Source organism: Elephas maximus, chromosome 7 (assembly GCF_024166365.1).
Source record: "Elephas maximus indicus isolate mEleMax1 chromosome 7, mEleMax1 primary haplotype, whole genome shotgun sequence".
Classification (NCBI taxonomy): domain Eukaryota; kingdom Metazoa; phylum Chordata; class Mammalia; order Proboscidea; family Elephantidae; genus Elephas; species Elephas maximus.
This window is the reverse complement of record NC_064825.1, coordinates 133,124,862-133,409,151: the sequence shown is the minus strand read 5'-3', so window position 1 is coordinate 133,409,151 and position 284,290 is coordinate 133,124,862. Positions and strand designations below refer to the sequence as shown.

General features: G+C 48.6%; 4 protein-coding genes, 1 long non-coding RNA gene and 1 other non-coding gene across 17 annotated transcripts; 1 reads left to right on the top strand and 5 right to left on the bottom strand.

Annotated features, from left to right (window-relative positions):
* Positions 1-9,249: 9,249 nt before the first annotated feature.
* On the bottom strand, positions 9,250-40,994 carry CTTN (cortactin). 2 transcript variants are annotated; one of them, XM_049892761.1, is made up of 17 exons: positions 40,783-40,987; positions 38,900-38,986; positions 38,697-38,770; positions 36,119-36,248; positions 30,675-30,785; positions 29,212-29,266; positions 28,073-28,183; positions 25,300-25,410; positions 24,603-24,713; positions 23,616-23,726; positions 21,984-22,039; positions 20,964-21,033; positions 19,618-19,766; positions 14,760-14,849; positions 13,574-13,751; positions 12,511-12,582; positions 9,250-10,581 (listed from the first exon to the last, which is right to left on the bottom strand). In XM_049892761.1, exons 2-17 carry the CDS (start codon positions 38,984-38,986, stop codon positions 10,445-10,447), a joined length of 1,653 nt encoding a protein of 550 aa, XP_049748718.1. In that variant the 5' UTR covers positions 40,783-40,987; the 3' UTR covers positions 9,250-10,444. The 2 variants fall into 2 exon arrangements, with proteins under 2 accessions (XP_049748718.1, XP_049748719.1); XM_049892762.1 differs by lacking the exon at positions 23,616-23,726 and having other exon boundaries at positions 40,783-40,994.
* A 2,274-nt stretch (positions 40,995-43,268) lies between these two features.
* On the bottom strand, positions 43,269-48,339 carry LOC126080695 (apomucin-like). The gene is made up of 8 exons (XM_049891874.1): positions 47,775-48,339; positions 47,275-47,634; positions 47,131-47,202; positions 46,843-46,914; positions 46,699-46,770; positions 46,339-46,626; positions 45,979-46,266; positions 43,269-43,274 (listed from the first exon to the last, which is right to left on the bottom strand). The coding sequence occupies exons 2-8, from the start codon at positions 47,431-47,433 to the stop codon at positions 43,269-43,271; spliced, it is 957 nt and encodes a 318-aa protein (XP_049747831.1). The 5' UTR covers positions 47,434-47,634; positions 47,775-48,339.
* A 56,818-nt stretch (positions 48,340-105,157) lies between these two features.
* PPFIA1 (PTPRF interacting protein alpha 1) lies at positions 105,158-233,928 on the bottom strand. 9 transcript variants are annotated; one of them, XM_049892751.1, is made up of 29 exons: positions 233,808-233,928; positions 231,931-232,194; positions 174,776-174,877; positions 174,306-174,470; positions 173,819-173,893; positions 173,405-173,506; positions 172,963-173,184; positions 171,242-171,388; positions 168,978-169,112; positions 168,198-168,272; positions 167,725-167,808; positions 160,330-160,461; positions 159,180-159,242; positions 158,051-158,130; positions 154,850-154,985; positions 148,935-149,158; positions 145,588-145,819; positions 139,535-139,686; positions 137,933-138,105; positions 136,757-136,850; positions 122,541-122,622; positions 122,231-122,431; positions 114,389-114,564; positions 114,199-114,296; positions 112,297-112,472; positions 111,436-111,504; positions 109,698-109,863; positions 107,437-107,507; positions 105,158-106,518 (listed from the first exon to the last, which is right to left on the bottom strand). In XM_049892751.1, the coding sequence occupies exons 2-28, from the start codon at positions 232,192-232,194 to the stop codon at positions 107,449-107,451; spliced, it is 3,684 nt and encodes a 1,227-aa protein (XP_049748708.1). In that variant the 5' UTR covers positions 233,808-233,928; the 3' UTR covers positions 105,158-106,518; positions 107,437-107,448. The 9 variants fall into 9 exon arrangements, 7 of the variants coding, with proteins under 7 accessions (XP_049748708.1, XP_049748704.1, XP_049748705.1 ...); XM_049892747.1 differs by lacking the exon at positions 168,198-168,272 and having other exon boundaries at positions 172,963-173,187; XM_049892748.1 differs by lacking the exon at positions 168,198-168,272 and having other exon boundaries at positions 233,808-233,927.
* On the bottom strand, positions 142,866-145,581 carry LOC126081172 (uncharacterized). Of its 3 annotated transcripts, none has more exons than XR_007518299.1 (3): positions 143,552-145,581; positions 143,344-143,403; positions 142,866-143,203 (listed from the first exon to the last, which is right to left on the bottom strand). It is a non-coding gene; the product is annotated as an uncharacterized LOC126081172 (long non-coding RNA). The 3 variants fall into 3 exon arrangements; XR_007518297.1 differs by having other exon boundaries at positions 143,344-143,359; XR_007518298.1 differs by lacking the exon at positions 143,344-143,403 and adding an exon at positions 143,252-143,267.
* A 29,692-nt stretch (positions 233,929-263,620) lies between the features above and the next one.
* TRNAG-ACC (transfer RNA glycine (anticodon ACC)) lies at positions 263,621-263,691 on the top strand. Its single transcript has one exon. It is a non-coding gene; the product is annotated as a tRNA-Gly (tRNA).
* Positions 263,692-274,853: 11,162 nt separating this feature from the next.
* On the bottom strand, positions 274,854-283,852 carry FADD (Fas associated via death domain). The gene is made up of 2 exons (XM_049892775.1): positions 283,373-283,852; positions 274,854-279,497 (listed from the first exon to the last, which is right to left on the bottom strand). The coding sequence occupies exons 1-2, from the start codon at positions 283,656-283,658 to the stop codon at positions 279,160-279,162; spliced, it is 624 nt and encodes a 207-aa protein (XP_049748732.1). The 5' UTR covers positions 283,659-283,852; the 3' UTR covers positions 274,854-279,159.
* Positions 283,853-284,290: the final 438 nt, after the last annotated feature.

The window sequence follows — 284,290 nt, the reverse complement described above, 5'->3', positions numbered from 1 at the left end:
GGAGCGCCAAGACTCAGCGATCCCAGCCTTCACAGAGACCAGACATGACATTTGTAAAGGGCCCACGGCTAGAGATCACGTGACACATGGCTTCCGATTTAATTCTCACAAGAATCCCATGAGGCGGGTGGCACAACAGTGATTAGTCCTTTACTGATGAGAAAACTGAGGCTCAGAGAAACCAGGTGCCACCTCCCATGGCCGAAAGGCAACTGGAACGAGACATCCTGAAGACTGTGAGTCCTCACCGGGCGCAGAGCTGCCCCTCCCAGTCCCCCATCAAACTCTCCCTCTCCCAACACGGTCCTCCGAGGCGTAAGTCAGCCAGAGCCAGTTCCTGTCGCTGCCACCCCCCGCTTCCTGACTGATGCCGCTCCTGACTCTGACAACTCTGTTTTCTCCTGCGCCCTACAGCCTCCTCTGCCAGCTAGAGCTGGACAGCCTTTCTTCTCCCTTCACTAGCACCCCCAGTGGCTGGGGAAAAGGCCAACCAGATCAAGGACGCGATGAGATGCAGGACCCCAGGAGGAGTCGAGATCGAGTGTGGCAGAGCCACCCAGCTCTGGAGCTTTACGTAGAGCCAAAGGCACATGGCAGCAGCGGCCTTCCTTGGCCTGGGAGCCTGTCATCTGGGCAAGCTAAAAACATAAAATGTGACAACAGCGGCAGTGATACAGTGAGACCCTGCAGGTCTCCCCTCTCCCACATGGGCACCGGGGAGCAGCCTTTTCCAGCCACAGCCAGGAGAGCTGAGTGGACAGTGTGGTGGGAGGGAGGGGACCCTAGGGAAGGCTGGACATGGCGTGGTGACACAGAGGCTGTCGGCCTGGTCTCAGCTGTGCGAGCCCCAGGCCCACCTCCTCCTGCCAGGCCCCATTCTGCCCTCTCTGCCAGCTCTCTAGCCTTCTCCTTGCTCACCTCGCTCCAGCCACACTCCACCTGGGGGCTCTCTGGGCCTGCTCCTCCTGGTAAAAAAAAAAAAAAAAAAAAAATTGCCATCCAGTTGATTCTGACTCATGGTGACACTACAGGACAGAGTAGAACTGCCCTGTAGGGTTCCCAAGATGCTGCTGGTGGATTCAAACTGCCGACCTCTTGGTTAGCAGCCGTAGCTCTTAACCACTGTGCCATGATGCTCGAGTCTGTGTCTCCGGGTGGCCAGCTCCTTCCTGGACCGCCAGACTTGGAGCAGAAGCCACCCCAATCACATGCCTGCTTCGCACCACCCCGTTTGCCGTTCTCCAGGACACTTCTTACTACCTTGAGTTAGCTCATTAATTTACTTACCTGCTCACTGAGTATCACCCCCATCCTCTTCTGGAAGGTAAGCCCTGTGGGCAGGAGCTGTGCCCAGGTCAGGCACTGCTGTGTCCGTGGCAGAGGGGGGCCTGGGGAGGCAGCCCCTCAGTCTTCAGCCCCAGCCTGCTACTCTGCCCACTCTGCAGCCCCTCGGGCTCCTGGGGGGCCTTCTGGGCCGCTATCTGGTAAGGGCGAGCCTCCCCAAGAGCCCGCAGGGACCCTCCCCTGCTCCTTCTGCCGGCTTGTCGGCTGCCCGGGAACCTTCTGGAACTCCTGCCTCCCATCCCCTACCTGCTGCTCTCCCCTGGCCACGTGTGGCCCCTGCCCCATGCACCTCCCCTCACCTAGCCTGCCCCTCAGGGCCCTGGCCTGGCTGTGCCGTTGCAGGCCGGGTCGGGAGAGCAGCGGGTCCCTGGGGGGAGGGGTCTCCCGCACCCCTCACTGGGGGGTGAGAAGTCTTCTGTGTCCCCACCACACCCAGGTTCCTCGGCCCCCAGCCACCCACCTCCTCGGGGGTCTCCGCGGCCACCAGGGAGGCCCGACAGCCACGCTCCAGTACGGTGTGAGGTCACTGACTGCAGCGTCCCCCTGGGAAGCCGGCGGCCCTTCTGCGGGGCTCCACGGACAGGGTGCCTCCCTGGGGCACCGCCCTCCCACCAGGGCTCTGGGGGCCACCCAGGGGCTTCAGCCAACACGGGATGGAGCAGTCTGCGGCGGGGTGGGGTGATGTCGAGGGGTCCACATCCTAGGGGGCCGGCGTGGGTGCGGGAGTGGGGCGGCGTGGGTGCGGGGCGGGGGCCGGCGTGGGTGAAGGGGCAACTGGGTGGGGCGACGGCGTCCGAGGGGGGACGTCTAGGGGTGACACCCGAGGGGGCGGCATGGGTGGGGCGTGACGTGGTTTAGGGGCGGAGCCGGGCGACGTCAGCCTTCGTGCCACCTCGGCCGCAGCCCCCGCCCCCCGGCCCGCAGCCCCGCCCCCGGCCCGCCGACCCCGCCCCCCGGCCCGCAGCCCCGCCCCCGGCCCGCCGACCCCGCCCCCGGCCCGCCGACCCCGCCCCCTGGCCCGCAGACCCCGCCCCCTGGCCCGCAGCCTGCACTGCCCTCAGCGGCCTCAGGCGGCGGAACTACCCGCCGAGAAGCCCCGACATCCGCGCTCCTCAAGCGCCTTGCGTGGGCCAATCATGACAGGCACAGGAGCACGAAGCCTGTGATTGGCCAGCTGCCGTCGGGGGGCCAGCTCTCAGCTAATCGCCGAGGCCAGGAGGCGGGGTCATGGCGGAGGCGACCACGCCCACCGCGCACGCAGGCGTCCTGCCCGTGTCCCGGCGGGAGGGCTCCCCGCCTCCGCAGACGGCGGCGTCGCCTTCAAGCCCCGTCGCTGGGCGTCCCGAGCAGTGGTGACATTCCACCTTCCGGCTGGCAGTAGCCGCGCGCCGGCGTCCTGGGGCTGCGGCGCCGAGCACCACCACCTGGGGGCTGCAGACAAGGCTCCTCCCAGTTCTGGAGGCTTCTTGTCCAGGGCCATCTTTGGACAGGGGAGACCGGCCCCATAGGACTTCCTAGGCCGTGACATGTCCGCATAGGACTTCCTAGGCCGTGACATGGCCCCATAGGACTTCCTAGGCCGTGACATGGCCCCATAGGACTTCCTAGGCCGTGACATTTAAAGGGAAACCCCGGTGGCACGGTGGTGAGGTGCTGTGGCCGCTAATCATCAAGGCCAGCAGTTCGAATCCACCAGGCGCTCCTTGGGAAGGCTGTGGGGCAGCTCTACTCTGTCCTGTAGGGTCACTATCAGTCGGAATTCAAGGTTGGGTTTTTTTTTTTCATCTTTACGGAGCAGATTGCCAGGTCTTTTCTCCCATGGAGCCACTGGTGGGGTTGAATCTCCAACCTTTTCCTTAGCAGCTGAGCACTTAACCACTGTGCCACCAGCGCTCCTTTCATGAAGTATAACTTTATTTACGTTTCCTGTTCTATTGTCACGCAATTTTTTAACTCCAAGTTTCAGCATGAAATCAGATACAAACATTAAGGTGTTTTTTTCACACGGGGGTAACTTCGAGGAGGTGCTCATTCTCTGGGAAATCTTTCATGGTCCAGAAGTCTGGAAGCTAGACATTCAAATTCAAGGTTTCGGCAAGGCCACGTTCTCTCGGAAGACTCTAGGGAGGATCTTTCCTTGTCTTTTCCAACTTCTGGTGGTCCCAGGTATCCCTTGGCCCCTGGCAGCGTTACTCCAGTCTGCCTCCATCATCACATGGTGGTCTTCCCTCTGTGTCCTCAGGTCCTTTTATAAGGGCACCAGTCTGTCTTACTCCAGTAAGACCTCATGTTAACTAATTATATCTGCAAGGTCCTATTTCCAAACAGGATCACATTCACAGGTACCAGGAGTTAGGACTTCAGGATTTTTTTTTAGAGTCATAACTCAATACATAACATGTTTGAAGTTTTGCTTTTTTATTATGATTATTAACAGATTTAATGTTTTCAATTTCAAAAACTCATAACCACACAGGAGCACCTTGAAAAACAGAGAAAAGAATTGCCCATGATTCTGCCACCACCCAGTGTCTGCATTTAGGCATAATGACTTCCAGTCCCTTGTCATTGGGTGCCATGGAATCAATTCCCATGCATAGAACCCCATGGGACAGAGGAGAACTGCCCCATAGGGTTTTCTAGGCTGTGATCATTAGGGGAGCAGATCGCCAGGGAGGGTTCAAACTGCCAACCTTTGGGTTAGCAGCTTAACTGTTGTGCCACCAGGTTCCTCTCCAGTCCCTCAACACGCACCTTTTCTAACCTTTGTTGGACTCACAGTACGATTACACTCTTGTCTCCAGCTGTCTTCGCTTTCTTTTTTACCACAAGCTACCCCGTCCTCAACCCTTCAGTGTATAATGGTGGCGCAATATCCCCTAGAGTGGATACACCATAGTTTCCTAAGTCCTCTTTTAGTTGGACCTTTAGGGTAATTTCCAACTGTCTCTATTACAGCTATTAGAGCAATGAGCATAGCCCACATCAGCTCTGAGGACATGGTTTTCCCATCACCACCGCGGCTGCCTTCCACGCCTCCACCCACACAGACAGACATAGGGTAGGTTCTGTGCAAAGAGATAGGGTGAAAATAAGTAAGACTTATGTGGCAAATACAGGATTGAACCCAGGGTCAGAAACTCAGATCCACAGCCTGGTTCAGGGGCTCGTTAGCTACAAGGCCCCAGGCAACATCCTGACACGACTGTGTATGAGTCTTCTAGGGCCACCATAACAAAGTACCATAAAGTGGGTGGCTGATAAGCACAGAAATGTATTATCTCAGTTCTGGAGGCTAGTAGTCCAAATTCAGGGTTTTGGTAGTGCGGTGTTCTCTTCGAAGATTGTTTCTGGTCTCTCCCTGCTCTGGTAGCCCCAGGTGTTCGTTCGGCTCGTAGTTGCAGCATAATCCCATCCTCACATGACTGTCCTTCCCCTTTCTGTCTCTTCTCTGTTACAGGACACCACTCAGATTAGAATAGGACCCATCTACTCCAGTGTGACTTCATGTTAACTGACAACATCACAAAGACCCTATTTCCAAGCAAGAGCACGTTCACATGTACCAAGGATTAGGACTTCAACATAGCTTTTTTGGAGACACAATTCAATCCATAACAAAAGAGAAGATACTTAGAGACATGAACACATCAAGTAAGGATGGCCATGTGAAGATGCGTCTACAAGCCAAGGTACGCCAAGGATCGCTGCCAACACCAGAAACCAGAAGAGACAAACAGATTCTCCCTCAGAGCCCTCAGAAGGAATAAAACACGGAATAAGACACATTGATTGGGACTTCTGGCCTCCAGAACTTTGAGACAATACATTCCTGTTCTCACAGGCCCCCAGTTTGTGGTATTGTTATGTCAACCCCCCGAAACTGTTGAGTTGTACTACCAGCTCTACCGGTTGCCTAAAAACGTGGAAGGGGTTTTGGAATTGGGTAATGAGTAGAGGCTGGGATTTCCAGGAGTCTCAAGTACAGAATCCTTAGCCCAGGAGACAGCCTGGGAGCTCTGGCAGGATGTTTATGTCACAGCCTTAAGGCAAAATTCCTTCTTCTCTGGGAAGCCTCGGTTTTTGCTCTTGAGGCCTTCAACTCTGTGGATAAGGCCTACTCGCATTATGGAGGGTCATCTTCTTAGAATCGACTGATTGTAAGTGCTCATGACATTTACGAAATGCCTTCCACGGTGCCATGGATCGCTTTTGTGTGGACTTTCTAGGCATTGTCTTGTAACTGCCACCAAAGTGATTGGGTGGGACTGTGTGATAGGGTAATTACTAACGTAACCTAACCCGTTGCCATCGACTGGATTCTGACTCATAGCAACCCTTTGTGGCCCACAAAAGGATTGGTCGGTTTTGCCATCCTGCTAGGCTTGGAATGAGCCACTCCAGAGGCAGGAAAGAGAATCCCAGCAACACCAAGGAAGAATAGCCAGAAGCCAGCGTGTCCTTCGGATCCCTGCACTGAGAATCTCCTGGAGCCAGGAGACAGAGACGCAACACTGAAGGCAGTGAGACCTGGAAGCAGAGCAGGAGGAAAATGTACAACAAACTTCAAATCCACGAAAAGAGACCAGACTTACTGGTCTGACGGAGACTGGAGGAGCCCCTGAGACTATGGCTCCCGGACACCCTGCTAACTCAGAACTGAAGACACTCCCGCAGCCCACCTTTCAGCCCAAAATTAGACGGGCCTATAAAACAAACAACCCACACGAGGAAGGGGCTTCTTAATTCTTTGGATTTCTTCTCGGCTATGTCGGTGTCGATTGCTTCATCTTCAGTCCCACTAATCCTGACTTCTGTTGCCTCAGTTTGGCTCCTAGGACTTTCTGTTGAGTTGTCTAATTCTGAAATTTTATTGTTAATCTTCTGAATTTCTGTTTGCTGTCTGTGGATTCTTGCAGCTTAGTAAATTTGTCATTATGCTCTTCTTAAGTTCCTCTAATGCTGTATCTGTGATCTCCTTCCTGATGGCTTGAAGAGTTCTGTATATTAATCTTTTGTATTCGACCTCTGGTAAACCAAACCCACTGCCTTCGAGTCGATTCCGACTCAGTAGTTTCAGGAAACTCTTCATCCAGAAGATTTCTTGATTCTTTATTTTGGGAGCTTGCTGAAGCCACTTTGGTCTGCCTCTTTATGTGACTTGATATTGACTGTTGTCTCTGAACCATCAGTAAGTTATTTATTTTATGTTTGCTTACTGTGTCCTAACTTCTTGTTTTGTTTTGATATGCCCAAATAGGCTGCTCGAGTGAGCTAGTTTGATGATCGGTGCCTTTGAAGCTCTAACATCCTGTCACCAGAGCTGTTACTAGGTAGGTGTGCCCAGAAGTCCATTTTTCTTGTATGGATTCAGCTCAAGTGTCCAGGTAGTTGGTCACCAAGTGTGTAGCGCACGCTCTCACCTAGTCTTAGACAAGCAGGGGTGACTGGTGTAGGCACAGGTATCTGGCTGCAGTAGGGAGGGACATGCTTCTGAGTTCAGTCAAGTCTACGAGACCAAATGGGCAACACCTGCCCAAGAGCAAAGACGAGAAGGGAGAAAAGGACAGGAAAAATGGACAAACGGATGCTGAGAAACCAGGGTGGAAAGGGGGAGAGTGCTGACACATTGTAGGGATTCCGACCAGTGTCACAAAACAATTTGTGTATAAATTTTTGAATGAGAAACTAATTTGTACTGTAAACTTTCACTTAACACGCAAAAAAAAAACCAAAAAACCTTGTCCATCTTAAGGGAGGTTCTTCTGAAGAGCTTTCCTGGATCTACCCACCCCAGCCCCTAGGTCTCGCCTCCCCCCTGCTCCTTCATATTCTTACAGCTGCCTGTTCTCAGGGCTGCACTGACACTAAACACAGCGGTGGGCTCACGTGTCTCCCGCGTAAGCCCCGGCCGTGCTCCATTGCGGCCCAGCACTAGCACGTGCTCACCTAGCCTTCCTGCAGACACCAGTGCCTCTCCGGACGTCCTCGTGGATCTGCCAGATGTGAAAGGTACTCCACCAGGCCCCCGTTCCACAAACACACCCACGCTGCTCAGTGGCTGCTATAATGCAGGTGCTCCTGCACCCTGCATAACACAACGATGTTTCTAGAGCAAAGTACGGCCTCCTCCCCTAAAGTTCTCCGAGTGAGAAAAAACCTGTCCCTGGTGACCACCCACTGGTGTGGGCCTGTGGGGTGTTTCCACCTTGAGACAGAAGGGCTGGGTTAGTTTTGAGATAATCACATCTGAAAAGGTGGCGTGTCAGATGAGGGGGAGGTCAGTGTAGACAGGTGCACAGGTTGGTGACAGGCTGCCTGGCCACCCTAGGTCGTCAAACCAACAGAACACTCGGACACGCCCAGACGGTCCTGCTCCTGTTGGGCCATTTCCGTGCCCTTGTCCCCTTCCCCGTGCCACTTCTGTGCCCTGGTCCCACCCCCCTGCAGCGTGCTAATTATTCCCTGCCCCACTTCCTCAGGACCAGCCCCAAGCTGGCGGCAGCTTTCTAACCTGGGGACAGTCCGCTGCTCCTCTCTGTGACCCTAACTACACCGGCTGCGTTCCAGCCATGCCTCACTTCGCTGACACCTGAGCACGAGGCGCGTCTGCAGCAAGCGGAGCTGGAAAAGGGGCGACATGCCATGTTATGGCAGTGTGCAGGGATGGCATGGGGAGGGACAGCACCCAGGAGCCCTGGGGGTTCACACCCCAGGCTGGAAGAGGGGCACAGAGCGTGTCATTAGAGGCACGAGCCTGATAGGCAGCAGCCCTCAGCCCAAGCTCCCTCCTACCCCCATGATGTCCCCCTCTCAGCTCCCGAGAGACCTGGTCTCTAACAAACCCCACCAAAGGGCAGGGAGGGAGGGTGGGGAGACCTGGATGGTGAACGGAGCACATCCAGCTGGAGTCTAATTCGCAGTGTTCAGAGCACGCCACTTGAACCCTCAGCCTCAGGGACCCTGGCAGGTTCACCCTTCAGTTCAGTTGAAAACCAAAGGTCCCTGCAATTCCTGCCTCGAGGACGGGCTTCCCCAAGGTCGAGAGGCGCTGGGGCACAGTGGACCTGGGAGGGGGCACGGGGGCCCCCCAGGTGCTGAGACCAAGGAGGAAGGCACCACGCTTGTGCTGGGGAGAAAATGACACCTGCCAACTCCTGCAAATGGGAGCAGGCAGCCTTCTGGGACATCAGTGTTTTACACCGTTGTTCTCCCTGTTCCTCCCAGGGATGGTGAGGGCAGCTTTTCCAAAAGTTCCTGCACACATCCACTCAGCCATTGACTGCAGCCACCCACATGTGTACTGATGTGTCCCCATGGAACTGTGGGAGCCTGGACAGTGGACAGAACCCATGGCTAGCCCTCTGCAACCTGGAGCAGCCACTCAGATGCGCCACCTGGATTTACTTTCTGCCATGTGTCCTTTTCACCACTTCCCTGCCAACTTCCCCCACACCCCACATGCGCCAGGCAGCAGCCTCAGTCAGGCAGGATCAGGGGCCTGGGCTTCATGGCACCCGGCCGTGGCAAGGCCTGCAAGTTGCCGCCAGCCCCACAGCTCGCCTGTGTCCCCCAGACTTTAACTAATTGTGCCTGAGAGAAAACAGTATCTGTAGCCTCATGGCAGCCACCTCAGGATTTTGAGAACTGTAATTCAGACACAAGTTTTTAAACAGTATTTTGTATCTTGCTTGGAACCCCTGCCAGAAAATTTGACAGTGAAGGTCTTATAAAAAGCACCTTTTGAGGAGGGCACCTCTTTAAAGGACCCTCCATGTGAAGCTGGACACGAGTGCAGGATGAGTGTGGCCACTGTGGGGTCTGACCGGCATGCCAGCGAGCGGGCCCTGGTGGTGACAAAGCCCCCTCAACCGCAAAACACAGTGCCAGACAGCAGAGCACGGTATGCAGCAAGTGGATCAAAAACTTTATTTGGAATATTTAATTTAAAAAAATCATACCTATGAGGTGTGCTACAGAAATTTAGATAAAATAAATTGCATATAAAACCCCAGTTCTGGAGGAGCCAGGAGTATGCAGAAGTGTGTTTCAGAAGAGATGTGCGCGTGGTCACCGGGTGCCCCCGGGACCTGCAACAGCCACGACGAGGTCTTCCGGAGGCACACACCTGACCCGGCCTGCATGGTGACTGGTCAGCCGCCTGGCTTCTCGGGAGGAGGCATGGCTCCCATCCAACGAGGGGTCAGCAGCACCCGTGAGGAGCCACACGGAGGGGCTTTGGTCCGACGACAACTCGTTTTCATCTCGTTTTAGCAAGGTGATGGATCAGATCGTACTGTAGTCTAACACAATGTTTTGGCAAACACGGCATATTCCCTTCCCCCGGGAAGAACACGCCTGTCAGTCTACAGGAGAGAAGGCACCGCGCCCTGCAGCTCAGTGGCCGTTTCCACCACCGCAAGTACAGGCCTGGCTGCCCTTCGGCTCATCATAAAACCCCACAGCCATGAACTGTGGGCGCTGAGCTGGAGACGAGCAGACTGGAGAACACAGAGACACGTCATCCCAGGCATCGGGGAGGGCAGAGCAAAAGGAGGCCTGGAGGAAAGACTGGGGTTTTTGCTCAGGGTAAAGGGGGGCAGAGACCCCACACGCATCGAAACTAGAAGATTCACGTATGAGAAGGCTTCCCATTGGATGTGAGAGCTACTGGACTTCCTCGCTATGAACCTTGATTCTCAACTTGGGAAATACTGAGCCGCTAGATGCTCCCCGACCCGGGTTCAAGGAGAAGGCTTCGTGTCTGCCGTGGGCATCTGATGGCTCGCGACTGCGTACAACATCAACAGGCTGGGCTACTTGCCTCAAGAGAATGAAGTTCCTTGAAATGGCTTCACATGACAGTCATTTGGCAGAAGAGAAAAGAAAATACCTTGAAGGCATAAAAACAGTGACCCGAGTCTTCCTAAGGAACATGATTACAATATATTAGCAAATTCTGTGGCCTACACATTTTCAGCATCAGCAGAAGTATTAAATATAAAGGCGATGTGTATATTCCCCTCCCCAGCTCCCAAAACAAAAAACAAAGGCATGATCTGTAGTGTGGCAGGGGCGGCAGCGGGCGCTAAGGCGGCGTCTACTGCCGCAGCTCCACGTAGTTGGCCGGGAAGAGCCCGTAGCGGCCCTTGCACACCCCGCGCCACCAGCCGTCGTCGATCATCTCGATGTTGGTGATGATGTCATCGGGATCGAAGGAGATCTCGTCGTCACCCGCTAGGGAGAGGGCGTGAGGAACGGGCAATTACAACGACTGGAAAGATCAGAACAGGAAAGCCAGGCTCCCTGGAGCGGCCCACTGAGAAGTGAGCTGCCCCCTGTGCAGGCCCGGGCCTCGGCCGAGGGCTTCGCTTTTTCACTTCTCACCAAAGACCCGTGTCTGTGAACACAGACAGGCTGGTTGCAGAGGCTGAGTGAAGCCCTTCAAAACAGCACCCAGACCCCAAACCAGGGTTACTTCTTCAAGAAACATTTAAATCACAAGCCTCTCTTCCCACGTGCCTTTCCCTCCCCTTCCCAGCAGGGCCAAGTCCTGGCGAGCTAGCTGCGACAGCCCTGAGGAGGATCGGTCAGGGCAAGACGGGGAGGGACGGCTGGAGGGGAGGAGCGGTTGGGAGCGAACAAGGAAACCCGGGAAGGCAGGTTTCACGCTGGAGAAAGTACTCAGAACTGTGTTGGTGGGGGGCGTCCAGAAAGGGCCCACAGTGACAGACTGCAGCGGGCAGCTTCAGGGTTAACTCATGGCTTTTTAAAACACACAGACAAAGACACTTCACAGAATCCATGCGTGTAGCCCTGATGACACAACGGTTAAGCACTCGACTGCTGACTGAAAGGTTGGCGGTTCAAACTCACTCAGCGGCTCTGCGGGAGAAAGACCTGCTGATTTGCTCCCGTGAAGATGAAAAACCGAAACCAAACCCGCTGCTGTCGAGTCGACTTAGACTCACAGCGACCCTACAGGACGGAACAGAACCGCCCCAGAGGGTTTCCAGGGGGCAAATGGTAAATCCAAACTGTCGCCTTCTGGTTAGCAGCCCAGCTCTTAACCACTGCACCACCAGGGCTCCTCCCGCCGCCGCTGTGAGGGTCACAGCCTAGAAAACCCTGTGGGGCAGTTTGAGTCTGTCACATCGGGTCCCTATGAGTCGGAATTGACTCGACGGCACCTAACAACAACAGCACGCATGTGTAAGGGGAGAGTGGCGGAGGGAAGGCCCCGTGCTGAGAAGGAAGGAGGCACGGAGCCGGCCCGTCAGAGGAAGGCCCCGTGCTGAGAAGGAAGGATGGAGACACGGAGCCGGCCCGTCAGAGGCGGCCAGGGGAATGAGGGGAACGGGCCTCGATGGCTCCACTGTATCACTCCACAGACCACACACAGACAGCCTGGGGGAAACAGGGACTGCCTGGTGGAGAACCTGGCGGACACCCCCCGCCCAGGGCGCAGGGAGGTGTCGCGTGCCGTGGTGTGAACCACAGAGCGCCGTGCTGTGTGGCCTTCCTGCCTGAGGGCCACCCCCAGGACACCAGGCTGCCCTCTGTGGGGCAGCAGAGACTGGGTGGCTGCTGCAGACACAACAAGGACATGCAGGAACCGCCCAGGAGGAGCCAGGGGCTCAGTGTGGAGGGATCTGTGGGTGCCACATGCTACTGAGGGGACTTTCTGACTTGTACGGTAGGTGGGGCCACGATGGGCAGGGTCCTCCTTTCTGGGAGTCACAGTGGAGCACTTAGGGTGCTGGGGCATCTCTGCAGCTGCCTGCCTCAGACATTCAGAGAGACTGACGACAATAAGGAGTGGGCGTGTGTGCGTGCAGGTGTGTGCGTGTGTGCATCTGTGTGCATGCAGGTGCGTACGTGCAGGTGTGTGCGTGTGTGTGTGCAGGTATGTGCGTGTGCATGTGTGCGTGCAGGTGTGCACATGTGCTGTGTGTGTAGGGAGATGGTGAGAGAAATGGAATCTGGGTGAGGGAGATAAGGGAGCTTTTGCTACTACCTGAAACTTTCCTATAATTTTGAAATTATTTCAAATTATTTCTTAAAATTGTAATAAGCCTATAAAAACTCTCTTGAGACAGGATTTACTATCTTAAGAAAATGATTACAAAGTCAGGAACATCTGTCATGCCCCTGTGGGTGTCTCACCAGCCTGGTAATCGTAGAGAGCGATGGCCGTAATGCCAAGGTCATTCTCATACTCATCGTAGGTGTTCTCCTCTGAAAATAAGCCAAGAAAATACCTGAGCGAAAGCCTACGTTCTTGAAATGTATAACCCCGCTGTAGTGTTTGCTTAGAAACCACTTCCTGAGATTTGGGGTGGGGGCTAGTTGGCAGAGAAACGTCCCAGTCAAAGCTGGGAACTGGGGGATGCAGGTACCTCCCAAAAAACAAAAGGAGGCCAGCCTCTCAGGAGCGAGGCCACGGACCCCCGGCACTGCTGACCCCAGTGAGGGCTGTCCTTGAGGGTGCTGTGACAGTTTCCGGGGTCTACCTCTAGGGTGCTGAACATTCGGCCTTTTCAGGGAAGGCCAGGTCATGGTGAGTGAGTGGCCGAGGTCGATGGGCTCAGCAGATACAGCCTGTCCCACTCAGAGGGCACCCGAAGCTCTGGACAGGGTCTCACAGCCAGAGCACCCCACACCTGACACCACCACTCACATCACTCCACATGTAGAGGAGCTGTGTCAAATGTGTCTAAACATACTGAAGGGATGTTGGCTCCTAAAGATACAACATGGTCAAGGTCAGCATACCTGGAGCCCAGGTGGTGCCGTGGTTAAGAGCTCAGCTGCTAATCAAAAGGTTGGCAGTTCAAGCCCATCAACTACTCCTTGGAAATTCTATGGCACAGTCCTCTCTGTCCTATAGGGTCGCTGTGCGTCAGAATCAGCTCAACGGCACTGGGTCAGATACCTGAAGTACCTCTAAGGCTCTCAAAGGGTCTGGAACTGTCCACCCTTAAAGAAGCCCAGACACTCTTGGCCTCCTGGAACCACGTCTGAGGTCCTGCCACAAGCTTCCACCAAAGGCTCTTGTCTCCTTTTCACCTGACACCACCTGAGCCCTCCTCACGCCAGCCCCTACAGGAGCTGCTGCTCCCTGGACAAGGGGCCTTGCTCCCCTGACTAAAACCTTCCCAGCAGCACAGTGCAGGGGGCCGACTTCCCCGAGGCACAGGGGTGGGGTTAACAGGGAACACCAGCACACCTCCTTGGTAGGGGCCTGGGGCGTCGGCAGTCTCGTAGACGCCCTCGGGGGCGTAGGCCGTGCCCTGTGGGCTGCCAGCGGCCTCGCGGTGGTCCTCCATGCTGTATGCGGGCTCTAGCTGGATCACAGGGCTGCTGGGGCCTTTGGAGCTCACCTCCGCCCGCAACGAGACCGCATCCTGGGAGGGGGCAAAGAGGAAGCCTCAGCGGCCCGCGCCCACCTCTAGGAGGTGGCACACGCTCTGCAGAAGCCGAAGTAACACAGACCTACTGGTCCAGCCAGGACCGTGGAGACAGACACGGGATACAGGGGCGTGAGGGCCACACCGATGACAGCGTGGAGGCCTCATCACAGCCAGGACCTGGGAGACGGACGTGGGTACAGGCCTTGACAGCACGGAGATCTCATCACAGTGGAGTGCGACCAGGAGGCCCCAAGAGCCATTTCCTCCTGAAGAATCCAGCCCCATCCCTCCAACCCGCAGTAACCAAGGTGAGCAGCACCTACGAGCATCCAGCCCCTCCCGCTCAGTTCCTGCGGGCTGAAGTGTAGGTTTTCCTGGATTTCTCTTGTCGGGTCCCAAACCCTAAGGTATGCAGTGGGCCAGGCAGCCTCGCTCCCCCGATGGGGCCCGCACACCCCAGCACAGACAATGGGCTTGGTTATCACCAAACCCTCCTGTGGACAGAGGTCAGGGTCACCACTCACAACCACATGCACAGAGATCTGAGGAGGAACGCCACTTTGCTGACATCATTGTGACTGAGCCCCGGCGAACATGCCCGGCTACTCATAACCAACGGTGGCCTTCATCAACACTTCTGGCCACGGTCCACAAGGACCACCCTGGACAGGGGCAAGGCAGACAGCACAGCCTGCACACACAGGAAGCTCCGGGGATGGCTTCCCCAAGGACCCAGTGAGTGTGGGCAGGTGGAGGGCCACCAGCAAGAGGGGGTCCACTTGTGGGGCCTCACTCCAGGGCAGCAGGGGGTGCAGAGTCAGGGACTGGAGCCTGTACAGATGTCTGTCTGTCTCTGACACACAGACCCGTCCCCCAGATGGAGACAGAGCAGATGGTGAGGGTGACCTTCAGCGTCCACATGTGGCCTAAGCCTGGAAGGGATCTTCTGCTACGCAAAGGGATCCCGGACTTGGACACAGCAAAGCAAAGGAAAACGCTCACCTCATACACAGGGCTGGAAGGAGGCCCCTCCACAGCCGGCTGAGGAGTGGGGGATGAAGGCGGCGTCTGCTTTTTGGCTCTGGCTTGCTCCTATAGTTGAAAAACACACGGCGATCAGGTTACCAAGTCGCTCTACAAAAGAAGACCTGCCGACGCTGGGCACACTCGGCCAGGGGAACAGGCAGAAACACTGGCCCCGCCATCAAGCACGAGACGACGAGGGCCCGTGTGCTCTCCAGAGGCAGCCATGGAGTCAGGCAGGCTCGCTGGAGACACAGGGGCTCAGCGCCCTAGCAATCCTGCTTCCGGAGAAGCCACAGGACGCGGAGCCGGGCCACCAGCACCGCAACAGTGCCATGGCTAAGCTGCAAGCACGCGCCTCACTGTGCCTCACACGGCTGACTTAGATGACAAGATCTGAGACTCTGGAGCTGATGGGAGAGGAGGGGATGAGGCGGGTGGGGCTGAAAACATCAGCAGACTAGGCAGAAGGGAGAGCAAGCGGACTCGTTAGGAAAAACACTAGGTAAGGACTGCTGTTGTTGGGTGCCGCTGGGTCCACTCTGATTCACAGCGACCCCGCAGGACGTGGCAGAACGGCCCCACAGGGTCTTCTAGGCTGTAATCTTTGATTCTGAAAGTGAAGAGGGCTTGAAGCACTTACTGCTGAAGATCAAAGACCACAGGCTTCGGTGTGAATTATACCTCAACATAAAACAAAAATCCTCACAACCGGACCAATAAGCTACATCATGATGAACGGAGAAAAGACTGAAGTTGTCAAGGATTTCATTTTACTTGGATCCACAATCAACAGCCATGGAAGCGGCAGTCAGGGAATCAAACAACGTACTGTGTTGAGCAAATCTGCTGCAAAACAGCTCTTTAAAGAGCTCAAAAGCAAAGATGTCACTCTGAGGACTAAGGTGCACCTGACCCGAGCCACAGTGTTTTCAGCTGCCTCACGCATGCGAAAGCTGGAGAACGCACAAGGAAGACTGAAGGACTGATGCCTCTGAATTCTGGTGTTGGCAAAGAACACTGAATATGTCATGAACCGCCAGAGGAACGAACAAATCCATCCGGGAAGAAGTACAGCCAGAATGCTCCTCAGAAGCAAGGATGGCAAAAAAAAACTAAGTTGCACCTACTTTGGACATGCTCTCAGGAGGGATCAGTCCCTGGAGGAGGACATCATGCTCGGTAAAGAGTCAGCAAAAAAGAGGAAGACCTTCAGCAAGATGGACTGACCCAGTGGCCGCAACAGTGGGCTCAAGGGTAACAACGGTGAGGATGGTGCAGGAGCGGGCGGTGTTTCACTCTGTTGTACACAGGGTCGCTGAGGGCCTGAACTGACCTGACGGCACTTAACAACCTCCGGCTCAGTGGGTAAGCCCTCAGCTGCTAACCAAAGGTGGGCGCTCTGAACCCGGCAGCCACACCAAGTGCGTCTGCTTCTGCGAAGATCACAGCCTTGGGAGCCCCCGGGGCACTTCCACCCTGTCCTACAGGGCTGCTCTGAGTCACAACGGCCGTGACGGCAAACGCTTGGTTTCGGCTTTGGAACCTTGACCGGAGTCCGTCACCACGTCTTTCTCTGAGGGAGCCACCACGTGGGTTCAAACCACCCACCTCGTGGTTAGCAGCCAAATAACAACTGCAAAAAAAAAAAAAAATGCCTTTTTCTTCTCAAGCCATCAAATTATTCGGTGCCTTCTGGATGATGACCACAGGACTCAGAGGGCAGCAATTAAAACTCCACATCATAAAATGTGGAAGACAGCAATTTTCTGAAAAAATGGGAGCAGGAAGGAATGCCTTGGAGGGAGGGAGAGGGTGTGTGTGTGGGAGAGAGTGTGTGTGTGTGTGTGTGGGAGAGAGAGAGTGTGTGTGTGTGGGAGAGAGAGTGTGTGTGTGGGAGAGAGAGAGTGTGTGTGGGAGAGAGAGTGTGTGTGTGTGTGTGTGTTCTGAGACAAAAAACTAACTTAGAAGCACCTACTAAAAAACTTGAGGACTTTTAGAAGTTCCTAGTCGTGGTGGTACTGAATTGTACATGCAAAAAAGTTGAATTGGCCAATGTTGTGCCACGAACATTCTCTACGACGACAACGAGTCTGTGGTGATTAGGAAATAATAAAGTGCAATAATACAAAACTCGCTATGATCCCGACCTCACTGTGCTTGCTCACTGCTGCCTCTGGTCCCTGATATTATCTGCCAACACCATTCTCTCTCAGTGGGGGTTTTCAGAGCCCGAGCCACCGAATTCGCAGAGGAAATGACTACAGATCTGCACAGAGCTTTAGGATTTCTAAGCAGAGTCGTGTCCGTCGTCTCAGGGTCAGCTACGTCACAACCACATGAAATGGGTCAGGGCGAGCGTCGCATCTCCGTTTTCAGATGAGAACACTGGGTTGCGGGAAAGTGGCGTGCTGTGCCACATGACCCAGTGGGACTATAGTGGGAGTCCCAAGGCACCTGGCCCCTCTAGAAATGCTTCAGGAAGGAAGAAGGCCACGCCTCCTGCTCCGCACCTCACCTGCTGCCTCCCTCATGGGGTCCACACCTGCTCCCCGCCTCACCTCCTGCCTCCCTCATAGGGTCCACACCTGCTCCCCGCCTCACCTCCTGCCTCCCTCATGGGGTCCACGCCCACTCCCCGCCTCACCTCCTGCCTCCCTCATGGGGTCCACGCCCGCTCCCCGCCTCACCTCCTGCCTCCCTCATGGGGTCCACGCCCGCTCCCCGCCTCACCTCCTGCCTCCCTCATAGGGTCCACGCCCGCTCCCCGCCTCACCTCCTGCCTCCCTCATGGGGTCCACGCCCACTCCCCGCCTCACCTCCTGCCTCCCTCATGGGGTCCACGCCCGCTCCCCGCCTCACCTCCTGCCTCCCTCATGGGGTCCACGCCCGCTCCCCGCCTCACCTCCTGCCTCCCTCATGGGGTCCACGCCCGCTCCCCGCCTCACCTCCTGCCTCCCTCATGGGGTCCACGCCCGCTCCCCGCCTCACCTCCTGCCTCCCTCATGGGGTCCACGCCCGCTCCCCGCCTCACCTCCTGCCTCCCTCATGGGGTCCACGCCCACTCCCCGCCTCACCTCCTGCCTCCCTCATGGGGTCCACGCCCGCTCCCCGCCTCACCTCCTGCCTCCCTCATAGGGTCCACGCCCGCTCCCCGCCTCACCTCCTGCCTCCCTCATGGGGTCCACGCCCGCTCCCCGCCTCACCTCCTGCCTCCCTCATGGGGTCCACGCCTACTGCCCGCCTCACCTCCTGCCTCCCTCATGGGGTCCACGCCTGCTCCCCGCCTCACCTCCTGCCTCCCTCATGGGGTCCACGCCTGCTCCCCCCCTCACCCCCTGCCTCCCTCATGGGGTCCACGCCTACTGCCCGCCTCACCTCCTGCCTCCCTCATGGGGTCCACGCCTGCTCCCCGCCTCACCTCCTGCCTCCCTCATGGGGTCCACGCCTGCTCCCCCCCTCACCCCCTGCCTCCCTCATGGGGTCCACGCCTGCTCCCCACCTCACCTCCTGCCTCCCTCGTGGGGTCCACACCTGCTCCCCATCTCACCTCCTGCCTCCCTCGTGGGGTCCACACCTGCTCCCCGCTTCACCTGCTGCCTCCCTCGTGGAGTTCACACCTGCTCCCCGCTTCTCCTGCCTCCCCGTGCAGTCCACACCTGCTCCCCACCTCACCTCCTGCCACCCTTGTAGGGTTCCACACCTCCCACCCACCTCACCTCCTCCCTCCCTTGTAGGGTCCACGCTTCCTCCCCACCTCACCCCTCGTGGGGTGAGAAAACAGAATAAAGAATTGCATGGAAAACCCGCAGTCCCAGGCCACAGCGGCAAGCGCTCGGGCAGAGAGCTGATCTGCCGCCTCACGGTGGATTCTCCTCCATTTCCAACTTTGTACCCCAGTAAGAACAAGTCCCACAGATGAAGGCTGACAACAGAGACTCCCGGGGAGACATCTGGACTGATTCTGCAGAGGGAAGAGACCAACAGAGAGCTCCAAGATGGGTGGCAGCTCTCGGGACAGGGCGCCGAGTTGCAGGCTGGGCCAGAGAACACAAGGCGCCTGGTGTCTGGTGGTCAAAAGACTCGACTGCATGTGTGGTCAAAGTTAACCTCCTAGGAGAACAGCCTTCAGCGCAGTGTCTGGAACGCCATGTGGGAGCCCCCGCCCCCGGGCACGCACCCACGCGGCACACACGGAGATGGCACGCGTGCACACAGCACGCACAGTGACAGCACACACACACACAGCAGTCATGGAGGCAGCACGCGTGAAGACAGCAGGCATGCAGATGGCACACATGCTCACAGCAGCTGTGGAGGCAGCACACACACAGACGGCATGCACGCACACAGCACGCAGGCAGACGGCACGCACACTTGCACACAGCAAACAGGCACACGGCACACATGCATGCATACAGCACGCAGGCACACGGCACACACGTGGCATGCACACACAGCAGGCAGGCAGATCGCACGCGTGGCATGCACGCATGCACACAGCACGCACATGGCACGCAGACAGATGGCACACACGTGGCACGCACGCAGGCACACAGCACGCAGGCACACAGCACGCAGGCACACAGCACGCAGGCAAACAGCACGCACACACACAGCACGTAGGCAGACGGCACGCACATGGCACACACGCACACGGCACACATGCATGCACACAGCATGCAGGCAGATAGCACGCACGTGGCACGCATGCACACAGCAGGCAGGCAGATGGCACACGTGGCACACACGCAGGCACACAGCACACAGACGGCACGCACTTGGCACGCCCCCGCGCAGCACTAGTGCAGACGGCAGGCGCAGGCCTCCCCCGCACCTCTAGTGTTCTCCTGGCTTCCTCCTGCTCCTGCTTCTCCTTCGCCATTCTCTGTGCTCGCTCTGCCTCGGCCTTCCGGCGGTCCTCCTGCTCTTTCTCCTTAGCGAGGTTTTCAAAGTTAGCCCTGATGTTACTGGTCTTGCTGTTGGCTGGAGAGAAAGGAGAGACAAGTCTGACCCTACAGCATCAACACCGCCTCCGCGCCAGAGCACCCACCACGGCGGTCTACCGGGCAGCACTGAACCGGCCAGCCAAGAGCTACCCAGCCAGCCAAGGGCGACCCGGCCAGCCAAGGGCAACTCGCCTGGCTGACAGCTCAGCCCTGCCAAGGCCAGTCCTTGGTGCTGCTCAGTTTACGGAACATTTAAAATCACCGGTGGTGATCACATGCCTTGTGTCCAGAATATCTTTAAACTAGGATTCGTTGTATTCTTTACCGCACAGTTAAAAAAAATTCAATTTCATTTAAGGGTATCTACCGTGTGGGACAAAACGGGGAGTTCCACAAAATGCCTAAGCCACCCCTGCGTGTGATAGCACCGTGGCTGTCGCGAGGGATGCACTGGGGCAGCTATCCAGGCTGCAAGCCGGATGCATTTTTCACGGACCACCATTTCCCTGCACTAACAACTGACCAGCTATGGTTATTCACACTGGTTATCTGAGCAGATGTTTTCTCTCTAAAGTGAACCAACTAGGGCACTTGTGACAAGGAAAACTGCCACAGGTTTGCTGCCTGCAGGAAAATTCAAGCTTTCAAAGCACGCTCCCTGAGAACACACAGCACCAACCCCACTCCCCGTGCTCATGCAGCCCCGACCCCACTCTCCATGCACGCTCCTGAGAACACGCAGCCCCGACCCCACTCTCCATGCACGCTCCAGAGAACACGCAGCCCCGACCCCACTCTCTGTGCATGCTCTGGAGAACACGCAGCCCCCACTCTCTGTGCACACTCCCGAGAACACCCAGCCCCAACCCCGCTCTCCGTGCACGCTCCTGAGAACACCCAGCTCCAACCCCGCTCTCCGTGCACGCTCCCGAGAACACCCAGCTCCAACCCCGCTCTCCGTGCACGCTCCCGAGAACACCCAGCTCCAACCCCGCTCTCCGTGCACGCTCCCGAGAACACACAGCGCCGACCCTGCTCCCTGAGAACATGCAGCCCCGACTATGCTCCCTGAAAACAGAACCACGGCCTTGCTCTCCGTGCACGCTCCTGAGAACACGCGGCCCCGACTCTGCTCCCTGAAAACAGAGCCACAGCCTCGCTCTCCGTGCACGCTCCTGAGAACATACGGCCCCGACCCTGCTCTCCGTGATTTCTGGGGTCTGCTGGGACTTACCGGCCTCCACAGGGACCGTCTTCTGGTAAGCAGAGGATACCTTCGCCACATCTTCAAAGGTTGACGCATTCTAGCAAGACAGAGGATAATCAGGGGAGCACATTTTCCTTCACGCCCTGTGATGGCTTCTCCCCGATAAACATGTTGACAGCCTTCCCCAGGTCTTCACTGCGGCCGTCAAGTCAATTCCGACTCATAGCGACCCTACAGAACAGAGTAGAACTGCCCCATAGTTTCCAAGGAGTGGCTGGTGGATCTGAATTGCCGATCTTTTGGTTAGCAGCCGAGCTCTTAACCACTGCGCCACCAGGGTTTCCCCCCAGGTCTTACGCAGACCCAATCCCCTGTCCACTTCCCCACTGTGCAGTCAGCAGGCCAGAAAGGAACATTCCCTCTCCAAGGGGCTGGTGTTACGGTAACAACGCACAGATCTGCACCTGCCCAATCACCAATCTATGGTCTGCTCTCCCTGGGGCCCTCCCCGGCCTGCCCCACCCATGTTTACAGGAAGCCCAGGAGCCCTCTGCTATGCTGGGACACAGCCCTGCCTGGCCTGACCATCACCATTTCCAACCAGCACGGCGACATCTTGTTGTGTAGGGGACAGACAGGGACTGGCAGTGCTGCAAGGAAAAGGAATGGGTAAAGGCAGGACAGGGCCTGGCACCTGGGAAGCACAGCTCAGGTGTTAGCGATCACCATCACCACGGGGCTGACTGACGCATCACTTGAAATGTGTCCCAAGGGCTCTCCAGATTACCAGACCTACAAGCATGAAAGGGAGCCCGACCGACAGTTAATGTGCTTGCTGCTAACCAAAAGGCTGGAGGTTCGAGTCCACCCAGAGACGCCTCAGAAGAAAGGCCTGGGAATCTACTTCTGAAAAATTAGCCACTGAACAACCAACGGAGCAGAGCTCTACTCTGACACACGTGGGTCGCTGTAAGTCACAGTCAACACGACGACAGCGGTTCCTGGCCATCAGCAGCAAGCGCAGAGCCCCGGGCCTGAAACCCTTACCTTATCCATCCGATCCTTCTGCACTCCGTATTTCCCACCAAATCCTTTGGAGTAGTCTGGAATGGGGCACACACACTTGTTTTAGGCCAAGACCAAGGTCGGCACCGACAGCAGAGGCATGCAACAGACGCAGGCAGAGCCCGGAGGACGCGCCGGCGGGAGGAGAGAGGGGGGCAGAGGGCTCCCGACGGGCCCGGGGAGGCAGGCTGGGTTTCTAACTGGGGAGCGGACACAGGCCGGGCGGGAGGGGCGGGAGACAGGTGGGCATGCAGCCCGCGGCCCCGGGGAACAGGGAGGGTGAGAGGGCACAGGCAGCAGGCGGGCAGGACGGGGGCCACAGAACAGGCCTGTGCAGTGCACCACTTCAACAGCACAGTCTTCCACACCCAGCGGCCGCCTAGGCGCCTCCGCTCCGCGTGCTCTGCTCTACCGAGCACTGAACGGAGTCCCAAGTGCAGCTTTTTCTCTTACTTTTTAAAAGAAAAAAAATGCCATGTGGAAATTCTACCAGCCAGACATGTATGCTGCAGCAACACAGACCCATGTGAGAGTCACACTGTCGTGCAAGGTCACAGCCACATTGGCCCAACAGTCACTCCATGCAATGTGCTAGACGAGCCTGGGGTGCGTTCCCCTGTCCACCCGTTAGCACCACCAAGGTGAGTCTCCTAGCACTTGCCGTTGCTGGGTGCCCAGTCGATTCCGACTCACAGCAACCCCATGTGACAGATCACAGCTGCCCCAGAGGATTTTCTTGGCTGTAATCTTTACAGGAGCAGATCGCCAGGTCTTTTCTCCTGTGGGGCAAGTGGTGGGGTCCAACTGCCCACCTTTTGGTTAGCAGCAGAGTGCTTAATCACTGTGCCACCAGGGACCCTTATCTACTAGCACTAGGGGACAAAAAGCCTAAACTCTGCCCCGTGAAGCTAGGAGATGACTGTTTTCCCAATCATGTGTCCCGGTTCTAATAATTGAGACTGGATGTTGAAGGTAATTAAATAATTACTCCAAGAAAAAATCAGTTTGCCATTCAAGTCCCCAGTCGGTACACACAGAAATGTCTCTTTACTTTTGTGTATACAGTTTTGCCTTTGGGCGAAGGTGAGGTCATCAAAGACAAAACAAAAACTCTCTCATCCCTGGCCAAAAAAACACCAACACAAATGAAACACAAAAACCACAGTGAACACGCCTATCTCACCCCCCTCGCTGTTCCCAGCCTTTGGCCTAAAGGTCGCTGGTTCGGGGCGGTCTCCGCACGTCGAGGGCAGTGAGGCCGCTCACTCGACTACCGGCTGCGGTGGCGTGAGCACAAAGCCGGCTCGTGCAGGAGGCTGCTGGGAGACCAGACACACCGTCCTGGCCCCTGGACACGGTTAGGGTAGAGGGCCACGGCCTGCAGCCCTGCCACGTTTTATCAATCATGAAGCCCAAAGTTACGGTAAAAAACACGACTGGTGGGGGAAACGGGTGCGGCTCCAAGTTAACACTGCTGTGGCATGAGGCTGGGTGCAGAGGGCCCGGCTGCTGGGTGGCCCGTGAAGACTGTGCTGCAGGCACCAGAGCCCAGGCCTCGAGTCTGTGCTACGAGGGGCTGCACTGGGGGGCCGGGGGGCTGGTGTGCGACTGTGCCTTGCTGGGACTCGTGCTTGGCCAGTTTCTCCTTGTAATCAAACCCCACAGCAGAGGAGTCCTGCCTCTCGGACTGAACACCGAATCTGCCTCCGAAACCAGTCTTATAGTCTGGAAATCCGCAGGTGCCGGTGGAGAAAACAACCGAGAGAGGAAACACAAGTTCGGTTAGAATGTGTAAGCGCGCAATCGGCAAACGCGTCGCCGAGAGGAAGCGAACAGCCTGGAGCAGGGGTCAGAGTCCCACTCCAGTCTCCTCAAAAGTCACGGGCTGACACTCAAAACCTGAACACTGCAAGCAAGATTTAAAAACAGGCTAGCAATTCTACTTTAACTAATTCAGGGAAGCCACTCCGTGCTCTGAAGTTGGTATCGAGGGTCCTACCCACACCGCAGACGGGAGAGCGCGTGTCTGTGTGTGTGAAGAAGGAGACGCGTTATAAACAGCAACACCAGTGACCCCCACTTCCTGCTCCTCTGCCTGAAAGAGCGGCGGCCCCTGTCTAACTCTGTTCATATTCAAGTTAGGCTTTCCCTCCTCTCAGTCTACTCTGTCCAGGGGTGGGGATTCTCATCTGATTAAAACAAACAAAAAAACAGCCCACTTCCAGTTGGGAAGGAAGTTGTCCTTCAGCCGTGCCCATTAAAAACAAGGATTCCTGGGCTGGGAACAGTGCTGCTCTCTCTGCTGTAACCTGAGAGCAGAAGGCGGCTTTCCTGGGAACGCCGCCGGCAAGGACAGATGTGTCCTAAACACGCGTCCAGACGCAAAGACGGCTGCCTCTGTGTCTGCAGCGCGAGGGGGCGGGCTAGTCGCTACGATAGCTGAAGTTTGTTCAAAACCGTGGGGGGCATGGGCTGCTTCACACAGAGATGATGCAGTGACACCACTACAGAGACACAGCGGAAACATGGCAGTGATGGACCCGTGGACAAATGGAACGGAAAGCGGGCGTGAGCCCCGGTATGTGCAGTCAGTGAGGGTACCTTTTTGGGACTCGTGCAGCTGCGACTTCTCCTGGTGATCCCAGCCAAGGGCACATTTGTCTTGTCTGTCTGTCTGCACACCAAACTTTCCTCCAAACCCTTTCACGTAGTCTATGTGCATAATAAAAGGCCAGAATCCATTATTAGTGGGCAGCCAGGTGACAGGTAGGAAGCATGTCTGGAGCGCACCCAATGTACACAACTGGAGCGCACCCAATGTACACAACACCCTAAGTGCACCCTTTTCTCTCCGCATCTCTGCTAAGACTTCCGGAAACGTCCATTAAGAGGGCCTCCTCGTGGAGTTACCGGAAGACCACCTACCATCTGTCGGAGGCCAGAGGGACAGAGACAGGAGCCCCTGTCAGAAGCGCGCATGCACGCAGCCTCCAACAGCGCTCGCAGGCACCAACGTCTGTCTGCACAGACGCAAACGTGTGACACGGGGCCAGAATGACAGGCAAGGCTGGCAGGGTCTTAGAGCCCGCCCCAGAAGTGTAAGGATTTGATGTTTTAATTTGGCAACTGTGTGTTTTTTTTTTTTTTTGATTGGCTGTTCTGAAGCAGACTATTTCATTAAAGAGAGACGTCTATTCTACAGGCCTGTCAGTAAGGCTGTTCCCCTTGGTCTGTCTGGGGTACGCCCAAAGTCACATTAATAGTTGCTGGATGGAGAACAAGATAAAACTGAAGACACCTTTCTGCGACTCGTGCTTTTCCGTTTTGCCTTGATACTCGAAGCCGACAGCACTTTTATCCACTTTGTCCTTGTCAATCCCGTATTTGCCACCAAAACCTTTGGAATAATCTAAAAACAAGAAAAATACTGTTTATACACTGCAACCAAGGCAATGGCCATGCTGCGCATCTTAGAAGCCTTTAAGAAGGTACACTCATCACTCAGCTAAAAGAATTAGACAAACCAGAACTCTCTTGGGCTTACAGTAGGGTCTCTGAGTGATATGGGAATAGTTAAAGGCACTACTTAACGTGGGACACTATCAATACCAACGGCAGTAAATACAGCGACAGTTTCATCCCAAAACACAGCGTGAAAAATCACCTCTTTACAACTAGGCCCTAAGATCAGTATAAGCCCCAGCCGCAAGCTTTCGACAGGTCCCACTGCTTCACACATGGAGAAAGCAGAGGGGTGCTGGGGAGGACCGTCAAAGAAACAGGGCAGATATGGAGCAGCTTCTAGTAACGTGAGTTCTACCCAGAGCTGAATCATTTTAAATGTTATTTCTATCCCGGCACCTGTATCTATCAGGGACATATTAATGGAAGCAACTGTAGAAACCAACACCTCAAGACCGAGCCTGAGGCTTCAGGGGAGCCTGATGTTTGCCCCAGGCCACCGTGGTCTCTGCTGTCACACTTCCGGCCTGTTTACCCTTCTTCAAGAGTGCCACGGGGACAGAGTTTGAGAAGCATTAGACAAGACTTAACAGTCTGTCTTAACAGTACTACAGTGTGCAGAAAGGAATGTTTTGCTTGAAGAGAGAAGACAGAATGTAAAGCAAGCCCGTAAAGCAGGCCTGGGTTGCTAACTCCAACGCCAAGAAGGTGGCCCCGGAGGGCCGGCAGGCGGGGCGGGACACGAATTGTGGAGACCTGGAGAAAGCAGCTGTGCCACCCAGTCCCACCACTGTTTCCACGGGGAAAGGCAGGCTGGGGTGGCCAGAACTTCAGCGGTTCTTTTCTTTTTTAAGGAATCTGGATTTTTTCTATGAGACCTCTAGTTTTTAAGAGTTCGCAATTCTTTGTAAAATGTAAACGCACCTGCCAAACAGGACAATTGACACAGAGGGACCAAGGGTTCGTGCCTTCGGCAATCATGCGCTCATCGCTGAGACAGCCTCCAGAAAACACCGTCCTCCTGGAAGACTAACCTGGTGGATGACTTACGGGGTGTGTAATGGCGAAGGGACAAGGTGGTCCTTCTAAGGACAATCAGGCAGTAGCTATCAAAATCCCGGAGTCCCCGGGTGGGGCAACGGTTAGCGCACTCCCCTGCTAACCAAAAGGCTGGAAATTCAAGTCCACCCAGAGGTGCCTCAGAAGAAGACCTAGTAATCTACAGGTATTCCCCGACTTACAGTGGGGTTCCGTTCTGCCGACTCTGTCATAAGTTCGTTCTGAGTCAAATCCTCTCTTTTTTTAGTTTTCATTATTATTGTTTTTTATTAAATGAATCTTTATAAATCTGATCTTTGAACATCTGGAAACGATCACATCAGCAAACTATGAGTTGCAACACTGTATGCAGTACATATCGCTAACGAGAAGATGTAAAAACAAAACAAAACATGGTCGTGAAGTGTGGGTCCGCGTAACCTGAATACCTAGCAAGTCAGGGTCGACCTGTAATTCCAAAATATCAGCCATTAAAATTCTCTTGGGCACAGTTCTACTCTGACCCATGGAGGCTGCTGTGAGTCAAGAGTCAAGTCCATGGTAACTGGGTTTTTGGTCATCCACATCCCTTGACCCAGCAATTCCATTTCTAGGAATTTAATCTTTTGAGTAATCATTCATGTATTTAAGATACAAGAATATTCACTGCAGCTGATCTTTAACATAAAAAATTAAATGTAACCTAAGTGCATTCAAAACGAGAACAGTGTCATGCGTTATGTCCCCCCAAAAATGTGTGTTTTCACTTGGTTAGGCCGTGATTCCCAGTATTCTACCGTTGTCTTCCATTGTGTGATTGTAATTTCATGTGAAAAAGGATTAGGGTGAGATTGTAACCCCACCCTTACCCAGGTCACATCCCTGGTTCAAAGTAAAGGGAGTTTCCCTGGGGTGTGCCCTGCACCACCTTTTCTCTCTCAACAGATAAAAGGGAAGCAAGCAGAGAGTTAGGGACCTCATGCCACGAAGAAAGAAGCACCAGGAGCAGACCGTGTCCTTTGGACATGGGGTCCCTGCACCTAAGAAGCTCCTCAACCATGGGAAGATTGAGGACAGGGACCTTCTTCCAGAGCCGACAGAGGGAGAAAGCCTTCCCTTGGAGTCGATGCCCTGAATTTGGACTTATAACCTCCTAGACTGTGAGAAAATGAATTTCTCTTTGTTAAAGCCATCCCCTCGTGCTACTTCTGTTATGGCAGCACTAGATAACCAAGACAGATGATTAAATAAACTACGGTATTTTATACCATGGAAAACTAAGCAGCTATCAAAACCAAGGCAAATCAACCTATGCAAAAAGCATGGCAAAACATTTTCTGTTGAAAAAAAGAATCACAGGACAGCATGTATGATGTAACCCAATTTGTGTGGGGAGGGGGTTCTCCCTCCTGAGTGTTTCTGTTCGTAAATGCCCAAGAAAAGACAGGAAAGGCACACCCCACGCTCCCCTCTGCGGGGAGGAAAGGAAAGGAAAAGAGAAAAAAGGACCTTAATTAAAGAGTCTGTCGTTCTGCTGTTTGCTGAGAGGACAGCCGCTGAGGACGACGCACCTTTCTGCGACTCGTGTTTCTCCGTCTTGCCCTGGTAGTCGAAGCCCACGGCACTCTTGTCTACGCGGTCCGCCTGCACACCATACTTGCCGCCAAAGCCACTCGAGTAGTCTAGGAGACAAGGGAGAAGTCGGTGTATACGCCTGAAGATAAGCTAGGTCATGGCTATTTTTAAGCAAAGTAAAGCAAAATGTTTGGGGGTTACAACTCACAAAGAGATCAAGACCCACTGTAATTTAAGAGCCAGCCACACTGGATGCATGTGACAACACGTTCCTGTTGTCGTGTGCTGTCAAGTCGATTCCAACTCAGTGACGCCGTATGAGAGAGAACTGCCCCGTAGGGCTCCCTAGGCTGTAACCTTCATGGAAGCAGACCGCCCGGTCTTTTGGCCATAACATGTGCTAGTGGACTTTTATCTCACTCAGCTGTTAGAGGGCAGGTCTTTGGTGCTAGCAGGATGAAGCTGCAACCCCACTTAAAAATGAACTGTTCAAATACAGGTCGGAGTACAAAGAAAGCTGTGTGGCGAAAACACTCCACAGAAAAGGCCCTGCTCTCCCGTCACGGAAACGCCAAGCTCAACTAAAACCCGAAGTGCTCATGTGTTGGGTACTGAATAATCACTCCCTAGGTTATCTGATGACACACAAGGGGGGAATTAAACACGTCTGCAAAAAATACGGGGTCCTTTGGGAGGTGATACGCTTTTGTCTTTAAGAACAGCTTTACAGACCAGGACTAAATAAAGAACAGCCACCACCAAGAGAAGACGCCGAAGTGCAGCTAAAGCTGTCATGTGCACCACGAAAAACAACTGAACAACTCTGCTTCCTATCTCGAGGGGAATGTTAGCTTTTTGCCAACGTCAGAGAAAGAGTTTTTCCTCATTTGGATTGTTTAGATGAAGGGGAGATGGGAGGCACTGGTCACATGAGATGCCAGCAGAGATGGCCAGGGTTTCCCAGGAAACACAGTCATGGTACAGCGTCAGATAGCCCAGAACCTCAGCACAGGGAGCAGAGTTCTCGCTGCGGGACACCCCATTCCCCAACCCCCCTCGGAGTACACGCAGCATCTGGGGGCAGCGTCACAGCCAGGCTGACGCCGAGGCTGCCTGTCCGTCCTGCACATCTTACCTTTCTGGGAGGCGTGCTTCTCTGTTTTACCCTGGTACTCAAAGCCAACGGCCGACTGGGATGTGAAAAACAAACAGGACAACACATTCTTACACGCTGATTTCACAGTATGCAGGAAATCCTTAACTGCAAACCATGTTACTTTTGATCGTCGATGTTCTAAGCCAAATGCAGGTCAAATCAATGTCACGAGATGTGCTGTTTTGAATTCACACCATAAGCTGTTACATGAAGCCCAGTGCGCTGCACAGGTCACATGGCATCCGTGGCATCTCATCCTCCCCCCAGTGCTCTGCACAGGCCACGTGGCATCCTGTCCCCCCAGTGCGCTCCACAGGCCACGTGGCATCCTGTCCCCCCAGTGCGCTCCACAGGCCACGTGGCATCCTGTCCCCCCAGTGCGCTCCACAGGCCACGTGGCATCCTGTCCCCCCAGTGCGCTCCACAGGCCACGTGGCATCTGTGGCAGCCTGTCCTCCCCAGTGCGCTGTGGCTGCAGTAAGCTCAGCAGGTTTACTGTAGCCACACAGCGCCAACATGTAACAATTCCCTACTGCCCACACAACCACTTGCTTGTCAAACAGGCTACTCTAAGAACAACGTTAATACTGGTAACAAGAACTGCCATCCTGGCACACACCGTCTGGTTTAAGAGTTCTGCTGTTCACCCTACTCTGCAGATAGGTAAGCCAGGACAGTGGCTGATAAGCGGCCCAGCCAGAATGTGGGCCCGGGTCTGTCAGACTGCAAAAGCCAGGCTCTTGACCACTGCTCTAAAAACTGTGAAGATGGCCATGAGCCAAAGAGAATCAGAGAGCAGGCTGGATGGCATCTGGACACTGACCTGCAGCCTGGAGTGGGCCTGCATCACAGGCCACCTCACTTGTTTTGAGCATCACTAGTCAGTGACATACATGCGGGGAAAATGGTGGAAACAGTCCACGCTGGCAAATTCGTGGACCAAGCAAAGGCTGCCTGGTACCAGAGGGCATGGGGAGGAGCATGACCTCTGGCCCGTCTGACGAGCAGAGGACCAGAGCAGCCACAGCGAGAGGACTTGCGGCCCCCAGTTCTCGCTTTTTTCAACCCACTGCCATTGAGTCGATTCCGACTCATAGTGACCCTACAGGGACAGAGTAGAACTGTCCCATAGGATTTCCAAGGCTGTAAATCTTTATGGGGGCAGACTGCCACATCTTTCTCCTGTAGAGTGTCTGGTGGGTCTGAATGGCCAACCTTTTGTTTAGCAGCTAGGCGGTTTAACCTCTGCGCCGCCTTGGCTTTCTTGCTTCTTCACCCTGTCAGTAATCTCAGAGCATCTCAGGAGTGGGAGGGGCCCTGTGTGCTGGCATGCGGCCCTGCCCACCCCCACGCAGAGTCACATGGTCAGCAGTATCTTCTCTGGGGGCACACTCTATTCCCAAGGGCCACACCACCTGCCCAGAGCTGGTGCCGGCACTCACCTGATCAACTCTGTCCACCTGAACGCCAAACTTCCCTCCGAAGCCCCGGACCGAGTCGACTTGCGAGCAGTGCTTGGAGAGTTTCGACTGATACTCGTGGCCAACAGCTGACTGGAAGAGGTCAAAGTACACATGACAGACCCAGTAAGACCACCACGCACATTCGACTCTTCCCCGTGCAGCACTGAAGGGGGGTGTGCACGCCTCCTGGGAGCGCCGTGCATCTACTAAACATGCCCCATGTAAACATCTGGATGGGGGCTCCGACCAGGGAGGGCCGCAGTGCCACGCCTATAGCTGTCAACATCCCTGGTGCAGGGCTCCCTGGGTTTCTGAGCTCTGGGGCTCCCAGACACCAAGGGCCTGGCCAAAGGCGGGGCTGCTAACTCGACTGGGGGTGGAGAAAGGACTACACAGCCCACAGACGTCCAGACAGCACAACCCAGCTCCATGCAACACAGTTCATAAATTCCACTCACATGGAGAGTCAGGGCAATACAGTTATTAGAGTTTTAATACCCCATTGCCCAAGAAGCAGGTCAAGGACGCGTTGCTAACAGACTGAAATAGAAACACGTATGTTTTCGACGCAATACATATGCAGACTCAGTGTCTGCCGAGCACATACCTCGTCAGGCCCGGAGCCAGGACCCTCTGCAGACCCGGGCTCCGTCCATCTCCCCCGGCAGTCAGACACGGATGCAGGCCCAGGCACCATTAAGGTCACACATGTGCCACACGGCAAAGCAAAAGGCGAACCCAGGGCTTCCCACTGAGGGGGCGCAGCCCAAGGGCCAAACCCAGCTGCCTCCTGGTTTAGTAACTAAAGTTTTCTGGAGCACAGACACACCCACTCCTGTCACCCTGTCTCTGGCTTCTCCTCCCACTCCACCAGAGTTGAGTGATTGTGAAAGAGGCCCCGTGGCCCGAGACACCTGAAGGATTTACTGTTCCCAAGCATCTACTGGGCTGTGCGTGGCCTCACGAAATCCCCATACTTGGGCACAGCACAGCCCAGGCTCCCTGCAGAGAGAGGAGCGGCCAGGGGACTCCTGCAAGGACACAGGCCTCGGGTAGGCCATGGAGACCAGTGGGGCATCAGATTGTTTCTCCTTCCCCAGGGACTCACCCCCACCAGGAAGGGCTGGCTGTAGCTATCTCATACCCTAAGGGACTCACTCGCACCACCAATGTCCTTTGTGTGTTTGTTTAGAACTTCGGGGACCTGCTGCGTTCACGGTTACTGAGAGTCAGCAGGCAACTCCGAGGGCGCCGGGTCTTCCCACGGCCCAGCGACAGCAGACTTCATTTCATGCTTCAAGCGCTGTCACTTGCCCTTCTTCCCGTACTGGTTCTGATGTCCACCGCTGCCCACCCACATCAACTGTAGGCTCTGAGCCAAGGTGGAGGGGCCGCCGGCCGCAGCCAGCAGGGTCTTGCCCACAGCCACACCCTCAGTGTGTACCCCAAAACATCCACATCGAGAGGCAGCAGTACCGAAGGGACCCTCCAGCCTGACTGGGAAATCTGAGAAGATGGAAGAAAACCACTCTTCTGAAGATACAGCTACAGTGACAGTTTGGCAATTTTGCCAGGTCTCTGATTGGGATAGTTTTCCTGCAGAAACTGCCTCTGATGGCACACCGACATGTTGACAAGATCTCATGGATCAGACAGTCAGCACAGGGCAGAGCACAGTCCTGAAGCCTCCAAGCTCGGATGCTACTCCCAGCCCGCTGCTGAGACAAGGACCGAGGCGTGCCTCACGGCCACGTCACCTCTCACTCCTGGACAAAGGGCGCATGTGCTCAGACAACAACACCCACAGGATGCCCCAGCTCCAGCCTCTCCCCAGCCCGTACTCCACGTGAAGTACGCGCTTGCCTGCCCCACTGTGGCTGGCACTCCGGAAGTCTCTCTCACATAGTCCTCAAATCTTAACATGCTGCTGTGTGCCATCAAGTCAATTCCAACTCTTTGGACACCATGTGACAGAGAACTGCCCCATAGGGTTTTCTAGGCTGTAGTCTTTATGGAAGCAGATCTTTCTCCCATAGGACCACTGGGTGGGTTCAAACCAACCTTTCATTTAGAAGCTGAGTGCTGAACCACTGTGTAACCAGGGCTCATTCTTAACACGTTGTTGTTAATTGTCACTGAGTTGGTTTCAACTCATAGCGACCCTATGTACAATGAAACAAAACACTACTCACAATCGTTGTTATGGTCGAGCCCATTGTTGAAGCCACTGTGTCAGTCCACCTTGTTGAGGGTCTTCCTCTTTTCTGCTGACCCTGTACTCTGCCAAGCATGATGTCCTTCTCCAGGGACTGATCCCTCCTGACAACATGTCCAAAGTATGTGAGACGCAGCCTTGCCATCCTTGCTTCTAAGGAGCATTCTGGCCACACTTCTTCCAAGACAGATTTGTTCGTTCTTTGGCAGTGCATGGTATATTCAGTATTCTTTGCCGACACCAAAATTCAAAGACATCAGTTCTTCTTCGGTCTTCCTTATTCATTGTCCAGCTTTTGCATGCATATGAGGCGATTGAAAACATCATGACTTGGGTCAGGCGCATCTTAGTCCTCAAAATGACATCTTTGTTTTTCAACATTTTAAAGAGGTCCTTTGCAGCAGATTTGCCCAATGTCCAATGCGGTGCGTCTTTTGATTTCTTGACTGCTGCTTCCATGGGTGTTGACTGTGGGTCCAAGTAAAATGAAATCCCTGTCAACATCAAATCTTTTCTCTGTTGATCATGGTGTTGCTTATGGATCCAGTTGTAAGGACTTTTGTTTTCTTTTATGTTGAGCTACAGTCTTTGATCTTCATCAGTAAGTGCTTCAAGTCCTCTTCACTTTCAGCAAGCAAGGGTGTGTCATCTGCATATCACAGGTGTTAATGAGTCTTCCTCCCATCCTGATGCAGCTCTCTTCTTCACATAGTTCAGCTTCTTGGATTATTTGCTCCGCATACAGATTGAGTAAGTACGGTGAGAGGATACAACCCTGACGCACCCCTTTCCTGGTCTTAAACCTCGAAGCATGCCCTTGTTCTGTCTGAATACACAAATCTCAAACATTTCTCAATTTCTGGAGAGGAGAAGTTACACATAACGTAAGCCGTTTATCTTTGGGTTCGGAATCATGGTTATCTCGGACAACAGGGTTGTCTGGTCTTGCTCAGGTGAGCAGTTTGTCTTTCCTAACACTGTGGCAGGCAGTGGGGAGGGATGGGCACGGGAGGCACTGAGCGCGAGCAGCACCCCTGCTGGGTACATCAGTTGAGGGTAAGGATCCAGCTTCACCCAGATGGAGAGGCAAGAGCACATTTCTAGACCTGTGGGTCCTGCTAAGGCATCACCTGGGTAGCCTGGCTCCAACCACTGGCCGGTCACCTGCCCCGTGCCAGGCCAGGCACAAGGTGGGGACAATGATCCTCTGCCCTCAGCAAGTCCAGGCCTGGAGGTGGTGGTGGCAGTCGCTGGGTGCCGTCCAGTCAATTCCAGCTCACAGTGATCCCATGTGACACAGCAGAACTGACCCGGAGGCTTCTCTAGGCTGCAATCTTTATGGGAGCAGATCTCCAGGGCTTTTCTCCCACAGAACCACTGAGTGGATTCAAACCACCAACCTCTCGGTTAGCAGCCAAGTGCTTAACCATCGTGCCACCAATCTCAAACAATGGACAAGGCAGTGCAATGTACCAGGGGTGGTGACAGTGGGAGGCAAGTGTAAGGAGCTGGCACAAGGAGGGGCAGCCACACCCTCACTGGGCTGGAGCAGGGGGACGGGGGAGGAGACTCCTCAGAAAGCATCCTAGACCAGGAAGGGCCCGGGCTGGGGGCTGAAGGAGGCTCAGGCAACACAGTATGGTCTGAGCAGTGGTGGCAGAGAAGTCAGAAATGATACGAGTCATTTATCAAGTTCCTCCTTGATGGGTGGTAATTATTTTCCCTGAGGTACAATTCTCCCAGCCGGAGTCCAGGGCCCAGTTTCTATGACAGATCTCTCTTGCTTCAACACCCCACAACGCCAGTGAGCGGGGCTCCCTGGGGTGGGAGAGGCTACTTTCAGCTGGACGCTTTCACGGCCCTGACGCAGGGCTTCTGTCTGCTTGCTCGCTCTCCCCACAGCGACCAGAGACTTTTTCAGAATCCCAAAGTAACCATTCCCACCACTTTCCCTGTCTCAGTGTCCAGGGTCTCTGTGGCAATGACAGTGACACGACAAGCTGTCTGTGTCCCCTTCCTGCAAGCCACTCTGCACCCCACCCTCACTTCCTGGCCATCTCTGGATATGGTGCGGGTGCCCCACAGACCCATCTGTACCCCACCCCTGCTTCCTGGATATGGTGCGGGTGCCCCACAGGCCCACCTATGTCCCACCCCTGCTTCCTGGATATGGTGTGGGTGCCCCACAGGCCCACCTATGTCCCACTCTGCTGGCAGACAGGGCACAGTGGGGCTCACTGGGACAGAGATGTTGCGTCCCCTATCCAGCTCAGATGTCGCACCTGATCCGTGCACGAGGGGGAAGGTATGGAATTACATACCAGAACCCGACACTGGCTGGGACGCTCACTTTTATACACAGAATCAAGGCACACGCCACTGAGGCAGAGTATGTTTGCAGAATTTAGAGAAGTGTTCTCCCAGGGAAATATGCAAACACACTGCAGTCTACTCTGTCCTCTCTCCGGGAATTAAAATAATAATAATCAGCCTTCCGGAGCTAACATTCATTCCCCTTCCCCTGAGCAGAGAAGGCCAGAAGGGCTGCCCAAGATGAATGTGGATCAATCGACAGCTTCCATTAGTGGCTCCTGGGAAGCCTGGATCCTGCCAGAGACGTGCACGAGGCGTGCCTGTTAGCTTTCAGAGAGGCGCCCCCCAGCCTCATCAGTATTGATCTCCACTGCCTGCCAGGACGCTCTTGGAGGTCAATGAACGTATGTGGGATGCCAGCTAGACTTCCAGGTGGATTTTCACATGTGATGGCAAAAAGGGGGCCCTGGGATTTGTTCCTGCCTGGGGACGGGAAGGCTCTGGGCTGCAGGTTAGAACCACACGTGGTAGAGACGAGGATATCGGTGGTCAAGGTGCCTCCCAGACTTGTGTCCTGAGCACAAAGCTTCCCCGGAAGCCCATCTCTGCCTCGACCCACCCCACACCTCGGCCTCCTCCGGCCTCAGCCCACCCCACACCTCAGCCTCCTCCGGCCTCAGCCCGCCGCCCAGAGAGGCAGGGTTTCAAAAGAGCATCTCCATAAGCAGAGCCCTTCCTGGTGAAGTTCAACCAAAACAAGGCTACTTCTGGCAAACCTGGTCCTCCGAGAACGGACTCTAGACTTTTAAGCCCAGGGAAAAGCTGGAGTGACTCCTGGGCCCCCATCTGAGTGGCTGAGCAGCCCAGGAAGCTGGTGTGAGCAGCGCTCACTCACCTTGTCCATCCTATCTTGCTCCACACCAAACTTCCCTCCGTAGCCGTGCGAGGCTCTGGGTCCGGTCTCAAGCTCCTTCTCCTTGAGGGTCTGATGCTCTTGAAAAACATTCTCTCTCAGCTTGTGGATGCTTAAAGGGGAGGGAGGAAACACACACGGTCAGTAGGATCAGTGTGAGGCCTGGGCTCCCAGAAGGGCAGGTTGCGTGGTCTGCGTGAATTTAAAAAAAAAAAAAAAAAAAATTTTTTTTTTTTTTTTGGTATGAGGCTTCCATAACTCCACGCCCTTTTTAAGGCTTTCCTGAGCATTCTGCCAGCTTCCACATCAGCAGTGCACAGTCACGGGGAAATGCAATGAGGGAAGAACGCCCATCTGAATATACGCACGCCCTCCCCTAGACAGGCAACCATCGCGTGCCAGCTTCCTCTGTATGGTACGCAGAGAAGCCTCAGAGTCAGGAGAGCTAGTGCTGAGCTTCCTCCCGGGGAAAACACAAGCCAGAGGTCCTACCTCAGACACCAGGGACACCCGGGAGCCCCGGGACCGTGCCATTCAGAGTTGGCTTTTACTTGAAATGCTCCAGCTTTTTATACACTTGAAGGTGAAAGGGAAGATGCGTATCTACACTCTAAAAGCCACTTTGTATTTGAAAATCGAGGGGAGTAAAACGTATCACAAGGTGTGGTCAAGTTCTCGCAGGCCGGAAGTCAGCCACCCTCTCCAGCTGGGCCCTCTGCAACCCAGAAGCATGAGGGCCACCAAGCCACAGGGTCTTTCTGCCCAGGAGACACAAGGGGACTGAAGGGCCCCAGCCCATACCTGCAACATCGGCACAAGTGTGGTCATAAAAACAGGCATTTTAAAATTCACTTGCCCCTCACGGGCAGGGGGAGAGAAGAACACTACTCCTAAAATCCAGGAAGGACCGTGGGACCCCAAAAATCCCTCTATCCCCATATGGTCTCTCTGAATTCTAATCAACCCAGAAGCTGTTTGTATCAAAGACGTCCACTTGTTCTCCAAAACACCCTCCCAACGTGTTTCGAAACCAATGGGAACAGAAGAGACGAGAAAAAGAACAGAGGGCTGACCTATTTGGGAGTCAGCCTAACCCTGTGGTCACTCCCCCAGGACTGCACCAGGCCCCCAGGGCCTGCTCTCATCTCTGCCTGCCCTCCAGGCTGGTCCCAGGGTCCCTTCACATTCTCAAGCTGCTTCTGTGTCCGGGAGGGGGCTGTACGCATCAGAGAGGGACAAACACTGGAGTTTAAAATCCCGCAGCACAGGTTCTGCCTTCTGCTTTGAATGCCTTACTGAAGAAGTTCCAGCCAAGGACAACTGGTTTTACTGCAAAGACACTGGGGTCAAGTAAGAGGAACTCTTCTCAAGCCACCGAAGCACAAGGCTACCTGGCCACGATGATGCCTTCACAGTTACGGAGCGGGAGGGTCAACTCCAATCACAGCACTGCCGAAAATAAAAGTCTGAGCCCACTAAAAAAGGAGAGGATCTATACTTCCTGACAAAAAACAGCACCCGAGAGCTGGATTTGACGAGAGTGCCATGTGAGAAACAACAACACGTTTCACGTGGTCTTCCTATTTTGGGCTTCTGGTAAGAACACAACGCTTAGAATTCAGCTCTCAGTACCCAGCTATTAAATTCTGCACGATAATTTCCAGACAATAAAAATAACAGGGGGAGGAGTTAAGACCCACATTATTCAAACACAGCTCGTATTTCAGAAACCTCCCTCTTGTAGAAAGAAGAACTTAGGTAACTGTGTTCCTTGATGAAAACCACAATATTCAAAAGTAGACATTCCAGAATGATAAATGCAAAAATCAGCTGCGATGGGAACCTAGTATGTATGTACATGTATATACACATTCCGGGTTTGGGTTATACACACACACACGTGTATACGCACGTACATATACGTGTATGTAGGAGCCCTGGTGGCATAACAGTTACGTGCTCAGCTGATAACCAAAAGGTTGGCCATTCAATCGCCCCTAACAGCTCCACACGAGAAAGAGCTGGTAACCTGCTTCTATAAAGCTTCCAGCCTAGGAAACCCTATCAGGCGGTTCTCTGTCACACGGGGTTGCTGTGGGTCGGAATCGACTTGACGGCACACGACAACGTGTATACACACACATGTATGTATGTCTGTCACATGGGGTTACTATGAGTCGGAATTGATTCGATAGCACCCAGCAACGTGTGTATACACACACACACACACATCTCATGCCTAGTACCAAACCAAAACTAAGCCCATTGCCGTCGAGTCAATTCCAGTTCACAGCAACCTACAGGACAGAGTAGAACTGCCCCACAAGGTTTCCAAGGAGTGGCTGGTGGATTCGAACTGCCGACCTGTTGGTTAGTAGCCAAGCTCTTAACCACTGCGCCACCAGGGCTCCTCATGTCTCATATCACCTACTATATAGATGTCTGGTCAACAAGACAATCAGAAGCAGCTCTAACATACGAAGGCGTGCCACAGGTCAATCAGACACGTAGACGCTTTTGGGACATCACATTCCATTCAAGCAGCAGCAAAGTCTCTTACTTGATGTGCTCCTGGTGCCCGGACCCCTGCACAGTCTTGGCTCCCCATCTCTGTTCTTTCTCACTCACATCATTCTAAAAAAAGAAAGAAATAAGTAGTAGACCCCACATGCTGGATGGAAAAACAACCAACCCAACAACACCGGATCGAGCAAAAGCTTACTTTAGGGAAAACTGAAAAACAAACAGACTGGCGACTCATACCACAAAATCGGGGTCCGTTTCCCAGTCATCTGCACCCCCTTCGTCCTGGGCGATGGACACAGCATGGCCCGCAGAGGCTTTCCACATCTGCAAGAGTGGCACCATGGTTTCAGGGACCTTGGGGAAGCCATTTCGGAGTCGAAGCAGAAATGCTCTGTGACCACAACCCTCAGACAACACGGGGAGGGCTGGGGGCTACAGCATCAAGTCACTCATAGTCCCCACACCTGAGCGGCAACCTCAGCAGTGAAGAAACTGAACACTGTCACAGTTCTAGTACTGCTGTCAACTGGCATCAAAACACCCCGGAAGTACTCTGTGGCTTCAAGGGAGAAAACTTCCTGGACAGAAAGACAAACTGTCACGTATGAGCTTACTTTGCTTATTAGGAACACACCTCTATTCTGCTACATCTCAGGACAACGCTGTTTCCAAGCCAAAAAAAAAGGCACCCATCTGGGTTTCAACCACTTAGGGGAAATGCACCAACGAGCTTCTTGCCTGGGACCCTGACAATTCAGTCGGTGTTTCAAGTAGTTGACTAGAGGGTTGCCTTGCCGTCGATTTGGGGAAATACACAGTATGTAGTGTCAATCTTTCTCACATCACCCTGAAAATGGGTGGGCCCTCTTCTTCCTTCGTGCCAGCTGTACGAAACTATGAGATTCAGTCCAGCAGGAAAAAATGACACTTCTGCTAACACACACAGATAATTCTGTTCGTAACTGCAAAACTAGAACTGAATCTTTAAGGGATTAAAAAAACCACGTATGGGAAGAATCGGTTCATTTTCTATAGAAGTACTAACAAAATCTCGCAGCGGCCAGGAAGCACGTTATTTTACTTCGGCCGACAGGAAGCTCGTTCCAGTGCCTGAACCAAGAAGTGTCAACTCACTTTCTCAGATGCCCACACCAAAGCCACACTAGGTTTTTGTGGCCTGAAATCAGGCGCGGTAAACGCCCTCCAGCTAGCCTGACAATCTCCCACAAACACTCGCCCCCTCCAGCCCTGCTGGGTCTCAAGTCCAAGTTCAAAGTGGTAGGAAGGGGCAAATCAGGGTGCTGGTGCCCTCAAATTTTGGATGTGGTTACTGCCACCATAACTGGGGCAGGGACCGTCCACCACCAGTGCGGCAGGACCAACAATGCCTCCTTGAGGCCACTCGAATGGGCTCCCCACTCTCTAGATGTCCCTGAGGAAAATCAGGGCGGGAATTTCCCCAACACAACCTGCTACAGATAGGATTTAACAGCAAGTGAACCACAGAACGAGGTCTAAGCAGGTCATCCAGTCCCAGTATTCTCATTTTACAAGTCAGGAAACAGCCCCAGGGCAGTTCAGTAACCCGCAGACCCCACTGCCACACCTCTGCCTCCCAGGGTCCGCCTGCCGCAGGTCACCGCGCTGTCCTGAAGACGGGGTTCCCATCAGCTGCACCTCAACTGCCTGTGGTGTCAACCACAGTGGGGCACCACCAGCAAGACAAACTCTCACCCCAAGGTCAAGGGGGAGGCAGGTGTCTTTGTGACTTCTTCAGACTCAGAGAAAGAGCTGCAGGGCCCAATCTCTCACTAGTGGGCAGGGTGAGAGCACCTCACACCACCTTGGGGCTCTTCCTACCTTCCAGAGAACTGGCAGAAAAGAGGCCAACTGCCTTCTCTGACAGGACAGAAAGGCTTTTTTTCCCCAATCCCCCCATCTTCTGTTATAGGCAACACTAAAAGCTTTTACTTTTTAAACAATGAAATTTCCTTCCAGAAAATTACTGTCCCTGTCCCTGCAAGTGCGCTGGGAGAGAACGCCCGCCCTTTCCTTGTTAAAGGGCATTTACCCTTATCTCCCAAGGGGAGCAAATATTAGAATGCTCAAGATACACAAACCTTTCTTCCTGGCTGAAGGCGAAAGGCTGTTCACAAAACTCTGTTTAAAACACAGTCATCCACCACGGGACTGCCAGGCATCTGGGGATGATTCCGTCTGTAAAAAGATTAAATGCAGGAAGCTCAGAAGGATGTCTGTTAGCAGGCATGCCGGGCCAGCCCTTACGGGTGGAGATCTTTTTAGAATATCTCTGAAGTCTCTGAAGCCTAATCGGGTTTTGTAAGGAAACGTGAAAGAACTAACCAAAAGGCTCAGCTAACTTTCAGACACGATGAAACGCTGAAGAAGTTAAGTTTCAAACGGTCAACTATAACTGCATGACGCTTCTTAATGCAAAGAGACAGAAACTATTGTCTCAATTGTTAGCATCAATTTCCTATTTGCTATAATCCTGGTAAATTCCATTTTTGGTCATTTTATTTTATTGCATTGATAAAAAATATTCTGTAACTGTGGGTTTTTCAAAAACAGTAATGTAAGAAAACATTGCTCCTCCAAGGGATCACAGCGCTCGGCTTCTCCCCAGCCGCCGCTTCTCCAGAGCCGCCGCTTCTCCATAGCCACATCACAATTCTGGGAAGGAGGGCTAAATTCCTACAAACAGGGTAAGGCAACCACAGGGAGACTAACACTCCAATTCCCCAAATGTGCCCAAGCGACCAACTCCCAGGCCTCTGCCAGAGATGGTACCACTGGACACCTCCCAGCCAGACGAGACAACACACCAGGTGAACGAGGTCCTCAGGAAACGCTCCGAGGACCAGGCCACGTTCACGAGCCGCCCCATGAGCGCTGGAACCAGGACAGCGTCCCAGTCACCCCGTGATCAATCTCCTGCCTCGTCCTGAGCCAGCACTCCCGCCCTCGCTAAGTCGCCCGCGGGAACCCTACACGTCTGCAGGCTGCTTGGCACGTTCCGACCACTGCGGTTACTCACGCAGCCAGCAGGCATCTGTGATATAATCGTCTACCCAACGGCAGCTGCTGGCTGTCCCAAAGTCACAATAATGTATCACCCTCACAAAAGTTTAAGCTTAAAAAAAAAAAAACCACGAAAATAAAAAACTTGAGTATTCTGGATCCTGAGATAATGCCTCTGGACCCCTACGTCACACCACACACAAAAATTAACTCAAAATGGGATCAAAATTCAACTCTAAGAACCGAAACTATTAAACTCTTAGAAGTAAATACAGGCATAAATATTTGAGACCTGGAATCTGGCCTTAGATACGGCCCGAAAGAAAAACAGATACGTTAGGCTTCATTAAAATGAAAACTTAGTGCTTCTAAGGACACCATCAAGAAAAGACTGAAAGGCAGAAAACGTCTGCACATCATAAATCTGATAAGGAACTTTTATCTAGAACATACGAAGAGCGCTTCCAACTCACCAAAAAACAGATAGCCCCATTTAAAAAAAGGGCTGAGAATCTGAATAGACGTTTCGCCGAAGATCTATGAATAGCCAATAAGCTCATGAAAAGACCTTCGACATCATCAACCATTGTTGCTACCCGTGCAGCGCACTGAATCGCTCAACACAGCCCTTCTAGCCACAGTCTTCGCAACTCCCACCAACTGGCTGGGTGGGACTACACAAATGAGGTGCTTGTGGCCCGCCGAGGGGGCTGGGCTGCTTGCTAACAATGTAAGTTAGGTACATGGCACCCTTGCAGAGGTGGGACCGTGCAAATGAGGTGAGGAGATTGGTCCGTTTTACCATCCTACTGGGCTTCAAGGGGACATGAGAAAAGAGAAAGAGGAGCTGTAACACAGAAGACAGTGAGACACGGTGGCACAGGACGGCAGGGATCAGGAGACCAGGGCGAGGCAGCTGTGCTGGGGCTTGCTGACTCATGGAGCTAAGAGGTGTGTCTCAGTTATCCAGGGCCGCTAGAACAGAAATACCACAAGTTGATGGCTTTAACAAAGACGAACCTATTATTCTTTCACAGTCTAGGAGGCTAGAAGTCCAAATTCAGGGCTCCAGCTCCAGGGGGAGGCTTTCTCTCTCTGTTGGCTCTGGGGCAAGTTCCTTGTCATCAATATCCCCCTGGACTAGGCACTTCTCATCACAGGGACCCGGGGTCCAAAGGACGCACTATCCTTCTGGCTCTTGTTTCTTCGTGGTCTGAGGTCCCATGTCTCTCTGCTCACTTCTCTCTTTTATATCTCAAGAGACTGATTTGATATATGTCAACACAAAAACTTGTACACAAATGTTTGTAGCAGTATTATTTATAACAGCCAAAATGTAGAAGCAACCTAAATGTCCATCAATGGGCAAGCAGATGAGCAAAATGTGGCGTATCCGTATGATGGACTAACATCCGACTGCAAAAAGGAATAAAGTACTAACACATGCTACAGCTTGGACGAACTGTCACTGCTATGTGGAAGAAGTCTACGTAGTGTATGGCTCCATTCATATAAAAGTCAGTGAGGAAAAATCTACAGGGACAGAAAGTAGGTCACTGACTGCTTAGGGCTGGGGGTAGAGTGAAAGGATTGAGAGCAGTAGCAAAGGGTATGGGGTTTCTTTTTGAGGTGGTGAAAATGTTCTAAAATTGTGGTGAGAGTTGCACATATCCATGAATATACTAAAAACTACCGAATCGTATACTTTAAACGGGCAAACTGTATGATATATGAATTATATCTCAAAAAAGCTGTTAAAATTTAAAAAAAACTGATTTAAGACACAACCTAATCTTGTAGATTGAGTCCTGTCTCATTAACACACCCAGTAACTGCCTCTAATTCTGCCTCATGGATTAACTACACACAGGACAATTACATCAGATGACAAAATGGTGGACAGTCACACAATACTAGGAATCAGGGACTAGCCAAGCGGACATACATTTCTGGGGGACACAACTGAATCCATGACAAGGTGTAACACTTGCCCAACAAGGCTCCCAGCAGGGCCTGGTAGCAGAAGGCGAGAAGCAGCTGTCCTGATCAAACAACTGTACCCTGAGTCCTTGCTGATCCTGAACTGTAACCTGCTCCTTCCCTAATAAACCCCGTAACTGTGAGGATGGTGAGTTCTTCGGGGCCACTGCGATGAATTAGCCAACCCAGCAGAGCAGCAGGGTCCAGTGGGACGGGCGGCTGGTGTCAGAATGGGCAAAAATGTTGGCGAGAGGAGGTAGGTCTGACCTCTACCTCCTAGGAATCAGCCTTGGGCTGTTGATCTTGATTCTTCCTTCCCCTTGAGAAGTTAGTTAGACGAGATGCCACGCATTCACCACGGCATCTTTACAGCTGCCATCAAGTCGGCCCTCAACTCACACCAACCCCCACGCACAACGGAACAAACACTGCCTAGTCCTGACTGACTCAGTGACAACAGGTTTCCAACGGGGTCCTCACCATCCCCATGATTACCTGTGGAAGAGACCATTGTGTTTTCACTGGCTGATTTTTGGAAGCAGATTGCAAGGCTTTTTTTTTTAATTGTTTACAGAACAAATCAGTTTCTTGTTAATTAATTAACAGACATTGTTTTGTGACTTTGGATGCCAACCCCGTGACACACCAACACTCTCCCCTTCTCAACCTCAGGTTCCCCATTTCCATTCGTCCAGCCTTCCAGTCCCCTCCTGCCTTCTCCTCCTTGCTCCGGGGCTGGTGTGCCCATTTAGGCTCGTGTATGTGGCTGAGCTACGTTTATTATTGTTGTTTTATGGGCCTGTCTAACCTCTGGCTGAAAAAAAGGTCACGAAATGCACTGGCTGGGAAGCCCCCAGGACTTCCTTCCTAGTCTATCTTAGTCTAGAAGCGCCACTGAAACCCGTTCAGCATCATAGCAACAAGCCAGCCTCCACTGACACACGGGTGGTGGCTGTGTGTGAGGCGCACGGGCCAGAATCGAACTCATGTCTCCTGCACGAAAGGTGAGAATTCTACATAAATCACAGTTGTCGATCCTGCTGTTGTTCTTGCTGTCGTTAGGTGCCGTCGGGTCGGTTCCAACTCCTAGCGACCCTATGCAGAACGAAACACTGCCCGGTCCGGCGCCATCCTTACAATCGTTGTTATGCTTGAGCTCACTGTTGCAGCCACTGTGTCGATCCACCTCGTTGAGGGTCTTCCTCTTTTCTGCTGACGCTGTACTTTACCAAGCATGACGTCCTTCTCCAGGCACGGATCCCTCCTGCCAACATGTCCAAAGTATGTACGACGCAGTTTTGCCATCCTTGCCTCTAAGGAGCATTCTGGTTAATCATTAGGAAGATGGAAATCAAAACCACAATGAGGTATCACTTCACACCCCCTAAAACCAAAAACCAGCTGCTGTGGCACCGACTCCAACCCGTGGTGACCCCGTGTGTGTCAGAGTGAACTGTGCTCCGCAGGGTTTTTTTTTGTTTTTTTTTTTTATTGTGCTTTAAGTGAAAGTTTACAAATCAAGTCAGTCTCTCACACAAAATCCCATATACACCTTGCTACACGCTCCCAGTTACTCTCCCCCTAATGAGGCAGTCTGCTGTCTCCCTCCACTCTCTATTTTCGTGTCCATTTCGCCAGCTTCTAACCCCCTCCACCCTCCCATCTCCCCTCCAGGCAGGAGATGCCAACCTAGTCTCAAGTGCCCACCTGATCAAAGAAGCTCACTCCTCACCAGCATCCCTCTCCAACCCATTGTCCAGTCCAATCCATGTCTGAAGAGTTGGCTTCGGGAATGATTCCTGTCCTGGGGCAACAGAAGGTCTGGGGGCCATGACCACTGGGGTCCTTCCGGTCGCAGTCAGACCATTAAGTCTGGTCTTTTTACGAGAATTTGGGGTCTGTATCCCACTGCTCTCCTGCTCCCTCAGGGGTTCTCTGTTGTGTTCCCTGCGCTGTGTTCAGGGCAGTCATCGGGTGTAGCCGGGCACCATCTAGTTCTTCTGGTCTCAGGATGATGTAGTCGCTGGTTCACGTGGCCCTTTCTCCACAGGGCTTTTAATGGTTGCGCCGACTCCAACTCGTGGTGGCCCCATGTGTGTCAGAGTGGAACTGTGCTCCACATGGTTTTTAGTGCTTGTGCCGACTCCAACCCGTGGTGACCCCGTGTGTGTCAGGGTAGAACCGTGCTCTGCATGGTTTTTAGTGGTTGCGCCGACTCCAACCTGTGGTGACCCCGTGTGTGTCAGGGTAGAACCCTGCTCCGCGTGGTTTTTAGTGGTTGCGCCGACTCCAACCTGTGGTGACCCCATGTGTGTCAGGATAGAACTGGGCTCCGCAGGGTTTTTAGTGCTTGTGCCGACTCCAACCTGTGGTGACCCCGTGTGTGTCAGGGTAGAACCGTGCTCCGCATGGTTTTTAGCGGTTGCGCCGACTCCAACCTGTGGTGACCCCGTGTGTGTCAGGGTAGAACTGTGCTCCGCAGGGTTTTTAGTGCTTGTGCCGACTCCAACCTGTGGTGACCCCGTGTGTGTCAGGGTAGAACCGTGCTCCGCATGGTTTTTAGTGGTTGCGCCGACTCCAACCTGTGGTGACCCCGTGTGTGTCAGGGTAGAACCGTGCTCCGCATGGTTTTTAGTGGTTGTGCCGACTCCAACCTGTGGTGACCCCATGTGTGTCAGGGTAGAACCCTGCTCCGCATGGTTTTTAGTGGTTGCGCCGACTCCAACCCGTGGTGATCCCGTGTGTGTCAGGGTAGAACCCTGCTCCGCAGGGTTTTTAGTGGTTGTGCCGACTCCAATCTGTGGTGATCCCGTGTATGTCAGGGTAGAACTGTGCTCCGCAGAGTTTTTAGTGGTTGCGCCGACTCCAACCTGTGGTGATCCCGTGTGTGTCAGGGTAGAACTGTGCTCCGCAGGGTTTTTAGTGGTTGTGCCGACTCCAACCTGTGGTGATCCCATGTGTGTCAGGGTAGAACCGTGCTCCGCAGGGTTTTTAGCGCTTGTGCCGACTCCAACCTGTGGTGACCCCGTGTGTGTCAGGGTAGAACCGTGCTCCGCATGGTTTTTAGCGGTTGCGCCGACTCCAACCTGTGGTGACCCCGTGTGTGTCAGGGTAGAACCCTGCTTCGCATGGTTTTTAGTGGTTGCGCCGACTCCAACCCGTGGTGACCCCATGTGTGTCAGGGTAGAACCCTGCTCCGCATGGTTTTTAGTGGTTGTGCCGACTCCAACCTGTGGTGATCCCCTGTGTGTCAGGGTAGAACTGTGCTCCGCAGGGTTTTTAGTGGTTGTGCCGACTCCAACCTGTGGTGATCCCGTGTGTGTCAGGGTAGAACTGTGCTCTGCAGGGTTTTTAGCGGTTGTGCCGACTCCAACCTGTGGTGATCCCGTGTGTGTCAGGGTAGAACCGTGCTCCGCAGGGTTTTTAGCGCTTGTGCCGACTCCAACCTGTGGTGATCCCGTGTGTGTCAGGGTAGAACTGTGCTCCGCAGGGTTTTTAGTGGTTGTGCCGACTCCAACCTGTGGTGATCCCGTGTGTGTCAGGGTAGAACCGTGCTCCGCAGGGTTTTTAGCGCTTGTGCCGACTCCAACCTGTGGTGACCCCGTGTGTGTCAGGGTAGAACCGTGCTCCGCATGGTTTTTAGCGGTTGCGCCGACTCCAACCTGTGGTGACCCCGTGTGTGTCAGGGTAGAACCCTGCTCCGCATGGTTTTTAGTGGTTGCGCCGACTCCAACCCGTGGTGACCCCATGTGTGTCAGGGTAGAACCCTGCTCCGCATGGTTTTTAGTGGTTGTGCCGACTCCAACCCGTGGTGATCCCGTGTGTGTCAGGGTAGAACCCTGCTCCGCAGGGTTTTTAGTGGTTGCGCCGACTCCAACCTGTGGTGATCCCGTGTGTGTCAGGGTAGAACCCTGCTCCGCATGGTTTTTAGTGGTTGTGCCGACTCCAACCTGTGGTGATCCCGTGTGTGTCAGGGTAGAACCCTGCTCCGCAGGGTTTTTAGTGGTTGCGCCGACTCCAACCTGTGGTGATCCCGTGTCAGGGTAGAACTGTGCTCCGCAGGGTTTTTAGTGGTTGCACCGACTCCAACCTGTGGTGATCCCGTGTGTGTCAGGGTAGAACTGTGCTCCGCAGGGTTTTTAGTGGTTGCGCCGACTCCAACCTGTGGTGATCCCGTGTGTGTCAGGGTAGAACTGTGCTCCGCAGGGTTTTTAGTGGTTGCGCCGACTCCAACCTGTGGTGATCCCGTGTGTGTCAGGGTAGAACTGTGCTCCGCAGGGTTTTTAGTGGTTGCGCCGACTCCAACCTGTGGTGATCCCGTGTGTGTCAGGGTAGAACTGTGCTCCGCAGGGTTTTTAGTGGTTGCGCCGACTCCAACCTGTGGTGATCCCGTGTGTGTCAGGGTAGAACTGTGCTCCGCAGGGTTTTTAGTGGTTGCGCCGACTCCAACCTGTGGTGATCCCGTGTGTGTCAGGGTAGAACTGTGCTCCGCAGGGTTTTTAGTGGTTGTGCCGACTCCAACCTGTGGTGATCCCCTGTGTGTCAGGGTAGAACTGTGCTCCGCAGGGTTTTTAGTGGTTGTGCCGACTCCAACCTGTGGTGATCCCGTGTGTGTCAGGGTAGAACTGCGCTCCGCAGGGTTTTTAGTGGTTGTTACCTCTCAGAAGTTTATCAGCAGGCTTTCTGCCAAGGCACCTCTGAGATGACTAAAATAAAAAAGGTGGACAATAATAGCCACTAGTCAGGATATAAAGAAACGAACTCTCATACTTTGCTGGTGGGAATGTAAAATGGTGCAGCTGCTTTGGAAACCAGTTTGGCAGTCCCTCAATCCACTACACATACAGTCACCACATGAACTGGCAATACAACCCCTAAGTATGTATCCGAGAGAAATGAAAACATATGTCCACACAACGTGTACACCAATGGTCACAGCAGCATTACTAAAAATAGCAAAAAGTCAAAACAACCCAAATGCCCAACAAGAGATGACCCAAAAAACCAAACCCACTGTTGTCAATTCTGGCTCACAGCCACCCTACAGGACAGAGTAAAACTGCCCCACAGTGTTTCCAAGGAAAGCCTGGTGGATTCGAACTGCCGACCTTTGGTTGGCAGCCACAGCTGTTATCCACTGCACCACGAGGGTCTCCACCAACAGATGAAGGGGTACATGTGATGTGGTATACCCACACAATCGAGTATTTATTATTCTGCAACAAACAGGATGAACTGATCCATGCTATGACATGAATTTTGGAAATACTATGCTGAGTGACAGAAGCCTGTCACAAAGAAATCACATATGATATCACTTATATAAGCTGTCCTGAACCGGCAAATGAGACAGAAAATAGATTGGTGGTCGCACAGGGCTGGTAGGTGGGCGGTGGGCCAGGAGAGAGCTTGGGAGAGGATGGCTAAAGGATAAAGGTCTCTTTATGTGATGCTGAGAATGTTCTAAAATTAATTGTGGTGACGACTGTACAACTCTGCAAATATACTAAACATCTCTGAATTCTACATTTAAATGGGTGAACTATATGGTATGTGAATTGTATCTCAAGAAAGCTGTTACCAAAAACAAATAGTGTTAAAAAAAAAAAGATACTGATGCTGTGTCTCTATGAAGCACCACTAATATCAGAGCTCCCTTACAAATGCCACATGCACAAATGAAGATCACGAAAGTGTGAAGTCAGTGTGCACTGCCGCAGACAGAGAAACCTCCTTCCAGAACCAGCCTGCTATTAACCTCACTGTCTGCAGCCCAGAAGTGAGCCAGAGAACAGAAAGCCATCTGAGTAACCAAACAGCTCTCACAGGGCCCACACTTCACTTAAGGAAGCCCTCCCACCCTGTCCTCAGCATACTTACTCTTCCTTTACTCACAGTTTACTCAAGGCAAGGCTCCAGCGGGGTAGAGTGGGCTCGCTGACACTGACAATGGGGAAAGACAAGACCCCTGTGGGCACACGCTATACCTGGCTCTTGCTCCGGGTGCCCCAGGACACTGGTATGTCACAACACAAAGCAGTCACCTGCACTCACAGTGATTCACTCCTTCAACCATGCACTTTCTGAGCACCTACTGCAAGACAAAAGCAGCCCTGGGGGCACAGTGGTAACGTGCTCAGCTGATAATGGAAAGGTCAGCTGTCCGAACCCAGCAGCGCCTCCAGCGCCTCCGCACCTAGAGATCTGCTCCCCAAAAGATTACCCAAACCCAAAAACCCACTGTCGAGTCGATTCCAACTCATAGCGACCCTATAAGACAGAGTACAACTGCCCCGTAGAGTTTCCAAGGAGCGCCTGGTGGATTTGAACTGCTGACCTTTTGGTTAGCAGCTGTAGCGCTTAACCACTACGCCACTAGGAAACTTTATGAGGCAGTTTTTTTGGTTTTATAGACGCACTATGAGTCGGAATCGACTTGACGGCACACAACAACAACAACTGCAGGACAAGGACCAAAGCCAGTTTAAAGTCTTTTAAAGATAGGTCCATCAATTAAAAAAAAAAAAAAAAGCCATCAATAGCTTCATCTAAAAGTCATCTGCCAGTAACGGGGGTAAACTGCCAGTAATGGGGGACCGTGACCATCAGAAACTAATCAGGGTCCTACAGCTCTATATTCCTGTATATCTGAGAGTCCCCTTTAAGGCTCTTTCGGATCCTTGACTATCTGGCATGTACTTTTCCAGCCAAGGGAGACAAACAGCCCTGACTAAATGCCCTGGAGCCAGTGATTCACTCCCGTGGTCAAACACGCCCATAGAGGCCGGGCAGCCGGGGCCTCCCTTTGGAAGCCCCCAGCCCAGCACAGCTCCACCAGGCAGCTAGTCTCTCTCTGCACTGCAGGCAAGGACCCAGCGGCCAATCCTCATGACAAGGCACTATGGCTCTGCGTCAAAGCAGAGCCAAAGGGAGCGTCTGCACAAGCAGCAGAATTCCTGGGAGCGCTCCTGCTGGAAGGGGAAAATTGAATTCCTCCCCAAGTGGCCCAGACGCATCCAGATTCCCATCCAAGGAAGCCCTGTTCCTCTCCCCCTGAGACCCTCACGTGGGGCAGCCCAAGCATCCGCTGGACTATTCAGGGAAGTGGAAACCCAAAAGCACCTTTATGGTGCTTTCCAACACACCCAGAAGGAAGGACGGTTCCAAATTTAGAGCCTCCCCGACCAGCTGCAGCTGCGCCTGTCCTGGCATTTCCAGTGACCTGATTGCAAAACCTCAGCTCAGGTGCGCAGCCGGCAGGAGCCGGATCGGGACGGCCCCGCCACGCGGCCTCCCAGCGCGACCCCCACCCTCGCCCTCCAACCCCGGCCCCCCGCCCCCCAACCCCGGCCCCCCGCCCCCCAACCCCGGCCCCCCGCCCCCCAACCCCGGCTCCTCGCCCTCCAACCCCGGCCCGTCCTACCTAGCCCGTGCGACCCCAGCCTCGCACCCTCCAACCCCAGCCCCTCGCCCTCCGACCCAGCCCCTTTCCCCTCAGACTTTGACCCCCTTCTTCTTGGACTCTGTTCCTCCCTCAACCCCGGAGACCCTCTCAATTCCTCTGAACACCCTATCGGATCCCTCTTCTCCTCCTACCCTCCCCTCGGACCCCGACCCCTCAGACACTCCGGCTCCTTCCCCCTCGGACCCCGACCCGTTAGACATCCCGGCCCCCCCCGGCCCCCGACCCCTTAGACACCCCGGCCCCTCCCCCCACTGGCCCCCTCCCCCCCGGACCCCGACCCGCTGACACCCCGGCCCCTCCCCATTCGGACCCATACCTCCTGACACCCCGGCCCCTCCCCCCACGGACCCCTACCCCCTCGGACCCCGACCCCTTAGACACCCCGGCCCCTCCCCCCCCCGGACCCAGACCCCCTGACACCCCGGCCCTTCCCCCCGGGCCCCCCTCCCTCCTCTGCTTCTCGGACCCTCTCCTCGGACCCCACCCTGGCCGGGGAAGCCCGGCCCGCCCCCCGCCCCGCGCCCGAAACCGCGAGCGGAAGAGCGGCCAGACTACCGCGACCGCCGCTTCCTTCCCGTTTCGGGGCCTGCGGGCGCCTCGGGAGCGGAAGCGCCGGCACCCCCGCCATCCCTCCCTCCGGCCCGGGGGCCGCGCGCTCACCCCGCCCAGCTCGGTCGGCTCCGGCCCCGCTCGGCCTGGCTCCTCGGTCCCCGCGCCTCTCCCAGGCCCGGCTCCACTTCCGGTTCTGTCGCGGCGGGGGCGGGGCCACATCCGGCTGCGGGCCCCGAGGCCCCGCCCCTGCGTCGCGGCTCCGCCCCCTCCGCCGAGAAGCCTAGGCCGCGTGCCAAAGTGTGGGTCTCCGAAGGAACGTGGGCCCACGTAGGGACTGTGGTGCGAACCCCAAGCTTGCTGGCCTACCCACCCCTTCGCCCACGTGGCAGGGCACGGCCTCCAGCTGGTGAAAGGCGCTGAGCTCGGCCAGGGTGCAAGCCTGCAAACCAGGCCTGAACGTAAAATGTTCATTCATTGAGAGTAAATTTCCTGAGCGCCCACCGTGTGCGGGCCAGAATGCGCTGAGATGCAGACAATCCGAAATGGCCCTCCAGGATCCATAGCACTGTCCAGGGTCAGGGAGGGGAAATAAGCCGCAGGAGGGGACAATGCCATGGATTTTGATGGCTGAAGACTCAGAGGAGAGGGCTGTGATGGCCAGTCAGCTGGAGGAAACAAGCTTCTTCATCATTCATCCATCCATCTATCCATTCTCCATTCAAAAATCCATCACCCATCTACCCATCCATCCGTCCTCCTTCCAGAAATCCACCCATCCATTATCCATCTACCCAGAAATTCATCCATCCATCTATCCATCCTCCATCCAGACACCCATCCATCCATCCTCTGTCCAGAAACCTGTCCATCCATCCATCCATCCATCCTCCGTGCAGAAACCCATCCATCCATCTTCCATCTATCCATCCATCAATCCATCTATGCATCCTCTGTCCAGAAACCCGTCCATCCATTATCCATCCATCAATCCATCTATGCATCCTCCATCCAGAAACCTGTCCATCCATTATCTGTCTACCCATCCATCTATCCATCCTCCATCCAGAAACCCATCCATCCATTATCTGTCTACCCATCCATCTATCCATCCTCCATCCAGAAACCCATCCATCCATTATCCATCCACCCATCCATCTATCCAGAAATCCACCCATCCATCATCCCCTTATTTCTGCACCCATCCATCTACCCACCATCTATCCACCATCCATCCAGCACCCATCCATCCATCCAGCCACCATCGATCCACCATCCATCCATATCCATCGTCTGTTCATCCATCCATCTAGCACCCATCCATCCAGCCAGCCACCATCTATCCACCATCCAGCCATATCCATCGTCTGTTCATCCATCCATCTAGCACCCATCCATCTATCCACCCACCATCTCTCCACCATCCATCCATCCATCTAGCACCCATCCATCATCCATCCATTATTTATTCATTCATCACTCATCTATCATCCACCTCCTATCCTTTATGCATCCATTCCACCATCCATCCCTCCTCTTTCCATCCATCTATCCTCTATTCTTCATCCATCTATCCTTCCATCATTCCTTCCTACATCATATAAGTATCAGAGATAGAAGAGTCAGCAGAACAGACATGGACCTTGCCCTAAGGGACATTCCAGGCTAGAGAGAGTACAGCATTAATCACAGTAATTAGGAAAGGAGATCAGTGCTATGAAGAAGTAAAAGGTATCATGAAATCATACTGGAGAGGTAGGGCTGTGGGCCCATCTGGGAGATCAGGGAAAGTTTCTTAGGGCAATTAACATTTTAGCCAAGATCCAAAGGCTGAGTAGGAGTAACCAAGGTAAGGATAGAAGAATAATCCTTGCAAAGAAACTACCATGTGCAAAAAGCCCTGAAGAAGGAAAGGTCTTGCTGCAGAGGAACTGAGAACTCAGACTGGAGGAAGCATGGCAATGCAGTAGATCAGTGGGGTGAGATGGGATCAGGTCACCCAGAGGCTGGCAGGAAACAGCAATAAGTTTTGTTCTTATTTTAAAAGAAATGGGAAGTCCTTGGAGGAAGTCAAGCAGGAGAAAGACATCATAAAGTCTGAGTTGTAATAAGATCCCTGTAGCTGTGATGTGGATGGGAAGAGGGCCAGGTAGGAGCCTAGTGCAGCCCACTCAGGAAACTGGTGGTGACAAGTAAAATGGAAAGAAATGGGTCAATAAAAGAGACATTTGTTGTTGTCAGGTGCCATTGAGTTTGTTCTGACTCACAGCTACCCTATGTGCAACTGAATGAAACAGTGCCCAGTCCTGTGCCATTCTCACAATCTTTGCTATGTTTGCAGCCACTATGACAATCCATCTCATTGAAGGTCTTCGTCTTTTTCTCTGACCCTCTACCAAGTATGGTGTCCTTTTCAAGAGATTGGTCCCACCTGATAACATGTCCAAAGTATGCGAGACACAGTCTTGCCATCTTCGTTTGCAAGGAGCATTCAGGCTGTACTTCTTCCAAGGTGGATCTGTTCGTTCTTCTGGCAGTCCATGGTATACTCAGTATTCTTCACCAACACCATAATTCAAAGGCATCAATTCTTTGGTCTTCCTTATTCATTCTCCAGCTTTTACACGTGTATGAGGTGATTGAAAGTGGCATGGCTTGGGTCAAGAGTACCTTAGTCCTCAAAGTGACATCTTTGCTTTCCAACACTTTAAAGAGGTCTTTTGTAGCGGATTTGCCCAATTCGATATGTCCTTCGATTTCTTGAATGCTGTTTCCATGGGTGTTCATTGCAGATTCAAGTAAAATTAAATCCTTGACAACTTCAATATTTTCTCCATTTATCATGATGTTGCTTATTGGTCCAGTTGTGAGGATTTTTGTTTTCTTTATGTTGAGGTGCAATCCATACTGAAGGCTGTGGTCTTTGATCTTCATCAGTAAGTACTTCAAGTCCTCTTTGCTCTCAGCAAGCAAGATTGTGTCATCTGAATAATGCAGGTTGTTAATGAGTCTTTCTCCAATCCTGATGCCACATTCCTCTTCATAGAGTCCAGCTTCTTGGATTATTTGCTCAGCATATGGATTGAGTAAGTATGGAAAGGATACAGCCCTAACGCACACCTTTCCTGGTTTTAAGCCACAAGGTGTTCCCTTGTTTCATTCAAATGACTGACTCTTAGTCTATGTACAGGTACCTCATGAGTACAATTAACTGTTCTGGAATTCCCATTCTTTGCAACGTTATCCATAATCTGTTACGATTCACTCAAAAGTATTTGTATAATCAATAAAACAGGTAAACATCTTTCTGGTATTCTCTGCTTTCAGCCAGGATCCATCAACACTTAGAAAGCTAAATTGTCAGGTTTAAGAATGGACTGAAGGCACGGGATGGGGAAGAACATATTAGGCATAGAAGGATATTTGTAGTTCTGTGGCATCTTGCTTGTTTCTGGGATGCTAGAAGCTATGCCACAAGTATTTAAAACACCAGCAGGGTCACCCATGGTGGACAGGTTTCAGTGTAATTTCCAGACTAAGACAGAGTAGAAAGAAGGACCTAGTAAAAAAAAAAAAAAAAAAAAAAAAAATTGGCTAGTGAAAACCATATAAACAGCAGGGGAATGCTGTCTGTTACAGTGCCAGAAAATGAGCCTCTCCTGTGGAAGGCACTCAAAATATGAACGGGGAAGATCTGCCTCCTCAAACTAGAGTCGACCTTAATTACACCGATGGAGTCAGGCTTTCAGGACCTACATTTGCTGATGTGGCACGGCTCAAAGTGAGAAAAAAGAGCTGCAAACATCCTTAATAATCATACCATGGAATGCACAAATTATGAATTAGGAAAATTGGAAGTCATCAAAAATGAAAAGGAACATATAAAAATCAACATCTTAGGAGGCAGGGCCAAGATGGCGGAGTTGTTGGATGTTTCCTGGGTTTCCTCTTATAACAAAGACCTGAAAAAAACAAGTTAATTGATTATATATGACACTCTAGGAGCCCTGAACATCAAGGACAAAGCTGAGGATTCGGACTGAGTGGCAGGGGGAGGGAGAGACAGTTCAGAAGCAGTGAGGATTTGCCGGACCTGACCTGGCCTGCATCCTGTAGGCTGGATCAGCCAGCACACACGGCCTTAGGCAAAGCAGTAGCGCTCGGGACTGTTTTCCACGCTAGGAGAAACTGAGCAATGGAGAGTCTGCATAAGCCTACAGAAACAGGAGGAAGCAGCTCTGGATCTGTGAAAATTAAGTGCAGGCGTCTAACCTGCTGCAGGGGATCAAAATAACCCTTCCCACACTGGGAAGTACCTCTCCCCTCTCCACCCACCCCCTCCCCACTCTGCTTGGGTCCAGGATCCAGCTTCAGCAATTGCCAAGCCCACTAGGCCAGTCGTGGGACCTGTCAAGTGCCCCAAGCAATTCTCCCGGCTTTGGAGAGGGAACAAATTAACAAACAAATAACAGTCAGGGAAAAACTAATCTGCCAGCTCCCCTAAGCCAGGACCTCAGGGCAGGCACAGTGCCTTTGCCTAGGCACAAGTACAAGCAGTCCACTGACTCCGAGTGCCTCTCACCACTGCCTAGGCCTGTGTGGACTCATTTCAACAGCATAGGCCCTCATTAGCATAGGAAAACAGGGTATAGACCTGAAGCTTATTTTCAATTATAACAGCTAAGGAGGAGCAGCAGATTTGCAACATTTGATACCAGCCACCCCATTAAGCAGGGTTCTCACCTACCCACATTAGGGGCTTGAGGATTGGTAGCTCCACTCACTTCTCCTAGTCACCCACGACAGGGGTCCAAGAATAAGCGCTGCCCCCCTCCCTCCCCCATCTGGACAACCAACAGCATTTGTTGCCCAAAGTCTGGCTGCAAAACCCACCCACCTATGTGCTCTAGGGAACAGAGATACGCCTTCCACCTAGGCACTCAAGGACAGCCATCAGCCCTCTACCTTGCTCAGCACATAACCCCTTACTGCAGTGAGATATCTCTACCTACTCCAATCACTCCTATGTAGCTCTGCCCGACTAGGACTGTAGATGAGAGCCTGTACCACACACTCGGTGACGGACAACCTGGATACCTGAGCTGAATCCGCACAAGAAAATTACACAGACTACTGGGCTCACATAACTAGTAGCAGCTCTAACCGCCTGGTGACACTAAGTGAGAACTTCAAAGATGCCAATAATCAAAGTAGCTCATACAACCAGCCTATTCGGGCATATTAAAACAAAACAAAACAAGAAGCTAGGACACAATATAATAACTTACTGATGGCTCACAAAAAACAGTCAATATCAAATCACATAAACAGGCAGACCATGACGGCTTCAGCAAGCAACCAAAACAATGAACCAGGAAACCTCCCAGAGGAAGAGAAATTATTTGAATTACCAGAAGTAGAATTGAAAAGATTAATATACAGAGCTCTTTAAGAAATCAAGAAGGAGATCAGGCAAAACACAGACTAAGCCAAGGAACACACAGACAAAGCAATAGAAGAACTTTTGAAGGTTATATAAGAGCAAAATGACAAATTCAACAGACTGCAAGAATCCATAGAGAGACAGCAAATAGAAATCCAAAAGTAACAATAAAATTTCAGAATTAGACAACTCATTAGGAAGTCATAGGAGCAGAACTGAAGTTAGAATTAGTGAGACTGAAGATAAAGCACTTGACATCAATTTATGTGAGGAAAAATCACATAAATGAATTTAAAAAAAAAATGAAGAAGCCCTAAGACTTATGTGGAACTCTATCAAGAGGAGTAACCTACAAGTGATTGGAGTACCAGAAGCGGGGGGGAGCAGAAAATACAGAGAAAACTGTTTAAGATTTGTTGGCAGAAGACGTCCCTGATATCGTGAAAGATGAGATGATATATATCCAAGAAGCTCATCGAACCCCACACATGGTAGATCACAAAAGAAAGTCATCAGGATATATTATAGTCAAACTTGCCAAAACCAAAGACAAAGAGAGAATTTTAAGAGCAGCTGGGGATAAACAAAAAGTTATCTACAAAGGAGAATCCATAAAGCTAGGGTCAGGCTACTCAGCAGAAACCATGCAGGCAAGAAGACAATGGTATGACATACATAAAGCCTTGAAGGAAAAAAAATTGCCAACCAAGAATCATATATACAGCAAAACTGTCTCTCAAATGTGATAGTGAAATTAGGGCATTTCCAGTTAAACAGAAGTTAAGGGAACTTGTAAAAAAACAAATCAAAATTACAAGAAATACTAAAGGGAGTCCTCTGGTTAGAAAATGGATAATATCAGATAATAGCCCAAGACTAGAACACAGGAAAGAACAGCCAGATATCAACCTAGATTTAAAAAAAAAAAACAAAAACAACCCATTGCCGTCAAGGCAATTTGAACTCATAGGAAAGTCACAAAAATAAGTCAAAATTATAACACTGAAAATAGGGAAACAGAGATGTCAATATGTAAAAGATGACAACATTAAAACAAAAAAGAGGGACTAAACAATGTAGTCATAGAACATTAATATGAAGAGGAAGTCAAGGCTATATCAAGAAATAAAAGATTGGTTTAAACTTAGAAAAATAGCAGTAAACGTTAAGGTAACCACAAAAGAAACTAAGAATCGTATACATCAAAATAAAAAACAAGAAAAATATAAAGACCAACAATTAGAAAATCAACAACAATGAAAAACATGAAAAGAAAATACATAAAGAAAAATGACTCAACACAGAAAATTAACTGAAACAAAGAAACTGTCAACAACAAGCACACAAAAAAATACATCACAACGACCGCTCTAAACTCTTACCTATCAATAATTACACTGAATGTAAATGGACTAAATGCACCAATAAAGAGACAGAGAGTGGGAGAATGGATAAAAAATATATATATATATGGTCTGTCTATATGTTGCCTACAAGAGACAAACCTTAGACTCAAAGACACAAACAAACTAAAACTCGAATAGAAAAAAATATATCAAGGAAACAACAACCAAAAGAGAGCAGGAGTGGCAATATTAACCTCTGACAAAATAGATTTTAAAGCAAAATGCACCACAAAGGATAAGGAAGGACACTATGTAATGATTAAAGGGTCAATATGCCAGGACGTAAACATAATAAATATTTATGCACCCAACGACAGGGGTCCAAAATACATAAAACAAACTCTAACAGCATTGAAAAGAGAGATAAAAACAAAAACCAAACCTGTTGCCGTCGAGTCAATTCTGACTCATACCTACCCTATAGGTCTGAGTACAACTGCCTCATAGATTTTCCAAGAAGTGCTTGGTGGATTTGAACTGCCGACGTTTTGGTTAGCAGCTGTAGCATTTAACCACTATGTCACCAGGGTTTCTGAAAAGAGAGATAACTCCACAGTAATAGTAGGAGACTTGAATACATACACCAGATTCAGTAAAGGACAGAACATCCAGAAAGAAGATCAATAAAGACACGGAAGATCTAAATGCCACAACCAACCAACTTAATCTCACAGGCACGTACAGAACACTCGACACAAAGGCAGCCAAGTACACTTTCTTTCCCAATGCACAGGGAACATTCTCCAGAATAGACCACATATTAGGCCACAAAGCAAGCTTTAACAGAATCCAAAGCCTCAAAATATTACAAAGCAACTTTTCTGACCATGAAGCCATAAAAGTAGAAATCCATAACAGAAAAAAACAAGGGAAAAAATTAAATACATGGAAACTGAACAATACCTTGCCCAAAAATTACTGGGTTATAGAAGAAATTAAGGACACAATAAAGAAATTTACAGAATCAAATGAAAATGAAAACATATCCTACCAGAACCTTTGGGACACAGCAAAAGCAGTGCTCAGATGTCAATTTATAGCAATAAATGCACACATAAAAAAAAGAAGAATGGGCTAAAATCAAAACATTAATGCCACAACTCGAACAATTAGAAAGAGAGCAGCAAAAGAAGACCTTGGGCACCAGAAGAAAGCAAATAGTCAACATTAGAGCAGAATTAAGTGAAATAGAGAATAGAAAAACAATCTGAAGAGTTAACAAGACCAAAAGCTGGTTCTTTGAAAAGATCAACAAAATTGATAAACCAATGGCCAAAATATCAAAAGAGAAACAGGAGAGAAAGCAAATAACCCAAATAAGAAATGAGATGGGTGATACCACAACAGACCCAACGGAAATCAAAAGAATCCTAACAGAATATGATGAAAAATTGTACTCCAACAAATTGGAAAATCTAGAGGAAATAGACAAATTTCTAAGAACACACTACGTACCTGAACTAACACAAACAGAGGTAGAACTAAATAAAAAGAGAAGGAAGAGATAATTGAAGAGGAAAAAAATTCACAAGCAAAAAAAAAAAAAAAAAAGCCCTGGCCCTGACGGCCTCACTGGAGAATTCTACCAAACTTTCAGAGAAGAGTTAACACTACTATAATAAAGATGTCTTAGTTATCTAGTGCTGCTATAACAGAAATATCACAAGTGGATGGCTTTAACAAAGAGAAATTTATTTTCTCACAGTCTAGTAGGCTGGATGTCCAAATTCAGGGCGTCAGTTCCAGGAAAGGGTTTCTCGGTCGGCTCAGGAAGAAAGTCTTTCTTGTCAATCTTCTCCTGGACTAGGAGCTTCTCTGTGCAGGAACCCTGGATCTAAAGGATGTGTTCTGCTCCCAGTGCTTCTTTCTTGGTGGTATGAGGCCCTCTGACTCTCTCCTTGCTTCCCTTTCCTTTTATATCTTGAGATATAAAAGGTGGTGCAGGTCACACCCCAGGGAAACTCCCTTTACATTGGATCAGGGAGATGACCTGAGTAAGGGCAGTATTACAACCCCACCCTAATCCTCTCAACATAAAATTACAATCACAAAATGGAGGACAACCACACAATACTGGGAATCATGGCCTAACCACGTTGATACACACATTTTTGGAGGGACATAATTCAATCCATGACATTCCACCCTTTGGCCCCCCCTAAATCACATCCTTGCAACATGAAAAACACATTCATCCCATCATATCATAGCAAAAGTCTTAACTCCAAGTCCAAAATCCAAAAATTTCTCTTCATATGTGAAATCTAGAATACAAGTTATCTGCTTCCAAAGGTACAAGGGCAGAACAGGTACAAGCTAGACGTTTCCATTACAAATGGAAGAAATTGGAGGGAAAGAAGGCATAACAGGCACCAAGAAAGTCAGCAGAACACATTACATTAGCCCTCAAGGCTTTGAAAATAATCCTCTGTTCTCTGAGACAATTTACACAATAACCCTGCCCTCCAGTATCTAGGTGTTGGCCACACTCTCCGGATTCTGAGTGGAGGCCCCTCAGCTCTGGACTTTAGCTCTGCCTTCCAGGCCCACTGGGACAGCAACTCTGCTCCCTCAGCTTTAAGTGCACCATTCTCCCAGTCCGTCTGAGTGGCGATTCCAGCCTTAGAAACACCAGAGACTATGGGTCCACCCTTTGAAATCCCAGAGGTCATGACCATACCTTTTGAGACTGAGGCAGCTCAGCTTCTTGTGTTCCTTGTCTCTTCAGGTTCTGCTTCCTAGTTTCTTGGCCTCTCGGCTTCTCAGGCCTCACACCCACATCTGCCCTGCTGAGGCAAGTGTTTCAAAGCTCTGTAGCTCCACCTGTTAGTGCCTGGAGGCACCCCACTCCTTCAGGGGCCTCCTGCACACAGGCACTTGGCTCTCTGGCTCCGTGTATCGGCAAGCCTAGTTCCACTGATAAGTGCCTGGAGGCACCCCACTCCGCCAGGAAGACTCCCGCGTACAGGCGCTCAGCTCTCTCGCTCTGCGGGTCAGCTCCAGCACCATCTCATGCTGGTCTCCTGGTTCTGCTGCTTCCAGTTCTCTGCTGCTGTCGCTCCTCTATCCAGTCATCATTTCAAAACCGCTTCCACATTTTAGTTATCTGTTAGAGCAGCACCCCACTCTCTTGGTATCAAATTCTGTCTTAGTCATCTAAAAAAAAAAAATTTTTATTTTTATTTTTTTTTACTGCTGCTATAACAGAAATACCACAAGTGGATGACTTTAACAAAGAGAAATTTATTTTCTCACAATAAAGTAGGCTAAAAGTCCAAATTCAGGGCGTCAGGTCCAGTAAAGGATTTCTCTCTCTGTCAACTCTGGAGGAAGGTCTGTCTCATCAATCTTCTCCCAGACTAAGAGCTTCTCCGTGCAGGAACCCCGGGTCTAAAGGATGTGCTCCGCTCCCAGTGCTTCTTTCTTGGTGGTATGATGTCCTCCAACTCTCTGCTTACTTCCCTTTCCTTTTATATCTTGAGGGATAAAAGGTGGTGCAGGCGACACCCCAGGGAAACTCCCTTTACGTTGTATCAGGAAGGTGACCTGAATAAGGGTGGTGCTACAATCCCACCCTAACCTCTCAAAATAAAATTACAATCACAAAATGGAGGATAACCACACAATACTGGGAATCATGGCCTAACCAAGTTGATACACACATTTTTTTGAGGGACATAATTCTATCGATGACAAAAGGTAATTCAGAGCATAGAAAAGGGTGGGATACTCCTGAACTCATTCTATGAAGACAGCATAACCCTGATACCGAAACCAGGTAAAGATGCCACAAAAAAAGAACACAAACATAGATGCAGAAATCCTCAACAAAATTCTACCCAATAGAACTCAACAACATATCCAAAAAATTATTCACCATGAATAAGTGGGATTCATACCAGGTATGTAGGGATGGTTCAACATTAGAAAAACAATCAATTTAATTCATCACATAAATAAAACAAAAGATAAGAACCACAGGATGTTATCGATTGATAGAAAAGGCATTGGACAAAGTCCAACACCCATTCATGAGAAAAACTCCCAGCAAAATAGGCATAGAAGGGAAATTCCTCAACATAATAAAGGGCATATATACAAAGCCAACAGCCAACATCATCCTAAATGGAGAGAGTCTGAAAGCATTCCCCTTGAGAACCAGACAAAAATGCCCTTTATCACCAGTCTTATTCAACTTTGTACTGGAGGTCCTAGCCAGAGCAATAAGGCAAGAAAAAGGAATAAAGTGTATCCAGATGGGTAAGGAAAAAAAAGTAAAAGTATTGTTATTTGCAGATGATACAGTCTTATATGCAGAAAATCCCAAAGAATCCACAAGAAAACTACTGGAACTAATAAAATCTTTCAGCAAAGTTGTAGGATAAAAGATAAATATACAAAAATCAGTTGGATTCCTTTACAACAACAAAAAGAACTTCAAACAGGAAATCACCAAATCAATACTTGTTACAATAGCCCCCAAGAAGATAAAATACTAAGGAATAAATTGAACCAGAGATGTAAAAGACCTATACAAAGAAAATTACAGGACATTACAGCAAGAAACCAAAAGACACCTACATAAGTGGAGAAACATACCTTGCTCATGGATAGGAAGACTCAATATTGTGAAAATGTCAATTCTAACCAAAGTGATCTACAGATAAAACCCAATCCCCACCCAAATTCCAATGACATTTTTTAATGAGATGGAGAAACAAATCACCAACTCCATATGGAAAAGGAAGAGGCCCTGGATAAGCAAAGCATTAATAAAGAAGAACAAAGTGGGAGGCCTCACACTACGAACCTACTATATCACCACATTAGTCAAAACAGCCTGGTACTTGTACAACAATAGATATATAGACCAGTGGAACAGAATTGAGAATCCAGAGGTAAATTCATCCACCTATGAGCCGATAATATTTGACAAAGGCCAAAAGTCCATTAAATGGAAGATAGGCAGTTTCTTTAACAAATGGTGCTGGCATAATTGGATATCTATCTTCAAAAAAATGAAACAAGACCCATACCTCACTCATGTACAAAAATTAACTCCAAGTGGATCAAAGACCTAAATATAAAATCTAAATCGATAAAGATCACAGAAGAAAATATAGGGACAACACTAGGAGCCCTAACACATGGCATAAACAGAATACAAAACCTAAGTAACAATGCACAAACACCAGAAGAGAAACTAGATAACTGGGAGATCCTAAAAACCAAACACTTATGCTCATCAAAAGACTTCACCAAAAGAGTTGAAAACACAACATACAGACTGGGAAAAAGTTTTTGGCTACAACATATCCAATCAGGGTCTAATCTCTAAAATCTACAAGGTATTGCAAAACTTCAACAGCAAAAAGACAAGCCAATTAAAAAATGGGCAAAGTCGCCTGCTCAGACATAACCAAATAAAACAAAAAACCAGGACGAAACAAATCAACAATCAAGAAGTAAAGAAAATAATTACTGAATGTCCCGAAGACAGCAGACAATATCAAAACATATAAAAAAACAGGACAGGATGGTTCCAATAGGCGTCCAAAATAAAACATCAGATAACTTTCCAGTAGAAGAAAAGGCACTAGAACTACATGACCAGGAACTCAAATTTCTAATATTCAGATCAATCCAAGAGTTAAAACAAAAAGCAGACAAAAATGAGGGAAAATAGACAAATTTATGGAAAAGGCAGACAAATTCATGGAAAATACAGACAAAAAAATGCAACAATTCAGGAAAGTAAAACAGGAAAGAAATGCCAAAATAAATTCACATCTAGAAATCATACAAAAACAATTAGAAATCCAAAAGATAAACAACTAGATTTCAGAAATGGACCGTGTCGTAGAAGGACTGAGGAGCAGTTTTGAAATGATGGAAGACAGAATCAGCAAAATTTAAGACAAACACTTGGATACAACTCTGAGGAAAAATCAGAAAAAAGAACAAAGAAAAATGAAGAAACCCTGAGAATTATGTGGGATACAATCGAAAGCAAGAATTTACAAGTGCTGGGAGTTCCGTAACAAGGAGAGAAAACGGAAAACACAGAGAGGATCACTGAAGAACTGCTGACTGAAAACTTCCCTAATATCATGAATGATGAAAAGCTGACCATCCAAGACCCCAGAAGGAAAACACCAAGGCATATCATAATCACACTCGCTGAAACCAAAGACAAAGACAAAATCCTGTGAGCAGCTCAAGAAAAACAAAAAGTCACATACGGAGGAGGAACAATAAGACTGATCTCTGATTATTCAGCAGAAACCATGCAGGCAAGGAGGCAATGGGAAGACATATATAAAACTTTGAAAGAAAAAAATTGCCAATGAAGAATAATATATCCTGCAAAACTTCTGTTTAAATATGATGGTGAAATCAGGACATTTCCAGATAAACAGAAATTGAGGGAATATGTAGAAACCAAACCAAATTTACGAGAATTATTAAAGGGAATCCTTCCATCTGAAAACAAACGACACCAGACCGCAGCCTGAATCTGACTGTACCAGTCAGATACCAACCTAGGAAATGAACACTCAAGGATGATCCAAAACCAAAAGAATTGTAACAGGAAACCAGAGAGGTTTATCTGAAAATGACAACAACATCAGAACAATAAAAGAGGGAATAAATAGTATAGGTATAGAACTTCCTAATGGAAAGGAAGGCAAGGCAATAGCAAGCAATAATAGACTGGTTCAAACCTAGGAAGATAAGGGTAAATTTCAAGGTAACCACAAAGAAAGTTAACAAACTTGCTCATCAAAATAAAGAAGAAAAACATAAAGTCTCAATAAAAACATATCTACAAAAACAAAAGAAAAGAAAACCACAAACAAAAGGAATTCAGCACAGGAGAGTAAGAGGCACAAAGAAAATGTCAGCACCACAAAAAACAGCAACGATAAAGGACAACGATGGATCTGTGAAGCGTCTCATAACATGGATGCATCTGGAGGACATTATGCTGAGTGAAATAAGTCAATCACAAAAGGACAAATAGTGCATGAGACCACTGCTGTAAAAACTCATGGAAAGGTTTACATACAAAAAGAAACAATATTTGATGGTTACAAGAGAGGGAATGGGTGGGGATGGAAAAACAATAGACAATAGATAAGCAGTAACTTTGGTGAAGGGTAAGACAGTACACAATGCTGGGGAAGCCAGCAAGGCCACAGTAGCTCCACAGACACATCCAAACTCCCTGAGGGACCAAATTGCTGGGCCAAGAGCTGTGGGGACCATGGTCTTAGGGAACATCTAGCTCAACTGGCATAACAGAGTTTATAAAGAAAATGTTCTACTTTCTACTTTGGTGAGTAATGTCTGGGTCTTAAAAGCCTGTGAGAGGCCATCTAGGATACTCCACTGGTCTCACCCCTTCAGGAGCAAGCAAGAATGAAGAAAACTAAAGATATAAGGGAAAGATTAGTCCAAAGAACAAATGGACCATATCTACCAGGGCCTCCACCAGGCTGAGTCCAGTACAACTAGATGGTGCCAGACTACCGCCACGGACTGCCCTAACAGGGATCAAAAGAGAGGGTTCCGGACAGAGCTGGAGAAAAACGTAGAACAAAATTCTAACTCAAAAAGGAAAACCAGACTTGCTGGCCTGACAGAGACTGGAGAAACCCTGAGAGCATGGCCCCTGGACACTCTTTCAGTTCAGTAATAAGGCCACCCCTGAGGTTCACCCTTCAGCCAAAGATTGAACAGGCCCATGGACCAAAACAAGACTAAGATGGTACACCAGCCCTGGGGTAGGGACTGAAAGGTAGGAAAAAAAAAAAAAAAAAAAGGAAGGGACAGGAAAACTGGTAATAGGGAACCCAGGGTTGAGAAGGGAGAGTGTTGACATGTCTTAGGTTTGTTAACCAACATCATAAAACAGTGTGTTTACTGTTTGATGAGAAACTAGTTTGTTCTGTAAACCTTCACCTAAAGTTCAATTAAAAAAAAACCCTGTAAAAAAAGATAAAGTCAATAAAACATTTTAAAAAATAGGCAATGATATGAACAGACACTTCGCCAAAGAAGACATTCAAGGGGCTAAAGGCTACATGAGAAAATGCTCACGATCATCAACCATTAGAGAAATGCAAATCAACACTATAATAAGATACCATCTCACCCCAAAAAGGCTAACATTAATCCAAAAAACCCAAACGAATAAATGTTGGAGAGGTTGTGGAGAGACTGGAATACTTACTGCTGGTGGGAAGGTAAAATGGTAAACCACTTTGGAAATCGATCTGGCACTTCCTGACTAGAGGAACCTTCTGGCACTGAAGACTAGAGGAACCCTCGAAGACATGGCCCCTGGACTCTCCGTTAACCTAGAACTAAAATGATTCCTGAAGCCAACAGTTCAAAGATTAGACTGGACTATAAAACATAACACTCCTGAAGAGTGTGCTTGTTAGCTCAGGCAGATACGCGAGACCAAATGGGTGGCTCCTCTCTGGAGGCAGGATGAGAAGGCAGACAGGGACAGCAGCTGGTTGGGTGGACATGGGAAACCCAGGGTGGAAAGGGAGAGTGTCCTGTCCCATTATAGGGATTGCAACTAGTGTCACATAACAATATGCATAAACTTTTAAATGAGAAATTAACTTCAGCTGCAAACTTTCACCTAAAGCACAATAAAAAATTTTAAAAAATCGATACGGAGGTGGGGCCAAGATGGCTGACTAGGTAGAAGCTACCTCGGATCCCTCTTGCAACAAAGACTCGGAAAAACAAATGAATCGATCACATACATCACAATCTACGAACGCTGACCATGAAACACAGATCTAAATAGTTGACCTGAGTGACAAGTGAGCAAAAAGCTGCACCCTGAAGCACCAACAGCTTCTGGAACCGGAGACCCGTGCCACAGCCTTGAGCCCTTGCGGCTCCCTGGTGCTGAGTGGCGGGGCTGAAAGCGGCTTGCTGAGGCGGGGCGGTCACGGGACACAGCCCTAACCCATAGCCCCCTGGGGTAACCTCCGTAGAGACTTAGCCAGCACAAGCAGGCTGCACACTGACGGGGCTAATGAGAGAACGAGCAACCACGGGAAAGCAGTGACTGTTTTCGGAGCCTGGAGCCAGCATCCCAGTCAGAAAACCTTGGCGCCAGGCTTTGAACTGGGAGCGGAGGAACTGACCACGGCTTCTGAGACTGCACAAGTACAGGACGCAGGCCTGACTCTCAGGGGCAATCTTGACCCAGCCAACCAGGCTACACGCCCCTCGGGAATCTCAGATAAAACAGTCATCACCAAGCAAGATAAATAACATTGTCTATATTCCTGGGTGCTACTCTCTCCTATCTATTTGATCCTTCCCCTCCCCTTCCCAGGTGGCTTCCTTAACATTGGAATTTCCTGGGCCAGAGAGTGAAGTGCTCTGTGGTTTTTGTGTGTGTGTGTGTGTGTTTTCCTAAGCCATTCTCCTGGCCTGAGAGAAGCAGCTACAAAAAACCCAGGGACCAAGAATCCTTCCCTGACTTCCTGAAATTGCATTAAAATACAGAACCAGCTCCAGCCAAGCATATGAGATCCACGGTCTAGGGCTCTCATCCCTACAGGGAACAAGGTGACTATTATAATGCAAAGGCAATTCTGATAGGGATCTGACTGTAATTGTTTTAGCGGATTACTGGAAAGACAAGTTTCCCAGGTCTGATATCTCTACCTATTCAACAGAGCCCTCACTGACCCACAATGGGGAACTGAGGGCTGAAGCTCCACCCAAACCACCTAGCCTCCTGCCATAGGGGTCTGAGGATAGTGACACCTACCAATCTGTAGAGGTACTTGCATTGGGTGCCTAAGGTACAGCTGCAGAGCCCACCCACCAAAGTGCTTTAGGAATAGAGACACACCTACCTCACTGGTACTTGGGGGAAGCCTGTCAGCATCCTGCCCTCCCTGGAGTGTGACCCCCTCCGCTACTAGAATCTGGTGCACACAACTATCACCACTACTCCTCTAAGTGAATAGGTGACAGTCTACACCACACACTTGCTGACTGAAAATCAGATTCTACTCAAGAATAGTGAATAGACTCTTAGGCTTATATATCTGATAACAGCGCAAACCAGCTAGTAACAGGACATAAGTGATTCAAAGGCTACAATAATCAAGACAGCGCAATCTAGTAGCCCATCTACATATATTGAAAGAAAACAAAACAAGATAAGACTCAGTGAGCAAATATAGAATAAATCACTATAATATCTTAGAGATGGCTCGGAGACAGCAGTCAATATCAAACCACATAAAGAAGCAGACCGTGATTGCTTCTACAACTCCCCAAACTAAAGAATCAAAATCTTTCCCAAATGAAGATACAATCCTGGAATTGCCAGATGCAGAATATAAAAAACTAATTTACAGAATACTTCAAGACATCAGGGATGACCTCAAAAATGAAATACGGCAATCTACAGAAAAAGCCAAGGAACACACTGATAAAGCAGTTGAAGAAATCAAAAAGATTATTCAAGAACATAGTGGAAAAATTAATAAGCTGCAAGAATCCACAGAGAGACAGCATTCAGAAATCCAGAAGATTAACAGTAAAATTACAGAATTAGACAACGCAATAGGAAGTCAGAGGAGCTGAATGGAGCAACTGGAATGCAGAGGGGGGAGGTGGAGGATAAGGCAACTGACACCAGTATAGCTGAAGAAAAATCAGATAAAAGAATTAAAAAAAATGAAGAAACCCTAAGAATCATGTGGGACTCTACCAATAAGAATAACTTGCGTGTGACTGGAGTTCCAGAACAGGGAGGGATGACAGAAAACACAGAGAGAATAGTTGAAGATCTGTTGGCAGAAAACTTCCCTGACATCATGAAAGACGAAAGGATAGCTATCCAAGATGCTCATCGAACCACATATAAGATTGATCCAAAAAGAAAAACACCAAGACATATTATGATCAAACTTGCCAAAACCAAAGATAAAGAGAAAATTTTAAAAGCAGCCAGGGATAAAAGAAAGGTATCCTACAAGGGAGAATCAATACGAATACATTCAGGCTACTCAGCTGAAACCATGTAGTCAAGAAGGCAATGGGATGACACATATAGAGCACTGAAGGAGAAAAACTGCCAGCCAAGGATCATATATCCAGCAAAACTCTCTCTCAAATATGAAGGCGAAATTAAAACATTTACAGATAAACACACGCTTAGAGAATTTGCAAGAACCAAACCAAAGCTACAAGAAATACTAAAGGATTGTTTGGTCAGAAAATCAATAGTATCATATACCAACACAACACAAGGTCACAGAACAGAACATCCTAATATCAGCTCAAATAGGGAATCACAAAAACAAATTAAGATTAATTTTAAAAAGAAAAAAATTGCTCAAAATAGGGAATCATTGAAGTCATTATGTAAAAGATCACAATAATCAAAAAGAGGGACTAAATACAGGAGGCATAGAACTGCCATATGGAGAGGGAAACAAGGCGATATAGGACGATACAACTTAGGTTTTTACTTAGAAAAATAGGGGTAAATATTAAGGTAACCACAAACAGGTCTAACAATTCCCTAACTCAAAATAAAAACCAAGAAAAACATAATGACTCAGCAAACATAAATTCAACTACTATGAAAATGAGGAACACACAATTTACAAAGAAAAACATCTCAGCACAAAAAAGTAAGTGGAAAAATGAAATTGTCAACAACAAACACAAAAAGGCACCAAAATGACAGCACTAAACACATACTTATCTATAATTACACTGAATGTAAATGGATTAAATGTACCAATAAAGAGACAGAGAGTCTCAGATTGGATAAAGAAACCTGATCTGTCTAAATGCTGCCTACAAGAGACACACCTTAGACTTAGAGACACAAACAAACTGAAACTCAAAGGATGGAAAAAAATATATCAAGCAAACAACAATCAAAAAAGAGCAGGAGTAGCAATATTAATTTCTGACAAAATAGACTTTAAAGTTAAATCCACCACAAAGGATAAAGAAGGACACTACATAATGATTAAAGGGACAATTGACCAGGAAGATATAACCATATTAAATATTTATGCACCCAGTGACAGGGCTGCAAGATACATAAAACAAACTTTAACACAACTGAAAAGTGAGATAGACACCTCCACAATTACAGTAGGAGACTTCAAGACACCACTTTCGGAGAAGGACAGGACTTCCAGTAAGAAGCTCAATAGAGACAGGGAAGACCTAATTGCTACAATCAACCAACTTGACCTCACAGACTTATACAGAACACTCCACCCAACAGCTGCAAAGCATACTTTTTTTTTCTGGTGCACATGGAACATTCTCTAGAATAGATCACATATTAGGTCATAAAACAAACCTCTGCAGAATCCGAAACATCAAAATCTTACAAAGCATCTTCTCAGACCACAAGGCCATAAAAGTGGAAATCAATAACAGAAAAATCAGGAAAAAGTAATCAAATACTTGGAAACTGAACAATACCCTGCTCAAAAAAGATTGGGTTATAGAAGACATTAAGGAGGGAATAAAGAAATTCATAGAATGCAACAAGAATGAAAACACTTCCTATCAAAACCTCTGGGGCACAGCAAAACCAGTGCTCAGAGGTCAATTTATATCAATAAATGCACACATACATAAAGAAGAAAGAGCCAAAATCAGAGAACTGTCCCTATAACTTGAACAAATAGAAAGCGAGCAACAAAAGAATCCATCAGGCACCAAAGAAAACAAATAATAAAAATTAGAGCTGAACTAAATGAATTAAAAAAAAAAACAGAAAAACAATTTAAAGAATTAACAAAGCCAAAAGCTGGTTCTTTGAAAAAATTAACAAAATTGATAAATCATTGGCCAGACTGACAAAAGAAATACAGGAAAGGAAACAAATAACCCGAATAAGAAACTAGATGAGCCATATCACAACAGACCCAACTGAAATTAAAAGAATCATATCAGATTATTATGAAAAATTGTACTCTAACAGATTTGCAAACCTAGAAGAAATGGATGAATTCTTAGAAAAACACTACCTACCTAAACTAACACAATCAGGAGTAGAACAACTAAATAGACCCATAACAAAAAAAAAGAGATTGAAACGGTAATCAAAAAACTCCCAACAAAAAAAAGCCCTGGCCCGGATGGCTTCACTGCAGAGTTCTACCAAACTTTCAGAGAAGAGTTAACACCACTACTACTAAAGGTATTTCAAAGCATAGAAAATGATGGAATACTACCTACCTCATTCTATGAAGCCACCATATCCCTAATACCAAAATCAGGTAAAGACACCACAAAAAAAGAAAGTTACAGACCTATAACCCTCATGAACATAGATGCAAAAATCCTCAACAAAATTCTAGCCAATAGAATTCAACAACATATCAAAAAAACAATCCACCACGACCAAGTGGGATTTATACCAGGTAGGCATGGCTGGTTTAATATTAGAAAAACCATTAACGTAATCCACCATATAAATAAAACAAAAGACAAAAACCAAATGATCTTATCAATGATGCAGAAAAGGCATTTGACAAAGCCCAACACCGATTCATGATAAAAACTCTCAGCAAAATAGGAATTGAAGGAAAATTCCTTAATATAATAAAGGGAATCTACACAAAGCCAACATCCAACATCATTCTAAATGGAGAGAGCCTGAAAGCACTTCCCTTGAGAACGGGAACCAGACAAGGATGCCCTTTATCACCGCTCTTATTCAACATTGTGCTAGAGGTCCTAGCCAGAGCAATTAGGCTAGACAAAGAAATAAAGGGCACCCAGATTGGCAAGGAAGAAGTAAAATGATCTCTATTTGCAGATGACATGATCTTATACACAGAAAACCCTAAGGAATCCTCCAGAAAACTACTGAAACTAATAGAAGACTTTGGCAGAGTCTCAGGTTACAAAATAAACATATAAAAATCATTTGGATTCCTCTACATCAACAAAAAGGACATCGAAAAGGAAATCGCCAAATCAATACTATTCACAGTAGCCCCCAAGAAGATAAAATACTTAGGAATAAATCTTACCAAAGATGTAAAAGACCTATATAAAGAAAACTACAAAGTACTAGGGCAAGAAACTAAAAAGGACCTATGTAAGTGGAAAAACATACCTCGCTCATGGATAGGAAGACTTAACACAGTAAAAATGTCTATTCTACCAAAAGCCATCTATACATACAATGCACTTCCGATCCAAATTCCAATGACATTTTTTAAGGTGATGGAGAAACAAATCACCAACTATATATGGAAGGGAAAGAAGCCCCGGGTAAGTAAAGCATTACTGAAAAAGAAGAAGGAAGTAGGAGGCCTCGCTCTACCTGATTTTAGAACATATTATACAGCCACAGTAGTCAAAACAGCCTGGTACTGGTACAACAACAGGCACATAGACCAATGGAACAGAATTGAGAACCCAGATATAAATCCATTCACATATGAGCAGCTGATATTTGACAAAGGCCCAGTGTCAGTTAATTGGGGAAAAGATAGTCTTTTTAACAAATGGTGCTGGCATAACTGGATATCCATTTGCAAAAATATGAAACAGGACCCATACCTCACACCATACACAAAAACTAACTCCAAGTGGATCAAAGACCTAAACATAAAGACTAAAACGATAAAGATCATGGAAGAAAAAATAGGGACAACATTAGGAGCCCTAGTACAAGGCATAAACAGAATACAAAACATTACCAAAAATGACGAAGAGAAACCAGATAACTGGGAGTTCCTAAAAATCAAACACCTACGCTCATCCAAAGACTTCATCAAAAGAGTAAAAAGACCACCTACGGATTGGGAAAAAATTTTCAGCTATGACATCTCCGACCAGCGCCTGATCTCTAAAATCTATATGATTCTGTTTAAACTCAACCACAAGAAGACAAACAACCCAATCAAAAAGTGGGCAAAGGATATGAACACGCACTTCACTAAAGAAGATATTCAGGCAGCGAACAGATACATGAGAAAATGCTCTTGATCATTAGCCATTAGAGAAATGCAAATTAAAACTACAATGAGATTCCATCTCACTCCAACAAGGCTGGCATTAATCCAAAAAACACAAAATAATAAATGTTGGAGAGGCTGCGGAGAGATTGGAACTCTTATACACTGCTGGTGGGAATGTAAAATGGTACAACCACTTTGGAAATCTATCTGGCATTTTCTTAAAAAGTTAGAAATAGAACTACCATACAACCCAGAAATCCCACTCCTCGGAATATACCGTAGAGAAATAAGAGCCTTCACACAAACAGATATATGCACACCCATGTTTATTGCACTTCTGTTTACAATAGCAAAAAGCTGGAAGCAACCAAAGTGTCCATCAACGGATGAATGGTTAAATAAATTATGGTATATACGCACAATGGAATACTACGCATAGATAAAGAACAGTGACAAATCTGTGAAACATTTCATAACATGGAAGAACCTGGAAGGCATTATGCTGAGTGAAAGTAGTCAGAGGCAAAAGGACAAATATTGTATAAGACCGCTATTATAAGATCTTGAGAAATAGCATAAACTGAGAAGAACACATACTTTTGTGGTTACGAGGGGGGAGGGAGGGCGGGTGGGAAAGGGTTATTTACTGATTAGTTAGTAGGTAAGAATTACTTTAGGTGAAGGGAAGGACAATACTCAATACATGGAAGTTCAGCTCAACTAGACTGGACCAAAAGAAAGAAGTTTCCGGGATAAACTGAATGCTTCAAAGGTCAGCGGAGCAAGGGTGGGGGTTTGGGACTATGGCTTAAGGGGACTTCTAAGTCAATTGGCAAAATAATTCTATTATGAAATCATTCTGCATCCCACTTTGAAATGTGGCGTCGGGGGTCTTAAATGCTAACAAGCGGCCATCTAAGATGCATCAATTGGTCTGAACCCACCTGGATCTAGGGAGAATGAAGATCACCAAGATCACACGATAACTATGAGCCCAAGAGACAGAAAGGGCCACATGAGCCAGAGACTTACATCACCCTGAGATCAGAAGAACTAGATGGTGCCCGGCTACAACCGATGACTGCCCTGACAGGGAGCACAACAAAGAACCCCTGAGGGAGCAGGAGAGAAGTGGGACGCAGAGCCCAAATTCTCATAAAAAGACCAGACTTAATGGTCTGACTGAGACCAGAAGAATCCCGGCGGTCATGGTCCCCAAACCTTCTGCTGGCCCAGGACAGGAACCATTCCCAAAGACAACTCATCAGACATGGAAGGGACTGGACAATGGGTTGGAGAGAGATGCTGATGAAAAGTGAGCTACTAGTATCAGGTGGACACTTGAGACCGTGTTGGCATCTCCTCTCTGGAGGGGAGATGGGAGGGTAGAGAGCGTTAGAAACTGGTAAACGGTCACGAAAGGAGAGACTGGAAGGAGGGAGTGGGCTGACTCATTAGGGTGAGAGTAAGTGGGAGTATGGAGTAAGGTGTATATAAGCTTATATGTGAGAGACTGACTTGATTTGTAAACTTTCACTTAAAGCACAATAAAAATTATTTTTTAAAAAATCAATATCCTAGGTATTGTGACCGGAAATGAACTGGTACTGGCCATTTGAGTTGGACAATCACAGGTTCGTTCTACTATGATGGAATGACAAATTGAAGCGTAATGGCATCGCATTCTTGTCAAAAACGACATTTGAAGATCTTTCCTGAAGTACAATGCTGTCAGAGATAGGAGAATATCCATATGCCTGCAAAGTGATATGCAGATGACACAACCTTGCTTGCTGAAAGTGAAGAGGACGTGAAGCACTTACTGATGAAGATCAAAGACCACAGCCTTCAGGATGGATTACACCTGGACAAAACAAAACAAACCTCACAACTGGACCAATAAACACTATCATGATAAATGGAGCAAAGATTGAAGTTGTCAAGCATTTCATTTTAGTTGGATCTACAATCAACACCCATGGAAGCAGCAGTCAAGAAATCAAATGACGTATTTCACTGGGCAAATCTACTGCAAAAAAAAAAGACCTCTTTAAAGTGCTAAAAACCAAAAATGTCATGGTGTTTTCAATTGCCTCAGACGCATGGGAAAGCGCACAACGAATAAGGAAGACCGAAGAAGAATTGACGCCTTTGGATTACGGTGTTGGTGAAGAATACTGAATATACTATGGACTGCCAGAAGTGTGAACAAATACGTCTTGGAAGACAAACAGCCAGAATGCCCCTTAGAAGAATGGGCAAGGCTTGGTCTCACGTATTTTGGACATGTCATCAGGAGGGACCAGTCCCTGGAGAAGGACATTATGCTTGGTAAAGCAGAGGGTCAGCGAAAAAGAGGAAGACACTCGACAAGACGTTGCAGCTGCAACAATGGGCTCAAGCATGACAACAATTGTGACAATGGCACAGGACCAGGCAGTATTTTGTTTTGTTGTACATAGGGTTGCTATGAGTCCGAACTGACTCCAGGGCACCTAACAAGAACAAACAACATATATATATATATATATATATGTATACGCTTCACTGGTTTTGCTCCTCTAGAGAACCCAGCCTACAACATTATTTTATTGTCTTAACACCAAGGATTGCTTTTTGAATTTAAGCTTCCTTGTTGTTGTTGTTGTTAGGTGCCGTCGAGTCGGTTCCGACTCATAGCCACCCTATGCACAACAGAACGAAACACTGCCCGGTCCCGCGCCATCCTTACAGTCGTTGTTATGCTTGAGCTCATTGTTGCAGCCAGTGTGTCAATCCACCTCGTTGAGGGTCTTCCTCTTTTCCGCTGACCCTGTACTCTGCCAAGGATGATGTCCTTCTCCAGGGACTGATCCCTCCTGACAACATGTCCAAAGTATGCAAGACGCAGTCTCACCATCCTTGCCTCTAAGGAGCATTCTGGCTGCACTTCTTCCAAAACAGATTTGTTCGTTCTTCTGGCAGTCCATGGTATATTCAATATTCTTCGCCAACACCACAATTCAAAGGCGTCAACTCTTCTTCGGTCTTCCTTATTCATTGTCCAGCTTTCACATGCATATGATGCGATTGAAAACACCATAGCTTGGGTCAGGTGCACCTTAGTCTTCAGGGTGACATCTTTGCTCTTCAACACTTTGAAGAGGTCCTTTGTAGCAGATTTACCCAATGCAACGCGTCTTTTGATTTCTTGACTGCTGCTTCCATGGCTGTTGATTGTGGATCCAAGTAAAATGAAATCCTTGACAACTTCAATCTTTTCTCTGTTTATTATGATGCTCTTCATTGGTCCAGTTGTGAGGATTTTTGTTTTCTTTATGTTGAAGTGCAATCCATACTGAAGGCTGTGGTCTTTCAACTTTAGTAAGTCCTTCAAGTCCTCTTCACTTTCAGCAAGCAAGGTTGTGTCATCTGCATAATGCAGGTTGTTAATGAGTCTTCTCCAATCCTGATGACCGGTTCTTCTTCATATAGTCCAGCTTCTCGTTATTTGCTCAGCATACAGATTAAATAAAAAATAGGTATGGTGAAAGAATACAACCCTGATGCACACCTTTCCTGACTTTAAACCAATTAGCATCCCCTTGTTCTGTCCGAACAACTGCCTCTTGATCTATGTAAAGGTTCCTCATGAGCACAATTAAGTGTTCTGGAATTCCCATTCTTCGCAGTGTTATCCATAGTTGTTATGATCCACACAGTCGAATGCCTTTGCACAGTCAATAAAACACAGGTTAACATCCTCTGGCATTCTCTCTTTTAGCCAGGATCCATCTGACATCAGCAATGATATCCCTGGTTCCACGTGCTCTTCTGAAACTGGCCTGAATTTCTGGAAGTTCCCTGTTGATGTACGGCTGCAGCCGTTTTTTTAATGATCTTCAGCAAAATTTTGCTTGCGTGTGATATTAATGATATTGTCCTATAATTTCCACATTCGGTTGGATCACCTGTCTTGGGAATAGGCATAAATATGGATCTCTTCCAGTCAGTTGGCCAGGACGCTGTCTTCCATATTTCTTGGCATAGACGAGTGAGTACCTCCAGCGCTACATCTGTTTGTTGAAACATCTCAGTTGATATTCCATCAATTCCTGGAGCCTTGTTTTTCGCCACTGCCTTCAGAGGTATAATTATTTTGATGCTTCCTGCATCGTTTAATATTTTCCCCATGGAATCCTTCACTATTGCATCTCAAGGCTTGAATTTTTTCTTCAGTTCTTTCAGCTTGAGAAATGCTGAGCGTGTTCTTCCCTTTCGGTTTTCCATCTCCAGCTCTTTGCACATGTCATTATAATACTTTACTTTGTCTTCTCGAGACACCCTTTGAAATCTTCTGTTCAGTTCTTTTACTTCATCAATTCTTCCGTTTGCTTTACCTGCTCGACGCTCAAGACCAAGTTTCAGAGTCTTTTCTGACATTCATCTTGGTCTTTTCTTTCTTTCCTGTCTTTTCAGTGACCTCTTGCTTTCTTCATGGATGATGTCCTTGATGTCATTCCACAACTCGTCTGGTCTTCGGTCACTAGTGGTCAATGCATCAAATCTATTCTTCAGGTGGTCTCTAAATTCAGGTGGGATATACTCAAGGTCATATTTTGGCTCTTGTGGACGTGCTCTGATTTTCTTCTGTTTCAGCTTGAACTTGCATATGAGCAATTGATGGTCTGTTCCACAGCCGGCCCCTGGCCTTTTTCTGACTGATGATATTGAGCTTTTCCACTGTCTCTTTCCTCAGATGTAGTCAATTTGATTTCTGTGTGTTCCATCTGATGAGGTCCATGTGTATAGTCACCGTTTATGTTGGTGAAATAAGGTATTTTCAATGAAGAAGTCGCTGGTCTTGCAAAATTCTATCATTTGATCTCCAGCATTGTTTCTATCACCAAGGCCATATTTTCCAACTACTGATCCTTCTTCTTTGTTTCCAACTTTCGCATTCCGATCTCCAGTAATTATCAATGCATCTTGATTGCATGTTCGATCAATCTCAGACTGCAGCAGCTGAGAAAAATCTTCTATTTCTTCATCTCTGGCCCTCGTGGTTGGTGCATAAAGTTGAATAATAGTCGTATTAACTGGTCTTCCTTGTAGGCGTATGGATACTATCCCATCACTGACAGCATTGTACTTCAGGATAGATCTTGAAACGTTCTTTTTGACGGTGAATGCAACTCCATTCCTCTTCAAGTTGTCATTCCCAGCATAGTAGACTATATGATCGTCCAGTTCAAAATGGCCAATACCAGTCCATTTCAGCTCACTAATGCCTAGTATATCAATGTTTATGTGTTCTATTTCATTTTTGATGATTTCCAATTTTCCTAGATTCATACTTTGTACATTCCAGGTTCCAATTATTAATGGATGTTTGCAGCTGTTTCTTCTCATTTTGAGTCATGCCGTAACAGCAAATGAAGGTCCCGAAAGATTTACTCTATCCGTGTCATTAAGGTCCACTCTACTTTGAGGAGGCAGCTCTTCCCCAGTCATCTTTTGAGTGCCTTCCAACCTGGGGGGCTCATCTTCCAGCACTATATCAGACAATGTTCCGCTGCTACTCATAAGGTTTTCACTGGCTAACGCTTTTCAGAAGTAGCCTGCCAGGTCCTTCTTCCTAGTCTGTCTTAGTCTGGAAGCTCAGCTGAAACCTGTCCTCCATGGGTGACCCTGCTGGTATCTGAATACCAGTGGCATAGCTTCCAGCATCACAGCAACAGGCAAGCCCCCACAGTACGACAAACTGACAGACACGTGGGGGTTAAGCTTCCTAATTATATAAAATTATTGCTTTTCATATGTTTTCAGACTGTGCTGGTTGTTCTCCAGCCATTCACAGAGATTATTCTCTGGGTTCTTTTTCCCTGCTTTGTGTCCCAGAAGGCTGACCTCTATGGTCTGTGTCATCTGGGCTCCGTTGGCTTCTGGCTACTGGTTGAGTTCATCTACTGTGAGGCACGGGAAGGAGGTTGGAAGATGGGGGATGAGAAGCGTCCAGGTACTTCTCCGCTGCTGCTATATGCACAGCCACAGCTCCTGTGTGCTAGCCCTTTTCCATAATTCGGTTTGCACTGGGCTCCAGAAACGCCATTCCCTTCACCCTTTGGGCCTCTGAGGTGTAACTTTCTGTCACTGGTAGTTCCCTGGGTGTGTCCCCATCTCATCAGTTCCCTGTGCACCTTTCAGCAAATGCTCGTCCGTTAAGTGTGTTTATGTCACTGCTGTTTTCTCTTGAAACTCTGCCTGATGCAAGAGCAACTTGTATTCCTGTTTTTGGAAGTGAGATTTTCATATCTTTTACCTAATTTTTAAATTGTGGTATTAGTGTATTTAAAATTTTTATTATCATCTCTTTACATATTAGCAAAACTAGCTCTTATGTGTCATACGATTTATAGTTATTTTTCCCACATTGTCGTTTTTCTATTTACTTTGCTTATGGTGGTTTTTGTCACACAGAGGTATTTGATTTTTATGTAGCTGGTTTACTTGAAGATGTTTCTGGCTTCTGGAGTTTATTTCAATAACAGGAAAGCTGTGCCCACTTCTATTAGTTATCTATTAGTACACAACAAGCTACCCCTAACCCCACGACTGAAAACAATGAACACTTATTATCTCACCCAGTTTTTGAAGGCTAGGAATCTGAGAGCGGCTGAGCTGGGTGATGCTGACTCAGGCTGTCACATGAGTTTGCAGTTCGGATGTTGGTCGGAGCTGCAGTTTTCTGCAGGCTGAACTGGGGCGGGAAGATCTGTTTTCACAACGGCTCATTCAGATGCCAGGCCAAGCTAGTTCTGGTGTCTGCAGGGGTCCTCAGTTTCATGGGGCAGGTTGAGTGGCCTCACAACAAGTCTACAAGCTTCCCGTGTGAGAGACTCAGAGAGGGCAAAGTGAAAGCCAAAATGTCTTTTGTGGGCTAGCCTTGGTATCTCACACTGTCATTGTCTACATGTCCTAGTAGTTCCAGAGGTCAGCCCTGTGCACCATGAGAGAGACCTACACAAGGGCGTGAATACCAGGAGGTGAAAATCACTGGGGACCATCCTGAGGGCTGGCTACTACAACACTCTTAAGTTATAAAAGAATTCTCCCACATTTTTTTCTAATACCTTTATGTTTTTTTAAAAAACATTTTTTAGCTTCAAATATTTCATAATAAATTGTCTTTATGCAGATTCTTTACAGCCCTCAATTATCCCCATCTATGCAAAGGCATCGGACGGTGTGGATCGTAACAAATTATGGATGACATGGTGAAGAATGGGAATTCCAGAACACTTAATTGTGCTCATGAGGAATCTGTACATAAATCAAGAGGCAGTAATTCAAACAGAGCAAGGGGATACTGCATGGTTTAAACTCAGGAAAGGTGTGTGTCAGGGTTATATCCATTCACCATATTTATTCAATCTGTATGCTGAGCAAATAATCCAAGAAGCTGGACTATATGAAGAAGAACGGGGCATCAGGATTGGAGGAAGACTCATTAACAACCTGGGATATGAAGATGACACAACCTTGCTTGCTGAAAGTGAAGAGGACTTGAAGCACTTACTGATGAAGATCAAAGACCACAGCCTTCAGGATGGATTACACTTCAACTTAAAAAAAAAAAAGTCCTCACAACCAGACCAATAAGCAACACCATGATAAACAGAGAAAAGACTGACGTTGTCAAGGATTTCATTTTACTTGGATCCACAATCAACAGCCACGGAAGCAGCAGTCAAGAAATCAAACGACATGTTGCATTGGGCAAATCTGCTGCAAAAGACCTCTTTAAAGTGTTTAAAAGGAAAGATGTCACTTTGAGGACTAAGGTGCGCCTGACCCAAGCCATGGTGTTTTCAATCGCCTCATATGCATGTGGAAGCTGGATAATGAATAAGAATGAAGAATTGATGCCCTTGGACCATGGTGTTGGCGAAGAATATTAAGTATATCACGGACTGCCAAAACAAATCTCTCTTGGAAGGAGTACAGGCAGAATGTTCCTTAGAAGCAAGGATGGTAACACTACGGCTCCCATACTTTGGACATGTTATCAGGAGGGACCAGTCCCTGGAGAAGGACATCATGCTTGGTTGAGTAGAGGGTCATCAAAAAAGAGGAAGACCCTCAATGAGATGGATTGACACAGTGGCTGCAACAATGGGTCAAGTATAAAAATTGTGAGGATGGCACAGGACTGGGCAGTGTTTCGTTCTGTTGTACACAGGGTCGCTATGAGCCGGAACCAACTCAATGGCACCTAACAACAACAAATGCTAACACACACACAGGGAATTGAACTGAGGACATTTGACCTGGAGAAAAGAAGACTAAGGAAGAACAAGGTCGTGGTGTCTCAGCATCATCTCACTCTAGCAGATCATTGCCATGAGCACTCAGTTGTGCTTTTAAACCACACATTCAAAAAACAAACATCTCTTAACCCCAAACCACTTATAGCTACCGCCCCATCAGAATTTTACATCAAAACTCCTCAGGAGAGTGATCTATACTTATTTCTATTACCCACTGCAGTGTGACAAACTACTTCAAAACTTAGTGGCTTAAAAAACATTTTAGTATTTCTCATGAGCCTGCAGTATGGGCTGGGTTAAGCTGGGTGTTTCTTCTGCTCCACTTGGTGTCTGCTGGGGCTAGACGGTCCAAGATAGCATCTTCTCTTTATATGACTGGCACTTAGCTGGGATGGCTGGAGCCAAGCCATCTCTCTTTCAGCATAACCTACCATGTGCCTAGTTTAGACTCCTAACAATACAGTGGCCTTAGGATAGTCAGCCCTCTGACATGGTGACTGGCTTCAAATAGTGAGCATTCAAAGACGACAGGCGCCAAAGTGCAAGCATTTATCAAACCTCGGCTGTTTCACATTTGCTAATGTACCATCGGCTAAAGCAAGTCATATGGCCGTACCCAGTCAGCGTGGGACTATACAAGGGTGTGACTACGGGGAGGTATGTTTTATTAAGGGCCATCAATATAAATATGCCCATAAGCATGGTATGGCAAGGATGCCTGACCTCCTCTAACTTCACTAGGGGAAAGGAGAATCAAGATCAATAGCTCAAGGCTGATTCCTACCCACCAGCCTTTTTACCAATTCTGACACCAAGCGTCCGTCCCACAGCACTCTCTGCTTCTCTGCTGGGTTTGATAATTCATTGCAATGACCACACAGAACTCACAAACTGTACGTACACTTATGGGGTTAAATGGGGAAGTAACAGGTTACAATTCAGGATCAGGAATGACTCAGGATACAGTTCTTTAATCAGGACAGCCTCTTCTTGGTCATACCCACAGTCAGGCCTCTCTCTGGCCTTCAGCCCCTTGGCCCAGCCCCTGCCCTTCTCCAGCAAGTATTACGAAGCTCTTTAACTCCGCCAGTAAATGCCCAGGGGCAACTCACTCTGCCAGCAAGCCTCAGCCCGAAGGCACTCAGCTCTCTCACTCCACGAGTTGCCAAGCTCAGCTCCACTGACAAGTGCCTGGAGGTACCCCACTCTGCCAGCAAGCCTCCTGCCAAAGGCACTCAGCTCTCTCACTCCGTGGGTTGGGAAGCCCGCCATGCCATCTCCTGGTTCTGCTGTCTCTGCTGCCACAGTTTCTCTGCTGCTGCTTCTTGCTACCTCTTGCTGGTGTTACAGATTTCTCTCTGTTTTCTGAGTCTGGAAGGTTCTTAGTGCAGGGATCCTGGGATCAAAGGACATGCTCCACTCCTAGCTCTTCTTTCTTGGTGGTAGTCAGGTTCCCCTCTCTCCTCTGGGATTGGCTTTAAGCCTAGAAGTATGGCAAAATTTACCAATCCCCTTGTTAGGGTTCTATACACCTTAATTGCATGGTCCCAACCCCACAAGGGTACTGTGTAATTTATTTGAATTATTAGCAAGCTGTCTGTCATGGATTGAATTCTGTCCCCCAAAAATATGTGTCAACTTAGTTAGGCCATGATTCCCAGTATTGTGTAGCTGTCCTCCATTTTGTGATTGTAATTTTGTTAAAGACGATTAGGGTGGGATTGTAACACCCTTAGTAAGGTCACATCCCTGATCCAATGTAAAGGGAGTTTCCTTGTGGTGTGGTCTGCACCACCTATTATCTTACAAGAGATAAAAGGAAAGGGAAACAAGCAGAGAGGAGGGGACTTCATACCACCAAGAAATTAGTGCCAGGAGTGGAGCACGTCCTTTGGACCCAGGGTTCCTGTGCAGAGAAGCTCCTAGTCCAGGGGAGGGTTGATGACAAAGACCTTCCTCCAGAGCTGACAGAGAGAGAAAGCCTTCCCCTGGAGCTGGTGCCCAGAGTTTGGACTTCTAGCCAACTAGACTGTGAGAACAAACTTCTGTTTGTTAAAGCCACCGATTTGTGGTAATTCTGTTACAGGAGTATGAGATAACTAAGACAGAACTCGGTACCGAGAGAGTGGGGTGCTGCTCTAACAGATACCTAAAATGTGGAAGGGGTTTTGAAACTGTAAAAGGGTAGAGGACTCAGAAGGAAGTGAGGAGAAATGTGAACCCTGGAGATGATGCAGATGGCGAGAACCAGCAGTGGAAGACGACCAGCAGCAGCAGAACCAGGAGACCAACGCCAGATAGCACTGGAGCTGACCCACAAAGTGAGACAGCTGAGTGCCTTTGGCAGGAGGCTTCCTGGTGGAGTGGGGTGCCTCTAGGCACTTATCGGTGGAGCTACAAAGCTTTGGAACACTTGCCCCAGCAGGGCAGATGCGGGCATAAGGCCCGAGGGCCAAGAGGCCAAGGAACTGGGAAGGAGAAGCTGAAGAGAAAAGGAACACAGGAAGCCAAGCTGCCTCAGTCTCAAAAGGTATGGCCACGATCTCTGGAGCTTCAAAGCGTGAGGCCGTGGCCTCTGGTGTTCTAAGGGCAGAGTTGCCACTCAGATGGACTAGGAGAACGGTGCACCTAGAGCTGAGGGAACAGAACTGTCGTCCCAATGGGCCCAGAAGGTGGAGCTGAAGCCCAGAGCTGAGGGGCCTCCACTCAGAATCCAGAGAGTGTGGCCAATACCTTGAGTCTGGAGGGCAGGGCAGTCGTGTCAATGCTCTCAGAGAACAGAGGATGATTTGTGAAGCTTTGAAGGCTAATGTAATGTGTTCTGCTGACTTGTTTCGTGCTCATTATCCTTCCTTTCCCTCCAGCTTCTCCCGTGTGTAATGGAGATGTATAGCTTGTGTCTGTCCTGCCATTGTACTTTGGAAGCAGGTAACTTGTACTCTAGATTTCACAGACGAAGAAGAATTTTTGGATTTTGGCCTTGGAGTTGATTTAAGCATTTTGCTATGGTATGATAAAGTGAAATGTGTCTTAGCTGTAGTAAGGACATGAATTTTGGGGGGCCAAAGGGTAGAATGTCATGGATTGAATTCTGTCCCTCCAAGATATGTGTCATTTGGTTAGGCCATGATTTCCAGTATTGTGTGGTTGTCCTCCATTTTGTGACTATAACTTTTTGTGATTATCACTTGGTGATTAGGATGGAATTGTAATGACCTTACTAAGGTCACATCCCTGATCCAATGCAAAGGGAGTTTCCCTGGGGCATGGCCTGCACCACCTTCTGTCTTACAAGATATAAAAGCAAAGGGAAGCAAGCAGAGAGTGGGCGCTTCATACCACCAAGAAAGCAGTGCTGGGAGCAGAGTGCATCTTTTGGACCTGGGGTTCCTGTGTGGAGAAGCTCCTAGTCCAGGGGAGGATTGATGACAAGAACCTTCCTCCAGAGCCAACAGAGAAAGCCTTCCCCTGAGGATGATGCCCTGAATTTGGACTTCTAGGATGCTAGACTGTGAGAGAACTTCTGTTTGTTAAGGCATCCACTTGTCGTATTTCGGTTAGAGCAGCACTAGGTGACTGAGACAGTGTCCAATCCCCTTAGTGTGCCACAAGTACCTCAGCTGCATGGTTCCACCCAATCATTTTGTAGGAGTTATAATACCACGCTGAGAATTGCCACATAAAAGTGACCCACTGCACTGCAATGCCACAATATTCAACGTCTTCAAATTCTCTTCTTATTCTCTTTTGAACTTTCTCCAATTACTTTTAGCCCCACTGTTGTTATTGTTGTCAGGTTCTGTCAAGTTGATTCCAACTTATATCAACCCTGTATACAACAGAATGAAACACTGCCCAGTCCTGTGCCATCCTCACAATTGTTGCTATGTTTGAGCCCATTGTTGCAACCACTGTGTCAACCCATCTCGTTGAGGGTTGTTATATATTCAACTGTGTCCCCCCAAAATGCATGTCAACTTGGCCAGGCCTTGATTCCCAATATCATGTGGTTGTCCTCCATTTTCTAATCTTATAATCCTGTGTGTTGTATATCCTAACCTCTACGATGTTAATGAGGCAGGATTAGAGGCAGTGATGTTAATGAGGCATGAGACAATTTACAGGATTAGGCTGTATTTTGAGTCAAACTCTTTTGACATATAAAAGAGAGAAGTGACAGAAAGCAGTGGAATCACATTACCACTAAGCAAGAAGAGCCAGGAGTGAAGTGTGTCCTTTGGACCCAGGGTCCACGTGCTAAAAATTTCCTAGATTCAGTAGATGATGGATGACAAAGACCTTTCCCCAGAACCGCCAGAGAGAAAAAGCCTTCCCTGGGAGCTGGCACCCTGAATTCAGACTTCTAGCTTCCTAGACTGTAAAAGAATAAATTTGTTAAAGCCATCCACTTGCAGTGTTTCTGTTATAGCAGCACTAGATAACTGTCTTGGGCTGGGTTCTCTAAAGAAGCAAAACCAGTGAAACGTGTATATACAGAGATTTATATCAAGGAAATGGCTCACAGGGTTGTAGAAGCTAGAAAGTCCCAAGTCCATGAGTCAAGCAGGAGGCTTCTCCCAACTCACAACTGCAGGGGCTGGCAAACCCAAGATCAAGACAGTGGAGGCTGACAAATCCCAAGATTGGAAGGCAAGCTGCTAGCTCAAGTCCCAAGAATCAGAAGGCAGATGAACAGGAGCCAGCTGCAGGATCCAGAGGGAGCAAAAGCCAGCGAGCCTTGTCAGAAAGTCCACCTATTGGTTGCAAGCCACAACCCTAAAGAAACTCCCCTTCAATTGATTGGCTGCTCACAGCAGATCCCATCATGGAGGTGATCACGTTATATCAGATCTCCTCGTGGAGGTGATATCATTATATGGACTACCACACACATCGTAACTGCCAAACCGCTAAGAACTGTGGCCCAGCCAAACTGACATACAACCTTGAGGATCACAATAACTAAGAGAGAATTTGGTACCAGGAGTGGGGTGATACTTCAACAGATACCTAAAATGTGGAAGCAGTTTTGAAACTGTGAACGGGTAGAGGCTAAAAACCCGTTGCCGTTGAGTCGATTCTGACTCACAGTGACCCTATCGGAGAGAGTAGAACTGTCCCAAAAAGCTGCCAGTGAGTGCCTGGAGGATTCAAACTATCAACCTTTTGGTTAGCAGCCGTAGCTGTTAACCACTACACTACTGGGGTTTCCAGAAAGAGGCTAGGAGACTTTTAACGTGCCTAATTTTTTTAATAGTAAAAGCCTAGATTGCCTTGAAGAGACTGTTGGTGGAATTATGAACATCGAAGACAATTCTGGGGAGGACTAAGAAGGAAGTGAGGAGAGCTGTAACAGCAGAAATGGCACAAATGGTGAGAAACAGCAGCAGAGAAATGGAAGCAACAGAACCAGGAGACCAGCGCAAGACGGTGTGGGAGCCAATTCACAGAACAAGAGAGCTGGACTGCCTTCAGGCAGGAGGCTTCCTGGTGGGGTGAAGTACCTCTGGGCATTTATTGGTGGAGCTAGGCATGCCGACCCCTGGAGCAAGGGAGCTGAGTGCCTTTCAGCTGAGGTTTACTGGTGGTGTAGGGTACCTCCAGGCACTTATCAGTAGAGCTAAAGAGCTTTGGAACAGGGCAAACATTGGGCTGGCCTAAGAGGCCAGAGGGGCCTGAGACCAAGTGGCCAAGGAGCCAGGAGGCAGAAGGTGAAGAGACAAAGCACAGGAAACAAAGGGTAGGACCACAATCCTTGAGGTCTCAAAGGGTGGGCCATGGCCTCCTTGGTTTTAAAGAGTCAGCTAGATCTTCACCAACTCAGTTCTGGAGTGTGTGAGGGGATGAGGCCAGATCTACTGCACAAAGCTGAGGGGGCAGGGCTACCACACCCAAGAGGCAAAACAGAGCCTGCCTGGGTTGAGGGTGTAAGGATGCCACTCAGATGGACTAGAATGGGGCTGCCCAAATCCGAGGTAGCAGAGTTGCTGTCCCAGTGGGCCTGGAAGGCAGAGGTGAATTGAAGCCCAGGACCGAGGGACCTCCACCCAAATCCAGAGTGTAACCAATACCCGGAGTGTGGAGGGCAGGGCCACTGCCTAAACTGTCACAGGGAACAGAGGATTATTTCCAAGCCTTCAGAGCTAATGTAATGTGTTATGCTGACTTGCTTGTTGCTTGTTATCCTTTCTTTCCCTCCAATTTCTCCCATTTGTAATAGAAATGTCTACCTCATGCTTGCTCCACCCTTTTAATTTGGAAGCAGATAACTTCATCATTACACAGATGAGGAGGAATTTTTGGAATTTGGACTTGTAGGTGGTTTAAGACTTTTCGGGTGATATGATGGGATGAATGTGTTTTACATGTGGCAAGGACACAAATTTGGGGGGCAAAAAGGGTGGAATGGTATGAATTGTGTCCCCCAAAATTATGTCAACATGGCTAGGCCATGATTCCCAGTATTGGGTGGTTGTCCTCCATTTTGTGACCTGATAATCCTATGTCTATGATGTTAATAAGGCAGGATTAGAGGTAGTTATGTGAATGCAGTAGGACACAATCTATAGGATTAGGTTGTATTTTGAGTCAATCTCTTTTGATATACAAAAGAGAGAAGGGAGCAGAGAGAAGGGGGACCTTATTACCACCAAGGAAAAGAGCCAAGAGCAAAGGGGTCCTTTGGACCCAGGGTCCCTGCGCTGAGAAGCTCCCAGACCCAAGAGAAGATAGATGTCAAGGACCCCAGACTGAACAGAGAGAGAAAGCCTTGCCTGGGATCTGGCGCCCTGAATTCAGACTTCTACCCTCCTACACTATGAGAGAATAAATTTCTTCTTGTTAAAGCCATCCACTTCTGGTATTTCTGTTATACCACCACTAGGTAACAAGACAAAGGTCTTTCCCTTTTTTCGCTGACCCTCTACTTTACGAAGTATGATATTCTTCTCCAGGGAGTGGTCCCTCCTGACAACATGTCTGTCTATATATATATATCAAGGAAGTAGCTTATGCAGTTTTAAAGGCGGGAATGTCCCAAGTCCATGGGTCAGTGTAAAGGTTTCTCTTGATTCACGTAGCCACAGAGGCTGGTGAACTCAAGATCAGCAGGTCAGAGAGCATGCTCCTGCTCATAGGCTGTGAAGATCAACGAATCCCAAGATTGACAGGCAAGACCACAGGCAAGATGCTAACTCAAGTCCCAAGCACCGGAAGTCAGTGGGACAGGAGCGAGTTGCAGGATCCAGCATGGACACAAAGGCCCCAAGCCTTATCAGATTGTCCACTTACATTCAATGCAGGCCACAAGCCCAGGAAACTCCCTTTCAACTGACTACCTACTCAGAGCAGATCCCATCATGGGGGTGATCACAATCAAATCTCAACAGGGAAGCGATCACATTATACGACTGTCAAAACACTGAGAATCATGGCCCAGCCAAGCCGACACACAATCTTAACCAACACAGTGTCCAAAGTACATAAGATGAAGTCTTGACATTCTTGCTTCTATGAAACATTCTGGCTGCACTTCTTTCAAGACAGATTTGTTCATTCTTCTGGCAGTCCGTGTTATATACAATATGGTTTGCCACCACCATAATTCAAATGGGTCAATTCTTTTTTGGTCTTCTTATTCATTCTGCAGCTTTCGCAGGCATATGAGGCCACTGAAAACACCATGGCTTGGGTCAGGTGCACCTTAGTTCTCAAGGTGACATCTTGCTTTTTAACACTTTAAAGAGGTCTTTTGCAGCAGATTTGCCCAATGCAATATGCTATTTGTTTTCTTTTTTTTTTTTTTAATATTTTTTATTGTGCTTTAAGTGAAAGTTTAGAAATCAAGTCAGTCTGTCACATATAAGCTTATATACACCTTACTCCATACTCCCACTTACTCGCCCCGAGTCAGCCCGCTCCCTCCTTCCAGTCTCCCCTTTCGTGAACGGTTTTGTGAGTTTCTAACCCGCTCTACCCTCCCATCTCCCCTCCAGACAGGAGATGCCAACACAGTCTCAAGTGTCCACCTGACACAATTAGCTCACTCTTCATCAGCATCTCTCTCCAACCCATTGTCCAGTCCCTTCCATGTCTGATGAGTTGTCTTTGGGAATGGATCCTGTCCTGGGCCAACAGAAGGTTTGGGGACCATGACCGCCGGGATTCTTCTGGTCTCAGTCAGACCATTAAGTCTGGTCTTTTTATGAGAATTTGGGGTCTGCATCCCACTGTTCTCCTGCTCCCTCAAGGGTTCTCTGTTGTGCTCCCTGTCAGGGCAGTCATCAGTTGTGGCTGGGCACCATCTAGTTCTTCTGGTCTCAGGATGATCTAAGTCTCTGGTTCATGTGGCCCTTTCTGTCTCTTGGGCTCATAGTTTTCGTGTGACCTTGGTATATTCTTCATTCTCCTTTGATCCAGGTGGGTTGAGACCAATTGATGCCTCTTAGATGGCTGCTTGTTAGCATTTAAGACCCCAGATGCCACACTCCAAAGTGGGATGCAGAATGTTTTCATAATAGAATTTATTTTGCCAATTGACTTAGAAGTCCTCTTACGCCATAGTCCCCAAACCCCCGCCCTTGCTCCGCTGACCTTTGAAGCATTCAGTTTATCCCGAAAGCTTCTTTGCTTGTCCTCCAGTCCAGTTGAGCTGACCTACTGTGTATTGACTATTGTCCTTCCCTTCACCTAAAGTAGTTCTTATCCACTAACTAATCAGTAAATAACCCTCTCTCACCCCCCTGCCTCCCCCCTCTCGTAACCACAAAAGAATGTGTTCTTCTCAGTTTATACTATTTCTCAAGATCTTATAAGAGTGGTCTTATACAATATTTGTCTTTTTGCATCTAATTTCACTCAGCATAATGCCTTCCAGGTTCCTCCATTTTATGAAATGTTTCACAGAGTTTTATCACTGTTCTTTATTGATGCATAGTATTCCATTGTGTGAATATACCACAATTTATTTAACCATTCATCCATTCATGGACACCTTGGTTGCTTCCAGGTTTTTGCTATTGTAAACAGAAGTGCAATAAACATGGGTGTGAATATATCTGTTCGTGTGAAGGCTCTTATTTCTCTAGGGTATATTCCGAGGAGTGGGATTTCTGGGTTGTATGGTAGTTCTATTTCTAACTGTTTAAGAAAACGCCAGATAGATTTCCAAAGGGGTTGTACCATTTTACATTCCCACCAGCAGTGTATAAGAGTTCCAATCTCTCCGCAGCCTCTCCAACATTTATTATTTTGTGTTTTTTGGATTAATGCCAGCCTTGTTGGAGTGAGATGGAATCTCATTGTAGTTTTAATTTGCATTTCTCTAATGGTTAATGATCGAGAGCATTTTCTCATGTATCTGTTAGCTGCCTGAATATCTTCTTTAGTGAAGTGCGTGTTCATATCCTTTGCCCACTTTTTGATTGGGTTGTTTGTCTTTTTGTGGTTGAGTTTTAACAGAATCATATAGATTTTAGAGATCAGGCGCTGGTTGGAGATGTCATAGCTGAAAATTTTTTCCCAGTCCGTAGGTGGTCTTTTTACTCTTTTGGTGAAGTCTTTAGATGAGCATAGGTGTTTGATTTTTAGGAGCTCCCAGTTATCTGATTTCTCTTCGTCATTTTTGGTAATGTTTTGTATTCTGTTTATGCCTTGTATTAGGGCTCCTAACGTTGTCCCTATTTTTTCTTCCATGATCTTTATCGTTTTAGTCTTTATGTTTAGGTCTTTGATCCACTTGGAGTTAGTTTTTGTGCATGGTGTGAGGTATGGGTCCTGTTTCATATTTTTGCAAATGGATATCCAGTTATGCCAGCACCATTTGTTAAAAAGACTATCTTTTCCCCAATTAACTGACACTGGGCCTTTGTCAAATATCAGCTGCTCATACGTGGATGTATTTGTATCTGGGTTCTCAATTCTGTTCCATCGGTCTATGTGCCTGTTGTTGTACCAATACCAGGCTGTTTTGACTACTGTGGCTGTATAATATGTTCTAAAATCAGGTAGAGTGAGGCCTCCCACTTTCTTCTTCTTTTTCAGTAATGCTTTACTTATCCGGGGCTTCTTTCCCTTCCATATGAAGTTAGTGATTTGCTTCTCCATCACCTTAAAAAATGTCATTGGAATTTGGATCGGAAGTGCATTGTATGTATAGATGGCTTTTGGTAGAATAGACATTTTTACTATGTTAAGTCTTCCTATCCATGAGCAAGGTATGTTTTTCTACTTACGTAGGTCCTTTTTAGTTTCTTGTAGTAGTACTTTGTAGTTTTCTTTGTATAGGTCTTTTACATCTTTGGTAAGATTTATTCCTAAGTATTTTATTTTCTTGGGGGCTGTGAATGGTATTGATTTGGTGATTTCCTCTTCGGTGTCCTTTTTGTTGATGTAGAGGAATCCAAATGATTTTTGTATGTTTATCTTATAATCTGAGAGTTTTTATTTATCTTGTAACCTGAGACTCTGCCAAACTCTTCTATTAGTTTCAGTAGTTTTCTGGAGGATTCCTTAGGGTTTTCTGTATATAAGATCATGTCATCTGCAAATAGAGATCATTTTACTTCTTCCTTGCCAATCCGGGTGCCCTTTATTTCTTTGTCTAGCCTAATTGCCCTGGCTAGGACCTCTAGCACGATGCTGAATAAGAGCGGTGATAAAGGGCATCCTTGTCTGGTTCCCGTTCTCAAGGGAAATGCTTTCAGGCTCTCTCTATTTAGAATGATGTTGGCTGTTGGCTTTGTGTAGATGCCCTTTATTATGGTGAGGAATTTTCCTTCAATTCCTATTTTGCTGAGAGTTTTTATCATGAATGGGTGTTGGACTTTGTCAAATGCCTTTTCTGCATCATTGATAAGATCATGTGGTTTTTGTCTTTTGTTTTATTTATGTGATGGATTACATTAATGGTTTTTCTAATATTAAACTAACCTTGCATGCCTGGTATAAATCCCACTTGGTCATGGTGGATTATTTTTTTGATATGTTGTTGAATTCTATTGGCTAGAATTTTGTTGAGGATTTTTGCATCTATGTTCATGAGGGATATAGGTCTGTAATTTTCTTTTTTTGTGGTGTCTTTACCTGGTTTTGGTATTAGGGATACGGTGGCTTCATAGAATGAATTAGGTAGTATTCCATCATTTTCTATGCTTTGAAATACCCTTAGTAGTAGTGGTGTTAACTCTTCTCTGAAAGTTTGGTAGAACTCTGCAGTGAAGCCGTCCGGGCCAGGGCTTTTTTTTGTTGGGAGTTTTTGGATTACCGTTTCAATCTCTTTTTTTTTATGGGTCTTTTTTTATTTAGTTGTTCTACTCCTGATTGTGTTAGTTTGGGTAGGTAGTGTTTTTCTAGGAATTCATCCATTTCTTTTAGGTTTGCAAATTTGTTAGAGTACAATTTTTCATAATAATCTGATATGATTCTTTTAATTTCAGTTGGGTCTGTTGTGATGTGGCCCATCTCGTTTCTTATGCGGGTTATTTGTTTCCTTTCCTGTATTTCTTTAGTCAGTCTGGCCAATGGTTTATCAATTTTGTTAATTTTTTCAAAGAACCAGCTTTTGGCTTTGTTAATTCTTTCAATTGTTTTTCTGTTCTCTAATTCATTTAGTTCAGCTCTAATTTTTATTATTTGTTTTCTCTGGTGCCTGATGGATTCTTCTGTTGCTCGCTTTCTATTTGTTCCAGTTGTAGGGACAGTGCTCTGATTTTGGCTCTTTCTTCTTTATGTATGTGTGCATTTATCGATATAAATTGACCTCTGAGCACTGCTTTTGCTGTGCCCCAGAGGTTTTGATAGGAAGTGTTTTCATTCTTGTTGCATTCTATGAATTTCTTTATTCCCTCCTTGATGTCTTCTATAACCCAGTCTTTTTTCAGGAGGGTATTGTTCATTTTCCAAGTATTTGATTTCTTTTCCCTAGTTTTTCTGTTATTGATTTCTAGTTTTATTGCTTTGTGGTCTGAGAAGATGCTTTGTAATATTTTGATGTTTTGGACTCTGCAAAGATTTGTTTTATGACCTAATATGTGGTCTATTCTAGAGAATGTTCCATGTGCGCTAGAAAAAAAAGTATACTTTGCAGCTGTTGGGTGGAGTGTTCTGTATAAGTCTATGAGGTCAAGTTGGTTGATTGCAGCAATTAGGTCTTCCGTGTCTCTATTGAGCTTCTTACTGGAAGTCCTGTCCTTCTCCGAAAGTGGTGTGTTGAAGTCTCCTACTATAATTGTGGAGGTGTGTATCTCACTTTTTAGTTCTCTTAAAGTTTGTTTTATGTATCTTGCAGCCCTGTCATTGGGTGCATAAATATTTAATATGGTTATATCTTCCTGGTCAATTGTGCCTTTAATCATTATGTAGTGTCCTTCTTTATCCTTTTTGGTGGATTTAACTTTAAAGTTTATTTTGTCAGAAATGAATATTGCTACTCCTGCTCTTTTTTGTTGTTTGCTTGATATATTTTTTTCCATCCTTTGAGTTTCAGTTTGTTTGTGTCTCTAAGTCTAAGGTGTGTCTCTTGTAGGCAGCATATAGACGGATCGTGTTCCTTTATCCAGCCTGAGACTCTCTCTTTATTGGTGCATTTAGTCCATTTACATTCAGCACTATTATAGATAAGTATGTGTTTAGTGCTGTCATTTTGATGCCTTTTTGTGTGTGTTGTTGACAATTTCATTTTTCCACTTACTTTTTTGTGCTGAGATGTTTTTCTTTGTAAATTGTGTGTTCCTCATTTTCATAGTAGTTGAATTTATGTTTTCTGAGTCATTATGTTTCTCTTGGTTTTTATTTTGAGTCATGGAATTGTTATACCTCTTTGTGGTTACCTTAATATTTACCCCTATTTTTCTAAGTAAAAACCTAACTTGTATTGTCCTATATTGCCTGTTTTCCCTCTCCATATGGCAGTTCTATGCCTCCTGTATTTAGTCCCTCTTTTTGATTACTGTGATCTTTTACATATTGACTTCAATGATTCATTGTTTTGAGCATTTTTTCTTTTTAGAATTAATCTTAATTTGTTTTTGCAACTTCCCAGGATGTTCTGTTCTGTGACCTTCTGTTGTGCTGGTATGATATTATTGATTTTCTGAACAATTTCCTTTAGTTTTTCTTGTAGCTTTGGTTTGGTTTTTGCAATTCTCTAAGTTTATGTTTATCTGTAAATGTTTTAATTTGGAATTTGTTTTTTATATTCTGCATCTGGCAATTCCAGGATTGTATCTTCATTTGGGAAAGATTTTGATTCTTTAGTTTGGGGAGTTGTAGAAGCAGTCATGGTCTGCTTCTTTATGTGGTTTGATATCGACTGCTGTCTCCGAGCCATCTATAAGATATTATAGTGATTTATTCTATATTTGCTCACTGAGTCTTATCTTGTTTTGTTTTCTTTCAATATATGTAGATGGGCTACTAGATTGCGCTGTCTTGATTGTTGTAGCCTTTGAACCACTTATGTCCTATTACCAGCTGGTTTGCGCTGTTATCAGATATATAAGCCTAAGAGTCTATTCACTATTCTTGAGTAGAATCTGATTTTCAGTCAGCAAGTGTGTGGTGTAGACTGTCACCTATTCACTTAGAGGAGTAGTGGTGATAGTTGTGTGCACCAGATTCTAGTAGCGGAGGGGGTCACACTCCAGGGAGGGCAGGATGCTGACAGGCTTCCCCCAAGTACCAGTGAGGTAGGTGTGTCTCTATTCCTAAAGCACTTTGGTGGGTGGGCTCTGCAGCTGTACCTTAGGCACCCAATGCAAGTACCTCTACAGATTGGTAGGTGTCACTATCCTCAGACCCCTATGGCAGGAGGCTAGGTGGTTTGGGTGGAGCTTCAGCCCTCAGTTCCCCATTGTGGGTCAGTGAGGGCTCTGTTGAATAGGTAGAGATATCAGACCTGGGTAACTTGTCTTTCCAGTAATCCGCTAAAACAATTACAGTCAGATCCCTATCAGAATTGCCTTTGCATTATAATAGTCACCTTGTTCCCTGTAGGGATGAGAGCCCTAGACCGTGGATCTCATATGCTTGGCTGGAGCTGGTTCTGGTTCTGTGTTTTTAGTTCAATTAGGGAAGGATTTTTGGCCTCTGGGTTTTTTGTAGCTGCTTCTCTCAGGCCAGGAGAATGGGTTAGGAAAAGACCAAAAAAAAAAAAAGAAAGAAAAATCACAGAGCACTTCACTCTTTCGCTCAGGCAATTCCAATGTTAATGAAGCCGCCTGGGAAGGGAAGGGGAGGGATCAGATAAATAGGAGAGAGGAGCACCCAGAAATATAGACAAAGTTACTTGTTTGGTGCTGTTTTATCTGAGATTTCCAAGGGGCATGTAGCCTGTGTGTGCTGGCTGGGTCGAGATTGCCCCTGAGGGTCAGGCCTGCATCCTGTACTTGTGCTGTATCAGAAGCCGTGGTCAGTTCCTCTGTTCCCAGTCCAAAGCCCAGCGCCAAGGTTCCCCAGCTGGGACGCCGCACTCCAGGCTCCAAAATGAGTCGCTGCGCTGCCTGTGTGCACTGGCTGGGCTTCCCCCGAGGTCACTTCTGGGGGCTAGCGCTGTGCCCCGTGTTTGCACCCTCTCAGGATGCCGTGCTCAGCTCCCCTGCGCCCAGTCCAAAGCCCGGCGCGTTTTCTGACTTGGACACTTGCTCCAGGCTCCGAAAACAGTCGCTGCTTCCCCGTGGTTGCTCGTTCTCAGTCTCTGTCACTCAGGTCAACTCCCTAGATCTGTGTTTGATGGTCAGGGTTCGTAGATTGTCACGCATGTGATTGATTCACTTGTTTTTCCAAGTCTTTGTTGCAAGAGGGATTCGAGGTAGCTTCTACCTAGTCAGCCATCTTGGCCCCACCTCCTCATCTATTACTCCCCATTTGTTTTCTTGACTGTTGCTTCCATGCTCATTGATTGGGGATCCAAGTAAAATGAAATCCTTGACAACTTCAGATTTTTCTCTGTTTATCATGATGTTGCTTATTGGTCCAGTTGTGAGGATTTTTGTTTTACGTTGAGGTGTGATTCATATTGAAGGCTGTGGTCTCTGATCTTCATCAGTAAGTGCTTCAAGCCCTCTTCACTTTCAGTAAGCAAGGTTGTGTCATCTGCATATCACAGGTTGTTAGTTAATGAGTCTTCCTCCAATCCTGGTGCCCTATTCTTTATCATATAGTCCAGCTTCTCAGATTATTTGTTCAGCATACAGATTGAGTAAGTATGGTTGCAGTGCAGCGAATTACTTAATATGGTCCTTCTAACCTTCGTCTTTGTCACTCCCACACAATGATAGTGTAGGACTATCTAAATAAGGTGTTCGTGTCCCACCAAGGGGATTGGACAGCTTGCTTCTACTGCAAATAAGGTGCACGGAACACTTGTGGGGGTGGGACCATGGAAGTAAGGTGTGTGGAACCCTACTGAGGGGACTGGTCTGCTTTGTCATCCCCCTAGGCTTAAACGGAGACAGTGGGGGTATGTGGAAGATGGAAGACAGTGAGAAGGGTGACACAGCAGAAGCAAAAGCGATAGTAGGGTAAAATGGCAGGAACCAGGGGTCTGACCCAAGTTGGCTGCAGTGGGACTTGCCAACCCATGGAGCTAAGAGTTGTAGCACTTGCCCAAGGAAACCTTGAGCAAGGCCCAGCAACACAGGTGAGAAGCTATCCTGATCAAGAACTGTATCATGAGTTGCTCCTGCTACTTCTGAGTTGTTCCTGATCCCGAGTTGTACCTTGTTATTTCCCTAATAAACCACTTAACTGTAAGTATGGTTCACGAGCCACTGCAGTGAATTACGGAAAGTACTGAGGGGAGAGGGAGTAGTGGCTGATGTTAGCAATGATGGAGTGGTACAGCAGTTTAAAGTTGGACATTTGGGACATCTTTAACCCTGGTCTCAGAGGAACCAGCTTTGTGCTGATCCTTATAAATGAGATTATTCATTTAATGGTGAACGTACACAACTCTTCCCTGATTTTAAACTACACAGTATCCCTTGTTCTTGTTTGAACAACTGCCTCTTGGTCTACGTACATGTTCCATGTGAGCACAATTAAGTTATCCATAATTCGTTATGATCCACACAGTTGAAAGCCCATCCATAGTCAATAAAACACAGGTAAACATCTTTCTGATATACTCTGTTTTCAGCAAAGATTCATCTAACATCAGGAACAATATCCCTCCTTCCATGTCCTCTTCTGAATCCAGCTTGAATTTCTGGCAGTTCACTGCCAATGTACTGCTGAAGCCCTTTTTTAATTATCTTTACCAAAATTTTTGTAAAAATTTTGTGTGATATTAATGATATTGTTCAATAATTTCTACATTCTGTTGGATCACCTTCCTTTGGAATGGGCACAAATATGGATCTCTTCCAGTCGGCTGTCCAGGTAGCTGTCTTCCAAGTTTCTTGGCATAGACGAGTGAACAGTTCCAGCACCGCGTGCCTTTGTTGAAATGTCTCAACAGGTATTCCGTCAATTCCTGGAGCCTCGTGTTTCACGAATGCCTTCAGGGCAGCTCGGATTTCTTCCTTCAATACCAGTGGTTTTGATCACATGCTACCTCCTGAAATGGCTAAACGTTGACCAGTTCTTTTTGGTACCGTGACTAGCGTATTCCTTCCATCTTCTTTTGATGCTTGCTGCACCATTCAATATTTTGCCCACAGGATCCCTCAACATTGCAACTTGAGGCTTGAATTTTTTCTTCAGTTCTTTCAGCTTGAGAAATGCTGAGTGTGTTCATCCCTTTTGGTTTTCTAACTCCAGGTCTTTGCACATTTCATTATAATACGTTGTCTTCTTGAGCTGCCCTTTGCGATATTCCATTCAGCTACTACTTCATGATTTCTTCCATTCACTTTAGCCACCTGATGTTCAACAGCAAGTTTCAGAATCTCTTCTGACATTCATTTTGGTCTTTTCTTTCTTTCCTGTCTTTTTAATGACCTCTTGCTTTTTTCATGTATGATATCCTTGATGTCTTCCCACAACTCTTTTGGTCTTAGGTCATTAGTGTTCAATGCATCAAATCTATTCTTGAGATGGTCTCAAATTCAGGTGGGATATACTCAAGGTCATACTTTGGCTTTTGTGGGGTTATGTTAATTTTCTTCAGTTTCAACTTGAACTTGCATATGAGCAATTGATGGTCTGTTAGGCAGTCGGCCCCTGGCCTTGTTGTGATATTGAGTTTTTCCATTGTTTCTTTCCACAGGAGTAGCCAATTTGACTCCTGTTTACTCCATCTAGTGAGATCCATGTGTATAGCTGTCCTTTATGTAGTTGAAAAGGTATTTCCAATGAATAGGTCATCAACCTTGCAAAATCCTATCATGTGGCCTCTAAGAGTTTCTGTCAACTACTGATTCTTCTTAGTTTCCAACTTTTGTATTCCAATCACCAGTACTTACGAATGCATCCTGATTGCATGCTTGATCAATTTCACACTGCAGAAGTTGGTAAAAAATTTTCATTTCTTCATCCTTGGCATTAATGGTTGGTGTGTAAATTTGAACAACAGTTTATCAGCTAGGTTTTCTTATAGGCATTATTAATATTATCTTATCACTGACAGTGTTATACTTCAGGATAGATCTTGTTCTTTCTGTTAACAAATGAGATGCTATTTCTCTTCAATTTGTCATTCCCGGCATAGTAGATCATATGATTATCTGATTCAAAACGGCCAATACTAGTCCATTTCATCTCACTAATGCCTAGAATACTGATAACTAAGCATTCCATTTCAGTTTTGACAACTTCCAATTTTCCTAGATTCATAACTTTGTACATTCTGCGTTCTGATTACTAATGGATGTTGTAATGGATTGAATTGTGTTCAACTAAAATATGTGTCAACTTGGCTAGGCCATGATTCGCAGTATTGTGTGGTTGTCCTCCATTTTATGACTGTAATTTTATGTTAAAGAGGATTAGGGTGGGATTGTAACACCACCCTTACTCAGGTCACCTCCCTGATCCAGTGTAAAAAGAGTTTCCCTGGGGTGTGGCCTGCATCACCTTTTATCTCTCAGATAAAAGGAAAGGGAAGCAAGCAGAAAGTTGGGGACCTCGTAGCACCAAGCAGCACCAGGAACAAAGCACATCCTTTAGATACAGGGTCCTTCCACCCGAGAATCTCCTCAATCAAGGGAAAATTGAGGGCGATGACCTTCCTCCAGAGCCAACAGAAAGAGAAGCCTTACCCCGGAGCTGACACCCTGAATTTGGACTTGTAACTACTAGACTGGGAGAAAATAAATTTCTCTGTGGTATTTCTGTTATGGCAGCTCTAGGTGACTAAGACAAATGTTTACAGCTTTCTTCTCATTTTGAGTCATGCCGCATCAGCAAATGAAGGTCCCGGAAGCTTGACTCCATCCACATCATTAAGGTCGACTCTACTTTTAGGAGAAAGCTCTTCCTCAGTCATATCCTGAGTGCCTTTCAATCTGAAGGGCTCATCTTCTGGGACTATATCAGAGAATATTCCACTGCTATTCATAAGGTTTTCGCTGGCCGATTTTTCAGAAGTAGATCACCCAGTCCTTCTTCCTAGTCTGTCTTAGTGTGGAATCTCCATGGGAACCATTCCTTCATGGATGACCCTGCTGGTATTTGAAGTACTGCTGGCACAGCTTCCAGCATCACACCAACACACAAGCCACCACAGTACAACAAACTGACAGACGAGTGGTACTAGAACTCCAAATTCATGGTTTAGCTCTAGGAGATCCTTCCATGTCTATTGCAGCTTCTAGTAGCTGCCAGCAATCCTTTGAGTTCCTGGGCTTACAGATGTGGCTGTCATCATCTATCTCCTCCCCACAGCCCGTGTGTGCCCCCACTGCTCAACCAAAATCAAAACCAATGACCTCCACAATGGTCACTTTAAAATTGTTTACTTAACATCTCAGCAGCATCAAACACTGCTCACCAATCAATTAATCTTTTTCTCTCTATCACCACCTCCCTTGTCTACTCTCTCTCCCAAGTCACAGCATTTCATACCATGTGTGGTAGAGACTTGTAGTGCTTGTCCATCTCTGATTCTTCTCTCATCCCTGGGAACACCATATTTCCCAGCACCCTTGCAGCTAGGTGGGGCAAAGTGACCAGTTCTAGCCAATGACATGAAAGCGGTCGTTACATTGCAAAGCCTTCAAGAAATTTGCATTGAATATCTAATGTAAGTAATAAATAAACCTTATTAGTTAAGCCACTGAGATTTAGGGGTTAGTTTATTTCAGCATTACCTAGCTTATTGTGTTGAATACACCATACATATGCAATATGCCATATTCCAAACTGATGTCTCTGCTGGCATGACCTCACTCCTGAGCTCCATATTCATATAGCCACCTGTTTACTTGGCCAGCCGTACTTGGACATAAAACAGGTATCCCAGAGTTAACATGAACAAAAAGAGCTCTTGATTTATCCTTGAATGTGCCTTTACTTATAGTCTTTCCTAGCTCAGTAAAAGATACACCACCCCCCAACGCCTGTGTGGTCCTTGATTACTCTTTCCTTCATGCATGTCCCCCCTCCCCATTTCCGACATGTCAGCACATCTCGCCCTGTCATTCCTCTTCCTTTTCACTGGCAGCCACCCTCCTAGGTCAAGTTACCAGTCACTCTTTTTCCTGTCTTCCTACAACAGCCTCCTAACTGTCTTCCTGCTCCTGCCCTTGTCTACCCTCCACCCTCATCCTGCAGACATTCTCTATACTTGGGTAATTAAAAAAAAAAGTGAAATCCACACCGTGACACCCCCTGCTTTAAACCCTCCAATGTGTTCCCACTGCACTCCATATCCACACCCCTTACTGTGGCTTCACTACCCGTTATGAACTGGCCCCCACGTTTCCAACTGCATCTCCTACCTCCCATCCCCTTGCTCCCTGCATTAGAGCCACGCCAGTCTTCTTCTGACCCAGAACTCCATGATCCCATTTCAGCATCTCTGCACTTACTTTAAGCAGCCCTGGTGGTGCAGTGGTTAAGCGCTTGGCTGCTAACCGAAAAGTTTGGTGATCTGAACCCACCCCTGGCTCCATGGGAGAAAAGACCTGGTGATCTGTTCCCATAACGATTACTGCCTGGGAAACCCTATGGGGCAGCTCTATCCGTCATGCGCAGTCACTGTGAGTCGTAATCGACTGAATGGCAACAGGTTAGCACTCGCTTTTCCTTCTGCTTAAGAGGTGCTTCCTGTCCACCTGAAGTAATGCCGCTTTGTCCTCCACCACAGTTGGTCCCTCTCCTTCACAATGACTTGGTTTACTTTCTTTATGATGCAGTCACTATCTGAAGCTACCTTTTTACTTAGGTAACTCTTGGCTAGTGGATGCCCCACCAGAACGTACGCCACGCCACCATATCCCACACGACTAGCACAGTGCCTGGAACGCAGCAGTGCTTAACAGGTGGCTGTGGATCCAGAAGACAGAAGGTACACGCGAGAAGAGACAAAAGGCGAGGCAGTTAGAAGGTTAGTTAGGAGGTCCAATTTCCCATACGTACAATCCTAGAACCCCAGAATACAGAAATTGGTAGGGAGGGAAATGATTTTTTTTTTCTTTTTTAATTCCCGGAAAACTAACACACTGGTGAAGGGGAAGGAACCGTTGGCTTCTTCTGAAGCTGACTGGGAAAACATTCTAAATGTTCAAAACCAATCAAGTCCCAAGCTGTTGCACAAGGGAGGTCATATGAAAACAATTGTATCTAACACAGGCTGACCTGCACTGGTGGTCCCTGAAACCCTGTCTACGAAATAGTATATGCGTAGAATTCATCGTAGACACTGAACAGGCTGCGTACACAATGAAAAATAATTCTGAGCACTCCATGTTGTGTGATCCAGGTCTCCCTAAAGTCAGCTTCTCCCTCCCTCCCTCCAATCCAGCCTCCACTCCAGTGCCACAGAACAATTAAAATTCCTGGGCCTCACCTCCTTTATCCCAGTACACAGATAGAGACAGTTCCTCTTGCCAGCCAGGTGGCGTCCTCGTTTGTCTCCTCACTGTCCCCCAGCACCTAGAAATGTCTGCACACAGGACTCAATAAATGAATGCTGCATTGCATTTTAATGGAGCAGGGCCCCCAAACCGAGTTTTAGCTAACTCCCCAAGGAGGCCTTACACGTTCAAGTTCAAAGATTAACTACCCTAAGGGTCAAGCCCATGCACGTGTCAGGGGTCATCTCGATTACTCAAAGTCTTCCGCTTTCTCTTGGCCCCGCCCCACACATCACTGCCAAGGCCCGAAGATGCCTCCTTGTCCCCCGTTGCAGCATGGGCCCTTGTTGCCAGGGCGTTCTCCTCTCCTAGGGCATGACGTCAGCGCTCCGGCTCCCTCCTCTCTGCTGACGTTGCCCTTCATGTGAGGTCAGCTTCAGTGTGGAGAGGGACACGAAATGCTGGCCTCAGACAACAACACTTGAAACAGCACCGCTGTGAGCCATGGAAACTAAATAGCAACATCACCAGCTACTCATTTTCACCAAGGAATTAAGAAAATGCAAAAGAGAAGCAAAATTATTTGAGGCATTTAGAAATGTATTAGTACACGGGCACTTGGGATAACAGTAAACACCACTCTACCTTTCTCGCTTCCCTCCCATCTATCCATCGCCAAAGAGCAGGGCTTCCAAGGGGTTTGTTCGGGTTTGTTCTGGTTTGTTCGAACCCCTGCCAAGAATGCGCATTTCCACCCCAGATACACTGAATCAGAATCTACATTCAACAAGGTCTCCAGGTGGTTCTTCTGTACCGTCAGTTTTGAGAACCACTGCTCTACCAGCGGTTATGAGAACTGGTCCCCAACCAGCAGCAGTAGCATCGCCTGGGAACTTGTCAGAGAGTACATTCTCTGTACCCTGGAACCCTCATCCTGAATGAGGGCAGGCAGGACGTGGTTAGTCAAAAGCAGAAAACAAAGCCCAAACTCACAACCACCTGATGTGAGACAGACCGACAGGGAACCAGGTGAGGCAAACGGCTGGCCTTAGAAAAGGCTAACGAGGCACGCTGGTGTACTTCTCAACAGACTTTTTAAAGGCATAAAAACTGAGGACTTGATGAATCCAGCATCGAGAAAACGTCCACAGCGTAATGAGTCAGTGAACTGTGTTCTTCTCAGAAGCTTTCATACCTCCAGCTGTGCCTGGCTTTGGTCAGCCAAAAGGGAGTGGGAAAAGCACGAAGCGCTGCGTTGTTTTTAATCTCATACAGAAGTGAACCCCCCCGACCAAATGCAGAAAACGAGGCTGCCCCGAGTTAGACTGTTAAGACTGGGCAGGAGAGGCTCTAACCTGAGATACACAAGTACCTGAGAGAGACGAGACAGGTGCAGGAATCAGGTAAAGAAGCAACGAGTTAGTCAGAAAGGAGGTGTTAGCTGTGGGAGCGGTGAACAGGATGCGAATCCCAAGGCCGCGGTTCGCAGGGCCCACGCCAGCCCTGCCTGGGCTGGGGCGGCGAGGCGGGGGGGGGCGCCTTCAGCCTCTGCAGCTGCCCTGCCAGCAAGCCCACCTCTCGGGCAGGAGGGTGCGGAAGGTACGTACCTTGCAGGCTGCAGCATCTCTCAGTCTTGCTCTGGACCACCTGGAGCAGCCGGCCACTTGTGAGCTGCCTCCCCAGCACCCCCTCCCCTGCCTCCCAGGAATCAACTTTCACCCCTTCTGTTTGGGGGGCTGGAGCTCACTGCCACCTCCGAGGGTGGCCCTGCTGGATGACTGGTTTGAGCCAGTCAGTGTGTCCTCTCCCCTCTGCCACGTGCCTCAGGACTGCAGCTCTGGTCTCAGGAGCAGGCTTCCCCAGTCCTGGGGGTCAGGGCTCTGTGGCCCTGGGAGCCAGCTCATGACCACTTGGAGAGCGCAGGCCAGAAAGCTCGGACATGGCGAGGACACAACACACACCACGCACCCTCGTCACATCGCTGAGCCCTACAAGTGCCTGGCGCACAGGACTCCATAAGTAAATGGTGCGTTGCTTCTTAACGAAGCCGGGCCCCCAAACCTACAGTTCTGCCTGTGGCCAGCCCCATCCGCGGACTAGCTCTGGTTTTGGTTGAGACAGCCGACCCATCTCCTGTGCCTTTCCGGTCACAAGGGTCTTCCCAGGTCCCCTTCCCCTGGGTCTTTGTGACAGAGAGCTGGAAGCCACATCCTACACTTCCACCCTGCAGCTTTTTTCTTCTCGCCAGTGGTTTCTAGAACTTGCGCGCAGTGAGGGAAACCAGCTGCAGGTAGTCTCCATGTCATGACAGCTTGTTCTCAGTGTTTTTTATTGGCAGTGGAAAACGCTTCCGCACTTTATTGAAAGAAGGCAATAAATAATACTGTGATAAAAACAGTTCAAAAGCAGACTGTACATACTTTGTTACATCATCAAGAAGTTCACAAAAGACGAGCAGAGAAACGGACAGTAACATTGAATTGTACAGGCAAATTAAAGGCAGAAACGGAATCGGAAAAAGACATGCTCTGTTTAGCTCCATGTACCAGCTGCATAATAAATAATGCACCAGGATCTGAACACAGTTCTTGGGGCTCTTTAATATGCCTTTAGAAAGTCGAAGTTACACTTGCTACATCTGCAATCCAAAGTGGCCACATCACCAAAATCTACAAACGTACGTCTAGGTCCGTCCTTTAAACAGGTTTACAAACGATGTAGAAAGGTGACTTACGTAAGAAAAGTAAGGCTTTTATTAAAGTCGCGCTACACGATTTCCAGAATCTCGCGCCTCCGTCCCGGCGGTGCCCCCCGTCCGTGAAGCGAGAGCGCGCTGTGTGACCGGTCGTCCTTCTGTGAGCCGTGGTGCCCGTGGCCGGCAGGCCCCGCTCCTGGAAGGAGGGCCGGCAGGAAGGCCCAGGGGGCCGTCGTCAGCCCGGCTGCCTCGGCCGAGCGCCCAGTCTCTGCCCGGCCCCGGCGTCTGGTCGGTCACTGCAGACGAGCCCCCCGTCCTGCAGTCGGTAGTGTTCTGTGCAGTCCAAGTTTGACTAGAGGCTGATGTTTAACACCGGATATCTGAAGCCTGTTCGTGCTACAGAAGAAAGTATTCCTTGCTAGAAAAAGGAGCCAAGGTCAGTCATTAAAATACAGCAACAGTTGCTTGCAATGAAGTCTTCTTTCCAAATGATTGTCCCGGCGCTAGTTTACGCTGGCCAGGGGATAAGGCCTGCGGCTGCGCCATGACAGACACTTACAGACGTAGTAAAATCCTTTCCTCTCTCATGGTTCATTATTAAAAAATTAAACAATGATAATTACAATAAGTGCATAATTTACAAAAGCCCTGTATTTGTTCATAGGATTTATACATACAAGCCTTACAGTACATTCATCTGAAGGACTAAAATTAGGTGTAAGAACACGGATTGATTTGAAAGGATATTTATAGCCTGGATATACCTGAAAAAGTAAGTAACTATATAAATGAAGAGCCGTAAGTTTACATAAATATAAGAAACATTAAATTCTAAAATATTTTCTCTATGGTATTTGTGAATTTTTCACTAATTAAAAACTCTGTAATAAAATATCTCAGGGTCCACAGAACAAGTATGAAGAGATTCAGGGCTCCGCCGAGCTCTGAAGCGCAGTCCTGTCGGTCTGCAAGTGCCGCAGCGTCACCTGTAGAAGTAGTGTGGGTAAACTGGAAAACAAAACCAACAGAAGGATGCCTCAGATGAGCCGCAGTGCTGAGGACCCCAACTGCGCCGCTGCCCCCGGAGCCTGCCGCCCACTCTCTGTGCCTGGACAATCACTAGCCAACACACTGAGGCCCAGAAGTGTCGGCGAGTGCATTCCCTGACTAACTTCATTTTGCACAGGTCTAAAAGTTCCCGATTTTTTTAAAAAAGAAGAGAGAGATGAAGAAAGCCATGAAGTACTGCCGCTCTGACACTGACAGACAACAGAGCGGGAAGGGACACCAGGGCCTCAGAGCTGGGGGTCTGGGCCAGGTTAGTGGAGCCCCCTCTGCAGGCCCCTGGGCCGGGCCACCAACCAGCATAGCTGAGCAGGTCAAGGCCCTGGCCGCTGTGTCCCTGAGATGGCAAAGCGTGGTATCAGACAATGACATGGCCTCAGGAAGCCTCACACGGTACGTGATGACCCGCAGAACTCTGGGGTCCGTGTCAGTTGAGAACGGGCATCTAAAGCAGAGTGAGCCTGCGCAGGCACACTCGGGAGTCAGCAGTGTGCAAACCAAGTCGGAGCCCAATGGGCTTGTCCTGGCACCTCAACAACTCGGGGTGACAAAGGGCCCAACTCGTGTCCTTTTCTGCCATGTTCTACATGCTCCTCAATCTCCCCCCAAAAAACAGAGAGAAGGAAGGCATTACCAGGCACACAAAATAAGTCAGCACTTCCAGGGTTAAGGAAAGAGCAGAAACACGTCTTCTTCCTTAAAAACCAGAGTGGCAGAGCCACCTGACGGGCGCAGAGAGACCGTGTGTCTACTTGCTAACTTCCTAAGCTGACTGAAGCGGGCTCCTGTGCCAAGATCGCCATCAGGCTCCATGCCTGCGGAGCACGCTGCACCTCTGCACGGGGCCACGCGCTTACTCACCAACAGCAGGCGTTAGCAGGAGTAGGTCCGCACGGTGGCCGAGTCCAGCCTCTGTGTCCCCGACACGTCGCCTGTCCCGACACCGCATGAAGAGTGTGCAGAGCACAGCGTGCAGTTAGTGTCACACAGCAGTCACACGCGGCACACACGTCACATGTGGGGCACACGCACCTCCCCGCAGGGCACCCCGAGGCTCTGGGAGGCACTGTCTGGTGCCAGGGAGTGAGCTAGGAGGATCTGGGGCTCACCCAGGCCTGGTCCCTTCTCCCGCAAGGAGCCCTAGGATGCCTGGAGGGAACTCTAACATAGCAATGGTTTGGGGCACCATCGGATATAAAAGTGGCTTCAAAATGTACAAGTCTACAAATCACAGCTACTTAAAAAAAAGTGATGGCTCTGTCTCTCCTAAACTCTTCTGATGACTCACAGGCCAGCTGGACTCTTCTTTCTGACCTAAATATCGGCATGACTGCAAGAGTAGGGGAGGACAAAGACATGTCTGAGGGGCCTGAAGCCCGGTCTCAGCTTCTGCCTGAAACGACACAGACCCCTGATGTTGTTCAAGAAACACGCTGCCCCAAGGTAAGCCCTCTCCGCCAAAATCACAAGGGACTTTCAGCAAGCCGAGCGGACGTGTGGTGCTCCCGGTTTAGGCCTGTCCCCTCCAGGTAGGCCTGGGGTGCTTTCTATCACCATCCAGCCAAGGCCCAGGAGAGATGCGAAGATCGGGGCTGGTGGTGGGAACGAATCCTCTTTACAAATCCCTTATTGTAAAAAGCCACCAGGACAATCCATTTTATTACATTTACGCTTTGGTTATTTATACAAGGGCAAAAAGTCTTGTTCTCCGTAACACAATCCCTACACCGTATTTCCAGAATTTTTTCATTTATCCACACTCTAACCTCAGTGTTGCTGGACACCTAGCAGGGACAATGTGATTATAAAGAGACAAGGAGAAGCTGACGCTGAGAGGAAAACAAGGACGCTCACTGAGACTACTCAGTAAGTTGACAAAGATTAAGTTGAAGGCCAAGTTACAGTTAAAATCTATAAGAAATATCTATCTGCACACTCTTTGGAAGAAAACTGCTCATCCTTAATGAGCTGCTGGTTTTTCATTCCGTAAGCAGCACCGATGCACTGACAACAGTGCCCTGCTGTGCCACGCTGGTGTGGGCATCTCCAGCCTGACGCAGGCTTCCTCAGCGCCCTGTCCTTTGGGCGCCGCACAGGTGAGCGCGAGCCGAACCCACACCAACTACGGCCATGAGGGCACGTGGCGGGAGACCCATAAACACCACACGCAGCACGGTTTTGAAGACCACACACTTTCCGGGAGCCTGTCCCTCTGTGTCACAACGAAACTCCAATGCCACCACGCTACCACACGGGCTCAGGTGCTGTTCTAAGGCCTTATGTGAGTTACTCACCTACCCTCCCAGCCACCCTTGAGGAAGACACTACAGTGACGGGGGCACGCAGTTCCTAAGGGGCAGAGCCTGGCTGCAGACGCCGGCAGCCTGGCTCTCGAGTCGGTGCCGCACCCACTGCTGCACGCTGCCTTTCGGTGGATGAGTGTAAGGTCAGAGCTGAGAGGCTGTCCTGTCCAGAAGCCACGGGCCATCCTTCACCCTCTGTGCTCTAAAAGCACGTGGCTGGCTGAGGGTCAGCTGTATCTGAAACGGTTCTGGCAGTGCCATCTTCTGCTGGCATATTTAACAGGACAAGCTAGCTCCACTGATGACATCCCCAAGGCTCTCTTTCCCTGTCCCCCGTCCTTCTACAACAGGGAGATGTATAACGACAGGAAGGGTGGGAAGGAAAGGCGGAGCCTCCAAAGGGTGGAAACCGTACGTGATTTAAAATTCACTCGGTCACTTCCCCAGTGGGGAGAGAAGTCCCAGGAGTAAATGACACAGTGTGAAAGCTACCAAACAACTATTTACGAAGAGTCTGCTAGTGCTGCCTATCACCCCCACGTACTCACAGACACGGACATCAGTCTCACGCTCTGACAACACAGAGAGACGCCTGGCTCGGTTAGCTGGCAGAACTAAGAGTCAACTGAACAAGAATTAAAACTTTGGTAAACAAATGTTAGGATTAATTTTAAGACATTCAAACTTGGCCATGCAACAGTACTCAAAGGCCTCGCAGTATATTAAACAGGCTATTTGAAGATCATCACGAACGTTCCAGCCACAAAGCCGACCGACCACACACCCGCAAGTGACTGGCTGGCACCTCACGTGACCTACCGTCCATCTGCATCTTCTTTGGCTGCATAGAGGGTGATGACATCGAAGAAGTGACCCTGAAGTTCGCAGGGAGGGTCTCTGCTGAGCCAGCAGCTAAGCCACGAATGTCCTTTGGTCTGAATTTTTTCCGCCAGGAAGGTGCCCTCCTAAAGCTTTTATCATCATCCTGGTGAATTAAAGAATAGAAAAGAAGATGACTTTTAAGACAAAGGATGTAGCACACAGTACAGTTAGCCGTTCTTAAAAGTGATCGCTGGAACCTTTCATGTGTTTTGTTCACATGTATTTATAGCCTTCCTGCTGACCATATGGAGCCCTGGTGGCACAGTGGTTCAGAGCTCAGCTGCTAACTAAAAGGTTGGCAGTTGAAATCCACCAGCTGCTCCTTGGAAACCCTACAGGGCAGTTCTACTCTGTCCTAGAGGGCCACTATAAGTCGAAATCGGCTTGATGGCAATGAGTTTGGTTTTACGACAGCGTAATTTATGGTCCAAACGGGAAACCTCTGAGAGTGGGAGGAGGAGCTGGGACCCTGACTGTGCAGAAACCAGGACAGTCCTGGGCTGCTGGGGTCAGTTCCCCGAGCTGGCACCACGCTTCACCTCTCATCCTGCAGAATATGATACTTTTTAAATCATCAGTACTTTCTGAGTTTTTAAACAGCTTTTAAGCTTCTGCCGTTAAGACAGCGAAAAGCGTTTCAGCCCTGAGCTGCCCTACTCTGTCCCTCGTCAAACACGAGTTTTCCTGGGATCTGTTAGTGAGAATAATAAATAACACTGTGGAAATAAATGAGCCATGGTTTTGTATAAAGGGAAATTACTGCTGTGTGTGCATGTGTTAATACACTTCTGAAACATGACCCAAAGCACAGGGGCTCTGGGGCGACACCCAGCTGTCCCCAAATGCAACTTACAGGCTTCATTCCTGTGCCATACCCCAGGGGCTCTGGGGCGACACCCAGCCACCGCCAAATGCAACTTATAGGCTTCATTCCTGTGCCACACCCAATGTTCTACGATACTTCTGTGAATTGTAAAAAACTAAACTGCCCAAAAAACCACTGCATTATTAAAAATTGGAAACCCTGGTGGCGTGCTGGTTAAGTGCTATGGCTGCTAACCAAAAGGTCAGCAAGTCGAATCCACCAGGCGCTCCTTGGAAACTCTACGGGGCAGTTCTGCTCTGTCCTATAGGGTTGCTATGAGTCAGAATTGACTTGATGGCAATGGGGTTGGTTATTGAAAACACTAGTTTTTTTTTTTTTTTTAATTGTGTTTTAAGTGAAAGTTTACACATCAAGTCAGTCTCTCATCCAAACATTTATATACACCTTGTTATATACTCCTCGTTGCTCTCCCCCAATGAGACAGCACACTCCTTCTCTCCCCGCTGTACTCTCCTGTCCATTTAGCCAGTTTCCAACCCCCTCTGCCCTCTCATCTCCCCTCCAGGCAGGAGCTGCCCAAACAGTCTCATGTGTCTACTTGATAAAAACACTAGTTTCTTAATGCTCATTTGCTGGTAACTTTGTGAACTTGTGAAGCCGTCTACACGTTTAGAAGACACGGCCTGGCGACACGGTGTTCCTGGGTGTACACGGTGTTCCTGGGTGTACACGGTGTTCCTGGGTGTACACGGTGTTCCTGGGTGTACACGGTGTTCCTGGGTACACTAAAAGACATGTTCCCCGTGTAGAGTTAACACAAACTTGGAAAACATCAGATCAGAAACTCACTTCATCGAACCTTCTGTCAGTACCCATGACCAAGAGGTTGGTGAACTCCCTTTCCAAGACGGCACGAGCCTGGAATAATAACAAAATAAAACAGAAAATCCCAAATCTTTCATTAATGTAATTTGAAGCGCGTCTTTAAATCAAGAATTTTAAAAAACACAATACAGCTCTGAAAGTGCTGAGCCGTGGCAGCCCTGTTGGGGGCACGAGGGGGTTGAGGATACAGGGTTATTGGCAACAAATGACTGGTGTGAATTTTACTAAAACAAAAATTGTAATAAAACAGGAATTCTGATTCTCGAATGGGCCCACCACTCAAGAAGAATTACACAAGGCAATCACTCAGAGAAGCACAACCTCCCGCGGCGCCCCTGAAAACGCCTTTTTCCTGTAGGCACTAAGTCTGTCGCGTTTTCAAGCACCTGTCCTGGAATTAAAGTTGCTCCTTGTTTTGTATATTGCATGGCTCTGATGCTTACAACAGGAAACGGAAAGAGGACAGGCAAAAGCAGTGAGACGTTAGGTGCTGAGGGTCCTGAAGCAGCACGTGATAGATGAGGCGTGGAAAGAGATTACTAATTATCTCAGGGTTCTCCTTAAGTTTTCTCGCATTTAAACAAGTAACTAAATGTCCGTGATTAGGAGAACAGATTTCAGGCACTGACACAGCAGAGGGCACGCCAGGCTCGGGGGTCACCTGTGTGAGCCTAACACACCGACTCAGCAGAGGGCACACCGGGCTTGGGGGTCACCTGTGTGACCCTAACACATCGACTCAGCAGGGCACACGCCAGGCTTGGGGGTCACCTGTGTGAGCCCAACACATCAACTCAGCAGAGCGCACGCCGGCTCGGGGGTTACCTGTGTGTTCTGCGTGGGGATCTGTAACAAGAGTGCCAGCGCGTTGAAATCAAAGGTTTCATCTAAGGCCACGAGTGCGCCGTGCACACCACTCTCTATGAGGTTGTTTGCGTATTCTTTAAGCCCAATGGACAGGATCCAGCGGATGACTCGGTCGTTGCTCCAGACAAGCACGTCTGTGGGGGAATCACAGCAATGGTAAGGGGGGCTTCAGAAGGCTGTCCTCCTCACGTACACCCTGCAACGCAGAGGAAGGTCCCCACCGTGTTTCTGACAAAGGACATGGTCTCCACGAGTGCTGCAGACACGGCCCAGGGGACAGATGGCCACTCACTGCATTTAGACACGGGCCTCACCCTTCTCCATCCCCATGGAGACTCTTCCATTAGAACTGATTCTTGAAGTGAACCCAAGCCGGATGAAGTCACTATGGACACTTTATTTCTAGAGAACAGGAAATGATGGGGAACCAAGGAAAAAAAGAATTCAAACATCTCCCAACTAAGAACAAGTTTCACGTACAGACTCCTGTGTCCCTGAAACAACGTTCTTCACTCATAAAAGGACGGCACCACATCTGGGCACCGTGCTCAAAGCCACAGAGACCTCTGCCTCCAAGCTTGAAGACGGCGCTCACGTCGTCCCATTGTGAAAACACAACTTGAAGGTACTCTCCATCATATCAGAGATTTGGGGTGATCTTATACATTTGTAAGTTATCAAATTTGCTGTACCAGAGACCTAAAAACAGCCACTTTGTAAAAATACATCCAAATGATTGCCAATTACTTTCAAAGATGGCTCTTATCAATTGTAAAAAGATTTAAAACATACACAGAAAACAAACAGATTTACACAGTTTATCTCCAATGTCCTTTTCTGGATAAAAGGACTGACAGACAGACAGACACACACACACAAACACACACGCGCATACATAATAAATGTTAACTCACCATTCTTCTCACGATTCACATCACCTTACTTAAGGGTAATCACCCTTCAAATAGGGCTATTGCTCACTAGAAACCCTATCTTTGGCTTTAATTTCTTTATTAATAAAAACTCAGGATACAAACAGCACTATCCTCATGAAGGCGGGGTGAGGGTTACGTAAATTAACCCACGGCAGTGCTGGGAGCAGTGCCTGGCCATAAGCACTGCCCAGTAATTATCATTACCACGATGGTCATCAGTGATTTCCTTATGGTCCCCAAGTTCTGGGAGACCGAACTTGAGCCTAATGTCTTGTTTAAAACCAATCACTGTCCTTGATTCCTCTGGAGGACTGCCGGATGAGAAGCTCCCCCGACAGAGAAGGGAATCCCTTGTCTTCCGGTGAATGCCCCATGCTCACTTACCCCTTCCCCCCAACTTTGTTTCTAACTGAAGGGCCTCATCCTCTCTCCCCGCGGAAGGCTCCGCTCCTCAGGACCAGCTGTGAGGCTCTGCCTGGCGCCTGCCACAGAGCAGCACTGGGCTCCTCTGTGCCCCGGAGCCCTTGGACACATCCGCGGCAGTGCTAGCCGGGTAATCGCGGGGCACGCTGCAGGGCCCTGCTCGTCCGTGCTGCTGTTGCCACCGTAACCACGGGGCACGCCGCAGGGCCCTGCTCGTCCGTGCTCTGGTGCCCACCGTCTGGGTGGAGGAGTACACGTGGTGCCACAACGGGACATCTCTAAAGCCACAGGAAAAATGTGGAGCCGAAGACTTACCCTCCAGGCTGCTGTGAGCACAACAGGCGCAGCTCCTGAGGAGCAGCTGAAAACAGCCCGCTGTCATCTCCCTGCCCCTGTGTCGTGCTGCCAGCCTAGTCTCCACTGGCAGCGTTTCCCGACCACGAAAGCAGGAAGCCACTGAGATGCAGGTATGCACCAAGCCAACGAAACATAATATACTGGCCTTTTATCTCGTTCTGGCTCTCTTCCCTTTTTCTTTCCAGTTCCTTCCGGTCGTAATTTAACCTTCGCAAGCACATGATTCCACACTGGAAACTGTTTCTATGATTTAAAAGAAAAGAAAAGATTACTTAGAGAGGCAGCAGTTGAACAGCCTCAAAAGTGATCGGGAGCAGTGACTTGCACCAGCCTACCTGTGGAAGCTGTCCACCATCTTCAGCTGCCCCCGCAGGTCCTTCTTGGTCAGGTGGTCCAGCATCCTGGCATCCACCAGGCACTCCATGAAGTAGCTGCGGTACTGGGGCAGGCCCAGGCTGGGCAGCCACTCGTTACCAATCCACTCGTGGTTCATGTCCCCATAGGCGAGTGTCTGCTCGTAAGAAGCGGGGAGGCTCAACTCAGAAAATATCCAGGACGTGGTCACGAGAGCAGCTCAGAATCCCTACCCTGGATTTCTCATCTATCACACGCTCTCAAAGGCTGACTCATCTCTCATTTGCCACCTTTTAAATGCCAGTAAATTTTATATGAAAGAAATCGTACCATTAAAAATCTGACTCATTTGTGTTTTTAAATTTAACTTCTTTGCCAAACCACAACAAGACTGAGTACAGATTTCCTTTCTGAAATCATTTTCATTTAGTAACATAACAATAGAGGATGATCACGACTCATGAACAAGTTTGAAGGGTCAGCCTAACTGACACTCATTAAAAAGATCTCTGGCTCGTTTTTAATGCAAGCACTTTATTTCCAAATTCCCTACACAAAATTTACGTTAATTTCAAAATCAGAAAAAAAGTGAGCTAAAAAAAGCTTTAAAACAGAGAGAAACAATGCAACAACTGCAAGAAGCTGGAGGAGAAATGGACTGATCCACAATCCGGGTTGGGAAACCTCCACGCTCCTCCGTCAGGAACCGACTGAACAAGTAAGAAAAAACGTCAATAAGGATACAGACGACTGAACGGTACTAACGGACAGTGATAGACGCCTCTGATCAACACGGAAGAACGTGCAGGTCTTTTCAAGCGCGTACGGAGCATGTGCCAAGACAGACAAATCTCAGCGTATTTAAGAGAGAGAAATTATTCAAAGTATGTTCTCTGGCCCCAAAAGAATTAAATTAGAAACCATTAATTGAAAGATACCTGGAAAATTCCTAAATATTTGGGAATTGGCACACTTCTAAATAACCCATATGTCAAAGAAGAAATCAGAAGGAAATTGGAAAATATTTTGAGGTGAATGAACGTGAAATTACAATCCACCCGAAGTTGATGGGACACGGCTGCAGCGGTGCTTTGAAGGAAACTTACAGCATTGAATGCTTACATCAGAAATGCAAAGCCGCAAATGATCTAAGGTTCTACCTTAAAGAATTAGAAAAAGATCAAATGAAATCCAAAGCAAACCAGACAAACAAATTAAAAGATAAAAGCAGAAGTCAATAAAGCAGAAAAAAATGATAAACCAATGAAATCTACAATCTGGTTCTTGATAAATATCAATACATTTGACAAGCTCTTAGCCAGACTGATTAAGAAAAAAGAGATAAATGATCAAATACTGAATGCGAATGTCAGCAATGAAAGAGGGGCCATCAGTACGGATCCAAGAGATACGGAAAGAACACTAACGGGACGTATTAACAATTTCAAACCATCTAGAAGAAATGGACAAATTCCTGGGAATGCATCAACTGTCAAAGCTCACCTGGTAAGAAGCAGATAACGTAAATAACCCTATGTCTACATGAACTTGAATTTATAGTTAAAAGTCTACCCACAAAAAAAAAAAACCCTCTACCTCAGATGGTTTCGCTAGTCGATTTCTACCAAACATTTATGAAAAACCTTACCCAGCGAAACCTTACCAGTTTTATGCAAATTATTTCAAAACATAAAAGAGACTTTCTAATTAATTTTTTGAGATTGGCATTACCCTGACACCGAAACAGACAAAGACATTAAAGGAAAATAAAACTACAGACCAATATCCCTTAAGGACACAGATGCAAAAATCTATAACAAAATATTAGCAAATCGAATCAACAATATATGAAAAGGATAATACATCATGACCAGTGGGCCTTACCCCGGGAAGTTAAGTTGGTTCCACATTTGAAAATCAATGCAACTCATCATATCAACAGACTGATGTAGGAAAACCACATCATCATCTCGAAAGATGCAGAAAAAGCACTTGACCAAACAAAGCCACCATTCATTCGTGCAGGTCTGAGCAATCCGGGAATGACAGAAAGCCGCCTCACCTGACAAAGGGCATGTACAAAAAGCCTACCGGGAATATCACACTTCTAATGATACAAGGAAAGGGTGTCTGCTCTCACCACTTCTATTCAACATATACTGGAGGTACTAGACATGTGAGAAGGCAAGGAAAGAAACTAAGGCCCACGAACTGGAAAAGAAATCAGACTGTCTTGATTTGCAGATGACAACATGATCCAGGCATGAAATGAAGCTACAAAAGAGCTCTCAGAACTAGTGAGTTTAGCGAAGTTGCAGGATACAGGATCAACATACAAAAATGAACTGTATTTCTCAATATTAGCAATGAACAGCTGGAAACTGAAAAATACATTTATAAGGGCATCACAAAACATGAAATAAGGATAAATCTAACAAAATATGTGCAAGATTTGTACACTGAAAAAGACACACACACACATACATATCAGAGAAAGGCACCTGACATTCTCCAGCTGAGAACACTAAGCTACGTTCACAGAAACACTGTAGTTACATTTTGGGATTCGTGGAAATAGTCACTGTCAACCACCACCAGATTCTGTCTTGAAGCCAGGGCCTCCAATCTAATTTAATTATTATTTCTTCCAATCATGCTGGAGAGAATGATTCAAACTCCAACGAGAATGCTCAAATTCTAATAGAAAAAAATGTTTCACTGTTTTCTCTAAACAACCATGGGCAAGAAAAACATCAAACATTTCTGGGCAACTGTCAGGATATCTAAGGATACCACCAAGTTCTGGTCATAATTTCAGACTTCACTTGATACTTGTAGCATAAATATCTGGTGCTGTTTTCTTCCTTGCTGATTATCATGCGTCCTTAAATGGCTGCTGTCTAGAGAATTCCAAGGAGGACGAACCACGGGATTTATGCTCACTCGTAATATACCCTACCCACACTTTTTACATGGGTGTTAACAGGAGCTTCTGGAAGGGTCTGGCTCAGCCTCGGGAGACCCAGCAATCTCCTGGGCTGCCACAGGAGCCTTCTGACACAGGCACGTGACAGGGCTCTCACAGGCCAGCAGAGACGCTGCTGCAGTAGAATCTATTCCCATCACTGAAACGATGGCACCCAGCTCAGGCTGAGTGACTGTGTACACAGAGGAAGCCCCACGAGGGCGCGGAACATGCTCCCCTGCTGCCGCCACCTGTGTTACCAGTCGGCATCCAATTACCTGCTAAATAAACTCAGCAGTGGCATAACCGTCCCGTGGTGTCTCCTCCTGAGAGTCCACCGGCTTCGGGGGGCTGAGGTCTCACATCTCAGGGAGCACACTGTACCGCCTCTGTCCACGGCAGCGCGGGGCACTTTCAGAGACCAGAAGGCCACACTGCCCTCTCAGCTATGGGAGGGACGGCGGGAGAGGGGCGTGTGCTCATGATGAAGGCTGAATGCTGCCAATTCTGGCTGGTTCTTGTTCCTATGTCCATTGCAAAGTATCAATGTTGTGCTTATTTCATCTATGCTTCGTGCCTCAGACACACAGAATTTCATAACTAAGCGCTGCGTAGCGTAAAATACCTAAGAAATTACGAAATGTGCCCCGTTTAACTCGTGGTCATTGCTGGTCCTGTAAAGAGATGCCAAACTAGCTTAAATAATTAATGAGGCTATTTATCGAGCAGAGGCACAGAAAAGGCTCCGTAAAGGGGGGCGGACCCCGCAGGATCACAATAGCCATTGTTTTCTTCTGTTTAAAGAAAACAAGATGTGCTAGTGGCTACGCTTTCGGGAGGGGGGCCCTGCTGGTGCCGTGTTAAGTGTTCAGCAGCTAACTGAAAGGTCAGCGGCTCGAGCCCACCAGCTGCTCCGTGGAGCTTCTGTAAAGCCTTGGAAGCCCCTATGGGGCAGCTCGGCTCTGTCCTGTAGGGACGCTATGAGCTGCCATCGACTTGACGGCCACGGGGAACTTTAGGAGTAAAAACAGAAGGAAACAGACGTTTCAACCATCAACGTGCCATCAGGAAAATTCTGACTGAGTATTATTTCGATGTTTTTCAGATACACAATTCTTCTTCTGAAGTCCCTGACCTCCTGCCATTAGCGAGCGCCTCAAGTGCAGCCACCTGCCCACTGCTTTCAGCCCACGACCTGTCGCCAGAAGTGCAGTGTGGCACCCAGGGTGGTCGTGGACTCGTACGTGCGGAAACCGCAGGGACCTAACCGAGCTGGCTAAGAGTGTGCAGGTCGCCAGACAGGGGGACAGAGCTTTCTGTCATGAAGACTCAGGGAGCTGGAAAACCTAGTGCATTAAGTAAGAAGAGACGTAATTTCTGAGAACCCCATTAGTAAGGAAGCCCTCAAACCAACAGATTATGAGGACAGCAACAGTAATGCACCAACACAAAGACACAGAGGTGAAGTCACAAGGCCAACTTCCGTGCTCAGAAATTTATTAGAATACAGTTTTCCCACCAGCAGATCTTGTCATTAAAATTCCCAGCCCCCGGGAGCTGCACATACCACCTCGGCAGCAGGACCCTGTGACTGCTCGCACGTTAAACAAGACTACACTAATTAAAAGCAGATCCTGGCTCCATACAGGCAAAGTTCAAAATTGTCCATGAGACGTACTCTTCAGTCCTGTGCTTTGCTTCGACTAATACTTTCAATTCATTAACAAAACTCTGAAAATGCAAGAAAAGGGAACGACAAGCTTCCATACGCCAATGCTTTGTGCTGCTGTACATTTAGTGAAGAATGTTAGAGAAAGTCTCCCACCTGGGCCCAGCTTCCCTCCTCATCCTCCTGGTGTTACGTGGTTAGGAGTGCAAAAGAACAGAACTATTAGTATCGGTGAGCTTACGAGTGCAGCAATTCAACTTTGCAGCCAAGGTGCAGCTAAAAACTGAGCGAAAAGGTGAAAAAAAAAAACCAAGCGTCATGCAAAACTCATGCCAACCCACACCCCCATCTCTCATGCAAGGAGCAGACCTGCACACCCAGCACACCCAGGAGCCGAGACAGCTCCGGTCAGACACCACAGCGCGGTGCTGAACGGAGGGCTCTCCTAAAGGAGATGCAAGCTAAGTCTACTCTACAGACAGCGAGGCAACCCACGCTCAGTCCCTGGAAAAATCCACAGTGAGGTCAAGTATGAAGACAGTTTTACATGCTAAACCTGAGGGAGGCACTCATCTGGAACGACTTAACGTAAAATACTTTTTTACCCAACCAAAAGGCAAAGGACCCAGGCGCTGGTAGTGGGGAGGGCACTGAGAGGCGCACAGCGGCGTGCCGTGACTAACCGTTTGCGGCGTGGCCGTAAGGGTTTCCATCTCTTCGTGCGTTAACCAGACATTTCCTGTGGTCTAAGACGACCCAGGGGCACCCATCACATCCAGGGCAAGGAAGCAGTGACAAAGAGGAAAGGTGGCAGATACATAAGCAACAGGTACATAAAGGGGGCTGGTGAAGGCAAAGGTCGTTCTTCTTACGTTTTTCATCTCAATGTCCAGACAGAAAATGTCGGGACAGTGGCCCCACCTTATCACCACTGTACCGTCAACAACACAAGGAGAGCAGCACGCCATTTCTAGAGCTTTCGCTGCCATGCTTATCCCTGAGGTACATCAAACACACAGAAGAAGAAAATCGATTTTCTACTGCTGAAATTTAAAAATGATTCTCAAGTAACTATTAATTATGCTTAAAACATTCTTATCCCAAACAAAGCACAGCCACAAAGCAGCAGTGCAAACTCCTGCTCTGAATTACGGGCGGACTGTGCACAGGCGGGTGGCCGGTCTGCAGAGAGGCTTCTCAGTGTGGACAACCAAAGCCACGGGCCGAGGGGGCAGGCGGTAGTGCGGAGTAAATCAAAGATTGCCAAAGGGGTTCGGCACGCCAAAGATAACGGCACTACCTAACGAAGCAGACGTGAGGCAAATAACCGCCCCGCTGGCCTACTGCTGGCTCCTTGAGGGCCTGCCTTCTGTCCTGGGCCTGGCCCAGTGCTGGGTGTGCCTCATCTAGGGTCTATCCGTCTCTGTTCCTTCAATCACACTCAAAAGGAGCTACCTTTGTGAAGCTAGTTTATAAAAACTTTGGGGAAACCACACCAGCACCTTCATCTCTAGGAAAGCCCCGCTGGTATGAAACAATCGTGGAAGTTTCATTAGTTGGCTGTTTATAGGCAGGCATTCCTCAGGTAAAAGGGCCATCTAAGCAAGAGGTAAGGACACGGGCTGACTGCTCGCTGCCGCACTTCTCTCACTAGAAGACAGAGAGACAAGCAGGAAAGCTCTGAGCACTTGTTATGGGAGGTAACAGTGAGCCACGGGGGACACTCCAGGTCTTGGACTGCCGTTCAGGGCTCTGTCTGTGAGGGCTCTTCATTTCAGCTGGGAGAGCTTGTTTTCTCTGCAGAGTAGACTAAAAGCGGACAGTGGGCGTCAGCCAATGCGAAACGAGATTAGGAGGTGGCCTGCCCTTTCTCCCAATACCCACTCATGTTTTTTACAGCAGTTTGTAACTTTCTAAAGCAGGAGGACCTCTCGTAAGGACTTTCAAGGACTCCTCATGTGGAGAAGACTACAAGCACGGCTAATGTCTGGTGCACACGTGTGGATTTATGTACTGCTAAATCCTGAGCTCTGGGTCACAGCCTCCAGGACGCGACGCACCAATAGATCAAAACAGTCAAAGGCAGTTAGAACTGCAACTGGTGATCTCATCTTTTCTCTTTTTTATCCCTAGCTTTTGCAAAAAACTGCCCCTCAAATTGGAATTGGGGGAGGGGAGATTGAGAATTCTTGAGGGACCAGTTTGGATGAACAGGTAACAACCATCTTTTATTAGTATGTCAACTATATTTAAATGGATGCTTCTAAGCTGCCTAGTTCTCTGCAGCAGACAAAAATCTTCCTCCTTAAAATTATATTTCCACACTCAACAATACGGATGAACCCACCAACACACTGACTGAAAGAAGCCAGGCGGGGCTCAGGCCACCTTTCTTCTTTGACCCCACTCATATAAAGTTCCATACAGACAAAACTAGTCTATGGTGCCAGAAGTCAGGTGGTTGCCTTTGGGGGAAGGAGGAAGGACCGGAAGGCACAGAAGGGGGCCTCTAGGGCCCTGGTGAAATCCCTTTCTTAATGCGGGTGCTGGCTACACTGGGTGGTCTTTGACACTACATTTGCTTAGCAAATATCCTTATGGACAGTGTGAAACCTGACCACTAACTCAGGAGTCCCTGAGTGGTCCGACAGTGAAGCGTTCCGTTACTAGCCAAAAGGTTGGTGGTTCTAACCCACCCACAGGCTCCTTGAAGACAGGCCTGGCGATCTGCTTCCAAACGTCACAGCCTTGAAAGCCCTATGGAGCAGTTGTACTCTGCACACATGGGGTCGCCCTCAGTTGGAATGGACTTGACGGCAACTAACAACAATAATTCCCAGTGAATCATAAAATAAACAGGATGTGAAATTCACAGAGCTTAAGTATAAAGTACGCACTTAAAATGTTAGCTTTCTCCTCCTTCAAAGAGCCCTGAGACTGGTTCAATTTTGATAAATTAGTATGTAAGTTTGTGATAACCACTTCTCTACCTTTAAAAAGAACTCATCTTTTATACTACAATGACGTTATAACTAAACTTTTTACAAGTATGTAATATTTACTACCCAGTCCTCACCAATTCTAAGTTCTAGAGTTACCGAATGCTAAAGTTTGAAATCCGAGCTACAATGGAAGCGTTTCCCAGGAGCTGGAGAAGCTCTCGCCCCTGCAGAAGAGTAGGCGACGTACCGTCCTGGCCGTGGGGGGCGCTGACGGGCTCGTCAGGGACACGGCCTCCTGGATGGCCAGCCTCAGCTTCAGCCTGTGCAGCGGGTTGCTGATGCCGATCTCGCGCTGGATCTCCGTGTCCGACAGGGCTGACATGATCGCCCCGCTTTTCACATTCGCTCGGCAAGCGGCCACGTACCAGGCCGGCATCCCGACCCAGAGCTGGAGACAGGGAAGGGAAGGGCAGAAAGTCATGTCGTCTGAGAAATGGATTCACGAGTTTATATACAGGAGGCAACACACTGGACTTGGTATGAAAACAACGATATACCTCCAGCCACACGACGACAGTTGGCCCGTCCCACTGTGCAAAAGGTAAACCCTGTCTTCGGGCTTCCTCAAGCAATTCGTGCCTGCAAACAGCAAGACAGTCAAAATTTAACAGCATGACTAGACGCACACATAAGACAAGTGAACAAAAATATTCTCTTTAAAATCTTCCAAAACTATAACAGGAAGGATCCTTTTCCTTTCACCTCCCACGTCTTTAACATCATCACTATCCATCTGTCATGGATTGAACTATGTCCCCCAAAATGTGTGTCAACTTGACTGGGCCATGATTCCCAAAACTGTGTGACTGTCCATGATTCTGTCATCTGATGTGATTTTCCTGTGTGTTGTAAATCCGATCTCTGATATTAACGAGGCAGGATTAGAGGCAGTTATGTTAATGAGGCAAGACTCAATCTACAAGATTGGGTTGTGTCAATCTCTTTTGACATACAAAATAGAGAAGCGAGCAGAGAGACATGGGGACCTCATGCCACCAAGAAAGCAGGGCCAGGAGGAGAGCGTTATCCTTTGGACCCACTGTCCCCGCACTGAGTAGCTCCAAGACCAGGGGAAGACTGATGACAAGGACCTTCCTCCAGAGCTGACAGAAAGAGAGAGGCTTTCCCTGGAGCTGGCACCCTGAATGTGGGCTTGTAGCCCACTAGACTGTGAGACTATAAATTTCTCTTTGTTAAAGCCATCCACTTGTGGTATTTCTGTTACAGCAGCACTAGGTGACTGAGACACCATCCACTGTGGTATTTCTGTTACAGCAGCACTCGGTGACTGAGACACCATCCACTGTGGTATTTCTGTTACAGCAGCACTAGGTGACTGAGACACCATCCACTGTGGTATTTCTGTTACAGCAGCACTAGGTGACTGAGACACCGTCCACTTGTGGTATTTCTGTTACAGCAGCACTAGGTGACTGAGACACCGTCCACTGTGGTATTTCTGTTACAGCAGCACTAGGTGACTGAGACACCATCCACTATGGTATTTCTGTTATAGCAGCACTAGGTGACTGAGACACCATCCACTTGTGGTATTTCTGTTATAGCAGCACTAGGTGACTGAGACACCATCCACTGTGGTATTTCTGTTACAGCAGCACTAGGTGACTGAGACACCGTCCACTGTGGTATTTCTGTTATAGCAGCACTAGGTGACTGAGACACCATCCACTTGTGGTATTTCTGTTATAGCAGCACTAGGTGACTGAGACACCATCCACTGTGGTATTTCTGTTACAGCAGCACTAGGTGACTAAGACGCCATCCACTGTGGTATTTCTGTTACAGCAGCACTAGGTGACTGAGACGCCATCCACTTGTGGTATTTCTGTTACAGCAGCACTAGGTGACTGAGACGCCATCCACTGTGGTATTTCTGTTACAGCAGCACTAGGTGACTGAGACACCGTCCACTGTGGTATTTCTGTTATAGCAGCACTAGGTGACTGAGACACCATCCACTGTGGTATTTCTGTTACAGCAGCACTAGGTGACTGAGACACCGTCCACTGTGGTATTTCTGTTACAGCAGCACTAGGTGACTGAGACACCATCCACTGTGGTATTTCTGTTACAGCAGCACTAGGTGACTGAGACACCGTCCACTTGTGGTATTTCTGTTACAGCAGCACTAGGTGACTAAGACACCATCCACTGTGGTATTTCTGTTATAGCAGCACTAGGTGACTAAGACACCGTCCACTTGTGGTACTTCGGTTACAGCATCACTAGGTGACTAGGACGCCACCCACTTGTAGCATTTCTGTTATAGCAGCACTAGGTGACTAAGACACCGTCCACTTGTGGTACTTCGGTTACAGCAGCACCCGGTGACTGAGACACCATCCCCATGTGGTATTTCTGTTACGGCAGCACTAGGTGACTAAGATACCACATAATGCCAGTTTTCCACCTACACAAAGAATGCCTGGGCTCCCCCTGAGTCTGCAGAATCATCTCCTCACAGAAGGAAAGAAGTATCACCAACCTAAAAAACAAGGGAGGCTGCATATCCAAGCAAATAGCAAATTCGAGGGAAAGCATTTCCTTTTTAAGTAACATCTAGGTAAAGGAAACCATATCCCGGTCTGAACAAAGAAGTCTATCTCTGTGAGAGCCTTTCAAGAATGTGAATAACACAGGTTTTAACACTACGATGGTCTAAAGTAGCACGCAAGTAACGAGTGGATTTTGGCTGTTGCTATTCTACATTGCTGTCATGGATTGAATTATGTTCCCCCAAAAATGTGTGTATCACTGATTTGATCTGATGGTAAACCCACTCACCCACTGCCGTCGAGTTGATTTCAACTCACAGCAACCCTACAGGACAGAGTAGAACTGCCCCATAGTGTTTCCAGAGCTGTAAATCTTTATGGAAGCAGACTGCCACATCTTTCTCCCACAGGTGGCTAGAGGGTTTGAACCATTGACCTTGTGGTTAGCAGCTGAGCACTTAACTACTACCCTACCAGGGCTCCTCATACGATGATAGGCCGAATGTTTATGAAGAGCAGCAACTGACTGTGGTGAGCCTTGTACACCTGTGCATCCAGGCTTTTACACACACTATCAAGCTCTGGAAATAAGGCTGCAGAGGCCCAAGGTGGTGTGTGGGTTATGAAAGAAGGACCCCGTACTACACCATCTAGACTGGAGTACAGTGTGGGGCAGCAGACAGTCTATAAGTGCTGCCCAGGCTGGAGCCAGCGGCACAGTGAGCCAGGCTGTCTACACTCTATCTCTGCAGTGGGGACCTGTTCCAATAGAGGGAGGTGTTCAGATCGTGAAGCCCAGGGGTGCTCATGTTCAGAGAGATTTCATGGACCCTGCTGTCAGTATGGATCATACTGGAAAACATACTGCCTTCTGTAGAGATAAACCCCAAATTCTGTAGGAATTGTAAGAAGAGTGCCTATTTTGAAATGACATTTATGTGAAAAGTGAGCAGTTTGTGTAATAAATTTGAAGTAGCAGTTTCTCTCAGAAACATCAACGGACAACAAGATAATTACACTTTCTGGGGAGCAGAAGACTGAGAGAAATAGGATTATTTCTGATTCTGGGTAGACAGTAAAAGGAAATTGCTTACAGAACAAAGAATTATGGTTATTTTTATTGGAGAAGATAAGAAAATAAGATAATAGACTGGAGGTTACTGAGTAGCATTATTTTTAGGGAATATTAATTCTTACCCTGAGTTCTGAAAAAAGACCAAGAAGTCCTAAGAAGTTCACAAAAATGTCCTTCAAATTTCCCCAGGCTACACCCACCTGAGGGTATAATTTACAAATACGGACTGGTCAGGTTATCTCTCAGCTGGTGGTTGATAGTTTGTCCAGCTGGCCTGGCTGCTCAGCATGTTCAAAATAAAAAGACTAAAAGGGTGAATTTAAAGACACAGAGAACTCAGTGAGAGGTGACAGGAATTCAAGGTAACATCAACTCCTCGACTGTTCAGGAGAGGGCCAGCAAACAGCCGGATGCGATTTGAACAGCAGATTCTTTCCAGGCACAAGCTAAGTGTTTGGGACTCTGCTGGTTTCTCACTTCAAGGGAAGTGCGACAAGGATTTATGGATTCAGGTTTTGTGGAGCCTGAAACTTATACAATGGGGGAGATGCTACTCAAGAAAAATAATACAAAACTAAAAACCCCAGTGCCGTTGAGTCGATTCCGACTCATAGCGACCCTATAGGACACAGTAGAACTGCCCCAAAGAGTTTCCAAGGAGCACCTGGAGGATTCGAACTGCCGACCCTTTGGTTAGCTGCCGTAGCACTTAACCACTACGCGACCAGGGTTTCCAAATACAAATACAAAACCAGGAGTACAGAAGTAGATGCAGAGCCTTAGAAGGGGCTCATGCAAGTGAGGAGGCCTGAAGCTTAAGGTTCAGAGTTTCGTGGTAAATCTGCCTCTGAGTGCAGAGACGGTGCCCTGCCAGTTCTAAAGGAAGGTCATTCCAGGGGAGTAAGAGCTATAGGAAGAAGGCAAGGACTTGGCTGAAGATGGATCAGTAGTTCTCAGCCAGGACTAAATGTCACAGTCACTTCCTGGGGGACTTCTAAAAGAACCATACATGGAATCAATCCCTAGAAATTATGACCCAAAATTTCTGGGGTGGTGGCAGGTATTGGTATTTTTTAACCCCTCTGTCCCTATGTATTAATAGATAAAAATAATAGTGACAAAGATGGTTTCGTAGCTACCATCTATGAAATATCTACTTTGTATGAGAAGATACTGTATCAAACACTTCACAGGCATTATCTTCTTAGCACTCAGAACCCTCAGAAGCATGTGTATTATCGCCATTTTAACAAGAAGGATCCTGAGGCTTGTTTTTAGTTGCCCTCAAGTTGGCTCCAACTCATGGCGACCCATCCCATTTCCTGGTTTAAACTTTTGAGCTCCTGTTACTCAGCCATCAAAAAGAAAGGTCTGCATCTGTTCTCAGTTTCTTATAGCACTTAACTTGGAATTGCTTACTGATGTTTCGGTAGCCCCGTTTTTCCCCCGATACCTGGACAATTCCAGGCCCTGGGAACTGGATGAATCCACACCAGTCCAGGGGCAATTTGAGATGTATCATAAACTGCACTCAAAACCACCTGCAACTCCTGACCGCCAACCAGGATCCCAAGAGAAAGTTTTGTTGTTGTTGTTAGGTGCCGTTGAGTCAGTTCTGACTCAAAGCGACCCTATGCACAACAGAACGAAACACTGCCCGGTCCTGCGCCATCCTTACAATTGTTGTTATGCTTGAGCTCATTGTTGTAGCCACTGTGTCAATCCACCTCGTTGGGGGTCTTCCTCTTTTCCACTGACCCTGTACTCTGCCAAGCATGATGTCCTTCTCCAGGGACTGATCCCTCCTGACAACATGTCCAAAGTATGTAAGATGCAGTCTCACCATCCTTGCTTCTAAGGAGCATTCTGGTTGTACTTCTTCTAAGACAGATTTGTTCATTCTTTTGGCAGTCCATGGTATATTCAATATTCTTCACCAACACCACAATTCAAAGACGTCAATTCTTCGGTCTTCCTTATTCATTGTCCAGCTTTCACATGCATATGATGCAATTGAAAATACCACGGCTTGGGTCAGGCGCACCTTAGTCTTCAAGGTGATATCTTTGCTCTTCAACACTTTAAAGAGGTCCCTTGCAGCAGATTTACCCAATGCGATGCGTCTGGTAATTTCTTGACTGCTGCTTCCATGGCTGTTGATTGTGGATCCAAGTAAAATGAAATCCTTGACAACTTCAATCTTTTCTCTGTTTATCATGATGCTGCTCATTGGTCCAGTTGTGAGGATTTTTGTTTTCTTTTTTTTTTTTTTATGTTGAGGTGCAATCCATACTGAAGCCTGTTGTCTTTGATCTTCATTAGTAAGTGCTTCAAGTCCTTTTCACTTTCAGCAACCAAGGTCGTGTCATCTGCATAACTCAATTAACAATCTACGGAGCAAGTTTAGGCATCTTTTTTTCCTTATCTAGCTGGCCACTAGCTCCCAAATCAACCAGGTTCCCCGTTGTCTTCAGGCCAATAAAATTCATGATGCCCAGCCAAACTTCCTGATATGCCTGGATATGGGAGAATTCCCATGGTGGGCGGGGATGCTAAATAGGCAGCTGAGCTACAGAGGAAGGAGCATGAAAGATGGAGTCAAAAGCCCTGGATTCAAATCCAGCTCCAATGATTTCTACTTATGGGCCCTTGGACAAGTCAGCCTCTCTGTAATTTCCTATTTAAGTGGAGTTAAAATGCCTCGCTGATGCAAATTTTAAAGGTGGTAATGCTCAAGAAAAAAGGAAAGAAAGAAAAAGAAAAGCTTTTGAAACATGAGTGTCATATGGGGATGTCTAATATATTTTCAAATCCTGTTTTTAAATAAAGATACTTCCCTTTCTCAAAAAAAAAAAAAAAATGTGTGTTATCACTTTGGCTGGGCCATGATTCCCAGTATGGTGTGCTTGTCCTCTGTTCCGTGATTGTAATTTTACATTAAAGAGGGTTAGGGTGGGATTGTTAACACCCTTACTAAGGTCACATCCCTGATCCAGTGTAAAGGGAGTTTCCCTGGGGTGTGTCCTACACCATCTTTTTTCTTACAAGAGATGAAAGGAAAGCTAGCAGAGAGTGGGGGACCTCATACCACCAGGAAAGCAGTGCCGGGAGCAGAGTGCATCCTTTGGACCCAGGGTTCTTGCACGGAGAAGCTCCTAGTCTGGGAGAGGACTGATGAAAAGACTGACAGGGAGAGAAGGCCTTCCCCTGGAGCTGATGCCCTGTTCGGACTTTTAGCCTACTTTACTGTGAACAAATAAATTTCTTTTGGTTAAAGCCATCCACTTGTGGTGTTTCTGTTATAGCAGCACTAGATGACTAAGACAGTTGCTATTTAGGTAAAGGGGGTCCCTGGGAGGCAGAAACGGTTAAGCGTGACACTACCCACTGAAAGGTCGGTAGGTCCAACCCACCTAGAGGTACCTCAAAAGGAAGGCCTGGCAATCTGCTTCTAAAAAAATCAGCCACCTAAAACCCCATGGAGCACAGTTCTACTCTAACACACTCGGGGTCTCCATGAGTTGGGGTTGACTCAGTGGGAACTGGTTCACTCAGTTAAATAGGCATTTGCTAAATTACATCACTGGGCCATCCTCTGTGCTAACCCAGAGGCTTCACATCGCAAGATTTTAAGTCCCGGCCACATTCCTCAGAGCACTCAGGGTAGGTCATGAAGCACGGTTCCGAACGCAACCCCAACGCCCACAGGGAGGGCAGCAGCGGCCCTGGCTGCACAGGCCTGTATCTGGTCAGGCATACTCCAGACGCCTTACTTTTAAATACCCAGACCAGAATTTTACCACATTAATATCTTTAAAGATGATTTTGTCCAATGATATGTAGTTTGATTATGAAATAACACTATAAACTCTGAAGTTCATCTTCCATAGTGTTCTTTACCCATGAGGCTTCCAAAAAGGGACTGGTATTTTAAAAATGAAAAGCAGAGGCAAGAAGGTGTGACTGGGGCTCGGACGACGGGCACATTTACAGGGAGTCCCTGACTTAAGATGTCTTTGAGTTACGATGAACTGCACTTACGACTGTCTGGTTTTTTGTGTGTGTGCATCTTAATGTTAGTAACGTGTGGTACATACAACGTAGCAGTGCATCACCTGCTGATGTTATTATTCTCAGATGTCCGAGGTTATGAGTTACAAAGACACCGATAATAAAAGGCAATTGATAATGGGAACAAAGGAGGTGTCTGACTTACATCAAAATCAACTTAACAAGAGAGTCGTCGGAACAGAACCCTGTGGTAAGTCAGAAATTATCTGTACTCAGGTGCCCCCAGTCATTTTTAAATTCCCAGGTCATTTTTAGCCATCTCATTTTCTGCAATAATTTCCGCAGAACATACCACAGAATCTTCCATTTCTGAAGGTAAATACTGGCTCTTCGATAAATGTAAACAGTAGTAGGCTTTTTCTTAAGACCGTGGCGCCCATGTACAATAAAGCACATCTTTCTAAACACAATGTTCCACATAAAACCTCACGTAAATGTCCCTTAATTCAAGCTTAGGCTCCCAGGGACATAAAAATTATAATTACCTAGGAATAATCGTACCAGAGAATACAACAAATTCTTCAGTATCTCCAGCAGAATAAAACGCAGGTTTTCTAATTCAAACAAGCAAAGCCCCAGTCACAAATGAAGAAAGAAGCCAAGTCCGCCCCAAACTGATCATGACGCTGAGTGCTGGAGAAAGAGGGAAAGGAGCGCCTCACCGGGCAGAAGGAAGCACCCATTTGCTGATTTAGATGCTACTTTCTTCTCCCTGAAGATGAATTCTCCTCAAAGGTGGCCGCTACTTCTTACTTAAAGACGTATGTAAGCCACGCTGAAGTAAAACGAGTCATTCCCTGGCAGACCAGACCTCGGTGGGAGACCTGAGCTCTGCTAACCCTCGTCAGGGATAAAGCCCTTGAACGTCCTCAGACTAGCCAAGGACAGTCGAGGTTCCCTGCTGCCAGAGCTCAGGAGGGAGCCAGGCAGGGAAATGACCGGGGCACTCTGCCACGGCCTGCACTTGACAACATTTAAGGGACACTCGCTGATCTGATCCCAACGCCTGGAGGCGGCTACTGTTAACATTCTGGTGTCCGTCAGTCTGGACCTAGCCTGCATCCTCCTTCTGGCAGTGGCTTAGATAAACGTTTTTGTAAGGGTGTCCTTCTGATCAGGCCCAGCGTCCAGGTGAAAGGTAAGCCAGAGGGGTAGGAAAATCCACCGCAGAGACTGGGGAAGTAGGGGAGAAGAGACTGGAGACCCCAGCTGGGTGGCTGGCCCAGGTCTGTGTCACGGTTGCCACGCCATCAGGTCAGTCCACCACCCTTGGGTGGGCCTTCACCCCAGGCGGGATTACCAGAGCCTGGTTTTTCTCTGGAGATGACGGTCCTCAACCCTGGGCAGAGGGGCCCCCTGCTGAGCAGCTGTGCAGGGGGATGTGGGAGGCAGACGCCGAGTCTGAGGGCGCAGACCCCAGAACCTGGAGGTACCCTGGCCAGGCCACTCCTGCCCTCAGAGTTGCTTGGCTGCACCAACAAAGACACTCCTCAGCTGTCTGAGGTCCTCTACTGGTCCCACCCCGTCTGGAGCAAGGGAGAATGAAGAAAACCAAAGACACAAGGGAAAGACGAGTCCAAAGGACTGAGGGACCACAACTACCAAGGTCTCCACCAGACCGAGTCCAGCACAACTAGCTGGTGCCTGGCTACCACCACTGACTGGTCTGACAGGGATCACAATAGAGGGTCTCAGACAGAGGTGGAGAAAAAAGATAGAATAAAATCCTAACTCACAAAAATAGACCAGACTTACTGGTCTGACAGAGACTGGAGAAACCCCAAGAGTATGGCCCCTGGACATCCTTTTAACTCAGTAATGAAGTCATTCCTGAGGTTCACCCTTCAGCCAAAGATTAGACAGGCCCATAAAACAAAAAGAGACTAAAGGGGCACACCATCCCAGAGGCAAGGATGAGAAAGCAGGAGGGGACAGGAAAGCTGGTAATGGGGAACTCAAGGTAGAGAAGGGGAGGGTGCTGACATGTTGTGGGGTTGGCAACCAATGTCACAAAACAGTATGTGTATTAATCGTTTAATAAGAAATTAATTTGCTTTGTAAACCTTCACCTAAAGTACAAAAAAAAAGAATTTCCACATGACCCAGCCACCCCAATCCTAGGTCTACATCCAGAAGTGAAGGCAGGAACGCAAACGGAAACCTGTACGCCAATGTTCACTATAGCACTTTCTACACTATCCAAAAGGTGGAAACGACCGCCATGTCTGTCAGCAGAATGGATAAGCAAAATGTGGTATACATACGCGATGGAATGTTCTCCAGCCGTAAAGAGAAACGAAGTCCTGATGCATGCCACCACATGAATGAACCTTGAAAATACTAGGCCGAGTGAGCGAAGACAGTATAAAAAGGACAAATACCGCTTGATCGCACTTACATGAAATAAGCAAATACACAAAGATTATGAATCATTACCAGAGGCGGGGGGAGGGTTTCGTTTAGGGGAGCACTGAGGTGACGACACAACGTGTAAAACGCCATCAGCATCACTGAGTTGTGAATGTGGAAGCTGTTGTGCTGGCTGATGTTCTGGTGTGGGTGTTTTCATCACGATTAAAAAAAATAAAAAGCCACTCCTCCTTTTTCTGCTGGATCCAGAAGCTGGGCTCCGGTCGCTGATACCGCCAGTGCTCGACACTCAGAAAGCCCATCTCCTCAGCCCGTGTCGTGTACAGATTAAAGGACCGTAGAACGAGCAACCCACAGACCACGTTCCAGTAATCAGCGCAGCATCCATTTACTTCCTGCTTCACTACCGACGGAAAAACAAACAGGACGGGCCCTCAGCCCTCAATACCACCTAACTGTCGCTCTGGTGCTGCCGTTAGTTCTCTCCGTCCTCCGCTGGGTGGCGCTGCGGCGTGCGCTGCCCCTGCCTCACTCTTACCACCTGTGACCTCAGGGTACAGAGGACCACAGAGACAGCGTCGGGGCTCTACGTCTTCTGCACAGTGTCACGGATCGGGGCCAGGGCCGCGACTCGGTCTCAGACACTGCGGTGCTATGTCATCTGCGGGCTTACCTTCCCTCCTCAGCATCAAATACTGGACCCCAGACTGATTTCCAACTCTCTGCTCTAACAGGAAACTGATTCGGCATGTTTCCTAGTCTTTAAAATGAGTCCTAAAAGAGCAGCCACTTTAGAAGCCCACTACATTCTACGGGGAGCAGGCACACGCGTGAGAGAAAGCTGTGTCATTTCTGAACCACGGCAAACATTTCACAACTTAAGCATAATGAATGGTCAAGTGGTTCTTCTAGCACGGAGCTGGTGTGAGACTCCGTTGGTCGAGTGCTACTCATGTGATAGAAAGCTCTTCCTCTCCACCATCCCAACTAAACAGATGGCTTTACTTTTATGAAACTACAGCTTTTTGATGCTATGGCACCGGGTACAAAGAATTAACTACTGTCACGAGTGCGGCCTTGTAATTTCGGCAAAACGCCCCCCACGCGGCACAGCCCTGCGCTGCAGCTGCCCGGGGAGGCACGGCGACGCCCCGACGTGCACGGGCAGAGGCCGCGGCCAGCGCTTCTCACCCGAGCCCCGGAGGGGCTGCAGGAAGGTCCACGCTAGAGCCCCCGGGTCACCCCACTCGGCACAGCATGCCCCAGGCCACCCTACCCCGAGAGCACGCTGTAGCAGCAGAAAGGGAGACGCAGGAAAAAGACGCTGGACAGACAAGTTACTTATTGAGATGGGGCTTAGGTAACGCAAGGGACCCTACACAGACCAACTCAGGACGTTGTTGTTGTTGGTGCAGGCTAGTTGGTTCCCACTCACAGCAATTCCATGCACAACACAACGGATTACTGCCCAGTCCTGCCCCACCCTCACAGTCGCTGCTGTGTTTGATAAAGATTAAAAACCAAAAACCCTGCTGCCATCAAGTCGATTTCAACTCAGCGCCCTACAGGACAGGGTAGAGCTGCCCTGTAGGGTTTCCAAGGAGGGGCTGGTGGATTCAAACTACTGACCTTTTGGTTAGCAGCAGTAGCTCTTACCCACTGCGCCACCAGGGCCCCTGAAGAACACTCGTGCCGTCTAATTTTAAGATGGCAAGGTCCTTCAATCAAGCATTCACCACACGTCAAACACGTAACGTGTCCACCGAGCTCTTTCTATGACATCCCCTTAAAAAAAAAAAATTTTAGGTTCTTGAAATTCTCTAAAAAGGGATTTTTAAAAGTTAAAAGCATGCCTTTGCGTTAAATCATGGGTTAGTAAAAAGAAAATATTTCTGAGAAACGTATTTTGATTCTTCAATCTAATAGACCACAAATACTAGAGTATATCCACACTACACCTTTTCTGGATAACTCACAACACATAGTTTCATGTCTGTAAATAAAGCCTTTTTCTGGAAATTAATTTTACCTCATACTAATGATGCTGACAGAGCTGAAATGACCCACTGTGGTCGGACGCGTAGCCTCTGTGCCGTGAAATTTTCCCTAGTAACTCGGCAGTGCCTTCCAGAACTTACACTTGAATCCCACGCACAGGAAACAACTCAGTCACTTGGTTACAGCTTTGAGGCCCCAGAGTTAGAGGTTCAAAGCCAATGGCATCTATCTGGACACCACAGCTCCAGACACACACCAACGACAACAGGTACCCCAGAAACCAGCATGGAATTTAACATAAATGCTGCCCAGCTGCTCAAGTACACTTTCTGAGAATTATGAGTACATTTTCAAAGCAGAGTGAAGCCTTTTTGCCAATTCACACTATTTTTTTTTTATTCTACGTGAACTACAAGCTCGTGGGGGTCGGGGGAAGGGGATCTAGCTGCACTGCTGTGAGCCTCGCTGTTCTCATTCCAGTACGAGGATGTGAAATAAAACTCATCAGCAAGACTGAGGGACACTTTCCCAGAGCGGTTCCAGGAAGCAAAGCCTGGCTCTAATATTCAGTTCACGTCACCAAATGGCAGGTGCCGGGTTATTTTAACAGTTTTCTACAGCTCAAAGAGAGCAACTTTCAAGTCAGACTTTGCTGTTTGGTGGTTTCTACATTTACAAGGAACCAAGAGACAGAATATTCCCACGGTACTGTCAGCATAGCAGCATTTCACCTGAAGTAAATCAATGGTCCGCGAGTTCAGTTATATATTATGACTTCTGAGTGAAGAATTAAAATCCAGCAGATTTCACAACCAATCTTATGAAATGGAAGAATCAACTAGCAACTATTGGGGTTGAAGGCGCTGAGCCTCTGGCCAAGGGGCCCGCTGGCTCCAGTGCAACCCTGGAGGCCAGTGTCACGAGCCCGGGTCCCTGACCGGTACTGGATTCTCTGGGCATCTAAGAGTGGCCACGTGGTTTTTCCCACGGTCAGATTTATCAAAGAAGCCGGCATGTTTTGCCCTCTGTTCTCCAAGACCCGCCTTATCATCCTAGCTTCTGCTTTCACTCCTCCTTCCCATTTTCAAGTTCACTGACACTTGGACTTGAACAAACTGCCTATTTGGTTGCAGAAGTGGGTTTAGTTTTACTTTTCATTTGTCAGCTCACTGAGATACCATTTCAAACTACCTAGTTCATCTGCTTAAATACGGTTTTGGACACAGTCAACCAACACACCACCTGTTCTTCCCCAGAGAGACCTGGAACCGCGGGGACACGTGATTCCTCCTGGCCCTCAGCCTGGGGTGGCACAGCACCTGTCTGTGCACCTTTGCTGAAAATGACTGTGACTGAAAACTTAATTTAGAGTTAAAATTTAACAAATAGACTATGACATCTAGAGTCTGAGATAAAAGCACAAAACCTCCATAAGGAGAGAACAGGCAACATAATTACTGAATGTTTTCGGCGGATAATGGGTCTGACCAGCAAATTCTGATGTGCTGCTGTGGCCTCAGTGACAACCACTGTGGGACAAAGAACTCAACTTCACCTCACGTAATTTGGTCTTTGCCTTTGTTTGCTGAGAGGTAACTCTGAACCCCTGGCATTTCCTGGGCAACTGAGGTACCTCTGTTATCTAAGGCACACCAGAGGATATGTCAAATGACCCCTGGCCTGGTACACGTGGACCTCCACCCTGACTATGAGGCCAGTAAAAGCTCCGGGCTTCCTGGCTGGTGACATACGTCCACACACGAGGAAGGGCAGCACTCTGTTCCTGGGACGTGGAAGCTCTGAGCTGGGAGTCCCCCCCAGACCTCACCCTGTATCTTCCTTTGTATCCTTTTCTGCTACAATAAAGCCATAATCCTAAGTACAGGATTTTCCATGAGTTCTGCGAATGGTTCCTGCCAATTACCAAACCCATGGGATAGTGGGAACCCTGGGGAGGCCCTGAGCCTGTGCCTGGCTTCCTGAAGGGTAGAGGGAAACCTCTGAATTTGTGGCCCACGGGTCAGAAGGGAGGGTGTCCTGTGGACTCCCAAACTTGTGGCTGGTGTCTGCCTATTTGGCAGCCCGAAGGACAATGTCCTTTTAACCCGTGAGCTCTGAGCTCGCTCCAGGTGACAAGGCGCAGAGAGAGAAGTGCTGCGTGCCACTGCCGGTGTCACAACCAGACAGAGAAGTAAAACACGGGGATCTGTGAACCCTCACGCCCATTCATGACTTGTCAGCACTGTGACTTTATATCTACGGTCCCATTTGGTCTCACAAAAGCCACAGGACGTGTGTGCTACCATTTCTCCCACCTCACAGACGAGAAGGCAGAAGCACAGGGATGTGAAAGAACTGACCCAGAGCCTCAAAGCTGATCCACACAGGAGCCAGGGTTCAGGCTCTAAGCTCTGGTGGCTGAGGCAGATTCCTGTGACCACTATGTCTCCTAGCTAGACAACTCTCCAATGTGGACTGGGAAATCCACTAGTAATTCTTTCAAAATTCCACAAACGCTCCAAGTCCTCCAGAAAATAGAGTTCAAAAACAGATTTGGGTTAGTTTTCAGAAGAGCGTGTACATGTATAGCTAAATATTACAGTTAATAAATATACATTAGTTAAAATGAAGGCACGGTAGAAAAGTGAACCACAAGATGTTGAGATAATTAAAAAAAGCTTACTTTTTTTGAAGTTTACGATTTTTTTCTGCCTGTCCTCCCAGTTTGCTAAGTCCCAAGGCATCTGGAGATGAGTTATCTGCCTCTGAACCACCAGCTACGAGGAAGAAAAGCAGTCCAAACACTGAGAGTCAGTCGACACAGCAGCGTTTTGGGTGAACAGCGGTGAACAGGTAGCAGGACTCCCTGGGTGGCATCAACGGTTAAGCTCTCGGTTGTTAACCGAAAGGCTGGGGGCTTGAGTCCACCCAGAGGCACCTCAGAAGAAAGGCCTGGCGATCTACTTCTGAAAAACCAGCCACTGAAAACCCCGTGGAGCGCAGATCTACTCGGACACGCACAGGGTCGCTCCAAGTCAGAACTGACTCAACGGCAACTAGTTTTTGGTTTTAAATAGGTAGATGAGTATTTGTAAGGTATGTTGTTCTTACTGGGTGCTGTCATGTCGATTCTGACTCACAGCCACCCTACAGGACTGAGCAGAACTGCCCCACAGGTTTCCAAGACTGTAATCTTTACAGATACAAAGAAGCAGAGCCAGGATGCTCCCTAACAGTGAAGACCAAAAGACTTGATCTCAAGTACTCTGGACATGTAATCAGGAGGCACCAGTCCCTGGACAAGGACGTTATGCTTGGTAGAGGGTCAGCGAAAAAGACGAAGACCCTCAACAAGATGGGACTGACACGGTGGCTACAACATGGGCTCAAACACAGCAGTGCCTGTGAAGACGGTGCAGGGCCGGGCAGCACCGGGCAGGCTGCCAGGTCTTTTTCTCCTGTGGTGCAGATGGCAGGCTGATCGAAACCGCCGAACTTTCGGACAGCAGCCAAGCAGCTAACCATCGTACCACCAGGCCTCTTTTTGCAAGGTACAGAGTTAAACAATTTCTACAGGCTACGGTTTTTGCTAGACAACCCAACACAAAGCTGTCTAAGAAACAGACACTTTTTATACCTACAAAAGGCGAAATCACTCAGGGCAAAGGAATGTCAACTGTGGGTCTCTGATTCACCTGTGTATCAGCTGAGCAATGCACACCCTCTGAACTCTGGCTTTGGAGGGAGGGTTAGATGGGGGTGGCTGTGTGCAAGACCCCTTGTTGGAGCTGTGGGCAAGCACACATCTCTCTCCCTCCCCTACCCCAAGGTGTCAAAAGTATACAGAATGTCAACCAACCTTGCCCCAGGGATTCTCTGCCAGTCTGTCCAGGTCGACCTTTCTCTTTCTTGCCAAACAAGCGGCCGATGGAGGACTTAATGCCCTTCTTCTTGGGAGCCTTGTGGAGCGAGTCCTGGCTACTGTTACTGCTGCTGGGGTTGCTCACGTGACCGTCCTGGGAGCCTGTTGAGCTTCGAAAAAGGAAGACCATTTCATCTCTAACCTTTGCCCTCATCGCAACAAAGCAGTTCAGTTATATTAGCTTAGAACATCTCACAGTTCAAATGGTGGGTCTTCAAGCCGCAGAACAAAGTGCTCAAGTCTCCATTACCCAAATCCTCACGCAATGCAGTATGCACGCTAACGGTGTGATACAATGATGTAACGATAGCAGCGTGATGTAATGACGTAACGATAGCAGCGTGATCTAATGATGTAACGATGGCAGCGTGATGTAATGATTTAACGATGGCAGCGTAATCTAATGATGTAATGATGGCAGCGTGATCTAATGATGTAATGATAGCAGCGTGATCTAATGACGTAATGATAGCAGTGTGACGTAACGATAGCAGCATGATACCATAATGTAAGGATAACAGAACTGTTGCTGGGGAGCTGAGATGCTGCTCTGTGGCTCTGCCTCACAGGGAACACCCGCACCCACCATGCGGGGTCCTCTCAGGGAGTGAGGCCAGGCTCCTGGGCAGCCAGGGGAGCAGCCCGCGGGCGAGTGCTGCCTCGGGGATCAGAAAACCTGAGTTCCCATTCCCGGCAGCTATGCAAGCTGCTGCCCGATAATCTGTTTCCTCGTCTGTGAAATGGGAGCCGGGTTTTAACTACTGGCAGGACTGTGGCAAAGCTGATATACATGACCCACATCATGTATGGCCTGGTCCATTACAAAAATTCAATGAGGGGTAGCTTGAAAAAGGGGTGTGTTAGTAACAAAACAGCTTACTGGGTCCCTCGGAGGAAGCACTGGGCAGGGTGACTTGGAACTCTGAGTAGCTTGCAAAAGGACAAGAAGCACCTGAGTCACTGTCTGTCCATCTGTCAGGCAGAGCCACACAGATCTCAGGGCAGACCCATCAGAAACTTCTAATCTGCTGGGTACATTCTCCATCAATAACAGAAGGGAATTTCTCAGACTGGTCAAATTTGTAGGCTCTAAAGAAATAATCTTTTTCTAGATTTGTTGATGCAGTAAAACCTATGAGAGCCAGAACTCAATGGAACCACCTGGTTTTTCTAGGGCTCACAAGTTTTCTGCCTTTGACAGGGTGCAGTCACCATTTTTCTACGCTCTCTATTAGTGGAAAATAGTCGTGTTTTCCTTCTCTGACAGGTTTCTGCCTTACACAGGTTCCCACTTCTGCTGGTTTCCCTGTATAACTGAATTGCTCCCTCTCCACAGCCACTCTGCCCACACAGACATGCACCTGCAGCTGGATCGCGCTGCAGCCTGAAGCAGGTGTACCCAAGGGATAGCAGCTAAGTCAACACACCTACGTTCACTAGGGTTACAGGGAAAAAGACTGACAGGTCTGTCAGGACTGACCACCCAACCCCAGACTGGTCCAGGGTGGGCGGCCAGTGCGAGGGTGGCATGCTCCTTACTTCCGTATGTCCCTGATGTCCTCGTGGCTGACGGTGTGCAGGGCCCCCTTGTGTAGCCTGTCTAGCCGGAGTGACCGTGGGGAGGAGGGTGGGGACGTCTCACATTTTATCGTTGTCTTGTCATCTCGTACCTCTTCTCTGGAAGCTGGTAACTGAGGGGTTGAGAGAAGCGTACAATGAGTTCACAGCGAGCTGTGAGAAAGCCACACAGCCCTTAAATTATCACGACAAATGCATCTGAAAATCTGTTAGCCATGCTTTCTGCTAAGTGCAAGATGCCTGTTTCAGTTGAACGCTGTCATACAGGGCTGTCTTACTGACGAGAAGCGGGGGGCCCGCGGCTCACAGCAGAGCCAAACCTCGCAGGAAGCAGGCCCTCGCCTCTGCCTCAGCACCACCCTCACAGCACCTGGCTCCGCCCTCCAGAGAATTCCAGGCCTTTTGTGAGGACAAGCACTGGAGGGTCAGGCAAGATGGGGACAGTGCCCCTGAAGAGGCATCATTATAGGTTTTAGACAGCTTAGGTGAAATAATCCTAGCTATATCATTCACAAAAGATCTTTTTCCAACTCAGGTTTTTCCTTTCTGTAAAGGAACGTGGGTGTGTGGAGCGTGGGGGTGAGAAGAGGACGGTCGCACTGCTGTTAACAGATGCACCCCTTAGCATGCAGACACGGCTTATTTCTAAATCTGGGTTTTGTGTTTGTGACACAGGACTGGATCACATGAACCATTGGCACAGTGATCGCTCCTTGAACGGTAAGACATGAACAGTTGACATCTGCCTTTCTAATAGGATTTTAATGGGGTTGTGCAAAGAATATCAACCCCATCGCAGCGCCACAGTGGTTCAGTGAGAACCAGCTGGAAAAGCGCTAAGTAGAGCTGAGAGTGTAAGATATCATCTTCATCGACAGGTGGATAAATTCTGGGCCCTCCCCTATTTTCTAGGAGTGATCAATACAAAACAGGGATAGATTTCAACTTCAGGTTTAAAAAACCACCTGTAAGGAAAAGAGCAAGCTAGGGAGCAATGTCTGCGGCTGAGGCGACCCAGCTGCACGAGAACAAGCCTGCCCACGTTTCAAAGCCCAGCTAGCTCGGCGGGCACCTCCCTAGGGTAGTCTCGCTCAGCCAGCCTGGTCTGCTCCCTCCTCCTCCTGCACCCCTCTGGGAAGGGGCACCCACCCAACACTTGCACCTGGCTTCTGCACCATCCTGACGGACCTCTCCTAGACTCGTGAGCTCCAGGAAAGCGGGGCACCATCTTGGCAGGCCTCACTAACACTGAGAAGGAAGAGGAAGGTGACGTGCCAGAGGTGGTGCTGGGCCTACTGACCCGCAGGGCGGCGCTGCTGGGCTGACTGACCTGCAGGGCAGTGCTGGGGCTGCGCTGCTGGGCTGGTCCCCTATCTCACTGCACAGATGGCACAGGACTGTGGCCACCTGGTGGAATACCACTCTGTCATCATCTTCCCTTAATGGGAAAGCAGACCAGGGCACAAAGGGGGTGAATGGTATCCCCACGGTCACAAACTCACCAGAAGGGGAGGCTGAAGGCAAGCGGTACATGTAGCTCAGGGCACTGCACTGCCTAGGAGCTCACACACAAGCTGCTGCCCAGCAGGTGTGCACAGACACTGGGGAGCACCCAGCTGCCCTGAGGTCTGGGGGCTGTCCTGCAAGCACCCAAGCAGGCTGGGGTGGATGTGGGGACAGAGGCTGAGTGGGGCATGGAAACCATGAGGCAGGAACTGTGGTCGACATAAAGAGCAACCACTAACCAGGTCTGTTCCTCTGTGCACTGCACTTCCTCCAAGCCCTCCACCAGGAACGCTCTACGGAGTGAGTGTCTGGAGGACAGGAGGCCGGAGGTGACATGGGGACGGGTGCAGGTGGTGAAAGCTGACCCCACTGCTCGCTGACGGTGTGACTGGGCGTACCGCGGGGCCCTCTACACCCCAGGCTCCACATCTGTAAGATGGGCCCAATAACGGGAGTCAGCGAGGACCAAACAAGAATAAGAGATGTGTGACGCTCCCCACCCTGGGCCTGGCAGGATAAATGTGGGCTATGATGATGGCTGTTAGTAAAATTTGGTTTTCCCAAATCGAAAAACTATGGAAGCTCTCTTCAATAACGTCTCATTTTTAAAAACTTCATCTATTATACATAACATGCAACACTCAGGAAGGGGAGAAAGGCAAATTCTTACTGGTCCTAATCTTCTATGAAAACCAATGCTGATCAATTCCCATCAGAAGAAATCATCATACGTCATGTGTTGGACAAGCTTATACATTCTCATTACAACTGCAACTGTCCACTGTTACATGACAGCACAGAGTTACACTGACGTAGACTGTAACATGCACTCTTCAATACGTTACAGAGAAACAAAAACATCTGAAATCACTGAAAATGTTACCTTTCTACGGTGTTTCCTTAAATCACTAGGCTGAGAGGCGCATGCGAAGAAATAAAGAGAAACCAGACTTACTGCAGGCTCTGACGTTAAAAACGTAAGGATCAGTACAGGCAAAAACATCACAACGTGAACGGGAGGACAGGGGTGAGTGAGGGGGGACTCCGAAACGCGGCTGGAAGTGACGTTTCTCCATCACAGGATTTAACCATACAATAACCTGAGGTTTGTTAGAGAAGTGCTGGACGTTAAGAGATAAAATCCCGTTACACTAGAGACTGTTCCAGCAGGGCAGTCTGTATAGCAAAGGCCCAGTAACTGTAGCGCCAGATGCTCTACAGTTTGGTTTCCTTGATGAAAAACATATCACACTTTTAAATATCCTGGTTGATGAAGAAGTTATTGTAATACCTAATACAAAACTAAACAAACCTACTATTAATCACCTATTGGATACTAACATAATATCCTTACCTAGAGTTTGATCCACCACTTCTCAAAAATAAATTGCATCCAAAATTAAAGGCATGCTGTGAAAAACGCATGAGAACAAAGGCTGCCATAAAAGCAGGTGGAGTGGCTCCATCTTACACCTGTAATTCATGTGAAAAGTCAGCCCATGAAACACATCAGCCATGCGTTTTCAGGGAGTGGGTGAGATTTACAGTCTGGAAGACAGGGAACAGAACCAGGAACTACACTGTCTGTGTGAAGCTGCCATTGACTGCACACCTGGTGGGGAAGTACACTGTCCGTGTGAAGCTGCCATGGACCGCACACCTGGTGGGGAAGTACACTGTGTGAAGCTGCCATGGACTGCACACCTGGTGGGGAAGTACACTGTCCGTGTGAAGCTGCCATGGACTGCACACCTGGTGGGGAAGTACACTGTGTGAAGCTGCCATGGACTGCACACCTGGTGGGGAAGTACACTGTCTGTGTGAAGCCGCCATGGACCGCACACCTGGTGGGTAAGTACACTGTGTGAAGCCACCATGGACTGCACACCTGGTGGGGAAGTACACTGTCTGTGTGAAGCTGCCATGGACTGCACACCTGGTGGGGAAGTACACTGTGTGAAGCCGCCATGGACTGCACACCTGGTGGGGAAGTAAACTGTCTGTGTGAAGCTGCCATGGACCATACACCTGGTGGGGAAGTACACTGTCTGTGTGAAGCTGCCATGGACCGTACACCTGGTGGGGAAGTACACAGTCCGTGTGAAGCTGCCATGGACTGTACACCTGGTGGGAAAGTACACTATCTGTGTGAGGCTGCCATGGACTGCACACCTGGTGGGGAAGTACACTGTGTGAAGCTGCCATGGACTGCACACCTGGTGGGGAAGTACACTGTCCGTGTGAAGCTGCCATGGACCACACACCTGGTGGGGAAGTACACTGTGTGAAGCTGCCATGGACTGCACACCTGGTGGGGAAGTACACTGTCTGTGTGAAGCCGCCATGGACCGCACACCTGGTGGGGAAGTACACTGTCTGTGTGAAGCTGCCATGGACCGTACACCTGGTGGGGAAGTACACAGTCCGTGTGAAGCTGCCATGGACTGTACACCTGGTGGGGAAGTACACTACCTGTGTGAGGCTGCCATGGACTGCACACCTGGTGGGGAAGTACACTGTGTGAAGCCGCCATGGACTACACAGCTGGTGGGGAAGTACACTGTTTGTGTGAAGCCACCATGGACTGCACACCTGGTGGGGAAGTACACTTTCTGTGTGAAGCTGCCATGGACTGCACACTCGGTGGGTTACAGCTTCATGGAGGAAACGTCTCACCTATCAACTACAGGGCTCCTCTGAGTGAAAACTGCCCATGGCATGCCTTTATACATATCTGCTATGCACTGATACACTAATTGCAATTCATTGCTACTGGGGAAAAAAAATCAGTTTTTAATGAGAAATGAGGACAAAGCAGAAAAAAAGGCCCACTAATAAAGCAGGCGATCAGCCCAAGCGTTGCTGCTCGTCACCTGGGCGTGCGGTGTGAGATGGCTACAGCACAGGGGAGGGCTGGGAGGGGAGGTGGATGCATGGACTACGGACAGATGGGGGCCTGAGGCCTGGGTTAAAAATGGGTCTGCAGATGGCTATAATCATAAAACAAACACCAGGATGACAAGGAGGTCAAAAGCAACCACAGGAGCACAGACCGTCAGCCAGCACATGGAACTGTGAACACAGGAAAAACACACACAACTGCTTTTACAGACGTGCTTGGCGGAAATCAGCAAGAAACCGCAGGGAAACTGCCCAAGGGGGTAAAGTATTAATTAGCTCATTAGCTAAAGATGTAAACGAGAGAAACAGCAGGTCAAAACACTGCAAAACAGGCTGGTTACCCCTTCCTGTGCCACTAAAATGATTCATAGTTGATTTAACTATCTGCTGGCTAACAACACTGCCAAAATGGAAATGGAGGGTAACAGAACGTCGTACACAGGAATCCACATGGCACAAGGGCAGCGCAACCACAAAGCCTAAACCGATACACTACAAAGCCGTACAACGTTCTCAGAGTGCAGACTGCTGCCAACACCAGAAGGTCAGCACGTGTGTAGATCCCAGGCAGACAGGGAAGGAGGCCACCTGCTTTCTCAGGATACCATGAAGCGAGCGACCTGGCTTTTATGGGATGTGGATGGGAGGACCCTGCCGAGCCGGTTCCTAAGAGAACCTCCCAGCTCCCTTGTTGACCGGCAGGTCCTGCGCCCTCCACTGAGGGATCCCTAATGTAAAGCCAGATGCCAGCCCCCGTTGTACACTGTCTCTCTGCCATGAGGCCTGCCTATGCGAGTTTTACTTTTGTTCAACTGTCCATTCCTCAAAACCCAAACCCAAACCCAAACCCATGGTTGTCGAGTTGACTCTGACCCACAGCGACCCCACAGGGAAGGGCAGAACTGCCCCCAGGGTTTCCAAGGCATAAACCTTTATGGAAGCAGACTGCCACATCCTTCTCCCACAGAGCGGCTGGTGGGTTTGAACGGCCGCCCTTTCGGTTAACAGCCGAGTGCTTAACCACTGTGTCATCCGGGCTCCTTAAAAGGAACCCTAACCCAAACCAAGCCCACCGCCATCAAGTCAATTCCGACACGCTGTGACCCCAGAGGTCAGAGGAGAACTGCCTGCCCCATAGGGGTTCCAAGGTCACAAATCTTTAGGACGCAGGCTGCCACATGTTTCTCCTGCAGAGGGGCCGGAGGGACAAACCGCCGACCTTTGGGTTAGTAGCCAAGCGCTTTAACCACTGCGCCACCAGGGCTCCTTTTGTCTACTGCTACAGAACAGAAAATATTTCCCCTTCTGGCTGCTGTTTCTACAAAGTCACGTGAATACAGTCTTCCGATGAGTCAACGACGACACACGCACTGGCCCCTCCAATGTTAGAGTGAACTTGGCACGGTGCTATCTGCGGAGTGATTAGACACTAGCTGCTTTTTAAAATCTCCAGCCTCTGAGGGCAATGCAAGCACCCACTGTCCTTCTGGGTGAACAAGCATATCCATCAGGCACAGGACTCACGCACAGGACTCACGCACAGGATGCAAGCCCGGTGTGCTAGGAGTGAGGGAGTGGGCCGCGCAGGAGAGAAGGCAAAGACTTACTAGAGTCATGATGCCCAGTCGGTCTACTTCCCTGGCGGGACTCTGGGGGATCCTTCTCGGGGTGGAGCGGCCGCTGCCTGGAGGGGAGGAGCCAGCCAGTGACGGGGCAGGATATGGGGGGATAGAGCTCATTGATCTAAAACGATCAAGATTGTCCAGACTCCCGCTCCCGACTCTGCTCTCGATCTCCTCGGCCCGCTGCTCGGCGCTCTCCTTCTCCTCCTGAATCAACCTGAAAGGAAGCACAGCAGCTCAGCCTTACTCAGCAGCCCGGAGATGAGGGGGCCCCGATCTCCACACCCACCCTCCTCCTCTGGGCTGTGAGCAGTGGGACTCCAGGAACCAGGTGCTCCAACAAGAAGCACTGCGGCAAAAATGACCGACTTTCCATCTTTTTAATCAACTGAATTTTGGAACAAGAAGGAAATCCTCTACCAAGTCTTGTAAAGTTGGTTCTGATAAAAGTTATGCTTGATTTTCCCCATGTACACGGAAACCTGGGTGGGGGCTGGCTGGCAACTCTTTCTAAGGTTTCAGCGAATAACCTCCTCACTACACGATGAGATACTTCAGTTCCACAGCCCACCCCCACCCTGCTCAGAGCTGCCACTATCAGTTTCTTCAAGTGCAAGTCAAGAACTTCGACACAACTAGGGAACGAATCCATGAAGCGATGAGCAGTTTCCAGACATCTAAGTCTCCAGACTAAATGAAAATGCTGGGCTGATTTTTTTTTAAGTTTAAAGTCAAACCTCAGTGTGATCTGAAGGAATTGCCTACCAGCCCACCTGAGCGCCCTGCTTCACATCAACCATGCTGCACGAAGCTGCGATCCAAGGTTAAGTCTCCCATCCTGAAGGGCGGCCAATGATTACACAGTGATTTTAATATGTGACTGTGCCAATCATAATTATTCTAATATTAAAGTACTGGGAGCCTGTAGAACCCTTTCCAATGACAGCTCTACTTACAAATCCTAAACGTGTTCTGTTCTTATTAACAGAAAAAAAATCTAAAAGTCAGTGGTTGAAATTACCACTTAAGCTAGTTCAACTTGTTGCATAAGAAAAAAACCCACTTTTCAACCGGAGCACTGTAAAAATTAAAAATACAGGCATATAATACCTCGTTGGCATTGCCAATTCAGACTCATAGCGACCCTACAGGACAGAGCAGAACTGCCCCATAGGGTTTCCAAGGAGCAGCTGGTGGGTTCGAACTGCTGACCTTTCGATCAGCAGTCTAAGCTCTGAACCACTGCGCCACCAGGACTCCCTATAATGCTTTGGCATTCCTGTTTCTCATAACGACGGGGAAAGGCTATCCAAGCCCTTCAGCAGCATTTACAGATGGCGTGTGAGAAGTCAGCGTGTGAGGCCAGCAGCCTAGGCAGGGGAATCTTTCCTTCAAAGTCTCCAGCCCTCTCTGATGCGGATTCTGCTGACCTTTTCCTGGTCACCTCATGTTCCCGCCAGGCAGGAATGGGGACTTCTGCCTGTTAGCGTTACAAGAACAAAACGTGGCCAGCAACCCCACCCACGGCAATGTGAAGTCACACTGCAGTGCGACAGATCATTTATATGGCCTTTCTTGCCATGGTCTTCTAACTCCTACCAGATGCCTGGGTGGGGCTATGCAAATAAGGTCCTTGTGGCCCACCAAGGGGGTTAGACAGCTTGCTAACAATGCAAAAGAGGTGCGTGGAACCCTAATGAAGGGATTGGTAAGTTTTGCCATCCCACTAGGCTAAAATGAACCATCCCAAAGGTTGAGGCGGGGGGTCTAGGTATCACTAAGAAGAGTCAAGAGCACAGTGAATCCTCTGGGCCTGAGGTCTCTGCGCTGAGGAACTCCTAGACCCAAGACAAACAGAGAGAACTGTAACACTGGAGACGGTGCAATACGGTGAGAAGCAGTGGCAGAGAAACGGTGGCAGCAACCAGGAGACCGGCAAGAGATGGCGTAGTGAGCTTCTCAGCCCACAGAGTAAAGTGGTTACAGTGGGTGTGCCAATCCACAGAGGGAGAAAGCCTTCGGGCAGGAGGCTTCCTAGCAGAGTAGGGTGCCTATGGGCACTTGGCAGTGGAGCTAGGTTCACTGTCTCACACACCAAGAAAGCTGAGCACCTTTAGGCCAAGACTTACTGTTGCAGTGAGATAACTCTGGGTACTCACGGCAGAGCTAAACTAAATAGCTCTGTAACACTTGCCTGAGCAGGACAGAGACCAGGTTGAAGGGGCGAAGAGAGAGGCCTCCCTATGGGCACAGCTGAGAGGAGGCTGTCCTGATCAAAGAACTATATCCTGAGTCACCCTTGATCCTGAATCGTAGCCTGTTACTTCCCTAATAGACCCCATAACTGTGAGCGTTGTCTGCGAGTTCTGTGTGGTCACTGCAACAAATTATTGAACCCAGGAGAGAAACAGAGTGCCCTGGGAGGGACAGCTAGTGTCAGAATTGGTAAAAAGGATGGAGAGAGGAGGAATATCTGACCTCTGCTTCATAGGAATCAGGTAATGATTCTCTTTCCCCTTTGTGAAGTTAGACAAGGAGGTCCAACGATGCCACCATGCCATTTTTACACACACACGCGCGCACACGCACATGGGAGCCCCTCATCTGGACTCAGGACAGGATGCGGCATGCTGAGTGTACAGAGCTGACCTCAGGGGGCTCCCCTAGATGGGCCAGGGTGGGCACGGGGCCGCCAGGCCTCTTCTGCGCTATAAGAGTCATTCTCTGGATTCCCATTTCATAGTGGCACGCTGTCTTAGAAATTTCCCATTTTAAAGGCTAACAGGGTTTCTAAAGGAAAGAGCTAAGTACTCATGAGATTAAAAGATTCAGACACACACCCGACAGTGAGTCTCTCCCCGGCTCTCCACTGTGTCCCCGCCCCTGCGGCAGGCCTTCCCTCTGCGCTCCGGATGAGGCTGTCCTCCTGCATCAGCCTCTGTCCCAGCATGTTCTCATCTCACCCATCCTGCCAGACTCAGCTCTCGCACAGCTGTAGGACTGCCAGGCTCGGCTCTTGCACAGCTGTAGGACTGGACAAGCCCAGCTGTCTGTGGACCCCCAGTGCGGTGTCCCGTGAGCTCCCCTGCGGGCTCCCCAGCTAGGCCCATGACATCTGACACAATGCAGAGGAGCCATCGTGGTGGACAGAGTGCCAGAATTACTTGAGTTTTATGCATCAAGGGTAGTCTCAGACCTTCAAATGTGTCAAGCAGAATTTAAGTAAGCTTTTTTTAATAATTACGGAACATTTAAAAGATGTTTCCCAGACTTTCCAAGAGGAACAAGATAAACCACGGTGTTTCACGCCACGCTGCGCACAGGACACCCACCTGATCTCTTTGTTGATAGCGTCCAGCTGTTCCTGCAGCATCAGGGCTAATGTCTGGGCGTCGGCCTGCCCACTGGGCGACAGCAGGTCGACAGAGCTGAAGAGAGTGTCTCTGTCGTCTTCCCCGTCAGACACGTCCACGTCACTCTCAAACGCTTGTGCAACATTTGCCAAGACGCTGGCTTGTTGGGCACGCTCCCAGTCCTGTTCGTTAAGCGTTTGTACCTATAAACAAGAAAACCAGATCTCAGCCAAGAAGGAAAATCACGGCATTAGTGAAAAAAAAGAGGAGCTTAAAAGAGATCTATCAGAGACTTTCAAAAAATGTTTACATGAAAAAGATTTTAGAAAAATGGGTTATGCCTATTAGAGGGTGACATCTATTAAACAGAGACAATTTATGAAACGGGGGTAGGAGAATAATCCCTTTCTCAGACTGCCTCGTAAGAGTAACGTCTTCAGGTGGATATGAGGCACCTCCCCAGCATTACTCACAATGATGCCATGACTGAGCCAGAAACAAAACCTGGAAGTTAATCAAGTACGTCTGTGCCAGGACAGCTGCCCTAATGGGAAATCTAAAAACATTAATTACATCAGTTGGGTTCACCTCAGTTGCCAAACATTTTCCAAGTGTCACCAAGTAACATTACAGCTACTCTGGGTTTCAATGTCCTCCCTTTTCTGAAGCTGGTACTAAGAAGCACTGAAAAAGCAAAAATGGGCAGCAGAATGGAAGCAATGAAGAGGGAGCCCATCAGAAGACGTAATTATGACTTGGCAACTAAGTTTTCTAGAGAAACGCTGAGCTCTCTTGCAAGATTAACAAATAACACTTTTAACAAATAACGCTTATACTGAGCATGTCCAACAAGCACTGTGCATGCTGGGGGGCAGTGGAACTCCTCTCCTTCAAGGTGACTCACGCCTGCTCCTCCCTCTTCAAGCCTCTCTCAGTTGATGGTGGTTCCCAATTCACTGATAAGAAAGCAAAGCAACCAGAAGAGAATTTCTTGACACCCCATGGCATATTGCCACCTCCCTGGCCTGTGCCTACACACTTGGCCTCCCTCTCTTGAGATGACCGATGAGTGCCTGCAGTAGGATGGATTGCTTTCGTATGGCCTTTCTCTCCCACCAAATGACTGGGTGGAACCATGCAAATAAGGTGTATAGAACCCTAATGAGGGGATTAGTCAGTTTTGCCATGCCACTAGGCTTAAAAGAGAGCCAATTACAGAGCAGAGAGGGCATCTCACCAAGGAATAAGGGCCAAGAACAGAGCACATCCTTTGGACCTGGGATCCCTGAGCTGAGAAGTGGTGGCAGAGAGATGGCGGCAGGAGAGACCTGCAGGAAAGACCAGCAGGAGATGGCGCAGGGCTTCCCAGCCCATGGAGCAAGAAAACTGAACGTCCTTGGGCAGGAAGCTTGCTGGTGGAGTACGGTGCCTCTGGGCACTTGGTGGAGCTAGGTTTGCTGACCCACAGAGCTAGAGCTGAGCACCTTTGGGCGAGGCTTACTGACACAGTCGAGTGCCTATGGGCACTTATCGGCACAGCTGAAAAAGCTTGAGGGGCAGAGGCCAGGCCAAAGAGCCAAGGGCCAGAGAGAGACCTGCCTGCAGGCACGGCTGAGAAAAGGCTGTCCTGATGGAAGAACTTTATCCTGAGCATTCCTGATTCTGAGTAGTCCTGTTACTTCCCTAATAAACCCCATAATCGTGAGTACTGTCTATGAGTTCTGCGTAGCCGCTGCAACGAACTATCAAAACCAGCAGAGAAGCAGAGGGTGCGTGGGAGGGACGGCTGGTGTCAGAACCAGTAAAGATGGCCCAGAGAGAAGGCACATCTAACTTCTGCCTCGTAAGAATCAGCCTTGGGCTGCTGGTCTTGATTCTCCCTCCTCCCTGTGAAGTTAGAGGTCAGACGCCACCCCCACATTGTTTTCACAGGGCCAGTTCTCCTATCTTGGGCTTTCTCAGTGACCTCTCGCCATTAATTTCCCCCTCTCTCTGAAATAATCAATTTTCCCCTTTGTACTGAATCATTCCCAAGAGCCTAAGAAAATAACAGAAACCACAAAACTTTTACTCCCGTGTGTCCTTCCGGCTAGCAGTCCATTTCTCTAACCATGATGTAACTCCTCCAAAGAGCTGTGTCCATTCTGCCTCCATGTCCTTACCCTGTGCCCTCGAGCTGGCGGCAAGCAGGCTCTGAGCACCGTCCCTCCAGCAGAACCAGCTGTGAAGTCTCCCACGGCCCCACGTCACTACACGCACTGGCCACTTCCTTGGCCCAGAACCAGGGTCAGGCTCACTGCCCTCCCCTCTCCCCTGAAGCAGCCTGCTCTCTTGGCTCTGGATCCCACCACTCCTGGTTTTCCTCCGACCTTGCTGGCCGCTCCTCCTCGGTCTGTTTCTTCTCAAGCTCCTCGACCTCTAATCTGCGAACCAGGCGCCCACGCGGCGACTCCCGTGAACCTCACCTCTACCACCAGGCACCCACGCGGCGACTCCCGTGAACCTCACCTCTACCACCAGGCGCCCACGCGGCGACTCCCGTGAACCTCACCTCTACCACCAGGCGCCCACGCGGCGACTCCCGTGAACCTCACCTCTACCACCAGGCGCCCACGCGGCGACTCCCGTGAACCTCACCTCTACCACCAGGCGCCCACGCGGCGACTCCCGTGAACCTCACCTCTACCACCAGGCGCCCACGCGGCGACTCCCGTGAACCTCACCTCTACCACCAGGCGCCCACGCGGCGACTCCCGTGAACCTCACCTCTACCACCAGGCGCCCACGCGGCGACTCCCGTGAACCTCACCTCTACCACCAGGCGCCCACGCGGCGACTCCCGTGAACCTCATCTCTACCACCAGGCGCCCACGTGGCGACTTCCCCCAGTCTTGTAACTTTAAATACCACCCATATACTCATGACTCCTGAGCTTTTATGTCCAGCCTAGACTTCTTGCTTGGGTCCCAGACTAGAATACCCAACTGCCTTCTTGATACCTCTGCCTGGGCACCTAGTAGGCACATCAGCCATGACACTGCCAAAGCTGAGCCTGTCTTTCCCCATCCCTGCAGTCTTCCTCATCTCAGCCAGAAGCCTCCTCCATCCTTCCAGGTGTTCAAGCCTAAACCCTCAGAGTCATCTTGACTCTTTTTTTCTTTCTCACACTACATCCACTCCATCGAGAGCTCTCGTTGGCTTCACCTTACAATGTGGCCACAGTCCAATCATCCATTGGGAACTCTCATTGGCTCTGCCTTATGATGTGGCCACAGTCCAACCACCCATCAGGAACTCTCCTTGGCTCCGCCTTATGACGCGGCCACAGTCCAATCACCCATCGGGAACTCTTTGGCTCCGCCTTACGTGGACACAGTCTAATCACTTTTCACCATCTCCACAGCTATGCCCTGCTCCCTGTCAGCAGATGCTCTCACCTGGACTACTGCAATAGTCTCCTGATAGGTGTCCTTGCTCCCACCCTTTCCCTGTGAGAGTCTATGCTTAATACACCAGCCAGAACTATCCTTTTAAAATGCAAATACTACTACTTACAGTCTGAGTAAAACCTCCAATGGCTTCCTATTTCGCACAGAGTAAAGGCCCAGTCCTTATCCAGATGGTCAATCCCTCCAAACTCGCCTCCTATTGCTCTCTCCCTTGCTCTCTGCTCAGCCACCTTGGCCTCCTTGCTGGTCCTCAAACATGTCAGGCATGTTCCTGCTTCAGGTTCTGTCCACCTGCTGTCCCCACTGCCTGGTACACTCTTTCCCCAGATATCCCCCTGGCTACTTCCCTTTCTTCCTTCAGGTCTTGCTCGAAACACCCTCACGGTGAGGTCTCCCTGGATCCCATTTGAAATTGCTATTCCTCTCTTCACTCTACCACTCAGGTACTCCTGACTCCCCTTCCCTGCTTATTACCATCTGATATACTGCAGTGGTTCAAAATTACATTCACACGTCCTTTCACACAACTCCCTGTAAGACATGCACAATACCTCCCCTCCCCTTGAGTGTGGGCAGGACTTCGTAACTTGCTTCTAATGAAAAGAATAAAGTGACTGTGAAGGCGTGTGACTTCCAAGACGAGGACATCACAGGCACTGGGGCTTCCTCCATGCTCTTTCTTAGAATGTGAGTTCTTTCAAGAAAAAGTTTAAACACAGAAGAAAATAGTCTTTGATGGTTACGAGGGTGGGGAGGGAGGGAGAGGGGTATTCACTAACTAGATAGTAGACAAGAATTATCTTAGGTGGAGGGAAGGACAACACACAATATGGGGAAGTCAGCACAATTGGGATAAACCAAAAGCTAAGAAGCTTCCTGAATACAACCAAATACTTAAACGGACAGAGTAGCAGGGACAGGGGTCTGGGGACCTGGTTTCCGGGGACATCTAGGTCAGCTGGCATAATAAAGTTTATTAAGAAAATGTTCTGCATCCCACTTTGCCGAGTGGCGTCTGGGGTCCTAAAAGCTTGGGAGCGGCCATCCAAGATGCATCAATTGGTCCCAACCCACCTGGGGCAAAGAAGAATGAAGAAAACCAAAGACACAAAGAAAATATGAGCCCAAGAGACAAAAAGGGCCACATAAACCAGAGACTCCATCAGCCAGAGACCAGAAAAACTGGATGGTGCCCGGCTACCACCAATGACTGCCCTGACAGGGAACACAACAGTCTGTCTCTGGCAGAGAGGGGAAAGTGGGGTGCAGAACTCAAATTCTAGTAAAAAGACCAGATGTAATGGTCTAAGAGTGAAGGTACCTGGGCAACATGGCCCCCAGATACTCTCTGTTAGCCAGAACTGAAACCATTCCCGAAGCCAAGGCAGCCTCACGAGACCCTGGGTCAGAACCATCTGGCTAAGATGCTCCCGAATTCACAGAAATGCTGAACTATTAAGTGTTCACTGTTTGAAGCCGCTACGGTTTGCAGTAATTTGCTATACAGAGATAGATACTAACATACACATGCTAAGTTTTACTTTACTTGTTTACTACTTGTCTCCCCTCATAGAATGTGTGCTCTGGGAGTGTAAGAAGTGCGTGTGCTCTATGCACTGCTGTGCCCCTAGTCTAGGACGGTGGTGCCTGACCCACCCTAGTTGCTCAGTGAATATGTGTGCTCGAAATGCAGACGTGCCTAAAAATCGATGCTGCTGAACAGACAAAAGCATGGAAAAGGCTGAACTTTCTAATGTGAGCTCTTTTTACTAAAAGATGGTGACTGTCTGAAGCAAAGACGAGCAGGTAAGGGGGCAGGGAAACCAGAGCCCTGGAAACACACCGACCAGAATGCAATCGAGAATGCTGACACAGTGAAAAACATAACTGACGTCACCGAACAGCTTAGGCAGAAACTGTTAAATGGGAACCTAATTTGCTGTGTAAGCTTTCACCAAAAACACAATAAAATTTAACTGGGAAAAAAAAAGATGAAGATGTGTATTTAATGTACACTTATTACTACCTTGGAGGCCTGGTGGCACCGTGGTTAAGGGCTACGGCTGCTAACCAAAAGGGCGACAGTTTGAATCCACTAGCTGCTCCTTGGAAACCCTATGGGGCAGTTCTACTTTGTCCTACAAGGTCGCTATGAGTTGGAATCCACTCGACGGCAACGGGGTCCATTTTTTTTATCACTATTTTAAGACCTTCTTAGTCAGCGTCGTGGTTAAGAGTTGGTCATATTTTACCAGAATTTGTTTTTTCTTTTTTTAAGCACACCCTAAAAGTGAACTCTCGGGAAGACAAAGAGAAGTGGGGGTGGGGTGGGGGGCGACGACCCATCAACACCTCTGCCCAGAGCAGTCTCAGAATCACACGGTCAGCGCGTCAGGGGTGTGCCCAGGGCCGTCTCAGACGAGCGCCCGAGGCCCAGGTGCTTGCCTTGGAAGGCTCGTCGCGCAGAGCTGCCAGGCGGCCTTTCTGGGGACGCCGCAACACGGAGCCGGTGCTGTAGGCGTCTGTGTGACTGTCGGCCACAGGGAACCGGAAGTCCGGGACACTGCCCGGGTGCGGCCGGCTGAAACGTGAAGACAAGAGAACGGTGGTTATTAGGAGAATGCAAACCCACGCTGTTGGTCGGGCCAGGACTGACCGATCTGGAAAATAAGTAATTTCACACAGAAAAAGGTCTCCGAGGAGGGCGTGTCATTCGCTTGCCCAACAGCAGTACATTGCCTGCTCCCTGCCAACACTCAGGCTTTCAGCCCTGCCCAGGGAAAACCAGGGCAGACCGGTTCAGACAGCGATAATCAGGGGTTCCCGCTGCCCAGGCCTGGAGGAGACAGCAGAGATCCACCTCAGACTCCTTTTCGCAGGGCAAGTTGTTGTGTCCTGAGTTTGCGCTCCACATTCTCCACGGCCAAGCAGGAAGCACATAAAAACATCACTCGGGTTTGTCTGTTCTTTCCCTACTTGTGCCAAGACCCACAGTGTGTGACCCACCAATCTCTACACTCCCGTCGGCAATGCCGCCAAGGGGCCACTAGTGGGCGCCGTGGAGGGTCCAGCTGCAGATACCCCCAAACCACAGCTGGGGCTTCTATGAACACCTTTGGCAGCCTGCTCTGCTGTTGCTGAATCCAGAGCACAGACCCACGTGCAGTCAGAGAACAGAAAATCAGCACCCCTGGCTGAAGACGGCCCAGCAACAACTAAGATGAAGAAGCTGAGTGAGCCCTTGAAGCAGACACGGCTGGTGACGGCGAAGCAGAGGGTGGCTGGCCTCCACCACGGGCATGCTACTTCATCACTTTAATCCCGCCACTGTGTCATTTTTGTTTAATCTAGTAACTCCTTGTTCTCTGCAAAAGAAGAGCGGTTGCCTTCATGTTCAGAAATCCTTAAGATCTCGGGGGAGAGTCTCCATTCTTCTGATTAATAGAGCCCGGCACCACTCTCCGCCTGCACGCCTGCAGACAGGACTGGTTAAACACACCAATCTGTCTACTTTTAGTTCACCTAGGGGGCACACGAGCACCGACGTTTTCAGAAGAAATGTCTTCTTGAAGTTCTACCTAAGATTTATTACTTGTCAGTAAGAGATCAAAGCGTACACTCTGACCGCCAACCATCTCTCTCTACCTCTCTCATCCCGCGTTCCTACTGAAACTGCTCGCTGCTTCTCAGTAGGATTTCTAGCATAGCTGCTTTGGGGTCGTGGCACACTTCAGAATCAGATGAAAGCGATACACACACGAAACCCCACGTGTGACTGTGGGCAGTTCCCAGGTCCTCTGAAGCCCACCCAGGCCTCCTGAGAGTGACATTCTTTCTAAGCCTCCTTTGATCCCAGTCTAGGCCTCTTTTCTCCAACGTTCCCTCCTAGCTGACCTTGTTCACCCCGTCACTTGGGGCAATCCATCCATCCATCTCCTCTCTTCACTCCTCAATTGAGCCCATTGTTTGTGGCTGGGAAGACCACAAACACACAACAGCAGGCTCGGGGCTCGAAGGCCACACACGACAGCGGGCCCGTGGCTGGGAAGGCCACAAACACACGACAGTGGGCTCGTGGCTGGGAAGACCACAGGCTTCACCACGAAGTCACGAGGAACAAGTGTAGCGCGCCCCTGGATGCAGGCCACCTCTGCGTCCTTCCTACCGAAGACGCCACAGCACTCAACTGCGCTGCATCCCGTCCTCTTTCCACAGCTCTTCTCCTGAGCCCTCTCCCCTTGCTGACCACTCTCATCTAAGCCACTGGACAAGAGATGTCTAGCTTTGCCCCTTCTTCCTTACCTCTCCAGGCCAACACAGACACTGCTGCCCTTGGTCCCACTCACTCCTGTCTTCTGGGGTGACTGGAGCTTCTGGGGCTCCTCTGGCTTTATCTCTGACCCTTTGACTGCAACATACGCACGACTTCTCCATCCTAACATTTTCCTGCCTCACCTTCACCACTCTTTCAAGTTCCTGCACCATTTCTCTGCTTCCCTTCGTTACTAAAACTCTCAAGTCATACACACTGTGTCCACTTCCTCTTCATCTGCTTACTCGTACCACACTTCTAGAACACACATCTTCATGTAATCCACAGAGCAAGGAGATGCCTCAGCTAGGTTAGGGACACCAGTCTTTCGCCATCAAGGCCCTCATCACCAAACTGAGCAATTTCTGTCCTTGTCTCCTCCACCATTTCCCTCGAGGTACACACGCCACCAATCCTATGTCAGGATCTCCCTCCAGGGCGCTCAGAGACAGGGACACTTCCTGGCTCTCTGTCGCTGTAACTGTGTCTTCACCCATTTCTCGTTTTTCAGAAGTGGGTTCAGTATGGACAGCCACAGGCCTTCAAGACACCCTGGATCTACAAAGGCAAAAACATCTGTGTAGGCTCCTAAACCAGGAGGCCAGTGTCACCAGTCAACCACTTCAACTTCTGCTAAAGTTTAACTCTCACATCATGACCTTTTTCTACAAAGAAACAAAGTCCTTTTTTTTTTTAAATAGCTTACTGAGAATTGCTGTCTCCATAATGTGAGTAAGAAAAACTAAGGAGGCTCAGGGCTTCACATGCTGTCATTTACTAGGTTCAGTCCTAGGCCAGGTGGACCACTCCTACATCAGCCAATTCATGTTTCAACAGATTCTTAAAGGACCAGGTATCATCGACCTACAGAGGCTCCTGCAAGTCCTGTACTAAGTCCACGAAGGTCAAGGTGCTCCCCAGCACCGAGCTGTGCAGTCACTGCCCGGCTCTCTCCTCCATCCCACAGGGGCGACTGTCACCCATGTGCAGTGTGTCATCTGCTGTCTCAGGCTCTGTTCTATCCAGACGTCATTTGCTGGTCCTTCAAATAGACCCAAATATTAACTAACCATTCTCCACCCTCCAAGCATCCTCCCTCCACACCTCCCCCCGGGTTTTTGACTTTTGTCAAGACCTGAGGAAGCACCCTCCCGGGGTGCCAGCTCAAACCGTTAGGACGATCGTTTACTCTCCCCTTCTGACTGCTCCTAAGCTACACACTCCTCGAGGACAGGCCCGAGCCACATGCAGTCACGTCACCCATGACAAGGACAGGGTCCTGCAGACACAGAGTAGATGCTAGAAACACACTTGTTAACTGGTTAGCGCCATACCCGTGATGAAGTGGAGCGCCTCTCAGCCTCATCTGGTCTAGTTCAGCCCTCAATGCTTCAATGCTTAGGACGAGCTGATCCTACAAGACAGCAAATGACAGACACTGTAGCCACCTCTGTCAGGTTTTCACATTATTTTCATCAACCGTAACAGGCTACATTAGCAGTTACGATACCAAACACTTTACTTCTGGGAACGGTTTCTGCAAGTGTCCTAAAATCAACATAAGCCCTCAGCTGGCGACTTCACTGTGTGAACCACAGTGAACACAGGGCTATATCGTAGTCACAGGCAGGTTTGTAGGAGGATACCCACCAAACCAGCAACAATTGCTAATTCTGTAGAGGAGAATAGAACATTTCTGGGGTGGATGAATGTGTATGTGAACAAGACCCAAATCTACCATTTGTGTTTCCCTGACTGTTGTAAAATGTCTCACATCAAACCTGCTTTCACCTGTGTGGCCTTTGCATGCCTGATCTCATTTCTGTACCCGGCCAAGCAAGTGAAACACAAAAAGTTTTTTAAGTCACCAAATAACCTTCTAGACCTGTGCTGCCCCCTTCGGTCACCACTCACTCACACGTGGCCACTGAGCGGTAAAGTAGGGCCAGTCCTAACTGAGACGCACAACAGCTGAAAAAATACAGTGGCGTTCAACAACTCAACTATGAAGGGGAAAAAGGAACACAGCTCGTAAGTTTTTTATATTAGTTACATGATGTAATGATAACATTTTGGATACACTGGGTTAAATACAATTAATTCCACCCATTTCTTTTCATGCTTTTAAAACATGGCTGCTAGGAAATGGAAACGACACAGGCGGCCCACCCTGCATGTCTGTTAGACAGCACCACTCCAGATCAAAGGCTTACGCCAAGGTTTTCGCTGCCAACGCGCCCAGGAAGGACGCAGAGCCCTGAACCAGACACACTGCCGGTCTCACAACACATCCGAAATAAATGATCCCACGTACAAATCTAGGGCTGCTAAAAACATTACGCCAGCAGACTACGAGAGACGTCAAGTTTAACTCCACCTCCGCCAAAGAGCCCAAGAAATTATGACAAACGCAGGTCAACCCAGCTCTTACCGGATTTCTAGAGGAACTAGAGATTTAAGTACCTTATCATGTTGTGTTTCTTCTAACTGCTTTTTTGCATTTTCAACTTCCCGTAATAGAGAATTCTGAAAAAGATACACTAATTTAGTGTTGATTCTTTAAAACGCTCCACGTAGTACAGTATACTTACATTGCTGGTTTTTGTTTTTTAAAAAGGACCTGGGAAAAGGAACGGGTCCTACGAGCTAATTAATGAGCAGGGCCACAATCACGGAGTGACGAGACAGTAACAACATTTAATAATTTTTCTTGTCCATATGCAAATAACTTCTTCAGTGAGTAAATTTTCTAAATGAGGTATGCCACACTCATGGTGAAAAGCTATTTAATCAAGTGAACTGGTTTCACTTTTAGGTTTTGCAGTTCATTGGTGATCTGGAAGCCTAAAATGAAGCTTCAATGTCTAATTCACATCTAACGTAAGTATTCCAACTCTGAGGGTGAATGAGGACGGAAGTCAGAGCCATTACTGCCCAGTACTGGTGTCCTATAATGCATTTCTGCGGGGTTTTGTGCTAAGTGAAACATATCGTAGTCAGTGGTGATCACTGGTTTCTCTCAAACCACCATGACCCCAACCCAATGCCAGTCTCGGGACGGTCTCCAAGCCTCCTCTCCAGAGATGCCGGTGTGGTTACAGGAGACTCTGCCAAGTCCAAATATGACGGCGGCCCATTACTGCTTCTCTGACATGGGTTCTAGGGCAGTCCTCACTCTGCTTCTGGCTAAAGTATTTCCATGGTGGGAGCAGTACAAGCCAGGTCTAGAATTTTCCCAAACCAAACGAAAGAGAAGGAAGTAGACAGGAGAATACTTGTTTTTGGCTGACTAAATCCTCCTTATTCCACTCACTGCTATAGAGCTATGTTTCCAAACGGGACTGAGATTAACTTCCAGTGGAAGAGCAACGAAGGGGCAGGGATCGGGCTAAAAAAAAGTTCTTGCACAGGGGTTGCCGAACTAGGGCCTGCTGGCCAAGTCAGGCCCACTGCCTGTTGCTGTAAATATTCCTGGAACACAGCCACGCCCGTTCATTTACATATTGCCTGTGGCTGCTTTCCTGCTTTCCTGACAGTTCTGAGCTTCTCTGAGGAGCTTGCAGAGTGCTCTCTGCAGAGGCAGCTGTCCTGACGTGTGTGTGCCACAACCTACCTTGTCTTCCAGGGCGGCCATCCTCTCCTTAAGATGAAGTTGGAGCCTCTCATTAGATTCTGAAAGAAGCTTGTCAACAGTGTCTGATAAACGTTTATTGTGTTCTTCATTCATTTTCTCTCTTTGTCTTGCCTAAAACAAGAGAACAGAAAACTTACAAAGTAAGTGCGGGATCACTGTTCTGGAGTACAAAGGAGCAGCTCTGTGAGCTACAAATCTGCCCTCACTCCCCGGCAGGTTTCCTGTCCCACTGTCATCTCTGGCGGGACTTCTGCATGATTCCCAGGGATGATTCAGGGACGGAGGGAAACACAGACACCAGTCTTCCAGGGGTCACACGATGAGAAGACCCCGATGCTCCTGTTAAGCCACACACGTGTGGGGCCTCGGCGATGTCACACCCATGAAATATCATGGCCTCAGATAGCAAGTCCACCTGCACGGCCCCGTGTGTTCGAGCAGCCAGCTCACCTGCACATTGGTAGAGGAACTTCCCGTGTATAGAAAAGCTGCAGTCTACACTCAGGAGAAAAAACTTACTTTACAAAAGATTTAAAAAAATGAGTTTTCAAAAGATTAGGTGTGGATCATAACAAACTATGGATAACACTGTGAAGAATGGGAATTCCAGAACACTTAATTGTGCTCATAAGGAACCTTTACATAGATGAAGAGGCAGTTGTTCGGACAGAACAAGGGGATCCTGATTGGTTTAAAGTCAGGAAAAGTGTGTGTCAGGGTTGTATTCTTTCAGCATACCTATTTAATCTGTACGCTGAGCAAATAATACGGGAAGCTGGACTATATGAAGAAGAACAGGGCATCAGGATTGGAGAAAGACTCATTAACAACCTGTATTATGCAGATGACACAACCTTGCTTGCTGAAAGTGAAGAGGACTTGAAGCACTTACTAATGAAGATCAGAGACCACAGCCTTCCGTATGGATTATACCTCAACATGAAGAAAACAAAAATCCTCACAACTGGACCAATAAGCAACATCATGATAAACAGAGAAAAGATTGAAGTTGTCAAGGATTTCATTTTACTTGAATCCACAATCAACAGCCATGGAAGCAGCAGTCAAGAAATCAAAAGACGCATTGCATTGGGCAAATCTGCTGCAAATGACCTCTTCAAAGTGTTGAAGAGCAAAGATGTCACCCTGAAGACTAAGGGGCGCCTGACCCAAGCCATGGTATTTTCAATCACATCATATGCATGTGAAAGCTGGACAATGAATAAGGAAGACCGAAGAAGAGCTGACGCTTTTGAATTGTGGTGTTGGCAAAGAATATTGAATATTCCATGGACTGCCAAAAGAACGAACAAATCTATCTTGGAAGAAGTGCGGCCAGAATGCTCCTTAGAGGCAAGGATGGCGAGACTGTGTCTTACATACTTTGGCCATGTTGTCAGGAGGGATCAGTCTCTGGAGAAGGACATCATGCTTGGCAGAGTACAGGGTCAGCGGAAAAGAGGAAGACCCTCAATGAGGTGGATTGACACAGTGGCTGCAACAATGAGCTCAAGCATAACAACGATTTTAAGGATGGCGCAGGACCGGGCAGTGTTTCGTTCTGTTGTACATAGGGTCGCTATGAGTCGGAACTGACTCGATGGCACCTAACAACAACAAAAGATTAGTGGATCTGTGAATATACTAAAAAGTATTAAATTGTACATTTTAAATGAGTGAATTGTATGGTATCCAAATTATATCTCATTAAAGTTACAATAACAATAATAATCATAGACCATTGCTCATTCCACAGGCAAAAACAATCACTGGAGATAGGAAGACTTACCTGTATTTTCCTTTGCACCCTGCATAGCTTGAATCTATTTTAATGAAGAGTTATGTGTAAAAATTATAAATTGCCCCAAGTAACTGAAAATATAACAACAACAAAGTTGACATGTCCGCATTTTGATGTTATTGTTGCCAAGTGCCGCCGAGTCGGTTCCGACTCCCAGCGACCCTATGTACCACAGAACGAAACCCTGCCCGGTCCTGTGCCACATCCTTGAAATCATTGCTCTGTTTGAGCCCATTGTTGCAGCCACTGTGTCAGTTCATGTCGTTGAGGGACTTCTACTTTTTTCTTGACCCTCTACTTTACCAACCATGATGCCTTTCTCCAGGGACTGGGCTGTCACGATAATATGTCCAAACTACAGAAGACAAAGTCTTGCCATCATCGCTTCTAAGGAGCATTCTGGCTGTACTTCTTTCCAAGACAGATTTGCTCCTTCTTCTGGCAGTCCACGGTATATTCAACATTCTTCTCTAACATCATCAGTTCTTCTTAGGTCTTCCTTATTCATTGTCCAGCTTTCACACGCATATGAGGCGACTGAAAATACCATGGCTTGGGTCAGGTGCACCCTAGTCCTCAAAGTGACATCTTTGCTTTTAACACTTTAAATAGGTCCTTTGCAGCTGGTTTGCCCAATGCAATGCGTTGTTTGATTTCTTGACCGCTGCTTCCTGGGTGTTGATTGTGCATCAGGTAAAATGAAATCCTTGACCACTTCAATCTTTTCTCCATTTATCACGATATTGCTTATTGGTCCGGCTGTAAGGATTTTTGTTGTCTTTATGTTGAGGTGTAATCCATATTAAAGGCTGTGGTCTTTGATCTTCATCAGTAAAAGCTTCAAGTCCTCTTCACTTTCAGCAAGCAAGGTTGTGTCATCTGCATAACGCAGGTTGTTAATGAGTCTTCCTCCAATCCTGACGCCCCGTTCATCTTCAGACAGTATAGCTTCTCAGATCATTTGCTCAGCATACAGATTGAATAGATATGGTGAAAGGATACAACCCTGGCGCATAGTTTTCCTGATTTTAAATCAGGCAGTGTGTCCTTATTCTGTATGAAAGACTACATGTTGGTCTATGTAAAGTTTCCTCATGAGCACAATTAAGTGTTCTGGAATGCCCATTCTTTGCAATGTTATCCATAACTCGTTATGATCCACACAGTCGAATGCCTTTATATAGTCGATAAAACACAGTAAACATCCTTCTGGTGTTCTCTGCTTTCAGCCAGGATCCACCTGACATCAGCAATGACATCCCTCATTCCACATCCTCTTCTGAATCCGGCCTGAATTTCTGGCAGTTCCCTGTGGATGTACCACTGCAGCTGCTTTTGGATGATCTACAACAAAATTTGACTTGTGTGCGACATGAATGGTATTGTTCGAGAATTTCTGCATTCAGTGGGATCACCTTTCTTTAGAATGGGCACAAATATGGATCTCTTCCAGTCGGTTGGCCAGGTAGCTGTCTTCCAAATTTCTTGGCATAGATGAGTAAGCACTTCCAGGACTGCATCCATTTGTTGAAACATCGCAACTGGTATTCCGTCAATTCCTGGAGCCTTGTTTTTCACCAATGCCTTCGGTGCAGCCTGGACTTCTTCCTTCAATACCATCAGGGTTTCTATTTTTTAAATTTTGCTTTAAGTTTACAGCTCAAGTTAATTTCAAATACAAAAATTTATACGCATATTGTTATGTGACCCTAGTTGCAATCCCTATAACGTGACAGCACACTCCCCCTTTCCAACCCGGGTTTCTTGTGTCCATTCAACCAGTTTCTGTCCCTTCCTGCCTTCTCATCCTGCCTCTGGACAGGAGCCGCCCATTTGGTCTTGTGTATCTGACTGTACACTCTTCGTGGGTATTATTTTATGTTTTATAGTCCAGTCTAATATTTGTATGAAGAGTAGGCTTTGGGAATGGTTTTAGTTCTGGGATAACAGAGTATCTGGGAGCCATGGCTTCTAGAGTTCCTCTAGTCTCAGTCAGACCATTAAGTCTGGTCTTTCTATGTGAATTTGAGTTCTGTACCCCACTTTTCTCCTGCTCCATCAGGGACTCTCTGTTGTGTTCCCTGTCAGGGCGGTATTGGTGGTAGCCAGGCACCATCTAGTTCTTCTGGGCTCAGGCTGATGGAGTCTCTGGTTTATGTGGCCCTTTGATCTCTTTGGTGTTCTTCATTCTCCTTTGCTCTGGATGGGTTGGGGCCAATTGATGCATCTTAGAGAGCCACTTGCTAACAGCTTTTAAGACCCCCGATGCCACTCACCAAAGTGGGATGGAGAACATTTTCTTAATAAACTTTGTTATGCCAATTGACCTAGATGTCCCCCGAAATCATGGTCCCAGACCCCCGCCCCTGCTACTCTGTTTGTTCCTGGAAGAGTTTGGTTGTTTCAGGGAACTTCTTAGCTTTCGGTTTAGACCAGTTGTACTGACTTCCCCCATACTATGTGTTGTCCTTTCTTTCACCTAAGATAATTCTTGTCTACTACCTAGTTAGTGAATTCCCCTTTTCCTCCCTCTCCACCTTTTTAACCACCAAAGAATGTTTTCTTCTGTGTTTAAACCTTTTATTGAGTCCTTATAATAGTGGACTCATACAATATTTGTGTTTTTGCCACTGACTGCTTTCACTCAGTGTAATGCCCTCCAGATTCATCCATGTGGTGAGATGTTTCGTGGATTTGTCATTGTTCTTTATTGTTGCATAGTATTTCATTGTGTGTGTGTACCATAATTTGTTCATCCATTCGTCCACTGATGGGCACCTGGGTTGTTTCTATCTTTTTGCTATCGTGCTGCAACGAACATGGGTGTGCATATATGCCATCAGTTCTTGATCAAATGATACCTCCTGAAATGAATGTTGATCAATTCTTTTTGATACAGTGACTTGAGTATTCCTTCCACCTTCTTTTTATGCTTCCTGTGTTGTTCAGCATTTTGCCCATAGAATCCTTCAATACTGCAACTTGAAGCCTGAATTTCTTTGTCCGTTTGTTCAGCTTGAGAAATGCCAAGTGTGTTCTTCCCTTTTGGTTTTCTAACTCCAGGTCTTTGCACATTTATGTCATAATAGTACTTTACTTTGTCCTTCTGAGCCGCCCTCTGAAATCTGTTCAGCTCTTTTACTCCATTGTTTTCTGTTCACTTTAGCTACTCTACGTTCAAGAGCAAGTTTCAGTCTCTTCTGACATCCATTTTGGTCTTTTCTTTCTTTCCTGTCTTCTTAACGACCTTTTGCTTTCTTCAGGTGTGATGTCCTTGATGTCATCCCACAATTCTTCCGGTCTTCGGTCGGTAGTGTTCAATGCATTAAATCTACTCTCGAGACTCTCTTAATTCAGATTGGATATACTCAAGGTTGCACTTTGGCTCTCGTTGACTTGTTTTAATTTTCTTCAGCTTCAACTTGAACTTGCATGTAAGCAACTGATGGTCTGTTCTGCAGTCGGCCCCTGGCCTTGTTCTGACATGATACGAAGCCTCTCCATTGTCATTCCTGTGTATTTCATCTGGGGAGGTGAACGTGTATAGTCACTGTGTTGTTAAAAAACGGTATTTGCAATGAAGAAGTCGTTGGTCTTGCAAAATTCTATCATCTGACCTCTAGCATCATTTCTATCCACCAAGGCCCTATTTTCCAACTATGGATTCTTCTCTGTTTCCAACTTTGTTTCACATTCCAATTACCAGTAATTACCAATGCATCTTGATTGCACGTTCGATCAATTTCAGACTGCAGAAGTTGGTAAAAATCTTCAATTTCCTCATCTTTGGCATTAGTGGTTGGTGTGCAAATTTGAACAATAGTTGTATTAACTGTTCTTCCTTGTAGGAATGTGGATATTCTCCTAACACCGACAGCGTTGTACTTCAGGACCTACCTAACCTACTGCCGTTGTACTTCAGGACAGATCTTGAAATGTTCTTTTTGACAATGAACGTGAAGCCGTTCCCTTCCAAATTTGTCATTCCTGGTATAGCAGACCATATGATTGTCTGGTTCAAAATGGCCAATACCAGTACATTTCAGCTCAGTAATGCCTAGGATATTGATCTTTAAGCATTCCATTTCAATTTTGACAACTTCCATAGAACTGTATCAATGTCACGATTTGAAAACTTTTTTTTGGCCTTACATCCTGAACCAACGCAAGTGAGGCCTGGAAAGAACAGGACGTGCTGGTAGGCAGCAGACCTCTGGGAATCTCTGTTCAGGACTCTCCCTGCCCTCACTCCCTGAGGGAGTCTGCAGGGCTCAGCAGTGCCCCGAGGCAGAGGGCAGTGCACGCAGTGATCTGAGCCTCTGACTCAACCCCTCTGCCTTCGGTTTCCTCATCTGTAGAATGGGGTACCCACATTTTCCATGTAAGGGCACTGTGAGGATTAAATGTAAAGCACTCATAGTAATGCCTAACATAAGCTAAATGGACCCAATCACGGCATATACAAGACACTCCTCCTTCTTTAGAAAATCATGCTTATTTTCCATTAGGATCTGAACATTTTTCAAGCAAAAAAACGTTCATGTTTAATTGCCTTAGTTATAAACATTAACCTTACTGCAACACTTGATCTTCAAAACTCCATCAACTGTTGTGAAAGTAAGGAAGCATATCCCCATAATAAATAAAAATATAATTCTCCAGTTAAGGAGTGTTGGGAGGGAGGATTCCCTAGTGTGGAATCTCTTAACGGAAGTCAGTATCTTCATTTCACGGAGCTCAGATTTCATTCTCTGCAGCTCGTGGCCAAGAGTGTAGCTTTCTGTTGGCCTTGCGTTCGTGCCAGGAAGCTGGCTAATGGGGGATACAAGGGCTCTACCCTTAGGTGCTACCTGCTTTCGCTCTCCGCCCACGTGGTAAAGAGGAACCACCCAGAGCACCAGGCTTGGTGCCAGCTGGACCTGGCACTGCTTTTAGCTATGCCTCTGTTTCCCCTGGGTGTTCCAGACTGACAACGTCCAACTCTTTCAGGGAAAACCCTCTCAGGATCCAACTGACGAAAGCCCCCACCATCAGGCCGTCTCAGTGCTCTGTGTCACTCAGTCACACTTCTCCTTGTGCTCAGGGACATCAGTCCACACATGTACCTTTACATTCAGGGTAACAATTTGTTATTTTGGGAGAGAGGTCAGGCCTATGACCTAGATTTGGGACTTTAGAGCCACGTCCTAAGCAAGGGGACCACTCAACTGGGAGGACAGACTGTACTCCAAATTTCAGGAACCACGAGTATTAGGGTGACCCCGAAGGCCCCACTTGTACCTAGGACATTTCCTGACAGGCTAGTTAGATCAGCGAGAAGCTTCACCCGACTCATGGGTCCCAGGCCCCGGGCCGCACGGTCTGCTGCTGCCAACGCTGACACAGCTGACGGCATACAGCTGCAGGACGTCATCAGCAGTGGAGAGCTGACAGGCGACCCCACGGACTAAACGCACCCAGCAGGACTCGAGATGGAGGGCAACATCCGAGTCAGGTGTGGGGGGCAGGAGAGGGGCCAAGTGGCCCCCAGACTGAGCTCGGCGCTCCCTCACCCACGCTGGCAGAACACATACCCGCTGCAGTTCTTGGTTCTTTTCCTCCAACTGCACCTCCATCTGCCGCAACCGCTCTTCAATGTTGCCGTGTCTCTCTTCAGCCTGCCAGCGAGAGCCGAGGTGAGTGTGAGTGTGAGCTGAGTGGACTTTGCTGACGACACGCGGCATCCTACTGCAGTAGCAGCAAGCGTACCATGCTCGGCATGAACTACTTCTCCATAGCATTGAACGGACAGCATCTGCTCACGTCTAGTGCCACATCCTAGCTGGTCTCATGTGCTAAACTGCGAAGCCATTACCCCTCATGCTGGTGCTCTGACCCATGGCTGGTGCTGGTGACTACAACTGTGAGAGAAACATGTGCCTTTCACCCCGCCCCCAGGGCAAGTCTCAATGGATTCACATTTCCCCCTCCTTGGACTGCTGGTGGTTAGTCAGCATGGAAAGCAGAAAGCAGCAAGCACAAGTAAGGACCGAGGTACAAATTCTACCTTCCTAAGCTTGGAAGTAAGTTCCAACAGTTTAGCTTCCTTGGCAGCAGAGCTCCCAGAAGACAAAAGGTCAGACTACAAAGCCGACAGGGGGCAGGAAAGATAACGGGGAGAAAGAAACCAAGACTTTAAAAGCAGATCACAGAGGTAGAGGAAAGGCTCTGTTGTAGCTGTTAGCAAGGAGCTTGCTCTAAGGAGTGGCCTGTGCAGCACTTGATACCATCGAGAGACCCACATCCACCTTCACCACCAGGAGCCTTGTTCTCTCTGGTCCCTTGGCTCACTGGCTCCCTTGGCAGGGCTCACCAGGCCCTAGCCAGGCAAGACAAGACCACTTACAGGTGCCTTCTTCCCTGCAGGCCTTGTTTGTGCCACGCCCTCGCCCAGACATGCCCCTGAACCCTCTGCCTGGCTGGTGTGCACTGGCACTGCAGGGCTTAGGCCGTCTCACCAGAAGCCTTTCTGACACCCAGGAAGCTTGGGCTGCCTGCCCTGCTCTGTGCTTTCAGAGCTTGCGGTGTGGCTGCCCCACCTAGGAACCCACTCCAGCACAGAGAAGCTGCCCGCTGGCCTGCTTGCCTCCCCCAGGGATGGGGAGAACTCTGAGGGCAGGGCTGTGCCTTGCCCACGCCCATGCAAAGGACCACTACAAACACATCTGTGCTATCGCGTGGATACAGGTGCACTGACGTGAGAGCAATGATGACACAGAGCATGGACAAGTCACAGCCAGGTGTCAAGGTCCCCACATCCGACCAGGAAGTAAACCCAGGACGCCACCTTGGACAGCGCGGCCACCCTCTGGGCCAGCTCCGCCTCCACCTCCGGGAGGGTCTCGGCTTTCCGCAGAGTCTGCTGCAGCTTTTGCTCAGCCAGCTCCAGGCGCTCTTGTAACTGCCGGTTCTTGTCCTCGGTCTGCGGAGTGAAAGCAACGCATCACGCTGCAGCAAAGCCCCCAGCTCCTTACTAAGTGTTTCACAAATGGAAGCAAAACGTAAATGCAGACATGTATCAAATCAGCTATGCTGGAACACTCCTGCTTTGGTAGCTGCTTCAGGGTAAACCTTTTCTGTCTGCTAGGACAGACCAACCTTCATGGGCTCCACTGCACGTGCAAAAACACCTTTCGCCGAAGTACCTGCTTTTCCTGAATGTCTTAACAGGAGCTCCTTTTTATGAATAAAGGCTCCTGTGCACTATGGAAATCTAGTTTTCCGCTGAGGCTCATTCATCCTTACAGGCAAGTTAGGGACGACGGGTGCAGGGCTGACCCTTCTTCAGACTTGCTGCCTGAGGACGACCCTGCCTGCAGCAGTCGGCCACGTGCACTGAGCGCAAAGGACTGCTCATCTCCGCTCAAATACAGATCGTTCTACAGAACGCCTAGTGAAAAAAATATGTATTATTCTTTTTAAAACCCCTCTTACTCTAAACCAACATTGCTATGCAGAAAATATCAAAAACAGAGTTTAAAAAAAAAAAGGTTAAAAAAGCCACCTGTAGCTTCAGGCTCCTGAGAGGTTAACATTTAACTATACATAGTGTTTCTCTTTTTTCTGTGTGCAAGTACCTCTATGTGCGCATATATACAATATAAACTATGCTTAAAACTCTCAAAAAAGTACATCACAGTAGTCCCTGACTTGGGACACACTGGCGTTACAATGAACCACACACCGCACTTGCAGTTGTCGTTTTTTTCGTTTACATCTTGTTAATAACACGTACTACATGCAACGCTGCATCACGTAATTTGATGACGTTTCCATTCCCTGACGTAATGTTTCCAACCCCAAAAGACGGATAAAGATTGGGTTTATAAAGACACTGATAACAAAAAGCAGCAATGATGAAAACGTTAAAAAAAAAAAAAAAGTAGTATTCAACTTACATCAGAACCAACTTATGACGGAGCAGCCGTCAGAACAAAACCACATTGTAAATTGGGGGCTACCTTTATTTTGTAATCTGCCTCTTAAGGTCATTTTTAGTGTGAACATCTTAAAAAAAAAAAAAAGTGAACATCTTACACATTATTAAATATCATACAGTATCATTTTTAATAGCTGCCTAATATCTTATTTTTTTGTCAAATAACACACCTTACAAAATCGCGAGCTCGCTTCATTTTCAGAAGCCGGACTGAGGTTTCCTTGGCTGACTCGTGGTGTCTGACACGGCGCAGAAACAGGAGCGAGTGTGGCTGGCCGAGCCGCAGGAGGTGCAGGCTCCTATGCCAGGTTTCACCTTGGCATCGGCATCTACCGCACGTTCCCCGGTTACCAACAAGCAGCCAAACCGCCCTGAGGTTTCTGCCACGCTCAGCTCCTACCCACCCTCTGGTAAAAATGCTAACAGGAGACTGATGAACTTTCGATTAAAACGACGACAATAAGGAAACAAATCCAGGAGTGCAGCCCCATCAAACCCACTGCCGTGAATCCATTTCGAAAGCAACCCAGTGACAGAGTAGAACTGCCCCATAGGGTTTCCTAGGTTGGAATCTTTACAGGAACAGGCAACAACATCTTTCTCCTGTGGAGCAAGCAGCTGGTGGGTTCGAACTACTGACCTTTCAGTTTGCAGCCGAGTGCTTAACCACTCTGCCACCAGATCTCACTGCAGCTCCATCCAAAAAACCAAACCCAATGCCTTCGAGTCGACGCCAACTCCTAGCAACCCTGCAGGACAGAGTAGAACCATCCCACAGGTTTACCAAGGCTGCAAGTCTGTGCAGAAGCAGACCGCCCCGTCTCTCTCCCGTGGAGCGGCTGGCGAGTTCGAAACGCCCACCTTCCGGTCAGCACTCAAGCGCTTTAACCAGTGCACCACCAGGGCTCCTTTGCTGTGCCACAGAGTGGTTCCATCAGATCCTACATGGTCAACACTGGTAACGAGAGGCAACTCACACTTCTTAAACGTAATATTCAAGTCAAACAAACATTACATTTGGACTTGATTTCCCAGTGAAAGTCAGGAACAAAGTCTTTAACTTCATTAGTAATTCATTAATCAACACCAGACAGCACTGCATAAAGCCCTACCTGTCGATGCATAGAGTCTTTATTTGCAATCTCATTTTCAAGTTTATCGTTGAGGTCGTGCACAGATGTAGCTTCACGCTGTGCGGCGAGGTAGCGTTTTTCAAGAGTAGTGATTCTCTCCTCCATGTCTTCCTTTTGGGCCATGGCCTAAGTTAGGTATTTCAGAGAAATGAAGAAAAAAAAAAAAAGGTTGCTAATATTTAATGCGTTAATATACTTATTATGAGGGGAAAAAAAGGCTAAATCCTAATTTTCAAATCAAATGTCATCCTCAATTTTCTCAAACGTCAATACAAATGTCCCCACCTCAACTGCCATGAACATTCACCTAGCCCATTAGCAAAGAGTCCTCCGGCCCCTCCACTTACCAAGCGTGTCCCTTCTATACAACACGACAAAAGGGCAATGACAAGATGCCCGAGACAGGACAGAGCGAGGCCTCTGCATGGCTACGACACTGAGACACCACCGTAGTAAAGCTGGATGAGATCTCATACAAGCACCCCAAAATCCAAGCACATTAACAAATGTAAACAGAAGTCAACATTTAATTAACTGAAAGCAACTGCCTACAGTCTAATTCTGTAGCAAAATCATATTACCCAGTATCAAGCATTCAGACCAAGACCAGAACTTCTCCCTAGGACAATCCCTGTCCCTCGTCCCCGAAACTCGCTGTTTTAAGGTCCTTACCTGTTTACTAAATGACTAATGGTAGCAAAAGCCTTACCATTAAAAATGACAGATTTTAAAAGAAGAATTCCAAAATTCTCTGCATATTAAACTCTATCATGCAATCTCCTACTGTTTCCAAAGAACAGCAAAACTTAAGAGTTAGATGAAATACACCAGTATTTTTCTATCCTGAGCTCTTACACAAAATTACTCACACTAAGCTGACAGACTGAGTGAGCCTGCTCTGCACACGCTGAAGTCTGAGAGGGCCTCGCAAGGGGACAAAAGGCAGGTGGAGCAGGACGAGTCGCAGGAGAATGTACCAGCCCACCTCTGCTTTTACAGTGACCATTAGTTTCTCATAAAGCATTCTGAATGCAGGAATGTTTGCCAGGAATGAGTGTATTTCTGTACACGAGGGTACACGTTCGTACGGCATGATCGTATCTACTCAGGTGTGAGCACATTCTACACTCCTGTTGTTCGTCTGAACACTGGTGCTCAGTACCGTATAGCCCTGGAGGAGGAGAATGTCAGAATCCTAGAAGACCACCAGTCAGGCCCCCTAACACCGTCTGCAGACCACCCTCGCAGCACTCTGAGTGGACCCTGACTTGTAGGTTTGAATCAGAAGGAGATCTGAACGTAATGAAGAATAAATTAGCCTAGCGTTCACAAAGATGAGCAGACATGTCTGACAGCCAGGAATCCGACAGCCAGGAATCCCCCACCCAGGGCGTGAGACAACGCCAGTGCAGCACAGGTGGGAAGGTCAACTTCACACCCGTCCCACCGCGGCCGGTGGGCCAGCTGGAGCATCGCTCCTCCACTGCAGTAGCTTTGGGGTAAAAGGGTGTTTTACCACAAAACGGGTAGCCTGTTACAATCTCCGAGCACCGACTTGTTTCTCTATTACTTACACGACAGTCCAAAGGCTGAAAGTAACTGAGAAAGTGGGGGCAATATGGACCAGAAGCATCCATTAACCTAACAGCCCGAGTGATCAGCTTCACGCCAACAACACTGCCGTTCCCGTGAGCACTCACTTCGCGGACATCTCTCTGCAGCTTTGTGTTCACTTCCTCGGACTTGATAAGGTCCTTCCTGGCGGTGTCGAGGTCTTCCTCCAGCTCAGTGACGTGGCTGGAGAGGGCAGCCAGGCGCTCCTTCATCTGGCTCTGCTCTCGGGACTGCTTGTCTATGATCTCTTGTAGCTCCACCACCGTAGCCAGGTCATCCTCGTGGCTCAGAGAGCCGTCCGAAGACCTCTGCTGGAAACAAAAAGCCTTAGCTAGCCTTGTTTGCTGAGCTAGGACACAAAACGCTTCAGTGAGACAGGTCAAATCAACGTCAATCTAAGCAAACGCTTGGATTATGCAGTTTTCAGGGCGGCTCAAGTTTAAGCAGGTGCTTGGTCAACAGGTTCCCAGACAGTCCTACCCACGTACTGCAGACTAGCAAAGGAGAAGACCTGAGGACTTGACTTGCCTTTCCATTCGTGCTTGGTGTGTTTTCTTGTTCATGGTTTATGTCGAGCATCCCATCTGTCAGGGTTTTTTTCTGATTATTCTGTTCTTTAAGGATCATTAGCTAAAACCAAAGAGCAGAATATGAGAGTAAAACATCCTACTTCAGAGAAATAAGTAAAGAAAGCAAAACTTCTTTTGAAAAGAAATGCAACTGTAAACTGCTAAACTTATTAGCACAGGGAAGGGGGAAGATAAAAAGGCAATGTATCTATCCTGAATATACCCAGGGTGTTAAAAACAGAATCGTTCACCCTCCTGGACCAATGGGCACTTAAAGATTCTGCAGTACTGAAATATACACCTCGTTTTAAGTTAAGGCATTAAAATCTTGTAACCCCCCAACTGAAACCACATGACGGTTTCTCCAGCTTACCTCTTTATGTGTGGCACCTAATTCTTCTTCTAACAAACTACACCTTTCCAGTGCTACGCGCAACCTCTCTCTCACCTGTCAATAAAAGGGCTGAGTTAGCGTGTGTGTGATTTACCGTTACTCCGAATGCATGGTTATGGTAATACAATGTTAGTACGCTCTAACATAACGGAGTATCTGTAAAGTCTTTCACTGATATTACTGCCAAGAAAACTTTGTGTCAATGGCTCTAAAACAAGCTTGAGAAAGAGCCTTCCCCTAAATAAATTACATTACCCAAATCTTAATAGAAAAATCAATATACACAATGTAATCAATTTTAAGGCATTTTATGCCAACCAGTCCCCTTCATCAGACAGAACCCTGTCTTCTCACAGAGGACCAACACTGAACTCAAGCCACACAAGCCCAGGCCGGCCCCAGGCCCCACACGCGACACGTGCACAAGTCAGCAGCTGCGACGCGGCAGGCAGGCAGGCAGGTGTACCTTTTCATCCAGAGCTTTGTGGTGTTCAAACAATGATTTTAGCGCCTTGAGAACTTCCACTTCGCTGGATACACCTGCTGGCGACTGCGCTTGTCTCTTGACTACCGTCATCCTGAGGGAGCGCTCGTGTCTGGAGACCAGGCACTCCAAGTGCTCCAGCAGCAGCTGAAATCAAAGGCCACACAGTTAACAGAGTGTGTTCAACTTCGTGGTGCACACCGGAATTTAGAGCAAATACCTTCTTTTTGATCTAAAACAGGCTGAGTCCTTTTGATGGCGTCTGGCATTAGATCACCTCTCCCAAAGGTATTAACACATCATGAATTCTCACCCTAAATTCCCACTCAGAAGGTGAACACACAAACTGTGTTCAAAACCAGGAGTAGACCAAATCTGTTAAAGACAGCAACACTGATGCCGATATTGACTCCAGGAGCAAATCTTAAAACGGCGAGGCTCCATCCACTAACCCTGGTGTTGTTTCTTTCTGCTTTCAGCTCAGCAATTTCTTCTTCCCTCTCAAGGAGCTGCTCCCTGCATACGTTCAGTTCTTTCGTAAGTGCCGCAAACTCCTAGAAAATAGTAAAAACAGATCCTTCTGAGAAAGACTTCCATCCAGCATCTACAGACCTCACCCAAAGGCAGCTCCTAGCCCCAGGATACAAGGGGCCTTGTGACCCTCCATGGAAAGAGGGGACCGACCAACTTGCCTAAGACCACACAGCCTAATAATTCAGAGCCACCCACCCCGCCACCCTGGCACGAGCGTGCGTGTGTGTGTGTGTGTGTGTGTGATCAGGTGTGGGGAATCCAAGCCCACCTTTTCCCAATCTACAGAAGTCCAAAGTATTTTCCTGAACATGGATCCTGACATGAAACGGACACAGATATTTTTAAATGACTCAGAGACATATGTCCTAGAATCCCCAGGATGGTAAAGGAGTAAAGGCCTAGAAGGACTCCCCCTCTGTGCCCAGCCTCCTTTTCTAGGCTAAGCCAACTGTCCTCTGAGGAAGACCTCGGGCCAGAGAGTACAGCTGGTGGTGCCCCAAGGTCAATCACTCAGCACAAGCAATTTGCTCAAAGTCAATTATATAAGTGGACTTTTCAGAAATACTGACAAGCCTCATATAGAAAGGGGGGAAGCTTATTTATCTGGCCAAGTAGAAAACTTCTAGAGAACATTACAGATGAGAGCAATTCCAAGGGCTCTCCTCTTCCCTCTGCTTTGATATCTGATGGCAACCCTAAGCACTCTCACGCCTACAAGACATGAAAGCAGAGTCAAGAGAGAAGAATTCACATTCTCCTGTCAGCTTTACAATGGAGCAAACCTCCTCTGAAATCATGAAAACCATCTATTGGTGGCAATCACTGGCAGTGTTTCCCTGCATTTTAAGAGTTCTCTAAGGAACAAAGGAAGGGTTAAAGGCTCACCTGCAAATAATCAGCCTGACATTCAAAACACAAAAAGGTGAAATTAGGCAATTCTAGACAACTAACTTTCAAGGCAGTGGCATGCTGAAAATTCATTCATAAAGGAATTCTTTGCACTCAAAGCCAGCTTTGCCACAGAAATGACGCTGTCCCATCTGGGGTCTTAAAGGCTAGCAACCTGCCATCTAAGATGCATCAATTGGTCTCAACCCACCCGGAGCAAAAGAGAAGGATAAATACCAAAGACACAAGGAAAATATGGGCCCAAGAGAAAGACAGGGCCACATAAACCAGGGGCTCCATCAGCTGGAGATGGGAAGAACTAGATGGTGCCCGGCTGCCCCAGTGACCGCCCTGACAGGGAGCACAACAGACAGGCCCTGATGGAGCAGGAGAAAAGTGGGCTACAGAACTCAAATTCATGTAAAAAGACCAGACTGAATGGTCTGACTGAGATTGGAGGAACTCCAGAAGACATGGCCCCCGGACTCTCTGTTAACTCAGAACTAAAACCATTCTTGAAGCCAACTCTTCGGGCAAAGATTAGACTGGGCTCTAATACATAAAATGATGCTGGTGAGGAGTGTGCTTCTTAGCTCAAGTAGACACATGAAACTATGTGGGCAGCTCCTGTCTGGAGGGGAGATGAGAAGGCAGAGGAGCGACAGGAGCTGGCTGAATAGACACGGGAAATACAGGGTGGAGAGGAGGAGTGTGCTGTCACATTGTAGGGAGAGCGACTAGGGTCACAAACAATGTGTATGTAAGTTTTTGTACGATGAACTGACTTGAATTGTAAACTTTCCCTTAAAGCACAAGAAAAAAGAAAAAAAAAAAAAATGACACCACCCGTCAGGGTCTGATTTGACAAGGCTGGCCCACAGATGCCTATGTGAGCAGAGCGCAGAGCTGGGTACTTGTCCACATGGGACGACAAGCAGCAAGCGGCACTGTTACAGCCAACGGATGGGCAGGAGGAACAACTCAAACAGCTTCTTTTTCTTGAATTCTCTGTTTTTAGGAAGAGAAAATGGGAGGGGTGGCAAGGAGGCACACCCCTTACAGGGACACTGCGGGACTCTCGTGAGCACTTTGAGTTACTTGTTTCACTTCTCAAGGAGTATTTTTTCGGCAAGAATGTGGTTGCGGGGAAAAAAAGAAAACGAAATATGGTTGTGTTGCAGCATACGCCTAAACAAGCAGGATAAAAAGAAAGTAAAAACCGAAACGCAAACTTGTTGCCGCCAAGCCGATTGGAACCCATAGTGACCCTATAGGACGGAGAAGAGCTGCCCCATACGGCCCCCAAGGCTGTCATCTTTACAGAAGTAGACACCACATCTTCCTCCCAAGGAGAAGCTGCGGGGTTCCAACTGCCAACCTTTGGTTAGCAGTTGAGCACTTAGCCACTGCGCCACCAGGGCTCCTGGAAAGAGTTAGATGCATCCCAAGTGAGGTCTGCAGGGGACACCTCTTCTCTTGGCTGTACAGCACTCATCCGCCCTACTTTGGGTGGTAGGGCTCCCCTCGCTCCTCTGAGAAGTTTCCACCCACCCTCTGTGCGCTTGGTGGAAGTGACTCCCCGGCTTCGGTGGTGGGCTCCTAACAGGCAACTGACCACGCACAAAGGGCAGAGCCGGCTTCAGGCTGGCCTCAATTCAGGCCTTGAAGGTTTATCACTGTGTACCTACCTCTGGTGCTGCAAATCTGGGTCAATTTGCTGAACTAGCTGTCAGCTCACTAACCGTGTCTGTGACTCTGTCCAGTACAAAGGCTGTCATTCTGGCTAGTGCCTTTTCTAGCTCTTAGATCTCGGACGGGTTTTTGTTATACCCACCTGCTCTTGCTTCACTTCAGTCTAGTTTATAATTTCTCGTTTGTGTATGGATGTTTTCGTAGATCTTCTTTAGCACTTATTGTCTCCGTTTTTGCTAGCCTAATGGCTCTGAGGGATGCCTCAGTACCGGACGTCTCCCCGTGTTGTGGACTCTGGGTTGCGGGTGCATTCTGGCCAGGGGGGTATACACTGCTGGCGCTCTCCTCCCTGCCTAGGCTTCCGAGGCTGCTGCCCCCTGGCCTCGGTTCAGAGCCTGGCTTGGCATGCTGTTTCCGGGCTCCTGCTGCGTGGCCACACCACAGGTCACACGGGCCCTGTGAGAACCAGCACTAGCCGGGTGCGTCCTAGTCTTGTTTTCTACCCTCCATGGCCCACAACTTCCTGAAGAGCCCCCATCTGCGCAGGGGACGGTAGGTGGAAACCTCATCTAAGCCCGGCTTCCAAGGCTGGGCGGAAGTCTAGCTCTAATTCTTCGAACACTTTGGTCCTGATTACCTTCGCCCCAAAGGAGCCAGGTTTCCCCCCACCCTGCCTGTTTTGAGCTTGAGCTCACAGGCCGTGGACTCTAGCCAGCTCATGCTACCACACTGGGTTTCGATTCTATTTGTGGTGCTGAAGGCGACTTACCTTGTTTTTAGGCCTAGCTAAGCTATTTGGTTTCTCTGTTTAAATTTACCTTTTCAGTGCTGTATGGGACCAGAAGAGGTTGTCAAAGCAAGAGTTCTCCAGCCATCTTGACTGAAGTCACAATTCACTCAACAAACAGCTGCAGCCAACACCGCTACGGTTTCCAAACCCGCGATGGCTGCACAACACACTGAACATAATTAACGTCCCCGAATTGGACACATGAAATGGCTGCAACGGCACAGGTTTTGTTATATATTTATCTTACCACAAAGGTGGCGCCCGTCCTCTCCTCAAGGAGCTCCCGCAGACAGACACGCTGGCACCATCACAGCGCACGGGTGCTCTCAGAGACGCGCAGCCCGCGGTGGGGTGGGGCAGAGTCCTCCATGACGGAGGCAGGCCGAGGGCCGGCGTGCTCGGCAGCAGGTGTGCTGAGCGAAGTGACGCCTCGGGAATTCTGCACAGGACAGGTTCTCCCTCAGTGAGAGCCTCTTCCTCCGAAGCGTGAAGGCGTTTGATAACAGGTGGTTCTCCACAGGGCTGGACCACAGCCAGTGCGGACAAAGGAGTAAGGTGAGGCCAGGGAGCGGGCAGAGGTGAGACTGGGAAGGCCCTTGTCTACCGCACAGTAAGGAGCCCGGATTCATCTTGGGGGCTCCAGGAATGGTCTCATCTACAGTCTCTTGAGGACCTGAATAGGGGCTGGGCAAAAGTGTGAAATGAAAGCCCAGCCAGTGACCGGTACAAAGCCTGTGCCTACATGGGTGTGCCAGGCTGGAGGAGGAGAGTGAGAAACCAGCTCTGAGTCCACAGCATTCAGCCCTGAGTGAAATGGTGACGGCCTGAAGGAAGACTAGCATCAGAGAGAAAGAGATGAAGAAAGGGTCTTCAAGACTAAGCCAAAGCATCTAACGTGGCAGGTGCTACTTGCTGGGCCCTTCGTCAGTTTCAGAAGACCCCTTGGGTGCTGGGTTCAGAACAGCCTCTAAGGGGGTGAGGCCAGAGGTGGGGACACCGGTTAAGAAGCCACTGCAGCAGTGCAGGCACGAGATGATGGTGACTTAGACCAGGGTGACCACACTGCACGTGAGAAGTGGGCAGACTCTGGACAAGTCTTCATGAGCTAACAAGATCCGCTGACAGACCGGACACAGCGTCTGCAAGGAAGATAGACTCAGGATGACTCCAAAGGTCTTGGCAGGAGCAAGAGGAGTCCCCACTTGCTGAAAAGGGAGAGACTGCAAAGGAGCACATTTTAGGACGATCTAAAGTCCCGTTTGGGGCATGCCAAATTCGATGGCAGGGAGCAGGGGCGCTGTCTGCAGTCCTGGGAAGCGTCTGGAATGAAATCAACAAGGTGGCGAGTGCAGACTGAGAAACGGTGAAGTTCACGTCCTGGGGTACTTAAGGGTCAGGGAGATGACATGTCTGCAAAGGACGGTGAGAGCGGCCAGGTGGGGAGGAAACCAGGGAGAAGGACACTCTGAAGTCAAGCATTTCCTAGAAGAATCACCCACCGCATCAAATGATGCTGACAGACTACAGTCTCAGGAGGGCGGGTGGTAACTGATGGTCAGATTTGTTGATGTGGGGGCCGGTGGTAACCACGACAACAGCAGCTTCGGGGCAGTGGCAGGGGAAAGTCTGAGTGGGTTCAGCAGAGCGAGGAGAGGGCGCACATGCAGGGCAAAGGAAAACCTGGAGGAACTTCGCAGTACGGGGCCGAAGACAGATGCCCGTGTGCTGATGGCAAGCATCTGGAGGGGCTGCAGGACAGAGATGGGGATGGATGGAATAATGTCCTCGAGTAGCCAAGAGCAGACAGGGTCAAGTGGCTAAGCGGAGCAGCTGACCTTGCCAGGGGACACAGACAGTTCACCCACAGGAACAGAAGGAAGCAGGTACATGGACACAGAGCCAGAAAAACAGACAGCTGTGTGGTAGGACGTTACCAAGTTCCCTCAGATGTCTTCCAATGTCGCCGGAAGTCTCAGAGTCATCAGCCAAACATGAGGCCGGGCAAGGAGTATTGGGGATGGAGGGGAAAGGAGAAGGTATGAACCATTCTCTGGAAGAGACGACGTGTGGTACGCTATCATGTGAAAGCTGGCAGCATTGCAGCCCACTCGGCAGTGGCCATCAGTGTGGACAGGTTACTGCCACGTAAGTAAAATGATATTGCTTTGGGCAGATCTGCTGCAAAAAACCTCTTTAAAGTGTTAAAAAGCAAAGACGTCACTCTGATGACTAAGATGCGCCTGACCCTAGCCATGGTATTTTCAATCACCTCATATGCACGTGAAAGCCGGACAATGGATAAGCAAGACAGAAAAAGTGACCTATTTGAATTATAGTGTTGGTGAAGAATACTGACTGAACCAATCAGTTTTGGAGGACAAAAAGCTGAATGTTCCTTAGAAGCAAGGATGGCGAGGCTTTGTCTTGCGTACTTTGGACATGTCATCAGGAGGGACCAATCCCTGGAGAAGGACATCATGCTTGCTAAAATAGAGGGCAATTGTGAAAAAGAGCGAAACCCTCTATGAGGTGGACTGACACAGTGGCTCCAACAATGAGCTCAAACATAACAACGACAATGAGGATGGCATAGGACCGGGCAGTGTTTCATTCTGTCGCACACAGGGTCGCTATGAGGCAGTGCTGACTGGACAGCGCCTAACCAAGGTAGAATAAAGTGAAAAGGTGAGGGAGCTGAAGGGCATTCAAAGCTGTGATGATAATGATGGGCCTGGGATTTCAGGTAGAACCTGACCAAGAACAAAAGATAGGAGAGGAGGGAAGGACAAGGACAAGGAGGTCGGAGCACAGAGTGGGAGGTCCCAGTGGGTCTCAAAGTCTTGCTAGCAATTAGGAACAAATTCCAGTGCCTTCAGACAAGATACCTAGAGAAAGTGTAACAAGGAGGACACTGGGAGCTGGAGGAAGAGAGCTCAGGGCTTAGGTTATGCACTTCCCACGTGGCCTTTCTTCGGAAGGATCGGTGAGCCCCACCTTCACTGACGAGCAATCCCTGATTTACTGTTTTGGCTTACTTTTCCAGAGGCAAAACATACAGTTCTATTTTAAGTTTTTCCTGATAAGAGGCCAAAATGTCTTTGTTCACCTCTTGGCTTTCGATCTGCCCCTCTGAACCCAGAGCAAGTCTAATTCCTGTTCGTTTTGGTTACGCGTCTATTAAACATTAAGCATTTCTCGTGATAAATCCAGCAGCCAAAACCATTCTACGGGATACCTCTTTGGCCACAGTGGAAAACAAATTTACAGAATTTGACAATCACTGCCACTACTTAAAGATAAACCCTTCCCTTAGTTCAAAAATCCAACAGCTGAACATATATCAAAGCAAATTCAAGCTTCGGAGTTTAGATAAACATTAGACAGGAAATTTCAAAGTTTAAGATTCCAGAAGCATGTTCATATGTGTGCTGTGTTTGCACAATTATTGCAGAAAAAAACTAGCACAGCCCCCAAAACCCCAAATATGTGCAATAATGATTTACTTCATTACCATCCTAAGAATCTAACTGTCAGCATCCAGATTTTTTCCACTTCAGAAAAAAAATGTTCATCTGAAAATAGCTTAAGCCGACAGCATTTTAGTTACCACTTGTTTATCCCTCCTGATAACATATACTTTGGACACGTTATCAGCAGGGATCGGTCCCTAGAGAAGGACACCATGCTTGGTCAAGCAGAGGGTCAGAGAAAAAGAGAAGACCCTCCACGAGATGGACTGACACAGTGGCTGCAACAGTGGGCTCAAGCCTAACAATGATTGTGAGGATAGCGCAGGACCAGGCTGTGTTTCCTACATTTGTACACAGGGTTGCTATGAGTCGGAACCGACTAGACGGCACCTAACAACAGCAATTTATTTTTACTGTGCTTTAGGTTTACAGCTCAAGTTAATTTCTCATATAAAAATTTATACACACATTGTCATGTGACCCTAGTTGCAATCCTACAATGTGGCAGCACACTCCCCCTTACCACCCGAGGTTTCCTGTGTCCATCCCACCAGCTCCTATCTATCCCCTTCTGCCTTCTCATCCCGACTCTGGACAGGAGTTGCCTGTTTAGCCTCATGTATCTACTCAAACTAAGAAGCACACTCTTCACGAGTATTATTTTATGTCTTACAGTCCAGTCTAATCTTTCTCTGAAGAGTTGGCTTCGAGGATGGTTTTAGTTCTGGGTTAACAGAGTCCGGGGGCCATGTCTTCTGGAGTTCCTCTAGTCTCAGTTAGACCATTCAGTCTGGTCTTTTCACATGAATTTGAGTTCTGTACCCCACTTTTCGCCTGTTCCGTCAGGGCCTCTCTGCTGTGCTCCCTGTCAGGGCAGTCACTGGTGGTAGCCGGGCACCAACTAGTTCTTTTGGTCTCGGGCTGATGGAGTCTCTGGTTTATGTGGCCCTCTTGCCTCTTGGGCTAATATTTTCCTTCTGTCTTTGGTGTTCTTCATTCTTCTTCGCTCCAGGTGGGTTGGAACCAACCGATGCATTCTAGATGGCTGCTCACTAGCTTTTAAGCCCCCAGACACCACTCACCAAAGTGGGATGCAGAACATTTTCTTAATAAACTTTGTTATTTCAATTGACCTAGATGTCCCCTGAAACCATGGTCCCCAGGCCCCCGCCCCTGCTACTCTGTCCCTCGAAGTGCTTGGTTGTGTTTGGGAAACTTCTCAGCTTTTGGTTCAGTCCAGTTGTACTGACTTCCCCCTGTACTGTGCATTGTCCTTCCCTTCACCTAAAATAGTTCTTGTCTACTATCTAGTTAGTGAATACCCTTCTCCCTCCCTACCCTCATAACCATCAAAGAATGTTTTCTTCTGTGCTTAAACCTTTTCCTGAGTTCTTATGATAGTGGTCTCAAACAATATTTGTCCTTTTGAGACTGCTAATTTCTCTCAGCGTAATGCTTTCCAGATTCACCCAGGTTATGAGATGTTTCACAGGTTCATCACCGTTCTTTATCATTGCATAGTATTCCACTGTGCATATATACCATAATTTCTTCATCTACTGGTCTGCTGATGGGCACCTAGGTTGTTTCCATTCTTTCACTACTGTGAACAGTGTTACAATGAACACGAGTGTGCATATATCTATTTGTGTGAAGGCTCTTATTTCTCTAGGATATATTCCAAGGAGTGGGATTGCTGGATTGGGATTGCTGGTTCTATTTCTAGCTTTTAAAGGAAGCACCAAATCCATTCCAAAGTCGTTGTACCATTTTACATTCCCACCAGCAGTGTATAAGTGTTCCAGTCTCTCCACAGCCTCTCCGACATTTATTATTTTGTGTTTTTTGGATTAATGCTAGCCTTGGGGTGAGATGCTATCTCATTGTAGTTTTGATTTGCATTTCTCTAATGGCTAATGATCCTGAGCATTTCCCCACGTATCTGTTAGCTGCCTCAATGTCTTCTTTGGTGAAGTGCCTGTTCATATCCTTTTTCCATTTTTTAACTGGGTTATTAATCTTTCTGTTGTTGAGGTTTTGCAGTATCTTGTAGATTTTAGATATTAGGCCCTGATCAGATACGTCATAGCCAAAATTTTTTTCTAAGTCTGTAGGTTGTCTTTTTACTCTTTTGGTGACGTCTGCTGATGGGCATAAGTGTTTGATTTTTAGGAGCTCTCAGTTATCTAGTTTCTCTTCTAGTGTTTGTGCATTGTGAGTTATGGTTTGTATTCTCTTTATGCCATGAGTTAGGGCTCCTAGCGTTGTCCTTATTTTTTCTTCCATGACCTTTATTGTTTAGATTTTATATTTGATCCATTTTGAGTTAGTTTTTGTGCAGGTGTGAGGTATGGGTCTTGTTTCACTTTTTAGCAGATGGATATCCAGTTATGCCAGCATCATTTGTTAAAGAGACTGTCTTTTCCCCATTTAACAGACTTTGGGCCTTTGTCAAATACCAGGTGCTCACAGGTGGATGAATTTACATCTGGATTCTCAATTCTGTTCCAATGGTCTATGTGCGTGCTGTTATACCAGTACCAGGCTATTTTGACTACCAGGGCAGTATACTAGGTTCTAAAATCAGGTAGGGTGAGGCCTCCCACTTTGTTCTTCTTCAGTAATGCTTTACTTACCCTGGGCCTCTTCCCTTTCATACGAAGTTGGTAGTTTGTTTCTTCATGTCATTAAAAAATGTTGTTGGAATCTGGATTGGGATTGCATTGTATCTGTAGATCCCTTTGGGCAGAAATGACATTTTCACAATGCTGAGTCTTCCTATCCATGAGCAAGGTATGTTTTTCCACTTATGTAGGTCTCTTTTGGTTTCCTGCAGTAGTCTTCTAGTTTTCTTTGTATAGGTCTTTTACATCTCTGGCTAGATTTAGTCCTAAGTATTTCATCTTCTTGGGGGCTATTGTAAATGGTATTGATTTGGTGATTTATTCTTAGACATTCTCTCTGTTGGTGTAGAGGAATTCAACTGATTTTTGTATGTTTATCTTGTATCCTGATACTTTGCTGAACTCTTCTATTAGTTCTAGTAGTTTTCTTGTGGATTTTTAGCGGTTTCTGTGTATAAGATCATATCATCTGTAAATAGAGACACTTTTACTTCTTCCTTACCAATTTGGATGTCCTTTATTTTTCTTGCCTTATGGCTCTGGCTAGGACCTCCAGCACAATGTTGAATAAGAGTGGTGATAAAGGGCATCCTTGTGTGGTTCCCATTCTCAAGGGGAATGTTTTCTGGCTCTCTCCATTTAGGGTGATGCTGGCTGTTGGCTTTGTATAAATGCCTTTTATTATGCTGAGGAATTTACCTTCTAGTCCTACTTTGCTGAGAGTTTTTATCATGAGTGGGTGTTGGACTGTGTCAAATGCATTTTCTGCAGCAATTGATAAGATCTTGTGGCTCTTATCTTTTATTTATGTAATGGATTACACTGATTGTTTTTTCTAATGCTGAACCATCCCTGCATACCTGGCATGAATCCCACTTGGTCACGGTGAATCATTTTTTTGATATGTTGTTGAATTCCATTGGCTAGAATTTTGTCGAGAATTTTTGCGTCTATGTTCATGAGGGATACTGGTCGGTAATTTTTTGTGTGTGTTATCTTTACCTGGTTTTGGTATTAGAGTTATGCTGGTCCCACTTCTGGCCCAGGGGGGCACAACAATTGCTGGAGCAGAGCTGGCCTGGAGCAGAGCGGGGGGTGGGGAGGGTGTTGTGTGGTCAATGGGAGAGAGGTACTTTCCAGAGAGGGGAAGCATTTTTTTTGATACCTCGAGGTAGGTCAGACAATTGCACTTAACTTTCGCAGATTCAGTGCTGCTGCTTCCTGGCTGCTTCTCCCTGGTTCCGGAGTCTTGAGTGGACTCTCCATCACTCGGTTTCTCTAGGTGTAGAAAACACGTCCCAAGCGCTACTGCTTGCTTAGCCTGTGCACACTGGTCAATCCAGCCTGCAGGATGCCGGCCAGGTCAGGTCTGGCAAATCTTTGCTGCTTCTGAACTGTCTCTCTCTCGCCCTGTCGCTCAGTTCGACTCCTCAACTTTGTCTTTAATGTTCAGGGCTCCTAGGTTGTCATACATAATTCATTCACTTGTTTTTTTCATGTCTGTGTTGTAAGAGGGTCCACAGGAAGCGTCTGACTACTCCACCACCTTGGCCCCTTCTTAGTTACTACTATTTACTATGAAGTTTCAAGTATTTTCTGAAATTGAATAGATACAATCATTACTGAAATATCTTCATTTTGAAATGTAAGTCTGAGCAACACAGACTTGTATTTTTATAGTTTGTATTTTTAGGTCAGAGAAGAGGGAAAATAACATTAAACCTTTAAAATCAGTTCAAGAACTTGGTTTCACACAATGCTTCCAAATGTCAATATTTATCATTTCTGGGTAAAAGGCCCCGATCAGGATGAACAATTCAGATTATGCCAACCACATATTATTGATTAAAATCCACAGCCAGGCCAACTTTAAATTAAGAACCATGAATCAGATTCAAATTTATTTCCCAAAGCGACACTCTTTATCGGGCATTCGAGTAGCTTAAGACAAACACAGCAGTGCTGTCTGTGGGGGAAAGAAGCAAGCGGCCTCACACGCCCCACACTAAAACAGACCCCTCAGTCTCCTTCTCGTGTCCCTTCCTCTTCTGTTTCTTTACTCGGTCTTAACATAACATCTTTTCTTCCCTATAACTACCATTAGTAGCTCCATTCTACTTTTTAATTACTACTTGTTATTTTCATTATATTGCTGAGACAATATTTAAAAGAACAAGTCTGTCTTGGGAGAAGTAAAGCCAGAATGCTCCTTGGAAGTGAAGATGGCAAGACTTCATCTCACACGACTTTGGACATGTTACCAACCAGGAGGGACCAGTCCCTGGAGAAGGACATCACGTTTGGTAAGGTAGAGGGTCAGGGAAAAAGAGGAAGACCCTGAACGAGATGGGCTGACACAGCGGCTGCAACAACGGGCTCAACCATAGCAATGACTGTGAGGGTGGCACAAGACCAGGCAGCGTTTCGTCCTGTTGTACATGGAGTCACTGTGAGTCTGAATCAACCTGACGGCACCTAACAATGACAATGACATTGCTGAAACAAATAAAACTTCACTGGAGGTTCAAGAAAAAAGTGTACGTGTCTTCTTAGTCTAGGAACATGGACCGTAACAGTGAAATAGAAAGGGGGTTTGATTTTTAAAGCTAAAAATGCAGGCTCCTGGGCTCCACCCTCCAGTGTCAGCACTTCTGGTGGGGAACCTGAAAATATGCGTTTCTTAAGAGCAAGTCTATCTCCTCCCATGTCTGGATACACTGGTCTTTATGACTTCAGACAGAGCACTTAAGTTCTTCATCTTAATTTATTTACCTACAGAATGTGCGTTTAAAAAAAAACAAAACCAAACCAGTTGCTGTCAGCTCCAACTCAGAGCAACTCTACGGAGTAGAACTGCCCCGTAGGGTTCCCAAGGCTGTTATCTTCACAGAAGCAGACTGCCACATCCTTCTCCTGCGGCGCAGCTCGTGGGTTCAAACCGCCAACCTTCTGGTTATCAGCCAACCGCTTAGCCACTGTGCTGCCAGGGCTCCTTTTAACATGTGGATAGGGTTATGCCCATAGTTCACAGCTGTGACAATCAAACAAGGAAAGCGTGAAGTGTCATTCAACTGAAAGCGTCACCCGGGTCCGCCCTTGGTCCAGGAGAGCAGCCGGATCACAGCCTCCCTCACCCTCCTCCATGGCGGCCACAGCGCACTTCGGCTCCAGAGGGCAACTGCTCCAGAAACAAACAGCCGCTCGGGTTTAGACTGACCGGCTGATTTGGGCCACACTGCTAAAATGAAGTCACTTAAATACCTTCGAATATTCAGTTCTTATCGGTAACGTTCTCTTCTAAGAAGAGGTGGAAGGGGACAACAAACATGCTCACCTGCAGCCTAGGGACACCCTTCTGAGTTTCCAGTTTACACTTTAAAACCAGAAACCCAAACCCACGGCTGTCCAGTCGAATCCGACTCATAGCGACCCTATTAGGGCAGAGAGGAACTGCCTCATAGGGTTTTCTAGGCTATAAACTTTTACGTGTGTGTGTTTTAGGTGAAAGTTTACAGCACGAATCAGTTTCTCATTCAAAAATGTATACACAAACTGTTTTGTGACAGTGGTTGCAATCCCCGCAATGTGGCAGTACTCTCCCCCATTCCCTTTCCACCCCGGGTTCTCCGTGTCCATTCGTCCATTTTCCTTGTCCTTCCTGCCTTCCCATCTTTTCTTTCAGGCAGGTATTGCCCACTTGGTCGCATGTACTTGACTGAACTAGGAATCACACTCCTCACGTGTGTTATTGTTTGCTTTATGAGCCTATACAATTTTTGGATGAAAGGTGGACTTTGGGAGTGGCTTCAGCTCTGAGTTAGCAGGGTGCCTGGGGGACACAGTCTCAGGAGTTCCTCCAGTCATCATCAGACCAATAAGTCTGGTCTTTTATTGTGAATTTGAATTTTGTTCTACATTTTTCTCTGGCTCTGTCCGGGACCCTCTATTGTGATCCCTGTTAGAGCTGTCGGTGGTGGTAGCTAAGCACCATCTAATTCTTCTGGACTCAGGCCAGCGGAGGCTCTGGTTCAAGGCTGCAAATCGTCACGGCAGCAGACTGACACATCTTTCTTCCACGGAGTGGAGGGTGGGTTTGAACCGCCGACCTTTTCGATAGTACCCGAGGTCTTAACCACTGTACCACCAGGGCTCCTTCTACACCCTTATCCTGCTGACAAAACTCTCCCAACAATGGTCTATACCCCTGCCTCCCCAACTCCTGAAGCTCCTGCAGTATGTCTTCCAGGGTCAGCACACCTGAGCGACCCTAAGAGCTGGCGTGTCCTGGGCTCTCTCTTCTCTTCCTCCACCAGATCCTCCACCATCTCCTGTGTGGATGGACAATTCCCAAGACTCTGCCTCTGGGCCTGGTCCTGCCCTCCTGGGACCACTACAAAAAAAAGTCTTTGCTAAATGCTGAAGTCACCTCTACCAACGGCAGCTTGAACTTCCTCTGTCAAAAACTGAATGTAATTTCCACTTAGCGGAGAGCAGAAAGAAACCTTAGTGTTTTGCTTTTGTTTGATATGTGGGTAGACCAGGCTGAAAGCGAGCTGGCCCTCCTCCCCGCCTTTGGCTCAGCTGGCTAGGCAGGGTGCATTCTGTGTGCTCCTAGGTTCAATGCAGCACCCTGTAAGGCCACACCTGAAAGCGTGGGACAGGAGCCAGCCTCCTCAGCAGGTATAGCCACACTGCCGGTGGCACTGACAGAAACACAGCTCACGACCCACCTGGCTTGCCGCCCTGGAGTCGTGCCATTCTTGACAAGGTGACCACTTTTACTTCTGGGCAAGTGGCATTACCTCGTAGTAATTAAAATACTGACGTGATTAAAACACTCGTGGGATACTTTACGCCAGTATTTTAAATTCACACCATTAAAATTCAGAAAACATAAAACTCACCACTTTGACCAATTCAAATTGTACGGTTCAGTGGTTTTTAGTATACTCACAATATTGGACAACCATCAGCACTAATGCCAGAGTATTTTCACCTCTCCAGAAGGAAGCTCGGTAGCCATGAAGCAGTCTGTCAGTCTCCATCCCCCTTCCTCCCAGGCCTGGCGACACTAATATATTCCGTCTCTACCGATGTGCCTACTCTCAACATTTCACGTAATTGGAATCGTACAATCGGGCGGTCCTCTGTGACTGGCTTCTCTCACTCAACGTAACGCTTCCGAGGCTCACCCGTGTCGCAGCAGGTATCAGACCTATACCCCTTTTTCGGGCTGAATGCTAGCTGACTGTATGAATACACCACACTGTGTTTCTCCATTCATCCACAGACGGAAGTGAGGCTGTTTCCACCTTCTGGCTGTTACAAAGAACGCTGCTGTGAACACTCGTGTACTGGTTTCTGTGTGAACATCTTTTCACTTCTCTTGGGTACGTACTAAGGAGCAGACACACTGCTTTTCTTTGTAACGTAAAGGAGTGAATTGTACAATTTCTAACTTCCAGTTTAAATCGTGTAAACTCCCTAGGCATCGCTCCTTTCTCCTTTGGAAAACATTTTCTTTTAGGCAAAACTGGGATTTCCTCACGGGAAGTAAGTATACATTTTTGCTTCACCGTATTTTCACCTTTCTGCCAAAGAGCACACCAAACTCTTTTTGGTTGTTACTAGTATTTCTGTACTTAAACACAAAAAATTTCTTAGAGCCGGTCAAACAACTTGAAATATTAATGTGCATATATATATACATTTCAAAATAACCTGAAACATCAGTATGAATGTGTATTTCATATATTTCAGAATTCAAGGTATATTATTAAGGAGAATGTACAGACAAAAATATCTCAATAAAATGTTAAAAACTGAGTATAGGGGAAAAAAAAAAAATCACACCAATGAAATAAACCAAAGGCACAAATCCTTGACTGAAACAGAAATGAAATCTTTTTGAAATCTTCTAAGCATGTTTTAAATATAAGTTTTTTTAAAAAAAGAATATTACAATACTAACTTAGAAGAATTTCCAATCAAAGGCACCCCCCGAAGACAAGAGGCCAGAAGGTGCAGTGTGTTACCGTCCAGAGTACGTCACTCTTCAGGTTTCCCCAACGAAGCAAACTCGCGCTCCGCAGCGCTGCTCACGCTTACAGGGGTAGGAGCTGGTATGCGTTTCTGAATATCTCATTTCATATGCACACGCAAAGGAATTACTGAATCAAAGAAACTGTCTTTAAATTATGAGATCAGAAACCTGTTTAAACTTAACACAGTCTGAAGCCATCATCAGGAACAACACATAAGCCACATTTTTACAGATACGTTTGGATCATAACATGCTTTTAAAAAGCAGTCTCTGGCGTGTTATCAAGCGTTAACGCTAACTCTTCCTCTTCGAACTCATCCTCAGTTCCCCGTGGCATCTCAGAACCAGGGTCTCCAAAGTCCTTCCCCTTCTGCAGGGTGGACGCCTGCCTGCACAGCTGGCGTGATTCCAGGAGGGGCCGTGCTTCCTGCAGCACGCCAGCACGCTCCGGCCCTCTCACGGCAAACAGGGTTATTCTGACGTTTCAGTTACGCTGCCTCGTTTTCTCCACCCCACAATACGTAATGCGCACAGCATGTTACCCCGATTGGAATTAAGGTTTTTCTTTTCTCTATCACGTACAAATAAGGCTGGTTCCTTTTTACCTGTCTAAGGAAACCCTGGTGGCGTAGTGGTTAAGTGCGACGGCTGCGAACCAAAGAGCAGGCAGTTGGAATCCACCAGGCGCTCCTTGGGAACGCTATGGGGCGGTTCTACTCTGTCCTATAGGGTCGCTATGAGTCGGCATCGACAAGGCGGCACTGGGTTTGGTTTTATCCTCACACGTTTTTGGCCACTTCTGTATGGAACGGGGTTGATCCTTCTCCTAAATGTAAACATTCACTAACAGAAGGTAAAAACACGGCTCATGTCTAGTGCTGCTGTTAGCTGCCATCGAGTTGACTACAACGCACGGTGACCCCGTGTGTGCGGAGAAGAACTGTGCTCCCTAGGGGGTTTCAAAGCTGTGAACTTTGAGAGGCAGACTACCAAGCCTGTCTTCCCAGGCTCTTCTGGGTGGGTTCAAAGGGCCGACCTTTTGGCTAATAGTACCTGGTTGTAGCACTTAACCTTTGTGCCACATGCCCAAACATTTGGTTAACAAAAGACATGTTTTACTGTAAACTGATTTCCTTTTGTTTCTTTCATATTACAGTCAGGACACTGCATGGATATTTTAAATCACGCCTGTAGGTAGATTATTTTTTATAAATGCATTTTATGACAGCCAAGATTACAATTCAAAATACTGTAACACAGAGGCACTGCGCTGTGGCAGGGTGCATGCCTAGGAACAGATGTGCCCGGTGGGACCACGGCCCGCGCACACGTTCAACCTGTCAGCAGATGCCAAGCTCACCGACGCAAACCTACGAACCACGCACCTGCGCCACATCTTCGCCAAAACCTGGCATGGTCTGGCTTTGTACCCTTTGCTGCTCTGGCGGCCATGCAGCGCGCTTTCCCTGCGGTTTCACCTGCACGTCCCGGTTACCACTGCAGTCGCGCCTCCCGTGCTCACGGGCCATTTATAACTCCTCTTCCCCTGCAGCCCTGGTGGCACAGTGGTTAAGCGCTATGGCTGCTAACCAAAAGGTTCAAAAGGTCAGCAGTTTGCATCCACCAGCCGCTCCTTGGAAACCTTATGGGACAGAACTCTGTCCTATAGGGTCACTGTGAGTCGGAATCGACTCGACGGCAGTGGGCAGTCATGCTTCTCACTGTTTGCAGGGTTCCTTCATACACGCTGTGTGTTAACACGCCAGCAGTCTGTAGCTTGTCTTTTATCTATTTTTTTTAATGGTGTAATTCAATGAACAGACGTTCTATAATACAGGTGAATTTAATACCATCTCACTCAAGGTTTTGGCCTGTTTAAGAAATCATTCTTCTATATTGTCACCGAAGTGTTTGAGGTTTGTCACTCACATTTTAGTCTTCAATTCATAGGGATTTACACAATGTAACTTCAGTTGGATTTTCTGTTACATGCTACCAAACGAATCATGATGATACGATAATGATAAATGATACCCAAAACCCCAACCCAGGGCCACCGAGTTGATTCTGACTCATAGTGACCCTACAGAACAGAGCGGAACTGCCCCATAGGGTTTCCAAGGCTGTAGCCTTTCCGGGAGCAGACTACCACATCTTTCTCCCAAGGAGTGGCTGGTGGGTTCAAGCCAATGACGTTCTGATTAGCAGCCACAGCCAAGCATTTAACCACTGTGACACCAGGACTCCCTGATAAATGATACATAAATACATCTCCTCTCTTCCTTGACAGTTTATTGGCAGGAACAAACCCCTGGAACCAAAACCAACCAACAAGCAATCCACTGCCACTGAGTTGATTCCCAATCATGGTCACCCTATGTCACAGGAGAACCACCCCACAAAGGCTCTCCTGGCTGTGATCTTTACAGAAGTAGACAGCGGAGCTTTTCTTCCCAGCACCACCAGAGGCAGTTAAAGGGCACAAAGGCACAAGGAGCACCACCCGTCTGTCAGCTTGTCACACTGTGGTGGCCTGCATGTTGCTGTGATGCTGGAAGCTATGCCACTGGTATTTCAAATACCAACAGGGTCACCCACGGTGGACAGGTTTCAGAGGAGCTCCCAGACTATGACAGACAAGGAAGAAAGGCCTGGCTATCAACATGCAAAACTTGGCCAATGGAAATGTTATGGATAACAACAGAATGTCATAACTTACTGTTAGGTCACAGAACCACTGTAATTTTCCCAGTGACTATTAAGATCGTTATGCATGGCTTCAGTCTGCAGCACAGTTGTTTACGGTCCCTCACTATGGTGCAAGGTGAGGACCTGTACTGCTTTTTTAAAAATAAAGCATTATCTGAAAATACTGCATTTATTTTGTTCAAGAGGCAGCACGATTTCTGCCTTTAGAACTTTTGTCTTTTTTAATGTCCCTGTGGGAATAAGGTTTAAATATTTTTAAGAGTAAAAATAATCATAACCCTGTGATTAGTTAGCTAGATATTAAAATTATCAATTTTATTTAAATATTATATGTACTTTTTTTTCTGTTTATATTATATACACCCAAATATGAAAGATTTCTGGTCACTCTGTATATCTTTAAGAACACAGATTACATACCAACATGAACTGACTTAAACTTTATTCCAACTGCATGCTAAATTACTGTAATAAAAAAAAAAAAAAACCCAAATCCACTGCCATCGAGTCAATGCCAACTCCTAGCAACCCTATAGGACAGAGGAGAACTGCCCCATAGGGTTTCCAGGGAGTGGCTGGTGGATTCGAACTGCTGACCTGTCTGATTAGCAGTCACAGCTCTTCAGCACTGCACCACCAGGGTTTCCCACTGGAATCCAGCACGGTTATTTTCTGTCTGCAGTTGTATCACAGAGATTTAAAACATCGCAGTGAGGTGAACATTTTCCACCCTTCTTTGCTTCTGGGCCTTTTGGAGGTCATTTAACACCACCATTTGGACATCCTGCACCCTACGTTAAAAACAAACACCAGCCTACTCGGCTCCAGTTGGGGGGCCACTGCCTCATCACTAGCATGCTGTCGTGCTCCAGAGCTGGATGGTGACTGTGCCATTTGACGCTGACGGCGTTCACCACCGCCAATGACGGAACTATCAAAACATAGAACAAAGTGAGGTGTGGAGGCAACGGAGGGTGGCGGGGCTTTATGCAAGCTGAATGTGAGAAAGGGCTCAGTGCCATCTCAAGGTAAAGACGGTCCACCTGATGAAAGTTCCCAATGCCACCAGCAGCTGACATCACGCTGGTCTCACTGGCACCACTCAGGAGCAGCCTCGCAGTTCACAGGTGAGCCGTTTTCCTGAACAACTTAGGACAGGTACAAGGTTTCTCTGATTCAGTTACAAGCCTGTCATTAGTTCCTATTAGCACTGCAATTATTCCATGAAATTTTATTAAATTAGAAACGTTCTAGATGCCTACAAACCTTGACGCCACCTTCCAAGGCTCACAAGCACAACGGCACAGACGGTGTTAGTTGGGCCACTAACAACCTGTGATATGTAAACAACACATCCTTGCTTGCCAAAAATGAAGACAACTCGACGCACTTACTGACGAAGGTCAAAGACTACAGCCCTTAGTATGGATTACACTTGAAGACGAAGAAAACGAAAATTCTTACAACTGGAGCAATAAAAAGGAACCCTGGTGGCACAGTGGCTAAGCACTTGGCTGCTAACCAAAGGGTTAGTGGTTTGAACCCACCAGCCGCTCTGCTGGAGAAAGACGTGGCAGCCTGCTTCCATAAAGACTACAGCCTTGAGAACCCTATGGGGGCAGTTCTACTCTATAAGGTCGCTATGACTAGGAATCGACTCAACGACAACAGGTTTTTTGGTTGGGCCGGTAAGCAACATCATAATAAATGGGAAGGAATCGAGGCTGTCAATGATTTCATTTTACTTGGATCAACAATCAACATCCATAGAACAGCAGTCAAGAAATCAAACTATGTATCCCACTGGGCAAATCTGTTGCAAAAGACCTTTTTAAATTTTTAAAAAGCCAAGATTTCAGTTTGATGACGAAGGTGCGCCTGACCCGAGCTATGGTATTCAATCACCTCCTATGCATGCGAAAGCTAGACAACAAAAAAGGGAGACAGGAGAAGAGTTGATGCACTCGAACCGCGGTGCTGGCAAAGAACCCTGAACATGCCGTGGGCTGCCAGAAGAACGAACAAATCCGTCTTAGAAAAATACAACCAGAACGCTCCTTGGAAGTGAGGACGGCGAGACTTTGGTTCACTTTGGACACATCATCGGGAAAGGCCAATCACTAGGAAAAGACAACCTGTTTGGTAAAGTAGCCAAAGACCAAGCCCGCTGCCACTGAGTCAATCCCGACTCACAGTGACCCTACAGGACAGGGCAGAACTGCCCCACAGTGTTCCCGAGGAGCAACTGGTGGATTCAAACTGCCAACCTTCTGGTTAGCTGCCTAAGCTTTAAAGTACTGCACCATCAGGGTCCTTGGTAAAGTGGAGGGTCGGCAGAGCCGAGGGGAACCTTCAGTGAGATGGAATGACAGGAGGGCCGCAACGACAGACTCAAACACCCCCGGATCGTGAGGATGGCACAGGACCGGGCAACGTTTAGTTCCATTATACCAGAGGGCGCCGTGAGTCGGGTCTGGCTCCAGGGCAACTAACATAACATCGCTGCCCCGCGTGGCTGCTCCGCCGATGAACCACTTCAACCACATCCCAAGCAAGCGCTACGGAAGAGCAGCACTCTGACAGGAGGCCAGGGCCACCGAGCGCGGTGCCAGGCTGCCGCCCGGAGCCACAACGGCCAGGGCCACCGAGTGCGGTGCCAGGCTGCCGCCCGGAGCCACAACAGCATTCTGGAGGAATTCAGGACACACTGATGGGGACTTCTAGCCAGCATGCTAGTAGATACGGGGGGACCACAACCAAAACTCCCGCTCAGCACACAAAAACCAAGGAAAAGGGTGCAGACTGGTTTCTCGTAGTCTCTGACATGGTTTTGGATATCTCAGGTCAAGGGCAGAAGACCCTCCAATTTAGCAAGAAGGTATGTGGGGATCAAAGGCAGGGTACAAAACTGCAGCTGCAAGGCCTTTTACTGGGGGTTTCCTCCTGCGGCCCTATCATGCTCAGTAAACAGAAACGCAAGCTTGAGAAGGAGCAGTCAGGGAGTAGTTCTGGCCACACGTACAACATTTCCTGACATCCTGCTAACAAGTCAGAGCAACACAAATGCTGCAGTGTTTAAGGTCATACAGATAAGGCTGAATGTAATAAATATAACTGAACCTGAAAAAGGCTTCTGATTCTCTCTCATGCAGTTTTCCTAACAAGAATGACACTGCCTACAAGAGAGCTACAGAGCTGACTGCTGGGAACGCCAACAAAAAAGGGCTTTTTGTCCGCAGAGGAAGCTTCTTGACAAGCCTCAGTTCCCAGCCCGCGTCTCTGCGGCTGGCAGCACCGCCCTCTGTGGGTCCAGGCTCTCCTCATCCCTAGGGATCACCCTACCAGACATGGTCGCAGAGAGGCGACGCTCGTCCACAATCACTGCTTTCTGTGAGCTCAGAGCCCTCAATGCCTTCACTGTTTACCTACCACCCTTCTTCTCACCAACCCGCCTCCCTGGCAAGACCTCACCTCCACACAATCCAACCATGGGTCACATTGTTCAGAACTCCACACCTCTGCTACTGCTGTGCCCGCGCCTGAAGTCTCCCACTGCCACCCACTGCCTGACTCCCACACCTCCGGAGTGCTGAGGGTACCCCAAAGACTGAGCGCGGCCGTCCCACCTCACGGACCGAGTGCAGCCACCCCAGCTCCTCTGTGTGGCCCTCCTGGCCCACCAGAGGGACCTGACCGGCACCTTCACTGACCTACACTGAGCTCTGCCTGTTTTCACCACAGCACCACCGAGGTTTTACTGCATTACAACAATCTCCCTAGCCTTTATGCTTCTAAGTGGGAAGAACTGTTTCTTCTCTGTGAAAGCCCCAGGCCTGGGCAAGGAATCTAGCTAGTATTACTGCTTTGCACTCTTCTTAAACATTCACGGCTCTGTGTATTTGCATCTTGCATCTACAGTCAGGCTGACAAGAGTGCTGTCTTACAAAGAGTCTTAAAAACCAGTTGCTGCCAACGTGTGTCAGAGTAGAACTTCACTGCACAGGGTTCTCAGTGGCTGTCATCTTTGGACGTAGATTGCCAGGCCTTTCTTCCAAAGTACCTCTACTCTAGGTGGCTGCAAACCTTCAACCTTTCAGTTAGGAGACAAGAGTGTTAACCTTTGCACCACCCAGGGACTCCTTGATAGTCTCACCCTCTCATTTAATAAGAAAGTTATTTCAGAATGACCCAAAGGGCTAGGTACAAAACTATAGCTGAAAGGTGTTTTACTAGAAATTCCGCCTTGTGATTCTATTATGTTCCGCAGATAGAAATACAAGTTTAAGAATGAACAGCCCTATTAATTCAGTCAAATAATTTAGCGACAAAAACACTACTTCTGAGGCACTAATACTAAGTACTCCTGAGATGCAAACAGTAATGGCAATAACCTCGTATTTGTTTAATACTTTATGGCTCTCAACGTACTTCCATATAATCTATCACATTTTGTTCTCAGCCACCCAGGAAGGCCTCACAGCTCCCTCATTTTAGGAACGAGCTGGCAGACCTGGGAGGTCAGGACGTGCAGAGGCCACTCCGTTAGTCAGCGGCCTGCGACTGAGACCGTACAGACCTCATCCTCAGAGAGCACCACGATGACCAAACACAAGCCCACGCAGGAGCCGGATGGCGGCTCCCAGTCAAAGGGCGCGACGCGTGGAGGGGTCTGCAGACAGCGCGTGCTTTATGTCAGCTCTCACTACACGTGCCTGCGACACTGGGAAACAAATATCGCCCCTATCTTACACACAACTCAACAGTCTCAGAAAGTCAGCAAACGGAAGATCCAGGGGTGAGTGAAGGCGGCAGGGGACAAGGAGAGACTGGGTGGGAAATCATAAACCACGGTACCGGCAGTTAGCGAAAACCAGGGGACGGCTCTACAGCCAGCCAACAACCGCTCCTCCGTCGCTGCAAGCAAACCCAGTGCCGTCCCCAGGAGCTCTTCTTGTGCTCTCTTTTGCTTTCCTTAAGTCTGACCTTGAAAGACACTTGAGCCTATATTTCACCTGTGGTTTTCTTAAAGCTGGCGGCATTTAGAAAACTGGAGTAAAGAGAAAAGGAGTAAGAAGTCAAACCAGCAGGACAAAACGACCCTGACTTCCAGGAGACATTTCACAGAGAAAGAGCCCCACCGAGGCGGTCAAGGCGACCCTCACGAGATTTGGTCCCTGCCTTGAGTTTTTTTTTTTTTTGAGATGGGGTAGTGGTTGTTGTTGTTGTCAGGTGCCATCGAGTTGGCTCCAGCTTATAGCCACTGACCGTAAGTACAACAGAACAAAACACTGCCCGTTCCTATACCATCCTCACAATTGTTGGCTGTGCTTGAGCCCACTGTTGCAGTCACTGTGTCAATCAATCTTGTTGAAGGTCTTCCTCTTTTTCACTGACCTGCTACTTTGCCAAGCACGATGTCCTTCTCCAGGGACTGGTCCCTCCTGGTAACAAGTCCAAAGTATGTGAGATGAAGTCTTGCCATCCTCACTTCTAAGGAACATTCTGGCTGTACTTCCTTCAAGACAGATTTGTTCATTCTTCTGGTAGTCTGTGGCATATTCAATATTCTTCGTCAACACCATAATTCCAAGGCATCAGTTCTTCTTCAGTCTTCCTTATTCACTGTCCAACTCTCATGTGCATATGAGGCGACTGAAAATAACATGGCTTGGGTCAGGTGCACCTTAGTCCTCAAAGGGACATCTTTGCTTTTTAACACTAAATTTAAAGACGTCTTTTGCAGCAGATTTGCCCAATGCAATAAGCAGGACTTTAAAGCGGAGCAGGAAAGCAATTCAAGAGAAGGTGACCATGTGGGCCAAGGTGTAAGGGAAGGGGAGAGGGGGTAGACAGACTGGTCTGGCTAGAGTGAGGGAGTATTTATACAGGGAAAGGCCTGGGCAAGTTGAGTAAAGCCAGAATCTGGAGTCCTGAGTGCCAGACAAAAAGCAAGTTTGAATTCTGCCCCTCCAGCCACAGGTAGTCACTGAAGCGAAATTCAAAGCCAAGGTCTGGCTGCACCACACTGGTACGGGGTGCCGAGTGGATCAGCCGCGCGAGCAGGGCTGGGGGAAGCTGTTTCCAACACCGAGGCACGGGGTGCCCAGAGCCCACGCCAGGACGCCGAGTGCAACAAGCAGGGGCACAGAAAGAGGAAACCCGAAAAAGAGCTTGTGACTAGTCATAACGGAGCCGAGACAGGAAGGAAAGATGGTACCAGGGTCAGAGCTGGGATGAGAGAAGACAAAGGGAGACAGGCAATGCTCTGAATCAGGACGTGTTCAGCTGGAGGCTCAGCGTGCGGTACAACAGGGCATCCAGGTGGCTGTGTCCACGAGGCACCATTACAAACTGAGGGGCTGAGGCTTGAAAGGAGCATCCTGAAACACATGGCTGGGGACACTGAGATGGTGACTGCCTTTAAAAAGGTGACAGCCAGTGCCACCCAAGTGAGTGAACCCGCCAAAATAACCGTGGCTGAAGAGGAGAGCGCAGGACACAGATGTATTTCTCTGTTATTGGTGCACCACTTTTGTTCAAATGAGACAACGAGCCAGATGACTGTGGGAAAAGGTACTATCCAATTCTTCCTTCGATTCTTTCCACAGAGGTTTTTCTAAAGTGAAAACACACCCAACAGCTGCTAGGCAGTGAGTGCACCAGGCCCCGAGAACACTCACAAGGTGGTGAGTGGGTGCACCAGGCCCCGAGCACACTCACAAGGTGGTGAGTGGGTGCACCAGGCCCCAAGCATGCTCACAAGGCAGTGAGTGCACCAGGCAATTCGTAACCCTTATCCCAAAGCCACTGCAAGCAAGGTCTACACAGACGCTGCCTCTTTAAACGAAAAGATAAAAGTAAAATTCATTGCTTAAGGGGAAAAAAATAACTGCCTCTAGACCAGTGTGTATAAATGACTGACAATTTCTAAAGGCACCGTGAATTGGTGTTACGTGTGTCAACGGCTCTTTATCCAGTATTTCCAGAAAACTTCCGAGAGACTCTGAAGATGACTTGACGGTCGGAGCTGTGCCAACAGTGCTTCCGGGTGCAGGAAGGCAGGCCCCAAAGTCCAGGCACAGGCCTCTCCTCAGCAAGGCAGTGAGGCCCTGTGGGCAGCCCCTGTGCAGTGCAGCCAGCACAGCATCATGGGTGAGCCCACGCATCACTTAACAAACAGGCTGCTACAGTCACACCTTCTGACCGCTCCAGAAAGGTTTCCCTCCCAGGCAGCGCCTGGCCCTTTCTGTAAGGATCACTCAGTGTCCAGGCACACTTTGGGGAACATGAAGAACGCAGTCCTTATACATGAGAAAATGCTCTCGATCATTAGCCATTAGAGAAATGCAAATTAAAACTACGATGAGATTTCATCTCACACCAGTAAGGCTGGCATTAATCCAAAAAACACAAAATAATAAATGTTGGAGAGGCTGCAGAGAGATTGGAACTCTTATACACTGCTGGTGGGAATGTAAAATGGTACAACCACTTTGGAAATCTATCTGGCGTTATCTTAAACAGTTAGAAATAGAACTACCATACAACCCAGAAGTCCCACTCCTGGGAATATACCCTAGAGATACAAGAGCCTTCATACAAACAGATATATGCACACCCATGTTTACTGCAGCTCTGTTTACAATAGCAAAAAGTTGGAAGCAACCAAGGTGTCCATCAACAGATGAATGGTTAAATAAATTGTGGTATATTCACACAATGGAATACTACGCATCGATAAAGAACAGTGACGAATCTCTGAAACATTTCATAACATGGAGGAACCTGGAAGGCATTATGCTGAGCGAAATTAGTCAGAGGCAAAAGGACAAATATTGTATAAGACCACTATTATAAAATCTTGAGAAATAGTAAACCTGAGAAGAACACATACTTTTGTGGTTACGAGGAGGGGAGGGAGGGAGGGTGGGAGAGGGTTTTTTATTGATTAATCAGTAGATAAGAACTGCTTTAGGTGAAAGGAAAGACAACACTCAATACATGGAAGGTCAGCTCAATTGGACTGGACCAAAAGCAAAGAAGTTTCCGGGATAAAATGAATGCTTCAAAGGTCAGCGGAGCAAGCGCGGGGGTCTGGGGAACATGGTTTGCGGGGACTTCTAAGTCAATTGGCAAAATAATTCTATTATGAAAACATTCTGCATCCCACTTTGAAATGTGGCGTCTGGGGTCTTAAATGCTAACAAGTGGCCATCTAAGATGCATCAATTGGTCTCAACCCACCTGGAGCAAAGGAAAATGAAGAACACCAAGGCCACACGACAACTAAGAGCCCAAGAGACAGAAAGGGCCACATGAACCAGAGACCTACATCATCCTGAGACCAGAAGAACTAGTTGGTGCCCGGCCACAATCGATGACTGCCCTGACAGGGAGCACAGCAGGGGACCCCTGAGGGAGCAGGAGATCAGTGGGATACAGACCCCAAATTCTCATAAAAAGACCAAACTTAATGGTCTGACTGAGACTAGAGGAATCCCGGCGGCCATGCTCCCCAGACCTTCTGTTGGCCCAGGACAGGAACCATCCCTGAAGACAACTCATCAGACATGAAAGGGACTGGTCAGCGGGTGGGAGAGAGACGCTGATGAAGAGTGAGCTAATTATATCAGGTGGACACTTGAGATTGTGTTGGCAACTCTTGTCTGGAGGGGGGATGGGAGGATAGAGAGAGAGGGAAGCTGGCAAAATTGTCAAGCAAGGAGAGACTGAAAGGGCTGACTCAAGAGGGGGAGAGCAAGTGGGAGTAGGGAGTGAGATGTACGTAAACTTATATGTGACAGACTGATTGGATTTGTAAACGTGCACTTGAAGCTTAATAACAGTTATAAAAAAAAAAAAAAAAGAACGCAGTCCTGGACAGTCAAGGGTTTGTTAAAAGCACCAGGAACCCATCAACAGGAATGTGCTTGCAAGCAATCTCTTAATTCATTGTTAAAGCTTTTTTGGAATGAATATTTCTATGGTTTGCACAAGAAAACAACCTTGGAATGTACATTCTTTCCAATTGAAAACCATTATTCCGAGTCCCCACTAATGTTTCCTGTGACAGTCTTCCTATCGCTTCGCTGACTCCTCCGCTGACTCCAGGCACCCTGCTACGCACACACATCAGAAGGCAATGCTCCTGGCTGTAAAATTTCTCATCCTCTTTCTCCTTCAAATGGAATAGAAATCAAGAATACTAATGAAAATAACAAAGAAAAGAGCAGTGATATAATAGAAAACTGTGATGAGAGAAAGAAAACCCAAACACTGAACTCTGATCCTCACTCACTATGTGCGCCCCTTTTTCTTTCTAGGGGACGTCAGTCAGTGGGAGAGATCCGTGAGGCAATGTGTCCCGATAATGCCAGCAGGGAAGTGGCATTACCACCTGCCATGTAAGCTAGCGCTCAACTGCCTCCTTCGGTCGCACAGGCACGGCGGGCGGTAATCGCCACCGCGCTGTCGCCCTGCGTCGCACAGGCACGGCGGGCGGTAATCGCCACCGCGCTGTCGCCCTGTGTCTCAGCCACCCATATCCCAGCCTCCCTCCTTGGTGGGAAACCGCCCACCTGAGGAAAAGCACGCGGCCCAGTAGAGAAGCTGGAAGTACCATTTCTCCCCCAGCCTCTCCTGATCTGGGTGCACGGACATGGAAACTAGGCTCTGCCAATCCAAGCCCAGATGAGCCCAGCAGAATCCACTCTGGGCTGGGGTGGCAGGGGTGCTGACCCAGCACCCGTATGACCCGCAGGGCCCCACGGTGCTGCAGTGCAGGACACAGAGGCTGCGCGCAGCTCCGCAGACCACTGCGCAGCACAACTGGGAGTGCGTCCCGGCACGCTACCTCCGCGCTGGTTCTCCAGCCTTCCAGATGGTGTGAGCTACCCAGAGCCCCCCCCACAAATCTGTCTGCACAAACTACCCAGTCGGTTTTACGGGCTGGAACTACGTCCCCAGACTTAGCGTGCTTATTTTACTCATTCCCTGTACTTTCACAACCTAGAACTTCACCTATTTTTCTCAACGAAAGAGTATGAACGCACACTAAAAACACGAGCCCCCTTCAGGTACTAGGGGGACAGCGGGCCCACCACACGTTCCCACAGTGTCTGCACGTCCCCCATCTCTTCCTCCGGCTGACCAGGGTTACTCTGGGAACCAGAAAGAAGAGCTTTCAAAAGCACTTGTCGCCATGACCAAACTTCACTACTCGACTCAGGAGCCTGAGGATAACAGCTCAGTTCACTGAAAGTTCGTGAGATGCCAGGCGCTTCTCTAAGGGCTTTCCACAAATGACCTCTCACTCCAGCTGTGAGCAGGGCTCGGCGTCAGCAGCCCAGCGAAGATGGGAGCCCAGCTCCAGAGCTCCTCCTCCTAAGCATGACCTCAATATCATACTGAACTAAAAAGCAGCTCCCTCCAAATCACAAAAACAAACGAAACCAAGAAATTCTTGCAATTTTCCTTATAGCATTTCACTCCATACCTTCTTGAAAACCTCCATTCTTACACTCAAGGTAGTAAGCCCGTCCCCATTCAAACACCAAAGTTCTGTTCGCTGCGGCATGCCCACCACAGACAACTACCCAGAGAGTCCGGTCCCCGACGTGGTCAGCGCTGGCCGTTGTTCGCGATGCCCCGTCCCCCCAACCTGGTACACCACCTGACCTTCTCCAGTCACGCACCCAGGTCTTCTGCAGCCTAATGCCTGGATCAAATTCTCACTTTTCCCTACAGCTTGCAGAAGGGAGTCAGGCAGGAACCGTGGTGGGGTTCAAAATCGCCCAGTTCCCAGGGCTTTCAAGCTGTCCTCCTAGGATGCCTTCAAGGGGCAGGGGACAGCAGTAGGCCAGGGTGTGGGCCGCCCCCTTGAGATCACCACAGCAGCTTGGCTCTTTTCCCCTCTATCTACCGAGCGTCCCCATTAAAGACAGGCTTCTTTAGAAAAAGCTTGAAACTACAGGGTCCAGTCCAACCCCTCCATTACACAGAGAAGTAACCTGAGGCTCTAAGAGGTGACTGGTCTTCACTTTCCACACTACTCAGGGGCAGAGCCACCCCTCCCCACACTCAGCCACATGCTTCGGCACCACTGCCTGCACACCCCGTAGCATGTGCGCCACAGCAGGGACAGAAGAGGTGCCTGGCCCACCGCGGGGGGCAACAACTGCGGACTGATCTGTTACACCCAAAGCCATAGCCTTCCTTTTTTATTTACTGTTTCAGGGATTTGTTTAAAGTTATCTTAACACTACAGACACAATTGCGGGTTAGTGAATTTTAATTTCAGGATGGGCCAAGAGCTGACTGACAGGAAACAAGACAGTGTGACCCACATGCTACGCAGCTAGCATACCTAACCCCCTGCTGTGCACCACAAAAAAAGAAAAAAAACGTTTCTGGCAAAAGCAACGAAGAAAGGAGAAAAGAGGCGAAGGTGACTTTAAAAGGTCCTGGACATTAGAGAGACCAACTCGGGACGTCAGGAAATTGTGCTGGTGGCTCCAGGCGCAGCACAGGGTACCCACTGTGTGCCAGGCAGTCGGCAAAGCACCGTGCTGTGATGCTCACCAGGTACAGGTGGGCACTGCCAGGGAGCAGGTGGCCAGGCACATAGGAAGGCCCCTCGGCAGACTCAGCTGTGTGTCAGGTCAAAGAAAAGCACCTGCTGACCGGCACTGAGTGTCTGAAGGGAGCCGGGAGGAGTGACTGGGAGATAAAGCCCCTCTGAGGAAGAACCAACACTCTGCACTTGAGAACTCTGCCGTCAGACTGCCTGGGTTCAGATACTGACTCGACCACTTGTCTGTGGGATTCACAGCAAGTCCCCAAACCTCCCTCTGCCTCGGTTTCTTCACCTATAAAATGGGAGCATAAGAGTACCTGAATTCATAGTGTTGTAAGGAGGTTTCAATGAAATGATTCACGCAAGAGTCTTAGAGGCAACAGGTGTCAGCTGTTACCTCACTCACTGACCACCCCCCGCCCCACAACCCGAGCCCTTGGACAGGGCCCAGCACATGGCAGAGGGACAATGAACAGCTGCTAAATAAAAACGAATGCTTACCTGGAGGGCAATGAGTTTCTCTTTATACACAGTCTTTCTGGCCATGGGTTTGTACTTCTGCCAAGATGATTTGTTAGGCCACAGCCCTTGAAGGGACTGGACAGTTTACTATGCAAATAAGGTACCTGTGGCCTACCAAGGAGATTGGTCAGTTTGTAGTCTTGGTGGAAGGAGTAAGCTTAAGGTGACACCATCAAGAAGAATGTGGAGCAGAACACGTCCTTTGGACCTGGGGTCCTACACTGAGAACCTCCTAGGCCCAGGAGACAGATAAAGCTGTAACACTGGAGATGGCATGAGATGGCACAAGATGGTAAACAATGGTGTATGCAGCAAGAACCTGGAAATCAGTACAAAGGCAGCTGCAGAGGGCTTCCTGGCCCACAAAGCGAGGTGGCTACAGTGGGCTTGCTGGACCCGTGGAGGGATAGAAGCTTGCTGGAGTGAGGTGCCTCCAGGCACATAACGCCAAAGCTAAAGGAGGTGTAGTAGCACTTGCCTGAGCAGGGCCCGGCGGCAGAGCCCAGGCCCGAGAGCGGGGGTTGCCCTGAAGGCACGGCCAGAAGGAGCTGAGAGCTGTCTTGGTTGGAAGCTGTCCTGATTGACAAACTGTGTCCTATCTCCTGACTTGTTCCTGTCACCTCCAAGTTGACCCTGACCCTGAACTGGAGCTTGTAATTCCCTAAGAAGCCTCATAATCATGAGTATTGTCTGTGAGTTCTACATGGCCATTATAACAAATTCTTGAACCGAGAAGTAGAGAGTCCCCTGAGAAGGGCGGCTGGTGTCAAAATCGATAAAATGGTTGGAGAGGAGGTATGTCTGGCGGTGATTCTCACTCCTCTCACTGAAGTCAGGTGACAATGTTCCGCGGCTATTCACAAGGTTTTCACTGGCTAAACCATTTCAGAAGTAGACTGCCAGGTCCTTCTTCCTAGTCCGTCTCAGTCTGGAAGCTCAGCTGAAACCTGTCCTCCATGGGTGACCCTGCTGGTATTTGAATACTGGGATCATAGCTTCCAGCATCACAGCAACACGCAAGCCCCACAGTACGACAAACTGACAGGATGCACTGTGTATAACCTGCTATTAAACTATTCGTTTAAATCAACTAGTCTCCATCAGGCATGGAAGGGCTTAAGGACAAAGAGGAAGGGAAAGAGCCAAACACACTTGATGATTTTTTGTAAAATGCCTTGAAACGGCCTGAAGAATAAAATGCCAGTTTGCTGCCAGCCTCCCTTCGGTGGGAACTCCTCAGTACCTACGGTACAGGGAACGGGGCTGAGACACAAAGCAGCAAAGTAAGATTTGACACAGGGTATCTCCGAGCCCCTCTCCATCAACCAGATTCCACATTTAATCACAGTGAGGTCCCCATGCTGTAGTCTGCATGCAAACAAGTACCTCTGCTTATTTACTCAGACTACCCAAATTAAAACTTAGACTATTCAAAATCATATTATCTTGCCACTTCTCTGGTTCTGTTTGACAGTACTGTTAGACTGGATTGTGTCCCCCAAAAAGAAATGCTGGAGTCCTAACCCTGTACCTGTGAACGTGGCCCTGTTTCGAAACAGGGCCTCTGATGATGTGATCAGTCAACATGAGGCCATATGGAGTAGCTGCTGCAAGTCCACTTCAACTCACGGCAAGCCCATGGGTGTCAGGGGGGGACCCTGCTCCACTCCAACTCACGGCAACCCCGTGGGTGTCAGAGGGGGACCCTGCTCCACTCCAACTCACGGCAACCCCGTGGGTGTCAGAGGGGGACCCTGCTCCACTCCAACTCACGGCAACCCCGTGGGTGTCAGAGGGGGACCCTGCTCCACTCCAACTCACGGCAACCCCGTGGGTGTCAGAGGGGGACCCTGCTCCACTCCAACTCACGGCAACCCCACAGGTGTCAGGGGGGGACCCTGCTCCACTCCAACTCACGGCAACCCCGTGGGTGTCAGAGGGGGACCCTGCTCCACTCCAACTCACGGCAACCCCGTGGGTGTCGGGGGGGACCCTGCTCCACTCCAACTCACGGCAACCCCGTGGGTGTCAGAGGGGGACCCTGCTCCACTCCAACTCACGGCAACCCCGTGGGTGTCAGAGGGGGACCCTGCTCCACTGGGTTTTCAACGGCTGAGTTTTCACAGGTAGATTGCCAGGCCTTTCTTCCAAAGCACCTCTGGGTGGGCTTGAACCTCTGGCCTCTCAGCAGTCGAGCGCATTCTCTGTTTGCACTACCCAGGGACTGGACACTGGAGGAGCGTGGGCCCTAATCCAACATGAGTGGTGTCCTTATAAAAGAAGAAGAGACACAGGGAAAACAGCCATGTGAGGATGAGACAGGGACTGGAATGATGTGGCTACAAACCAAGGAACAGTAAGGACCCCCAACCGTCCCCAGAAGCCCGGAGAGGGGCACGGGGTTCTCTCTCAGAGCCTCAGCAGCAATCAACAAGCTGACACCCTGACCTCAGACTTCCCGCTCTCAGAGAACAAATTTCTGTTCTCATAAGCCGCCCTGCAGCCCCTAGGAAACGAATACAGGTACACAAGGTACCATGACCTTACCTGTCATTCATGTTTTTCCCCATAAATTATTCTTCAGGCAGGCGGCAGGGAGTGCCCTAGCTTCTTAACAGCAGTTTAAGATTTCAAGAGATCAATTACTCAGGAATATTGGTTAGTCTCAAGTAGAACTTTAACTTTTACACATGTGACTCAAGAACTCGGGCATGCCACTACATGAAAGCCACTTTTACACTGCGATTAGCAAAGGTTTAAAACTACACAGGCAGGAGGGATAATGAGCCCATTTGCGAGCAGAAAAACTTGGAAGTGCAAAATATACTCAAGGTCCCACATTTCTTTTCAGAGCAAAATGAAATTTTCTGCTCAGAATAAGAATGAGGCTTTCCCGTGAAGGCCCAGAGCAGGAACTCTGGGTGCGCCCCCCCCGCCCCCGCCCCCGCCCTTCACCAAGGGAGCCGCATCCAAAGCCCGTGGAGAACTCAGCCAAGGGCTTACTCCAGCTACAGGGAAAAATTCTACAAAGTGGAAGGAAACACTCTGTCCACATCTCGGCTTTGGCGTTAACAAGCACCAAGAAAGCTTGAGGTAGGCCTCATCTGTGAGGATGAAAGGGGTGCTCTCCATAATTACTCCAGGAAAACAGGCAAAAACTGGGACTACCTCATACAAACCGGCCCCGTGGTCAGCCCACCTGTAAGGGGCGGCGGGCGGGGACAGCGACGGGGGCTGCCTTTTGAACATACCTTTTAAAATAGCTCTGACTTTTGAACCACGTAAATGTTTTCTATATTTGAAAAATAATAATTCAAAAAGACAAATGTAAACCCTAAAACTGTGAATACACAGAGACAAACGCGCTTAATTGTATATCAAAATCGGTAATTATTTTACCTGTGTGGTTGTGGTACTTCAAATATTTTTATAATCCATTATTCTAACTGCATACCATTTGTGAGAGATATTTATTCTAAGTCCCAAAAGAATTGCAAAGAAATCCTAAAACTTCATTCAATAGGCTGACTATAAGAATAACCTGGTATTAAAATGCTGAAACCATTTTTATGTAAATCTTTTTTTGTGTATCATTACAAAATCAAGACTGTCTGCTAGAAAAAACATATACATACATATAACGGAAAAAACTGTAATGTTTAATTTGAAATGAGAATATCAACATGAACTCTGGGTTTTTCTTTTTTTACTTTGCTTTTCTAGCTCTGTCCACTAGCAGGACCTAGCAGCAATGCTAACTGCTGGGACAAGGGGCACACCTGGCACCCTGATTTCTAAACAGCATGTTCCCACTAAAAGGAACCACGGCTCCTCAGGAGAATGATTTCAGACCTGAGGCAGGAAAAGCACGAACTGGGCCTAGGGCAATTCTATGTCAGAAAGCAACAAAGCACTCCAAAACTAATGAATGGGGTTTTGGCAAAGGATTCAGGAGCCAATCTGAAGGGGACAATAAACCAAAGTCACTACTGTTGAGTCGTTTCTGACTCACAGGGACCCTGTCGTACAGAGCAGAACTGCCCCATAGGGTTTCCTAGGCTGTAATCTATCTGGAAGCAGACTGCCACACCTTTCTCCCGCGGAGCGGTGGTGGGTTCAAACCGCCAACCTTTCAGTTAGCAGCTGAGCACTTAACCACTGCACCATCGGTGCTCCTGAAAGGGACAGTAAAAAACCCAAAGCCGTTGCCATCAGGTCAATTCCAACTCGGAGCAATCCTACAGGGTCCTGTAAAGGATGATGATGACAACTGACTGTCACACACTGAAAAAATTCACATCCAAGCCTCCCTAGCAATGGAGAGATGAAGACAGATGACCATGGGTTTGGAAGGGAGAGAGGCGGAAAAAAACAGGAATCCTCTTCTCTACAGGAAATGAACAGTTAACACATCGAGAAGGAACAGGAGTTGGGAAAATCACCACCTTGCAACTTCCAATGTAAGAATCGATTTGGGCAGGAAACATGAAAGGATGCCAAACAATTTGGTGAAAGGTCACTGCGGAATGGTACCCCTCCACGGATTACTACATAATTCCACAGGGAAAATATCCCATGGAGAGATCTGCAGGCATCACCTGGCCCAGGTGATTACACCTTGCACCACCAAAAACAGGAGCACCGAAAGTCATGTGCCTCCTGAAGTGATGCAAAGAGCAGGCGGAAATGAAGCAAGGCAAAGGCAGAAGTAAGAGACACGAGCCCCTGTACGATGGAGATTGGCTTCATACGTACTTGCCCTTTAAAAGTGGTTTCTAGAAAATATTCTCAGATGGTTACGAGGGTGGGGAGGGAGGGAGAAGGGTATTCACTAATTAGATAGTAGACAGGAACTATTTTAGGTGAAGGGAAAGACAACCCACAATACAGGAGAGGTCAGCACAACTGGACTAAACCAAAAGCTAAGAAGTTTCCTGAATAAACTGAATGCTTTGAAGGCCAGCGTAGCAGGGGCAGGGGCCTGGGGACCATGGTTTCAGGGCACAACTAGGTCAACTGGCACAACAAAATGTATTAAGAAAACGTTCTGCATCCCAGTTTGGTGAGAGGTGTCTAGGGTCTTAAACGCTAGCAAGCGGCCATCTAAGATGCATCAACTGGTCTCAACCCACCTGAAGGAACGGAGAATGAAGAACACTTAAGACACGAGGTAAACATGAGCCCAAGAGACAGAAAGAGCCTCATAAACCAGAGACTCCATCAGCCTGAGACCGGAAGAAGTAGACGGTGCCCAGCTACCACCTATCACTGCCCTGACAAGGAACACAACACAGAATCCTTGATGGAGCAGGAGACCAGTGGGGTGCAGATCTCAAGTTCTCATAAAAAAACCACACTTAATGGTCTGACTGAGACTGCAAGGACCCCAGAAGTCATGGCCCCCAGACTCTCTGTTAGCCCACAACTGGAACCATTTTTGAAGCCAACTCTTCAAAGAGGGACTGGACTGGACTATGGGACAGAAAATGATACTGGTGAGAAGTGAGCTTCTTGGCTCAAGTAGACACATGAGACTATGTAGGCAGCTCCTGTCTGGAGGTGAGATGAGGAGAGAGGGGGACAGGAGCTGGATGAATGGACACAGGGAATTCAGGGTGGAGAGGAAGAGCGTACCATCTCATTATGGGAAGAGCAGCTGGGAGTACATAGCAAGGTGCGTATAAGTTTTTGTATGAGACACTGACTTGAATTATAAGCTTACACTTAAAACACAATAAATTAAAAAAAAAAAAAAAAGGTTTCTAACTGGCCCATACTTCTCTTATAATGTCCTAAGCGATAAAAACCATAAACGCAGTAAGCTCTATGGTGGCACCTGCACGCAGTGTCCTCCAGAGAACCCTCCCTTAGCAGAAGCGAAACCTCCGTGTCAGAATGGGAGCGTTTCCGAGGATCTTCCCATACAAACAGAAACCGGTCTCCTAAGACTTGCACCAAATACTTAGCAGAAGCTAGCAACAACAGTTGGCAAGCAGAAGATGGGAAAGAAAGGGCTTCTGGCCTGAGAGAGCATTTCGGAGAAGCAAGAAACAAGATATCAGCATGTGAGGAACTACCCACAACTCAGTTTGGGGGGGTGCAAGTGAGGGGGTGGGGGAGGAATCGGGAGAGGAAGCAGGGGCCAGACCAGGGCAGTTGGGAAAGGGCTGGGGTGACAGTCTGCGGAACGTGGCCTCTACCCTGAGGGACAAATGGAGAACTGAAGGGAGGCCATGGGATTGGCAGCAATGAACAGGGACTGCAGGGAAGCCACAGTACAGCCAGGAGGCCAGCCAGCTACGATGAAAACAAAGGGCCCAGATCTCATCGTGGCGCAGAGGTGGCCTCTAAAAAAACAGGACTGTACCCACAGGACCTGGTGGCCAGGAGGAGGAGGGCCACGCAGGAAAGGGGCACAGCTGCTCCGTCATTTCTGACCCACACGACTGGGTTGAAAACTACCACTCCCAGGAGGGTAGGCAGTTTGGGCGGGTGTGGAATTTAAGGAGCCTGAGGTCCACCCGGAAACCCTGGTGGCGTAATGGTTAAGTGCTACGGCTGCTAACCAAAGGGTTGGCAGTTCGAATCCGCCAGGCGCTCCTTGGAAACTCTATGGGGCAGTTCTGCTCTGTCCTATAGGGTCGCTGTAAGTCAGAATCAACCCGACGGCACTGGGTTTGTTTTTGTTTTTTTTTTTGAGGTCCACCTATGAGTCGGAATCAACTCGATGGCAGCGCGTTTGGTTTTTTTGGTTTTTTGAGGTCCACCTAGGAACCCTGGTGGAGCAGTGGTTAAGAACTTGGCTGCTAACTAAAAGGCAGGCAGTTCGAACCTACCAGCCGCTCCTTGAAAACCCTATGGGGCAGTTCTACTCTGTCCAATAGGGTCACTGCAAGTCAGAATCGACTCCATGGCAATGGGCTTTTTTGTTGAGAACCAACCAAATGGAAGTACACAATACGGTGCTGGGGCAAGCTGTCTGGATTTGAGGCAGAGCTGTGAGAGGGCAGTAAGTAAGGTGTGAGGCTGAAACTACCAAGGAAAGCATCTCCTCAGTTCTGCCTGCAGCGCATGCGGTAAAAACTGTAAGCATTTCTTGGTTGCATCGTTGGTGCATTTCATCTACTCACACCGAACCAAATGGTTTCTCTACACAACTAAGAACAAAAACAAAAAAATCGGATTGTGTAATCCTTATTATTGTATTGAGTATTCAGCACCTAGAACAGTGCCGGGCACTTAATAAACCCATTGCTGTGGCGTCGATTCCGACTCACAGGGATCCTACAGGACAGAGCGGAACCGCCCCACAGGGTCCCCACGGCTGTCCCGTGGACTGCCAGGAGAATGAACAAATCTGCCTTGGCAGACGTGCAGGCAGAATGCCTTAGACATGAGGATGGCGAGACTTCATCTCACACACTTTGGACATGTTATCAGGAGGGACCAGTCCTTGGAGAAGGACATCATGCTTGGTAAAGCAGAGGGTCAGCAAAGGAAAGGAAGACCCTCAACGAGATGGACTGACACGGTGGCTGCGACGATGGGCACAAGCGTAACAGTGATCGTGAGGACGGTGCTGAGCAGGACAATGTTTAGTTCTATTGTACACAGGGTCGCTGTGGGTCAGAACTGACTCGTCGGCACCGAACAGAAACAACAACAACGTTTACAGAAGCGGACTGCCAAACCTTTCTTCCGCAGAGAGGCTCGTGGGCTCAAACTGCTGCCGTTCAGTCAGCAGCCGAGCGCTTAACCACTGTACCACCAGGGCTCCTTTCTGACACACAGCAGGCGCTCAGTAGGTGAAAGCCTTAATGGATGCGTTAAACACATATACAGAAATGTTACGTCTACTGTATAAAACTACTATGTATTTACGCACATGACCTTTTAAAAAAATGAGTCCTGCGCATTGCACTGCTTTATGGGATAGCTGATGTCACAGGGTCTTTAACTTTTGCCTAAGGCGTGCAGTTTAGAGCCTATCCCTGCACTGGATATGACTCTCCTCCAACCAACAGTTTCCACCCTGTGTCCATTCCTGCCTCCCCTCAGCCAGCCCACTCCCACCCAGCATCAGCGCGGCCTTTTTAAAAAGTCAGCCACAGAAACCACCCCCAGAGATCACAATACAGCCATACAATAGCCAGACCTATAAAATGAAGAATGACACCAGTGAGGAATGTACACCTCAGAACAGCCAACTACAGGAGACCTACCTAAAGGGCAGCATTTGCCCAAAGGCACAGTTCAGAAGGACGGTAGGGGCAGGAAAGCTGGGTGAATGGACACGGGGAAGCCAGGCAGGAAGGGGGGAGAGTGCTGACACATTCAGGGGTTTGCAACCAATGTCACGAAACAAGCTGTGTGTCAACTGTTGAATGGGAAACTAATTTGCTCTGTAAACTTTCACCTAAACAACAATAAAATGTTCAAAAACAAAAAACCTCAGCCAAATCATGTCACAATCAGGTCACAATGCCCCAGGCCCTCCACAGCACTTAAAAAAAACAACAGCTCTTTGCCTTATCTGCAAGGACTGGTACGACCTGGTCCCAGCCCACCTGCCCACCTCACCTTGTTCCCAGCTTCCCTTTTCTCAAGGCCAAGACCAATGGCTTCCTCTCTATTACCTGAGCAGCCCAGCTCCTCCTGCCTCTGGCCTTTGCCCATGCAGTCATCCCTGGTGGGGACCGTCTCCCTACAATCAGTTCCTCTGCCCATGCAGTCATCCCTGGTGGGGACTGTCTCCCTACAACAGGCTCCTCCCTCTGCCCACGCAGCCATCCCTGGTGGGGACCATCTCCTTCCAACCGGCTCCTCTGCCCACGCAGCCATCCCTGGTGGGAACATCTCCCTACAACCGGCTCCTGTGCCCACGCAGCCATCCCTGGTGGGGAACATCTCCCTCCAACCGGCTCCTCTTGCCCTGCAGATGTCAGCTAAAAGGGGGCCCCCTGGATGCCATGCTTCCCTGGGTGACCACGCAGCTGCAGGCAATTCCCCTGGAACCCACAGTAGTATGTTTTCATAGGGGTCCACGTTCATACAGCCCACCTACAGCACCTTGCTTCTATCTTTCCTTTTAACCACTCAGTTCCGTCAGGGAGTGTCCGCAGCCTGCATTTATTCTGATATCAGTTATGCTATGTAAGCCCACTGAGGGCAGGCCCCTTCTGTCTCCACGCAGTCTCCCAGAACCCACAGTGGTGTATATTCACAGATGTCTCCAGGAAGAAGAGGCCTGAAGGAGAGTGGCTGGCTGCTGGCTGCAGGGTGAAGGCTCAGAACGGAGGAAGACAGAAAGGTAGGGCTGCTCTCACAATGGGCAAATGTGCATGTGCAGAACAGAGGCTATGCGAATGGTCAATACTATTTTTAAAGGAACATAAAATAGGAACAATGGAAATAAGCACAGTATTTTAAGAGGAGTCTGCCAACTACTACTGAAAAAGTACAACGGAGGGGCCATCTAAACTGCAGGGTTAGTCACTGTTACCTACCCTCAGCGCAGAGTTAGCTAGCTGAGTTTACCTCCTTCTGAGTCTCCCTAACTTATTCACTAAACAAGCTTAATGAATGCTGGATCAAGCCTTGTGAACACCACGAACAGTTAAGTTACTGTAAAATGCTGTGTCCCGTACCGACTCATGGCACCACTTGAGGAGAGCTTGTTATCTGTTAGACCAAAGTTTCTCACCTTGGTATGGCTTCACATTTGGGGTCGGATAATTCTTTGCGGTCGGGGCTGTTTCTGCACATTGCAGGTGTGTAGCAGTATCCCTGGCCTCCGGTTTTGACAAGCAAAAATATCTCCAAACGTCACCAAATGTCAACGCCTTCCTTTCACCTCCCATCGTCCCATAAGCCTGACATCATCTTTCACTGTTTCATTCTCCGTTACTCATCACGATTTCTGTCACCTTTCCCTTCCTTACACCCCTTGCCTTCTGCAGGTGAGCAAGCGTCCGACCTCGGGGCTAGCCTGGGCTCTGCGCCAGTGCGTACATGGGGAAGCAGCCTCGAGCCAGGCTTTCTTTCCGGCATGTCCTCGTTCCCAATCTGCCCAGCACCAGCACACCTACTCTGCTGCCAGGCTAACCTTGGCTTTGACAATGCACACACCTGACACAGGCAGACTCGGTTTTCACTCATTGTGAATTTAAGGCCAGATCAGTTAGTCTTCTGAGTTCTGTAGCCCTGGCTCAGCTAGCAGGCTCCTGGAGAGTCACCGGCAAAATTCTGGACCCCACCTGCAACTTTTCAACAAATTCTCTTTTCTCAGTTTTATATATTGCTGTTTTCTGAGTAAGATGTCTTTTAAAAATCTCATTTGCTATTTCAAAAAAGGCCACAAAATCACTGCACTACACCTTAAGGATAAAATATGCATTCTCAACTTTAAAATGAAATTGGAGGAAAGCCTAAAAGCAGCAATTCTTTTTTTGAAAACACCGAACGAGAACACTCATGTGCGACCGACACACACTTACCCTCTCCCACCTCTCTCGCCAGCGCCCCACCACTGCCAGCCACCATCACAAGCCCCCCTGGAAAAGCGCCGAGGCAAGGGGAAGGGGGGGGCGCTTGCTCCACTCCTTCCACCCTTAATGCTCGGACGTGGTCGAACCCAGACAATGGTAGGGATTCTGACCAGAACCAGGACCATGTACTGAGCAAGGATGGGTGGTTTTTGTGTTCCCCCATACCAGATAATGGTGACTGCTACATTTACGGTGACTTTTACATGTTGCTAGAGATGGAGAGAGCGTGCCAGTTTGTTTGTTTTTTCAAATTCCAGTTATGCCTGAGTAGCAGGCCAACACACCAAGACCAACTAGGAAAGCTGAATGCATTTTCAAAAGTCTGAAGGCAAGAAAGATGCAGAGGCAGCCACTCCCAAAGGGGCTACGACTCCAGACAACAGGCAAGCCCACTGAGGTTAAGTCCCGCAGTCAGCTTGCCACTCCTGGTGACTCCTAAGGGACGTGGGGCAAGACATGAATAAGCTGAGAAGAAAACACAGCAGAAGGCCAAGCGGAAAGTGGTGGCTAGTGGAGCTACGGGGTCTCACAAGCCTGGGGAGGCAGAAACTGGGGACAGGCCTGACAAGGCAGCCAGGACTTGAGGTGCCAAGGGCACAGAGAAAAGGGAGGTACAGAGAATGAGCCCAACGGCACAAAACGAGCTGAGAAGCCAAGCTTCAGCAGTCTAATGGTGTTGAGAAGACAAAAATTGGCTGCAGGGCCTGCCAAGGAGGGGCCCTAGGGCACACTCCAGGCTTTCAGATGGAAACCCCTGAGCACTACACCCTAGAAGAGAAGGTGGGGGGTTACGAAGCCGGAATCCTAGCCAGTACCTGGCTGATCTACTCGTTGGATATCTGGAAGAAATTCTCTAAAGGATGATAGCATCACCCAAAACCCCTCTAGTTTCTCATACGTAATGCCCAGCACTTGATTTTTGACAAAACAGACCAAGACGAAAAAGAGAAGCACTAACAGACCAGAGGTGACCCAAACGCTGGAATCATCAGGTGTGAACTTAAGCTGTTCAAAAACATACTTGACAAATGGAAAAACTTCAGCAGAGAATCAGAATCTATTACAGAATCAAAGAAATTCTAGAACTGAAGAAAATCATAACCGAAATTAAGAGCTCAATATACAGGCTTAACAGCAATTGAATGTAATGAAAGAGAGGTTGGGGGAAAAAAATCTAGGTGGAGGTACAAAAAAAGGTATAGAAAGAAGCAAAAGAGAGCGTGGGACACAGTGAGAAGGTCTAATGCACAGATAAATGGAGACCCTCTAAGCGGAAGAAAGAGAGTGTGAAAAAAGGGAATGTTTATAGAGATAATGGTCAAAGTTTTTCCAAAATTGATTAAAGACTAAGCCACCAATTCTTGAACAAAGAAAGTCTCATATTAATTTTTAGCAGTTTATGCTAATGCCTAAGGCAAGGAGAAAATGTTAAAACCGGCCAGAGAAAAAAGACACTGCCTTCAAGGGGCAACAATAACGCTAAGAGCTCACTTTTCAAAGGAAAGGAAGCCAGAGGACAACGGAGCCCCATCAATAAAATACTAAAATAACCACCAGCCTGGAATTCTATACCCAGTAAAAACACTCTTCAAAAGTGAAGGCAAAATACTTTTCAGGCAAACCAAAAACGAGACAATTCGTCACCCACAGGCCTGAGCTAAAAAATATTACAGCAAGTTCTCTAGGGAAATGAAAAATAATCCCTGATGGAAACAGGAAAAAACAAAAAGGAGTGATGAGCAATAGAAAGGGCAGCAATGAGGATAAAGGCAGGCGAACACGAACTACATAAAAGCAACGGCGATAATGCCGACGACACGTGGGACTTAGTATGTATGAAACAAGGACACGGGGGGGGCTGGTTAAGTGCAGTTCCAACCCTGAGAGACGCCTGCCGAGGTACTAAATGAGGCTTCAAGGGACAACGCATGCTGTCTTCTAGGGTTTCCTAGTGAAATAAAACAAAACCTATAAGCAAAAAGCTAATAGAGGGAAGGTACAGAATTAAAAAACAACACCTTGATACTTCTAACAGAAGCTTAGAGAGAAAAAGGAATGCAGCCTAGTTGGGACAGAGAGAAAACAATCATTTAACTTGGCACCTATAAGCCCAAACATCAGTGATTACATTTAAATGGGGTAACCAATGAAAAGACAAAGATTGTCAGAGTGATAAATATATTCATGCACTATTTACAGAGCCACACCTTACATCTACAGACACAAACAGGTGAAAGTAAAAAAAAAATGAGAAAATACATCATGCTGCTAATTGTTTAGTAAGCAAGCACTAACTAAAAGTAAGCAGATGTGGCAAATACTGGGATCAAATAAAGTAGACTTTAAAGCAAAAAGCATTACTAGGGATAAAGAGGGAACTTTCATAATGATAAAAGTTAAAACTACCAAGAAGATAACACTTTTAAATTTGAATGCACCTAATAACACAACCTCAAAATACAGTCTTTGTCTTTTAACTACCATGATTGTTTTGCTCGGCTAATGTTCACCTACATTTATCCTCATTGTTACCCTTTCCGTTGCTCTGGAATTGGCTCTCTTTTAAGGCTAAACTGACCAATCCCCACGGCAGGCCACAACTCCCCCATCACACAGTCCCGCCCACTGGCCCAGCCAGGAGTTAGGAGACCATGGCTAGAAAGGCCACAGAGAAGTAAGCAATCACACTGCACATACCTAACGGTAAAATAGTGGGACTTCCCCTTGATATTGGGAACAAGATAAGGATACCTGTTATCACTTGTATTCAACATATTACTACAGATAACTTGCAATAAGGCAAGGAAAAGAAAAATGGTTAAAGTGTTTTGAAGGAAGCAAAACTCATTATTTGCAGTCATGACTGTATAGTCATAAAAACACAAAGAGAGTGTACAAACATTATTAGGAATAAATGCATTTATCAAGGTGAGCACCCAAAACACAATACTATCTTTATATGCTACTAATAAACAACTAGGTAATTTAACTTTTAAAATGTATAATGACATCAAAAAATATCAAATACCTATGAATAAATTTAATTAAAGACTTATAAGACCAATAAAAGGAGCCGTGGTAGCTCACTGGTTAAAACATTTGGCTGCTAACCAAAAGGTCGCTGGTTCGAACCCAGGAGCCACTCTGCAGGAGAAACATGTAGCAATCTGCTTCTGCAAAGATTTACAGCCTTGGGAAACATACCTGGCAGTTCTACCATGTCCCATAGAGTTGCTATGAGTGAATCAACTCAGTGGCAGCAGGTTTGGTTTTCTGGTTTAAGACCAAAAAACAAAAAACGACAAAATGTCAAGATAAAGCAAATCTAAACAAATGGATTAGATCAGTATTAAAAGATGTCATTTCTATAAACAACATTTGATATAGTCACACACTAGAACATAATTCAACAACAAAGAGAAATGAAATCCTGACACATGCTACAACACGGATAAACCTTGAGAACTTGACGCTGCGTGAAACAAGTCAGTTACCAAAGAACAAGTATTGTATGATCCCGCTTAAAAAAAAAAGTTGATCTCAATCTCACACCATAAAAAAAATCAATTTCAGATGGATAAAATGTGAAAGAAAAAACAATAAAGTTTCTACGGGAGAATATCTTCATGAACTTGGCCTAGCAGATTTCTTAAAGAAGACACAAAGTGGATTAAACATTACTGAAAAGATAAACTAGACTACATTAAAATTTAAAACTGCTCTTTATCAAAAGGCATTCCTGAATTCTAGAAAGATGGCGGCATAAACAGAACATCGCTCCAACCTCCCCCACAGGTACAACAAGGAAACAGTGTTCAGCTTTAAGGGACTTAGAAATGGGGAGCAGAGGAAAGAAGCAGGGAACTGCAACCCATCAACAGCAAGTCGCACACAGCAGAAAAAGAGCTTCTCCCACAGGCCCTCCCCTCGCTGCAGCCATGTGGGCCGCCTACTGCTGTGAACTGGGCAAGTGGCCCCAAAAACGGAGCCTGCTTTCTAACCACCACAGCCCCTGTCTATACAGAGACAGGACCCCCAACTTCTACTCTAAAATCAACAAGACAGACCTCCCTGGGGGTCTGTTTGCATATGCTAGCACCTCCTCCACCCAGGCACTGTAAGATGCAAGCCTATTTCAAATTGCTACAGAAGGCTGGTGCAGCATAGTCAGCTCTCACAGCCATCACTCTACCTGCCTCCTTGCACACCCCATAGCACAGACCTCCAAAACCAACGGGACAGACCTTCTGGGGAGTCAGTTCAGGTCTGTGTGCTCCCCTTACCAGTTGCGGCTGCGCACTGCTGACACAGGCAGCTGTGTACTAGGAAACAGGTATTTTTAGTGGAGGCTACACCCACAGCAACAAGGCAGACCTCCCCAGGTATCCATTTGGAATGTGCCAGCACCTCCCCCACCTGGACACTGCTGGCTGCAAGCCTACTCTGCGCTGGAACAGAAGGCCCATGCAGTGGGGTCTGCTCCCATGCCCAGCACTCTACCTGCCTCCCTGATGGGTTTGTTTTGGTTTTTTCTGTGTCATATTTGGAAAACCAGATGCTCCCCATGTAACCTAATGCAAAGGCACTGGCAATAAATTGCTTCTCTAGCTCTCATTGGTTTACTGTCATGCTGCAAATCAGAGGCGCCACAGTGCCGCTCACCTCATTAGTAACTTGTATTGCCAGATCATATTTCTCAAAATCCACACTACCAACCAAAAATTTAAACACACTCAATTAGGAAGCATGCATTCCAACATTGAAAACACATGGCAACCGAGAAAAAAATGTAGTAATGAAAGGGATAAACCAACTAGATTTAACGTCATATATAGAACATTCCACCCAAAGACAATATACATTCTACTCCAGTGCCCACGGATCATTCTCCAGGATAGACCACATGTTAGGTCACAAAGCAAGATTTGATGAACTTAAAAACATTGAAATCATCCAAAGTATTTTCTCTGACCAAAATGGAATTAAGCTAGAAATCAGTAACAGAAAAAAACTTGAAAAGTACACAAACATATGGAAATTAAACAACACGCCATCAGACTACCAATGGGTCAAGGAAGAAACCAAAAGAGAAATGGCAAATTTCCTAGAGTCAAATGAAGATGAAAGCGCAACACACCAAAACTTATGGGATGCAGCGGAGGCAGTACTCAGAGTGAAACTTAAAGCAAAAAATGCCTACATGAAGAAAAATCTCAAATCGACACCCTAACTTGACAACTCCAGGAACTAGAAAAAGCAAACTAAGTCTAAACATAAGAAAGGAAGTAAAAAATTAGAGCAGAAATAAATAAAATGGAAAACAGAAAAATAAAATCAATAAAACCAGAACTTGGTTCTGTGAAAAGAGCAATTAAATTGACAAACCTTTAGCCTAGACTGACAACGAAAAAAGATGCAAATAACCAAAATGAAAGAGGGGACCTTACAACTGACCCAAAAGACATAGAAAATTATGACAGAATGCAGCAAACTGGATAACCTGGATGAAGTGGACAAATTCTTAGAAGCACACAACCGACCCAAACCAACACAAGAGGAAACAGAAAGTCTCAACAGACCCATAACAAGTGAAGAGATCAAATCAGTGATCAAAAATCCACCCCACACCCCACCCCGGCAAAAATTCCTGGACCAGATGGTTGCTCCAGGAAATTCTACCAAAAATTTAGACAAGAAATGTCAGCAATATTGTTTAAACTCTTCCAAAAGGCAGAGGAGGAAGGCATGCTCCCTAAGTCATTCTATGAGTCAGATATAACCCTGATACCCAAACCAGACAAAGACACCACAAGAAAAGAAAACTACAGGCCTGTATCTCTTATGAATATAGATGTAAAAATTCTCAACAAAATATTCGCGAAGAGAAGCTAAGAGATATTAAAAAAAAGAGTCATACACCAAGACCAAGTGGGATTTATTCCAGGAATGCAGGGAGGGTTCAACATTAGAAAATCATCAATGTAATATTCCACATCAATAGAACCAAGGAAAAGAACCAAATGATCATTTCTATGGATGCAGAAAAAGCATTTGATAAAATCCAACACCCTTTCTTGATGAGAACCTTAAAGAAAACTGGAATAGAAGGGAAATTCCTCAGTATGATTCAGGGCATATATGAAAAGCCAACAGCCAACATTGCACTTAATGGAGAAAGACTGAGAGCTTTCCCCTTGATACTGGGAACAAGACAAGGGTGCCGGCTCTCACCGCTTCTATTCGCTATTGCATTAGAAATCCTAGACAGAGTAATAAGACAAAAAGAAAAAAAAAAAACAAGGTATCGAGATAGGAAAAAGAAGAAGTAACATTTTCTCTATTCACAGATATGATCCCACATATAGAAGACTCCAAAAGTCCACAAGAAAACTTCTGGAGCTAAAAATAGGAATTTAAACAAAGTTGCAGGGTATAGGGTCAATGAATACAAGCCAGTTGGGTTTCTATACACCAGCAATGGAAAATTTGAAGGAGAAATTGGGGAAAAAATGTCATTTACAATACCATCTAAGAGAATGAAATACCTAGAAATAAATCTAACCAGGGACATGAAGGACTTATAAAATGAAAACTATAAAACACTGCGGAAAGAGATTAAAGAAGACTTAAATAATTGGAAAGATGTTCCACACTCATGGACTGGAAGACAATACTGTTAAAATGTCAATACCACCCAAAGCAATCTATAGATTCAACACAATCTCAAACAAAATTCCAACAGCCTTTTCTACAGAAAGAGAAAAACCAATCCTCACCTTTATATGAAACGGCAAGAGGCCCGTATACCTAGAACAATGCTGAAAGAGAAGAACGAAGTAAGAGGACTCAAACTTCCTGATTTTAAAACACACCACATACAGCTATAGGGTCACCACGAGCTGGAATCGACCCAATGGCAACAGGTGCACAGCCACAACAGCCACGCAAAAGCGTATTTCAGTGTATCAAGAGCACCGAATATTGTAATGAAATGCACAAAACATGGAATTAGGAGACCAAAAGGAAAAAAAGGCACGCTCGGCATTTCTGAAGCTGAAAAACCGGAAGAAAAAATTCAAGCTTTACGTTGCAATCTTGAAGGATTCTATGGGCAAAAAAATTGAGTGACGCAAGAAGCATCAAAAGAAGATGGATGGGATACAAAGAGTCACTGCACCACAAAGAACTGGCAGACATTCAACCGTTTCAGGAGAAACCATATGATCAAGAACTGATGGTGCTGAAGGAAGAGGGCAAGCTGCACCAAAGGCACCGCCAAGAAAAAAAGCCTCCAGGAACCGGTGGAATACTAATTGTGATGTTTCAACAAACCGATGCAACATAGAAGACGGCTCACTCATTTATGCCGAGAAATCTGGAGATAGCTACCCGGCCAACCAACCGGAAGGGACCTATACTTGTGACCTGTCATGGACCGAATTGTTTGTATCCCCCCCAAATTTGTGTATCAATGTGGCTAGGCCATGACTCCCAGTACTGTGTTATTGTCCACCACTCTGTCATCTGATGTGATTTCCTGTGTGTTGCAAATCCTATGACTATGATGTTAATGGGATGGATTAGCGGCAGTTAAGTGATGAGATCTACAAGGTTAGGTTTTTAAGCCAATCTCTTTTGAGATATAAAAGAGAAAACAGAGCAGAGAGATAGGGAACCTCATGCTAGCAAGAAAGCAGCACCTACAGCAGAGTGCATCCTTTGGACCTCGGGTTCCTGTGCAGAGACGCTCCTAGACCAGGAGAAAACTGATGACAAGGATCTTCCTCCAGAGCCAACAGAGAGAGGAATCCTTCCCCTGAAGCTGGTGCCCTGAATTCGGACTTCTAGCCTGAGACTGTGAGAGAACAAGCTTCTGTTTGTTGAAGTCATCCACTTGCGGGATTTCTGTTATAGCAGCACTAGGTAGGTAACTAAGACATGACCATTCCAAAAAAAGGGAGATCCAATGGAATGCGGAAATTATCAAGCAGTATCACTAATATCACGTACAAGTAAAATTATGCTGAGTATTAATCTCAAATGGTTGCAGCAGTACACTGACAGGGAACTGCCAGAAATTCAAGCCAGATTCAGAAGAGGACGCAGAATGAGGGATATGACTGCTGATGTCAGACAGATCCTGGCTGAAAGCAGAGAACACCAGAAAGATGTTTACCTGTGGTTTACTGACTACACAAAGGCATTCAACTATGTGGATCATAACAAATTATAGATAACATTGAAAGAATGGGAATTCCAGAACACTTAATTGTGCTCATGCGGAACCTGTACATAGACCAAGAGGCAATCGTTCGAAAAGAACAAAGGAATACCATGTGGATTAAAATCAGGAAAGGTATGCATCAGGATTGTATCCTTTCACCATACTAATTCAATCTATGTCCTAAATAACCCAAGAAGCTGGACTGTATGAAGAACGTGACATCAGGATTGAAGGATGACTTGTTAACAACCTGCAATAAGCAGATGACACCTTGCTTGCTGAAAGTGAGGAGAACTTGAAGCATTACTGATGAAGATCAAAGACCACAGCCTTCAGTATGCATTACACCCCAACACGAAGAAAACTAAAATCCTCTCAACTGAACCAATAAGCAATACCATGATAAACAGAGAAAATATTTAAGTTGTCAAGGATTTCACTTTACTTGGATCCACAACCAACGCCCATGGAAGCAGCGGTCAAGAAATCCAATGATGCAATCACAAAAGGACAAATATCATATGAGACCACTATTATAAAAACTCATGAAAAGGTTTACACACAGAAAGAAACAATCTTTGAGGGTTACTAGGGAGGGGAGTGGTGGGGAGGTAAAAACACTAACTAGACAACAGGTAAGTGGTAACTTTGGTGAAGGGTAAGATAGTATGCAATACTGGGGAAGTCAGCACAACTTGACCAAGGCAAGGTTATGGAAGTTTCATAGATACATCCAAACTCCCTGCTGGACTGAATAACTGGGCTGAGGTCTGCGGACTATGGTCTCAGGGGACATCTAAGTCAAGTGGCATAACATAGTTTATGAGAAAATGCTCTACATCCTACTTTGGTGAATAGTGTCTGGGGTCTTAAAAGCTTGTGAGTGGCCATCTGAGATACTCCACTGGTCCCACCTCATCTGGAGCAAGGGAGAATGAAGAAAAGCAAGGACACAGGGAAAGATGAGTCCAAAGGACTAATGGACCACAACTACCACAGCTCCCACCAGAGCTGGGTCCAGCACAACTAGACGGTGTCCGACTACAACCACCAACTGCTCTGACAAGGATCACGATAGAAGGTCCCAGAAACAGCTGGAGAAAAATGTAGAACAAAACTCTAACTCGCAAAAAAAAAAAAAAGACTAGACTTACTGGTCTGACAGAGACAGGAGAAACCCCAAGAGTATGGTCTCTGGACACCCTTTTAACTCAATACTGAAGTTACTCCTGGGGTTCACCCTTCAGCCAAAGACTAGACAGGCCCATAAAACAAAATGAGACTAAATGGGCACACCAACCCAGGAGCAAGGACAAGAAGGCAGGAGAGGACAGGAAAGCTGGTAATGAGAAACCAAGGCCGAGAAGGGGAGAGTGTTGACATGTCGTGGGTTGGCAACCAACGTCACAAAACAATATTAACTGTAATGAGAAACTAATTTGCTTTGTAAACTTTCATCTAAAATACAAAAAAAAAAAAATTGGTTAGGTTTAAGGCACAAGCTAAAAAAAAAAAGAAAATCAAACAACGTATTACATTAGGCAAATCTGCTGCAAAAGACCTCTTTAAAGTGTTCAAAAGGCAAAGATGTCCCCTTGAAAACTAAGGTACATCCAACCCTAGCCATGGTATTTTCAATCTCCTCGTACACATGCGAAAGCTGAACAATGAATAAGGGAGACCGAAGACTTGATGCATTTGAGAATTACGGTGTTGGCGAAGAATACTGAATATACCACGGACTTCCAGAAGAACGAACAAACCTGTCTTGGAAGAAGTACAGCCAGAATGCTCCTTATAGAGTGAAATTTTGTCTTTGAATATGTTCTCAGGAGGGATCTGTCCCTGGAGAAGGATGTGGTGTGACAGACCACTTTTCTGTAGCCTTTCTCATCATGGTTTCATAATTCCCACCCAAGTGACTGGGCAGGAAAGTGCGCATGAGGTAACTGTGGCCCGCCAAAGTAACTGATCAGTTTTGCTATTCTGCTAGGCTTAAAACAAGCTAGCCCAGGCATGGGAGGAAAGGATCTCATCCCACCATGGAAGAAAAGCCAAGAGCAGAGAGTGTCCGTTGGACCCGGATCCCTGCGCTGAGAAACTCCTGGAACCACGAGACCGAGAGAGCGATAACAGAGAACAGAGAGTGGGAGCTGAGACACTGAAGATGACAAGAACCAGTGGCAGAGAGACAGCAGCAAGAAGTGGCACAGTGGGCTTCCCAGGCCACAGAGCAAGAAAGCCCTTTCGGGCAGGAGGTTAGCTAGCTTAGCGGAGTGCCTGTGGGAACTTGGTGGACGTGGAGCTAGAGCTGAGCGCCTTGAGGCCGAGGCTTCCTGGCAGAGCGGGGTGCCTCGAGACACTTGCTGGCAGAGCTAAAAGAGCTCTGTGACACTTGCCTGAGCAGGGCAGAGGCCAAGGGGCCAGAGGGAAGCATGCCTGCGAGCATGGCTGGGAAGAGGCTGTCCTGATGGAAGAACTGTGTCCTTGAGTGTCCTGAGCCTGAACTGTAACCCGTTACTTCCGTAAGAAACCTCATCGACTCCACAGCAACGGGTTTGGTTTTTTCTTTCTTTGGCCTGTGAGGTCTGTGTGGCCACTGAAATACATCATCAAACCTATCAGAGAAGTAGAGAGTGCCGTGCGAGGGGCGGCTGGTGTGCGAATCGGTACAGACAGAACAGAGAGGAGGCGTGTCTGACCTCCACCTCACAGCAACCAGCCTTGGGCTGTTCTCTTGATTCTCCTTGCCTCTTATGAAGTCAGAAGTCAGACACCACCCCCACGCCGATTCACAAAGGACATCATGCTTGGCAAAGTAGAGGGTTAGCAAAAAAGAGGAAGACCCTCAAAAAGATGAACTGACACAGTGGCTGCAACAATGGGCTCAAACATAACGGTTGTGAGCATGGCGCAGGACCAGGCAGTGTTTTGTTCTGTTGTGCCCTGGGTCGCTATGAGTCGGAACCGACTCGACGGCACCTAACAAAACAAAAACAAAATAAAGCTACAGTAATCGAAACAGCCTGGTACTGTTATAACAATAGAGGCATAGACCAATGGAATAGAATTGAGTCCAGAAATAAATCCAGACATCTATGGTCAACTGATATTTGACAAGGGTGCTCAGTCCATTTGATGAGGAATGAAGAGTCTCTTCAATAAATGTCGCTAGGAAAATTAGATCTCCACATGCAGAAATATGAAACAGGGTCCATGCCTCACACCATACATAAAAACAAATTCAAAATAGATGAAGGACGCAAATGTGCGAACTAAAACCATAACATTCTTAGAAGAACAAGCAGGGGCAATGCTGTGAGGCCTAGCTTTCAACAATGGGTTATTTAATATAATTAGAAAAGCACGCAGAGCAAAGACAAAATAAATAAATAGGACATCATAAAAATTAAAAGCTTTCATTCATCAAGACTTTACGAAAAAAGTGAAAAGACAAGCTACCAACTGGGAAAACGTGTTTGGAAACCACATATCCAATAAGAATCTAATCACCAAAATATACATAAAATTTTGATAACAACAAAAAGACAAATAACCCAATCATAAAATGGGCAAAGGACTTGAACAGACATGTTGCCAAAGAGGACATTCAAATGGCCACCAAACACATGAAAAGATGCTCAGCATCATTAGCCATCAGAGATGCAAATCAAAACCACAATGATACTATTTCACTCCCACTAGGAAGACTAAGAAAAAAATAACAGGAAATAACAAACGTTGGTGAGGATGTGGGGAAACTGGAACCCTTATCCACTGCTGGTGGGAATTCAAAATGGTATAGCCATTGTGGAAAACAGTGTGGCAGTTCCTCAAAAAACTAAAAATAGATCTCTCAGATGACCCAGCAATCCCACTCCTAGGTATGTACACAAAAGACTTGGAAACAGAGACTCAAACAGAGACTTGGACACCACAGTTCACCGCAGCACTATTCACAACAGCCAAAAGGTGGAAACCACCTAAATGCCCATCAACGGGTGAATGGATAAAAAAATGGAGTACGTACATACAACGGAGTATCGCTTAGCCAGTAGGAGAAACGAAGTCCTGATACATGCTACAACAGGGATGAAGCCAGAAGACATTATGCTGAGTGAATTAAGTCAATCACAAAAGGACAAATATTGTATAACCTCACTTGTATAAAAAGACAAGAAAAGGCAAAGGTATAGAGAACAAAGTTTATTAGTGGTTGGTTACCAGGGGCAAGAGGGAAGGGGAAAGGGGGTTTAATGGTGATGGAAATACTGCACTGATTAAGGGTAGGGTTACACAGCCGATTATTGTAACTGCTGTCAACAAGCTGTACACCTATAAAAAATTAAAAAAAAAACAACCCACTGAGAGTGAAAAGGCAAACACAGAATAAGAAAATACTGTCGTACGTATATGTATTTAGAATATAAGTAGAACTCCTTCAAATCAATAAAAAAATAAGATACACAGCTCCATCAAAAATGGGGCAGAAGACTTGAACGGTCATTTCACAAAAGGAGACATCCAAATGGCCAATGAACACATGCAAAGAGGCGCTCCCTCGGCAAGTTCACTGGGTATCAGGGAGCAGCAAATTCAAACCATACTGCACTACTGCAGGGCAATGAGTTTTTATATGGCCCTTCTGGCCATGGTCTTGTAAAAAAAAAAAAAAAATGACTGCGTGGGACTATGCAAATAAGGTGCCCATGGCCCACCAAGGGGATTGGTCAGTTCTGCCATCCCACTAGGCTTAAAAAGAGCCAATTCCATAGGTTGAGAGGGGACTTCACTACCATGAAGAAAAGGAGTTGGGAGTAGAGCACATCCTTTGGACCCAGGGTCCCCGCACTGAGAACCTCCTAGACCCAGGAGACAGGGAGCTGTAACACTGGACAGCTTTAACACTAGAGGCAACAGCGGCAGGAGATGGCAGCGGCAAAGGAGCAGCAGACAGGAAGAGAGCCGAATGCCTTGGGCAGGAGGCTTCCTGGAGGAGCGGGGTGCCTCCAGGCACTGATCAGCTATAACACTAAGGAGCTTTAACACTTGACCAAGCAGGGCAGAGGCCAGGCCTGAGAAGGGCCCGGTGGCAGAGGCCTATCTGTGGGTACGACTGAGAAGCTGTCCTTATCAAAGAACTGTATCCTGAGTTGTTCTAGTACTTCCAAATTGATCCTGATCTTGAATTGTAACCTGTCACTCTCCTGTTGTTGTTGTTAGGTACTGTCGAGTCAGTTCCGACTCATAGCAACCCCATGTACAAGAGAACAAGACAATGCCCAGTCCTGTGCCATGCTCACAATCACTGTCATGCTTGAGCCCACTGTTGCAGCCACTGTGTCAATCCATGTCATCGAGGATCTTCCCCTTTTTCATTGACCCTCTACTTTAGCAGGCATGACGTCCCTCTCCAGGGACTGGTCCCTTCTAAAAACACACCCACAGTAAATGAGACAAAGTCTCCTCATCCTCACTTGTAATGACCACATAACCGTGAGTACGGTCCATGAGTTCTGTGCGGCCACTGCAATGAATCGTTGAGCCCACAGAGAAGCAGAGAGGGCCCCGGGAGGGGTGGCTGGTGTCAGAACTGGTAAAAGGCTTGCAGGGAGGAGGTGTGTGACTCTGCCTCCTAGGAGTCAGCTTGGGGCTAAGGTGGGTCTTGGTTCTTCTCTCTCCCCTGAAGCTAGAGGAACTCTGACACTGCTAGCATTTCACAGCTACCTACCATTAAATACCCGCTAAAATTAAGTGCTAACTTGAAAAACCACCAAGATGAAAAGTAACCACAGTCAGAGAGCACACGGACGAGCAATCCCGCAGGCAGGCGCTGCCGCCGGTGGTGGGGTGAACAGGTACAGGCAGGGCTCTCGGCAGTCTCTACCAAGGCTGGACACACGCCTACCCCAGCCTCGGCAACGCCATGCCTCTGCACACGCCCGACAGGATCTGTACGGATTTACACGCGAACAAAAAACGATGTCCCGAGCAGCATTTGGAAAAACTGGAAACAACCCTACTGTCCATGAACAGCAGAGGGAATGATTATGGCATATTCAGACGCCGGGTTACTAGACAGAAAATGAGACTGAAAAAGCCACAGGAGACAGTATGAGTGAAGTTCACAAACACAGTGAATGAAAAAATGGGGAAAAAAATTGTTTGATTCCATTTACATAAAGACAACGTGCAAAAGTCATCAACGGTAAAAAGTCAAGACCATGGCTACCTTTGGGGAACAAGTGCTGGGGGTAGGTAAGACAGGGCTTCTGGGAAGCTGGTAATGTTATTTATCTGGGTGGTGGCTACGTGAGTGTGCTAAGCGTGTGGAAAAATCAGGGAGCTGACACTTATGGCTTGTGTATTCTTCTGAAGCACTTTACTTCGATTTTTAGAAAGTTGTACTATTATTTGCTTATATCATGTCTCCAGAGTACAAGTTCATTTTCTTTACTCATGTGCCTGTCTGGTTACACTATTAGCCACCAAAGATGAGGCAAATTCCAGGAAAGGGAAGTGCCTAAAAGAAGTTTACTTAGTGGCCACTGTGTTCCTGAAGTCCTAGAATCAGGCGCTCAGGTGGTGATGGGAACCGCTGACATCATCGCAGCATACACTCCACTTGGCATCTCCAGGCTACAACGCTGAGCAGTAGCTAGAAACAAATCACTGAGCAACCGCCTCGCCTGGCAAAGGTGACGACCACCTCTGCATGAGAGGATGCTGCTCAAAGCCCGTCACTCCCTAGTATGTCCGTTGTGCCCATCCCTGCAAAAAACCACTTCATCTAAGTATTTGATATACACTTCACTATGTGCAACTCAAATCATATGAAAACAATCACACACACACAAAAAAAAACCTACTGTAAAGATTTGCAAATACAATAAAATTCCTGTAAAACAGAGTAATTTGGTCGACCCTTTTAAGTTTGTGGGAATGAAATCTGACCTGAACAAACATGGTAATTTATAAGTGGGTTTTTAATAAGAAAACACTCTATCATGCTCTCATCCAACCGAAAGAGAACACACAGAAATCTTATCAAATCGTTGCTGCTACAAAGGAAATCCAAATGTCGGGCTTATCAATCTTTCAAGAGAATCGGCTAAAGCCAAGAAATGCATTAAGGCCAGTAATTATCAATTTACTAATTTATCACTGCAGACCCATCAGGAAGGTTCTGCGTAACTGTATGCTTATCCAGGTCTACCTGAAAGCTCCATAAAGGCACACGCTCTGAATAGGTAACATGGCACCCAGACATCCCATCAACACCTCTGTCACCTAGACATGGCCGCTGCACGCCAACACTCACTGTACACTTTCCTAGTTTTACTACTTTCCCCCTTCACCTATCACTGAATCCTCATTCAACTCCTTAACGAAAGGCTTTGAAACACTGGTCCAAACGTAATATACTTAGAATAACAACTTCAAGGTGACCTTAAGCCTGATCGTTTTCATCTGCCAAGGAAAAGTTCCTAAGGTGTCTATCTCCACTCTTCCAACCCCTAAAACAAATCTGGTTTAGAAAACAGGTGTTCTGGTAAAGGGGGGCTGTAAAAAAATTTTTCTTTCCTCTGAAATCTATCCTATTTGCCTACTGATTTTCTTTAGGAAATTGGAAAGGCATGAAAAAGAATGCATGGGAAATACACTCTGGGCAAGAGGCAGCTGAAGACAATGGAACCGAAGGCCCCACATAGCCTGACTGGTTCACGGTCTTTCTCAGAAATGCTGGAGCACTGTCCCACACCTAGACAATCCCTTCTGCTGCCCCAGGACAGGAATGAGAGTTGTAAGGTATTTTCACGTGACTCTGGAGTACCACAGAGTTTGTTCTCCCTACGAAGTTTTAGCCCCGGGAACTTCATCACCAGAAGCCGCCATTTCATAACTAGTTGTACAAAATGCTCACAGAACCATTAACAGAAAGTGACACCACACGAAAGCCTTTAGTGGAAACCTCGGCAGCATCTGTACCTGTGGAAGTGCAGTGTTGAGCTGTCTCTGCAAGGAGTCTCGCTCGTGCCCAACCTCGTGTAACTTCCCCTGGGTGAGCGCCAGCGTTTCCTGAGTCTCTCTCAGCGTATCGAGAAGACGGTCCCTTTCTTCCAGCATGGAGACCATTAACTGTTCAAAGTGGGAGTCTGCATCAGGCTGGGATGGGGAGCCGGACCCATGGCTCCCGCCTCCTCCTGAGGGGCCTTCTGCTTCACTGATGGTCGGCATCACCTCGCACATCATCTGGAAATGACAGACACAGACTGGAGTTGGTATGAGCAAAACAAAGGTCCCCACAGGTCTGCAACTTTATAGGTATCTACAGCTTGGAACCAACCTGACGGCAACGGGTTTGGTCGGGTTTCATGGCTAATACACAGGAGCCTGGGTGCAGCAAGTGGTTCGAGATTGGCTGCTAACCTAAAGGCTGGTGGTGAAAACCCACCCAGCACTCCGTGGGAGAAAGGCCTGGTGATCTCCTTCCGGAATTAGAGACAAGAACGGAGCACTTCTACTGAATACCACACAGGGTCACCGTGACTCAGAACTGGCTGGAGGGCAACAGGTTTTCGTTTTTGTTTTTTAGCTAATAAAAGAAAAAGGCGTCCGCCCCATTCTTCTCAGGTCTGATTGTTATGCTCCACATATAAACTGGAAATGCAAACACATGTGAAACCTTCGGCAGTCACGCCAGATGAAGACATTAACCTCAAAAATAACCCAGTGGAGCAGTAAAGACTGAGGAGGGCTACCCATCTCATAAAGAACAAACCCTAAGGGATTTTGTTTGCAAAGCGGTATTTTTGTTGTTGAAAACAAGAGTGCTTCTGTAACCCTTTTTTTTTTTTTTTTTTTTTCCTATTTCCCGGTGGGGAAGAAAAAGTCAAAACACATGCCACCCAATCTTTTTTTTTTTTTTTTTTTTTTTCAGGGAAAGCACAGAAGGAGCACACAGCCAGTAACACTGACAAGTACAAAATCCACCAGGCATCTGGCAAGAATGTGTACAGTCAGCTCCTGGGAAGGAATGACGGCTCCCTGAATTCTTGGATTTGGAGAGCAGTAAAAGGAACTGGATTCGGGAAGGGCTGGGAGAGGTGTTTTTCAATGGCTGCAACAGTTGGTCAGTCAACCTAACTTTTACGTAAGTTTACAGCGCAAAGAAAAAAAATTCCACAATGGAAACACCGCAGGTCGACACAGCCGGGGTCAGCCAGGAAGGAAGGAAAAGTGAAAGGTGAGACGATGGCAGACTGGGAAATGTCTCAAATACAAGGACGGGACGAGGGGATGGAAGCGGCGCTCACTCCCGAGGGTTCTGGGCTGTGTTCGGCCACCGCCGACCCCCCGAGAGAGGTGCCCAAGACGGCGCCCCCGGCAGTGACCATGACCTCGAGCCCACTCGCCCTCCCTTCCCCTCCTGCACCAGGTGCCACGGGCGCCCCCGACCCCGGGGTGCTGAGAGCCGTCCGCACCGGGGGCCCGGCGTGTGCTGGCGCCCCGGTCAGGGCTGCAGGCGCCACCAGTCCTCGCCCCTCGCGCCCAGCTCGCCACCCCCGGGGCGCTGGGTCCGGGAGGGAGCGGCGCGTCGCCCGGGCGCCCGGTCCCAGGGGCGGAGAGGGCGGCAGAGAGCACCGGGGCGCGCGGCCGCTGGGGTCCCGCCGGGGTCCCCCTCCGCCCCGGCCTCGCCCCCCGCCCCGCCGCGGCCCCCGGAGGGTCCCGGTGCCCGAGGGTGACATCGGACGGCGGCGCAGCCCCTCGGCGGGCGCTGGAGGCCCGCCGCGCCCGAGGCCGGCGCTCGCAGGGGACCCCGGCCCGCGTCGCCCGCCTGCCTCAGTCTCCCCGCGCGCCCTCACCTTGCTCGCCGGGGAGCGGGAGGAGGCTCCGCGGCGGCTCGCGGGCGGCCGCTCGCTCCGGCGCGCTCAGGGCCCACGAAGGACGCCCGCGGCCGGCGCCCGCTCGCCCAGCCGCCCGCCCGACGCCCGCGCCCGGCCCGCCGTCGCCAGTCACGAAGGCCGGCCCGCGGCCGGACTCTGCCGAGCGGAGGAGGAGCGGGCCCGGCCTGCGCGTCACCGGCGTCAACGTGCCCGACGTCGGACGCGTCGCGCGAGCGTCAGCGCCGGCGCGCCGGACGCCCCGCCCCCGGGACGGGCGCCCACTGCGCAAGCGCCGCCTCCTCAGGGCCGGGCGGCCGCGCGGCCCGAGCGCTGATTGGCTGCGCGCCCAAGCCCCGCCCCCAGCCCACCTGGGGAAGGTGGGGAGCGACTGACTGCTCCCGGCGCAGGTCCTGGCCGGGCGGCGTCGAGGTCTCTCCTTAACCGCCGCCGGAACAGCATGGCCTTTATACAGCGTCAGTTGTGCTTCAGGTCTGCGCCAGACGCTTCCCAGCATCCGGTGCACCCTGGGCCCGGGGCAGGAGGCGGGCGCACGCCCACCCGAGGCCGAGGGGCGGGGGAAGCCCACGAGTGTCGCCTCCAGACCCTCCTCAGGTGGCCTCCCGGACCGAGGCCGTGCAGCACAAGGAAGGACGCGGCTTTTACACCAGAGCCGTGGTTAAGCTTTACCTTCGGTACCTAGGCAGGCGAAGATGCGGAATGCAGGCTGTGGAACCGGGCTCGCTGGTTCTCCTCCCAGCGCTGTTAACTTTACCCTCAGCGTGGGCCTGAGTAACACCGAAACCCCTCTGGGAGTCAATGGCCCACCTGTACAATGGGAAAATGGTACAGACCTACCTGCAAGGTGGTTTTGAGGAACAGAACATCCCTAAAGCAACGAGTTGGGAGCCTGGCTGTGGAGGTGTTCCATCGGGGTGGCCACTTCTGTCCTCTCTGCAAACATTCGTCAGCTGCCAATCAAAAGGTTGGCAGTTAAAATCTGACAGCTGCTCCGTGAAAACCCTATGGGGCAGCTTAACTGTGTCCTATAGGGTCACCGTGAGTCAGAATCGACTCCACGGCAATGGGTTTGGGTTTGTTTGTTTGTTTGTTTGTTTGTTTACTGTGTGCCCATTTTGGTCTGCCAGAAGAACAATACAAACCCGTTTTGGAAGACGTACAGCAAGAATGCTAATTAGAAGCAAGGATGGTGAGACTTCCTCTCCCATACTCTGGACATACTGTCAGGAGAGACCAGTTCCTGGAGAAGAACATGATTTTTGGTAGAGGGTCAGCAAAAGAGAGGAAGACGCTCAGCGAGATGGATTGACACAGTGGCTGCAACAATGGGCTCAAGCATAACAACGATTGTGAGGATGGCACAGGACCAGGCAGTGTTTCCTTCGGTTGTGCATAGGGTCACTATGAGTTGAAACCGACTCGACAGCACCTAAAAACAACTGTGTGCCCAGTCCTCTTCCAGGTGTTCCAGACACAGAGATTAATAAATACCCTTTAATAAACTAAAGCAGATGCTTACCTCCTACCCACCCACCCACCTCAGAGTCTGACTCCTGGAGCATAAACTCTTCACAAACCAAATCGTCAGAATGTCACTGTGTGAAGGTGAGGCAGCCAGGAGCCCCTGGACCAATCAGGTCTAAAGGCTGCATGGCATGGGGGCAATTCTTCCAAGGCAGGTTACTTGATTTTCCGACGTGAGCTCACCAAGAGCAAGGGCTTCCTGGGATTGACTTGCCTCCCAGGTGCCGGTATCACGCCTTCCTTCCATCCATTTATTCTTTCGTTCAACAAGTACTTATTGAATGACTACACATAGGTGTTCAATTTTCAGCTCTGGCCCTTGGTTCTTTGCTACTTTAAAATTGTAAAGGTGATCACTTAGTTCTGGGAAGTGTTGTCCAGCTACCATTCCCCCCCGACACACCAGCAATTCCGGACCAGTCCCCCGGGTCACCAATCAGGGTCTACAACAAAAGAAAATGTCCAGCCCTCCTTAGGTGTACCTGCTTAGTTCATCCAACCCTTACTTGCACCATAGCTCGTGAAGTGCTTTTCTCCTGAGAAATGCCAAAATTTAGTTCAACAGGGTAGACTTCCACTCATTCCGTCAACGTTTGCCCAAGCACCTGTGAGCCAGGTACTGGCCTAGGTCTGTTGTCCTATAAAGGGTGTGTGACCTGGTGCTGTGGGACCACAGAGGAGTGGAAACCAACTCTCCATCTGGCATCACAGACGACCTGATGTAACATCTGAGCTGGATCTAGAAGGAGGAGGAGTTTTCCAAGCAGAGAAGGGAGAAGCCCATTTGGTGTAGCTCCAGGAAAATGAAAATCCCAAATTTCATTCATTCATTTCATTCCTCCAAATTGCAAAATCAGTAAGGAAAAGCATAAACCTCAACGACCTCACTAAGTAAATCATTGCACTTCCAAATGACAGAATACTTAATGATATTCACAGTTGGAAAACTAAAGTGTGCCTGACCCAAGCCATGGTATTTTCATTCACCTCATGTGCACATGAAAGCTGAACAGTAAGGAAGACCAAAGGAGAATTGATGCCTTTGAATTATGGTGTTGGTGAAGAATATTGAATATACCACGGACTGCCAGAAAAAAAACGAACAAATCTGTCTTGGAGGAAGTACCACCAGAATGCTTATTAGAAGGGAGGGTGGAGAGACTTCGTCTTAGGTACTTTGGACGTGTTATCAGCAGGGATCAGTCCCTAGAGAAGGACATCACGCTTGGTAAGGTAGAGGGTCAGAGAAAAAGAGAAAGACCCTCAATGAGATGGATTGACACAGTGGCGCAACAATGGGCTCAAACATAGCAATGATTGTGAGGATGGCTCAGGACCAGGCAGTGTTTCTTTCTAATTGCTATGAGTCAGAACCGACTCAACGGCACCTAACAACACTACCGCCAAGGCAGACAAAAGGAGGTATGGTGGTTCAGTGATTAAGTGCTCGTCTGCTAACCGAAAGGTCAGCTATTCAAACCCACCAGTCACTCTGCAGGAGAAAGATGTGGCAGTCTGCTTCCATAAAGATTACAGCCTTGGAAACCATATGGGGCAGTTCTACTGTGTCCTATAGTGTCACTATGAATCGGAATCGACTCAAGTGCAGTGGGTGTGGGGCGTTGTTAGATGCCGTTGAGTCAGGTATGGGGTAAGCAGCCTAAAGAGCGGGGTTCCTGTTGAGGTGCAGGAGTGACCCAGCCTCCATCCCGGAGATCAGGGTGTGCCACAGTCTATCTGGAATATGTAAAGGAACGTAATGGATGTCGTTGTGGCAATACAGTTTGGGAAGATGTGAGCTAGAAGAGCCATGTGGGGGACAGCGTGGACCTTGGAGGGTGTAGCCCCCTGTCATGGATTGAGCGGTGTCCCCCCAAAAATATGTGTCAACTTGGTTAGGCCATGATTCCCAGTATTGCGTGGTTGTCCTCCATTTTGTGACTCTAATTTTATGTTGAGAGGATTAGATGGGATTGTAACACCAGCCTTACTCAGGTCACCTCCCTGCTCCAAGGTAAAGGGAGTTTCCCTGGGGTGTGGCCTGTACCACCAGAGATACAAGGAGGGGGAAACAAGCAGAGAGCGGGGGACCTCATACCACCAAGAAAGCAGCACCAGAAGCAGAGCGCATCCTTCGAACACGGGGTCCCTGTGCCTGAGAAGCTCCTCGACTGTGGGAAGATTGAGGACAAGGACCTTCCTCCAGAGCTGACACCCTGAATTTGGACTTGTAACCTACTAGACTGTTAGAAAGTAAATTTCTCTTTGTTAAAGCCACCTACTCGTGGTATTTCTGTAATGGCAGCACTAGATGACTAAGACACCCCGCCTTTCAGGGGAGGAAACTGAGACCCAGAGATGCAAAGTGATTTGCCCACAGGAACCCAGCTTAGTTTGGGGCCTGAGCCAGGACTGGTCATCATGTTGCAGTGACACAGGAGTGGTCACTTTAAGGCATAATCAAAAAGTAAGCATTCTCTCAGTGGGTCTGCAGTGCAGCCCAGGTAATCCAGTCCCCAGGACGCGCCTTTCCCTGAGGAGGGCTAGGAGCCCAGGGCTTCATCCTCTTGGCCGCATCGGCTTTTACAGCCGACGCTTTTCACGCTTCCCATAAGGTTGGTGGAGCTGTGGTAGTGCAGTGGTTAAGAGCTCAGCTGCTAACCAAAACATCTGGCAGTTGGAGTCCATCAGCCGCTCCTTGGAAACCCTGTGGAGCAGCTCTATTCTGTCCTATAGGGATTCTAACTATGAATCAGAATCAACCTGATGGCAACGGGCACAAGGTCGGTAAACGAGGAGAAAGGGGAAGGAACACAGAGCTAACATTTTATTTATTTGTCTTTCTAAGTCTTAATGCCTCATATGGCCATTCCTGTATTCTTCCCATTTCACAGATGAGTAAACTGAGGTCCAAACATCTGCAAAGCAGGGGAGACCATTGGCCCAAGTGTTCTGGTTTCCATGGCAGCTCCATTTCTCATTGTAAACCAAATAATTGAAATTTGGGTCCATCAATGTGCCTGTCATAGGGGTGGTTAGTACCTGTCATGTCCCTGGGAGCATAGGCAGCTCTGGGTGAACTGAGAATAAGAAAACCACCAAGTGTATCCTACATCCTTTTACAGATGAGAACACAGGCTCAGAGAGATTCAGTAATGTGTCCAAAGTCCTCAGCCATAATTTGTTCAAGGCAAGACTTGAATCCAAAATTCTCTGGCTCCAAACCCTGTGTTTTTGCTGCCATCCACACATTTCCAACCCCCAAAATAGCAAACCCATTGCCATTGAGTTGATTCCAACTCATAGCGACCCTGTAGGACAGAATAGAACTGTGCCATAGGGTTTCCAAGGAGTGGCTGGTGGAGTCCAACTGCCGATCTTTTGGTTAGCAGCTGCATAGTTCACTGTAGCTCTTAACCACTGCACCACTAGGGCTCTAAAAAAAAAAAAAAACAGCTGTTGTAGAGTCAACCCAACTCATGGCAACCGCATGTGTGTCAGAGTAGAACTGTACTACATAGGGTTTTTCAATGGCTGAGTTTTTGGAAATGGATTGCCAGGCCTTTCTTCCAAGGTGCCTTTGGGTGGACTCAAACCTCCAGCCTTCCAGTTAGCAGCCAAATACGTTCACGGTTCACACCATCCAAAGACTCCTCAGGCCCCCAAAACTGAGGGAAAAACCTTTGGGCCAGTGATGGGCTGACCCCTGGTGCTGACCCCTGGTGCCCTCTGAGGGTTTATAGACCTGTCTCTCTGTCATCTTGTCTGCAACTCCTCATTGCCCTGAGCACAATGCCAGGCACGGAGAAGGCACCACTTTTAGGGCGTCTCATTGCCTCTTGCTTAGGCGCCAAGTCTGTCCTCTCTTTCATCTGTACAGTTATATTTTAAAAGCAAGTCATAAGCTTTTCCCAACTCACTTGCTTCTCTTTACCACCTCATTGTACTAGGTGCCTAGTAAAGTGCCCAGCTATTGTAGGGAGGAGAGCCAGGCACAGGTAGACCACACTCTCAGCTCTCACAGTCACCTGCCTGTGGTCTCGGGCAAGGTGCGTAACCTGTACTAAGCCTCAATCTCCTCATCTGTCAAACAGGGGTAATTACACCCACACTAACTTCCACACTGTTAGACTCTTCTGTCTAGATGTGAGACGTGACCGCTGTGGCACTCCCAGCTGCGTCACTAGTCCCTCTTTGAGAGGCATTTTTGAACAGTGGTTATAAACGGGATTCTGAAGCCAGGCAGCCTGGTTTGAATCTTGGCTTTGCTTCTTCTTGCTATAGCTGTGTGCTCCTGGGTAAATTGCTTGACCTCTCTGGACCCCCATTTTCTCATTTGCAAAGCAAGGATGATAGTACCCCCTCATAGAATTGCTGCCAGGGTTAAGTGTTTTGGGAAGCGCTTTGTAAAGTGATGGAAACCCTGGTGGTGTAGTGGTTAAGAGCTTGGCTGCTAGCCAAAAGGCTGCCAGTTCAAATCCACCTGCCGCTCCTCGGAACCCTAAGGGGCAGTCCTACTCTGTCCTATAGGGTCGCTATGAGTCAGAATCAACTCAACAGAAAGGGGTGTATTTTTTTTTTTTTAATAAAGTGATGGCTGTTATCACTTGCAGATCAGACTATTAGGGTCCATACGGTTTCCACTGGCTGATTTTCAGAAGTAGATCATCAGGCCTTTATCCTGGCCTGGAAACTTCACTGAAACCAGTTCAGCATCCCAGCAACGTGCCAGCCTCCACTGACAGAGTGGGGGTGGCTGCACATGAGATGCAACGGCTGGGAACTGAACCCGGGTCTCCCGCATAGAAGGCAAGAATTCTACCACCAAACCACCACTGCCCCCATCACTAACAGACTCTCTTTTATTTGGGGTGACATGTCCATACCCCTGGTGTGAATCAGGATGGCCTAAGCCACAGGATGGCGTATGCAGGGCACTGGTATCCCATTCTCCTTTGCCAAGAGCCGCTAGGAATGGGCCCGGGGCCCTCTTCCGATCAATGAGGTGTGGCAGAAAGTGTACAGGGTCTTCTGGGATTTTCCTCCCTGATAAACGAGAGCACAGCATGGGGAGAGAAACCTGCGGTCTCTGCCCTCTTCTCCCTATTTGGGCTCTGCCTTGGCTTGAGGACATGAGGCTGGGCGCCGAGGTTGCCATCTTGAAACCGCAATGGGAGATGCTGCCCATGGTGTTTCCCGCAGGAAGTCATTCCCGCCGTTTCCCGGAAAATTTATACTTTTCCAAATCCCAAAGAGCAAGAAAAATCAGTCGAGAAATGGAGAAAAGGAGGGAAAGTACTGCGATTCTCTTTTGAGAACTAAACTTCATCAACAGAAGTTTTTGGTTGAAGGAGTCCACCAAAGTCAAGGCAAAAAACCAAGGCCAGGAAACACTGGCACGTGGAGTCTACGGTCCAGGGGACATTTCCAGGAACCCAGATGGAAGCAGGTGGAAAAGAACCAGCACCCAGGTAATCAGCCGGTCTTGCTGGTCCTTGTGCAACATCCTAAGTGCACACTCTTGGCCCAGCCTCTGCCAACAGTGAGTCATTCTTATGAATACAATAATTGTTAATGAGTTTATACACATAGCTTACTTTATACAAATCCTCTGAGTGGCGTTCAAAGAAATAAGTGAACGAGGTCCTTAGGTTGGCGATTTCAGAAACTCGTGGTTCTATGTAGTGCTGTTAGCTCTGCTAGGAGATACGAAGGTTGTGTCATCTGAATACTATCCAATAATAGTTTGCTTTCCAGTATTTAAGGATTCACTGTAGACTCCAGTTTTTTGGGAAGCAGGTGAGATACTTTCACCATTAAAAAACCAACCTATACCGGAAATACAGGGTAGAGAGAAGGAGTGTACTACTCATTAGGGGGAGAGCAACTAGGAGTGTATGGCAAGGTGTGTATAAGTTTTTGTATGAGACTGACTTGATTCGTAAACTTTCACTTAAAGCACAATAAAAATTAAAAAACAAAAAACCAACACGTTCCCTCCCTGTTGTCCAGGTTGGAGATGCTTTCGAACATACTCCTAAAAATTTGACCAACGTCAACACCACGTAAAAGGAAGTTTTCCATGTCTGGATATTCGTCATGACTATCAGATAGGCCGATTAATCTTTTAAGTATTAAATATTTGTGAAATTATCTTTAAATTTTTAATGATTTTTATGTGGCCTTTATCTTGTGTTAATGCTCCCTTTTTTTCATGTCTTCTATTATGTCTGTATCAGGTAAAGGTCATCTTTACGTATAATTAAAATACCATCTGTGATACTAAAAGGGTGGCCAGGTGGCACAAAGAGTTAAACAATCAACTCCTGGCCAAAAGGTTGGCGGTTGGAACACGCTCAGAGGTGCCTCAGAGGAAAGGTCTAGCAACCTGCTCCAAAGGTCATAGCCTTGAAAACCCCATGCAGCCGTTCTACTCTGCGACACACAGGGTCACCGTGAGTCAGAATTGGCAGCTAACGACAACAACAACATAGAACCCTTCGCTATTGCAACTTGAGGCTTCAATTTTTTCTTTGGTTCTTTCAGCTTGAGAAATGCTGAGCTCCCCCACAATATATTAGTTTATAATAATAATAAATGACGCATTCGTGATTTTTTTTCTGGTGTGCTGTCTGCTTTTTACATTTTTTATTTTAATTTTGGTGAAAATATGCACAGCAGAACACACACCCATTCGTCAATTTCAACACGCTGCAATTCACTGGCATTGGTTACATTCTGCACGTTGTGTCTCCATTCTTGCATTCTCGTCCAATAGTGTCTCACCACCATTGACTTTGACTTCTTGTTAGGGTCACTCGTTATTGTTTAAAAGCATAAAGATACAGTGCTATGAAAAATACAGAATACATTTTCAGTCTTGAGAATTTCTCATTCTCGAATCTTGAAGATCAATACCTGTTGGGAATTTGGAAACAGGGATTGCTGACTTACTGAGTAAAGGGTGTCACTGAGATTCCAACTACCAGGACTACCCCCCACCGGACTGGATAAGTAAAATAGAACGCATCGGTGTTGTTTAAGCCACCTTTCACTGGGAGTTCTGTAGGCTACAAGCAACAGCAGTACAACCAGGAAAGCCCTTTTCTCTCTTCCTGACATGTTCTTAAAATGACCGTCACTTTTATAGTTGATGTTATGACAACTAGACGCCGCGATTTTTATACTTCACTCACTCAGTCAACAAACATTACAATGCTGAGCCACTTGATGCCAGGCTCCAGGCCAGGTGCTGGAAATATGTCAATAAATGAAGACATCAGAGCCCGGAGTCTACTCAGAGAAGCAGATGAAGAAGCAAACACTTTGCATATGGTGAGCCCTGGTGATGCAGTGGTTAAAGCACTCAGCTGCTAACCAAAAGGTCAGTGGTTTGAACCAACCAGCTGCTCCACGGAAGAAAGATGAGGCAGTCTGCTTCTGTAAGATTACAGCCTTGGCTCCACTGGTCTCACCCCATCTGGAGCAAGGGAGAATGAAGAAAACCAAAGACACAAGGGAAAGATTAGTCCAAATGACTAATGGATCACAACTACCATAACCTCCACCAGCCTGAGTCCAGCACAACTAGATGGTGCCCGACTATAACCATCAACTGCCCTGACAGAGATCACAATAGAGGGTCCTGGACAGAGCTGGACAAAAATGTAGAACAAAATTCTGACTCTCTCACACACACACACACACACACAAAGACCAGATTTACAAGTCTGACAGAGACTGGAGGAACCCTGAGAGCATGGCCCCCGGACACCCTTAGAGCTCAGTACTGAAGTCACTCTGAGGTTCACCCTTCAGCCAAGGACTAGACAGGCCACAAAACAAAACAAGACTAAAGGGGCACACCAGCTCGGGGACAGGGATAAGAAGGCAAGAGGGGACAGGAAAGCTGGTAATGGCAACCCAAGGTCGAGAAGGAGAGAGTGTTGACATGTCGTGGAGTTGACAACCAATGTCACAAAACAATATGTGTATTAATTGTTTAATGAGAGCTAGTTTGCTTCTGTAAATCTTCATGTAAAGTACAATTTAAAAATTTTTTTAAAAAATATTACAGCCTTGGAAACCCTATGAAGCAGTTCTACTCTGTCCTATAGGGTCACTAAGAGTTGGAATCGACTTGATGGCAATGGGTTCAGTTTGGTTTTTCAGTTTTCATCTGGCTTGAAAATAGCATGTTCCTGGGCCAGTGATGGCTCCATTAATTAATCCACAAAGTCTCTGTCAGTGGGTTGTACCGTGGTGGCTTGTGTGTGGCTGTGGTGCTGGTAGCTATGCTACCGGTATCTCAAATACCAGCAGGGTCACCCGTGGTGGACAGTTTTCAGTGAAACTTCCAGATTAAGACAGACTAGGAAGAAGGGCCTGGCGATCTACTTCCAAAAACTAGCCAATGATTGTAAACAGTATACAAAACATTATAAAGACTGTAGAAGAAACACTAGATAACTGGGAGCTCCTAAAAATCAAACACCTATGCTCATCCAAAGACTTCGCCGAAAGAGTAAAAAGACTACCTACAGACTGGGAAAAAGTTTTTAGCTATGACATTTCTGATCAGCGCCTGATCTCTAAAATCTACATGATACTGCAAAAACTCAACTGCAAAAAGACAAATAACCCATTAAAAAAAATGGGCAAAAGATATGAATAAACACTTCACTAAAGAAGACATTCAGGTAGCTAACAGATGTATGAGGAAATGTTCACGATCATTAGCCATTAGAGAAATGCAGATCAAAACTACAATGAGATTTCATCTCACTCCAACAAGGCTGGCATTAATCCAAAAAACACAAAATAATAAATGTTGGAGAGGCTGTGGAGAGATTGGAACACTTATACACTGCTGGTGGGAATGTCAAATGGTACAACCACTTTGGAAATCGATTTGGTGCTTGCTTAAAAAGCTAGAAATAGGACTACCATACGATCCAGCAATCCCACTCCTCGGAATATATCCTAGAGAAATAAGAGCCTTTACACAAACAGATTATGCACACCCATGTTCATGGAGCACTGTTACAATAGCAAAAAGATGGAAGCAACCAAGGTGCCCATCAATGGATGAATAAATTATGGTATATTCACACAATGGAATATTACGCATCAATAAATAACAGTGAGGAATCTGTGAAACATTTCATAACATGGAGGAACCTGGAAAGCATTATGCTGAGTGAAATTAGTTGCAAAAGGACAGATATTGTATAAGACCACTATTATAAGAGCTTGAGAAATAGTTTAAACTGAGAAGAAAACATTCTTTCGTGGTTAGGAGAGGGGGAAGGGAGGGAGGTTGGGAGAGGGTACTCACTAATTAGATAGTAGATAAGAACTACTTTAGGTGAAGGGAAAGACAGCACAGGATACAGAGGAGGTCAGCACAATTGGACTAAACCAAAAGCAAAGAAGTTTCCTGAATAAACTGAATGTTTCGAAGGCCAGCGTAGCAGGGGCAGAGGTCTGGGGACCATGGTTTCAGGGGACATCTAAGTCAATTTGCATAATAAAATCTGTTGAGAAAACATTCTGCATCCCACTTTGAAGAGTGGCATCTGGGGTCTTAAACGCTAGCAAGCAGCCATCTAAGATGCATCAGTTGGTCTCAACCCACCTGGATTAAGGGAGAATGAAGAACACCAAGGACACAAGGTGATTACGAGCCCAAGAGACAGAAAGCGCCACATGAACCAGAGACCTCATCATCCTGAGACCAGAAGAACTAGATGGTGTCCGGCTACACCCGATGACTGCCCTAACAGGGAACACAACAGAGAACCCCTGAGGGAGCAGGAGAGCAGCGGGATGCAGACCCCAAATTCTCACAGGACCAGACTTAATGGTCTGACTGAGACTGGAAGGACCCCAGTGGTCATGGCCCCCAGACCTTGTGTTGGCCCAGGACAGGAACCATTCCCGAAGCCAACTCTTCAGACATGGATTGGACTGGACAATGGGTTGGAGAGGGATACTGGTGAGGAGTGAGCTTCTTGCATCAGGTGGACACTAGAGGCTATATCGGCATCTCCTGCCTGGAGGGGAGATGAGAGGGTGGAGGGGGTTAGAAGTTGGTGAAATGGATACGAAAATAGAAAGTGGAGGAAGAGAGCAGACTGTCTTATTAGGGGGAGAGTAACTGGGAGTGTGTAGCAAGGTGTATATGGGATTTTGTGTGAGAGACTGACTTGATTTGTAAACTTTCACTTAAAGCACAATAAAAATTATAAAAAAAAAAAAAAAGCTAGCCAATGAAAACCCTACAGATCACAACAGAATAGTATCTGATGTAATCCTGGAAGATGAGCCCCCTAGGCTAGAAGGCACCCGAAAGACACAGTGGCCGAAATAACGGACTTGAGCGTGCCAACAATCTTGAAGACGGTGCAGGGCGGGGCAACGTTTTTTCTGTTGCACCTGGGTCACTATGACTCAGAGCTGACTCGATGGCGGCTGACAAGAGTACCTTCAGTTGTAGAGTGAAGGTTACCCCGTTGGCTTCTTCTTCCTAAGTTGGACAGAGCCTTTCTGCCCAGCCATCTGTGAAGGGAAGTGCGCTTCTCCCAGGGAGAACCAAGAAGAGGTTGACAGACTGAGCCCAGGGACGATCAGCTGCATTTTGGATCTCTGTCTTGGAGAACCTGGTTTACCCATCTTTGCTGCTAACATCAAACTAATTTGTAATCAAAGACCTAGCATTTCCCGTGAACAAGCTGAAAAACTTCTCATGTGAAAAGCATACAAATTTAGCTCCAAATAGTTGGGTGGGCCTGATGTGAATGTGAAAAGAAAAATCTCCCCATGTACTAAGCAAATTTATTTCCCAGCACACTCGTCCTTGACCCCCGCTCTTGTAATCCCACTTCTGAGCTCTCCCCCGACCCTGCCCTCCATGGAGCCCCTCGCCCTTGCTGAGCCCCTCTGAAGCCCAGTGCCCAGAAGCCCACCCTCCGGTCCCTCCTTCTGGCTCTGGGATGGAGAAATGGTGGCTGATGGAGCCAGTGTGACTGCCTGCTCTTGCCCAGCCTTCTGAGAACTCACTGGCTGTGATTCAGAACAAAGAAGGAGAAAGAAGGCCTATTTCTTAAGCAACGAGGGCAGAGAGTTCTTTTCATTTGGATGGAAACATCTAGCTCTGAGGAATGATTCCCTGGAGCCAGGGTGGGCGGCCCCAGGACGTGTGATCAATCAGAAGAAGCCCCCAGATGGGCTAGGAGCTGGGCCAAGCCGCAGGCCGTGAATGGTAGCTGTTGCCTGGGCCATGGAGGAATCCAGGCCCGTGCCACGTTCACGTCACCAGCCAACGTCAACCCAGAGGGCTCCAACCAGAACAGACAAGGAGCTGGGCCCGGTGGTGCTGGGAGGGGCTGCCACAGTGGTTTCCAGGAATGAATTCCCAAAGGGCATCCAGGCTGGACTCCAGGCCTGGGGTCTGGGAGTCCACGCCCCGGGGAGCTAGCTGCTTACCCTGCGTGAACGACCAGGCTTTACAGGGGGCCTGTCCGTGTTTATCGGCGGTGCTGCTGGGTGGTCTTGGCTTTTCACAATAGGCAGAACGAAAATATGTGGGATTTCTTTACAGGATTCCTAGGACTTCTCCCAACGGGGCAAAGTTATTCAGGGGATCCCATGCACAGCTGACAAAAAAAGAGCCCTTAAGACATGATAAAATATTATAAAAAGGGAGCCCTCACCCAAGTCCCAGCCCAGAGGGATTGAAACAAGTGCCAGGGAGAAGCGGCCAGTCTGGGAGGGGAAAGCCAGGGTCTGTGGACAGGGTCAGCCTCAGGCAGGCATGGGATCCTGGCCTGGGACCACACTCTGGACTGGGAGCAGTGGCAGCAGTCTGTCCACTTGTCTTTCTCTCTGTCTTGCTCACCACTGTCCCCAGCACCAGCATAAGGCATCCACTCAGCCATCATTTGGAGAAATTTTTAGCCCGTCATGGATTGAATTCTGTCCCCCTAGAAAATTTTGTGGGAGCCCTAATCCCTGTATCTGTAAATGTGATCTTGTTTGGAAATAGGGGTTCTCCTTTTTTTTCTATGTTATGGGTTGAATTGTGTCCCCCCAAAATATGTATCAACTTGGCCAGGTTTCCAGTATTGTGTGGTTGTCCTCCATTTTGTCATCTGATGGGATTTTCCTGTGTGTTGTAAATCCTACCTCTATGAAGCTAATAAGGCAGGACACCATCAACAGGATTAGGGTGTGTCTTAAGTCAAATCTCTTTTGAGATATATAAAGAGAAGTGAGCAGACAGGCAGGGGGACCTCATACCACCAAGAAAGAAGAGCTGGGAGCAGAGCACATCCTTTGGACCTGGGGTCCCTGCACTGAGAAGCTCCTAGACCAGGGGAAGATTGATGACAAGGCCCTTCCCCCAGAGCTGACAGAGAAAGCCTTCCCCTGGAGCTGGCACCCTGAATTCAGACTTCTAGCTCCTAGACTATGAGAGAATAAATTTCTGTTTGTTAAAGCCACCCACTTGTGGTATTTCTGTCATAGCAGCACTAGATAATTAAGTTGTTGTTATTAGGTGCCATCAGGTCGTTTCCAACTCATAGCGACCCTATGTGCCATAGGACAAAACACTGCCAGGTCCTGCGCCACCCTCACAATCGTTGTTCTGCTTGAGCCCATTGTCGCAGCCACTGTATCAATCCATCTTGTTGAGGGTCTTCCTCTTTTCCACTGACCCCGTACTTTACCAAGCATGAAGTCCTTCTCCAGGAACTGATCCTCCTGACAACATGTCCAAAGTATGTAAAACACAGTCTCGCAATCCTTATTTCTAAGATACATTCTGGTTGTACTTCTTCCAAGACAGATTTGTTTGTTCTTTTGTCGGTCCATGGTATATTCAATATTCCTCACCAACACCACAATTCAAAGGCATCAATGTTTCTTCGGTTTTCCCTTTTCACCACCCAGCCTTCACATGCATATGATGAGATTGAAAATACCATGGCTTGGGTCAGGTGCACCTTAGGCTTCAAGGTGACATTTTCCCTCTTCAACACTTTAAAGAGGTCGTTTGCAGCAGGTTTGCCCAAAGCAATGCATCTTTTGATTTCTTGACTGTTGCTTCCATGGGTATTGATTGTGGATCCAAGTAAAAAGAAATCCTTGACAACTTCAATCTTTTCTCCGTTTATCGTGATGTTGCTCATTGGTCCAGTTGTGAGGATTTTTGTTTTCTTTATGTTGAGGTGCAATCCATACTGAACGCTGTGGTCTCTGATCTTCATTAGTAAGTGCTTCAAGTCCTCTTCACTTTCAGCAAGCAAGATTGTGTCATCTGCATAATGCAGGTTGTTAATGAGTCTTCCTCCAATCCTGTCGCCCCGTTCTTCTTCATATAGTCCAGCTTCTCGGATTATTTGCTCAGCATACAGATTGAATAGGTATGGTGAAAGGACACAACCCTGTCGGAACAATTGCCTCTTGGTCTATGTACAGGTTCCTCATGAGCACAGTTAAGTGTTCTGGAATTCCCATTCTTCACAATGTTCTTCATAGTTTGTTATGATCCACACAGTGGAAAGATAGCTAAGACACTCTGTTAGGTTAATGAGGACATACCAGAGTAGAGTGGTTCTAAATCTAATCACTTCTGAGTTATAAAAAGAGCGGAATAGACACAGATACGGGGGAGACAGACTCCAAGAAATGCCTGGGGCTACCGACAAGGAGGGACCCTCCCCTAGAGCCAAAGTCCTGATTTGGACGTCAAGGCCTCCAGAAATTCCTGTCCTTTAAAGCCACCCACTTGTAGGATTTTTGGAAGAAGTACAGCCAGAATGCTCCTTAGAAGCAAGGATGGCAAGACTTCATCTCACATACTACGGACATGTTATCAGAAGGGACCAGTCCCTGGAGAAGGATGTCATGCTTGGTACAGTAGAGGGTCAGCGGAAAAGAGGAAGACACTCAATGAGATGAATTGACACAATGGTTTCAATAATGGGCTCAAACATAGTAACAACCGTTAGAACGGTGTAACACCAGGCAGTGTTTCATTCTGTTGTACATGGTGTCACTATGAGCTGGAACCGAGTCGACGGTACCTAACAACAACAACAGGTGATTAAGGCAGCCCTGGAGCCTCCAGCTGCCCATACCAAGTGGCCTGAGGCACTCGCTGCCCCAGGAAAGATCTCAGCAACAAAACCACACCTAGGACTTCCCCCCTGAGGGCTGCCTGGACATCTCACACTCGGCAATCCCTTTGGACCAGGTGGAGGAGGGCTGGGTCACCTGCCGTGGGCTTCGTTCACTCAGTCTTCCATTATCTCTTGAGGGCATTGAGGGACCCTGGGAGGAGACACCCTTAAACAAGTACTTACCCCACAATCTCTTTAATGACAATGTGAGACTTGCCCCCCAGGACAACGGCAGGTGCAAGGAGAAAGGGCAGCAGGCACCAAACCACACTGCAAGCCCCGAGCTAGTCTGACGGAGGAGACTGAAGGGCACCAGTGGAAGCTGCCCAGGGCAGGCGGGATAGACAATCTGGCTGTACTGCTCCAGTTCCCATGGAGGCTTAACGAAACTGCCCAGAGCTACTGAGTAATCCTCCTGGGAGCCTGGACAGGCTCCTTCGTCCCCATCCCACTGAGCAGCTAGGGTACCAGGAGGTGTTAGCTATGGTGCCCACCCAGGGAGGGGCAACGCCAGGGACATCCTTACTCTATGGGAGTGTTAGGGATTGAACAGGCTGACCCAGCCTCATGGAAACATCCCTTCTGTTATGAATTGGATGGGGTCCCCTAAAAAGAAGTCCTAACTTCCAGTACCTCTGAACGTGACTTGTTTGGAAGTAGGGCCTTTGCAGATGTTATCAGTTAACGTGAGGTTCTAATCCCATCTAGGTGCTTCTTCATAAAAGAGGAGAGGATGCACAGAGCCACATGGGGGGAAGACGCAGTGTGAAGGTGGAGGCAGATATTGGACTGATGCAGCTACAAGCCAAGGAATGCCTGCGATCACCAGGAGCGGAAGAGATGAGGAAGGATCTCCCTCTGGAGCCTTTGGAAGGAATCCACAAGGCTAACACCCTGATCTTGGACTCCCAGCCACCAGAACTGTGAGAGAATAAATTTCTGTGGTTACAAGCTACCCAGTTTGTGGTACTTGGTTATGGCAGCCCCAGGGAGCCATACAGGGGCCCTATTCAGTGATCAAGCACTCCAACATTTTGAACATCTTCCTCTAACATATGCGTATTTGTGTATTTATGCATAAAACTTGTGTACTCCATACAGGCAACTCCCAGGTTATGAACGAGTTCTGTTCCTAAATCTGTATTTAAGTCAAATTTGTACATAAGTTGGAAGCGTTAGGTACGGTTTTGTATCTAACATCAGTCAAATGTTTGTCTTAGTATATGGTGTACCTTTCTATGCGTAAGAAACATTAAAGAAACACTTCCAGATACTAAACATCATTAATATAATAATACGGTAATAATAATTTTTTTCTTTTTCTTTTTTATTGAGCTTTAGGTGAAGGTTTACAGAGCAAATTAGTTTCTCATTGAACAATTAATACACATATTGTTTTGTGACATTGGTTGCCAACCCCATGACATGTCAACACTCTCCCCTTCTCGACCTTGGGTTCCCCATTACCAGTTTTCCTGTCCCCCGTCCCTCCCCGCCCCCGCCTTCTTGTCCTTGCACCTGGGCTGGTGTTCCTATTTAGTCTTATTTTGTTTTATGGGCGTGTTTAATCTTTGGCTGAAGGGTGAACCTCAGGAGTGACTTCAGTACTGAGTTAAAAGGGTGTCGGGGGCCATCCTCCCAGGGTTTCTCCAATCTCTGTCAATAATAATAACATTTTGGTGTGTGTTGCAGAGTAGCGCCCATTTGTTATTACGAACCATGTTGTTGTTGTTGTTGTTAGGTGCTGTCGAATCGGCTCTGACTCATAGTGACCCTATGCACAACAGAACGAAACACTGCCCGGTCCTGCGCCATCCTTACAATTGTTGTTATGCTTGAGCTCATTGTTGCAGCCACTGTGTCAATCCACCTCGTTGAGAGTCTTCCTCTTTTCCGCTGACCCTGTACTCTGCCAAGCATGATGTCCTTCTCCAGGGACTGATCCCTCCTGACAACATGTCCAAAGTATGTAAGACGCAGTCTCGCCATCCTTGCTTCTAAGGAGCATTCTCATATTTCTTCTAAGAAAGATTTGTTCGTTCTTTTGGCAGTCCATGGTATATTCAATATTCTTCGCCAACACCACAATTCAAAGGCGTCAACTCTTCTTCGGTCTTCCTTATTCATTGTCCAGCTTTCACATGCATATGATGTGATTGAAAATACCATGGCTTGGTTCAGGCGCCCCTTAGTCTTCAGGGTGACATCTTTGCTCTTCAACACTTTAAAGAGGTCCTTTGCAGCAGATTTACCCAATGCAATGTGTCTTTTGATTTCTTGACTGCTGCTTCCATGGCTGTTGATTGTGGATTCAAGTAAAATGAAATCCTTGACAACTTCAATCTTTTCTCTGTTTATTATGATGCTGTTCACTGGTCCCGTTGTGAGGATTTTTGTTTTCTTTATGTTGAAGTGCAATCCATACTGAAGGCTGTGGTCTTTCAACTTTAGTAAGTCCTTCAAATCCTCTTCACTTTCAGCAAGCAAGGTTGTGTCATCTGCATAATGCAGGTTGTTAATGAGTCTTCCTCCAATCCTGATGCCCCGTTCTTCTTCATATAGTCCAGCTTCTCGGATTATTTGCTCAGCATACAGATTGAATAGGCATGGTGAAAGAATACAACCCTGACGCACATTTTCCTGACTTTAAACCAATCAGGATCCCCTTGTTCTGTCCGAACAACTGCCTCCTGATCTATGTAAAGGTTCCTCGTGAGCACAATTAAGTGTTCTGGAATTCCCATTCTACTCAGTGTTATCCGTAATTTGTTATGATCCACACAGTCGAATGCCTTTGCATAGTCAATAAAACACAGGTAAACATCCTTCTGGTGTTCTCTGCTTTCAGCCAGGATCCATCTGACATCAGCAATGATATTCCTGGTTCCACATCCTCTTCTGAAACCAGCCTGAATTTCTGGCAGTTTCCTGTCCATACACTGCTGCAGCCGTTTTTGAATGATCTTCAGCAGAATTTTGCTTGCGTGTGATATTAATGACATTGATCTATAATTTCCACATTCGTTTGGATCACCTTTCTAGGCATAAATATGGATCTCTTCCAGTCAGTTGCCCAGGAAGCTGTCTTCCATATTTCTTGGCATAGACGAGCGAGCACCTCCGGCGCTGCATCTGTTTGTTGAAACCTCTCAACTGATATTCCATCAGTTCCTGGAGCCTTGTTTTTCACCAGTGCCTTCAGAGCAGCTTGGACTTCTTCCTTCAGTACCATCGGTTCCTGATCTTATGCCACCTTTTGAAATGGTTGAATATCGACTAATTCTTTTTGGTATAATGACTCTGTGTATTCCTTCCATCTTCTTTTGATGCTTCCTGCATCATTTAATATTTTCCCCATGGGATCCTTCACTATTGCAACTCAAGGCTTGAATTTTTTCTTCAGTTCTTTCAGCTTGAGAAATGCTGAGCGTGTTCTTCCCTTTTGGTTTTCCATCTCCAGCTCTTTGCACATGTCATTATAATACTTTTTGTCTTCTCGAGACGCCCTTTGAAATCTTCTATTCAGTTCTTTTACTTCATGAATTCTTCCTTTTGCTTTAGCTGCTCGACGCTCAAGAGCAAGCTTCAGAGTCTTCTCAGACATCCATCTTGGTCTTTTCTTTTTCTCCTGTCTTTTCAGTGACCTCTTGCTTTCTTCATGGATGATGTCCTCGATGTCATTCCACAACTCGTCTGGTCTTTGGTCACTAGTGTTCAATGCATCAAATCTATTCTTGAGATGGTCTCCGAATTCAGGTGGAATATACTCAAGGTCATATTTTGGCTCTCGTGGACTTGCTCTGATTTTCTTCAGTTTCAGCTTGAACTTGCATATGAGCAATTGATGGTCTGTTCCACAGCCGGCCCCTGGCCTTGTTCTGACTGATGATATCGAGCTTTTTCATTATCGTTTTCCACAGATGTAGTCAATTTGATTTCTGTGTGTTCCCTCTGGCGAGGTCCATGTGTATAGTCACCATTCATGTTGGCGAAGGAAGGTATTTGCAATGAAGAAATCACTGGTCTTGCAAAATTCTATCACTCGATCTCCAGCATTGTTTCTATCACCAAGGCCATATTTTCCAACTACTGATCCTTCTTCTTTGTTTCCAACTTTCGCATTCCAATCACCAGTAATTATCAATGCATCTCGATTGCATGTTCGATCAATTTCAGACTGCAGCAGCTGAGAAAAATCTTCTATTTCTGCATCTTTGGCCCTAGTGGTTGGTGCGTATGTTTGAATAATAGTTGTATTAACTGGTCTTCCTTGTAGGTATATGGACATTATCCCATCACAGACAACGTTGTTCTTCAGGATAGATCTCGAAACGTTCTTTTTGATGATGAATGCAACACCATTTCTCTTTAAGTTGTCATTCCCAGCATAGTAGACTATATGATTGTCCGATTCAAAATGGCCAATACCAGTCCATTTCAGCTCACTAATGCCTAGGCTATCAATGTTTATGCATTCCATTTCATTTTTGATGATTTCCAATTTTCCTAGATTCATACTTTGTACATTCCAGGTTCTGATTATTAATGGATGTTTGCAGCTGTTTCTTCTCATTTTGAGTTGTGCCACATCAGCAAATGAAGGCCCCGAAAGCTTTACTCCATCCACGTCATTAAGGTTGGCTCAACGTTGAGGAAGCAGCTCTTCCCCAGCCATCTTTTGAGTGCCTTCTAACCTGGGGGGCTCATCTTCCAGCACTATATCAGACAATGTTCCGCTGCTATTCATACGGTTTTCACTGGCTAATGCTTTTCAGAAGTAGACTGCCGGGTCCTTCTTCCTAGTCTGGAAGCTCAGCTGAAACCTGTCCTCCATGGGTGACCTTGCTGGTATCTGAATACCGGTGGCATAGCTTCCAGCATCACAGCAACACACAAGCCCCCACAGTATGACAAAGTGACAAAAAAGTGGGGGATGAACCATGTTATGTACCTCGAATTTTCAATACAATGGGCTTTACAAGGGTTGGTTCCTGACTATGGGTTGTATGTAAGTTGGACGTAGTAACCTGGGGATGCCTGTACTAACACGCTCCATAGCGTGTTATGTTTGTATTATAAACATTATAAAGCCACAAAGCCATTGTCAGAAGGTAGGAGAAACACAGGAAGAGCCGACGATAAGAGCAAAAGTCTGGGAGAACAGTTACCTCTGGGGAGGGGTGGTGGGAGGTAGCGGGTCAGGGGCAGCCACGAGGACACTTGATGCTGACGTGTTTCATTTCTCAAGCCGGCAGTGGCTCGTGGGTGTCCATGTTATTATTATTTTCATCTTACGAAACTCCCTTTCTGTTCTTTCACGTGAATTAACTATTTCATAATGAAAGGTTTATTAGAAGGGTATGGAACTTGGAGTCTGGCATTGGGCTCATTTTCTGTGTGTTCTGGGCTGTGACTCAGGGACGACTCCAGAGCTTCCTGGGTGGTGCAAACGGCTAAGTGCTGGGCTACTAACTGAAAGTTTGGCATTCAAACCCACCCAGACTGCCTCAGAAGAAAGGCCTGGCGATCTACGTCTGAAAAATCAGCCATGAAGACCACATGGAGCACAGTTCTACTCTGACAGACACACAGCATTGCCATGAGTCAAAGTCAACTCAACAGCCACTGGTTTCCAAAACTCCAAAGCTCTCTGAGCCTCGGTTTCCTTGTTAACCCCACAGGCACAGTGATGATGTCTCCTTCTAGCACTGGGGATATCAGAGAGGGCATGCCTCCACACCCGAGAGACCAAGGGGTCCAGGGGTGGGACTGCAGCAGGGAGAGCAGCCTCCAGACACCTAGCCCGTCCCTAAAGAAATTTGTGTCCCCTCCAGTAAGAGAAAAAGAACGGTACTTTCTGTAATATAACTAAGGACCTTTATACAATATGAGCTGTACTTTTGTGTAAGCAACTTAAACCCAGACAGGGGCCAGTCGGTCACTTTTCCTTCCAGGCTAGAGTGCTCTGTCCCCACTGTCCACGGCCCTGAGGATGGCTGAAGGACAGGTTCTCTGCCCCTGACCTGTTTCTCAACATCTGATATGAATTCCAGGGACCAGAAGTTGAGAAGTGCTCCTGCTGCCCCCAACACAGGATACTTTCCTTGCTGGGCCTTCTGTGAATATTTCCAAACTGTTTGCAGGATGGCAGAGGCAGCTGGGGACAGTGGAGGCCCTGGAAGCTCTGCTTGACAAGCCGCCCCATGTCAGGGAAGCATCCCCACGGCCATGCCGCTGGCTCCCGACATGCTTTGGAACAACACACCTGTAGCTCACTCAGCTCAGCGGCACTCACACACTCTGGCATTCTTAGACCTCAAACCTGCCCAGCTGGTTCCTGCCCCAGGGCCTTTGCACTTGCTTTTGCTCCTGCCTGGAACACCGGCCTGCCCTTCCCAGCGTGATGTCTCCAGCCCTGAGTTCCCAGGCCATAAAGTCACTCTGGGCGGTCGCCCTGCCAAGCCACACCTTTGGTCAGGCTTACCTCTCCTCCTGCTCTCTCTTGCACAAGAGCTGCCTCCCTGCGCTCTCTGCTCTGCTCCTGGCTGGCCTGGGTCCCAGAGGGGAGAGAGAAGCCAGGAGCCTCAGGCAGGGTAAATGAGTTGGTCCTGGGCAGGTGAGAAAGATACCCAGGCCAGCTCCTGTTCCCACCACTGCAGCCCAGGATACCCATCCCCGCGGCCTTCAGAAATAGCATGAGGCCAGATGCTGAGGACACAGAGTGGACAAGACATGGCCCTGGCCCTACTGGAATCCAGGGAAGGTGGGGAGTTCTGAGAACATGGCGGGGGCAGGGAGAGGCACAGGGAAGCCCAGAGGTCTTCCTGGAAGAAGCCACACTGCAGGTGAGCCAGGAAGGGTGAGTAACAGTGAGTCATGTTAGGAGAGTCGAGTCAGGGAGTGGGTTCCAGGCAGGAGGCAAGCAGATGCACAGGCAAGGTGGGAGACTATTCCCAGAGGCCCCATTATCACCACTCAGTCCTTCTCCCTCTTCCCAGAGAGCTGGGGGCTCAGGTTTGCTCTGCCTGAGGAAGAGGAGTCCCACGAGAGGGAAGGAGAACGTTCCTCTCTACTCTTCCCTTTCCTTTGGGGGTGGTCTGGGGCCTCGGGGCTTCCCAGGAGAGCAGAGGCGAGCCCCCTGGCTGGCTGGCCATGGGTTCCCCCTTCCCTGCCCCTTTCCCACGGCCCACGGCAGTTCCTCCACACCTCGAGGCTGAGTTAGCTCAGTCCGAGAGTGTGGGAGGGTGCAGACCTCGGGGCTCCCACCTACTGCCAAGCAGGAACCTGCCTGGGGTTAATGAGCTTCAGTCACTCGTGAGAACGATAATGAAGACCTCTAATAAAACCTGAAAAAAAACAGAAAACCTCACTCCATGGAGCAGGTGGGCAGGAAGAGGTGGGCATGGGCTCTCCAGTGCTTGTGGTTCAACGAAGCCACCTGAGACACAAAAGGTAAAGAATGAGGGGGTTAGGAGGCTGCAGGCTGACCTGGGAGCCAGGCCAGGCTCTCAGCTCTGGAGGGGGCTCTTGGCCAGAACACAAGGACAATAGCATCCAGGCTGAGAGCCAGCAGCACCTGGCCTGGGGACTGTACCCGCGGTTCTGCCCCAGTGCCTGCAGACTCACCTGTCCTCTCTGGGAGGCCAGACCAAGGGCAGGTGCCAGGAGCAGACCACAAGCCTGGAGGACACGGTATCCCGGGCCTCCTGACGGCATCCGATGGCATTCGAGCCCATCTGATGGCAAACAAGTGTCGGTGGCCAGTTGAAAGCCACACACTCTGTGAGGTGGCCTGGTACCTGGGGACATGCCACCAGGGTCTGGAACCCCCGGCTCTGGCACCTCCTGGCCGTGTAACATTGGGTAGGCAACTTTACCTTTCTGGGCCTCGATTTCCTCTTCTGTAATGTGAGAGAGGAGTGCCTGGGTGGTGCAAATGGTTAACGTGCTCACTACAAACCAAAAGGTTGCAGGTTTGAGTCCATCCAGAGGCACCTTGGAGGAAAGGTCTGGCGATCTATTTCAGAAAAGCCAGCAAGCCCTACGGACCACAAAAATTGCAAACCCTACGGGACACAGTTCTCCTCTGACACGCACGGGGCCGCCATGGGTCCCGGTCAACTCCACAGCAGCTGGTGGTCAATAGGAGTAAATAATAGCGGTTTTAGTAATCATAGTACTCCTGCCCTGCTCTTGAAGGCGTCCTGGTGGCGCGGCCCTTAAGTTCTCGGCTGTTAACCGAAAGATTGGTGGTTTGAACCCACCGGTGACTCCGCGGAAGAAAGACCTGGCAGTCTGCTCCTGTAGAGATTACAGCCTTGGAAGCCCTATGGGGCAGCTGTACCCTGCCCTACAGCGTTGCTGTGAGTCGGAATCAACTCGATGGCAGTGGGTTTGGGGCTTTTTTGGTGCCCTCTGGTGGTCCCTTGAACACTGGGGTCGCTTAGGGCTCTGTCTGAGCCCTCCTCCCCTCTCCGCCTGCACTTCCTGGACAATCTCATTTTTTCCCTGAGGCTTCACTCATCATCCAGATGCTGATGGCCCCACCTGTACCCCCCCGTCTGCATCCTCTTCACACCTGCCTTGCACCTGCCTGCCAGACACCTGCTCACACTCAGCACTTCCAAAATGGGTTCTCTTCCCCCCGAGACTGGCTCCCATTCCGGAATTCCTCTCACCTGGGGGATCGCACCCCAGGCTGCCCAAGCCAGAAACTGGGGTGTCATCAGGGACTCCTCCCTGTCCTCCTCCCCCAACACCCAATTAGTCATCCAGCCCTGTCCGTTCCACCTGCTGAATCTTCCTTGGAGACTCAGCACACAGAACCAAACACAATGCCAGAAGCTTGATTGAACCCCAGCTTCCAAAACAAACGAGACATTCCTGGAAGAGTTGGGGAAATATGGCCACAGGCTGGACACTCGTGAACATTCCTGTAACTATGTGAGGCGCATCACTGGTCTTATGGTTACGGGGGAGATTTTGTTTATTCTCAGGACGCACAATGCCTCATGATGTCTGCAACTTATGTTCAAATGGTTCAGAAAAAGGAAACCCATCCGTCTTGCTGGAGTCCTTGGGTGGTGCAAGACATCAACATGCTCAGCTGCTAACCCAAAATTTGGAGGTTCGAGTCCACCCAGAGTGCCTCAGAAGAATGGCCTGGCAATCAACTTCTGAACAGCCATTGAAAACCCTATGGAGCACATTTCTCCTCTGATACTCATGGGGTCACCATGAGTCAGAATCAACTTGGCTGGCAACTGGTTTGGTTTTATCTTGCTACCTATTGAGAGAAAGCAAAATGGGAGAGGTGTTGATGATTGTTGAGTCTTGGTGGAGATAAAAAACAGTGCTCAGTGGTGTTCTAGGGGGTACAGGGGGATGCAGACTGAACCCCTGACACTGTCAGAGGGGGGACACCAAGATGACCCTGGGGTCCATTGCCGCTGGTGTGGCAGCGCTACCAGAGAGGGGCCGCCAAGACAGTGGGGTCACTAGGGTTGGTGTCACCATCACCCAGTACAGTAACTTGCCATCCCCCTCTCCCATCACTGGTCAGTCACTAGGGTTGGGTCACCCATTGTGGTAACTCATCAACACCCCCTTACCTCCACATTGGGCAGAACAGAGGGTCTCCGCCTTGGCCAATGGAAGAGAGAAGGAGCTGTGGGGGTCCTGAGGGGTGGGGCCAGGCATTACAGGGCTTGGCCCTGCAGGGGGAAGGGGGTGGGTAGGGCCAGGCCTTTCTGTCTACGGGGGCGGGGGGGCGGTTCACCAGATGGTACCGCCCATCCTGGGGGTGATACCATGGGTTACCTCACACGGTGACACCAATCCCATGATGCCACTGTCATGACATAGTGTTCTTTCAACTTTTCAGTACAGTGGAGATTTTTATTGTAAACATTTGGGGGAAGTCCCTTGACCCCACCACATTCTCTTGGTCCACACTGCCCCACAGCCCTCTCCTGCCCAGGCCACCTCTGCTCCAGCTCTCCACTGGCTTCCTGGCACCATTACTGCCTCCACCCTTCAGCTCCAAGTCATTGACCCCCTTGCAGCCACAGCTGTCTTTCTAAGACTAAAGCCTTATCACATCCCTCCCTTGCTTAAAGCCTTGGAAGCCTGCTCTTGGAGCAAAGTTCAAGTCCTTACATGATCAGTGAGGTCACTCATTACTCCTCCAGCCCCTCACCACTCTCAAACTCAATGCTCCAGCCACACTCCCTCCACTTACCTTCCTGTCTCCTATCCTTTGCATGGAATATCCTTCCCTACCTTCATCTACCTGTTCCATCTTCAGGTATCAAGTTAGATGCTCCTTCTCTTTGAACCCAAGTCATGTGCTCTCATCCTGTGCTCTATGGAGTACCTATACCCTGTATTGACCCATCAAACTCGTATGCTGTACATGAATACTTTCTGATGGTGTCTTTTCCCCCACGTAGCAGTAATATGGGACTGTCTTGTTTGTAATTAGAGGACCTGGCACATGGTGGGTATGCAGTAAATAATTGATGAGTAGATGAATGTATAGGGATGGATGAATAGGGGACAAATGAGTGGGTGGATGGATAGATGAATGGATGGATGAATATATGGGGGACAGATAGGTGCATAGTAGGTACATCGATGGATGGATGGATGGATGGATGGATGGATGGATGGATGGATGGATGGATGGATGGATGGATGGATGGATGGATGGATGGATGGATGGATGGATGGATGGATGGATGGATGGATGGATGGATGGATGGATGGATGGGTAGATTGGTAAATGAATGGCTGGATAGATGGATGGATGGATACATGCATGTACAAATGCATGGATGAATTATGGGGGATGGATGGGTGGGTGGATAGGTGGATGAGTGGATTAATGGATGGGCAGATGGCTGGCTAGTTGGCTGGTTGGATAGGTGGATGGATGGTGTGATTGTTAAGGTTGTGTGTCAGCTTGGCTGGGCCATGATTCTTTGTGGTTTGGCAGTTATGATGTAGTTTGGCAGTCGTATAATGATGTGATCACCCCCATGCTGATATTTGGTATAATGTGATCACCTCCACGATGGGATCTGCTGTGAGTAGCCAATCAGTTGAAAGGGAGATTCCTTGGGGGTGTGGTCTGCATCCAATATAGGTGGGCTTTCTGGCAAGGCTTGTGGGCTTTTGCTCGCACTGGATCCTGCAGGTGGCTCCTGTTCACCTGACCTTTTGTTCTTGGGACTTGAACTAACAGCTTACCTGCTGTCTTGCATGCTGATCTTGGAATTTGCCGGTCTTTGCAGCCTGTGAGCCAGAGCCCTGACTTGCCAATTTTGGGTTTGCCAACCCGTGTGGCTACGTGAATCAGGAGAAGCCTCCAGCCTGACCCACGGACTTGGGACATTCCAGCCTCTACAACGGCATGAGCCATTTCCTCAATATAAATCTCTCTCTACACATATTTATACACTTCAGTGGTTTTGCTTCTCTAGAGAACCCAGCCTAAGACAGAGGAGTAGATGGATCTGTGGATGCATAGGTGGGTGGGTGGGTGAATGGATGGATGGATGAAACAGTACAAAATCAAGGTGCTATGAAACTCCAGGGGAGGGGCATCAGGTTTCACTGGAGAAGGCGTACCGAAGGAGGTACGGAGACAGGATCTTGGTGATTGCCATGATTTAATGAGCATTACCCTTCACGTGTGTTTACATCCCTTCATCCTCATGGCAGCCCTTGAAGTGAGATATCTTCCCCTTTCATAACTCTCATTTCATTGTTAATTATTTTAATAGAATTTTAAAATAATTAATACTTGCATAGATACAGCATTTAAAAGGTACAAAAGGATAGACAATAAAAAGCAGGCATTTCCCGTGGTCGAAACCCTGGAGTGTTGAAGACACAGTAGAAGCTGAATAAAGATGCATTGAATTGAATGGCATTTTACACGTGGAGAAACCAGCTCAGAGAGGTTTGGGGGCTGCCCAGCGTCTCACAGCTCAATAAGTGGGCAACACCAAGGCTTGAAATCACGTTGCTCTGACTCTGAACTTGTTCTCTTACCCTGGTAAGAAAATCGGGGTGAAGGGGGCAAATCTGATGGAGGGTTGTAGGCTCAGAGGCAGGAAAGTCATGGTGCCTGTCTTAGTCACCTAGTGCTGCTGTAACAAAAATACCACAAGTGGATGGCCTTAACAAACAGACGTTTACCCTCTCCCCGTCTAGTCGGCGACAAGTCCAAATTCAGGTCATCCTCTCCAGGAAGAGGCTTTCTCTCTCTGTTGGCCTGGAGGAAGGTCCTTGTCATCAATCTTCCCTTGGTTTAGGAGCTTCTCAGCACAGGGACCCTGGGTCCAAAGGATAAGCCCTGCTGCTGGTGCTGCTTTCTTGGTAGTGTGATGCCCCCCCACCTCTGCTCACTTCCCTTTCCTTTTATCTCTTGTAAGATAAAAGGTAGTACGGGCCACATCCTAGGGAAACTCCCCTTACATTGGATCAGGGATGTAACCTGAGCAAGGATGTTACCTCCCACCGTAATCCCCTTCAACATAAAATTACAATCATAAAATGAAGGACAACAACACAATACTGGGAATCATGGCCTAACCAAATTGACACATTCTTCGAGGGACACAATTCAATCCATGACAGTGCCCCGAGTGTCCACCAAGAGGACGAGATCAACCAAGGTGGGGCATCCAAACAACGGAATATTATTTAGCCATAAACTGGAATGAAACCCTGATGCGTGGCATGGCATGGCATGGATGACCCTGGGAGACACCGTGCCGAGGGAAATAAATCAGACACAGAGGGAGACATGGTGTGTGATCGACCTGTAGGAGATCTCTAGAAAGAGGCATGGAGACCAGGGTTGATTAGTGGCTACCAGGGGCATGTGGAAGGGGGAAGCAGAGAACTACTGCTTAAAGGAAGCTGACTTCCTCTTAAGGCTGATTAAAAAAAAATTCGAGAACAGTGGTGATGGTTGTTCAACACGATGGACATAGTTCATGTCACTTCATTGTACCCATGAAAAGGTTGAAACGGCAAATATTTTGTCGTGTATATACATACGGTCGCTATGAGCTGGAATCCACTCGAATGCAGCGGGTTTGATTTTTTGATACGTTATACATATATATAGAGAGAGAGCCCTAGTGGTACAGTGGTTAACAGCTCAGCTGCTAACCAAAAGGTCGGCAGTTTGAATCCACCAGGCGCTCCTTGGAAACCCTCTGAGGCAGTTCTACTCCGTCCTATAGGATCGCTATAAGTCAGAATTGACTCGATGGCAACAGGTTTGGCTTTTTTTAGGGGCTGACTGAAGAGTTGGTGTGGAGGCCTTGCATGCCAGGCTCAGGAGTAGGCCCGTGGGCACTCAAAGGGCCATGCTGAATGAAGGCGGGGCAGGGACAGAAGAGCGGGGCAGGGGTGCTCCTTTAGGATCTCGGAAGGCAGGAGGCCTGGGCCGGCCTCTCAAAGTGGATGACCCAGAGTGGGGTGAAGGGAAACGAGCCAAACCTGAAGGTGTGGCAGCTCCCACACCTTGCTCTACCTGCTCCCGGTCCCAGTGCTCGTTAATCACCTTCTGGCACACGGAGGGAAGCTGCCTACACAGACGGCCGTGCGGGCGTGGCTGTGCCTGGCCGAGACCAGGCTGCAGGGACCGTCCTATGCGATGCTGCCTCTTCCGAGAGCCTGGCTCCTGATTCTCACAGTGGCCCTGTGGCCACCAGCACAGGGTGGGGTGGGTATGGGGGTGATGGTGCGGAGGATGGGGGGGGTCCAGGGGGGTGGGTCCCTCTGTCCTCATCCCAGAGGCAGGAAGAGAAGTGGTAGCTCCTGACTCCAGCCCTTCTGCCAATTACCTTTACAAGTAAGAGCCAAGCTCCTTGCTGCTCTGAGCCTGTCTTCTCTGCGAAATGGGACCATGCTTCTCTCTCAGGGATGCTGTGAGCGAAAGAGACTCACTGTGTGTGAGCACCTTGCAGGCCCGCAGGAAATGTTCTTGTCTCTCCTTCTCCCTCTGGGCCTCAGTCTCCACATCTTTTTAAAGTGAGATTAGAGGCACTGGTGGTTCAGTGGTAGAATGCCCACCTACCATGCGGGAGACCTGAGTTCCATTCCCAGCCAATGCACGGCCACCACCTGTCTGTCACTGGAGGCTTGCACGTTGCTATGCTGCTGAACAGGTTTCAGTGGAGCCTCCAGACTAAGGTGGACTAGGAAGAAAGGCCTGGCAATCTACTTCCAAAAATCAGCCAATGAAAACCCTATGGACCACAGAGTCCAGTTAGTAACCAGTCATGGGGACGATGCAGGACCGGGCAGCGTTTCGTTTCATTGCGCGTGGGGTGGCCATGAGTCGGGGCCGACTTGATGGCAGCTAAGAGCGATGACAATAGCCCATTTCTCAGATGAGGAAAATGAGGATCAGGGAGGTAAAGTACATTTGTCCAAGGTCACACAGCAAATAAATAGAAGCGTCTGGACCCAAACCCAGTTTCCTGACTTCAGGGTCTGAACTCCATAGTTCCAGCTCCTTCTCCCCCTGGACTGTCCACAAGCGTCAGCCACGCTGCCTGTGTCAGCAAGACTCACGCTGGGCTCGCAGGGTGGGGTTTGAATGCTGACTGTGTACTTGCTCACTGTGACCCGGACCCACCTTGACCTCAGCCTGGTCTCCTCTCCTACGCCGTGGGGATACCTCACTGTAGGGGATCCCAGGGGCTGCTGTAACAAAGCACCACAAACTGGGGGGCTCATAAGAACGGAACTGTATGGTCTCACAGTTCTGGAGGCTGGGAATCTGAGATCAGGATACAGAACCTGTTGATTCCTTCGAGGCTCTGAGGGGGAATCTGTCCTGTGCCTCACCTGTGCCTTCTGGTGACGGCTGATGAACCTGGGCGTTCCTTGGCTTGCGGCTGCATCCCTCCCATCTCGGCCTCTGTATTCACATGGACATCTTCCCTCTGTGTGTGTCTCTCTCTGTGTATCTCTTCTCTTTTAGGACACCACTCAGATGGGATTAGGACCCTCCTACTCCCGTGTGGTCTCAGGTGAGCTTAACTGATAACGTCTTCAAAGACCCTATTTCCAAACAAGGTCACATTCACAGGTGCCAGGGTTAGGACTTCAACTTATCTTTTTGAGGGACACAAGTCATTTCCTAGGGGGCTCATTCCTTTATCTGTGTTGTTTCCTGAGCACTTGCTGTGCCCAGGCTCCCTGCAAGGTGCTGGGCAGTTGAAGACAAGTAGGGCCCAGCATCCCCTGCCACCAGGAGCCTCCAATCTAGTAAAGAAGACTGGCCAGGAACAGGCTGCCACCAGTCGATCCACAGGACGGTGTGGCCCAGCTACACTGTCGGGCAAGGCTCAAACTCTGCTTGTAGCAGTTTCTAGACGGTCCCTGCCCCTCCAACCAGAAGCGCAGAATCTCTGCCTGTGTGGCTCACTACTGTGCACCCACATTTCCTATGTGACACAACAGCTAGCTTTTCCTGGGGGCTTGGTGGGTTCTGGGCTTCATTCTAAGCACTTGATGTGTATTGACCTGTCTAACCCTGTGAGTCTCCTCGAGGATGGTACTATTGTCCCCATTTGATAGATGAGAAGGACTGAGGCAGAGGGAAGCTAAATCACTTGCCCAGGTCACCAGCCTGCAAGTGGCAGAGACTGGTGGTCTGGCTACAGAACCTGTACTATTTTTTTTTTTTTTTTTTTAGTGTTGAAAATATACACAGCAAAACACACACCATCTGTTACGGATTGAATTGTGTCCCCCCAAAAATGTGTGTCGACTTGGCCAGGCCATGACTCCCAGTATTGTGTGGTTGTCCTCCATTCTGTGATCTGATGTGATTATCCTCTGTGCTCTAAATCCTACCTCTATGATGCTGATGAGGCAAGACACAGCCTACACGACTGGAGTGTGTCTGGAGTCAATCTCTTTTGAGATGTAAAAGAGAGAAGTGAGCAGAGAGCACAGGGACCTCATTACCACCAAGCAAGAAGAGCCAAGAGCAGAGCGTGTCCTTTGGACCCAGGGTCCCTGCACTGAGAAGCTCTTAGATCAGGGGAAGATTGATGACAAGGACCTTCCCCCAGAACCAACAGAGAGAGAAAGCCTTTCCCTGCAGCTGGCACCCTGAATTCAGACTTCCACCCTCCTAGACCGTGAGAGAATAAATTTCTGTCTGTGGCATTTCTGTTACAGCAGCACTACACAACTAAGATGTCACCTGTGATTGTTAAGATTATGTGTCACCTTGGCTGGGCTACGATTCTCAGAGGTTTGGCAGTTATGGAGTAGCTTGGCAAGCGTACGATGATGCGATCACCTCCGTGATGAGGTCTGATATACTGTGATCACCTCCGCCATGTGGAAAATATCGAACAGTATCGTTAATATCGGAAACCCTAGTGGTTAAGTGCTACGGCCGCTAACCAAAGGGCCGGCAGTTTGATTCCGCCAGGCGCTCCTTGGGAACTCTATGGGGCAGTTCTACTCTGTCCTATAGGGTCGCTATGAGTCGGGATTCATTCGACAGCACTGGGTTTGGTTTTTGGTTTTGTTATCATCAAATCACAGGCAAGTAAAATTTTGCTGAAGATCATTCAAAAACAGCTGCAGCAGTAGATTGACAGGGAACTGCCAGAAATTCAGGCCGGTTTCAGAAGAGGACGTGGACCCAGGGATGTCATTGCTGATGTCAGGTGGGTCCTGGCTGAGAGCAAAGGATACCAGAAGGATGTTTGCCTGTGTTTTATTGACTGTGCAAAGGCATTTGACTGTGTGGATCATAACAAACTAGGGATAACACTGCGAAGAATGGGAATTCCCGAACACTTAAGTGTGCTCACGAGGAGCTTGTACATAGACCAGGAGCTAGTAGTTGGAACAGAACGAGGAGATACTGCCTGGTTTAAGTTAGAAAAGGTATGCGTCAGGGCTGTATCCTTTCACCATATTTATTAAATCTGTAGGCTGAGCAAATAATCCGAGAAGCTGGACTATATGAAGAAGAACAGGGTATCAGGATTGGAGGAGGACTCGTTAACAATCCGTGATATGCAGATGACAGAACCTTGCTTGCTGAAAGTGAAGAGGACTTGAAACATTGATGAAGATCAAAGACCACAGTCTCAATATGGATTACACCTCCCTTGAACGTGGAAGAAAGGCCTGGTCAGGGCAGTGCTGCGGGCAGGTGAGAGCTGTGTCTACACTGTCTCTTTACACGCTCACCCTGCACAGCACTGTGTTACCACTGATCCATTTTATAGAGACAGAAAGTGGTTCCCTGCAGTCCCGTGGCTTGTAAACAGAGGTGGAGGATTGGAAACCAGCTCCAGTGGATTCCAGAGCCTTCGTCTGACTCACTGCCTGCTGTGCCCTGGTGCCACGAACGGTGCCTGGTACATGAAAGGTGGCTGCAAATATCTGTTAGCTGAATGAATGAGTGAACGAATGAATTTGCTCTCTTGGTTCTATACCCACACATTCTCCATCAAAAGAGCCTCAAGGGGCAATGACTTCCCTCCCCCGGCTGGCAGTTCATGGTGGGGAGGGTCCAATTTTTCCAACACAGAAGGGTGTGGGGACCAGAAATGTGGCTCTCCATGCACCGTGGTGCCTTTGGGCAGAAGCCAGCAGACAGGTTTGTTTCCAGTGCTGGCGGGTGGTTTCAGCACAGTATTTTCGGAGTCCACAAGCCTGAACTTAGTTTTCAGGGTTGCTCCTGCGCTGCTCAAGCCGCCCCCTGGTGACGGCCTGCATTGAGGCGGGGGCAGGGGCCAGCAGCCTTCCCCAGGGGTACCTGGAGAGGGACAGGAAGCTGCCAGGACAGTGGCCTGGGGTGGGCCTCGCCCCACGCCCAGAGCCTGGCAACTTGGACTGAGACAGTTCAGCAGGGTGGGCCACCTCCGTCGGTCAGGCAGAGTGACCGGTGATCTCAGTATTCTATGTCCTACTGTCCGACCCCTCCCCCCATGCCATCACCAAACACCCTTATTTTCCACATCCCTCAATTAGGAAAAACAGAACCTGCCTTTACTACATCTCAAGGTTCCTGTGAGATTACAAACTGCTCAAAGTGCTTTCAAGAGGTCAAAGGTGCTGTACCGCCTCGGAGTTCCTGGGTGGGTCGTATGGTTAAGCACTTGACAACTAACCGCAAGGGTTGCTGGTTGGAACCCACTCAGAAGTACCTCGAAAGAAAGGGCTGGCGATGCTTCCGGAAGATCACAGCCTTGAGAACCCTGTGGAGGACAGTTCTCCTCTGCAGACATGGGCTCACCATGAGCCAGGTCAACTCCATGGGAACTGGTTGGCTTTTTTTTATACAGAACCTTCACATACTCTATTCTTCCTATGTGATAGCGCTGTTACGTTTTCCCTATAATTCAGCCCAAAAGTTGAAGTCCACCTTTCAGGAATCTTGTTTTGTTTTTTCTCATTTTCAAATGAATAGTAAAGAGGGCATACATTTAATCATGCTACTGGCCTGTTTAGAATATTTTGCTGGCTCCTCATTGTCTAGGAGACAACACTCAGGCCCTTCTTTTGCCTTCAGGCCCATTCTCCTGAACCTGCCCCGGCCAGCCCCACTGAACTACCTGCTGTCTCCTGAACACTCCCTCCAATATTATGCCCCCTGGCCTTCACATGTCCTGTTTCCTGTGGCTTACCTGGCATTAAGCTGGTCAACTCCTACTTATCCTACAAAACCCAACTCAACTGGCCCCCTTTCTGAAAAGGCAGTTTGGTGTCTTGGAAATTATACGGGCCTTGGAGTCAGAAGGGAAACCCTGGTGGCACAGAGGTTAAGAGGGTCAGCAGTACAAATTCACCAGGTGCTCCTTGGAAACCCTGCGGAACTGTTCTACTTTGTCCTACAGGGTTGCTATGAGTCAGAATCGACTCGAAGGCAATGGGTTTGGGTTTCTGGTTTTGGAGTCAGGAGCCCTGGGTTCAGCCCTCACTCAGCCTGGTGACATGACAAATCATTTCGGCTCTTAGGACTTCAGATACTTCACTTGCATTGTTTCTGTTCTCTTCTTCCCTTAGGCCTGAACTCCTGAAGACCAGGGACCAGGTTTTATTCCTCCGAGTCCTCTCCTTCCTTCTTAGTCGGCTAAAGCACTTACCATCCACGGTACTAAAAACAAGTCGGCAGGTCTCGTTGGTGGGGCTTCACTCCCGCCCGCCCCACGCTCCGGTCCCCGCCCGCCCCACGCTCCGACCCCCCGCCCGCCCCACGCTCCGACCCCCCGCCCGCCCCACGCTCCGACCCCCCGCCCGCCCCACGCTCCGACCCCCCGCCCGCCCCACGCTCCGGTCCCCGCCCGCCCCACGCTCTGACTCCCCGCCCGCAGTCCTGTGCCATCCCTGATTAGTTGCAAATCAAACTCTTGTGACCCACAGGGTTTTCACTGGCTGAATTCTGGAAGCAGATCACCAGACCTTTCTTCCTGGTCCACCTTAGTCTGGAAGTGCTGCCGAAGCCTGTTCAGCAACCTAGCAACATGCAAACCTCCACTGACAGTTGGGCGGTGGCTGCACACGAGGAGCACTGGCTGGGCATCAAACTGGGGTCTCCTGCATGGAAGTCGAGAATTTTATCACTGAGCCACCACTGCTCCAATTTTATTCCTAGAAAATTGAGACTTGTGGGGGAGAGATGGTTCAGCACTAAAAAAAAAAAACAACAAAAAACCCATTACCATCGAGTCAATTCCGACTCATAGCCAACCCTACAGGACAGAGCAGAACTGCCCCATACGGTTTCCAAGGAGCGCCTGGTGGATTCAAACTGCCAACCTTTTGGTTAGCAGCCAAAGCTCTTAACCACTACGCCACCAGGGTTTCCAGTTTCAGTACTAATATGCAGTAAGTTGGGAGCCCTGGTGGCACAGCGGTTAAGAGCTACTACGGCTGCTAACCAAAAGGTCGGCAGTTTGAACCCACCAGGCGCTCCTCGGAAGCCCTATGGGGCAGTTCTACTCAGTCCTATAGAGCTGCTATGAGTTGGAATCGACTCGACGGCAACGCGTTTGGTTTCGGGATTATACTGTAAGTGGTTATTAGGTGAAGGCCTGGGCCCTTCCTTCAGTGGGGCCATGTCCATCATGTGGGTCCTGGCCTGAGACACGCAGAGACACAGGGACACAGAAGCCAGCCTCGGGGGACCTGTGGGCGTGCATGGGGAACAGAGAGAGAGCGTAGCATCACCTCCCAACAGGCAGCTGCTCTCCCAAGCCTGGAAACAACATCCTGGGTGCTGCTGGCAGGGACAGAGGAAGCCATGGTGAATCATTCCCCGTTTGTTTTACAAACTAGATGCCGTAACTCTCGGATCATCTGAAAACAAAACACTCATGTCCCCACAGCTGCCCCTCAGAGCAGGTTTTAAATCAAGGGCTCAGCTCTCCTGGGCCTTCAGTTCCTCGGAGCTGGCCACCCCCATGGAAACACACCCTTCCGTCCCTTCAGGGCTCTGGGTTTTCCAGGGTGGGTGGTGTTGTCTGGGAGCCACAGCCCAGCTGGCTGGAGCCACATGTGGCCGCTGGGACTGTGGGGATCAGCCAGGACCACCCCGCTGTGGCCCCAGGCTGTGAAACCAGCTTTTCACCAGTCTGCAGCTGAGATCAAAGAGGAATTAAAGACGGTCCTGGCCCGCCAGGAACTACCTGGTGGGGAAGGGGAGGTTAAAGCCGGACAATTAGACCTTTTTAACAGCTTTTTAGTGATTAAATCCCGATTGTGCCCGGAGGCCTGGTGATGTCACTCCCAGGCTCCACCCAGGCCTGAATCAGACTCTCTGGGGGCGGGGCCTCGGTAGCTACAGTCTGAACAAATTTCCGGAAGATTCTTACAAAGGTATTTCGGAACAGTTGTGTGGGTTGCAAGTGTGACGTCCCTGGCACTGCTCTCCTCCAGAGGCCTGGCCCCGCTGCCACCTCTCCATGCACACTCACACCCCCAGAGTTCCTGCCCCAGCCCCGCGGCCCCTGGGCTCCAGAAGTGCGCCCTCTGACCCGTTCCACGCTCCCCGTGGAAGTCCCGAGGGCACCTCCCGAAAACCAGTTGCAGCAGAGTCAACTCTGACTCATGGCGCCCCCGTGTGTGTCCAGGTAGAACTGTGCTCCATCAGGTTTTTAATGGCTGATTTTCAGAAGTAGATTGCCAGGCCTTTCTTCTGAGGCACCTCTGGGTGAACTCGTCCCGACAACCTCTCAGCAGCTGCGCGTGGCAACTATTTGCACCATCCAGGGACTCTCGAGGGCATCTCACATCCAGTGTACCAAAACATCGCGGTTGCGGCTCCACCTCCCACCTACACACAGCCTTGGGTCCTCATCAGGTCTGGAAGCCAGCATCCTCCACGGCTCCCCCCTCATGCCACACACCCACACCGAGCCCCAAACATCCCTCAAACCCATCCCTGCTCTTCCCTCCACCCCACAGCTATCCCAAGTCTCCTCCTTCCCAGGGCCCCTCAGCTGGAACTTTCCCGTTGCCCCCTGACCACCACCGCCTCTCCCAATTTTTCAATTTCCCTCTCCAGCCTGGCCTGCAGCCAGAGCAGTACTTTTTTTTTTTAATAGACTTAATATTTTAGAAAGGAGCCCTGGTGGTGCACTGGTTAAGCGCTCAGCTGCAAACTGAAAGGTCGGATGTTTGAACGCACCCAGTGGCTCTGGTGGAGAAAAGACCTTTCCATCTGTGTCTGTAAACGTTGTTGTTGTTAGGTGCCGTTGAGTTGGTTCCGACTCATATCGACCCTGTGCACAACAGAATGAAGCACTGCCCGGTCCCGTGCAATCCTTACAATCGTTGTTATGCTTGGCCCATTGTTGCAGCCACGGTGTCAATCCACCTTGTTGAGGGTCTTCCTCTTTTCTGCTGACCCTGTACTCTGCCAAGCATGATGTCCTTCTCCAGGGACCGATCCCTCCTGACAACATGTCCAAAGTATGTAAGACGCACTCTCGCCATCCTTGCCTCTAAGGAGCATTCTGGCCGCACTTCCTCCAAGATAGATTTGTTCGTTCTTTTGGCAGTCCATAGTATGTTCAATATTCTTCACCAACACCACAATTCAAAGGCGTCAACTCTTCTTCGGTCTTCCTTATTCATTGTCCAGCTTTCACATGCATACGATGCGATTGAAAACACCATGGCTTGGGTCAGGCGCCCCTTAGTCTTCAGGGTGACATCTTTGCTCTTCAACACTTTGAAGAGGTCCTTTGCAGCAGATTTACCCAATGCAATGCGTCTTTTGATTTCTTGGCTGCTGCTTCCATGGCTGTTGATTGTGGATCCAAGTAAAATGAAATCCTTGACAACTTCAATCTTTTCTCCGTTTATCATGATGTTGCTCATTGGTCCAGTTGTGAGGATTTTTGTTTCCTTTATGTTGAGGTGCAATCCATACTGAAGGCTGTGGTCTTTGATCTTCATCAGTAAGTGCTTCAAGTCCTCTTCACTTTCAGCAAGCAAGGTTGTGTCATCTGCATAACGCAGGTTGTTAATGAGCCTTCCTCCAATCCTGATGCCCCGTTCTTCTTCATACAGTCCAGCTTCTCGGATTATTTGTTCAGCATACAGATTAAATAGGTATGGTGAAAGGAAACAACCCTGACGCACACCTTTCCTGGCTTTAAACCAATCAGTATCCCCTCGTTCTGTCCGAACAACTGCCTCCTGATCTACGTACAGGTTTCTCATGAGCACAATTAAGATTAGAGCCAAGAAAGCCCTATAGGACAGTTCTATCCTGTCACATGGAGTCATGGATTGAGTTATGTCCCCTGCAAAAATGTGTGTATCAATTTGGCTGGGCCATGATTCCCAGAATTGTGTGGTTGTCGTCCACTTCTTGTTTGTAACTTTAAGTTAAAGAGGGTTAGGGTGGGATTGTAACACCCTTACTAAGGTTACATCCCTGAGCCAATGTAAAGGCAGTTTCCCCGGGGCGTGACCTGCGCCACCTTTTTTTTTTTTTTTTAATTGTACTTTAGATTAAGGTTTACGGAACTAGTTTCTCATTAAACAGTTAGTACAAATATTGTTTTATAGCATTGGTTAACAACCCCACGACATGTCAAGACTCTCCTTTCTCAACCTTAAGTTCCCTATTACCAGCATTCCTGTGCCCTCCTGCCTTCTAGTCCTCACCCCAGGGCTGGTGCGCCCCTTTAGTCGCGTTTTGTTTTATGGGCTTGTCCAATCTTTGGCTGAAGGGTGAACCTCAGGAGTGACCTCATTACTGAGCTGAAAGGGTGTCTGGGGGGGCCATACTCTCAGGGTTCTTCCAGTCTCAGGCTAGTAAGTCTCATCTTTTTTGATGAGTTAGAATTTTGTTCTACCTTTTTGTCCAGCTCTGTCCAGAACCCTCTATGGTGATCCCTGTCAGAGCAGTCAGCAGTGGTAGCTGGGCACCATCTAGTTGTGCTGGACTCAGTCTGGAGCCTGTACCACCTTGTATCTTACAAGAGATAAAATGAAAGGGAAACAAGTAGAGCGGGGAGAGGGGCACACCTCATACTACCAAGGAAGAAGTACCAGGAGCAGAGCGCATCCTTTGGACCCGGGGTTCCTGTGCAGAGAAGCTCCTAGTCCAGGCGAAGACCGATGACAAGGAGCTTACTCCAGAGCCCACAGAAAAGAGAAAGCCTTCGCCTGGAACTGGCACCCTGGATTTGGACTTCTAGCCCACTTGACTGTGAGAAAATAAATTTCTCTTCATTAAAGCCATCCACTTGTGGTATTTCTATTATAGCAGCAATAGATGACTAAGACGTAAGGGGTACTATGAATTGAAATCGACTCGATGGCACCTAACAGAACTATCTTAGAGCAGTTTTACGTTTGCAGAGAAATTGCAGGTAGCGGAGCGACTTCCCGTTCACCCCCCCCCTGCACGTTCCCGTTATTCCCGTCTTACATTCGCGTGCACGTTTGCTGTAACCGATGAATCGATACATTACCATTAGCTAAGGTCTATAGTTTACGTTAGACCAGCGCCCACTCTCCGGGGTGTGCTGCTGCTGTCAATCAGGGTTTTATCCCCAGGGGCATGGGGACCCTTTGTAGCCTGGGTTCTCCAACCCGAGACCCCTTTCACAGGAGTAACTCTGCCCCAGCCTCCTGATGACGAAGTCTTCATTTATAATAATGTTACCCCAACACATATAAGCCTAAAACCAGATGGCAGCGCGTGCGTTCAGTTCTTGTAAACAAGAAAGCTCGAGTACATTTTGGGTTAATCGTGTGACTGAGTGCATGGCTAATTTAACGTGAAGTCTGATGTGGAGACAAACTGTCAGCCTCCTGTCTAGACTGTTAGCAGGCAGGCTGAGAAGTCTGGGGGCCTGTACCCACCACGTGCCTGGGGTGACTCAAATGGCCCACGTCATTTTTCTATTCAAGCCGTACCCCGAAGCCTCTGTGGACAGGTCGTCCGGCCTTCGCTCTGTGAGGACGTGGCTCCTGTACTGAGTTCGCCTCTGTCCCCTGGTGACAAGTCACGCGGCTGGTGTATATGACTTGCCACAGTAAATTACTCAAGAAGCTGAAGGCTTCTTTGATGAAAACGGCTCTCGATTGCACATGTTCCCTGTAAAAGTTCTGCCTTCACGGCCGGTGATACCATCCCTCACGTGCACTGTGCAGATGGGGGTGACGGGTCACCGCAGCAAGGTGAACAAGTTCGCTGTCCACCCCCAACAGTGCACACGGGGCCGCACGCTTGGAGAGTGGTCACCAGGATGACTTGAATGGTTGTCTGGGAGTGACAAGCCACACGTGGAGCCAGGGTTCCTAACACCGTTAGGGGTCTGCAGTATGGCTGGGTTGTCCTTCTGGCTGCAGGCAGGTATGGGCCAGAAGAGTGAAGTGGTGAGACATGTTAGCAGGTCCCTGCAGCTGTCCAGAAAGAAGGGGTAAGTTTCCCCTGGGAGTGGGTGGCAGCAGAGGCCAGGAGGCAGGCAGGCGGAGGCGTCTGTGAGGCAGGACCTAGAAGACCTGGTCCTAGCTGACATGGAAGAAGGGTGAGCACCAGGGCGGAGGAGGCAACTGGTGAACAGCAGTGCCAGCCATGGAACCGGGTGGTGGGGGAGATGCTGAGTTTGAGGCATGGGGTGGCAGAACGATGACCCCCCAAAGATGTCCACCTCCTAATTCCTCAAACCTGTGAGCATGGTACCTGACATGGCAGATGAGATGCAGTTAAGGCCCTGGAGACAGGGAGAGGACCCTGGATTATCTGGGTGGGCCAATGCAATCACAGGCTCCTTCCTTCTAAGTGACAGAGGAGGGCAGGAGGACCAGAGGCAGAGGGATCTGAAGACTGAAGATGCGGTGTCCTGGCTGAAAGGTCACTGGGAGGGTAAGTGCAGACAGTTTGCATGTGACCAACTTGAAGGTGGGTGCTTGGAACCCACCCAGCTATGCCACGGGAGAAAGGCTTGGCAATCTGCTTCCACCAAGATTACAGCCAAGAAAATCCTACGGGGTTCTACTCTCTAACCCGTGGGGTCGCAATGAGTCGGAAGCGACTTGATGGCAACGATTTGGTTTTGGCACACTGCTGACTTGGGGGAAGGGGCCACGAGCTAGGAAATGCAGGCAATCTCTAAAAGCTGCCAAGGGCAGCAAGTGGGTTCTCTCCTGGGGCCTCCTGAAGGAGACACCTTGATTTTAGCCCAGGGAGACCCACTTAGGACTTGGGACCCCAGGGCTGTAAGATAACACACTTGTGTTGTTTTAAGCCTCTGAACTTGAGGTCATCTGTTGCAGCAGCCACAGGAAGTTAATACAAGGTCTCAGGAGGTGAGCCGGTACCCACTCGGCAGTTGACAACACGGGTCTGGGGTCTGGGGGCTCAAGAGCCAAACAGGCTGGAGAGCAAGCCACGGGGCACCAGGTCGGTGTGGGTGTGCGTGAAGGAGACTCAGGCAGAGTAGCCAGAAGGAGGAGGAAAACCAGGTGGGAGGAAGAAAAAACTTCATCAGAGGATGGCCGACAGAAGCGCTGAGAGGTCCAGCAAGTCGGAACAGCAGAGCAGGCAACGGATTGGGCAGCCAGTGACTTCAGCCAAGTGGTTTATTGGGGGTGGTGGTGTTCTTGGGGGTGCCAGGAACACGTAGCAGGACAGAGGGACAAAGCAGGATGGAGGAGGCCTGCCAGGACTCCTGCCCCATTGGGAGTCTGAGGGAAGCACCAGGTAGAGGAGGGGTAACCATGGCTGGGGGGTCAGGGCAGGGCTGGCTGTGCGTGGCGGAGGGGCACTTTGTATCGTGAGGCAGAAGGGAAGGGGTCCAGGCCCTGTTCCAGGGGCTCTAGTCAAGTTCCCCTACAGGCCTGAGGTCCCCGGAAAAGCACACACACTTGGACTTGTCTTTCCACTCTTTCAGGAGAAAAAGGATTCTGAGAGAAGAAACATGGTTCATAACCACTGCCTTCAAGCAAGCCCCGCGACTTGCGTGCACCTTTTTCAGAAATGTAATTCCCACGTTATTGCAAAAAAAAACACGAGAGCGCATTTCTGTAAAGCCGCAACGAGGAATCCTTGTCCAGGAACTGCAGCAGCTGGCTACTTGGGGCGGAGTGCTGAAGAGCAGGGATGTACCCTCCCAGGGGCCACAGCTCCCACGGGATGTCATCTCTGCCCGCCCTACCTGTCCCAGGGGTCCTAGGACCCTGCACACTTTCGCCTCAGCAGCGGCCGTGCCACTGTACTGGGGGAGGCTCTGTACCTGCTCCCACCTCCCTGAAGAGCAGAGGTGGCACCCCAGGAGCAGAGGCTGAACGCCGGGCAGCGTCCTGACAGACCAGTGAAGGGCTCTGGCAGAACTCCGCTCCTTGCTGCCGAGTCCTCTGGTCAGACAGGATAGTCCGTGTGCTCAGCTGCTCTGTGAACACTTCCCACCCAGGAGCCCAGGCTACCCCCGTTTTATATGTGGGTGGCGGGCAGTTTTTTCTTTACAATTCTTCAGAAAAATGTATTTATTACAGAAAATGTGGAAAACACAGAAAGTACAAAGAAATAACAATTTGCAATTATGTCATCCAGAAAATAATCAGCACTTTATAAACAGGTGGGGTACGTCTTTCTGCTTTTAGGGTCCAGAGAACTGTGTTTTCCTTTGAGTGTTATATGTTTTCCTTTTACAAAACGGGGGACACCCACACACCCCAAGGGCAGGTTGTCTTGTTCACGGTTGCCACGGCACACCTGCCAATGGACCAAACCGGTGTTTCTGTGTGGCTGAGTCTTCGAGAGCAGTTTCTCACAGCTCACCCCAGGCCACCCTGCTCTATAGCTGTTCTCTGGTGCCACCTGGCTGCCAAGGGCCGGCCGTCCCAGGTCCTGGGGAAAGGGCAGCAGTTGTGGCCCAGGGGTGGCAGGACGGAGAAGCAGCAGGAGCGGGCACACGGCCAGGCACTATCTTACATGTCATCACCTCTGAGGCCTGCTCTCCACACCGTTACAGATGAGCAACAGGCCAAATGAAGAAGCCACACGATGAGCCAGATGAGGCTGGGTGGGGACCCAGGTGACTCCAAGCCTGGCAGACAGGAGTCCCCAGATGTTAGTGCTGGAGGGGAGACCCAGCCCCTCGCTGGATGCAGGAGGCGCAGAGACTGTGCGCTGTGCTTCAGGGGTGAGCCAGTGCCAGAAGTGGGGACCCAGCCCAGAGGTGGAAGCTCACCTGGCACTCGCTCCCATGCAGCGGAGAAAACTCAGTGTTGTCAGACCCGCGTCCGAGCACCTGGCGTGACAGGTCTGGGTCTCCTCTCAGGAGAGGTGTGTGCAGGAGATGCTGGGCGATACCGGAGCACCAGGTACCCCCACACCTCAGCAGTTTATGCTGTGAGCTTACAGGAAAGGCGAGCCTTCCAAACCTGCCTCCGTTCAAGGAATACGGATATTCTTTCTTTCCCCAGAAAAGTGACTCCCCGGAGCTACCCATTCACCAAGCCACTCACATTAATTGGTAAGGGTGTCTGTGGCTGGGGGTGGGGATGGTCCTGGGCATAGCAGGGGCGCCAGGCCACACCTGCCACGGCTCCAGACTAGCTGGGTAAGGTTTGTACGCTCCCGGCCAGGCTTTTAGCGTCTACAGAACAGAACCACTCCTGTCTCCTTCGCAGCCGGCCCAGCCCGGCACAGTGCTGGCGTCAGCAAGCATCTGCTGAAGGCCTGCAGGGTAAAGGGCTGGGTTCCCCATGGAGCATACAGCCCTCATGACCCTGGCCTAGGTCACAGCAGCACAGTGGTGGCTTTCCCAAGGCCACCGCTGGAGAGCCAGCAGGAGGAGCAGTCATTTGGCTCTCTGATGCCTCTCGGAGGCTAGCAGGTCTCAAACAGGTGAAAGCTGCCTCAGGCAGACCATGTTTGCTTGGGGAAAACACCCTTGAGTGGAGCTGTTATTAAAGCCAGCCACCCTATTCCCAGGAGCCCCTGCATGGTGTTCGGCTGCTCACCGAAAGGCTGAAGGGTCTAGTCCCCCCAGAGGTACCTTGGAAGAAAGGCCTGGTAGTCTGCTTCTGAAAAATCAGCCACTGAAGACCCTGTGGAGCCCAGCTCTACTCCGACACACACGGGGTCGCTGTGAGTCAGAGTCAACGTGACGGCAACTATTTTTTTTTTTAACCCCAGTCACAAACTGGAGCCCGTTATAACCTGCAAAGGACAAGACAAACAGGCTAACGGGACTTTGGAGAAGTATCACTTGAAATGAATCATCGACAGGAACTGAAGTTCTCGGTAACACGGAGGTTCCACTGCTGGGGGGTCTGCTTTCAGGACACATATCTCGGGAGCATGAAGGAAGAGTGCTTTTTAAATTATAAAACCCAGCTTCCGCGCCAGTTCTGTTATCAGAAAAATACCATTTTGATACAACAGCAGCAAACTGTAAAATGAGACAAATCATAACGCTTGTAAGAACTGACGCTGCAGAGCGCTGACCAGGTGCCACCTGGCTCCTCCCACCACCACTGTCCCTGCTTCCCAGCTTAGAGACAGCTTAACGTGGTCCAGGGCAGGCCAAGCTGCACCCCCACGCCGGCCCTGGTACTCGAGCCTAGACTGAGGACTCCCGAGGACACGTGGCAAACTGTCCCTCTGGCCTAGCATGGACTGGCGGAATGACACAGTGTTTGCTGAAAGCCAGGGTACTGGAGCTGGCCCTGGCTCCAAACCCTGCTCCCCTGTTGCTGCTCTGGGACGTTTCTTGGCTCCTCAACCTCTCTGGGCTGGCTGCCTCCCCTGCAGAGTGACAACAGGCACAACTGCTAACCTCTACACACTCCTGCCGTGTGACAGACATACCTGCTGCATTTTCTCCCTATTCGCTCATTTAACGGGGACAGCGGAATTGCCCTCACGGGGCGACTGTGAGGGATAAACGACAATGCCTGCGCAGTTCTCTGCCTGGCACCCAGCGAGCACTCAGAAAGGGCCAGTCCTCACTGACAGCTGCTGCAGGATCTCCCCAGTGGCGGGCGCAGAGGTGCTTGGTTACACCTTGGGGGACAGAACCAAGGTGCAGATGTCCTTCGTCTCTCTTGAGATGAGGGCTGAGCAGTCAGGGAGCCCCAAAGGCAGAACCATCCGAGCTCCAGGCCATCGGGGACGCGGACCCACTCCTGTTCTGGAGGGTCCGTGCCTGCTCTTCCTCTAAGAGGTCCGCCACCAGGTTCAGCTTACAGGCCCTGAGGGCCGTCACCAGCTGGGACACCGTTGCGTCCTCCCTCCTGGCGGTCTTCCAGGTTCTCAGCGACTCCCTTACCTGCTCTGTCAGGTTGCGGGGATATCTCTCTTCGATAGCGTCGATCTTGGTGTCTGAAATTTTAAGTTGGCGAGCGAGTCTTCTCCAGTCCTTCCCCACGTTGTCACAGATAACGTCAAATGCAGCTCGCAGGTCTGGGGAGGGAAGCGACAGAATGATCTGCCAGAGGTCTGGTGAGCTCTTTGGGGGACAGGTAACCCCACCCTTAAAATTCTCAGTGCTGACTTGGTCATGGGTAGACCAGTGGGAAGAGGCTAGAATCACCCAGAGGCAGAGGGGCCGGAGGAGTGCCAGGAGAGCCCACGAATGGCTCCCGATTCCACCCGAGCTGACCCCTGCCCAAGAGGCCCCTCTAGGAGGTGTGGCTTGCAGGAGTGGGTCTCAGTGGGGTGGAGCTAGCTGCTGAGGGCTAACCCCTAGAGTGGGTCTCGGTGGGGTGGAGCTAGCTGCTGAGGGCTGACCCCTAGAGTGGGTCTCGGAGGGGTGGAGCCAGCTGCTGAGGACAGGGAAGCCGAGAGAGGGCCTGGAGGGCTGTCAGAGGGAAGGAGAAAGGCCCACAGCACCCCCTGCAGCAGGGTGAACAGCGGCCCCAGGAGTACACCCACATCAAACCACCTCTCATAGCTGCCCTTATTTGGAGAAAGGGTCTCTGCAGATGTAATCAAGGACCTTGAGATGAGACCGCCCTGGATTAAGCGGGTGGGCCCTAAACGGGATGACAGGTATCCTCGTACGGGACACAGAGAAGAGGAGGGGGCTGTGTGAGACAAAGGCAGAGCCTGGAGTGATGCAGCCACAGGAACACCTGGAGCCAGAAGCTGGAAGAAGCTCCCCTGGAGCCTTTGGAGGGAGAGCGGCCCTGCTGACACCTTGATTTTAGGCTTCTGGCCTCCAAAACTGTGAGAGAATAGGTTTCCCTTGTTTTATAATCATCCAGTTTGTGGTAATTTACCCCGTCAGCCCTACGAAGCTACTAAGGTCCCTGGGTGGCACAAAAGGTTTGTGATCGGCTGCTAACCCAAAGGCTGGAGGTTTGAACCCACCCAGCAGCTTTGCAGATGAAAGGCCCGGCAACCTGCTCCTGTAAAGATTACAGCCAAGAAAACCCTATAGAGCAGCTCTGCTCTACAACACATGGGGTCGCCATGAGCCAGGGGCTGAGTGGCCAGCAGCTAACAACTGACCTTTGGCCCCTGCCACCATGCCACTCCTCTGCTGGACAGTTGTTGTGGAGACAGGGAGATGGGCACTACCAATCCCAAAAGGCTGCCTCTGGAAGAGGGAAGGGGGAACCAGAAGCTGCCTAGGTGGCCCTTCTAGAGCCCCAGGGGGCTGTTGGCATCAACTCATCCAACTCCCAGCGCAACCTTGCGAAGGGCACTGGGCTAACTGTGACCACTGTACAGATGAGGAAACTGAGGCACAGGGAGGCTAAGAGAGTTGCCTAAGGTCACACAGAAAACAGCAGAGCCAGGATTAGAAAACCAGTCTGGCATCAGAAGCTGTTCCTAACCACCACGTTCAACTGCCTTTTGTAAGAAACACAGAGCCGCCATTACCAAGCTGCCCACGCCCTCCTGGTGTATTTCTCTCCAGCATACAGCAAATATGGAACTGCCAGATTCAAAAGACACACCCATACAGTGATCACATACACCTTGAGAACAACTTCAAAAAATGTATTTTATCAGGGTTTTTGTCCAGTTGCTAAACATCCTTGAGAGCCCTGGTAGCACAGCAGTTAAAAACTATGGCTGCTAACCAAAAGGTCGGCAATTTGGATCCACCAGCCCCTCCTTGGAAACCCTATGGGGCGGTTCTACTTTGTCCTATAGCGTCGCTATGAGTCGGAATCGATTCGACAACACGGGTTTGATTTTAAATATCCTTGAAACCATAACTTTCCTATAGTTCTATCGTCTGTCCAGCACTACGTGTGTATATAGATATGTATATATATATACGTGTATATTTGAACCTCACTGCCTTCAGGCAAAACCGTGCCACAGGCAAGCACCAGTCCTGACGACGTGACACCTGTGGCACCACAGGTTTGTGACCTGCCTGGCTCCCTGACCCAATGACAGATTGAGGACACAGCGTCCCCAGCCTGAAGGCTGTGGGGGTGTTCCCGAACCACACTGCTGTTCTCAGGCCTCACTTTTGCTCCTGGAAGCCCCTGCAAGCCACAGGTGGAGAGACCGGGTGACTGACAGCAAGGGAGAACCCACTACAGCATGAGCTTGATCAGAGTCTGAGTGCCTGGGTTCAAACCCTAGCTCTTACTACTGTGCATCTCGGGCCAGCACTTAACACCTGTGAGCTACAGTCTCTCACTGCCAACTGAGAATAACACAAACAAAAAAGCCAAACCTATTGCTGTCAGGACAATTCCAACTCATAGCGACCCTATAGGACAGAACAGAACTAGCCCATAGGCTTTCCAAAGAGTGGCTGATGGATGTGAACTCTTTTGGTTAGCAGCTGTAGCTCTTCACCATTGCGCCACCAGGGCTCCAAAACTAAGAATGACAAGGAGTAATAACACTACCTAACTTACAGAGTTACTGTGAGAGTTAAATATCTAAAGTGCTTAGAAAAGGCACCTGGGAGGTACAAGTGGTTTGCGATCCATTACCAACGGAAAGGTTAGCAGTTTGAACCCACCCAGCAGCTCTGTGGAAGGCCTGGCCATCTGCTTCTGTAAAGATTACCACCCAGAAAACCCTATGGGACAGTTCTACTCTGTGACACGTGGGGTTTCCAGAAGCCGGGGCCTATCCCACGGCAGGGAACACCATCAAAGTGCTCAGGATAGTAACCGGCTCTCAGGGTGCCTGAGAGTTCAGATCCTTAGTAGTCTTCTCAGCGCTGCAGGGCGTTAGCTGGGCAGTGCCCAGACACCAAAGTGCAGTGAACACTAGCAGGTCCACCTCACTCCTGCCCCCCCCTTCTCTGGCTACTCTTCTCCACCCAGAGGTTGTTGGGAGAGTCCCTTTCTCCTGTGTATTTTCTCAGTTACCTCTGAGGAAGTGGGGTGGTGGGAGGAAAACTGAGGTTGGGGGTAGGTGTCCAGGCTGCCTGCAGCTCAGGACTTGGGGCAGGCCCACTTTTCCGGGTTTTAGTTCTCTGTCTGTAAAGTGGGGATACCACACCTCTTCCAAGGTCAGAGAAAGCACACGCAAATCAAGCCTGGCAAGGTTGGGCGCCCCATGGCCTCACATGTAAAGGCTGCAGGTACACTGACTAGCATATGGCTCTATCTGCCTCCTCCCCAGCCCCAGTGCGCCCGCCCTCCCCCGAGGCTTCCCGCGCACCCACCTTCCTCTCCGGTCCCCGCCCGCTTGCCCTCCCTCCTCCCCGACTCCCGGGCACCGACCTTCCTCCCCGGCCCCCCGCTCTCCTCCCCAGCCCCAGTGCGCCCGCCCTCCCCCGCGGCTCCCCGCCCGCTTGCCCTCCCTCCTCCCTGACTCCCGGGCACCTACCTTCCTCCCCGGCCCCCCGCCCTCCTCCCCGGCCCCCGGGCGCCCACCCTCCTCCCCGGCCCCCGGGCGCCCACCTTCCTCCCCGGCCCCCCGCCCTCCTCCCCGGCCCCAGTGCGCCCGCCCTCCCCCGCGGCTCCCCGCCCGCTTGCCCTCCCTCCTCCCTGACTCCCGGGCACCTACCTTCCTCCCCGGCCCCCGGGCGCCCACCCTCCTCCCCGGCCCCCGGCCCCCCTCCCCGGCCCCCGGGCGCCCACCTTCCTCCCCGGCCTCCGCCCTCCTCCCCGGCCCCCGGCCCCCGGGCGCCCACCTTCCTCCCCGGCCCCCGCCCTCCTCCCCGGCCCCCGGGCGCCCACCGTCCTCCCCGGCCCCCCCGCCCTCCTCCCCGGCCCCCCAGCCCTCCTCCCTGGCCCCCGGGCGCCCACCGTCCTCCCCGGCCCCCGGCCCCCGGGCGCCCACCGTCCTCCCCGGCCCCCCAGCCCTCCTCCCCGGCCCCCCGCCCTCCTCTCCGGCCCCCGGGCGCCCACCTTCCTCTCCGGCCCCGACTCCGGCCCCCGCGCCCGCCTCGAAGTCGTCCAGACGCCGCAGCAGGTCCTGGCGCCGCAGGGAAGCGAACAGCTCGCGCAGCAGGTCGGGGTCGTCGGCGCCCAGGTCGCCCTGCTCCAGCAGCACGGTGAAGAGGTCCAGGGCGCTCTGCACGCGCTCCAGCTTCCTCTTGCTCACGCGCCCGTTGCACAGGAACTTGAGCTCGGTCAGCTCGCTGCTCGTCAAGCCGGCCGCCATCGAGTGCAGCAGCACCAGGAACGGGTCCATGGCGGCGGCGATGCGGCGGGGCTCCGGCCAAGCCTCGGTCCACTCGGGCCGCTCCACTCGGGCGCCGCGCCCCGGGCCTCCGCTCGCCCGGGCCCGACCCCGTCTCTCCTTCTCAGGCCCGCGCCCCGGCCGCCCTTCGACCGGGCTGCACTCGCCCCTGCCCCGCCCGGCCACCGGAAGTCCACCCAGGCGCCGCGGCTCAGTCTCCTATCTCGCGAGAGCTCCGGGCCCCGCGCATGCGCTCCAATCCCGGCCGCGGCCGCTTCCGCCGGGGATGTGCGCGGCGGCCGCCAGGGAGCGCCCAAGAGAAGCAGGCGGCCCTGGTGCGAGACCCGGGGCTCGGGGACCGCAGGGCGCCGGCCCTCCTCTCCGCGGACTGACAGGGAGCTGGGCTGAGGCTGGGCGCCTGCGCGGAGCCTGCCGTGTGCAGACCGCACGGCCCTCCGTCCGCGCGTCATTGCCGCCCTGGGTCGCCGACCCCGACCTCGGCGCAGGCTTTGCTCTCCCGGTCCTGCACGCTGCCCGGGCGACCGACACCGACCTGCAGTCGATCCCGACTCACGGCGACCCGTGTGCGCAGAGTAGACGGGTGCCCCGTAGGGTTTTCAGAGTAGACGGGTGCCCCGTAGGGT

Bases quoted from the DNA above. Each gene is read 5' to 3' on its own strand.
- CTTN (XM_049892761.1), bottom strand. From the start codon at position 38,986: ATGTGGAAAGCCTCTGCGGGCCATGCTGTGTCCATCGCCCAGGACGAA. The intron at 36,249-38,696 runs GTAAGAGACTTT...CTCCCCTTTAAG, and splicing joins GGGCACCAGGAGCACATCAA to CATCCACAAGCTGAGAGAGA. The intron at 14,850-19,617 runs GTGCGGGGGAGG...TTTCAACTATAG, and splicing joins AAGCCAGGAGAACACTAGAG to GAGCAAGCCAGAGCCAAAAA.
- LOC126080695 (XM_049891874.1), bottom strand. From the start codon at position 47,433: ATGGGGTCACCACGGGTTGGAGTCGGCGCAACCACTAAAAACCATGCG. The intron at 46,627-46,698 runs GTTGGAGTCGGC...GGATCACCACAG, and splicing joins CACACACGGGGTCACCACAG to GTTGGAGTCGGCACAACCAC. The intron at 46,267-46,338 runs GTTGGAGTCGGC...GGGTCACCACAG, and splicing joins CACACATGGGGTCACCACAG to GTTGGAGTCGGCGCAACCAC.
- PPFIA1 (XM_049892751.1), bottom strand. From the start codon at position 232,194: ATGATGTGCGAGGTGATGCCGACCATCAGTGAAGCAGAAGGCCCCTCA. The intron at 173,507-173,818 runs GTAAGCTGGAGA...CTTTGGTTTTAG, and splicing joins TAGGTGCCACACATAAAGAG to CTAATGATCCTTAAAGAACA. The intron at 114,297-114,388 runs GTAGGCTGGTGC...TTTAAATCATAG, and splicing joins ATGGTGGACAGCTTCCACAG to AAACAGTTTCCAGTGTGGAA.
- FADD (XM_049892775.1), bottom strand. From the start codon at position 283,658: ATGGACCCGTTCCTGGTGCTGCTGCACTCGATGGCGGCCGGCTTGACG. The intron at 279,498-283,372 runs GTGGGCGCCCGG...TTCCCTCCCCAG, and splicing joins AGTCGGGGCCGGAGAGGAAG to ACCTGCGAGCTGCATTTGAC.